General features: G+C 49.8%; 4 protein-coding genes across 4 annotated transcripts; 2 read left to right on the plus strand and 2 right to left on the minus strand.

Moving 5' to 3' along the window:
* Positions 1-9,932: 9,932 nt before the first annotated feature.
* On the plus strand, positions 9,933-124,840 carry ADCY1 (adenylate cyclase 1). Its single transcript, XM_032643229.1, has 20 exons — positions 9,933-10,677; positions 30,339-30,488; positions 48,990-49,108; positions 52,618-52,729; positions 67,310-67,437; positions 73,506-73,664; positions 78,414-78,555; positions 79,981-80,136; positions 92,440-92,634; positions 92,780-92,877; positions 93,858-93,942; positions 98,389-98,478; positions 99,015-99,271; positions 99,554-99,680; positions 110,438-110,554; positions 111,268-111,414; positions 112,042-112,140; positions 117,270-117,384; positions 119,324-119,448; positions 124,000-124,840. Exons 1-20 carry the CDS (start codon positions 10,033-10,035, stop codon positions 124,336-124,338), a joined length of 3,405 nt encoding a protein of 1,134 aa, XP_032499120.1. The 5' UTR covers positions 9,933-10,032; the 3' UTR covers positions 124,339-124,840.
* Positions 124,841-142,958: 18,118 nt separating this feature from the next.
* On the minus strand, positions 142,959-147,457 carry LOC116759177 (coiled-coil domain-containing protein 201-like). Its single transcript, XM_032642586.1, has 3 exons — positions 147,452-147,457; positions 145,864-146,346; positions 142,959-143,045 (listed from the first exon to the last, which is right to left on the minus strand). The coding sequence occupies exons 1-3, from the start codon at positions 147,455-147,457 to the stop codon at positions 142,959-142,961; spliced, it is 576 nt and encodes a 191-aa protein (XP_032498477.1).
* A 17,405-nt stretch (positions 147,458-164,862) lies between these two features.
* IGFBP1 (insulin like growth factor binding protein 1) lies at positions 164,863-169,822 on the plus strand. The gene is made up of 4 exons (XM_032643216.1): positions 164,863-165,284; positions 166,689-166,873; positions 168,054-168,182; positions 169,099-169,822. Exons 1-4 carry the CDS (start codon positions 164,939-164,941, stop codon positions 169,228-169,230), a joined length of 792 nt encoding a protein of 263 aa, XP_032499107.1. The 5' UTR covers positions 164,863-164,938; the 3' UTR covers positions 169,231-169,822.
* Positions 169,823-177,068: 7,246 nt separating this feature from the next.
* Positions 177,069-185,025, minus strand: IGFBP3 (insulin like growth factor binding protein 3). The gene is made up of 5 exons (XM_032643215.1): positions 184,487-185,025; positions 181,465-181,691; positions 180,716-180,835; positions 179,553-179,689; positions 177,069-178,506 (listed from the first exon to the last, which is right to left on the minus strand). Exons 1-4 carry the CDS (start codon positions 184,893-184,895, stop codon positions 179,564-179,566), a joined length of 882 nt encoding a protein of 293 aa, XP_032499106.1. The 5' UTR covers positions 184,896-185,025; the 3' UTR covers positions 177,069-178,506; positions 179,553-179,563.
* Between the last annotated feature and the right edge of the window lie 100,132 nt (positions 185,026-285,157).

Consider the following 285,157-nt stretch of genomic DNA (forward strand, 5'->3'; position numbering starts at 1 on the left):
CAGTGGGCTCTGACATTGCAGCACCCTCACCAGCATCCTGATTTGTCCACCCCCCACCCCCGCCGGGGGTGCAGTGGCACCTCCATGAAGCTTGGATTCTCTCTTCCATGACCTAGCATTCTAACTCAGTTTCTGCCTGGGAACTTTTATTTTATTTTATTTTTTTATTTTTATTTTTGGCTGTGCCACACGGCCTGCAGGATCTTAGTTCCCAGACCAGGGATCGAACCCGTGCCCCCTGCAGTGGAAGCACGGAGTCCTAACCACTGGACCGCCCGGGAATTAATACAGGATAACTAAGCATTTACCCCCTGCTTGCAACTCTCTGTGGGGAGAAGGAAGCCCTCCCTGCAGGGTTCCAGCTCTCTCTTTCCAAACAGTACCTGACCAAAGAAAAAGTGCGTTGACCAGAGTTTACCAGGGAAGCCCAAGACCTGCTTTGCTGTCATTTCTGGCCAGGCCCTGGAGGCAGGCTCTGCATCTTCCCCCAGCAGGCCGGGAACAGGGACTTAATCACTGCGAACTGAAAACACATATAAACTGGCTTGCTTTTCTCTCATTGAGTACAATTTGTCTTGACCTGCCCAAGAAATACAATAATATATTATTGTATATTATAATAATATCCAGTATTATTGTAATATTATTATTACAATAATAATGTTTATTTTGCCTATTTTACAATGGCCAAAGTCCTTCCCTATCTGTGCTGATTAGTCCTCACAGCAAACCTGTAATGTGTTAGATTTCAATCAACCCATATTAAATTACATTTTCCTGATTATAAAAATTTGTCGTAAAGGAATATTACTCAGCCATAAAAAGAAACGAAACTGAGTTACCTGTAGTGAGATGGATGGACCTAGAGTCTGTCATACAGAGTGACGGAAGTCAGAAAGAGAAAAACAAATGCCAAATGCTAACACATAGATATGGAATCTAAAAAAAAAAAGGGTTCTGAAGAACCTAGGGGCAGGACAGGAATAAAGACGCAGATGTAGAGAATGGACTTCAGGACACGGGGAGGGGGAAGGGCAAGCTGGGACAAAGTGAGAGCGTGGCATGGACATATATACACTACCAAATGTAAAATAGATAGCTAGTGGGAAGCAGCCGCATAGCACAGGGAGATCAGCTCGGTGCTTTGTGACCACCTAGAGGGGTGGGATACGGAGGGTGGGAGGGAGGCTCAGGATGGAGGGGATATGGGGACATATGTATACGTATAGCTGACTCACTTTGTTATACAGCAGAAGCCAACACACCATTGTAAAGCAATCATACTACAATAAAGATGCTAAAGAAATTTGTCATAAAAATTTTGTAAAAAATTACGCACAGAAACATGTATAGGAGAGGAAACAAGCACACATATTTTCACCCACAAGAGGCACGTGGACGCCCGGCTTCATGCACTTTTGCCATTCTGGGTGCCTCACCACAGGTGGGCGAGGGCGGCCTGAGATTCAGGGCCCCAGTGCTGGGCACACCAGGGACCACAAATGATTGAGTAGCTCACCCTGACTCAGTGGCCATCACTGCTCTGAAACACGGAAACCTCGGTGCTGTGAGACTCAACGAAACTTAATGCAGGAACATTTGCTGGCTACTCGCTGAGGGGAGCTAAGCCCTGGGTGTGGAGGAGTGGGACGTAAAAATGAGTAAGGAGTGGCCATGTGCTCCAGGGGTTCACAAGAGAGGGAGATGCAGGTAGCTAAATAATTGTCCTTCAAGACTGTAAGAGTTTCCTAGGGCTGCTGTAAAAAAATAACCACAAACCGGGTGGTGGTTTTATAGTAGAAATTTATCCTCTCCCCACCTGGATGCTGGAAGTTCAAAATCAAGGTGTTGGCAGGGCTGTGCTCTCTCCGAAACCTGTAGAGGAATCCTTCCTCACCGCTTCCAGCTGAGGTGGTGGCTGGCCAACCTTGGTGTCCTTAGCTTGAGGCAGCATCACCCCAAGCTCTGCCTCTGTCCTCACATGGCCTTTATCCCTCTGTGTCTTCTCCTCTCATAAAGACACCTAAATGCAGGATGATGGCAGCTTGAGACCCTTAACTAGACGCATCTGTAAGAACTTATTTCCAAATAAAGTCCCATTCTGAGCATCCAGGTGGACATGAGTTCCAGGGGGACCCAGTTCAACCTGCTACAGGGACAGATATTGATGAGTGTGGAAAGGCAGGGGAGCATGGAGGGAATCAGCGTGGGGCGATGGGGGGGCTCCTTTGATGAAGAGGGAGCCAAGTTGACCCTTAAACGGGGATGTGCTGACTGTGTTTTATCTTACCAGTGTCCCAGCCTTTCCCAGTTGACATGGCTCCAATGGGGCGCCAGGCTAATGTGTCTCCCTGATGCCCCCTTGCCTAGGGAGGACACAGGACCCAGACTCTGGGGCTGGCTATCGGGGACTGTGGGTTCCCAGGAGAGTGACTGTCCCAGCAGTGAGCACCTGGGGGCCGCTGGGCTGCCTTTGCTGGCGTGTGGAGGACAGAGCTGCCCTGGAATGACCCAAGGCGCAAGAGGCACCTGCCCTTCCTGGCGTTGCTCCCACGGGTGTCTGGAAAACATGATTTGGGCCTCAGGACCCATCAAAGACGTGCATGGATCCACCTGCTGCTCTGGTTTCCACTCCTTTCAGTTGAGCTGGAAGGTTTCTGGCCAATGCAGTGGGTGAAACTCTGCAAGGCAGAGGAGAGGTTTGGAGAGGGCATGACCATGCAGGTGACAGCAGGCAACAGGTAAAGCATCACCGGGCTGAGCTGGGGGCAACAGCACGCAGGTGTGTAGGGGAGGGGGCGGTCTGGGTGCTGGCCTGCCCCGCCTTGCCCAGAGCCCATTCATGCTACGTGGTGCCCGTAGGTGTTCTGCTACGTGGTGCCCGTAGGTGTTCTGTGGTCAAGTTAGTTGAAAGGCAGCGTTCAACCAGGGTACGTGGGTTTCCTGCCTGCAGCATCTCTTGAAAGCTTTCAGACACAGCGTTTCTTTTCTTAGGGTTTTCCTCAGGACGTGTGTGCTGTAAAAACACGCTTGCGGGATGCTCTGAGGCAATAGGAAGCATCTTTTTTTAGAGCATGGAATGGATAAGACGCTTTCTACATTTTAGGGAAAATGTGCCAGCGACTGAGTGATGGGAGGGAGGGCGGTTCCAGTGGTCCTGGCAGGAAGTGGTGAAGACCCGGATGAAGACAGCTGCAGCGGGCGTGAGTGGAGACGCAGAGGAGGAAGCTATTTCAGGGGCCGGATTCACAGGACTGGGAAGCAGATTGGACGTGAGGCGAGGAAGGGAGGCGTGGAGGGAGGCTGCCGGGCTCCTGGCCGGGGTAAGGCAGTGCCTAGAGACGCAGGGAATCCGGAGCGGGCTGGGGTGGGGTCCCGCTCACATTTCCTGTGGGCTGACCTGAGTGCTGTCACCAACACCGAGTGTGACCCAGAGCTGCAGCTCTTCAGCACGGAGAAGGGCCAGCTTAGCCAGACCCCACAGCAGTGTGCGCGGGGCTGGCGGGCAGCAGCGTGGCTCTGCACCAGCCTCCACCCTCTGCAAAATGCAAAATGCACGGCTGGGAGCTCATCGCTCAGGTGCCCTGGGCTGCGTTTACAGCACTTTAAGTCCCTTCCCTGTACAGGAGATGCAAAATGCATTTCAAAATCCTTCTGGAGTTTTGGTTTTCCTTTTAGTCACAGATGGCCTTTTCAGCCTCTGGCTCCCATATTTAACCTATTTAATGAGATTTCTTTCCCAGTAATTCCTGAAACTGGTAATCTCTAATTGGGTCAAATTCTCTACCCACAAGCCAGCGATTCTATTTTTAGTGCAAATCCTCAGGCTGAAGCTTCCCTGCCTTTTGGGTGCAGCTGTCACAGCCGACTCTCCGCCATGCAAAGCTTATTTCCACACCGCTCCCCTGCACGTTTCAGGGTGCGCCTATAGCTCCACCCTCCTGCCTCCCCATCACCTCCAGCCCTACCCTCCTGGGGATGGTTTATACAAATCCACTTAGTGCCGGTCAGCTTAGGTCCCCCGGGTCACTACAAATAGCCATCAGCGGCCGGCGTTGGCGCAGTGCCGAGCAGGCACCCTGCCTGTCACCTTCTGTCCCCATGGTGGACGGTGCACCAGGATGGGGAGTACTAACAGCATTGTTTCATGAACTGTAAGGACCCCGAACATCACTGGGGAATCCATAGAGGATCCCGTCCTTGTCCTTTTCAGTCGGGGGACCCTGCTTGGTTTCAGGGTGCATGCTGGGCACTGCCCTGGGGTGGGTGGCCCTGTCTGTGCTGATCGCCCCGTCCTCTCTAGCAGCAGAGGTGACCGTCTGGGCACTGAGTCTGTCCCCTCCTTTCTCCCCGCTGGACAGAGCCATGCTCCCGTGCAGGGCACTCAGCCCCCGCACGCTCACCGACTGAATGGAGAGCTCCTCTCCCTCGGAATGTACCCACGCACACCTGCCTGCAATCTAATTTCTTTTGAACTTAGTAGGAAAAAAAATGCGATTTAGAGGAAACAGGAAGGGGATGCACTTGCTCTGGCTCGTTGAGGGAGGTGTGTTAGTTACATCAGGAAAGACAGCGAGGGCATTGCGGGGGCTTGGATGAGCTGCCTCCTGCACCCGCGAGTGTCCACTGTGGTCTCCCTCCCAGGGTCACCTGGACCCTTCCATCCTACCCGTGGCTGGTGTCCCCTCTCCTGGGGTCATCTGGATCCTTCCACTCTACCCGTGGCTGACGTCCCCTCCTCATGAGGCCACTTGCTGTCTCGCCAGGATGACACAGGAACCTCGCGGGGACCCCGGAGGAGGTCAGTCCACACCCCCTTCCCCACCCCGAGTCTGGGTTAATCATCCAGGCCCCACAGCGTGCTCTGGGCATCAAGAGCTCACGGCACCACGTCTCCCCGCTGCCGCCAGTAGCCCACTCTGCTGGGGGCTCAGGTGCTGTTCACAGAGCCCAGCGTGGCCTGACACCACTCCGCTCACCACAGGTTTCACCCAAGGACATGCCCCGCGGCTGCTTTCTTGGGAGTACTTGCCTCAGTTGTGATCACATATTTATCTGTGTGATTGCTCGGCTGGCGCCGGCCTCTCCCACTAGCCAAGAGTCCTGCTCTGCTTGATACCAAATCCTAAGTGACAAGGGCAATCGGCAAAAGTGTCAGTCACACCAACCTCCACCCGCCAGCCGGGTCTCCCTGCAAAAAGCTGGGACAGTCCGATGTTATCTGATGCCTTCGCCCCTAGGCCGGCCGGCGACCCTGGCACGGAGAGCAGGACGCTGAGTCCCCCAGGACCGGCGAGCCCACCACCCCCGGGGGAGGCGAGTGGGAACCAGCTCCGGTGCCCCAGTTAGGCTTCTTCCTGCCAGCATTGCAGGGGACAGTGATGTGTGAAGGGACCGAAGTAGGCTGGTCGCCTGCCCATTGGTCATCCCTCCGCTTGTCCAGTTGCAGCCCCTGCTTGGGCTCGAGGACTCCCTTGCCCTCGGTTCCAGGAGTGGAGCGTCTCCCCCGGGGGCCTCCCCGGGCCTCCGAGTTGTGGTCCTGGGTCATCCATCCAGGCTTTCATCTGGGAGAGTGAAGTGGCCTCCTAGTTTTCCGGTTAAGGTAGCTGGGGTTGGAGTTCTCTGCCCCCTTTTGACTGGAGGAATCCTGAACAGATCCCCCGACCTTTTCTAATCGTGGTCCACAAATCACGTTCACGCATCCCTCATGCCCCAGACAGCAGTCCACCAGGAGAGACCTGAGGAAGGCCTGAGAAGCATGCCTGTGGTGGGTGTCAGAGGAACATGCATCCCAGGCGCCCTGCAGGCTGAGCCCTCCCAGGTCACCTGGCTGCAGGGTGTCTCCACTTTAATGGCCCATTGAACCTGTCATGTGGGTCGTTTGATTACCCGGCAATGGCTCTGACAAAATTAACCTTGCTGAACGTAGTTCCGTATTGAACTTTCCCACTTCTTTCCTGACCAACCTGCATTTCCACAGTGGTTCAGAGTCAGTTCACTAGAGGTGGGTCTCTTCAAACAAACCCACAGGGCGAGCTTTGTCCCAAATACAGAGTGGCCAGCGGAATAAGAAACACTCGTCTGGAAGCCAAGTCTCTGGCCAAAGTCCGAGGAACTCAACGAGCTGGCTTAGAGCGACGTCCCTGGTATCACGGTCTCTGTTCGGACATGCCTGAAACTCACACATTTTACCTCAGAGAGTCTGAAGGACACTTGCCCCATTCCTGTGTGCATGGAACGCTCATTCATGAGAGGCAAAAGCCGTCCACTTTGTGCTTACGAAGTGCAGGCTCTGTGTGCATTTGGGCCTCTCTTCCCATGATAACCCTGTGAGCCAGGGGCTGTTATCTACTCAATCTAAGGAGGACATGAGGCACAGAGAGGTTAAGTAACCTGCCCAAAGTCACACAGCTAGGAAGGGTGGTGCTGGGATACCAGCCCAGCTATGTGACTCAGGGTCCACCACCCCTGTGGTGTCCGCAGCGATGCTGGACCTGGCTCCAGGCTGGGCCCACCCTGAACCACGCCTACGCACAGTCTGAAATTGGATTAGTTTCTGAGAAGGCCAGAGCCCTTGGCAGTTGTGAGGCTCAAACGCAAAGATACACATGAGATTCGTAAACAACAGGAAGTCAGACAGAGGCCCAGTGGCGTTACTGCCGCAAGAAGTACTGCCTGCCTGTCTCAGGTGAGGCGTCAGCTCTCTTTCTGAAAGTGGGGAGAGGACTCTGATACCCCCAGGGGAGCAAGGGGGCCAGAGGTATACTAGTTTTGTTTTGCTCTTCTTCTGGAGAGGAAAGCTTTTGTTTGGTGACAAGGAGGTAACCGAATGCCCGTCTTCCCAGACCCGCAGGACACAACACGGCCCACGATGGTGCCCTGCATCGGTTCACCTCCGCTGGGGAGGACGTGCTCCCCAGGAGAGCAGAATTTCTCCTTGTGATCTTTGCAACCCCTTCACTGTTGGTCAATATTTACCCTCTGTAACATGGAACATTGTCCAAGATAGACCATATGCTAGATGTATCAGTCTGCTAGGGCCCCTGTAATAAAATACTGCACACTGGGGGCTTGAACAACAGAAATGTATTCTGTCACGGAAGTGGGAGGCCAGAAGTCCAAGATCAAGGTGTGTGGGGAGGGCCACGCTCCCTCTGAAGGTGCTGGGGGAGGATCTGTTCCCGGCCCCTCTCTTGACTTCCAGTGTTGCTTTGGCTTGTGTGTGTGTGAGTCTGTCTATCTCCAAATGCCCCCTTTGTATAAGGACACCGGTCAAATTGGGTTAGGACCCACCTTACTCCAGAATGGCCTCACCTTAATTATATCTGCAATGACCTCATTTCCAAATAAGGTCGTGTTCAGAGGTACTGGGGGTTAGGACTTCAGGATGTGAATTTTGGTGGCGGGGACACGATTCAAGCCGTGACATCCAGAGAGAGTATGGGGTGTGTGCATTTGACTGTCTGTCAGATAACTTCCCTGCTAGCCCTGACGGCAAACTGCCCATGTGAGGCCTTCTCCTTTCCACCCAGAAGATTCGATGAGACAAGATGAACTTATGAACAGTGCATGTCCACACTGTGGCAACCCCTCCCACCAGCTGGAGTTAGGAAGCTGGATTCCCTCACAGCTCACACGAAGCTCTGGTGCGTTCCTGTCTCCGGCATTGCACAAGCATCTCCAGGCCTCTGCTTCTTGGTCAACAAGACAAGGGTGACAAATCTTTTCTCCAGGACGCCAAATGGGATGATGGATGTGACAATGACCTGTGAACTGTACCCCACGGCCCTGGATGCTTTGTTAGGAGGACCACGTGTGACAGCAAGCAAAGGGCATGGTGCCTGTGCCAGAATCTCTTTCCATCAACCCGGACATACACAAGCTCTTTAGAAAAGGAGTTGATGCCAATTTTGTCTATTAAATTTGTTGGCCAAGGGAGGAGTGTGCTGTTGATCTGTGAACTTTGCACCCAGGTCGCTTTGTCATATTTGTTTCATTCTTATGTAGTTTGATCCGTTTTTGGACATTATCCAGCTTTCCTTTCATAAAATCATTAGGATAAAAAATATACTACGTCATTTAGCAAGAGAATATATTCTTGATACTCAGAACTTAAAAATCCTGCAGACTTTGCCACCATTTGGGGGCAGGGAGAAAACTAGATGATGGAAGTCGGACACTTTGCCAAATGAGGGGGAGGCAGGTGATCTTCGCGGTTCAGACACGGCCCTCCCAGGGCTGCCAGTTCCATGTGAGGTTGGACATAAACAAACTGATGACCAGATAGAGTGGTGGGTATTAGGGGGGAGTAGGAACTGGGGTGAGGAAGCAATTAGCTGGGTCAGGGGGAATCGGGAAGGCTTCACAGAGGAGGTGCCCTGTGTGGGGAGGCCATTTCACCAGGAGGGACCCGATGGCCACCAAAAATTTGCTGATGTGAACTGCTGGGGACATGGAGTGGAGGTGCTCCTGGCCTAGGCAGAGTCTGTGAGGTGCTGTCTTTATAGCTATCAGCACTGGTAAGGGATTACTTTGGACTCTCACAAAAATGGCAACTTCATATGGCTCAACTAATACTGGTACCAGAAAGATGTGAAACACACCTCAAATTCTAATTCTAGTGCCCACATAACAATATTTGGTGCAGCGGCTCTTACCCCTAGAGTCCCTGGACCCCAGGGAGTACCTCTAAAACAGACCCATGCTCGGGCTGCATTAATTAAACCTGTTTGTCTGGAAGTGGGCCTTGGGAGGACCTCCTGCCGAGGGCTAGCCTCCCGGTCTCTGGGACTTCCTGGGACCTCCAGTTCCTGGCCCACTGGGGGTTCACACATATGAGAAGCAGCACGGGATGATGGAGGGGACAGGGGTTCTGCTGTGAGTCCTTACACCTCTCCACACCTCCTGGGGCCAGCTGCTTACTCCGGCATCCCCATGGTAAAGGGCGGACAGAGGCACGGCCCCCCGGGGCCATTGTGAGCACAACACAGGTGGAGGCCGGCACAAAGCCCCTTCCCTTAGAGTGAATGAGTGTAAGCCGTGGGTCCCACACACGCGCCACGGCAACAGTCTCTACATTTGTCCTGCTGGAAGAAAACATCTCCCATCACTTGGGTTTCCAGTTTCCTCTTATGGCAAACTGCAGGGTCCCTTCTCCTTTCGACTCCCACCCCATCCCTGAACCAACAACCTCCCACCTCCTTCCCTAGAGGCCTCACCGCTAGGACTCTAACCTGGCTCCTTCTGCACCCAGGTGGCACTGGCCACACGCCCCACGGCCCGAACTCCGGCTGGGGGCTCTGCTTGTCGGACTACACCACCTGGTCACTGCTTCTGCACCGCTGCACCCACTCACGGGGGTTGTAGGAACCAGGGCAGGACTTGCCCGCAGCCCGCCGTGTGGAGGGTCCCACGGGCAGAGGACCTGTGGGGAGATGCCGTGGCGGCCACCTTCCTCCCTGCCCCCGGGTCCTTGGGCATCGCTTCACCTCGCAGGGCCCTGGCTATGGATCCGCAGTCAAGCATGGGCCCCACTTTGCGTTTCTCTAGAATAGGGGGACCTGCTTTTATTTGGGGGGCATGCAAGGTAAGCCCTCCCAAAGGGGAAAAGCGCAAAATTTCGGCATTTTTAACGCCCCGAGAGACAGCACAGTGCGTGGCACTGCGCACCAGTGGGGAAACTGAGGCCGGGAGCGGGCTAGGTGGGTGCCCGAGGTTCACGCGGCCCCTCCGGCGGCGGGAGGCCTGGGATGCGGCGTTGGGGTGCGGGCCGGCGCGCGCGCGTGTGCCTCGCGCGCCCAGGCCCGCGGCTCCGAGCTCGGCTGTCGCAGCGCGGTCTCCGGAGGACCGGGGCCGGGGCGCGGGCGGCGCCAGTGCGCAGGCGCAGCGGGCGGGAGGGGACGCGCTCGGGGCGCGCGCGCGGGGCAGCAGGCGCCCCAACTCTGCCCGCCGCGCCCCGGCGCCTCGCCGCCCGCCCGCCCGCCCGCCCGGCGCCCCGGCCGGCGAGGGGCGCGCCCGCTGCATGGCGCTGGGATGGCGGGGGCGCCGCGCGGCCGAGGCGGCGGCGGAGGCGGAGGCGGCGCGGGCGAGTCTGGGGGCGCCGAGCGGGCGGCGGGGCCGGGCGGCCGGCGCGGGCTGCGGGCGTGCGACGAGGAGTTCGCGTGTCCCGAGCTGGAGGCGCTGTTCCGCGGCTACACGCTGCGGCTGGAGCAGGCGGCCACGCTGAAGGCGCTGGCCGTGCTCAGCCTACTGGCGGGCGCGCTGGCCCTGGCCGAGCTGCTGGGCGCGCCGGGGCCCGCGCCCGGCCTGGCCAAGGGCTCGCACCCCGTGCACTGCGTGCTCTTCCTGGCGCTGCTCGTGGTCACCAACGTCCGCTCGCTGCAGGTGCCCCAGCTGCAGCAGGTCGGCCAGCTCGCGCTGCTCTTCAGCCTCACCTTCGCGCTGCTCTGCTGTCCCTTCGCGCTCGGCGGCCCCGCCGGGGCCCACGCCGGGAGGGCAGCGGTGCCTGTGGCAGCCGACCAGGGCGTCTGGCAGCTCCTTTTGGTCACCTTCGTGTCCTATGCCCTGCTGCCCGTGCGCAGCCTGCTGGCCATCGGCTTCGGGCTCGTGGTGGCCGCCTCGCATTTGCTGGTCACGGCTACCTTGGTCCCCGCCAAGCGCCCACGTCTTTGGAGGACGGTAAGTGCCGCGCGCGCTCCCGATCCGGTCTGGGACACACCTGCCCGGGAGGGACTGGGAACGCGGGGAGGAGGGCGCGCATCGCCAGGTTGGGCAGGTGGGGAAACTGAGGCCCCGAATTCGAGGGGGGACGTTCAAGGTCACTCAGAGAATTGGGGACACAGTGGGGGCTGGCACCCTGGGGCCGACTCTTTTCCGAGTTACAGTCCACAAAGCGCTCCTGGGTGTGGAATGTGGAGACCGGTAGACTAGTGTGGAGAGGGCAAGGATTGGCAAGGTCAGGCAGCTGGTGAGCGGCCAGGTGCGGCCAGAGCTCGGGTCCGACGCTGTCTGTCTGCGCCCATCCCCGCAGGAGGGACGAAAAGTAGGCTCGGGGAGCAGGCCAGGGCAGGCAGGATTCCTGCGGGCTGTGCAGACAGCCTAGGGTGCCTCTCCCTCACGCTTGGCGCCTGGAGCCCATGCGGCGCTCGCAGAGACCCCCTCCCAACCGTGCTGCCATGGGGGAGGTGGGAAGGGGGCAAGGACTTTGGCCCCCTCCAGCCACCCTGGCGCCCAGTTGTGGACCCGTTCGGGGTCCACAGGGACAGGGTTTGCCAAGGTCGCACAGGGCTGTGGTCTCTTCCGACCTGCTCTGCCGCAGCCGGCACCCAGGCTCGCAGCGCCTGAACTTTGTCACTGTCTTTCCCTGGCGGGCAAGATCGTTGCGAGGATCCCATGCCGGCTGCTGCCCGTGGGCTCCTCCCCAGCCCAAGGACTCCAGAGGTCTGAGGCAGATGTCTTGCCGCGTGGTGCTTTTGGAGCTTTTCCGTGCAGCCCAGCCTATCCCACCTGGGCTTGGAGGGCCCTGAGGGAGGGTTCTGTTTCTGCCTCTGGCTGCATTTTGGCAAGAGGGCGGGGTGGGTGGGGTGGGGTGGGGGAGCCCATCGAGGGAGAGAAAGGGGGAGATGGAGGAGATGGGGTGAGGAGGGGAAGCTGGACAGATCTGGCTTTGGGAGGAACAGCTGGGGTGGGGGGAGTGATGGGTGTCAGACAGCTGGGGCTGGGGCCCCACTAAGGACCCACCACCCGAGGACCAAGGGAGGGGCCCCCAGACAGTGATGCCCGGGATGCACAGGGTCAGAGGGGCCATGGGACACACAAGAGTGACACAATGCTGGACCTATATTTCAGGGCCCAGAGAGGCCAGTGTGTGGTGAGGGCTGGGAGGGGAGGAGGAGGGAGTATGTGGAGAGGGGCTGGGGGGTGTGGGGAAGAGAGGAAGGGAAGTAGGGGTGAAGGCCGGAGGCAGAGAGGAGACAGAGATAAAGGCAGAAAAAAGGGAAGAGGGCCAGAGGGCTGCGTGCCCCCAGGGAGGGGAGGAAGGTGATGGGAGGGGGGAGGGGAAGGGGGAGGGGAGGGGAAGGGGGAGGGGAGGGGGGAGGGTTTGTTTCTCCAGCAGGCCTCCTATGGGCTTTGAGTGCGGCTTGTTTGACCTTCGCAGGGGGCACCCCTGTATCTCTCCCCCAACAACCCTCCCATGTGTTGTGGTTGTCCCTCTCCCCCCTCACCCAGCCAGGCCCCCCCAGTAAGGACAACTTCCCTACCAGGACCCGGAGGGAGGCCAGGTCAGCTGCAGGTGGGGAGGGGGCCTGGACAGGCCTGGGCTGGGGCCTGGCTCAGTTCTGGTTGCACCCAGGGCTTCAGTCAGCTGCTTCAGTGACAGGCAATACTATTGTCTTCTTTTTTAATAACCAACGCTTTATGTAGCCTGTAGTCATGCCTTTTAGAGAATTAAAAGATTAAAACAGAGAGGGGGGAGGGGTGTGGGAGGGGGAGTCTGTAAAGGTGCCTCGGGCACTCAGAACTCTGCCCCTCCCCCAGGATAAGAGGACCTCCTGTATTCTAGGAAGAAAGGGAGACCATCGTGGGGGTGTGGGAGTCGTAGGGAGCAGACATCTGGGCTTCACTGCTACTGGCTGTGATTCCCTGGGCAATGCAGACCCTTCCTTTTCTGAGCCTCAGTTTCCCCACCTGTCTAAAGGGCATCGCAGCTCCCCTGTAGGGCTGTGGTGAAAGTTCGTACTGGGAAAGCACGTATTTGAAATCTCAGGCCCCTTCTGAATCGTTTTGGCTTCTTTAGAATGTTCGTATTCAAGCCCATGAGTCTGTACAGGTGGTGGTGATATTGAGAGACAGATGGGGATGGATGCAGAGAAATATGTGGTGACCGACTGTATGGTGCCCCAGGGATTCTCCCTTCCAATTAGCAAATTCTGGGAGTCTGGGAAATCTGTCCTTGGTGAGCTCTGCAACTTGGTATTCGGGACCAGTGAAGAAGATAGCACCCACGTTTCCGAAGCATGTCCGCTGCTAATCACGCTTCACCGCCTCCCTGCCATCTTGCAGTACACTCACCTGCTGACGAGCGCTGCTCCCGCAGGGTGGGATTTGGGGCAGGCAGAAGCCCTGCAGGACACAGGGTAGAGGCCAAAAAGAGGCAGAAGAAGGACTGGATGAATGAGGCGGTCTGTGCAGGGGTGCCGCCTTTGCTGCATATATGCTCGCCGGAGAAAGCGTGCTCTGGGGACTGAGACCGGGGTTCAAGTGTGGGCTCCCAGAGCCTCAGGCCCTCCGCAGGGAGGCTCTAAGGCTTTCTTGCCGCAATTCTGTACCGCCCTGGTGTGTGGGAATCTGGGGACGCAGCCATGTGCTTTTGGGCTCTGTAGAGCCGGGGCCAGCCCAGTTGCTGGGAGGCCGAGGTGGACATGCAGAAAGCCGGCCATGTGACTGCACTGCTGAAATTTGGGGGGCTCCACCCTTCCCCGAGAGGGTGTGCCTGCCGCTTTCCGCTAGAGCAGAAAGAATTTGGGGGAAATGGCCTTATTCCCACCTGGCCCAGCACCAAGGATGAGCCCCATGAATGTGGACCGGACTGGGTCCCCCCCCCTCCCAGCCCCTTGCTTTCAGGGCCCCCCCGGTTGTACCTAAACACAGGCAGTCACTTTTATTTAACTGGGCAATGTGTCAGAACTGAAGGCATCACGTTCAGGAACACCTGAGGCCCGCTCAGAACCAGCAGCGGTGGGCAGGCTGGAGGGCATGAGGTGGGGGGCTGAGCACAGCAGCCTGGGGTCCTGGGGCTTCGAGGGTGGCGGAGGAGGGGAGGGGGAGATGCCAGATTTGTCCCTTGTTGACTGACAGAGCCTTGAGGGGGGAGGCTCTGGGAGGAGGTGACTGTGCTCAGGGACAGGTTGGCTGGGGAGTGGTGGGGAAGCAGAGTCAGGGGAGTGCTTGTGAAGGTCATTGCCCGGGAGTGATGGTGGGGCAGGAGGGGTGTCTCTGGAGAAGGGTTGCTGGCTCAGGGTGCCTGCCCTGCCCCTCAGGCGCCTTGCCTGTGATGGGTGCAGGGCGCAGAGCCCCAGCTTCCGCCCTTTGCTGACTCTCTCCCCAGGGCTCCCTCCCGGATGCCTGCTTTGTGGGCAGGTGGGTCAGGATTGCTGTCTCTTTTCAGAGGGGGGATAGCGAGGGGCCACTGCAGTATGCAACTTGCAGTGCAGTCTGATTGCCTGTCCACGTAAAGGAAATGTGTTTAGTGCCTGAACCACAGAAAGGGTAACAGATCGCTGCTGTCCTGGGGAGCTGGGAGCTCGGCCAGAATTCCCCCTGCCCCTCCAGTTTGGTCTGAGCCCTTGAGGAGAACGTGAGTGCTGGCAGGTAGAGCCACGTGACCGCTGTCACGTGTGTGCTGGCGGTACCGGCCGCCACATGGGCTTGGGCAGCCCATGCCTCCCGCCCCTGTGTGTCTCCCACCCCTCCTTCCAGATCTGTGCCCCTCCCTCAGCCTAGCGCCTCCTCAGGCGGGGCCCTCCCCCCTCCATGGCCCCCTGCTCCACTGGCTGGCCCTCTTCCCCTCTGGTCCTCTGCATCTCCCCTCACCCCACCTCCCTGGACCCTCTCCTGACAAGCCCGCCTCTGCACCCGTGCCGCACCCGTGCCCCCGGTGGGGGCCCTTCTCCTCTGGCTGGGCTCTTTCCTAGGTGGGGCCCCTCTCCTGCTGCACGTAACCCCCCAGCCTCCTGACTGCCCCCTACCGGCCCCTCCCTCTCCCTCCCCTGCCCTGGCTGGATCCCATCACCCGCTGGCTCACCTGCCTTGGCTCCGGTCACTGGGCAGGGCTCAGCCCCACAGTGACTTACTGCCCCGGCTTTCCACCCCCTGCACATTACAGCCCGGCTGCTCCCTGAGCCTTGGGCAGTGTCCAGTGGCTCCTCCAGGCCTCCAGGTTCATGTCCAGCGGGCATCCCACAGGGCACACCTGATTCCCCAACCCCCTTGTCTGATGGGCGGTCCCCTCCCTAAACCTGGTCTGTTTCCATCACAGCTGTGTCATCCTCCCGCCAGGGCAGCCTGCTCTAACTAAGAAGCACCTAGAGCTGCCTACACCAGGGCAGCAGGAACTGGGGCCTGGGTGGGGGGGAACCGTCCTGGCGTCGGGCGAGGGTTCCCACCTGTTCCCCCTCTGGGCGGTCCTGTGGCCCCCAGGCTTTCCTCTGTGGCCGCAGGACCCCCAGACTGTCCATGTGCTGGAGTCTGGCCCCCCGGTGGACCTGGTGGAAGGGCCGGGGACCAGGCGAAGCAGACAGGGCTGTGAAACCTCGCAGCTGCTCGGGCTGGGGCACCTTCTCTGGACAGTTCTGCGATCCACGTTTGGGTGCCAGGCCCCGAGCTAGGGGACCAGACCACCTGCCCTCCGGAAAGTTAGTCTTTGGGGACCCCGATCAACAACTGGAACTGCAGTCTGTGCTGGGGGGAGTGTGTGTGACCTTCGGAGGCGTGTGAAGGGGACAAGGCAGACGGGGGGCTCAGCGTGGCCTCCTGAGGACAGTGTGCTCCAGCGCTGGTCACCACGGGGCCAGGGAGGAGGGTGTGGAAGAAAGGGCAGGTGCGGGGAGGCCCTGGGGCTCGGGCCACAAGGAATATTCGGAGGTCTCCCTCAAGCGGGTCCTGTGGGGAAACGTCCCCACCCGCCGCCCTTTCCATGGGCTCACAGTGGTTCTGGGGTGATGCCCTTCTCCCCTCACATCTGTGAGGTCCAGAAGGTCAGGGCCCAGCCTCTCGGTTGACGGGTCTCCTGCTCGCTCTGTGTTCCTGCAGGCTTGGAGCCCAGAAATGTCCTCGGATCATTTCCTGACTCAAATGGGGTGGGTCGGAATTCCCGGCACCGCGGGGGCTCTGCTCCGAGCTGTGGTGCGGTGGGCAGGGGACTTACCCTGTGCCTCGGTTTCCTCCGAGGTCACGCCCGTGGTTGTGTAGGTGCAGGTGGCCCTCTGGGACCGTGGCTTCCCCGCAGCGTGGGCCAGCACTCAGTGAAGTGGGAGTCTCCTCTCGTCATCACAAATTGAGCGTAGCCTGTGACCTACGGGTTTTCCCTGCCTCGGTGACCCTCTGTCTGGTCTTGGTCAAACGCTGAAAGAGACACGCAGGATGCCGGTGGCAGGCCGTCTGTCCAGACTGTGCCCTTTGGGTGTTTCCATCGCTTCCGGCCGGTGTGCTGTTGGGAGCCCTCCCGTAGCACAGCCCGGCAGCGGCAGCCAGAGGGCTGTGTCTGTGCTGAGCCTCCCCACGTGCCAGGCTGGGCAGGGGCTGGCGGTGGGGCAGGAAGGGCCGCATGGCAGCCGGGAGGCCTGGGCCACCACCCCGCCCCTGCACCTCCAGGTGAGACCCTGTTCCCGGACTGCAGGCACCTTAGTTTGCACCGAGGGGCTGAGCCAGGAAGGCAGAAAAGACCTTCCCGCCCCTAAAGTGCTGGGTTCCGCCGTGTTTGAGGATGTGAGTCACACGTGGTCCGTCGTCTCTCTCACACGCATGTGCATGCACACATACAAACACACTCAAGTGCACACTCATACCCACACAAATGCACATACAAGCACACTCACGCTCACACACGTTCGCGCAACACACTCTGATTATTTTTACTGTTTTCCGGGTGGACGTGTCTCCCCCGAGGGAAATGGGGCCCGGGGCCCTCCAACTCCACGACCAGTGCATGAAATGACACCAGGCCCCAGGCTCTGCCCAGGTGGGGAGGTCGGGTGAGGGGGCCGTGTGTGTAGGACTGAGAGCCTTGGGGAAGAGTGACAAGGGCCGGGACCCCTACCGGCTGTGTCCCTCTGCCCTCTGTCTGCTTTGCGTCAGTCCAGGCAGGGCAGGCTGGGCTTCCTCGGGCTCACGTCCACGTGCGGGGTGTGGCATGGGGCTGACGCGGCGTCCCCACCCACTGCAGGCTGTCCCTCTCTGCCGCATCTGCGGCCCTCCGGTCTTCGTCCCCCCTGGATCCTGCTCTGTCCCCTTCCCTCCTGGACCCTGTCTTCTTGGATTGGAGAGTGGTGGGATCTGCCTTGATACCGAGCTGCCAGGGTTCTCTGGGGGGGCTGGGCAGAGCATGCCTGCAGCTCTGGGGGCGGGGCCTCTGTGCGCGCCTGCGCGTGTTGTGGACGTGCGCGCGCATGAGTGCACACGTGTAATGTACGTGCCTGTGTGTGCACACGTAGGTGCCCGTGTGTGCACACGTGCGTGCAGGGGGACAGGATGCCCAGGAGAGCGACCCTGGGGACGGGACTCCCATCCGTGGGGCGTCAGGGTCACTGGACATGCTGGGTGCTCCCTCCTGCTGTCCACACCCTGCAGAGGGGGAAGCCCTCCCTGTGGGCACGTTCCCAGTCTGAAGGCAGCTTTCTAGTTTGATTCTGAAGTACAGAGTGACTATATCAGGGTCCAGCTTTTCCTTTGCCGACGTAGACCCTGGCTTCCCGGGAGCACAGCTGACTCTGGTCTTCTTGTTCATGCAGTGGCTCGTATGGGGCCCAAGGCACCATGTGCCCAGGCTGGGGGATGTCAGATGCCACACTCTGGACAAGGAGAATGACCGACCACAGCAGGGCCTGCCCCCTCGAACCTGGGCCGTGCCCGGGACCCTGGCCCTCCGGCCGGCCCTCCTGTGTGGCCTCTTGTCCCGTGCACTGTCCCCCTAGCGCCCTTCTCAGCAGCTGCCTGATGAGCCCGTGTGAGACTGCATTCTTCCAAGGGTGCTTCCCACATCTGCACTGGCAGTCTTGTGCTGCATGAGAGCATCTGAGGGAGGCGTCCGCCCTGGGACACTCTGCCCACTGCTGCCGGGAGAACTTGGTCGTGGGCATTGGTGGGAGGGGGAGCCTTGTGCTGGAGTGATGACCTTCTGTGAAATCGTTAGTGCATTTTTCTTAGTGCCTTTGCCTAGTTTCCTTATGGGAGAAACACTCTCTTGTTAAGAGAAGGCGTTGCCTCCCTGAATCAACCGTGGCCAAAGGGATCTGAAATGTGTGCTCTTTGAACTTGTTTTGCAAGATGGCTGCTTTCCCAAACACATGTGCCCTGCTGCGTGGATGAGAAGCTCAGTGAGCACATCTGGGGAATCACTGGTTTAGCCTAAGGATTTGGAAATATCTCTGATGCTTTATTTTATTATTTTTTTAATTTTTAAAAAATTTATTTATTTAATTTTTTACTTTCGGCTGCCTTGGGTCTTCATCGCTGCGCGCAGGCTTTCTCTAGCTGCGGCGAGCGGGGCTACTCTTCGTTGCGGTGCGCAGGCTTCTCATTGCGGTGGCTTCTCTCGTTGCAGAGCACGGGCTCTAGGCGTGCGGGTTCGGTAGCTGTGGCTCACGGGCTCTAGAGCGCAGGCTCAGTAGTTGTGGCGCACGGGCTTAGTTGCTCCGCGGCATGTGAGATCTTCCCGGCCCAGGGTTCAAACCCATGTCGCCTGCATTGGCAGGCGGATTCTTAACCACTGTGCCACCAGGGAAGCCCCTGATGCTTTATTTTAAAGCAGATCCTTACCTGCAGGAATCACAGGTGGTTCCTGGGTACTCACTGTGTCCCGGGAGCAGCCTGTGCAGTGGGACCCTTTTCTGAAGTCCAGTTTGTTCAAGGGTCAGAAATGGGCAGTGGGGTGAGATCTTCTTTGTGGATAGAGTCGGCGTCCAGGTGTGTAAAGGTGAACGGAGGCGCTGAAATACTGCAGGTGCTGTGGACGGGTGGGTGGGACTTGGAGGCACACGGTCCTGTGGCCCAGCTCACTCGTGCACCAGCAGGTGGGGTGAGCCGGGACCCCAACACCAGGAGGTGCCCTTGATGAAGATGCCGAGGGTTACATAGCACTGCGCCTGGGTCCCCCTGCCCCTACCTAGGTGTGGTGACCACAGCCCAGCGGGCCTCAGCCTTGGGGCTTAGAAACCCAACGGCAGGAGCTCACAAGAGCTCCTTTAAAAAAATAACTTGTTTTTATTTTATTTTTATTATGGAAACTTCAATCATACACAAGAGTAGAAGGACCAGCGTGGTGATTTCTTGGGTAGAAGCCCTCAGCTCCAACAGTTACCGACATTTTGCCCTTCTTCTTTCGAAAGATGGTAGCCCTAAAATACTTCTATTAATTGGAAAACAGAGCTAAGAAGCAATTACATTAATTTGACAACACACTCGTGAGCGATGTTGAAAAGCCAGCTATGCTTGAAAAGATGACAAGAGCACCACCCGGCTTGCGGTGACTGAGTAGAGGTGGGAATGAATGGGTCCCCCTGTGAGCACCCTTGGAAAGGAGGTGAGAGGGACCCAGGGGTCTTAGGGCCTGGCCCACAGACCAAACGCACAGCGGCTCTGCAGGGTGGGGTGGGGGGCATGTGGGGAGTCAGGGGGTGGTGGAGCGGGGGGTGGGTGCGTTGGGCAGCAGCTCCCTCCTTGTCTTGTGACCGCACTGCCCTCTGTGACTGAGGAGGACGTCCCTGGAGCCGCACCCTCGAGTCCACACACCTGGCTTCTCTGCAGGACGGGCCCCGGGTCCCGTGCTGGGGACAGTCTGGGCGGCAGCAGATTGAAAATGGATCAAGTTCAGTGGAGGAGTTTGAATGCTGAGTAGGGGTGATCTTGGGGTGCCTCGGGATTGGGGGGTCAGGAGGCCGCCGAGTGAAAGGAGGGGAACCCTTGCGGGCAGAGGCATCAGCGAGCGGGAGGAGTGCCGAGGGGAGAGCGTGGGCTCCCCAGAGCTGCGCGCTGCATGGGCCGCGGGGGCATTTGGGGTGCGACACGCTCTGTACGTGGATGGGGGAAGGGGGACAGGTGAGCGGCCGGCCTGGGAAAGTGGGCAGAGCACGGAGCTCCTCGGGTCTCAGGCCTGCCGTGGAGGCGGGACGTTGTCCTGGAGACCACGGGAGTGTGAGAGCAGCGACCGGGGGTGTGGGTGCAGCAACTGGGGGTGTGGGTGCAGTGACGGGGGGACGATCTTGTGCGGATATTTGAACTCTTTTCCAAACCGCCATGAACCTTTTAAAATTTTTGTTTTTTTCTTTGTGGTGTGTGTGTGTTATTCCCCCTTATGAAGGGTCCCTCTGAGGACACCAGGGGCACACGTTTCCCGTTTAACTGCCCAGCTTGTAAATCTGAAGTGTCTGCCCTTCCTTCCTGAGGCCCTTTGGGGACGGGGCAGGGCCCTCCGGGTGGTCCAGGTCTGACGCAGGCGCTTGTGCTTTCCTTGTTTGGCTTCTTCTGTCTTTACATACTTGGGGCTGACCAAGTGCCCTGCAGAGGAGCCTTTGCGGGAAGCCCAGAGCAGCGGAATTCCACTGGGGGACAGAGGGTCGGGGGTGTGAATGTCTGAAACTCAGCCCACACGTGCTTCAGCACCAACGGGGTGCTTAGCTCTGTCTCTCAGCTCAGCCCCCCGTTCTGAGATGGCCCCTTACGAGATGGGGAGTTCGGGGGGCAAGGGTCCCAGGGGTGAGGCTGGGCCCCGTGTCTACACTGGGCGTGGTCACTGTGCTGGGGGACTCTTGGCCAGGTGGGATTATGCCCCACCCGCCCGGGCCCTGTGGAATTGGCGCCAGCGTGGGGTCTCCCTCAGGGAAGAGGTGCAGGGCAGACCACACTCCTGTGTCCACGTGGGGACCAGGCCGTGAGCAGCCCCTTGGCTGGGGCCGTGAGAGCCGCAGCGGTCCTGGTGCCATCGTCCCCTGGGAAAACAGCCCCAGGCCGGGTGTGGTCGTGCTGGTCACTTGTGTGCCAGCCCCAGCCCAGCCTCGGAGCCCAGAAGCCAGTGGTCGGGCCCCGGAGGAGGGGCTTTCTTCTGGATTGCTGTCTCCCCACGCCAAAGAGACGTCCGTTTGGCTAGTGTCCAGTGCTGGGGGGTCCCCCTGGAGTGGGAGCCCCTTGGACATCCCCATCTGGGAGGAGGTCCTCTGAGGGGCACCGAGACGTGGCGCTAGTCTTTCCCGGGCCAAGTGGCAGTTTCCCACGTGGGCCTTAGAGGTGCCCGGGCACAGTTCCACTGCTGCCGACTGCCGTCCGTGGCAAGAAGCCGTGGGCTCCCCTGGGCTGGGCAATTCTGCCCGGACTGGCTGCTAACTCCCCTGGCCCAGGTGTTGCCTTGGGGCCTTCCCGGAGAGCCCGAGGGGTGATCTGCCGCTGTTTCCTTCCTGTGCTGAGCAGTGAGTGATGTTGGAGCCCCATGGGCTCGCTAGGAGTGCAGCCGGGCTGGACTGGGCCCAAGATGGGATCACTGCTGCAGGAGTGGTGGGTGATGTCTCCCGATGCCTCCTCCCCTGACTCTCCATCCCTCAGCCTGTGGTCACCTGCATCTCTGAGAAGCTCACGGTGACCCCCGGCCTGTCTCCCTTGTGGTTTCTGTACAGCAGGTGCTAAACCATGTGGTCACCATCTTCAGGGCACCTCCGGCCAGGCCACGAGTTCAGAGAGCTTCATGGGAGGACTTTTTTTTTTTTTTTTTTTGCTATGTCACGAGGCACGTGGGATCTTAGTTCCCCAACCAGGGGTTGAACCCGTGCCCCCTGCAGCGGAAGTGCGGAGTCTTAACCAACCACTGGACCGCCAGGGAAGTCCAAGAGACCTTCGTGGGGAAAGGAAAACTCCTGAACCCTGGGGAAATCCCGGGGGTGGCCGGTTTGGATCAGTAGATGCATTGGGCGTGTGAGGAAGCTCCCGTCTGGCAAGGTGCGGAGGTGGGGGGGGGGACACCTGGTCCTAATGGTTCACATCAGGGGGGCTCCAGGTGGGAGGGCCCTGGGGGTTCCCAGGGTGGGATGACAGGTGGTTGGCAGACGCCCTCCCCCAGTCTCCCTGAAGCATCCCTTACCCCCAGTGATCCCATTTTAAGAAATCCCTTTGATCGGATGAATGGATACAGAAGATGTGGCACATATCTACATCGGAATATTACTCAGCCATAAAAAGAAACGAAATTGAGCTATTTGTAATGAGGTGGATGGACCTAGAGTCTGTCATACAGAGTGAAGTAAGTCAGAAAGAGAAAGACAAATACCGTACGCTAACACATATATATGGAATCTAAGAAAAAAAAATGTCATGAAGAACCTAGGGGTAAGACGGGAATAAAGACACAGACCTACTAGAGCATGACTTGAGGATATGGGGAGGGGTAGGGGTAGGCTGTGACGAGGTGAGAGAGAGGCATGGACATATATACACTACCAAGCGTAACGTGGATAGCTAGTGGGAAGCAGCCGCATAGCACAGGGAGATCAGCTCTGGGCTTTGTGACCAACCTAGAGGGGTGAGAGAAGGAGGGCGGGAGGGAGACCCAAGAGGGAGGAGATATGGGGATATATGTATACGTATAACTGATTCACTTTGTTATACAGCAGAAACTAACACACCATTGTAAAGCAATTATACTCCAATAAAGATGTAAAAAATAAATAAAAGAAATCCCTTTGATGAGTGCTGCTGGAGTGGGGGGCAGCTCCCAGCTCACTGCAGGGGTGCGGAGAATGTGTGGTTTCCCTGTGGGACGCAGGGCCCACAGGTGGTCTGAAGTGGAGTGCAGTGGAGTATGGGCTTATGCCGCTCAGGTTTCCTAGCTGCGGGGGAGGTGAGCTCTTCGGGGGAGAGGGAGAACAGCTGCTTCCCCCGACTGGGCTCCAGCCGAGCCCAGTGAGGGATGCAGTGGCTAGCGGTGGGCGGGGGGCAGGGGGAACGTCTTTCTGCTGGGCAGACGTGCAGCCCTTGGCCTAACCATTGTACTTGGGAGGGGTGCTGACCACACACATGGCAGGGGTGTGTGTGTGTGTGTGTGTGTGTGTGTGTGTGTGTGTGTGAGACCCAGGACCCTGGCAGATGGGGACAGACTGACTGGTCAGTCACCTTGACACACACACACACACACACACACACACACACACACACACACACACACACGCTGGCTCTTTTATGCCCTCCAGGGACTCGCCATTCCTGTTTGTAATCTAACCCCAAAGATGGCAGGAAGGAAGCTAAGATGATGAGAAAATCCCAAAAGGGAGGTTTCTGATCTTCTCAATTATAGTTTTAATTTCAAGGGCTGGGGTCCACCTTTCACATCCTCCCGTGCAGGCCTTTCCGAAGGTCCCCTCACGCGGGCTCTCATGGCTCCAGTGGCCCCGCCCCTTCCTCCAGGGCTGGCCCTTCCGGATCCCTGTGTCCGGCCAGCGCCCAGGGTCTCTGCTGCCATCGCAACAGTCTGCTCACGTTCTGCCTGTGTCGCAGCCACTCCCTGACTCCCTGGCACCTGTGATGGGGTCCTTGTCCTGAGGGCGTCCTGCTGCCCCTGCCCTGCCGCCCCTTCCACACTTCCCACTGGGCACTCGTCCCCACCTGCCCTGGGCCTTGTGTGCAGGACAAGGGGCGGGTGAGGCCCCGGTCATCCCCCGACCAGCCACAAGCCTGGCAGCCCTGAAGCCCATGACTGCCACCACCCGTGCAGGGCCCCCAAGGCCCATCCACCCAAGGCCTGGATCCAGAGATGTGCCCGTGGCCTGGCGGGCCCTGGAGTTATGTGCCTGTGTTTGGGACGTCCTGGCCTTGGGACCTCGGGGAGATTTAACCTCTCTACGCCCGTGTCTTCCCCATAAATGGCAGGCCTCATTTCCGGGCTCACCCACCTGCCCAGGGCCTGCTTGGGGCCTGCATGGTGCCACCTTTGCTTCAGTTTGTAGCAGTCCCTGCTCGTGTGGCCTCATGGCGGTTTACCTTCTGCCTCCTAGTAAAGGTAGGCCTGCCCTCCTCCCATAGCCCCTAGAGTCCTGAACAATGGGTTCTCCTCGGTTAAGTTACTGATCTCACAGCCTCTCATGTAAAATTCACAATGATGGGGCTTCCCTGGTGGCGCAGTGGTTGAGAGTCCGCCTGCCGATGCAGGGGACACGGGTTCGTGCCCCGGTCCGGGAAGATCCCACATGCCGCGGAGCGGCTGGGCCCGTGAGCCGTGGCCGCTGAACCTGCGCGTCCGGAGCCTGTGCTCCGCAACGGGAGAGGCCACAGCAGTGAGGGGCCCGCGTACCGCAAAAAAAAAAAAAAAAAGAAAATCATAATGATGCAACGTTCAGGTGCGTGTAAAGGGGTGGGGGGCAGTGAGCCCTGTTGGTTGTGCAGGAAGCGAAGCTGCCGTGACCTCGTGCTGAGCAGCAGGGGGAGAGCTGAGGGCAGCGCAGCGGGGCCTGGGGGCCAGGGTGGAAGGTGAGGGTCTTGAACGAGCTCTAGGGTGGCGTGCCAGGGAGGGAGCAGGGACGTGGGATGGCGAAGTGCCGGCGGTGTTTAGAACTCCTGGTGCCCAGGAGAGGCTCACTTGATGAGGGCTCCCAGCCCTGCCTGAGAAACTAGCCAAGACCTGGGCGTGTGATTCCATCTGCAGGGCGTGTGGGGCTTGGGGGGCAGCGGGCGAGGGCCCTCCGGCTGGAGAGCAGTTGTGTGCCTTCCTGAGTGCAGGCCAACTGCAGGGATGTAAACGCCTGATGAGGAATTCTCCCTCCAAGTCTTTGCCCTGTGTCACAAGAGTGGCAAAATATTGGGAAGTGCTGCGAGTACCATCGATACGTCACGGTTAAGAGAAAGATGCGCTTCGTCGTGGTTTCCTGCAGTCACTGAATCAGTGATTCTGAACACACGTCTGACCGACAGAGTGGGTGCCCCGGAAGTCCCCAGCTGGGCCACTCGGGTGAGGGGACACAGACAGAAGGTCTGGCACCCCTCCCCCCCGTGCCCTCCAGGTGGTGGCCTTAACCTCCTGGCTGGGTCTGTAGCTTTGTGGTCACTGTGGACTCAGAAAAGGCCTCCATTCCACGTGCCAGACCAGGCCTGTTTGTTCTCAATCCAGCCTCAGAGCTCATCTCCTCCCAGCCCCGGCAAGGCTCGCCTGGCCCTCTGGGACCTGGAGTGGCCGGCACAGGAGAGCCCTGCCCGCCACAGGGGACATCTGGACAATTCATGTTGACTGATGACCCCAGGTGCCCACCCACTGCGCGGTGCCAGCTTCTCCCTGCTCTACACTGGCCTTCCCAAGGGGCCGGGGGACCCCCAGTGCCCACTGTGGGGTGGGGGTTGGCTGCCTGCCCCGTGGGCAGGGGCTGATGAGCTGCCGTGGCCATGCACACCTGTCGCCAGGTGATCTCATCCTTTTCCCTGCAGTGCTTCCTCTGCTGGCCGTCTGCCCAGGTCACGGGGCCTGCAGGGCAAGGGCTTGGGAGGGGGATGCTCCTGCCAGGCCTGCCCTGCACGCTCCAGTGCAGTTCCCTGGGCTGCGTGATCTGGTCCATGTGTGCATGTGTCTGTGGGCTGTGTCCCAGCAGCTCCCACCAGCTCAGCCTGCCCCAGAAGCCACGTCACTTTCAGACACTAGGACACGTTGATGCCTTGCCTCTTTTTTTTTTTTATATTTTTCCCAGTCTAGCTCTTATATTTAGATTTTTGATCCATTTTTTAAAATAACTTTATTTGTTTACTTGTTTTTATCTTTGCCTGTGTTGGGTCTTTGCTGCTGCACGCGGGCTTTCTCTAGCTGCGGCGAGCGGGGGCTACTCTTTGTTGCGGTGCACGGGCTTCTCATTGCGGTGGCTTCTCGTTGTGGAGCATGGGCTCTAGGCACGCAGGCTTCAATAGTTGTGGCATGTGGGCTCAGTAGTTGTGGCTCGCGGGCTCTAGAGCGCAGGCTCAGTAGTTGTGGCACGCGGGCTTAGTTGCTCCATGGTATGTGGGATCTTCTCGGACCAGGGCTTGAACCTGTGTCCCCTGCATTGGGAGGCGGATTCGTAACCACTGCGCCACCAGGGAAGCCTGATGCCTTGCCTCTTATGTGCCTCTCTTGATCGTGGAAAAGCTGGGGTCCCTCCCCACTGCCCATCTGACGAGGCATATGAGAGTTGGGACACAGTCTTATCAGGTCTCGTCCGAGACAGCCTGGAGAGAGGTTGGGCAGTGCAGGTGGCAGCAGGGGTGTCTGCGTGTGAGTTCTCCCTCTGTCCCTTTCCAGCCCAGCCCCCTCACCACCCCTGTGTCCTCAGTTCTTCATTCCAGAAATACCAGGCACCTGGTATGATATGAGAGGCTCTATTCCAGGCTCCTGGATCAGTCGTGGACCTGACAGACTGAGGCCCCTCGAGGGGTAGACAGCATGCAGAGAAGGTGACAAGTGAGTTAATGTTATATAACGTGTTGGAAGACGGTAACTGCTAAACACAATAGAAGGAAAGGAAGAAGGAAAGAAATAGAACTGGTCAGTGGGAGAATACTCAAAGCCCAGGTGAGAGTGTGTGCATTTTTAGACACAGGGGTCAGGTCAGCTGTTTTGAGAAGGTGCCATGTGAGTGGAGGCCCTGGAGGTCGGGGGTGAGCCAGGCGCTGTGTGGGAAAGGGGGTCCCACCCAGGGACGCAGGGCAGAGGCCCTAAGAAAGTAGGCAAGGCCAGGGGGACACGAGGAGGACAGGATGTAGGGGCCTCTGGCCTGGGCCACGGAGGGCTTTGGGCACAGGAAGACGGCAGGTCAGGGGTTCAGAGCAGAGGACCGTGCGGGGAGCCTGCAGAGCTGGGAGAAGCACAGGGCGGGTTAGGAGGTAGCTCGGCAGCCAAGCAGCCGTCGGCAGCGGGGTGTCAGCGCCCCGTCTGTTGGAGACGGAGTGGGAGGATTTGCTGGTGGGGGCAATGGGCCCAGGCCTGAGAGGCTTCCAGGGGCCCGGGTCCGCTGAGGTGGGAGAGGCTACTGGGGTGAGTGCTGGGGATGACCAGGGGTCCTGCCAGGGTCTGTCCCATGCAAGGTTGAGCTGGAGATGCACATGGGCTGCGGAGGGGCACGGCTGGCTGGTCCAAGCTGAAGGTGTCGATCTGGGGTCTTCGGCACAGGGCTGGGCTCCCAAGGTGAGTGTGGATGAGACACCACGAGGGGTGGAGTTTGTGGTGGAGGGGCGTCCAGGTGTGAGGCGTGGACCAGAGGAGGCTGGGGAAGGGGCTGGGGGAGGGGAGCTGACGGTGGGCTGGGCACTGGGACCTGAGCCTGGGCTCAGGATGTGAAGGTGGCCCCGACCTGGTGACAGACCACCCAGGGAGACTGTGGAAGGGAAGGCAGGCTGGGGTGCGGCCCAGGCGGGGGCGAGGTGAGGCCTTTTCAGGAGTTTTGCTGGAAAGGGGAGAAAAATGGGCAGGCCTGGGAGAGGAAGAGGGTAACAGAGAAGGATCTCATTTTCAGGGGAAAGAAATAATCAGACGCTTGCCGAGGATGATGGTTGGAAGTTGCGGGTCCCAGCTGAAGTGGGGAGGGGGCGCCCCGCGGGCAGTGGGCAGTGGGACCGGCTGGGCTGGGCAGAGGGAGGTCGCCGGGGGAGGAGGGACAGACGAGGATTCCCGTGCGGCCGGAGGAGCACCCCAGCCCAGGGTCGTGCACGGAGCTGGCTTCGATTCCAGAGTGTGAGGGGGCAGGGGGCTGTCCTGTTGGGCTGTGGAGTTTCAGCTAGACAAGGAAGAGAGCTCGAAGGGCAAGCCTTCCAAGGGTGGGAAAGGAGCAGGATTGAGGTCCTGGCAGGGCCCTGGCATCCAGGGCAGCGTGGGCTGTGGGAAGGTCCTCGGGGGCCCGGATGCTGAGGCCCGGTGTGCGGGTCTGCTGGGTGTGCCGCGCCCTCTGCAGCGGGGGGCCCTGCCCTTACTCAGGACCTGTGTGTGTAGTGCCAGCAGGGATGCCGTGGGGTTGGTGAGGACTTGGCAGTACCAGGACGCCCTGTGGTCCTGTGGCCATGTGCTCTGGGGTGTGGTACTCAGCCTCCACCCCGGCACGTACCCTTCCCCGAGCTCAGAACCCTCTCAGCCTGTTGCCCCCATCCCCTCTCTTCTGGTGCCGGTGTGAACCAACGCCCTCTCTAGGTGACCTCTGGGCCAGATTCTCTCTGCCTTGTCACCCTCGTCCCTGATCACTGATTAGGAAGCCAGTCTTGATACCTCTCTGTGCCCCATGGGGGCAGGGGCTGCGCCTCTTGTCGCTGCTGTGTGCCCGTCACCATGGCTGCTGATCTGGGGGTGTGTGGGAATGCAGGGGGGCAGGTGTGCCGGCAGCTTCTCGTGGACGGCCTCCCCTTTCGCTCTCCTGCGGGAAGATCTCTGGGGCGCGTGGAAGCACCCTGGGTGTGTGAATGTGAATGCAGAGCACCAGGCAGGGGAGACCTGCCCGCTCCCCAGATCGCTGCTTCCGCCTCACCCTGCCCGCCAGACTCCAGCTGTGGGGTGTGCCATGGGGCTGTTTTCCATTTGAGCAGCTCACACGGTGTGGCAGGGCAGCTAGGTACTCAGTGACCACGTGGCTGGGCCTTGGTGTCCCTGGGGGGGTCACCATGGCCGGAGTAAAGGGAAGGTGTGAAGAAGGTGGGTGTAGAGGAGGCGACAAGGTGGGGCTCCCGGTGACCCAGCCCGCTCCCACCCTGCTCCTGAGTTTTCTCTTGACCAAACTGCCCAGCCTCTGCTGGCCCTTCTGCCCCCAGCCCATGCCTCACGTCTCTGCCCAGACCTCAGTAGGGACCCGCACTTCCCCCTTTTTCTGCCACCGGCTACCTGAGGCCCTGCTTTCTGGAAAAGCCGCATCTGCCAGGTGTGACCTGTGGCGTCCTGTACCCTGTGCTGAGCTGACCCCGGGCGCCTGGCCCCTCATAAGAATAAGAGACTCCTTATTAATAAGGAGTCTATAAGACTCCTTATCCTATAATAAGACTCCTTATTCTCCACCCAACTGCGTACTCCGCTCGACAGTGACAGCTGGGGGCTTCACTGCAGGGGTCATGCAAGCTGTGGGCTGACGGGCTGGAGGGCATCTCGGGAGAGGTGTCCTGTGTGTTATATGTTCTGCATGTTCAAAACCTTAAAGAGAGGCTGGGAGAGGCGTGCAGAAGCCACAGGTGATTAAGGGTCTGCTGGGAGAGAAGCGCATTTTGTGCAAAGACTCACTATTGTTTGAATTTTTAGAAACGTGTTCACTACTGCCTGTGGGCGTTTTAAACACACTCAGTATGCATTTAAATATTGACTCCACCAAACTACAATTTATTGTTTCATATACGCCGGTCTTCCTGCTGCCACCAGAAAAGTGCCTTCATCTACAGACTGGCATGAGCTGATCCCAGAATACAGCAGGTGGTCCTTTAGACACAGAAAACACTGCGTGGTACGGGGGCCAGCGCAGTGCACCTAGGTGCAGCCAGTGCTGGCCACTGTGCCTGTGAGAGGTGGCACAGGCGTTGAAGATGCATTTGTGTTCCAGCCCCCCACCGGGTTAAAGCATGGACGCTCCAGCTAGCGGGACGCTCAGATTTGGAGGTGTTCAAGGGCACAGCCAAGATGATCAGGGTCACATGGAGATACTCGGGGTCACATGGAGATGGTTGGGTCGCACGGAGATGCCCAGGTCACATGGAGATGCTCAGGTCACAATGAGGTGTTCTGGGTGACAGTGGGCACCATTTTTTTTTTTTTTTTTTTTTTTTGCGGTACGCGGGCCTCTCACTGTTGTGGCCTCTCCCGTTGCAGAGCACAGGCTCTGGTCGCGCAGGCTCAGCGGCCATGGCTCACGGGCCCAGCCGCTCCGCGGCATGTGGGATCTTCCCGGACCGGGACACGAACCTGTGTCCCCTGCATCGGCAGGCGGACTCTCAACCACTGCGCCACCAGGGAAGCCCTCTTTTTTGTTTTTAATTAACTCTCCTTCACTGCTTCTCTCCAGAGCTTTCCATGTTGCCTTTGTGGGAATAACCACTCTGTCTTCACATTCAAAACTTCTGGGTGTAATGGTTTCCTCGGGCTGTTGTAACAAAGTGCCCAGTCTGGGTGGCTTAAACAACAGACATTACTTCTCACACTTCTGGAGGCTGGTTTCTCCTGAAACCTTTCTTCTTGGCGTGTCGACGGCCATCTTCTCCCTGTGTCCTGTCTTCCCTCCGTGTGTGTCTGTGTCCTGATCTCCTCTTCTTATAAGGACACCAGTCATGTTGGATTAGGGCCCAGCCTAACGGCCTCATTTTAACTTGATTACCTCTTGAAAGACCCAAATACAGGCCCACGCTGGGGGGTTAGGGGTGAGGACTTCCACGTGAATTTCGGGGGACACACCTTGCGTCCTTTCCTACTGTTCCGTTACGTGACAAGCTTATAGCACAGGTGACCCCTGCACAGGGTGAGGGATGAGGCCTGGCTCGTGGCCATGTGAAACCGGCTTGGCACTGTGGGTCTGGCTGGCGTAGTCATTTCATGGGCTGGTGGTCGGAGGACGCGTAGGAGCCTCTGCTGAGCTGGGCCCTGTGTGTAGCCCTCTGCAATGTTCTCTCCCCTCCAGCTCGGTGCCAACGCCCTGCTCTTCCTTGGCGTGAACATGTACGGGGTCTTCGTGAGGATCCTGGCTGAGCGCTCCCAGAGGAAGGCCTTCCTGCAGGCCCGGAACTGCATCGAGGACCGGCTGAGGCTGGAGGATGAGAATGAGAAGCAGGTCAGTACCCGGGGTTTCGCCCCGAGGGACATGGGGAGCCCGGGGCGGGGGGCATAGAGCCGCACAGCCTTCTCACCAAGGGCACTGGGAGTGAGGCCCAGCCTGGCCCGCCTGGGAGTCGGGTAGGGGCCTCAGGTACCCGCTGGCCCCTCTGTCTCTGTGGACCAGCCCCCTCAGCTGGTCAGAGGAGAGGGGACAGCTGTGTGGGAGCAGAGGCAGAAGAACTGCCACCTGTGGTCATCCCTGGGCTTCGGTGTAACTGTTGGCGACATGAGGTACGGGGCTGTGGACGAGACGCCCAGGAGGCTTTGCAGGCCTCAGTGGAGGCAGAGGAGAGCTGGCCTTGGTGCCGCTGGAAGGGGCTGAGTTGCTAGGAAGTGATGGTCACCGTGTGAGCCTCACTCCCGCAGCTTGGCCTGAGGCTGCAGAGCACCCTGCCCGGCTCCTGCCAGGCCTGCTGGGACAGCTGCACTGTCCCCTGTGATCTAAAGGCTTGGAGGGAGCCGGGTGGGTTCCCACTGCCCCAGCTACTGTCACCTGCATGTCGCGGGCTCACTGCTCTCGGTGGCGTTTCCTCTGCTGCTGTCCTGGGGCCACGGGGATGCTCCAAGAGCCCTGGGCGAGGCCTTTAGCTGGGAGCACCCGGACTCCTGTGCTTTCCCAAAGTGCTGATGGCGGAGGCTTGTGTTCCCGGGGTAGGGGGGATGGGATGGGTTTATAAACGAGATGCTATTATTATTGTAAATACAAGGCGTTAAGTACAGACTGTACGTTTAAAAATGCACACACACATTTCCATTTGTAGGTATTATAATGATGCCTAGTATTTACAGTAGAAGTTGGATATCACTTAGAAATAGATGGCATATGTATGTTTAGATCATGTGTGTGGATCAGTGGGTGGCTTTGTCTGTGGGTGGTGTATGTGTGGGAGATATGTGTCTGTGAGGCTGTGTGCACTCTTGTGATGTGCATGTGGGCATGTGTGTGCACTTGTGGGTGTGTGTGCGTATGTGTGTATGTGCACGTGTGGATGTGTGTGTATAAGTGTGCTGGCACACACATGCACAAGTATAAAGAACACGTCTCCTGGGGCTGTGCACTGAACGTTTTCCCGTGCCAGCATCATCGGTGCTGATGGGGAGTCTTCGGTGCTAAGAGACCCTTGTTCATCACCTCCACGGGATCCCAGAAGTGTCTCTTCAGAGTCCTCTCCCCTTAAATACGTCGCCTGAAGTACTGGAAAAATCAACGTGGGGGCCATTCTTGTGTGTTTCTGAATCTTCCTTTGCTTTCTCTGGTATTTTTCTGTCCTCTCCATCTCCTTTCAAATATCTTCCTTTCCCACTTTCTTCAAAAAATCACTTTCTTAAGAAAAAGTATTTATTTTTACTGAAGTAGAGTTGATCTACAACGTTGTGCTAGTTTCAGGTGTACAGCAAAGTGATTCACTTACACGTACATATATATCTACGTTTTTCAGATTCGTTTTCCACATAGGTTATTATAAAATATTGAGTAGAGTTCCATGTGCTATACATTAGGTCCTTGTTGATTATCTGTTTTATATATAGTAGTGTGTATATGTTAATCCCAAACTCCCAGTTTATCCCTCCCCCCCTTCTCCTTTGGTAACCGTAAGTTTGTTTTCTATGTCTGTGGGACTATTGCTGTTTTGTAAATAAGTTCATTTGTATTATTTTTTAAGATTCCACATATAAGTGATATCATGTGCTATTTGTCTTTCTCTGTCTGACTGATTTAGTATGCTAATCTCTAGGTCCAGCCATGTTGCTGCAAATGACATTATTTCATTCTTTTTTATGGCTGAGTAATAGGCTATTGTATATATGTTCCACATCTTTTTTTAAAAATTTAATTAAATTAATTAATTTATTTATACAGAAGGTTCTTGTTAGTTATCGATTTTATACATATTACTGTATACATGTCAATCCCAATCTCCCAATTCATCCCACCTCCACCACCCGCTCCCCCACCCCACTTTCCCCTCTTGGTGACCATACGTTTGTTCTCTACTTCTGTGTCTCTATTTCTGCCTTGCAAACTGGTTCATCTGTACCAGTTTTCTAGATTCCACATATATGTGTTAATATCTGATATTTGTTTTTCTCTTTCTGACTTACTTCACTCTGTATGACAGTCCTCGGGTCCATCCACGTCTCTACAAAGGACCCAATTTTGTTCCTTTTCATGGCTGAGTAGTATTCCATTGTATATATGTACCACATCTTCTTTATCCATTCATCTGTTGATGGGCATTTAGGTTGCTTCCATGACCCGGCTATTGTAAATAGTACTGCAGTAAACATTGGGATGCATTTTGAATTATGGTTTTCTCAGGGTATATGCCCAGTAGTGGGATTGCTGGGTCATATGGTAGGTCTATTTTTAGTTTTTTAAGGAACCTCCATACTGTTCTCCATAGTGGCTGTATCACTTTACATTCCCACCAACAGTGCAAGAAGGTTCCCTTTTCTCCACACCCTCTTCAGCATTTGTTGTTTGTATATTTTCTGATATGATGCCCATTCTAACTGGTGTGAGGTGATACCTCATAGTAGTTTTGATTTGCATTTCTCTAATAATTAGTGATGTTGAACAGCTTTTCATGTGCTTCTTGGCCATCTGTATGTCTTCTTTGGAGAAATGTCTATTTAGGGCTTCTGCCCAGTTTTTGATTGGGTTGCTTGTTTTTTTAATATTGAGCTGCATGAGCTGTTTATATATTTTGGAGATTAATCCTTTGTCCTTTGATTCGTTTGCAAATATTTTCTCCCATTCTGAGGGTTGTCTTTTCGTCTTGTTTATAGTTTCCTTTGCTGTGCAAAAGCTTTTAAGTTTAACTAGGTCCCATTTGTTTATTTTTGTTTTTATTTCCATTACTCTAGGAGGTGGGTCAAAAAAGATCTTTCTGAGCCTGCGCCTCTGGAGCCTGTGCTCCGCAACGGGAGAGGCCACAGCAGTGAGAGGCCCGTGTACCGCAAAAAAAAAAAAAAAGATTTTTCTGTGATTTATGTAAAAGAGTGTTCTTCCTATGTTTTCCTCTAAGAGTTTTATAGTGCCCGGTCTTACATTTAGGTCTTTAATCCATTTGGAGTTTATTTTTATGTATGATGTTAGGGAGTGTTCTAATTTCATTCTTTTACATGTACCTGTCCAGTTTTCCCAGCACCACTTATTGAAGAGACTGTCTTTTCTCCATTGTATATCCTTGCCTCCTTTGTCATAGATTAGTTGACCATAGGTGCGTGGGTTTATCTCTGAGCTTTCTATCCTGTTCCATTGATCTATATTTGTGTTTTTGTGCCAGTACCATATTGTCTTGATGACTGTAGCTTTGTAGTATAGTCTGAAGTCAGGGAGTCTGATTCCTCCAGCTCCATTTTTTTCCCTCAAGATTGATTTGGCTATTTGGAGTCATTTTTGTCTCTGCACAAATTTAAGATTTTTTGTTCTAGTTCTGTAAAAATTGCCATTGGTAATTTGATAAGGATTGCATTGAATCTGTGGATTGCTTTGGGTAGTATAGTCATTTTCACCATATTGATTCTTCCAATTGAAGAACATGGTATATCTCTCCGTCTGTTTGTGTCATCTTTGATTTCTTTCACCAGTGTCTTATAGTTTTCTGAGTACAGGTCTTTTACCTCCTTAGGTAGGTTTACTCCTAGGTATTTTGTTCTTTTTATTGCAGTGGTGAATGGGATTGCTTCCTTAATATCTCTTTCTGATCTTCCGCTGTTAGTGTATAGGAATGCAAGAGATTTTTGTGCATTAATTTTGTATCCTGCTACTTTACCAAATTCATTGATTAGCTCTAGTAGTTTTCTGGTGGCATCTTTAGGATTCTCCATGTATAGCATCATGTCGCCTGCCAACAGTGACAGTTTTACTTCTTCTTTTCCAATTTGTATTTCTTTTATTTCTTTTTCTTCTCTGATTGCCGTGGCTAGCTAGGACTTCCAAAACTATGTTGAATAATAGTGGCAAGAGTGGACATCCTTGTCTTGTTCCTGATCTTAGAGGAAATGCTTTCAGTTTTTCACCAATTGAGAATGATGTTTGCTGTGGGTTTGTCATATATGGCCTTTATTTGTTGAGGTCGGTTCCCTTTATGCCCACTTTCTGGAGAGATTTTATCATAAATGTATGTTGAATTTTGTCAAAACCTTTTCCTGCATCTATTGAGATGATCATATGGTTTTATTCTTCAGTTTGTTAATATGGCATATCACATTGGTGGATTTGCGTATATTGAAGAATCCTTGCATCCCTGGGATAAATCCCAATTGATCATGGTGTATGATCCTTTTAATGTGTTGTTGGATTCTGTTTGCTAGTATTTTGTTGAGGATTTTTGCATCTGTATTCATCGGTGATATTGGTGTGTAATTTTCTTTTTTTGTAGTATCTTTGTCTGGTTTTGGTATCACAGTGATGGTGGCCTCATAGAATGAGTTTTGGAATGTTCCTTCCTCTGCAATTTTTTTCAAGGGTTTGAGAAGGGTGGGTGTTAGCTCTTTTCTAAATGTTTGGTAGAATTCACCTGTGAAGCCATCTGGTCCTGGACTTCGGTTTGTTGGAAGATTTTTAACCACAGTTTCAATGTCATTACTTGTGATTGGTCTGTTCATATTTTCTATTACTTCCTGGTTCAGTCTTGGAAGGTTATACCTTTCTAAGAATTTGTCCATTTCTTCCAGGTTGTCCGTTTTATTGGCATAGAGCTGCTTGTAGTCTCTTATGATGCTTTGTATTTCTGCGGTGTTCGTTGTAACTTCTTTTTCATTTCTAATTTTATTGATTTGAGTCCTCTCCCTCTTTTTCTTGACGAGTTTGGCTAAAGGTTTATCAATTTTGTTTATCTTCTCAAAGAACCAGCTTTTAGTTTTATTTATCTTTGCTATTGTTTTCTTTGTTTCTATTTCATTTATTTCTGCTCTGATCTTTATGATTTCTTTCCTTCTACTAACTTTGGGTTTTGTTTGTTCTTCTTTCTCTGATTCCTTTAGGTGTAACGTTAGATTGTTTATTTGAGATTTTTCTTGTTTCTTGAGGTAGGCTTGTATAGCTATAAACTTCCCTCTTAGAACTGCTTTTGCTGCATCCCATCGGTTTTGGATCATCGTGTCTTCATTGTCATTTGTCTCTAGGTATTTTTTGACTTCCTCTTTGATCTCTTCACTGATCTCTTGGTTATTTAGTAACGTATTGTTTAGTCTCCATGCATTTGTGTTTCTCACCTTTTTTTCCCTTGTAATTGATTTCTAATATCATAGTGTAGTGGTCCGAAAAAATGCTTGATATGATTTCTTTTTTCTTAAATTTACCGAGGCTTGATTTGTGACCCAAAATGTGATCTATCCTGGAGAATGTTCCATGTGCACTTGAGAGGAAAGTGTAATCTGCTATTTTCAGATCAATGTCCTATAAATATCATTTAAATCTGTTTGGTCTATTGTGTCATTTAAAGCTTGTGTTTCCTTATTAATTTTCTGTCTGGGTGATCTGTCCATTGGTGTAAGTGAGGTGTTAAAGTCCCCCACTATTATTGTGTTACTGCCGATTTCCTCTTTTATAGCTGTTAGCATTTGCCTTATGTATTGAGGTGCTCCTGTGTTGGGTGCATATATATTTATAATTGTTATATCTTCTTCTTGGATCGATCCCTTGATCATTATGTAGTGTCCTTCCTTGTCTCTTGTAACATTCTTTACTTTAAAGTCTATTTTATCTGGTATGAGTATTGCTACTCCAGCTTTTTTTTGATTTCCTTTTGCAGGGAACATCTTTTTGCATCCCCTCACTTTCAGTCTGTATATGTCCCTAGGTCTGAAGTGGGTCTCTTGTAGACAGCATATATATGGGTCTTGTTTTTGTATCCATTCAGCGAGCCCGTGTCTTTTGTTTGGAGCATTTAATCCATTCACGTTTAAGGTAATTATTGATATTTGTACTTCTAATACCATTTTCTTAATTGTTCTGGGTTTGTTTTTGTAGGTCCTTTTCTTCTCTTGTGTTTCCCACTTAGAGAAGTTCCTTTAGCATTTGTTGTAGCGCTGGTTTGGTGATGCTGAATTCTTTTAGCTTTTGCTTGTCTGTAAAGCTTTTCTCTGTCGAATGTGAATGAGATCCTTGCCAGGTAGAGTAACCTTGGTTGTAGTTTCTTCCCTTTCATCACTTTAAATATATTGTGCCACTCCCTCCTGGTTTGTAGAGTTTCTGCTGAGAAATCAGCTGTTAACTTATGGGAGTTCCTTTGTATATTATTTGTCATTTTTCCCTTGTGCTTTTAATAGTTTTTCTTTGTGTTTAATTTTTGTCAATTTGCTTACTATATGTCTCAGCGTGTTTCTCCTTGGGTTTATCCTCCTGGGATTCTCTGTGCTTTCTGGACTTGGGTGGCTCTTTCCTTTCCCATGTTAGGGAAGTTTTCGACTATAATCTCTTCAGGTATTTTCTTGGGCCCTTTCTCTCTCTATTCTCCTTCTGGGACGCCTATAATGAGAACGTTGGTGTGTTTAATGTTGTCCCAGAGGTCTCTTAGGCTGTCTTCATTCCTTTTTATTCTTTTTTCTTTATTCTGTTCCACAGCAGTGAATTCCAGCATTCTGTCTTCCAGGTCACTTATCCGTTCTTCTGCCTCAGTTATTCTGCTATTGATTCCTTCTAGTGTATTTTTCATTTCAGTTATTGTATTATTCATCTCTGTTTGTTAGTTCTTTAATATTTCTAGGTGTTTGTTAAACGTTTCTTGCATCTTCTCGATCTTTGCCTCCATTCTTTTTCTTAGGTCCTGGATCATCTTCACTGTCATTATTCTGAATTCTTTTTATGGAAGGTTGCCTATCTCCACCTCATTCAGTTGTTTTTCTGGGGTTTTATCTTGTTCCTTCATCTGGTACATAGCCCTCTGCCTTTTCATTTTGTCTGTCTTTCTGTGAATGTGGTTTTCGTTCCACAGGCTGCAGGATTGTAGTTCTTGCTTCTGCTGTCTGCCCTCTGGTGGATGAGGCTATCTAAGAGGCTTGTGCAAGCTTCCTGATGGGAGGGACTGGTGGTGGGTAGAGCTGGCTGTTGCTCTGGTGGGCAGAGCTCAGTAAAACTTTAATCTGCTTGTCTGCTGATGGGTGGGGCTGAATTCCCTCCTTGTTGGTGTTTGGCCTGAGGCGACCCAGCACTGGACCCTACAGGCTCTTTGGTGGGGCTAATGGCAGACTCTGGGAGGGCTCATGCCAAGGAGTACTTCCCAGAACTTCTGCTGCCAGTGTCCTTGTCCCCACGGTGAGCCACAGCCGCCCCCCGCCTCTGCAGGAGACCCTCCAACAGTAGCATGTAGGTCTGGTTCAGTCTCCTATGGGGTCACTCCTCCTTCCCCTGGGTCCCAGTGCGCACACTGCTTTGTGTGTGCCCTCCAAGAGTGGAGTCTCTGTTTCCCCCAGTCCTGGTGAAGTCCTGCAGTCAAATCCCACCAGGCTTGAAAGTCTGATCCTCTAGGGATTCCTCCTCCCATTGCCAGACCCCCAGGTTGGGAAGCCTGACGTGGGGCTCAGAACCTTCACTCCAGTGGGTGGACTTCGGTGGTATAAGTGTTCTCCAGTTCGTGAGTCACCTACCCAGCGGTTGTGGGATTTGATTGTTTTGTGACTGCACCCTCCTACCGTCTCATTGCGGCGTATCCTTTGTCTTTGGATGTGGGGTGTATTTTTTGGTGAGTTCCAGTGTCTTCCTGTCGATGATTGTCCAGCAGTTAGTTGTGATTCGGTGCTCTCGCAAGAGGGAGTGAGAGCACACGTCCTTCTACTCCACCATCTTGAAACTGTACCACACCTTCTTTATCCATTCATCTATCAAGGGGCACTTAGGTTGCGTCCATGTCTTGGCTATTGTAAATAGTGCTGCTGTGAACATTGGGGTACATGACTCTTTTTGAAGTATGGTTTTGTCTGGATCCGCTTTCTCTGGTTCTGTCTTGCGTTTCTTTTCTTATTCTGGCTGCCTTTCCTATAGACTGTCTAGCATCTACCCTTAAAACATTTTCGAATGCTTGGTGTGCCCTCTGCCCCTCCAGTGGGTCCCATCTGTTGATGGCGAGGGTGCTGGCCGTGGCGTGGCCACTCTTGCTGCCTGCGTGTGTGGGTTCCGCAAGTGCACATCCCTCCCCCTGCATGCACACTCCCGTCCAGGGAACACAGTGGCCGAGCAGGCACTCGTGCTTGCTGCGAACCTAGCCTTTGCCGCTGTACGTGTGTCACCTCTCTGCAGCTCCGAGAGCAAGGAGCTTCTCAGTCCCAGACTCACGGAAGCTCAGCGACGGGTCTGAGTTCTAACCGCTGACCTGATGTTCTTAAGCAGGAAATGTGCAAAATGATAAATGTCACCCAATCCCATGAACCCAGCTGAGTGCTCTGTATTTTCAAGTTTCCGTCCTTATGCACATTCTCTCCCCTCATCTTCGTCATTTTGGTGTATACATAATTTTATTTTCTGCATTTTGACTTAACATTTCCCATAGGTGTATCCACTGGTGCCCTAAAGGTAACCTAAGACAGCTGCTGCCTCCTCGTCTTCATGCAGGTCTCCGAATCTGACTTTTAGACACCATGTTTTTAAAAATGTTTCTTTCTCATAAGCATCTTTATTCATATAGACTTGAAGTATCCTTGGTTACATTCTCAGGAGTGCAAATATTACGTGTCATTTCTCTCCCTGTCCTGGGTATTTTCCAAAACACTTTGTGCTTCATTTTATCTTATAAGTAATACTTAGTTACACCCAGCTCTGGGTAGCAGTGGTTGAGTGGGGTCCTGGGGCCGACAGGGTTGGCGTCAGAGGGAGCCTGCCAGAAATGCAGATTCTCAGGCCTGCCCAGTCCCATGGCTGGGAAAGCTGGGGTGGGCCCAGCGTTCAGGGTTCTGGTGTGTATCCCCAGTGTTGCACGTGACCCACTTTCTCCCTCCCTCCGTCCGTCCTTCCCTCCTCTCTTCCTGTTAGAACTCGGTACCCGCCGTTTACTCAGATGCCAGTTCCTTGTGCGGTGGCCACTTTTCCATGCGTGCTTACCGGTTGTGTTTCTCTGTGGAGCGTGTGTTCTGATTCATGCTCTGACTTTCCTGTGGGTTTGAACGAGCCACTCACTAGGGAAAGACTGGTGTTCCCCAAGTCTGTTCCTCTAGCTCTGCTTTTCTTTGTGTAAAACCTCAATCTTTCGCATATTCCACCGTATCAGTCATTTTCCTCTGTGGTTTCATCTGTTGCTGGGAAAGCTGAGCACACGAAATGCAGAAGTGCGGTTGGGTCACCCCCGTGAGTTCCCTTGGCTGGTCCTGAGAGGGGGCGAGGCAGTATCCTGACTTGCTATATTTTTTTGATTGGAACCTGCGGGTCGTATCACCGGACAACTCTCTCCCTGGGAGGCCTTGTCCCTGGCACTCAGGTTACTCCCTGCCTCTGGCTGGGACGCCTGTTTTTAGCTCAGGGAGCCCTGTCTCTTTGGGGGGCAGAAGGCAAGCACTCGGGCTCAGGTAGGGCTCAGCCACGTCTTCAGGGTTCTCAAGCACCAGTAAGCACTCGGTACATCAAAGCCTGCCAGGGGACGGCCTGGCCAGGCCGGGGGAGCCTGAAGGTGGCCAGGCAGCTCTGCCCAACTCACACCTCCGTGTCAGTGTGAAAACCTCAGCCCCCTGAGTTGCAGGTGAGGGACGCCCTGACCATATGGGCTTGTCTGTGTTTTCATGCTTCAGCTCAAGTAACAGAGCAATCCAGTCCCGTAGCCGCTTCCAGAGTCTTCTCCAGGCCCTGACCCAGTAAGGCGGCACCCTAGGTGATGTGAGGGGATATTGGTGGATGCACCCTGGTTCTGGAAGGGGGTTCTGGGAGAGGATACTGCGGACGTGGTCCAGTTCTGGGAGGGGGTGGGGTGGGGCGTCCAGCTCCAGAAGGTCCACTGTGTGGCGGCAGCTGTGCCCCACAGGCTTCTGGGGGGAGGCAGGGAGATGCCGGGTTTGGGCTGCAGGGGCTGGGAATGGGGTCCTCGAGCAAGGCCGAGTCAGGGAGGCGCATGAGCGGTGAGACGGGGCGGGGCATGTGCTTGGTGGTCAAGGGGCGGCGTGTAGTTTGTTGTGGCCTCAGCTGGAAGGAGATGGGAGAAGGTGAGAGGGAGGCAGGGCTTTGCCCTCGGTGGAAGGTGGCGCACCGGACCGCCTGGCGGGACCCCTGATGTGTCTGAGCAGGACAGAGAGCTGGTCAGACGCAGGTTGGGGGGTCAGTGCGGAGGTAGGACTTGCCCTAGAAGCCGGGCGGGTTGTTCTTTCCTCTCTCCCCGGATGAGTGTCCACCCAGGTATGCCGAGGAGGCTTCTGTAGGCAGGACGAGATTGTGCTTCATGACCCGAAGCAGGAGTTTCTCCGGAGCCCCCCTAGACGTCCTCTCTCTGGGATGCACCTGCAGGACAGGCCTGCATTTGTGTGGCCACCACTGGCCGGCCAGGGTTTGCGGGAGGGGCGAGTGAGGGACCTGCTGTGAAATGCAGACACGCAACCTTAGAACCCTCGCCTGTCCCAGCTGCTGGACCCTTTTGTTCCGGGACAGGAATCAGCAGATGGAAATTGTTGAGAAGCATGGCTCCCACTGCAGAATCCCGGGCAGTAACTTAGACGGGATTCGCAGGCCCTTCCCCACTCTGTACAAATCTGATGCCAACGCTGTTCTCGCCCAGGTTGATCGGTTGCTTCTTTTTTTTATTGACGTATAGTTGGTTTACAATACTGGGTTAGTTTCAGGTGTACAGCAAAGTGATTCAGTTACGTAGATTTTAGGGTGCGCTTCACCTCAAACCTTGGAAAGAGTCTCTGACTTAGGTAAGGATGCCACTGTGAGCTCTTACCTCTCACCCGCCTGCAGCCAGGAAGGACCCGTGGGCATTCCGTGCCTGTAATCACTGATTTTTGCAGCAACACTGAGAAGACAGTGATAATTGTGCCAGAAATCGGGAGCATCTCCTCCCCTCCCATATGGTTTAGAATTAACAGCCCTGCAGTTTCTATTTTAAAAGAAAGTCCAACTGCTTTGGCTACAAAATCTGAGTGTTTTTTATCTCCTGCCCTGTTCCCTGCAGACACGGACAGGCATGGTCTCCCCAGACCAGTCTCCAAGAGCAAGGCCTCCTCCAGCGTTTTCACAAGTGGGAATATTAGTAGCGTTCTGTCCTCCCCAGGGCAGCCCGCAGAACCAGAGGGGCTGGAGAGGTTGGGCAGGGGGCCTGTCTGCTTCATTGGATGCACTCTACTTCTAGAAGGTTCTCTGCTATATTTTGAAAAAGCTACCTGAGTCGTCAGTGACCCCTCCTCCCACCGAATCAAAACAGACAGCGGCCCCTACGCAGGGCTGCCAGACTCTGTCCTGTCCCGCGGGGTTGTGGCAGAAGAGAGGAATGTGTTTGATTGGAAGGTGTTCTCTCCTCTGGGTTCTTAGATCTTTAAAACTAATTTCAGGCCCCTGTATTGCAGTTAAGCATGTAAAAACTTTGTTCCGTTTTGTAAATCCGAGAACTGGGGCTGGCTCGGAGAATTTAAATGATGTGGGAAGGCCAATAACGCAAGTGACAAAGCCGTTGGTGGCAGAGTGAGGAGAGCAGAGGCCAAAGCCCAGAATCCCCCCCAAACCAGCTGTGGCCCGCTTTCTCCCTTTACATCCTCGTGTCTCTTCAGCCACAAAAAAAGGCTCACACAGATGTTTTGGGTTGATTGATATCTGGATTAAAGTATTCCAAAGGGCTGTGAGGGGTCTTTTAACAGGACTCTTTCAGTTTCAGACAAAAGCATCAAAAATTGGTTCTTTGACACAGAAAAACTTTAGAGAGACTGACCAAGAAGAAAGAGCAGGTACGAGATGATCCGGGATGGGAAAGCACACGCCCTAGGGATAAAGCCAGGTTAAAAATAGATGAGAGGGAAACACTAAGAGGTTTTTTTTTTTCTTTTTTTTGCCAGAATATTTGAAAACTTAGACAAAATGGACAAATTCCCAGAATGGTGTTAGTTACTAAAACTGATTCTAGAAGAAAAAGAAAGCCTGAAACATCCTATGATCATTAAAACGATTGACTCAGTAATGAAAAGTTTGCCAAAAAGCCATCACCAGGCCCCAGTGGTTTGACAGCTGAGTCCTACAAACTTCGAAGGAAAACACCTTTCCAAGGTGATCATCCATAGGACAGAAACTCCTCTTGAGTGCAGGATAACTTACTCATGATTCTGGAGGATGGAGCTAGGATTCCAGAATCTCAGTTATGCAGCTCAGACTGACATGCAGGGGAGCAGTCCCTGTGTCCCCAGTCTTGCGTTCATGAGTGGTGTCAGCCCCGAGGCCCTTTGCCTCTTGGTGCCTGAGTGGGTTGGGAGAGGCCCAGCTGGAATCCCTGTGGGGGTAGTCATTCATGACTCTGCACATCTGAATGCTTGGCCCACGGCTCTGGAGACCCTGGGATGGAGGGAACCTGGTCTCAGCAAGATGTGGTGTAACTGGATGGGAGACAGAGAGCAGCAGTTGGCCCCAGTGGGGAGGCCCAGATGGAGGATGGGCATGTCCGAGGGGCATGCTATGTGTAGGGAGGGTGGGACGTGCACTGGAAGAGTATTTGGTTGGGGCTTTGAAGGATGTGTAGGAGTTTGCCAGGTAGGGACTGGGAGATGGGGAGCACTGGGTGGTATTCATAAAGCAAATGGGGGTGGGGCGCACAGGTATTGCTTTCCAGTCAGGGCTGGCAGGTTGGTAAGCTGCAGCTCTGTCTTCCTTCAGCTTGGTGAGAGTTGGGGTAGAGCTGGAAGGGCTGCTCAACTGGGGGGCAGGGACCACCTGGGAGCCTTAGATGATCACAGCTCCCCACCAGGGTCTAACCCTTAGGTCTGAGCCTGTCAGAGCTGGTGATCCTAGGGAAGGGGGTGAGAGGCCTCTGAAGGTCACCCCTTAGCTCCTTGGGGGTCTCCTTTCCTGCCCTTCCCCATAGCCCAGCCAGGGAGCCTGGGCTTGCAAGGTCCTACTCCTGAGATCAGCGTCCTTGCCCTGACTGTACAGACCACTGCTCCAAAGGCCCTGATATTCCTCAAATACCATTATTAAGTCATAATTCTAAAATTACCTACAGCTGTTTACAAAGCACATATTCAGTTGTCATCCTAACAAGGTAAATGGGACAATTTTGATTTCCCATTGTGAGGAAATTTATCAAGAGGAAGCAAATTTCCTTTTCAGTGATATAGGATGGATTTTTAAAGAGGTCTGACTCATTCACAGCATCTTTTGAAACCACTATAGTTGCTATTTATTTTTAATTTAAAAAAGTCTATTGATCTATAGTTTATGTATCAGTACTATTAAGTTCAATGTAAAGTTCAAAACAACTAAATGTTTTTTTTTGATATTTTGAGTGTGTAACCGTCACAATAATCTAATTTTTGAATATTCTCATTGCCCCCAAAAGAAACCTGTACCCATTCGTGATCACCCCCCATCTGCTCTTCCCAGACCTAGACGCCACTAATCTATGTTCTGTCTCTGTGGGTTTGCCTGCTCAGGACATTTCATGTAGCAATAAATGGAATCACACAGTATGTGGCCTTTTGTGTCTGGCTTCTTTCACTTTGCGTACTGTTCTCAGGGTGCATCCATGTTGTAGCATGGGTCGGTGCTTCATTCCTGTTATAGCTGAATAGTATTCCACTGTGTGGATGGACCACGCTGTGTTTATCCATTCATCCGTTGATGGACGTCTGGGTTGTTTCTTCTCTTCTATTATTTTTCCATTCTGTTTTTCAGTTTGGTTAATTTCTACTGTTTCGTCTTCAAGTTCACTGAGCTTTCCCTTGTCCTCCCCATTCTGTTGTTGTTGCCATTTGTTGAGCTTTTGATTTCAGATCTTTTTCCATTTGATTTCCATAAAATTTCCATTTGATTCTTTTTTTGTGTCTTCTATTTCTTTGCTGAGAGTTTCTGTTTTTTCGCTTTTTCAGACATGTTTGTAGTAGTTCGTTGAATCATTCTTAGGATGACTGCTTTCAAATCTTGTTAGTTATTCTGGTTATACTGTCGTTTGGTGTCGGTGTCTGTTGACTATCTTCATTCGTTGAGATTGTTCTGGTTCTTTGTATGATGAGTGATTTCTGATTGGAACCTGGACAGTTGGGGTATTACCTATGAGACTATGTGTCTTCTTTGAAAGTGGGGACCACCACCCCAGTACTTCCTAGTGGGGCTGTAAGTCCAGGCTCCACACTGGGCCTCGGTTGGGGTTCATGGGGGTGGGGATACCTCCTTACTGCTGTGCAGGAGAGAGCTCTGGCTTGTGACTTGGAAGGAGCAGGAAAGCCTTTGGTCTTCACGGACTATGTGGAACAGTGTGAGAGGTGTGCCACGTGTTACCAGATGGGGGAGGCCAAAGGCAGGGGTTCCTGCATGGCCTCTCTGACACCCCAGCCTGGGGTTGGTGCTTCCTCACAGCCTGGGGAGGGTGGAGGTTTGCAGATATTTTTGGAGGTGTGCCTGGAGTGGGACCATTCTTGTATAACAGTTTTCTCACAAGGCTGCCCCTATCCTGATCCTTTGATTAGACAGAGCCGACTTTTGTTGGAGCTTACTGCCATGCCTGTCGGCATCTCTGGGCCATCCACATGTCCAGCACTCAGTCTCAGAAAGTCCAAGGACTTATCTCCATGCCATCCCTGGTCCTGAGGTTTCTGCCACCTCCTCTCTGCCTTTCACAGCCTTGGATGACTGTTTTATGTGTAACGTCCCGGACTTCTGGTGTACTTAGTGGGGGGGACAGGGAAAAGTACATCTCCATCTTTCCGGAAGCAGAGTCCTCACAATTGTTGTTTAAATATCTAATGTTTATTAAGGATAATACGTTTAAGTCCCATTTTTGATAATCAAGAAAAACACTGAGGTTTTTATATAGCCTTCATAGGACGCTGGGATATTTTATATGATCCATATGCATAAATTTGTCCCTTTGATTTCTGGCTTTGTATCTTATTTCACTGGTTAGAACTCATTAGCGTAGCTGTCTGCTCCTAATGTAATGAAGGTTTCATTGCTGCCTGAGGCTTTAGGGCTGTGTTTGGAATTGGATTTCAGGTCTTATTTTTATGATGTCAGTGAGCTACTTTGTCTTAGGTTGTTCGCTGGATTTTTTTTTTGTTTTTAATCGGGGATGGGTGCTTGGTCTTTTCACGTGGCTGCTCTGCTCCCCGTGGGAGAGGTTGTGTACGTCTCTCTAGTCTCGATTATTAATGTGTGCTGGCTTTAGGCACTACCACTAATCCTGTGGATGGAGTTCATGCTGGGCCCTTGGTCAGAAATACAACCTGCATTTAGGAACTTCATATGACAGCGGCTTCCCCAGGTGAGATAACTCTTGTCTCTTACATACGTATTCCGGGGAAGGCGCTTTATGGCCGACGTGGCAGATCTGATCCGTGTAGCCCTCACACCCCAGTCTCCATCCAGTTAAATGGTCTCTGCCATCACTGGTGTGTGGCCTTCATCCTCCTGAACAACGATGGTCGGTATAGATCCAGCCATCACGACTGTATCCCCAGCAGCAGCAGAGAAGAGGGAAGAAGAACAAGCTGTCCTTAGGGAATATTCCAGAAGCTTTCACAGGACCCTTCAACTCCTATCTCCTTGGCCACATCTAGCTGCACAGGAAGCTGGGCAATGTAGTCTTCACTCCACGTCTCCAAGTCCCCCAGTGAGAATAAGGGGCTGGATTGTGGTGCTGGTGGTGGAGAAGGGATCTGGGGACAGCACTGACTGCCGCAGCAATGTGTCCGGCGCCCCTCGCTCGCTGGGTGTGCACACCTGGGCCACCAGCTGCCTTCTCCTCTGTCCTCTGGGATTGGCACCTGCCTCTTCATCACCTCTTGAGTCTGGGGCCGGTGAGTGTCCCTCTGCCTTTTCAGTCCTTCCTTCCCTCCTGGTGGCTGCCTCGGTTTCCCTGTTCTAACTCCAGATGGTGCCGGGCAGCCGAGGTGATGGAGAGACCAAGAGTGGGGTGGGCTCCCTTCCGCAGGGGCCCCCGGGGGGAGGCTGTGGCTTGCTCAGGGAGAGCGGTCGGTTCCGAGGCTGTGAGACGGGGCATGTGCAGATCACCGACGGTGCAGGAAGGAGTGAGACGGGCGCCGGGGAAGCACAGTTTCGCTTGTTTGATTTGGCTTGGGCAGCACCTGACTGGTTTTCCAGGTACAGGTGACAGATTTCAAAGATGCAGGAGACAAGAGAGCGAAGCCGTGAAGAGCTGTCACCGGAGGTGCTGGGAGGCGTGGTACCAAGTAGGGACCCCTGAGGGTCAGCCAGGGCCTGAGATGTTCGTCCCCTTCTCAGAACACCCTGGTGAGGAAGTTGGTGTGATTTTTGCCCTGACAGACGGGATGGGATTGTGACGGAGCTTGACTAACCGCTCCGAGAGGCAGAGCCAGGATGTGAGGCCAGGCAGCTGTCTTGCAGGCCCTGGGACTCGCCTTTTCCCCAACACCTCTATGCGGGGCTCTGGGGTTCAGGGGCCCAGGGTTGTAGACGCCCACGACACTGGGGCTGCGGGAGAGGGCACAGCTGCCCTGTGTGTTCCCAGGGCCCTTCCTGGGCGGCCTGCCCTGTCGTCCAGCTGCTTTTGTTTTCCCACCTTGCATCTCAGGGCGGTGACAGTCTCTGGAACCTTCCAGGTGGTCCTTTGATGGTGGTCCGAGTGAGCCCCCTGCCGAGTTCCCTCCACCTCAGGACAGCCGGCCACCCGCAGAGGCTCCTCTCCACGGGCCGCGCTCGGGCTTGTCCCCAGAGGCCCCTCTGCTAAGGAATGACCGACGTCCTCCCGTGCACGCTCAGGTCGCACACCAGCTCCCGTGCCCTGGGCAGTGGGGCTTTCCGTCCCTGAGGCTGTCCCCGAACACACGCTCGGACCGGCACTTCTGTCTCGGAGGGTCCTCTCCCCGTGTGGCCGTGGACAGCTGCGCTCTTGCGATGTCCCTCCTGAGTGTGGAGGTCTGTCCAGCCTTGAGCCGCGTGGGGACCACAGTGGGTGGAGCCCCCAGCACAGACACGGGCCTCGCTCAGGACCCAGGGCCCCGGCCACAGCCTGGCTTGCCTGGGCAAACACGCTCCGCTCCACCTGGCGTCTGGCGGGCCTGGGCCTGGCCTCCCTCCTCAGAAGTGTATGTGGGGATGCGTCGCCTGGGGAGACTCTTCCAGTGCATCAGATACATTCTCCCATCTTAAAATAAATGTGTCACCTGGAGCCAAGGCGGTGAAGCCCTGACACCCACACCCCGGGCCGGGAGGCGGGCTGGGCTTTTAGGGTCTGTGACTGTTGCCCTACTGCTGCTCTCATTGTCCTTCAGAGGGTGTCACGGAGGAGCGTCTGCCCCCGGTCAGGGATGTGGTCTCACACTGCAGGGTGGACCTGCGGTCTAGGAGGGTCTCAGGGCCTGGTGGCTGCACCCAGACCCTGCTCCGGGTGGGCGATGCCAGGCGTCCACGTGGCCCCGTCGGAGCCTCCTCCATTGGCCGGACAGGCCGAGGCCGAGGGGCTGTGGGCCCAGCCTGGGGGCTGCTGGAGGGAGGGAGGGGCTTCTTGTGCCCCCTCCCTGCCCCATGTTCACCCTCATAAGTAAGGTGTCCTACCTGGTTCCAAGCAGGATCTAAATTCCGATCTTTTGTTTTCTTTCTGAAGCAGAGTGGGAGGGAGGGGCTGTGAAAGGGATTGAGGGAGGAGTGGGGCCTCAGTCCAAGTGTCTAGAACATGGTTTCTCAGATACAGTGTGGCCAGTGGGTCTGAGGCCAGGGGCAGCTCCACCAAGAGGAGGAGGAGTGGAGGCCAGAGGAGGAAACCGAGGTCCTGGAAGGGTGACAGTGTCCCCAGGGCGGCGCGGCTCCTGTGGATAAGCCCAGACGTTTGCTCCATCCTCTGGTGGGGACGGTGGGGGGAGGAAATGTTTGTCTCCCACAGATCGGGGGAAATCAGAAGACAAGACCGGGAGGAAATGCCACAGTGTGTCCAAAGCCACTCATCTCTGTGTGAACATGGGCCCCTGTCTGTTGGGGCACAGGTGCTTTCGTAGCCCACCTCGAGGTCCCTGTTGGGGCCGCGTTGGACAGGTCTGCTCGGCGGCAGCGACACTCCCTCCCTGTGACCCGCTGCTCACTGAAGCTGGGGCTCACGGGCGGGTCGGGTGTTCTGGAGGCGATGCTGGTGCCTGTGCAGTGCTCTGGGCGCGGGTTACCTGTGCGGTGACAGCCCAGGCCTGCTCACGACCCACCTGGGGCTGGGAGGGTCCGTGGGACTGGACCACTTGCCAGCCACGTGTGAGGAGGGTCCGAGGCCCCTCGTGGAGGGCAGCTTCTCGGCACCAAGGTCACTGGGCTGGGCGTGTCAAGGAATCGTCGCGGGGAGCTGCTGTGTCACGTGGGCCTGTCTCTCCTGTCCAGGAGCGGCTGCTCATGAGTCTCCTGCCCCGGAACGTTGCCATGGAGATGAAGGAGGACTTCCTGAAGCCCCCCGAGAGGATTTTCCACAAGATCTACATCCAGCGGCATGACAACGTGAGGTAGGGCTGGCACTGGCCTGGCCCTGCGATGGGCCTAGGGAGCAGAGGTGGGAGGGGATGGAGGTGGGGGGGGGTATGGAGGTGGGGTTGTGGAGGTGGGGGGAATGGAGGTGGGGGGGATGGAGGTGGGGGGTATGGAGGTGGGGGGCTATGGAGGTGGGTGGTATGGAGGTGGGGGGTATGGGGGTAGGGGGAATGGAGGTGGGGGGTATGGAGGTGGGGGGGATGGAGGTGGGGGGTATGGAGGTGGGGGGTATGGAGGTGGGGGGGATGGAGGTGGGGGGTATGGAGGTGGGGGGTATGGAGGTGGGGGGCTATGGAGGTGGGGGGTATGGAGGTAGGCGGTATGGAGGTGGGGGGTATGGAGGTGGGGGGTATGGAGGTAGGGGGAATGGAGGTGGGGGTATGGAGGTGGGGGGGATGGAGGTAGGGAGGGATGGAGGTGGGGGGGATGGAGGAGGTGGGCAGAGGGCGCTAGTTTAAGGGAAGGAGGGAGCAGGTGTGGGTTAGGAGCCCAGGGGAGCACTTGCCCAGCAGGGAAGCAGCTCCCACAACGGGGGGTGTGTTGGCTTCTCGGGTGATGCATTTCACAGCTGCCCTCTCCCATTTTCTCATTTCTCCACTTTCTATTTCCTGTGTTGGCTAGAAAGGGTGGGAGCTCTGTTCCTAAGCCAGGTTTGGGCAGTGGCCATTGGGCTGGGAATTTGCCTGCATCAGGTTAATAACTGAGCATTGTTCTAGTTGGTGCCGGGCTCTGGGGTAGGCGGGCTTCTCACTCTGTTCATCTCATGGCAGCCCCGGGAGCTAGGGATTGTTATTCCCATTTTATAGGTGAGGAAACTGAGCCCTTGGAGTGAATCAACTTTCCCTTAACACTCTGAGGTTTGCTTGTTTGTTGTTAAAGATTCTGTTAAAAAGCAATTAATTGTACTAAATCATGCATTCCCTTTTAAAGTACCTGGAATAGATAACAGTGTTGCTTGTCTGGGAATCCTATCGATACTTTACGTAAGTGTCTCTCAGGCAGGAGATGGCGGTTTGAAGGACCCCCTCTCATCCTGGAGACTTGTGCTCCACTGCTTACTGCTTGTACTCAAGTTCCAAGCACTCTGCCTCTCTCAGCTTTTTTTTTTTTTTTTTGCGGTACGCGGGCCTCTCACTGTTGTGGCCTCTCCCGTTGCGGAGCACAGGCTCTGGACACGCAGGCTCAGCGGCCATGGCTCACGGGCCCAGCTGCTCCATGGCATGTGGGATCTTCCCGGACCGGGGCACGAACCCGTGTCCCTTGCATCAGCAGGCGGACCCTCAACCCCTGCGCCACCAGGGAAGCCCTCGCTCAGCTTTTGATAAGTCATTATATGGTTCTCACTCATCTTAGTTTCCACATGGTATTTGCGCTTCTGAATCAATCCCCTCTTCTTTCTTCTTCCTTCTCACCTCCCTCCCTCCCTCCCTCCTTCCTTGTGTGTCTGGATAGTCCCTGGGGAGGACAGCTCCAGCCTGGCTGCATCCGCGAGGTGGGTGTTGTGCCTTCCCGCAGAATCCCAGGCTTCCCATATCATTGCTTCCCTGTGCTCTGTCCCTCCCGCCTGTGAGCTGTCTTCCCCAGATGTTGAGCTCCTGAGGACAGGGACCTGGGGTGTAAGAGATCCTCCACGCACGTTTACCTGTGTGCGTGGGGGATGTTGGGTGCTTCGGGGGTGACGTTTCCCACAGGTAGTGGAGGAGGACAGGCAGGGCAAGCCCTGGGGGCTTTCCTAGCATGGGGGTGAGCAACGCTCAGTCGGTTTTTGAGGAACGAAGTGAACGGGCAGAGGCTGAGAAGCCAGTGGATAGAGGAAGGCCTGTGAATGCATGGCTAGTTATAGAGAAGGAAGAAAACACAGTGGCTCCTCAGAGATGTAAATAAGCCTGGATTTTATACCAAAACAGAGGGGAAAAAAATCGGTGTTGTCTACCTCCGCCCACTCTTGCAATCCCTTTTCTTAGCTTCTCAGTATCAGTGACACTTGTATACCCCAGACACCCAGGTTTTACTCATTCATTCATTTGTAACACAGGTGTGCATCCCCCTTGCTCTGTGCTCGGTGCTGTGGGTGTATAAGCTGGGCCTGCATCCTTCAGTCCCTCACAGTCTCAGTGGGGAAAGCTGCCCTGCAGGTAGAGGATTATAACTGGACGTTAGGCTCGTCACGGGGTGAACACAGCATCTTTCCAAGCTGGGGCAGGGCATCGTTGACATGGTGGGGCAAGGGCCTCGTCAGGGAGAAGCTTCTCTGAGATGTGGGCTCCTGGTCCCTGCCTGTGATGTGGGTCGCTACTCTCTGGCATGAGGTATTATTGAAAATGCAGAACTGAGTTAAGATCTGGCATCAGGAATTTTAAGATATGAACACAATTGTGTAAAAAGAACGAACCACTTTAATTCCACATCACTTTCTTCATTTAAACTGGAGATGCATGTTTAAGTCTCGCAAACCCCTCCAGTGTACCATGTGTGTGATTTCCCAAGTCTCACAGCTGAGGGTGCTTTTGGCTGTAGGTGACAAAAGCTGGCCATGCAGTGTCTTCAAGAGCGAGGGGCTCTCTTTCCCCTGGGGCGAGAGGTCCAGAAGTGGCACCTGGCCCTGGTCCGGCAGCTCCGTGATCAGGCCCCATGGCCTCTCCCAAGTGGGTTCCGTGGAACACCTCGTCCTGAGATAGGCCCCTGATCCCATCTCCCTCGTCGCTCACATGTGGGAGGGTCAGGGTGCTTGGAGGACTCATCAGGAACCCCAGCCTCTCCCAAACGTACGGCTCAGGGAGGTTCTCTGTTGTCCTACAAGTTCTCTGTCCTGCTTTGGTCCTCATTACTTAAGCCTTTTAAAGTCCTTCTAGCACCCAGGATTCTGGCTATGTGCTATGGGTGGGCACAGACTTGTTTAGACTGACCCAGGTACTGTAGTGGACGGACGCCCCGCATATAAGAGGGGTTGCGCCCCCCCTCATAGCCGACTGTGGGGTGACCCTGCGCACAGCACAGGACTCCTGTGAGGCTCTGACGGGGCGTGGGCCTCAGTCACCTGTATCACCTGTAGGAGGTATGGAGGAGGGCTGCTCATTCCTTAAGAGCACGTCACTTCTGCTCACTTCCCACCAGCCACAGCCCCGTCACAGGGCCACCCTGGGAAAAGGGACAGGCCTAGTGGGCGTTGAGCTACTCCCGTGTCTGGGGGACGCCGAGTATATAGACAGCACGCGGTGGTCACTGCTGCTCCCCTGTGTCCTGGGAGGAGCTCTCAGTGGCTCCGGCATTTCCTCCCTCTATGACCAAAGAGTCCCCCGGCTTCTCCCAGCCTCAGTCTCCTCACCTGTGACACGAGAACAGCAGAGCCTTCCTTTTCCGCTGCTTGAGGAATCAGCAGGGGGCTCTAGTTTCAGGTGACGTGCGAAGGTAACGTCCGTCTGAGTGGCAGGAGCCCGTCCGTCTGTCGGCGGAGGAGGGCAACTGGCACCCCTTTGTCCTGCAGCATCCTCTTCGCGGACATCGTGGGCTTCACGGGCTTGGCGTCGCAGTGCACGGCCCAGGAGCTGGTGAAACTCCTCAATGAGCTCTTCGGCAAGTTTGACGAACTGGCCACGGTAAGCGCAGCCTCTCCCTTTGTCCGGAGGTTCACTTGAGTTGCTCCCGGGGTGACGACGTGCCAGGTGGATCCCCGTGTTGGAGATGTGACCTGGGCTGGTGGGGACGCGGTGTTCGTCCGTCGTTTCAGCCTCACTGCTCGCTGGTTCCTTCCCTGGGACCTGAGCGCTGCCTTTGCAGACGGGACGGCGCTGCACCAGCACAGGCCGCGCCTCCAGCGAAGGGCCCCGGCAGCACGAGGCACTGGCTGAGTTGCGTGGTCTCGCGCGCAGGCCACCCTCCACCTTCTGTCCTGTGGCACGTGTCGCTTGGGCTGGCCTTGGTAGGGGGCTCTTCGGAGCAGGCCTGTGCTGACCTTTTCCGGGCCCGCTGCCTGCACTCGAAACTTGCCTGCTGGGGGTCAGTTGGTGACGTCTCAGGATGCCCGGCCCCCTTGCTCGCGGCGGGCTGAGCGCCAGGGTTTTGAAGTCTTCTTGGAACCGTTCACATCTAAGGCCCGCAGAGGCCAAGCCGAGGCTAATGGCCTCGCTTGCAGTATATGCAGGCCTGGGACCCCGACACCCACCTGCCCTGTCCTGCCAGGACATGGGGGAGACACAAGGACACGGACAAGTGCACCTTCTCCTTCAGCCTCGCTCGAGGTGGAAACAGAGGCCCCTGAGTGGATGGTTATGAGACGGAGGGAGGGAGGGAGGGAGGGGTCGGCAGGTTCCGTCGAGGTCAGACTCCTCAGAGGAGGTGACAGTTAAAGCTCTTGGAAGGAAGAGTGAACGTCCCCTCAGTGAACAGGTGAAGAGAGGACCCCTGGCCGGGCCTGGCTTATGCAGTGGCCAGGAGTCCTGAGGGACGCTGGGTGGTGGGTACCGCGTGGGCCGCAGACTCGGGGCAGCCTCTGGGCAGGACACAGAACGCCAGGCCCCGGCCTTTGCTCTTGCCTTGCAGGAAGAGCGAGCAGCGGTCACACTGCCTGTGATGTCGTTTTGCTGGGCATGGAGCTGCCTGTCCTCAAGGCCCTGGCAGCCTTTGCCTGTGCGGCCACTGGACTTGCTCCCGGGAGCGAGGCTGAGGTCTGTGCAAACACGTGCCACCTCGCCTTCCTGGGAGAAGGCCTCCCGCGCGTCCTCCCGCGGACAGGGCTGCCTAGAAGAGGCGGGGAGGGCGTGAGCGTGGCCTGTGCCCGGGCCTCCGGCACCTTTTGCCTTTGGGTCAGGATGTGTGTTTTGTCCGATGCAGGGGGTGACTGGCGGCCGGGGGCTCTCACAGTGCTGCTTGGGAGCTTTCTCAGGCCTGCTGCTTCCTCCCCGCTCACCGGGAAGCTTCTGGACCAGGGTCCCACTCGGCCCACCAGGGCCTCTTTTCTGAGCATCTGCTGCTGATGGGAGGGCCTGTGCTCTTTGCCTCCTCGTCCGATTCTGTCTTCCCAGCAGCTTGAGGTCAGCATCATGGTCCCCGAAGGATCAGGGCCAAGTTTGGTCAGTGATTCGTGGTGAGCAGTGCCGCCTGCCCCTCTGCTGTCCCCGGGAGACCCCCCTGCTCCAGGTCTCTCAGGACATAACCTGCTTCCCAGCCGCCCAGGAAGGCCCAGAAGTCTTTACAGATTTTCCACTGGTCCTTTGTCAGATACCTGATTTGCAAATATTTTCTTCCCCACTTTGGCCTGTTTGTTCATTTGCTGACAGTGTTGTATAAAGGGCAGAGATTTTAGTTTTTATGCAGCCCGGTGATCACTTTCTTCTTTTGTGGGTGTAGCATTCCCAGAGGTGGGCAGTCCGATGGCCGGCCCCATCTGTGCTGTGTTCTACTGGAGCAGACGCAGGGCCTACCCCGTCCAGGGACTGGAGAGATGGGCCTCCCTGGGTGGGAGAGCACGGGCGGAGATGGTGCCCCGGGAACACCCAGGTCTTCGTTCTCAGGATGAAATGTGTGATCTGGGGACTCCCTGTCCTGTCCTCTTCCTTCCTAGAATACAAACTCCATCTGTTGCTTTGCCAATTTCTTCTGTTTTAAATCAGATGCAGGTGTGAGTGTCACCTTGAGTTCCAGGCCTGTGCCCTCACCCTGGCCCTGGGGGCACCTCTCGGGCCCATGTCCCAGCTGTGACATCCATTACCCCTTTCTATCGGCACCACACCCAGGGTGCACATGGCAGGGTGTCCTCTGGGCCTTCTGGGGCATCACACGTTCCCTCAGAATGTCTCAGTGTCCCATGTGTTTCCTCAAATTGTTACAATTTGCCTTTTTTTGTTGTTAAATTTATCCCTAGGTATGTCATTCTTTTTGATGCAGTTGTAAATGGGATTATTTTCTTAATTTTACTTTCTACTAGTTCGTTATTATTATATAGAAATGTGACAGATTTCTGTATATTGATTTTGTATCCTCCAACTTCACCGAAATCATTTATTAGTTCTAACAGTTTTTTGATACAGTCTTTAGTGTTTTCTGTATATAATATTATGACATTTGCAAATAGAGACAGTTTTACTTCTTTTCCGATTTGGATGCCTTTTATTTCTTTTTCTTGTCTAACTGTTCTGGCTAGGACTTCAACACTATGTTGAATAAAAGTGGTGAGAGTGGGCATCCTTGTCTTGTTCCTGATCTTAGAGGAAAAGCTTTCAGCTTTCCACCAGTGAGTATGATGTTAGCTGTGGGCTTGTCATACATGGCCTTTATTATGTTGAGGTGTGTTCCGTCTATACGCACTTTGTTAGACTTTTTATCATGAAAGGATGTTGAATTTTATCAAATGCCTTTTTTGCATCTGTTGAGATTGCTATATGATTTTTATTCTTTATTTTGTTAATGTGTTTGTATCACATTGATTGATTCGTGTATGTTGAACCATCCTTGCATCCCTGGAATAAATCCCACTTGATCGTGCTGTGTGATCCTTTCAATGTATTGTTAAATTCGATTTGCTGAAATTTTGTTGAGGATTTTTGCATCCATGTTCATCAGGGATATTGGATAATTTTCTTCTTTTGTGCCGTCCTTGCAGGATAATGCTGGCCTTGTGAAATGAATTTGGAGGTGCTCCTTCCTCTTCTGTTTTTTTGAGAGTTTGAGAAGGATCGGTATTAATTCTTCTTTGAACGTTTGGTAGAATTCGCCAGTGAAATCGTCTGGTCCAGGGCTTTCCTGTATTGGGAGTTTTTGATTACTGATGCAGTCTGTTCAGATTTTATATTTTTTCGTGATTGAATCTTGGTAGATTGTATATTGCTAGGAATTTATCCATTTCTTCTAGGTTGTCCAGTTTGTTGGTACGTAAGAGATTTTCTCTTTTATTCACTACTAGGCTTTTTCACCAGGGCACTTACTAGTGTCTGAGATGTTGGATTAGATACTTTTATCAAGGGAAGTGCACACCCTCCAGAGAACAGGTGCTGCACACACTGGAGCCTCACGGTGGGTTGACTGGAGTAAGAGATATGTTAGGTGCGTGTATGTGTACGCATGTGTATATAAATGTATGAGTGTGTGTGTACATGTGAGTGCATTGCATATACATGAGTGTGCATGAACATGCGTGCAACTCTGTACATGTGTATGTGCGCGCGTGTGTACATGTGTGTTAAGCTTTTGTTCAGATTTTTTTTTCCATCTATGCTCCTGAAGGATATTAGTCTGTGGCTTTCTTTTCTTATGTTGTTTTTATGGGGTATCAAGGTAATGCTGATTTCATAGAAGAGTTGGGGAGTATTTCCTCCAGTTCAATTTTCTGGAAGAGTTTGTGTAGAATCGGTATTATTTCTCTCTTAACTGTGCGGTAGAATGTACTGGTGCATGGAGTTTTCTTTGTGGAAATTTTTAACTACAAATTCAGTTACTTTCAGTAGGGCTCGTCGGGTTATTTATTTTTTTCTTGAATGAGCTTGGTGTTTTATAATCTTTCAGGGAGTCTTCCCATTTAACCTAAGTTGTCAAAATTATTAGAATAAAGTTGCTCACACTATTTCCTTGTTATCCTTTTAATATTTGTAGAATGTGTGGTAATGGCACCTGTCCCATTCTTGATTTTGGTGATTTGTGTCTTCTTTTTGTCTCATCATTCTGGCTACAGATTTATCAGTCTTATTGATTTTTTAAAAAGAATTTGCTTTGGGTTTCATATATCTCTATTTCAATTTTATTAATTTCCTTTATGTTTTTTTATTATTTTGTTTCTTCTGCTTATTTTGGTTTTCATTTGCTCTTCTTTTTGTAGTTTCTTAAGGTAGAAGCAGAGACCATTGTGTTTTAGATCTTTTTTCCTCTTCTGATATAAGTGTTTAATGCTGTGAACTTCCTCTGAAGTACTGCTTTAGCAAATTTCTGATATGTTGTCTTTCTATTTGTGTTCAGTTCAAAATACTTTATCATTTTCCCTTTAATTTTTCTTAGACCCGTGGATCATTAAGACGTTTGTTTTTTGAGGGAGTTTGCAAAAATCTTCCTGTTTTTGACTTCAAATTTAATTTTATTGTGGTTGGAGAGCATACTTTTAAAATTTGAATCCTCTTAAATTTATGGCCCAGAATATGGGCTTTATTCATTTGTGTGGTCTACGTGTGGCATATTTCCACGTTTTATCTTTTTTTTCCGTTTAATTTCCTCTAATGTTTCTTTTTCTCTTTTTTTAATACATTTATTTTTTTTAATTTATTTATTTTTGGCTGCATTGGGTCTTCGTTGCTGCGCATGGGCTTTCTCTAATTGTGGCGAGCGGGGGCTACTCTTGGTTGCGCTGCGTGGGCTTCTCATTGCGGTGGCTTCTCTTGTTGTGGAGCACAGGCTCTAGGCACTGGACTCAGTAGTTGCAGCACACAGGCTCAGTAGCTGTGGCTCATGGATTCTAGAGCACAGGCTCAGTAGTTGTGGCACACGGGCTTAGTTGCTCTGCAGCATGTGCGATCTTCCCGAACCAGGGCTCAAACCCATGTGCCCTGCATTGGCAGGTGCTTTCTTAACCACCGTGCCCCCAGGGAAGCAAGCCCTCCTCTAGTGTTTCTTGCAGTGTGGGCCTGCTGGTGACAAATCCTTTCAGCTTTTGTATTTCTGAAAGAATTCTTTATTTGGCCTTATTTCTTTTTTGCTGGGTAGAGAATTCTAGGTGCAAAGGTCTTTCCCCCAGAACTTTAAAGATGCCGCTCTTCTTGTCATCGTTCGTATTGTTTTCAACAAGAAGTCTTCTGTCAACTCTTTGCTCCTCTGTATGAAATGTCTTTTTCCTCTGCCTGCTTTTAAGATTTTCTCTTCGTTGCTGGTTTTCAGCAGTTTGATTTTGACGTGCCTAGCTGTGGTTTTCTTCAGGTGTCTTGTGCTTGCAGTTTATTGAGCTTCTCGCATCTGTAGTTTTCATAATATTTGGGGAAAAACCCTCAGTCACCGTTTTACAAATACTTTTCTATGCCCGTCCTCCTCTTCCTTCAGGAACGCCAGTTTCACCCACGTCAGGATGATGATCTTGTTTTCTTTTGGGGGTTCTTTTTCTTTCTGTTTCATTTTGAACAGTTTCTACTGCTGCGCCTTCAGGTTCACTAATCTTTGCATCTTCAGCGTCTAACCTGCCACGTACCATCCAGTGCAGCTTCCAGCTCAGACATCATGGTTTCATCTCGGATCTTTTTTCCTTCTCATTGAGGTGACTGTGAGGAAGCTCAAAATTAAAATGGCCTCATTCCCTTCTAATTTATTGCTTTTTTTCCTCTGTCCTTTTGTGCATTGATGTTGTGGGTTTTAAACATATTTTCGTTCTAATCTGCTGGTGTCCTGTTTTGATGAGCACCTGGACATGTTTTTCTCACATGTGCTTGTTTTGTGTCCAAGTGCCCGGTGAGGAGGGTGTGGTGACCCCAGGGATCCAAACCCATCCTCCTTTACAAAGGTATCTGCCGGGCAGTTAAACAAACAGAGTGTGTTTGTCTTAGTCTCCACAGGAGCTGACGTTTTATTTACCCCGATCCACGGCTGATGACCACAGATGTGCACTATGTTTTTGACCTTTCCCCCATTTATTGGATCCATTTTAGATTTGTGTTTGCTCTGATCTCCGTGTGTATTTGGCAACTGGCTGCACCCTTTGGGTTTATGGAGAAGCCCCTGTCCCGGGCTCAGCCCTCCTCCACCACCACCTGTTGGGGACGGGGCCCTTCTCTGGATCAGTTTTCTCTGCGGGAAAATGAACTGGCCGGGTGAAGCAGACGTCCATCTGGCTGGTTCGGGGGGTGTGGGCCAGCGTGGAGGGTCCTTGGTGTGCCCGCTGCGGAGACGAGCCTGAGTCCCAGTTGTCCTCTTATCAGCAAGGCCACCTGGGCTGGTGGTGGCCCCCTCCTCAGGGGTGACAGGCAGATGAGAACACAGTCCTTAGCTCTGGTCATGACCCCGGGAATCCTTCAGGGACTGTTTCCAGAGGGAGCGTGTCACACTGTTGTCAGTTCTCAGTCCCGAGGTGGCGGTTGCCTGGTACAGGATGGGGGTGCGTTGGATTTAGGACAGCGCTGGTGGTGCCCGGGGCCAGGAGGCTGACCCACGCGCGTCATGGGTGGTTAGCGAGGGCGGACAAGTGCGGGAGGCATCCCCTCTCTGGTCTGAGCGTCCCTGGGGACGCTCAGCGTCTGCTGAGGGGCTCTCCCTGGGGATGCCCGCCCTTGGGCTTGGCCAGTCTGCGCTGTCCCTGAACTCGGACGCTTCGTGAGCCTTTCTGGCCCGTGAGGACCCGACACCGAGGGGCTCCTGGACGAGAGTGTAGGGGGTGCGATTCCTGAAAGATGACTCTGATGACCTGTGTCAGTGAGGACATTATTTTTCAGTTATTTGTGTTTTTCTGGATGTTTCTGAAAGGGACCCATGGAAGCTGGTCCAAGGGCAGAGCTCCCTACCCAATCCCGAGCTACTCGGGTGTGTGTTCAGGTCCATCCCCTCATCCCTCCTCCTCGGGAGACTGTCCTCGGGATCATTTCAGAGGGTCAGGCCTTCCCGCTCTGACACCCTGGTCCCGTAGCTGCGCAGAGCTGGCCGCGTTCAGGCCTGACACATGCTTGTGGGTCAGTTGTGACTCTGCTGGACGGTGTTCCTTTAGCAAAGCCACCTGTGCACCTGCTGTCGGGCAAGGGGTGCTGGAGCACAAAGACGGAGTCAGGGAACTTACAGCCAGGGTACTTACAGCTCGGGTGGGGAGACCTTGAGCCACTTTTGCAAAACCAGGATTTGCTGAATGAGATGTTTGCTAGAGTGTGGTCGGGATGTAAACAGACATCGTGAGCAGCCTGGAGGGGGTGGCGGTGGAGGAGTCACCAGAGCTCAGCTTGGAAAACTGACCCAGAGGAACGATTTTAAGTGACCAAATAACATAGAGAGTAGAATCCCAATTTTCACACTGTGTGTGTGCACTTACGTGAGTGCCAGGGAGAAAAGGCTGGAATGAAAGATTCCAGAATAACTGTGGTTGTTGCTGAGTTGCGAGTTATGATTTTTAATTTTCTGAACTTTCTGCATCCTTGATGATGAACCTGGATTTCTTTAATTATCCCTTGATTAGCAGGGAATAGATATAGTTTCTTTTTTTTTTTGCAGTATGCGGGCCTCTCACTGCTGTGGCCTCTCCCGTTGCGGAGCACAGGCTCCGGACGCGCAGGCTCAGCGGCCATGGCTCACGGGCCCAGCCGCTCCGCGGCATGTGGGATCTTCCCGTACCGGGGCACGAACCCGCGTCCCCTGCATCGGCAGGCGGACTCCCAACCACTGCGCCGCCAGGGAAGCCCTAGATACTGTTTCTTGAAAAGCCAGTAGATGTTTGGAATTTGAAGGAGTCTGTCGTTCGTATCAGGCCACCTGTAGAAACTCACCACCCTGTCTGCTGGGAGGAAACCTTTATTCAGCAGCTGCGGTGGCCCAGGTCCCCGTGTGGGGAGATGTGCTCTAGGCAGAGGGAGGAGGGTGGTGTGGAGAGCAAGGCTCGCTTGAGGCCTGAGTGGGGAGCCGCGGTAGAGGGAGAGGCAGGGTAGCCTGAATGGGCCCCTTGAGTGCCGCGCACAGGAGGAGGACGTGTCTCCTCCACGTATCACCAGGGAGGCACGTGTTCATACTTGGCTTCAGAAAGCAGCTCCCCGGTCCCTACCGTGTGCCAGCATTGTCCTAGGTGATAGGGATGCCGCATGAATAAGCCAGATGTAAACCCTGCCCTTGAAGGTTTTAGAAAATTCGCACAAGCACAAAGGTAGAGACAATAACGTAACGCCCTCTCCCCAGGCACCCACAACCCATCCTCGACAGTAACTAACGTCTGGCCAGTCTTGTTTGGTCTGCACTCTCCCCCCCAAGGTCCTGCCCAGCACCGCACAGCATGCTTGCATCCTTGGTGAGTAGCTCTTCTACTGAGCACGTTACGGCCAGCACCACCTCAAGGCCCCTGTCGCACCCATTTGCACTGACTGCAGTCACAGAGTCCTGAGTCTGGCTCTGGGCTTGGTCACCCTGCTCGTCTCAGACATGTCTCTTCTTCAGAGCTGGTTTGTTCCAGTCAGGACTCACATGAGGTGGACGTGTGTCTGGATTGCACCCTTGGGTTGGGTTATGGAGGTGACAGTGATGACACAGAGGCTAATGCCATAGAAGGATGCTCTATCACTCACGGTCCCCGAGAGGAGGGGACACACCGGGCCATCCAAGGTCACAGGGGACCACCGGGCGCCCAGATTGGCAGAGGGTGCTGGGAGAGCAGGGCGGGGCTTTATTGGCGTTTCCACGGGAAGAGGGGGCGAGCAGACGCAGGGCTGGACAGTGTGGATAGTAAGGGCTCTGGGCTGTCGGTGTTCCCTGCGGTCTGGTCCCTGCCCTGGTGATTAGGGTGGGGACAGTGGCCGGAGTGTGAGAGCCCGCAGAGGAGATGTGGCCTCTGATCCGCCGGTGTAATAGGAACAAGCCGTTGTTTGTCTCCGGGAATTAGCCAGCCCTGCGCAGTGGTCATCGTTCCCTGCCAGCGAGGCCCCCGAGACATCAGACCCTCATAGGATACAGAAAACAAAAACCTGGATGAATACACACACCGTATTCTGTGGATATGCCAAGTGTTTCTTGGTTTTGGTTTTTCCTTGTTAATGCTCCTGCCTTTTGTGGCGGCTCAGCCCCAAGGCTGGGTGTGTCCTGTGCTTCTCCTGAACCAGCAGACCTTCTCTACCAGCCTTAGATCCTGGGCTCGCTCATTTGTGTTGACAGCTCTTCCCTGGAGCGCAGTGCTGTCCCCAGCGCACCCCTCTCCGCTGGCCTGCTCCCTCCAGGGCGTGTGGATCTGAGGTTCCCGTGTTGTTACCCGTCTCCCATGACATTGCACCCGAGGGTCACAGCAGCTGCCTGGAGAACTTGGCCCATCGGTGTTCACTCTGGTTGACAGTTTTCTGATCCTGTTGTTTCCTCTGCATTTATTAGCTTGTGGTTCTTTAAAAACGAAGAATATTTAGTCCTCAGCTCTTGGGTTATCCTCAGTGGATGCTTGATTCTTTTCATTTCTTTATCAAGTTTCAGGACTAGAACCCTCTGAAGGGGTGAGCCGTGCGGTTGCCTCCTGCTTCCTCGTGACTCAGCGCATCCCCTCTGAGCACGGTCCTGCCTCACAGATGCGGCGTTTTCCAGAAGCCCTAGTTTCTTTCATTGGGAAATGATTTTTCCAGCCTGTAATCTGGGTGGTCACTGGTCCTGGGACTTTACAGGAGCCAGACATGGAAGATATGTTTTAGAAAAAGAAAAATTCATGAATGAATTCTGAGTTCATATTGATATTTCCAATTCACTTAACTTCACTCCTGTGATTCTTAAATTTGTGTCCCTTTTCCTTTGATGCTGGAAACCCTAATGACAGTAATAGAATTTTTTTGTTTCATCCTTTTATATACAGTTGATTCAAAATAGCATTACCAATATTATTCCCCACAATAAGACCACTGAATAGAATCTAAGATTTCTTTAGTGGTTTCTCTCGTTACCTTGCCCTTGAAGTACATCCCACTAGATATCCAGTCAAATACGTGTTTTCCTGTCACTTGTGAAACCCACTTGTGAATTGTGCTACCAACGTGGTCACAGTTATTTCATTTTGGTTTTATTTTTAGGCACTGCTGCTCTAAATTTAATTTTTCTTTTTTAAGTACGTCAAATATTTGCACGGCTCTGTCCCACAGTGCAGACCCTGAGGCAAGATACGCGGAGAGAGGGCTGACCCACCCCCACCATCGCCCTCAGCCCTGTGCAGTTAGGCATCTGTGCCCTGTTTGGGGTTGCTCCTCCACTGTTCCTTTTGGATACCAGGAACAGATGTGTACATGTGACTATTTATTATTGGAGAGTCTGCCTCAGTGGGGCCCGTTGATGTCTCTTGGGCGTGGCTGAGGCTGGAGAGACTTCCGGTCCTGAGTTAATGCGGCTGGTCTCTGCCGTAGGACAGATGTCTGTGCGTTCTTGGGTTCCAGCTCTGTTGCTCCTGTGTGGTCCCTCCCCGTGGGCAGGAAGCCCTCGGAGCACAGGGTCCTCATCTCTTCCCTTCGCTTATGTCCGTGGTCCTTGTTGCAGTGGGTGGAGCATGTGGGACTCAGTAAAAGGAACTGAAGGAATGATCTATGGAAATGGAAGTTGAAATGATTATGTGTCCTACTTTCCAGCGATAGCCGTGGTTTATATCTTGGTGCATTTCTTTTCAGCTTTGTGCGGACGCAGCAGCTTAAACGCTGAGACAGCCTCCTAGAAGGAACATTTTCTAAAATCTCTTATTTGGTTTTCCCACTGATGGCCCAGCGCCGTGCAAGGTTAACACCACTTGGCCATGTGGTTTTGCATGCTGTCACCTGGGGATCACGTGCAGTCACTGGGTGGGTCATTTCAAGCTCTCTCTCTGCACCTCCCCTCCCGCAGGGGTGCCACCAGGTCTTGGGAGCTCCCCAGCCTTCCCAGAAGCCAGCTGCAGTGTGGGGTGCACATGATGGCCTCTGACCTCTCTGGACCCAGCTGTTTCAGAGCCGACCTCGGAGGGGTTTGGGCCTCCTCCGGTTCTGAAGTTGCAGTGGCTCTTCCTGAGATCCCACTGAATTCTCTGCTTCTTCCTGGGTCCAGGGCTGGGCGGGCAGGGTCACAGAGCCCTTGAGTGTGGGAGTCTCTGCTGTCCTCTCGGGCAGGGCCAGCCAGGTCCAGAGTTGACCAGCGGGCCTGCAGACCATACCTGGGAAGCAAAGGAGACCCTCCTGCCTGGATCCCCCGGCAGCCCCTGTGCTGCTCTGAGGGGGCTCTGTCCATCATGTCCTGTCACTCCTGTCCCTTCCAAGCAAGCCCCGCCGGCCCTCCTCCTCCGTTTTCTTTCTTTGCTTTGGCTGCGAAGCAGCTGTTCAGGTGTCACAAACGCTCCCTGCGGGGGAACTCCAGGCGCTGGCTTTCAGTATTTACAGGGAAGATGTTGTTATCTAAAACACCAAAAGCAATGGAAAACATCGTTTTTTTGGTCTCTTAAGCTTGTTAACAAAAGTCAGGAGAGTTGAGATTAAAAAACAAGGGGACGGGTGAGCATTTCACTTCCCCAGTCTGTTCTGAGCCCGGGAGGGACTGTCTCAGGATGGTCGCCAGCGACACATGTGTCGCTGGCGGGCTGTAATTGTGCCCCTGTGTGTGTTGGCGGGCCCAGCGGAGGGTGGCTGCTTTTCAGGAAGCTCTCCGCAGAATGCGGTGGGCCTCATCTAGCTGTGAGCCCGCGGCCTGGATGTCACTTGCTAGATGCCCCGTCCTGACGTGGAGAGCAGCCCTGCCGGGCGTAGGGGTCACTCCTGAGGCTCGCCAGGGTCACCACTTGCATTCATCACAGTTTGCAACAACAGGGTTCACCAGCGCCTCCTGTCCTGAGGGGTCGGCCAGCGGAGACCCCACCCAGCCCCACAGAGACTCCCTTTTCTGTGGCGGCCACTCTTGAGTCTCTGTGTCAGATATGACAGTCGGGCTCATAGGGTGGCTGTTTGGGGGGCAGCCCCACCCACGGCCTCTGATTTCCCTTGAAATCTGATGGGACAACTGCCACTTACGACCTGCCCGTAGGATTTATGGTCCATTCTCACACACACACACACACACACACAAGCGCGCGCACACCTGCCCGCTCAGTGACCTTGTACCGAGCACCTTCCAGTCCCAGGGTCAGAAGGCTGGGGCTGTGGGGCCTGGAGGTGGCTGGGAACTCTGCAGAGACAAGCTGGGGGATGCAGGGATGTCCGCAGTCACCCGCACTCAGCGTCCCACGGAGATGCTGATGGGTGGGGACACCTGTCATCCTCGAGGTCCCCAGAATCAGGGCTTGGTGACCTTAGAAATCTTCTGCAAGAATGCTGCCTACGTGGGGTAGGTGCTTGTGCGGACTTCTCAGAGGGAGGGGTCTGGATCACCAGGTGGACAGCTCGGAGGGGGCTGGATGAGTCAGGAATCGTGAGCCTTCCACCGAGGGTCTCTGCGCCTGGGGAGGGTCGCGCCCCTGGCAGTGGACCCTCATCTCATCCTGGGCGCTCGGCTCTAGTGAAGGCAGCCCAACTGTGAAGACGGGGCGCGGATGTATGGGGGGAGCTGCCCCTTGCTGGCCTGCACGGTGTGTCCTGGCAGTGACGGTGGGGACAGGTGAGGACGGACACTCTAGAGGTGCCAGAAGAGAGCCCGGGCTGCCTGCTAGCCTGGAGAAGCGTGGCTGGCTGCCTCCCAGGGGCTCTGCAGTGTGGACGTCTGCACCAGGCCCTGGGCTCCCAGACTCTGTCTCGGGACAAGTCAGCCCCAGCACAGCCTGCCCATGGGACGCTGGGAAACAAACCCCTTCTGCAGACCAGGAGGCTGGTGTCTTAATGGTTAAGTGGCTGCCCCTGGTCTCTTGAAGGATGAATGGCTGGACCCTGGACCTCCCTGAGGCCAGCTCCCTGTCCACAGGGGGCGCTTGTGGGGCTTAGCATGGGGAAGACCCGGTCACTGGGTTTCCCCAGAGACCACCCGACAGGTGGAAGTGACTGCTCTTCTCTTCCCCTTTGACCGACTGTCCCTACATTGAGGGAGGCCCAGGGCTGGGGGGAGCTGGGCACCCAGCCATTCAGTGGCCTGGGCCATCTCTCAGGAGAGCAGCAGGGTCGCTGGCCCTTGTTCCTCCCCGACCCTCTGCACCAGTGGACAGCGTCCTGCAGAAGAAGTGCGGGCCGTGTGTGAACCCGTGGGTGGTGAGGGCTGAGAATTCTCATCCCAGGGCGCTGTGTGAATTCACAGCATTGGAGAAAACCTGCAGGAGGTGGCTCATTTGTAAGAAACCAAAGAGCAGAATTAAATACAAGCTGTAGAATGTGTTCTCAGAGTAGGGCCGGCAGAGCTCTGGGCTTTACAGGACCATCCGGGGGGCTGTCCATCCCGGGGGCTGGGAGGTCCGTCTCATCCACGGACAGGCTGCGTGAGGCTGATCTCCTTCACAGACGTGCACAAGCTCAGGAAACATGATGTCATGAATGGTAGAACAAAGAATCCAGCTGTCTCCTGTCAAGACAGATACTGGAGACTTGCAAAAGTGAGAACGATGCCTTGCTTCTCATTTGTTTCTGTTTGGGGAAATGTCATAATTTTTCAAACAGTGTTACTTATGTTAATATATAATGCATTTGCTATTGTTACTTTAAATGCTTTAATACATTTTAAAAAACCTCTCAGTTGTAGCTTCTCGTGTGGTAATAGCCATAGCTGTAACCTGCTTACATGAAAACTTTTTGTGAGGTCCTCAGTTATTTAGGGGGGGTTTGAAGGGCTGTTGAAAACAAAATGTTCTAAAACTGCCGTTTTAATGCTGTCCTTGAAATAAAACTGACAGTCACCGTCATAATCATAGCTGACCCCAATGGACTGGTGCAGGACAGGTGGCAGTAAGCGTCTGACGTGTCTCTCTGTCCTCAACACGAGGGCGAGGTGGGCACTGGCATTCTCACCTTTGTGTAAGTGCGAGAGTAGACCTTCTGCAGTGTCGGATGACTCTCCAAGGTGTTCCCCGTGGGTGGTGAGGTCTGGGCTCAGGCCCCGGCTGGTGGTTCTCTGGGGAGAGCTGCTCACGTGGGCTGTGGACCTTGACTCTGGGTTAAGCCACGGGCACTCAGATGTGTGTGGCCTGCCCTTCCCGGGCTGGCGAAGGAATCTAGCATGTTCCAGTAGGGTCAATCACATGGAGATCCAAGGACGGGGACTGTATTAGCCCCTCTTGGGAGAGGGGGCCCCTCCTTGGGGAGAGGACCTGGCTCCCAGGCATGGGGTGACCTCCCCTCCTTGAAGGGCCTGTGGGGTTGGCCTGGTGATCTGAAGGGCAGGGGCGGCGGACCCCCGCGTGGGAAGAGGCTGAGTGCGGGTAGCGGGGATGGCGTGGGGTGCCCTAAGGCGACCCTAATCACAGCCATATAGGGGCCACCTGCCCTCTCGAGGTACCCTGACTGTGGGAGAGCCTCCTGGGCCCTGGTCTAGGTCGGGCCTTGAGCTCAACGGTCAGCACACCTGGTGGTGGCAGAGGCGCAGGTGCTCGGGCAGCCCCAGGTGCGTCACTAACACGCCCTTTGCCCTCTCGCCCGAAGGAGAACCACTGCCGTCGCATCAAGATCCTGGGAGACTGCTACTACTGCGTGTCCGGCCTCACTCAGCCCAAGACTGACCACGCCCACTGCTGCGTGGAGATGGGCCTGGACATGATCGACACCATCACGTGAGTGCCCTGCCGTGCAGGCCTGCCTTGTCCTGGCCAGTGTGTCGAGGGTCTTCTCCCTGGCCAAGAAGTGAGGAGTGATCTTTTTTCCACTTGGTAGAAAGTTCATTTCTATGGGGAAAACAGATGAAAGATTTTCCATGCTCCGTGTAAAAGACTGAGTGAAGAATGCAGCCTGAATGTGGAGTCCCAGGGCTCTTAACCCCCGCCCAGTGGAGTGGCAGTGCCCGAGGCCCCCTGGGCTCCTGCTTGGGGGAATCTGGCCCCCATCTGCCCGCAGCACCCAAATCATCTGATTTGGTGCTCCTCTCAAACTGTGGACCTCATTAAGGTGTGCAATGTGCTCTTAAAAAAACACCGCATGTTAATTGCTGTTGGTGTGAATTTTAATAATAACTTAAAGTCATATATATATTCCTGGTTTTGGCCAGATGGCACCTGCCTGTGGGAGGAATGGAGATAGAGTGGGAAGAGCCTTACGTGCCCAGCAAGTGTGGTGACTGGCTTCGTCTTGCCCCTGCAGAGCTGTGACCCTGGCTCTCAGTTTCCCCATCTGAAAAATGGGAGTGATGGCTTCATGACATCCAGGGCTCTGAGCGAGGTTGGATTGGCAGAGACCAGGGCAGTGGGACCAACCTCATGGCCACGTCCAGGCCCTGCGTCCTGGTGGTCAGGGGCTAGTCCTTGACCTTGAAGGTTCTGGGGAGGTTTCACCAGGACTCCTGGTGGTGTCATGCTGCTTGGACCTGGGTCTTTGACCGTAAGTTCTGCGGCCCCTCCCCAGGGTACCCAGGCCTGATCCTGCCCCCCAGCCAATGGGTGTGCTGCCCATGTGAGATTTGTGCCTCTACCCTTTCCTGCACCCCAGTGCCAGCTTCCCTCTGTCAGGCCTTGAATATTAGGTCAGACCCAAGGAAACTGCTCCTCTGCAACCAAGTCTGGTACAAGAACGCTTCCTAGAGTTCAGGCCATCAGTCCCCAGATGCGGCTGTTCCTGAGTGGGCTGGGGGCTTCCTGCCCGAGGAAGCAGACAGGCCCCCTGGGTTCCTGGTTCCACATCCTTGAGGTGATGCTTTGGTTTCCTCGCATCCCTGATTTTCTCTGCTGTGACATGCAGAAACCGTGTTTGCATCTCTGAGCTGTTGTGGGAATTAAATGGGATCCCAGGTTAAATGGGCTGGCACGGAAGATGCTGGGTCCCCAGCCACTGCGGTCATCAATTCATTAACCCCCAGAAAAGGGAGCCAGCTGAGCTGCTGCTGTCCCTCCCTTGGGCTCCAAAGCATCAGGATTCTGTGCACTTATAGGAATGGGGTTTGTCCACTCCACGGGGAGCACCTTGCCCATCACAGGCATTAGCATATCACGAATCAGACCTCCAAACATGCAGGGTACCGTTTTGCTAAATACTTCATCCAGACGTGGCTTTGCTTGTGGTCTGGGTATTTTTGGTTCACTGTATTGAGTTAAGTAGAAGTAAATGACATGTGCTGTTCCTTCCCTGACCCGTCTTTGAGCTGGTAAGGCCAGCTTGCCTGTGCTCAGGTCATGCGTAGACCCGATGTGCCCAGGCTGGAGCAGCCCAAGGCTGGAGGTCGAATGAGAAGAGATGGCCGAGTGACAAAAGTCATTTCTGATTGTTCTGGAGGCCTGGTACCCCCCGTCCTTCAATTTTCTCAGTTCTTGGCAAACGCTCTTCAGTGAGACAGGTTTTTTGTTTTTTTCTGTTTTTCTTTTCTTTTTCTTTTTCATACAATTTTTTCTTAACTCATTGCGGTGGCTTCTCTTGTTGTGGAGCATGGACTCTACGCACACGGGCTTCAGTAGTTGTGGCTTGCGGGCTCAGTAGTTGTGGCGCACGGGCTTAGTTGCTCCGCGGCATGTGGGATCTTCCCGGACCAGGGCTCGAACCTGTGTCCCCTGCATTGGCAGGCGGATTCTCAACCACTGTGCCACCAGGGAAGCCCGACAATTTTTAAATTGTAGTATAGTTGATTTACAATGTTACGTTAGTTTCAGGTGTACAGCAAAGCGATTCAGTCACACATATATATGTACTGCTATTCTTTTTCAGACTTTTTCCCCTTACAGGTTATTACAAGATACTGAGTATGGTTCCCCATGCTGTACAGTAGTAGGTCCTTGTTGGTTATCTAGAGTGAGACAGTTCTTGAGGCAGGATTTATCTACAAGTAACTGTCCAGCTCACTGCATGTCTGCTGTTCCCCCAATTGAGAGCCTGTTCGAAGGGATGACAGATGGGACGAATTGGTGGAGTCTCCTGGGCTGCACAGGTTGGGTGGAGGCTGGCAAAGGCCCTGCACACTGGGGACAGGAAGGCCTCCTTGAGGAAGGTTGGACGTGGGTCGCAGCAGTCCCCCTGCCCTTTGCCCTTCCACGACTGCAGAAGTAGAAATGCTTAAAATGCACAAAAACGTCTTCTGCAGGTTTACTTCTTTACATTTCCCAAACTCATTTCTTTTTGTGAATTAAAAAAAATTTCTTTTTAAACCTTAGTTTTCTTGTTTCAGTACCTTTAACTGGCGATTGGCAAACGAATGAAAAAAGAGTTAAAACTGAAAAAAAAACACATTCAAAGTGTATACAACTAAATAGGTAGTAAAGATATGTGAACAGTCAGGCTTCCACAAAACCTTTATTTTTATTATTTATTTATTTATTTATTTATTTATTTTTTGCGGTACGCGGGCCCCTCACTGCTGTGGCCTCTCCCGTCACGGAGCACAGGCTCCGGACGTGCAGGCTCAGCGGCCATGGCTCACGGGCCCAGCTGCTCCGCGGCATGTGGGATCCTCCCGGACCGGGGCACGAACCCGCGTCCCCTGCATCGGCAGGCGGACTCTCAAACACTGTGCCGCCAGGGAAGCCCCACAAAACCTTTATTGTAAATTCGTGGCACGCAGACTTCTGAGGTTATCAAAGCTGAACTCCAGGATGCCTGGGACCCTGTGTAGATGTGTCTGGTTCTACGGTCCAGCCTGGCCCCCTGAATACGGAGGACGGTGAGGCTGGGCTCGAGGGCCAGCTGGGAAGGCAGCGTCTCGGCACGCCTCTGGGGCCCGCGTGTGCCGTGGTTTTGGGGGACAGGCCCTCGGTGGGTGACGCGAGCAGTTGCAGGCAGAACTGCTCCTGGTTAGAAGACAGGCTGGGATGGGGGGGAGGTTTGAGTGGAGGCCGCTCGGGGCGGGGGGGGCGTGGCAGGGGCTCCTGGCTGGCAGGAAGCCCTGCCAGGCTGTGGGTGAACGGTGTGCAAGTGGAAGTCAGGGCAGGGCAGGCGGGCTGGGTCCAGTGAACCTCACGCATGCTGTGCCATTGCTGACAAATGGGGTTACCCCGCCCCCCAGGTCCTGTCCCTTCCTGGTCGCAGCCTGCAGTTTTTGATCTGAGGACAGGACGTTGGCATTGAGGTAGCCGAGTGTGCACGAGCCAGGCTGGGGAGGTGGAGCTCCGGGGACCCAGCCCGAGGTGCACCCCAGGTGTAAGTGTTCGCTTCTTTAATGCTGCTACACCTGTTATGATAAATAAATCGTGGATCATTAGTAAGGGCATCAGTAACCTGCTAGGAAGAGATCATGGGATAGTTTCAGAGTCCCTGGGGATGCTAGTTTCAGAGTCTCTGGGGAAGACCCAGCCTTCCCGCGGGGTGGCCCAGCTCTGTCCTCTCTTCTGCTGCACAGAACAGGCTCCTTTGCTGTCAGAGGCACGTGAGCCAGGGCTTCGGGACTTTCCTTCTCTGTCGACCTCCTTGCGATGTTGTGGACTTAAGTTGTGTCCCGGTGGCATTCATTTTGTTCCAGATGAAGATTCCCAGTCTCTTTATTTCATCATCGTTTGAAGCCCCTCGTCTTTCTTTAGCCTTTTAGATTAAGGGTTTTTTTCTTGGAGGGCAGCGAGCTGGCGGTGGTCAGCAGCTGTGTGGGCGAGGGGAACTGAAATCTCATTCCACACCGTTTACTCACGAGGGTCCAGGACCGGTGTTACACCAGGCCCTGGGAAGCTAGTGGCCAGGACCCCTTGTGGATGGGCCTCGGGTCAGCAGGCGGCAGGCCAGTCCAGGCACAGAGGACTTCCAGGTACCGAGCGTGGAGGCAGGCCCACGCGCAGTGACCACCAGGTGGGATGGGGCTAGTCAGGACACTGTGGACGCAGGTGGGCTGTGGAAGCTAAGCCAGGGCAGGAGGTGTCAGCTACCGCCTTCCTTCTCCCTTGGGCTGACACCAAACCCAAGGGGCCAGTGGCGGGTGCTGTGGCCGGAGTGCATCTGTCCAGCGGCTAAGCCCTGTTACGGCTTGCAGCCGTCGCGGGTGGGGTAGGTGGGAAGTCCCAGCCGCCTGGGACAAGACACAGGTGAGGAATGGCCTGGGGCAGCCCCTCCCAGGATGCTTGCAGCCCACTCTCTGGGAGGGCCCTAGGATGTCCGCCAAGCCTGTGGTCAGTAGAGTCAGCCCGGCCATGTGGCCATGTGGACGCAGTAGTCTCTGATGGAGCCTGACCCAGCGGAAGCAGAGCGACAAGGGTCTGGGCAGGGACGGGGGTGGGTTTGCTGTGGTGAAGGATCTGGGAGGGCTTCCTGGATGCAGCATCCGGGCTGGGCCTATGTTATGTTTGAACAGGGTGGGATGCACATGAATCAGCCCCGAGACTTGGGGCAGGACTGAGATTTTGCTCACAGGCTCGGGGCACCTGCTGTATTGTGGGGGCAGGTCTAGATGTGGTTGGACTACAGGGCACCTGCTGTTGGGAGGGGACGGAGGGTGGGTAGTCCATGTCGGGCTGCCCGAGGGTGGTGGCAGCGTGGCCCTGTGTGCCTTTGGTCTCCCAGTCTGCCTTCCCTCTCACAGCCGATGTCCTAATCATGGGGCCGCTGTGTCCCCGAGCCTCAGCTCCACCTTCCTGCCCTTCTTGCTACAGAGCGTCTCCTCCGGCCGGAGAGCCCCATCCAACACACGTGCCGGTCGGGGCCACCTTTGGACCCGCCCAGGGTGGGGAGGGCTGGGGGCGCCGTGGCTGACCCCCTCCTCGCCCTCACGGCTTCCTTGCAATTCTGTCCCTTGGAGCACACCAGCCAGGCTCGACACTGCTTCCTCAGCAACATGCTTCAGACTTTTTAAAGATTAAATAATCTCTTGCTGTTGGGGAGAAGTGGAAAATCCAGCAAAGTGGCATCAGAGGGCCTCCCCGTGGCTGCAGTGCGTCCCCTGCGCTCTGGCTGTGCGATCACAGGCCCTTTACATACTTCCTGCATCTCACTTCACCGTGGGCCTCGTGGGGCTGGAGAAACCATGCAGGGCGTCCTCGTTCCTTTAAAAGGAACTTTTAAAACCACCTCCTGTTTCTTCTGACGCGTGCTTCCAGTGACACTGCCCCCCACGTCCGAGGGTGGTCTCTCCTGGGGCCCTCAGGGCTTCATGCCAGCCCTTTCCTCAGCGGGGCTGGAGCCCAGAGACACGAGCGCCTGGGGCAGTGGAGCGCGCGTGCACTGGCCCTGCAGTCTGATCTCAGCGTCCGCGTGTTTCGTCTTGTTTTCTCCCTTGAGTTGACTGATGCAGTTTCCAACCCACAAGGTCCCCCTGTTGTTTGGGGCAGGTTTGTGAAGACTCGCGCCTCCCCACAGGCTGGGTCTGCAGCCCACCCTCTCAGGGAACTCAGGGTCAAACCTTGACCGTTCCCAGGGCTCCTGGGACCCTGTCCGATGTTCCCCGGGGCTCTCACGCTGGCCCCTGGCTAGCAAGCAGGCACGAACACCCCTGATCAGGTCAGTGGTACCCAGAACAGGATCGGGGTCCTGGGCTCATTTCTCTTCTGCTGCTGCTCTGGGTGGGGAGGGGGATAGGGGAGGTGGGATGCCTTGTGAGATGGCCAGTGGCCAAAGGAGAAGCGGGAAGCCAGCTTGGAGTGACCCCTGCCCACCAGGGCCCACAGCTTGGGGGTCAGGCTGACTAGGTCAGGAGACCCGCCCCCCGCATGCCCCCGCTGCCCTGTGCTCCTGGCCCTGAGGGAGCAGACCACGGGGCCCCAGCCCCACGCCCTGCCTGTGTTTGCTGCAGGTCCGTGGCCGAGGCCACTGAGGTGGACCTGAACATGCGTGTGGGGCTGCACACCGGCAGGGTCCTCTGCGGGGTCCTGGGCCTGCGCAAGTGGCAGTACGACGTGTGGTCCAACGACGTGACCCTGGCGAACGTCATGGAAGCCGCCGGCCTGCCTGGGTAAATCGGGAACCCTGAGGGTAGGGGCGGGGGATTCTAATTCAACCTTCTGCCTGGGGATCTGGGAATGCCCGGCTGTCCCAGCTGTCCCAGCCCCACCCCCAAGGCCCCAAAGAGAGTGGGCAAGCCGACCCTGGAGGAGGAGACTGAACGCTGCCCCTGTGGTCTGCCTGGCTCAGAGCTGTCCTGCGTGCTGAATGTTGCTTCTCTTTTTGCTTTCTTTCTCAGACTTAAAGTGGAAAGTGTTCTGCCTTTAGAGCCCCACTAGGGAAGTTACAGATTTTCTTCTAGAGTGAGGAGGGTGCATTTCTCACTGGTCCGTGCACTCCTAATGCTTTCTAATTACAGTCGCCTCCTTTGGTCTCCTTTTCTTCAAACCATTCCCCAGAGCCGAGGCATCATGTACGGTGAAAACATTAACCCGAGAACTGAATGGGACCTCCCCGCCCTCCACGAACGGTGGGCAGCAGGGGGACGATGTGACCGCAGAAGAGGGGGCTCTGAGGCACACTCCCATGGTCCCACCCTCCCGATTTCCGCCTCTTAGAGGGGTTGGCAGGCCGTGCTCGCAGCTGCTGCAGGGCCCAGCTGCGGTTCCCAGGGGCTAGAGCCGAGCGTTAGACCCTGCACACGCATGTCTGCTTCTGTCTTACGAACTTCAGGGCAAAGCTCTGTGCCCTCCGCTCTGCGGGGCCTCAGGGCCCCTCTGGCCCTGGCTGCCTGTCCCCAGCTGTCCTGTTCTCACCCTAGAGACCTGGCGTCCTCTGGGCCGCATCTTCCCCCCTCCCTCCTGGCCTGACTTTTTGGGGGAGGTGGCGGAAACAGGTGACACCTTTCCTTGTGCCAAGGCCCTGAGCTCGGCCGAGGGACCAGTGAGTGACATCCAAGGCCACTCGCTCTGGAGAGCAGCTTTGAAATTGCAGGAAAGGAGGGCTTACGGGGCTCCAGGAAGCAGCAAGCCTGGAGGTTAGAATGCAATGAGCCTGAATCCACGCTAAGCCTGCCATGGGAGTGGCCACGGCATTTCTAAGCGAGCTCAAAAATTGTGGCATTGTCATCTGTGACCCGGGCTGCCTCTGAGCGTCCGCCTGGGGGGACCCTCTTGGCCACCGACCCCTCCTTCCTCCAGGGCCTCGTCCTTCCAGCACCCCTCCACTCCTCCTGTTCTCCACCCTTCAGAGCAGGGTCTCGGTGTGGGGGGACACCTTCTCACTGTGCCTGCCCCTCGCCCTCTGGGCGCCAGAGTGAGTCCCAGCAGCAGCCCGCCTGCAGCCCCGCTGTCCTGCACAAAGTCCAGCCCCTTGGCCGGCCAGGTGGTGCCAGGAGCCGCCCACCTCCCTCCTCCCCTGCCCACTGAGGCCTTTCAGCGTTCCGCCTGCCGTGCGGACAAGCACACGGACTTCCCACCGCCAGGGACCCCGCTCCGCAGCCCCTTCACCTGGCCAGGGCATCTTTCAAGTTCCGGCTGACCGGTAGCTTCCCTCCTTCCACTCTACCTACCAGTCCCATGGTGGGGGGAATGCATCCTGCCTGCCCTGCTCTCTGCTTTGCTTCTTTCTTCCCTCCTCCCCTCCACTCCCCCTTTCGGAGACACCCCCTCAGGAGCACAGTGTTTACAGAGCACCTGGCTTTTCCAGGATGGGGGAGGGTGGTGTCGACAGCAAAGACAGAGCCCTCAGCCCCAGTGGTGTTCACGTTCTTGGGGGGCCACAGGGGGGATGCAGAGAGGGGAGCACGACACGGGGCTGGGAGGAGGTGCCTTTATCACCTGTCAGCCTGGATCTCCTGGGCACTGAGGTCCGTTCGGAGCTGGGCGGGGGTCTGGGGAGCTCACAGGCTCTTGTGGGCACTGAGACCCTGGCACTGCGCACGGAGCGCCAGGAGGAGGTGCAAGGAGGAGGGAAGATGATGAAGGTCCGAGCCTGAGAGCTCTTGAGAGGAGGGGAGAGCGAGACAGGAAGAGGGGCAGGGGAGGGTGGGGTGGTGAGAGGGAGTGCGGGCAGCCGGGAGGAGGCCCGGGGAGGAGAGAGAGCCGTCAGCTGTGTTCAGTGCTACAAAATGAGGACTGGACACCAGATCAGGTGTGTGCAGCCAGTGGTGGCCTCAGCAGAGGGTTCAGGGCACACGAGGGCCAAAGCGCGAGTGCCTGGCTGCCAGGGAGACAGGGCATTGCGACTCCCTGTAGGGCAGGGGGCAGAGCGGACGGAAGCTGGCCTGGGAGGGGTTGCTGGAAAGCTGCTCTGTGAGTGGGGACCAGGGGCTGCTGAGCCACCCTCCCCAGTGCCTCTAGGGGCCTGGCGCACGTGGTGTGTGCACCCCTCGGGGTCCTGCCTTGCCCTTGCAGCGGGGGTGGGGTGGGTGGGGGGACGTGTGTGATGAGGCTTTTCCAGTAACCTTCCGAGACTCCCAGGCCCCTGGAGATGGTGTCCGTCCTGGAGCTTCTCAGGGTTTCCTCACTCTGCCTCTGTTTAGGTTTGCTCTCTCTTGCACTATTCTTAATGTGATTCCTTCATTCTTTTAAAAAATTTTATTTCATTGAAGTATAGTTGATTCCAATGTTGTGTTAATTTCTACGCACAGCGAAGTGATTCAGTTCACACACACCACACACACACACACACACACACACACACACACACACATATATCAATACATTCTTTTTCATATTCTTTTCCATTATGGTTTATCACAGGATGTTGAATATAGTTCCCTGTTCTGTGCAGTAAGACCCTGTTGTTGATCCATTCTTTATATAATAGTTTGCATCTGCTAATCCCAAACTCCCAGCCCATCCCTTCCCCTTCCCCCTTGGTCCTTCTTTTGCTTTCTTCATCCACCCACCTATCCACTCATCCATCCTCCATACTTCCTCCATCCACCCATCTATCTTCCATCCATCCATTCTGCAAGCACTTATCTTCTATTCATTCGGTATTCGGGGAGTGTGGCTGGTCAGACAGACAGATGGACGGGTGGACAGATGGGAGAAAATGAATCACTGCTGTGTCTTTACCCCAGCATCTCATGCTGGGACCCCTGGGACTTGATTCATGGACTCCTTCCCAAGGCCATACACCCTGAGTGGTTGCCTTGGAGAGGCCAAGGCCAGGGGGGGATGGGGCACCTGTCTGCTTCTTGCATGGAGATGGCCTCCAGCTTCTTGGTGGCAGGAGACCACACAGCCCTCTCTGCTGCCCTGAAGCACACACGGCTCCTGGTCAGCCCCAAACTGAAGTGCTGGATGCATGTTCCAGGCTGCCTGGAAGCAAGTGAAATTGGGTCCTGAGCAAATGGCCTACCCGCGCCCCCCACCCCAGGGGCCCTCAGGTAGGAACCATGATTGGGGTCACCTGCGTACCCCACCCAGCTCCAGGGTATGGTGGAGCCCCCTCCGCCCCAGGTCCCACATCTCCCCACCCCTATTGTCTTGGACAAGACAGTCTCATCAATAACTGGGCTCTGGTGCTGCGGGCTTTACGGATGGCAGACACTGGGCGTCCCCACCCTCCGTCTCCAGGGCAGGCGAGCTAGCGTGGCTGTCTTCACTCCCACCACCTGTTGGGTGAGGGATCGCCCCGTAAGTGGTGGGCAGCACTTGGAAGTGAGGTGGCCCTCTCCCCTTTAGTGGCCTTGCTGCTCAGGACCAGCCAGGCCTCCAGTTTCTCCCCAGTCCAGGCTGAGAGCCTGGGTGCTGTCCATTCCCACCATGTGCTTTTAGGGCAACCTGCACCCGAGACCCCTCCTCTTTTCCGGAGCCTGAGATGCTCTGTGCTGAGAGCGGTCGCTGATGTTTCTGTCTCCCTATTGGCCCCTCAGCTCAGTGACAGGACTGTGCTGTCCCTGTCTGTGGTGGAAGGAAGGGAGGAAGGAAAGGAGGGAGGGGGACCAGTGAATGAATGAGTGGACGTGCGTGCATTTCTGGAGACCGTTGATGGCGTTTGCAGTTCAGGGCCAGGCTGATGGGGTGACAGTGTCCCAGGTGACCTCAGGGCCAGCAATGGGGGGATGCTCACTCCTGCCTCAGTGCCCTGCATGTGTCTCCCCCTCCCCGACCGAGGAATTCAGGAGACTGTTTGGGGACGTGAGGGCTCAGGTCTTTGCAGGGAGTGTTTTGCATTCTGGGGAGTTTTGTGTTTCTCCCTAAGCCCGAGTGCTCGGGCCTTGCTAAGGGCCGGAAGCTCAGGCCACGTGTCTAGGTTACGTGGGGACTGGGTTTTGCTCAGGTTATGCTAACTGAGGATTTCTCCTTCTCTCACCAGAAAACTCACTGGGGTGGGCGTGAATGCCGCGCACACGGCTCTGTTCCCACCCGCCCACTTTGTGTGGGGACAGTGTGGGCCTGATGTCGGGCTGGGGTCCTCCCGCCCTGGGGGTTTGGCTTCTCCCCTCACCTTGCCCCCCTCTCCTTCCCTCATCGTCCTTTCTGTGTCCTCTGACACTTGCTTCCTTTGTCCCCTTCAGTTCCTCTTGTGTCCCTCTGGCTCCTTATCCCCTCTGCCTGCAGCCCTCCCTGTTCTTGGCCCTCCTTTGCACACTTCCCCCTCTCTCCTGGGGTCCCTCCCCTGCCCCATCCCACCTGTCAGTCTTCCTGTGCATATGCCCCAGGGAATCTGAGTGTTCCTTCCAGAGCTTGCCTGTGAGGGGGGACACCTCTGCCAGGACCCCTCAGAGCATCGCCCGGATGCCGCCCAGACCAGCTGCGGCCCCGCAGGGGAGGCTCCGTCCAAATCTCCGCCTCCTTTTCCGTAGGAAGGTTCACATCACAAAGACCACCCTGGCGTGCCTAAATGGTGACTATGAGGTGGAGCCGGGCCATGGACACGAGAGGAACAGTTTTCTGAAAACTCACAACATCGAGACCTTTTTCATCGTGCCCTCCCATCGGCGAAAGGTGGGCTCCAGAAGGGGTCCTGTGCGGAGCCTTCTTAAGGACTCATGGCTCCCCAGATCGCTGCTTCTCAGGCCTTGAGCTCTGTGCACATGGGAGCGTGTCCCCGCTGACCTTGTGTCCTGGGCCTGGCCTGTTGCCCGTGAGGGGAGGGCCGTGGGGGAGGGGAGGGGATGGAGCTTGGAGTCAAGGCCCTGGGGTCCTCGGGGGCTGGGCCATCCTGAGTCCTACCGCACCTCCCTGGGCCTTCACTGCCTCTCCTGCAAATCAGGTTTGAGAACCCTCTGCAGGAGGTCAGGGATGGGGTGCGCTATGGATCGAGGGGTGCTGTGCACACAGGAAGGCTTGTGACCATCCTGTGTGAGCGCTGAAGGTCACTCTGCCCTGGGAAAGTGATCTGGACACGATTGAGGGTGGCCGAGCCACTTCCGGGGCTCAGGTGAGGGGCGCAGAACTCAGGTGAGGGACGCAGGACTCAAGGCGAGGGGTGCAGGACTCAGGTGAGGGGCACAGGACTCAGGTAAGGGGTGCAGGACTCAGGTGAGGGGCACAGGGCTCAGGTGAGGGGCGCAGGACTCAGGTGGCCACAGTACTTTTTCAGAATACAAGCAGGTCAGGGAGAGCTTCGGGTTTCGCTGTCCTGGTGCATCCATGGGCCAGTGCTCTCCAGGCCAGGATGCGGTGGCACCCGTGTGATGTGGGAGCTGTGGATGGGTGTGGCACTGGCCAGGGGAGAGAAATGGGGCTCAGGGCAGGGCAGGACAGGCAGGGCAGGGTGAGCTGACTTCTGGAGAAGGGGAGTGAGTGTGTGAGAGAAGGGCAGGTGTGAGAGGTTTGGGTGACCAGCTCGGGTCAACCTGGGAACATAGGAGCGGAGGGCAGGGCGCCAAGGAGGAAGGCCTGCGAGCCGCTGCCGGGATGCAGGAGGTTGTGAGTCAGAGGAGGGAGCCTTGGTGCCATGAGTGGATGCCGCCCCGCTCGTCATACAGAATTAAACAACAGCGTCAGCCGTGGCTGCGGTTTGAGGGTGAGAAGGATGGCGAGGTCTGTACAATGAGCAGCCCCTTGGGAGAAGTTTGGGTTGAGGAGGAGAGAGAAAAAGGTGAAAGGCAGAAGGGCAGGTCTGCAGGACGGACCCAGGGGCCAGTGGGTCACACTCATCCGCACGGTGCTGCCCCAGCTGGGTGATGTCCATGCATCTGCCCCAGGATTCGGGCATCGCTCTCGTTTCAGAGGCATTGGACGTAGTTGAGACCTGCGTGTTTTGGGACTGGGTTGCTGGTTCTGTTCCCTGCTGGGTCTGGTGAGCAGTAGGTCCTCAGCAAGTGGCCTGTGATCTCCCTGCCCCGTTAAGTTCGTGCTCCCCGCCCAAGAGGTAGGACGTGTGTGTCGGCTCACAGCGTTTCTCTCTGCTGCACGTCCACACAGATATTTCCAGGGCTGATTCTCTCAGATATAAAACCGGCCAAGAGGATGAAGTTCAAGACCGTGTGCTACCTGCTGGTACAGCTCATGCACTGCCGGAAGATGTTCAAGGCTGAGATCCCTTTCTCCAATGTCATGACCTGCGAGGATGATGACAAGGTAGGCGGGCCCCACCCCCGTGTGCCGGCCCCGCAGGGAGTCCCTGTTTGTCTGTCCTCCCAGTGCAGTCCTGCTGCGGTCGGGCTCCATTAGCCCTCGCCCTTCACCTTGCACAGTCTTGTAAATGCTGTTCAGAGCTGGGCTGCTTTTGCTTTCCTGCAAAACACTTCTCATTATGTTGTGGGTTTTTTTTGCAACTTGGCATTCCATGGATTTATCGGTAAATTCAAGCCACAGTCCCCCAGCCGTTGTTTAAATCTGTCCTCAGGATATCAGTACGTGTCAGATATTGTATCGCTGGTTCCGGAGCCCCCGACCTCCTCTGTCTGGACCCCGAGAGCCTCAACGTGGTGTCACCCCAGCCTTGCCCTTCACCTCCATGGAGAGCATCTCTGGCCATCCCCTCCCTCCCTCTCTGGCTCTCATATCAGAGGCCGCTCCTTCCTGGGTTAAGTCCCCTCTAGTTCATGGTGCATGGCCTCCGGCACCTGACGGAGGTTCCTTTTGTGGGTGTTCCTGCAGGTGACCTGGGTGCAGGATTTTCCGTCTTTCTTCTTGGGTTGGTCAGTCACCTTCGTCTTTAGTCTGCTGGGATGGGGCGAGGCCTGGGGTGAAAGCCTGGAGCTGAGCGGAGGCAGCATTGTGGCTGGCGGGGGGATCCTTAGTGTCTGCTTCAACCACACACGCATACTGTCTGTAACCCGGGGCCAGAGACCCTGATCCCTTCCCCCACCAGGGAAGAGCCCGGTCCTCTGGGGCAGGAGGGCCGCGTCCCGGCAGCCTGGGGTGAAGCCTGTGCTCCGCCACTTCGTCAGCAGCTTTGAGCGTCCTCCGCGCGTCCTCTTGTCACTGGCCCTCCAGCCCCCGCACCGCCGGCTGTGCTCCTGAATATTCTGACTTTCGCTATCACCTGTGTTCTTGGGTCTGCACATCCGTGACTGATTGCCTGTTTCCCGAGATTGCATTGCCGCTTCTGCACTCTCATTTTCTCCTCCGTGTGGGTTTTATGCCTTTGAAAGGAATTCCCTCACCACAGTTTTAGTGGCTTTTCAGGAGGAAGCAAAAGCCTGCTGACTCTCGCTCGTGGTGCCTTATTCTAGAGGGATTTTTTTGTGATTTTGATGATGAGCTCCTGTTTGGGAAAACTTTATCTGGAGATGCCTAAGAGCTCTGTTGCTGGTGAATTCCCTCAAGAAGATGGGCCTTTCCTCTACTGGCCTTGCAGGAGGCTAAATGCCTGGCTTGTGGTTTTTAGATGTCCCAGGTGGTACACAGCTAGGTCTAAGACAGGCCGGCCCCCTGCGTGGTCTCTCCTGGTTGGTGTTTGCTGACGGAGCCTCTCAGGGTCTGGGGTTCAGCCACAGGGCTTTGACCTCACTGCCCATCTTGCTTGGGCCCCTGGATTTCTGTGAGCCCCATGAAAGCTTGATGGCACCATTCCCTGGCCTGCATTCCCACTGTCCTGACGTTTCTGGCCTCTGGTCACTTTCCTTACTTTCTTGCCAGCTCAGCTGTACATTTCAAAGTGTGTATGAGTTAATATATTTATCCAGAGTTTGTAACAGGAGAACTCTCAGGCTTTCTTGTTAGCCAGATTGCCAGGGTAGAAACCCTGATTTAATCTCTGTCTTCTTCCTGCAGTACATCCGGCCCCAACCCCCTTGATTCAACTTGACCCCGCCCCCCCCAGGGATGGGACTGGGGGAGGGTTATGAGGTGCACAATTTAAATATGCGTCCAAAACTCAGTATCAGGATGTGCTTCCCTGGTGGCGCAGTAGTTAAGAATCTACCTGCCAATGCAGGGGACACGGGTTCGAGCCCTGGTCCAGGAAGATCCCACATGCTGCGGAGCACCTAAGCCCGTGTGCCACAACTACTGAGCCTGTGCTTTAGAGCCCGCGAGCCACAACTACTGAGCCCACGTGCCACAACTTCTGAAGCCTGTGCGCCTAGAGCCCGTGCTCCACAACTAGAGGAGCCACCGCAATGAGAAGCCCGTGCACCGCAGCGAAGACCCAACACAGCCAAAAATAAATGAATTTATAAAACAAAAAAAACCCCTCAGTATCAGGATAAGTAATAATGCAGTATTTTAAAAAATCAAATGGAATCCAAAAGAATCCACGATGAATGAAAAATCAACTTTTAGTTGAAGCCTGGGCAGTGCAGAGCCATCATCCTGGAGCCCGGGGCAAGGGCTGGTGTCCCCAGGACTCCTCAGGGGGGTTGGGGTGCGGAGAGGGGAGGGAATGCGTCATTCCTGCTTGATTGCCCAGGGTGGTGGAGTTAATAAGGCTTTTCCTGGGCAGAGCCTGCTGACCTGTGAAAGGAGCCTGTGACTCCTGGATTCAGACTGTGTCTGATGAGCCCGCACAGCTAACATCAGCCTCTCCTTCGCTGGGGCCGGTGGCTCCTTGGTGTTCGCACTCGGACCACAGAGCGCCAGTAACACCCCCGCCCCAGCCATGGCTCCTTAGGTTGGGGAAGAATCGCACACTTGGGCTCAACGCCCAGGACAGGAGCTGTGCAGCTCCTCCCGTCCCTCCCATCCCAGGGGTTGGGGGAGGCAGACCTGCTGTGTGCAGGGCCCCTTCCCTCCCTCCTTTTCTTTCTTTCTTTTTTTTTTTTTTTTTTTGAGGTACGCGGGCCTCTCACCGCCGTGGCCCCTTCCATTGCGGAGCACAGGCTCCGGACGCGCAGGCTCAGCGGCCATGGCTCACGGGCCCAGCCGCTCCGCGGCATGTGGGATCCTCCCGGACCAGGGCACGAACCCGTGTTCCCTGCATCGGCAGGCAGACTCTCAACCACTGCGCCACCAGGGAAGCCCCTTCCTTCCTTTACTTCCAGCGTCAGGAGTCACGGTTGGATTCCTGGATTCCTCGTCCCCCGAGCCTCTCACCTCCCCAGCTTTGCAGCCCTCCCGCCTCCCTTGGGAGCATGAGTGGTGGTGTCCTGGGTTTTGTCCTTGGCGCCCTGTCCCCACAGTCTCCCACGGGTCTCCCCTGTGTGCTCAGGGTCCCCAGGCCTCCTCTCCGACACACCCAACATCTCTGGTGCTTGGGACACCTCCGCCGCCGCCTGGCTGGCTCCGACGGAGGAGACCGCAGCCCAGGCCTGCGCTCTGCTCTCAGGCGCGCCCTCTGCACCCAGCCCGCTTCTCTCTCTGTCACACCACCTCCTCCAGACTCTGACCCCTCGTCCGCAGGGCGCCCGATTCCGGCCTCGATGGGCCCAGGAAGCTCCCCTGCTGGGGAGACAGAGAGCACAGCCCCCATGGGCAGGTGCCACAGGCTGGAAGCCGAGCTGGGAGCCCGGGCCTCTGCTGCCCTGCTCTGTGCCCTTTCATTGCCACCTGCCCCCTGCGATTAGTGGAAACGAGGATGGGGAGGGTAGAGGGCTGGCACCGTGGGGGGGCATCAGAGGGTGAAGACAGGGCAGGTGGCCTGAGGGGGTGTCCATGGTGGTCCTGGAACCATGGGGTGGAGAGGCTGTGCACGGGTGGGGCCGGCCACCGGTGGGGACATTTGGGGAGGATGACATGAGTGCCCCGGCCGGTGACCCCCGAGCAGAGCAGCCCCTGCCCTGCAGCTGTTCTCCCCGGCGGGTCTCAGATCCTGCATCTGCTTTAGGATGAGGTCTGCCTCATCGTTCCTGTTCCTGTCTTCCGTTTACTTTATCCGCACCTTGAACCTGATCTAGGGGGCCTTGGAGATGGAGCTGGGGAAGCCGGCGGGATCAGGGCAGTGGGTTCCACCGTCACCTGTGCCTTTGTGCCGAGTTTGTGAGACATTGTGTCCCAGGTTCTGGGGGGTGACTCAGATGTATGTGGTCAGCCTCAGACCACAGCGCACCTGGGGTTCCCGTGTTCCTGGCCTCTCCCGGGTCAGCGGTGTGGGAGCCCAGGGTGAATCGGCCGCTAGGTGGCGATACCGTGCACGCATCTCCGGGCAGGGACCTGGGCTTCGGGGTTCGGTGTCAGGGCTCCAGCACAGCTTTAGGGTACTTCACGTCCAAGGTACTTCTCTCCAGTAAATCCCACCCCCGCATGCTGACGCTTGTCTGTTTCTTCCTTCAGTATTCCTTTCTGATTATAAAAGTAATTTATTGTGGAAAATATAGAAAAATACAAAAATGCACAAAGAAGATGAAAAGCATTCATCTACAATCCAATCACCCTCAACCAACCTATCGCCAACACTTTCGTCCTTCTAGCTTCTTAGATGTGTGTATATTTATAAAATTGATGGGATGATATACAATCAGTTTGCTGCTTGTTACTTTTTTTTCACTTGCCAGTGTATCATAAGGGTTTCTTTATATTACTGACTATTCCTCAAAAATAGGATTCTCTAATCATTTTGTAGATTTCCAGCCTAGGGAGAGACCGTTTACTTACTCAACTTCCACTCAACTTCCATTGATATTTAGGTCATTTCTGCTTTTATTGTTTTTTTTGGGTTTTTTTTTTTTAAGCAAAGTAAATGATTCACAGCATTTTTTTGCTCACGAAAGTGCACTTACATCTCTGATCATTTTGTAAAATGGATTTCTCTGAGTTGAGTATCTGCGAGAGTGGGTGTGTAGCTGGTTAGAGATTGTAGCACCAGTGTTACCTGTAGCAGCAGGTGGGAGACAAGCCTCCCCCTCCCTGACCAGCGTGGGGAGACGCTCTCTATGGAGTCCCCTAATACTGCCAGTAGATTTGCCCCTTCCAGAATGTACACCAGGAGCCTTCCAGTTCTCTCTCCCCTTTTAAAAAATACTGCCTCTCTCCTTCTCTTCAGATTTAAAATAACCTAAGCCTATTTATTTTAAAATACAAAAGTAACATGTACCCGTGATACAGAAAGTCCAATCCCCCGAACTGTTTACCATTTTGTGTTTTTTCTTCCCCCCCAGAAAAACCTGGCTGTGTGCTAGAAGGTTAATGCCGATAAGACTTGACCTATTTAACTGTCCCAACACCCTGTCTTTTCACTCAGTGACAGACCTTGGAGATCCTGGAGGCTCATACCAGGGGCCCTCCACCTGCAGACAGACTTGTTTCCCGGTGCCTTGCTGACGCGTGGGAACATGATTTCCAGATTTCTTCTCTTGGCCATCGGTGCTGAGAACATCCTTAAATTAAAAAAAACTTCTTATACATCTTAGTGAACTTTACAAGGACAGCCTGCGGTAACTTCTTTGTAGTGAAATCGCTGCGTTAAATGGTGCATGTATTTTAATTTGTGATCGCTGTTGCCAAATTGCTCTCTCCATGTTTTCCGCACTCACTCTTGTGACAGCTTCCCCAGCACGGCCTCAGCACAGTTTAAGCATTGTTCATGGCTTCATGCCACGTCTCCCTTCCTGATCTGTTTCAAGGTCTGCAGAGGGCCTTTCCTACCCTGTTTCCCAGCTTTTTGTTTTAAAGATGGCTTGGAGTATTTTAGAAACATAGTTTCCACCATTTCTGCTTGAATTTGATGAAGATCAAATTCTAGCTTATGTTTGGTCCATACTTATTGAAACTGATTGTAATAACTTTTTTACTTCCCTTGGGTTTCCTTGATATACAGTGGTATCACTTTTAAATAGTGATAAATTTTGTTTCCTTTTTTACATCCTTTATTCAATGATAGTGATGAATGACATTCTTTTTTTTATTCTGGCTTTAATTAGTTAAAACAAATAGAGTTTTCTTATTAATTGTGATGCTTTTGGTAAGAACTAGTAATGGGTGTCCAATGATCTCAAGAAAGTAGCCCTGTGAGTGAGTGTTTGCACTTTTTAAAATGAGAAGTAGATATTGAATTTTAGCAAATGGTGTTCGGTATCTATTGAGATGATCATTCTGGTGGCTTTTCTTCTCTGACTCTTACAGGGTAAATGGTATTGCAGGCTCTTCCAAGGTTTCTTTAACGTCTAGTAGCTTTTTACTTGCTTTCTGTCCCCACCGAATCAGGATGCCCCAGGTATAACCACTGCAAGGGACAGCGGTTGGCTCCCCTCTCTGTCACCACAGTGATGTGTGTGCCACTCTTTTGTCACTGGCTTTTAACTTGTCGCAAGAGGACACTCTGACCCCTGAGGTGACAGGCTGACCAGAGGTGGATCTGTATGTCCATCAGCCCCAGACAGACCAGACCAGAGCACATTCGCCATTGGCCTCTTACCTCCTGAGCTGAAGGTCACTTACCGTGGTCGAGACCCAGGCCAGGTCTGCCCACCTGGGAACAACCTGTACTGGCATCTGGAAAGCTGCTGGACAGAGCAGAGGCACTTGCTGGGCTGGATCTGGGCATGGTGTTCTCGCTGCTTAGGCCTCAGGAAAGACTTCACGCCTCAGGACGGTTTCCAGGGGCTCGTAGGATTTCTCGTCTGAGATCACCCGACTGAGCCATCCCTCACGGCCCCGCTCGAGAGCTCTGTGCTTTCAGCTGCTGCCTCCCCTCCTGGCCGGTTTTGGTTCAGCCCTTATGCTGGTCCTTGTCTGGCAAAACTCCAGTGGGTTCCAGTAAGAGGTTCTGCTCTTCCTTGCTCCCCAACAGCCCATGTCCTTGAAGTGGATTAAACCCCGAGCTGTCAGCCATGACAATCCAGCCAACACACCATTACCGTTGTCCCCCGGGGAGCCGGGGGGCATCGTGTAGATCCTAACACGTTCATAGTTGAAGGTAAGGTGGCAACTTTACAGCCCACTTCACAGTTTAGATGAAACGGACAAATGCCTGGTAAAACTCAAAAGGGCAAAAAGACCCAGGCAGAAGCGGAAATGTGAATACTCCTTTGTCTGTTAGGAACTCAAGTCTTACTAAATTGTTTCCCAGGAGGAAACTCCCAGCCCGTACAGCTCTGACGGTGGGTCCTCCCGGTCATTGAAGGAGTTCTAGTGCCCCCTCATATACGGACTCTTGCAGAGAAGAGGAAGGAGAGAACTTTGCAGCTACTTCAAGGAGGCGGTGGATACCCCCTGATGAGGTCGCCCCTCGGGAGGCGTGAGCCTGGCCCCTGCCCCTGCTCTGGGAGAGGTTCAAACAAGGAATTCTTTGTGGAAAAGGGTGGAGAAAAGCCGCCAGTTCTTAGGCGGATGAGTCATTTCTAGAACGTCGTCTGTGAAGTGATAGCATCAAGCCCCTGGGGTGTCCCTGTCCCTTCAGTAGGTGAGGGTGGATGGCAGGGCCGCTCATTGGGCCCTGTGGGGAGCTGGATATGTGAGGGGACTGGGTAAGACCTGGGGCAGAGCAGCGCCTGCTGCCTGCTCCCCAGAGGGGCTGACGCTGGGCAGAGACCGTTTCTCAGACCATGGCCTTCCTGGGGTGTCAGGTGTGAAAGGAGACCTGAGACGCAGCTCTGTGCTTTGCAGGCTTGGGGACACTTTTACTGATCTCAGCTGCTCATATGCTTCAGGAAGTTGGGTGCCCAAGCTCAGCCGCAGGAAGTGCATGCCTGCCCAGTCTACCCCAGGCCAGGGTTTCAGCTCCATGCTGTGGGAATGCCCCATCTTCCCTGTCCCCCAGTTCACCACCCCGTCTTCTTGTAACTACCACACCCCATGGCAGGTAGAGGGCAGATTGGGATTGGAGGAGCAGACGGGTCATAGCATCCAGGAATGCCGCTTCAGAGATGTGTGCTCTTGGAAGTAGTGCTAATCAGGAGTGGGTTTCAGGGCATATGAAGAAAACTCCAATCATGGTGGCTTGAACAAAATAGAGGTTAGTTTTCTCATGGATAAACTAAATCCAGAGAGCAGGCAGTTCAAGGCTAATGTGGTGGCTTCACAAGCATCTTGACCAGACCCTTTCTCTTTCATTATTCTGGCTTGGCTGCTCTGCCACCTCATGGCCCAAGATAAATGCTGGGGCTCCAGTCATTGCATCTGCATTCCAGCCAGCAGAAAGAAGGCAGAGCTGGCAAAAGGCATATCTCTCTCCTCTTGAGGATGCTCCCTAGCAACACTTCTGCGTATAGCTCATTGGCCAGAACTCAGCCACACAGCTGCACCAAGCTGACAGGGGAAGGGGAGAAAGGCAGTGCATTGGCTGAGACCAATGCCTTTATAGAACTTGGGTTCTGTGACCAAGGGGGTATGAATGTCGGGGAGACTGCCAGCAGTCTCTTGCCACGCACTTGCATCTGAGACCCTGACATCGGTGGGTCCATGGAAATGTGCTGGTGTGGATCGATACCCAGTGGCTTTCTTAGTGGCAGTGATACAGAACATTTCCATCACCACCAGGGTCTCGCCTCGCTTGTGGTCACACCTTCTCCCTCCTCACAGCCACCCTTAACCCTGGACCCCACTAATCTGTTCTCCATCCCTATAACCGTCACTTGAGAATGTTGTATAAACGGAATCACACAGTGTGTGACCCTTTGAACTTGGCCTTTCTTATGCTCAGCTCTATGCTTGGGTCCTTCCAGGTTGTTGCTGGGATCAATAGCTCCTTCCTTTCCGTGGCTGGCTGGTATGCCGGGTTGGAATGGACCACCTTTGTTTAACCACTCACCTGTTGAAGGACATTTTGGTTGTGTCAAATTTTGACTATTACAAATAAAACTACTATAAACATTCAGGTACAGATTTTTTACGTGGACATAAATTTTCATTATTTTTGGATAGATGCCGAGGTGTGCCATTGATGGGTCATATTTGGTTTTGCTTTTTGTTTTTTTTTTTTAAGAAACCGGCAAACTGTCTTCCAGAGTGACTGTACCATTTCACATTCCCATCAGCAACATATGCGTGATCCAGTCTCCCTGCGTTCTTGCCAGCCCTTGGTCCTGTCACCACTTTTTTTAAAGAAAATATATTATTGTTCTAATAAGTGTGTGGTGATGTCTCCTTGTGATTTTATTTTGTATTTCCCTGATGGCTAATGATGTCAAACATCTTTTCAAGTGCTCATTTTCTTTTTTGTGTGTGTGCTATTTTGTTCTTAACAACTTTTATTACCAAAAGATGCATGTTCCCTATTAAAATTTCTAGCTGCATACTGATCTAGGAGCATTCTCTCAATGGAAAGAGTCTTTATTCTGACTTTTATCTTTCTGACATTGTAAGAAGGTTTTAATATCACTGATTTATTATTCCCCTCTGCTGGCCGGTGAGCTTTTATGTTTTCAGCCAAACTGTCTGTACAGCATTTCATCTACAGATCTTTACACATGTGCAAAGATACAACAAACAAAGCACAGGGGAGAATTGTGACAGTGAATTTCCAAATGGTCCTCACAAAGCTACTTTCATGTCCCCCCAAATTTGAGGGGAGTAAGAAAAACTAAAATACAGAGTATTAGTTATGAAATTAAAGAGATACTTCATACTGTAAAGTAGATACAGGCTAGCTCTGCAAGGGAATGACCTTTAATCCACTTTTAAAAAGAAATAAAAAAGGGCTTCCCTGGTGGCGCCGTGGTTGAGAGTCCGCCTGCCGATGCAGGGGACGCGGGTTCGTGCCCCGGTTCGGGAAGATCCCACATGCCGCGGAGCGGCTGGGCCCGTGAGCCATGGCCGCTGAGCCTGCACGTCCGGAGCCTGTGCTCCGCAACGGGAGAGGCCACAACAGTGAGGGGCCCGCGTACCGCAAAAAAAAAAAAAAAAAAAAAAAAAAAAAAAGAAATAAAAATATGTGTTTATGTATTTCAAGATTTAATCCCTCATATAAAATGCTATGCTTTAATATTGATCAAAAAGCGAGTGCTTATATTTCTATCCATGTGTCTTTTTGGCCACGCTGCCCAGCTTGTGGGATCTCAGTTCCCTGATGAAAGCCCAGAATCCTAACCATTAGGCCTCCAGGGAGCTGTTTGTATGTTCTCTTCTTTGGTGAAATGCCCCTTGTGTCTATTGTCTGCTTTCTAACTGGATTTTATATTTTCATGTTTTGTAATATGATCCATTCTGAGTTAATTCTTTTTATAAAGTGTGAGATTTAAGTTCATTTTTTTTGCTAATGGATCTCCAATGGCTCCAGCACTATTTGTTTAAAAGCTTTGCTTCTACCATTGAATTGCTTTTGCACTTTTGTCAAAAATCAGTTGACCATACTTGTGTGAAGCTATTTCTGACTCTCTGTTCTGTTCCATAGATCTATGTGTCTGTCCTTCTGCCAAAACCATATTGTCTTGATTGATATAGTTATGTAGTGAGTCTTAAAATCAGTAGAGCAATTCCTCTCACTTTATTCTTTTTAAGAAAAATGAGCTATTCTAATCCCTTTGCTATTCCATTTAATATTTAGAATAAGCTTGTCTAGCTACAAAAAGAAAAGAATACCATGCTAGGATTTGACAGGAATTGACAGTGCGGAGAGGATTGACATTTTCCCTATGTTGAGTCTTCTAATCCATGAGCATGGTATGTCTGTCCATTTATTGAGATCTTCTTTGATTTCTTTCATTGGCATTGTGTAGTCTTCAGCATACAAGTTCTGTATGTGTTGTTAGATTTACACCTAGTATTTCATTTTCTCAGTGATTATAAATGGTACAGTATTTTAGTTTTGGTCTTCACACGCTCATAGCTAGTATAAAGAAATATGGTTGATTTTTTATGTTTATCTTTTATCCTATGACCTTGTGGAACTCACTTATTTGTTCTGGGATTTTTTTTCCTCCCACTGGGGTTTTCTGTGTAGACTATCATGTCTGTTTCTGTCATGTCTGCAAATAGGGACAGTTTCATTTCTTTCTTTCCCATCTGTTTTCCTTTTGTTTGCCTTCCTTGCCTTATGGCACTGGTTGGGGGCACTGCATTGTATTCAAGGTGAGGGTGAGCCAGAAATCTCTGGCTTACTGCAGGTGGTAGAGGGAAACCTTTTACCTTTGAGTGTGATGTTAGCTGCAGGTATTCTGTAGATGTGCTTCATCAAGTTGGGGAAGTTCCCTTCCATTCCTAGTTTTCTGATCATTTTTATCATGAGTCGATATTGAATTTTGTCAAAGGATTTTTTCTGTATCAGTTGATATGACCGTGAGGTTTTCCATGTGGTGGTTGATACGGTGTTAATACGATGGATTGCATGGATGTTCAAATATTTAAACAGCCTTGCATATCTAGTAAAGGTCATGGTGTAGGCCTCTACTTATATATAGCTGAATCCTATTTGCTAATGTTTTGCTAAGGATTTTTGCATCAGTATTCATGAGGGATGTGACCTCAAAAGTGGTTTTCCTTTTTTTAATACTGTCTTAGTCTGGTTTTGGTATCAGTATAATATTGACTTTATTATTTATATAAATTTATTTATTTTATTTGTATTTATTTTTGGCTGCGTTGGATCTTCATTGCTGCCCGTGGGCCTTCTCTAGTTGCAGCGAGTGGGGGCTACTCTTTGTTGCGGTGCGCGGACTTCTCATTGCGGCAGCTTCTCTTGTTGCGGAGCATGGGCTCTAGGCGTGTGGGCTTCAGTAGTTGTGGCATGTGGGCTCAGTAGTTGTGGCTCACGGGCTCTAGAGCGCAGGCTCAGTAGTTGTGGCGCACGGGCATGTGGGATCTTCCTGGACCAGGGCTTGAACCCGTGTCCCTGGCATTGGCAGGTGGATTCTTAACCACTGTGCCACCAGGGAAGCCCCCAATACTTACTTTATAAAGTGATTTGGGAAGTGTTGACTTCTATTTTCTGGAAGAGATTGTATAAAATTGATGTTAATTCTTATTTAAATGTTAGGTAGAATTCACGATGAAACCATCTCAGCCTGGAGATTACTTTTGCATGAATTTTAAAATTTTGAAGTAAATTTCTTTAGCCATTATAGGGCTTTTCTAGTTATCTTTCCTGTTGGGTGAGTTATGGTAGTTTGTATGTTTCAAGGAGTAGGTAATTGATCTAAGTTGTCAAATTTATATGTGAACTGTTGTTCACAGTATTTCCTCATATCCTCTTGATGCCTCCAGGGTCTGTAGTAAAATTATATTTCTTTCCTGAATTTGTTAGTGTCTTTCTTTCTTTTTCTTTGTCATGCTTGCTAGATATCTGTTGATTTTACTGACATTTTCGAAGAACCAGTTTCATTGCTCTGTGCTGGGCACTGTCCACTGCATATGAGTGGGGTCCCTTAACCCTCCACATGGTGCCACCGCACAGGTGCCATGTAACCCCACTTACAGACACGGGAACCCCAACACCAAGGATGAGATAACTCACCTGGGATCTCGCTGCCAGCAGGTGGCTGAGGCGAGATTGCATCTCAGATCCCCAAACCCGGCCCCCCAGACTCTGCAGTGGGCGAGGACCCAGGAGGAGGGAGCATAAGAGCTCTTTTCTTTAATAAGTGGAGAATTTGACACTATCCCTTCCTTTCTTTCCGTGACGGGCAGCGGAGGGCATTGAGAACAGCCTCAGAAAAACTCAGAAACCGCTCATCTTTCTCTACAAATGTTGTCCACACCACCCCTGGGACACGCGTCAACAGGTACATCGGCCGCCTCCTGGAAGCCCGCCAGATGGAGCTGGAGATGGCGGACCTGAACTTCTTCACCCTGAAGTACAAGCAGGCTGAGCGAGAGCGAAAGGTGAGTGCGGGGGGGCTCTGTGGGGGCTGGGAGTGAATGTGGGTGGCCCTTCTCCCTGTAGTTCTAGGCATCCCTGGCGCCCTTGGGAAGACCTTGACGTCTCCAGGAAGCTGGGCGGCTGACGGTCCTTTTCTGTGTCTTCTAGTACCACCAGCTTCAGGACGAGTATTTCACCAGCGCCGTCATTCTGGCCCTCATCCTGGCCGCCTTATTTGGCCTTGTCTACCTTCTAATAATCCCGCAGTAAGTACTGTTCCGGGTCCATCAGTCAGAGGAGAAGGTCACCAGGAGTCCTTTTCTTTTCAAGTTCAGGTTCGACTCCCGCAGTCACACTGCTGCTGTGCCCTGGCCTTTGGGGACGGCCTGAGCCACACACCAGTTCACCATTTACCGGAGGAACTAGCTGAGCACGTCTGATGGCAAACGTGTGGAGCGCTCACTCACAGCTTTTAATTTTAAATGTGCTCAATTCTCAGACACCGTATATTTTCAGTGACTCTGTCCACACCACATGCGCCATTGACCTCATGACAGCGTCTGCGGCAGGAGACAAACAGGGCACCAAATGGGCACCCTGGTGTCTAGGTGCTTCCCATTTTCAGAAACATTAAAATGAGGAAAAGTAGGCTTGGGAAAGGAACAAAAGCGTAATGATTTTAATAACATTTAGTCATCATAAGTCAAAGTGAGTGGCAGTTTTTGTCTCTCAGCAAGAAAGACCCCAGAAAATCTCCACTTTTCTTCCAGACGTACCACTTTCTTAATAAACCTCCCGAGTGGAGCAGTTCTCCTGTGAGTTTCCAGAAAGTACATGGAAGCCGCCCACCCACCCCACCCCAGGACACTGTGGACACACAGTGGCCATCTGCACGGCCCTATGTGGGGATACATCTTTTCCTAGAAAAACCCTTACCAGTTGAAGCCCAGTAAGAGAGTGGTGCCCAGCAGCCAAGTCTGTGCAACCCCAGCCCTTCCTGCATAGGGAAAGCATCTCTCAGGCACTCCCAGGACTAGAGAGACCCTGGGGGGCTTAGAAGTTGGGGTGGACACAGGAAGGGCTCCTCCCCTAGAAGACAGCCAGCATGGACAAGTCCCCAGAGACCGCTGTTCCTTCCTGGGGGCCAGTGATGGGTGAGGCAGGGGAGGAAGGGTGGGTTCCCAGGCATTTCTCGGGCACACCTCGCCCGGCCCAACCCACAGTGCCCACGTGTCTTCTGTCCTAGGAGCGTGGCCGTCCTCCTCCTGCTGGTGTTCTGCATCTGCTTCCTGGTGGCCTGTGTCCTGTATCTACACATCACCCGGGTCCAGGTATATGTGTGCTTGTGTTCTCTACCTGCTCGTTACCTAGTCCAGGTACCAGTGTGTGTGTGTCTTGCACCTGCACATCACCTGAACGGGTAGGTGCATGGCTTCTGCCTGCCCTGTTGGCAGGACAGGTGGGGTAGTGGAAGCAGTTTGTCTGCTTGCCTTCTTGGCAGGTGGAAAGAGCTGTCCGCATGTTGGGAGTTCATGAAGCCTGTCATGATGTGCCAGGTGCAGTTTGGAGTTCTGGGAAGGTGCCCCATGGACACAAGGGTGGGTGATTGGTAGTGACTGGATAAATGAACACAAGGTGTGACGCTCTTCTCTGTGGTTGGAGCGTCCTGTGGCTCGTTGTGGATTCCTGTCCTAGCCTGGGGCGGCCACACCCTCGAGGATGCTTCATTGGCTTTGGAGCCAGGGCTGAGTGCATGGCCCCGTGTCGCCCATAGCTCCTGGAAGAGGGCTCTGTGCTGGTCCCGCACGCCTCTCTCACATCCTGAACCTTCATTTTCAAATGTCCCCTGTCCCCACTAGACCCCCACTTCTCACGTCTGACAGACCCAGGGTTAATTTTGCACAGTTGTTGAAGACAGCTACTTCTTGAGAAGATGGGCTCTAGTTTTATTTATTTAAATTTTTTATTATTCATAGGTAACTTGTTGAGTTAAGAAAAAGTGTTATTTATTCAAACCACATTCCCAGCTCTTCGATTTCATAGATGGAGTGGCGTCTGGTTTGGTAAACTGGAATTTCCCACTTCAAATAAGATTGCTTTATTCACCTAATTTCAAGTGAAAGCATGGCAAGTGGATGCTAATTTCTTAGCCCGTCCCATTCATCCCCAGTGTTCAGAATCTGTGTACCTGATGGACAGTTTTCCTGGAGGAGGTGGCCCTGGCTCACCCAGCCCCTTTCTTTCCACCCACACCCCCCTCCTTGCCCTCCCCCATGGGCTTGAGCATTTTTTCTAGGTGTGCGATTTTGACCCATTGCTTCATGGGTCCGCTCGGAGCGATGGTCAGGAAGCAGCGGGGTGCAGCGTGCATGGTCCTGGCAGCAGGCAGCTGCGGGTCGCCCGGCCAGTGCGCGCCAGTTCAGGGGCCAGCTTACACGCTCGCACACTCCCCTTCGCAGGCCCTGCGCCGGGCTTGGAGCTCACCGTGGGGCTTGTGCAGAAGACTGGGCGCCAGGCGACAGGAGGGGCCAGACAGCAGGCAGGCTCTGGCTGGGGAGGGTGGGGACAGGCAGCGGGGGCAGGGTCATCCCGCAGAGGCCAGCACGTGCTGAGATGGGGAGACGTGAGTGGTCACGGCTGTGCATGCAGGCGGGAGGGTCCATTGCAGCTGAGCATCCCCGAGAAGGCCTGGGAGTCAACTGGGCAGAGTGCCTTCCTCTGTGACGTAGAAGCGGCCACAGCCAGGGCATGCAGCCGGTGTGGCAGCTCCATTGCTAGGGGCTGCCAGCGCGAGGGCCTCAGTGTCTCCGTCCGTGAAAGGGACGGACACTGGAGCTGATATTCATGATGTACTGGGAGCAGGGCCTGGCACACATTCTTCCCGTATTTCAGCCTCACTTTTCTGTCCGCCGTCCCAGTCACCCCTTCGTGGTCCCCTGAGCGAAGGTACCGCTCAGGAGGTGGGGCTCCTGCGTTGGGCTTCCTGCCCTCCCTACGGCCCTGGCAGGGCTGGCCTCCGGGGAGGAACAGTGCCCTGCCCACCGTGCCCCCGGCCCGGCCCACCCTAGACCCCGCGAGCCGCCTACAGGGGGTGGGGAAGGCAGGGAGGAGGTCTGCAGTGGTGGTGAGATTCCGCTTACACTGGACGTCGTCGATGAATGGACAGTGCCTGGGAAGTTAGAAAACCTGTAGGTTTTCCCTCCGTGGGGAGGGAGACAGAGCCTCAGCAGAGGACAGTGACCCTCTGGGGACACACTCGAGGGCTCTGCTAGCCCCTGAGGGTGCCCTGCCGTCCCCGTGACGCATCCTTTTCTACCTCAGCCCCAGTGGCTTCTGCAGTGCATCTGTGTGGGGTTGAGTTCATGTATTTAGCATAGGGTAAGTCATATTTTTTAAACTTCAAATTGCAACTCTCTGGGGGTCTGTGAAATTAGGGGTTTTTTGCTTGTTTTTGTGTGTGGTTTTTTGTTTTTTGTTTTTGTTTTTGTGAGATGTGAAGAAAAGGAATGGAATAGGAATGAATGAAAATGCCATCCTACATCAACTGTAGTCAGGGTTTCCCGGAAGTTTGCTTCAGTTGTGCGTACCCGTGCGCCGTAGTGTAAAACGCAGTTCTTACTGCACTTGATCTTAGCCAAAGGCTGATGTCAGGTTTGATGCCTGGTCAGAAGCCTCTGAAGCCCCCGCCCCCATGGGAGCACGTGGTCTCTGGCCACGCCCTGTGCTTCTCTGGGCCCTAAACACGCATGGGCGGAGAATAAGCCCAGAGCGCAGAGGCAGGGCTGAGTGGAGAAGGCTGCGGTTGTGTAGTTGTCGGCTTTGCCTCGGTCGTTTAGACTGCAGCCACGCGGCTCCGGCAGAGTGTCGCCCGCATTAGGACTGACCTTCCACGGTGCCGGGCGGTCACCCCTCCTTTCGCCGGCCATCTGGTGCGGCCGCGGTTTCTTCCGTGTGTCGCGCCCTGATCGCAGCACGCTCCACGGCTCTGCTTCTCTGCAGGGCACCGGGCAGGGTCTTGCTCTGCATCCCCTTGCCTCGCGGCCTTGTCACACTGTTGGGGTCCTTTGTGAAGGCCATCAGTCTTAAAATGAACAGACAGCCCTTCTTATCATGCCTGTGTTCCTACCCCTCCAGTTGCTCTCAGCAAACAAGCCCCAGCTCCACGTGGGTCCTTGTGATTGTCATTATTAATTTCCAGAGAGGTATTTTAACTCTTGTGTATTCAATCAAACACGTTCGTAGGATCAGGCATTTAGCATGGAGTGAAGAGGGTCTCAGTACCCCGAGGCTGGCCGTCACAGCTCTTCACCATTGTGTGATCCAGGGGTGGCCTTAAACAATGTTATTTTGCAGGTAACAGAAGAGCCAGCTCAAATGGTCTTAAACGAGAAAGGGAATTTATTGTCCTATATATTCGGAAAATCCAGAGGGAGGGAGAGAGGGAGGGGAGGAGGGTGGGCCCAGGGCTGGTTTTATCCAGTGACTCCATTCAACTACCTGAGACCAGTTTCTCTCTGGGTCTTCTAACTGCCCCTATGTGCCGTCTCAGCCCAAGCCTGTGCTTCCTTGGGTGGCCCAAAGCCATCAGCAACCCAGCTGTACATCCACGTCCACCCTCCAGGCCCGGAGGGGGACACACCGTGGGCAGGGCTTGCCCAGCCTTGGCCAGTGGCCCTCCACTCATCGCCTCCCAAGAGACATTTGTCCTGTTTCCACCTCTCCCGCAGCACCAGGGGCCAGGCCCCACTCCCGGTGGTGCCCTGGGGGCTCCTGAAGCCCACCCGGCCAGAAGCAGCATCTCCAGGGTTTGCTGAGTAAAAGGGTGAGCAGCCCATGCTTCTTGGGGCTGGGGGCAGGAGTCCCCCGGCTCATCCACGGCCTTGCCCAGGGCTCAGTGGGAGAGAAGACTGGGACGGGCGTGATGCAGGTACTAAGACAGCGGGGCTCACACCACCGCAGAACAGCTCCCCTGCGTGAGGACCTCAGAGGAGATCCGTGTTTCAAGGAAAATACAACAGTATTGGAGCCTAGAACTGGGACCCAGATCCATATCCACCACTGTGTGAGCTGGAGCGCCCCACTCTGTGTCTCCTGGACTGTAGAATGAGTGGTGTCTGGGCCGCATTTCCTCACCGGTAGAGCAGGATCGGTAATGATCCCAACTTCATAGCGGGGAGGATAGAGGGATAACCATGTAGATGGTCCCGGGCTCCCTGGCTGGTCGGTGTTTTCTGTAATCTCCCTGTGGTCTCTATTTGCGTTTTCATTTCTAATTTCAGAAGTGTGAATCTAAGAAGAACTTCTTTTATCCATGAAATCATTTTTGAATATTGCAAAATGTGTTTATTAAATAGACTTAAAATAAGTCTTCTAATAACTTGACAAAAATTTTATAAAGCCTGTATGAAGAAAATGATAAAACTTAGTTAAAGCATATAAGACACAGATAAATGGAAAGTCTTACCATTTCTGAGATAGAAGGATGCAATATACTGAAAATGTCAAGGTAATCTGTTTGGTGATTTTCAGTGCCACCCAGCGTCACAGCATCTTTTTAATAAGACTCCAGTTTTCGTCTTTTTTAGTTTTGGCAGCTTTTTCACCGGGGAGATTAATTATATGAAAACAGCCAAGAAAGGTGTGTGAAGGATGAATAGTCGGTGAGACTCTAGCTGCGTACAGGTGGCTCTCAACATTCTGTACTGTGATTTATTTACCGTGAACACGATCGACTTTGTAATAAGAGGCCGTTTTTTCACTAACATTTTGTTGTTCAGTGTTTTCCAGGGTGCCTGACGATCCAGATCCGCACCGTCCTGTGTATCTTCATCGTGGTCTTAATCTACTCCGTGGCCCAAGGCTGTGTGGTGAGTGTCTCTGCTGAGCACGGGGCTGGGCGTGGCGAGAGCCGCCAGGCGCAGGTACGCGGGGGGCCCTGCGGGGACCACCCTGGAGGGCCTGGCCCTGGGCTGGGGAGGGAAACAAGGGGATCAGAGATGGGCCTGGGGGTGCCCAAGGAAGTGCGGGGTGGGAAGGGGACGTCACCCAGTGCAGGACACGCGATCCTCCTGGGAATGGAGGCCCGGCCTTCCCAGTGCACAGAGGATGAAGCTTGGGCAGAGAAACAGGAAGGAGGGGGTGGGGGGAGGGTCAGGATGGAGCTGAGTGGTTTGGGAGGATGGTAGGGGTCTCATGCCCCCAGGCCCAGGCCCTGGGGAGCCTGCCCCCTCTTGGGTAGTCAGGAGACTAGAAGGGCCGGGAGCAGGCAGAAGTTTCCGAGGCCCGGCTGATGGCGCTGCGGGAGCGGGTTGGAGCGGGAGGCCGTAGGGGGCTGGGAGCAGGGCGCGTGAGTGTCCTGAGTGGGGCTCCTTCCACGCTCCTGGGTCCTCTGTCCCCCTTCCAGGTGGGCTGCCTGCCTTGGGCCTGGAGCTCCAGTCCCAACGGGTCCCTGGTGATCCTGTCGTCTGGGCGCCGGGACCGCGTGCTGCCCGCCGTGCCCTGCGAGTCTGCGCCCCACGCCCTGCTGTGTGGCCTCGTGGGCACCCTCCCGCTGGCTGTATTCCTGCGGGTGTCCTCCTTGCCAAAAATGATCCTGCTTGCCGTGCTTACCACCTCCTACATCCTCGTCCTGGAGCTCGGCGGGTACACGAAGGCCGTGGGGTAGGTACGCTGTTCCGGCTAGAGCCGGTGGCCAGGCATCGCCTGTGTCCACGCGAGGGGCCCTGTGTTCCGACTTGCTGAACAGAAGCTCGCCAGTGCCAGGGCTTCTCCCTTTCTTCACTTGGACCCACGTTCCAGCCAGTCCTCGGGTTTCCCCGGGGATGTGGCTCTCCGCCCGGGTCAGTCCCAGGCGCCGCTGGGGGTGTCGCGTCTGAGGGGCCTCTGGGGACCAGCCTTGCGTTCGGGACACTGACGTGGGTTTCCTTCCTTTTCTTCCCCAAGGGGTGACGCCATCTCGGGCCGCAGCTTTGAGCCGATCGTGGCCATCCTCCTGTTCTCGTGCACGCTGGCCCTGCACGCCCGGCAGGTGGACGTCAAGCTGCGGCTGGACTACCTGTGGGCCGCACAGGCAAGAGGAACCCCTCAGCTTCCGTGGGGTGGGGGGGGCGGGGGCCCCTTGGGAGAGGTGTCAGGTGGGGGCTCCCGGCTGGACGCCGGCGGCTCTGTGGATGGCACCATTGGGGCCAAGGAGCAGGAAGGCAGGCAGGCGGGGGGGCAGTCTGACGAGCCCTGTGCGACGGTCAGAGTTTGACTGCTTTGCCAGCAGTGAGCAAAGGCGTGCTGGCAGAGGGGTGACGGTGCAGAGGGGCTCGGCCTCCGCTGGCCGGACGTGACAGTGGGTCTCATCAGGCTCGTGGAAAATTCCTGAAGATGCCAAATCTCGCATGGCCCGCTCCAGATTTAGGTCTGTGGTTGGGGGTCAGGACCTGACGTTTTTACAGTGCATGCTGGGGAATTCTGAAACGAGAGGGAGAGACACGGAGGAGTAGCAGACCCGTGAGCTGTCCTGGGCCCTGAGCCCCTGTGTCAGGCGACGACCCCAGAGCACAGGCACACCGGGCATACCCAGGGCCACTTCTGGGCTCAGCCCAGGTCACGCGTGGTGTCGTGTGTCTCCAAGCCCCCTCATCACCTGTTCCTTGTCCCCTTGTCACCTGCTCTGTGTCCCCGACTCTGGGAACCGAGACCTTCCGGCTTTCTGGTCCAGAGGTCAGACTCCATCTGTGTAACTTGTGCACTTCTTGGCTCTGGACACATTGCTTCCCCTTGGTTTCCTCATCTAAAAACGGGGAGGCGGGTGTGCGGTAGAACAGGGGCTGCAGGGGACTCTTCTCGTCTGACACATGAAGAAGCAGCCCTTGGCTGTCTGAGGGAGTTCATTCTGTTCAGTCCTCCCAGCAGCCCTGCCCGGGAGGTGGGATTACAGATGGGATCAGACACGGATGTGACGTGCCCAGGGCCAGGGCTGGAATGACTGGAGGTCCCAGCAGGTCTGTGGTGGGTGGGAGCATCCGCATACCAAGGATCCTGTGTGTAGCCAGGGTCCCAGCCCAGAGCCACGTGGCTCTGAGCCAGGTGTCTGGGTGCACCCCGCTGTCACCCCACACTCTCCCCGCCTGCTGGGGGGCCCAGGCTCCTTTTTTTTCTGCCTGCCCACACCCTTGCTTCAGGAAGACGGATGACGCCTGTCCGTGTCCTGCGGTGGAAGAGGCAGGAGGTCAGTGGCTGAGGCCCTCGCTGGTCAGCTGTGTCGGGTGGGCAGGAGGTGGGCCTAGAGTTAAGTGGTCCTCCTCGGGAATCCCACAACTCCACTTGGGGTCCCTTGTCCGCAGTAGAATGGAGTGAGGACCCTAATCCCGTGTGGGAGTGTATTGGTTGGCTTCTGCAGAGAGGAGATTTATTCCCGGGATTGGCCTGCGAGGTTACGGAGACTGACACGTCCCGCTGTCTGCCACCTGCCGTGAGAGAACAGGAGTGCTGGGGTGTACGTAGTCCAGTCTGGGTCCCAAGGTCAGAAACCGGGAGTGCTGATGTCCGAGGGAGGGGGAAGATGGACGCCCCAGCTCAGGCTGAGAGCGGAGTGCCCCTCCTCTGCTATTTTCTCCTCTTCAGGCCCCAGGGGATTGGATGATGCCCACCCACGTTGGAGCGGGCGACCTCCTCCCGCAGTCCAGCTGTTCAGAGCTAATCTCTCCTTCAGACACACTCAGAAGGGATGCTCACCAGCCATCCGGGCGCCCTGTGGCCCAGTCAAGTTGACACATACATTAGCCATTGCAGTGAGGAATAATTACACTTCCCTTCCCAGCAGGCTTGGCGCACAATAGGTGCAGACACTGTGTTACATCTGACAGGCTGTAGGCCCCACTGGGCTCTCTCCGGAGCCACTGCTGGGTGTTCTCCCTGTGGGAAGGAGGGGCAGGGAGGGGGGATGGGAGGGCTGGCTGTGATGGGGGCGGAAGGCAGCGGCCGCTCCAGTGGAAACTGCTGTTCACCCTCTAGTTTAATTAACCTGGAAAAGACAGATGCTACTTAAACAGGTTGCTGTCTGCACACCAGGGCAGGTTGTATTCAAGATCATGAAGAATCATTCCATTATTCTGGGTAAACAAAAGAAAGAAAATGTGCGTGCGTGTGTGTGTGTGTGTGTGTGCGCACACGGATATGCTAGGTGAAAAGCATGGCTTATTTATTCCTTTGTATACAGCAGCGTTGCTGAGGTGTAATTCACATCCCACGTGGTTCACGCACCCATCTAAAGTATACAATTCAGTGGCTTTCAGTATATTCACAGCATCGTGCAACCAACACCACAGTCAGTTTTAGTACATTTTTATGCTGCCCAAGGAACCCCCATAACCATTAGCGGTTGCTCCCCATTTCTAGCCACCCCCCAGCCCTGAGCCACCACTCATCTACTTTCTGTCCCTGTGGGTTTGCCTGTTTCTTTATTCTTCAGCCTGTACTCTTAAGTCAGTGCCTGTTCTGGACACACTGACTCCCTGTGTGCGGCCAGTGGGAGCCCTGAGCCAGCCCTTGCTGGGACAGACCCCTGATTCGCAGGGGCCTGTGGCCCAGCCCTGTCTTCACCCCATACCTGGATTCCAGGTGGGCAGGGGCCGCAGAGATCTGAGCCCCCTGGCTCCCTCTCCACAGGCAGGGACCCCCCAGGTGCGCTCTCTGGAGAGCACTGGCCCCAGTTCCTGTGCAGCTTGGGCAGGGCCCCTGGTGAGGGCATAAGGGTGGGAATCCACCTGATTCTGGCTCACCCCGCATCTTGGGGCGCTCAGGCGGCCGCCTTCACCGGTGCCAGATCGAGGCTGCAGCCCCACCGACATGTGCACACGATGCCCAGCCAGGCTTCTGGGAAGAGCCTGGGCTTCTCTGGGCCTCTTGGACGCTTGAGACTCAACCGTGGGAGGGTGAGGGGCTGGTGTTGAGGAAAGGGGACAAGGTGTGTGCCAGGAGGGGGAACTTCACAGAGACCCCGGGGGTAAGGGTGGCGGGGAGACCATTGAGGGGTCAGAGCCCCCCCCGTTCTCTGTGGGCAGGGCTGACTGCTGGCCCCAAAGCCAGGGTGGCAGGATCCCATCCCTGTCTCTGGAAGGTGGCCTGGCCATGGAGTGTGATGGAGCAGGGGCAGGGGGAGGCACCCCGGGATGGGGACCCCACAGTCCCAGGGGCCTCCAGGGGGCAACTTGGAAGTGGCCCTGTAGAGCCCGGGCATGGTTGTCCATCAGGCACGGGGGTTGCGGTAGAGGTGGGTGTGGTCTCAGGCACGTAGCACTCAGTCTGGGCAGAGGGCAGAGGGCACGCTCCAGACCAATGAGGTCAAGAGAGCTAATGGCACTTGGACCATCTGAAAGGTGGGGCAGGGATAGGACAACCCCAGGCTGGTGCAGTGCCCAGGGCACCACAGTGGAAGGGGTCCTCAGAACCTGGGACATTTTGGGCCACCAGACAGGATTCACGACCTTCAGCCAAGGGACACAGCCAGCCCACAGTGACCATGCTGGGAGGGACCCAGCCACGCTCTCCTGCCTCCCCCGCAGCCCCTACTGATGTTCCCACCGGCCGAGCCCGGCCAGAAGCCAGCGGCAAGGGGGCCTGTAGGCAGAGCCCTCTGGGTGGGTCCTGGGTCAGCGCAGACGCCAGGGGAAGAGGCCGGCACACACCATTCCTGGAAAGGGCACGTGGCTGCTGCAGTTTGCCAGAGCCGCGCCAGGTAAGGGAGGACGGCCTCTTCGTGGTGGGCTGTGCCGCTGAACTTGGTCTGTCCGGCTCCGGCCGGGTATCCAGGGTGACCGGGCAGGCTGGTCCCTGAGATGTGTCTGCTCGCCGTCCGCTGGGCCCTCTGGTTTAAGATCTTTCAGTTATGAGTAGCTACTCAGAGCTAGAGAAGAACGGTCCAGGAAGAGCTGGACCGGCTTGCGGGTGTGGGAGATGGGGTTTCCCGCTTGTTGACTGGGTGCCCGTTCTGGACCTCACGCTCAGAGAGTGGGATTGAGGCCCCGGCTGTCGGCTCCCCCAGCCGGGGACCCCTTCCCCCAGGCAGGCAGGCAGGTTCTCTCGTCTGGATTGGCAAGAGCTGTTCTTGGCATTGGTGTCCCCTTAAATGTTAACTAAGTCCAGTGGTTGACCCTGTCCTGGGGTCCTCTGCCAGCGATACCCCTTGCACACCCGGCCCCACTGTGAAGAGCGCTTTCCGGGGAGTCTGGTGCAGGAGAGAACCTCTGTGTCACGGGGGAAGGATTGCCTACATGGAACACACTGACATATTTTTCTAACGATGTGTAACGGGAAACGCCTCGCTTTCCTGTAAACGCAGCAAAACAAGGAAATTTCTAGACTTTGCCCATTTGCCCCCTGGATATTTCAGCATGTCCTGTAGAGGCACATCAGAGTGCCTCGAACTGTTGCAAAATTGCCAGACCAAAGACTCAGTGGGTTAATTATTTATTGAGACCCAGCTGGTTCTAGAAACCTAAATAAACTGATGGGCTTTTCCTTCCTGACGACTTCCTCAACCTCTTAATCTGGAACTATCGGAATGCCTTTGCTCCAGTGATTTTTTTTTTCTTTGAAAAAAATAATATAATGATATGATATGATGTCATTATCGTATGATATGATAAGATGATATATGATAATGATATGATAAGATAATCATGGTGACACTTATAATTTTGATTATGATAAAAATTTCTCTCTCTACAATGAGTGCCTATTCCGACGGAAATTCCCACTTGTGCAGTGGCCATTCTCAGCACTCGGTGGCCGGGGGGAGCTCAGACGTGGAGTTCCCAGTGGCTGGGCTGAGCTGAGGCCTGCTGCAGCTCCTTCTCCAGTCACTTCCCAGGCCTCCTTTCTCCACACGTGTGACAGGCCCACGGCCTGACCGGGCCCCCAAGTTGGTGACATTAGCCTATAAAGATAACACCTGATAGAGCCTTGGAGATTTTGGAGGAGTTAGCTAGGGAGAGGTTCTGTTGCTGTTGGATGGTGTTTTATATATGTCAGTTAAGTCAGGTTCTGATTTTCTCTCTAGTCATTCTATCAAGTTTTGAGAGAATGGTGTTGGAATTTCTAACTACAACTGTGGATAGAACTTGTTGCAGTTCTATCAGTTTTTGTTTTATGTATTTTGATGATCTGTTATTAGGTGCATAAATATTTAGGATTATGTCCTCTTGATAAATTGAAACCTTTTCCCTCTGATCAACAAAAAGACGCTCTTCGGGCTCCCCTGGTGGCGCAGTGGTTGAGAGTCCACCTGCCGATGCAGGGCACATGGGTTCGTGCCCCGATCTGGGAAGATCCCACATGCCGCAGATTGGCTGGGCCCTTGAGCCATGGCCGCTGGGCCTGCGCTTCCGGAGGCTGTGCTCCGCAACGGGAGAGGCCACAACAGTGAGAGGCCCGCGTACTGCAAAAAAAAAAAAAAAAGATGCTATTGTATACCTGTGGGCTAAAACCAAAAACTCCAAATAAATATCGATCCCTAAAAAAAAGACCTTCTTTTTCCAGGTAATATGCTTGGCTCTGCAGTCTGCTTTGTCTGATATTAATATAGGTAATCCAGCTCTCTTGTTATATGTTTTTCCATCATTTTACTTTTAACCTATTTGTATCTTTTTATTTAAAGTGGATTTCATATAAGCAACGTACAATTGGATCTTGCCTTTTAATCGAGCTGTTCCATTTACAATTAATGTGATTATTGATGTGGTTGGATTCTAATCTTTAATCTTCCATGTTGCTGTTTCCTATTTGTCCCATCTGTGCTTTGCTTTCATTTTCCTCTTTTTCTATTTTAGGTTAATTAAATATTTCTATTATTCCACTTGATCTCCCTCTTTTCTTATTAGCTCTAAGTCTTTGTTGTATTTTTTTTAATGGATACTTATCATAGCTTGTCTTCAAGTGGTATTATACGACCTCACATACAGTATAGGAACCACAGCAGCAGTATGTACATCGGTTTCTTCCATCCTAGGGATTTTGCCATTGACATCATCATAGATTTTATTTGTACATATATTATAACCCCCCAAATATATTATTATTTCCATCATAAACATTAAAGTCTATTTTAAAGGTATGTTATAATGAGAAAGAGTATTTTTTGTTTACTCACATAGTTACGCTTTCTGGTGCTTTTCATTCCTCTCTGCAGATCCAGGCTTCTGTCTGTTGTCATCTTCCTTCTGCCTGAAGGACCCACTTTAATGTTTCTTGCAAGTCTGTTGGTAATGAATTCTTTCACCTCTTGCGTGTCTGAAAAATTCTTCATTTTGCCTTTGTGGTTGAGAGATACTTTTGCTGGGTATAGGATTCTGAGTCCATGATCTTTTTTTTCTGCTCAGTGCGTTAAAGATGTTCCGCCACCTTTCGTCTGGCGTTGCTTTTAATGATAAGTCTGCTATCATCTTTATCTCTGTTCCTCTGACCCCACCTCCCCTCGTGTTTCACCCTCTTGACAGTGGGTTGGGGGCTCCTCTGGATGCCTGTGCCCCGTGTGACCTGACCAGCCTGGTCCACCCTGAATCTCCACACTTGTCCCCTCCGCAGGGCAGCCGCTCCTCTATGGAGACAAGCACCATCATTGATCGCCTGCCCAGCTGATGCAGTTGTTGATGCACATGTCTCACGGAGTGCCTTTTCCTCAAGTGAGACTAAATTATCAAAGGGAGGCAACTAGGAATGATTCAGTTCAAGAGTTAGAGATGAAGTCCTTCTCACCTGGGGACTGATGACCCTCTGTCTCAGCTTCTCTGTGTGCTTTGGAAAGGCCCTTTCCCTTTCAGTGCTTCCCCAGGAGGAGGTGGTTCTCAGAGCCTGGGTGTCCCGAAGAGGGGGTGTGTGTACCCCAGAAGGCAAGTGAGATAGCACAGTGGGGTTTTGGAAGAAGACACCATGATGGTTAGCTTCTGTGTGAACTTGGCTGGATCACGAGGTGCCTAGTTATTTGGCCAAAGGTTTTTCTGCGTACGTCTGGAAGGGTATCTCTAAATGAGATTAGCATTTGAATTGGGTTCAGTAGAACAGATTCCCCCTCCCAATGTGGTGGGCCTCATCCAATCCATTGAGGGAGGCCTGAATAGAACAGAAAGGTGGAGGAAGGGAGAATTGGAGCCCCTCTCGCCTGACTGCACGATCTGGGACATCGTCTCTGCCCTCAGCACCCCGGTTCTCAGACCTTCAGGAGTTACACCACCAGGTCTTCTGGGTCTCCAGTTTGCAGACAGCAGATGGTGGGACTTCTCAGCCTCCATAATCACGAGAGCCAACTCCTCCTCATAAATCTCTTCCTGTATATCTATATCTGCCCTATTGTTTCTGTTTCTCTGCGGAACACTGTGTAACAACATCAGAAGTTCTGTTTATAGTTGAGCGAATCTGAAAATTAAGAAACGTGCTTTCCTCGTTGAAGAATGAGCTGGCTGGGTTGATCTCACTCTGGCCAGATGTCACTTCTAGGACGCAGGCAGGGACATCACTGCCCAGGCATAGCGAGGCCGGTGCCACCCTCACTCACTTGCTCATTTTTAGCGAGCTGTCCTTAACTCCAGCTGCTGGGTCAGGGTCTGCTCGTCCGGCTGGTTAGACCGAAAGCTTCACAGCACCTCATAGGGGTCACACCAAGAGTCACAGGGCACAGTGGCTCACCGGTCATCTGCCGGGAGTTGTCAGCTTGTGCTATTTTTTTTTTTTTTTTTGGTTGTGCTATTTTTTGTTTTGCTCTGTTCTGTTTACCAAAAGATAGTGATTCCAGGCTGGGTGCCCTTCTGAGATGCCGTGTAGCTGTCTGTAAGTGTCCCCTGGTAATTAATTTCTGGAAGGTAAGCTCCCATAATCTGTCCTATAGAGTCAGGGGTCAGATTTTTGACACGTGAGAGGGAACGTGCTTTTTTAATTTAATTCTTTAATTTTTAATTATTTTGTTGAAGTATAGTTGATTTACCATGTTGTATTAGTTTCAGGTTGGTTATCTATTTTATATATAGTACTGTGTATATGTTAATCCCAAACTCCTAATTTATCCCCCATCCTCTTCCCCTTTGATAACTAAGGAAACTATGCTGTAGAAAAAACTTTTTTTTTTTTTTTGGCGGTACGCGGGCCTCTCACTGCTGTGGCCTCTCCCGTTGCGGAGCACAGGCTCCGGACGCGCAGGCTCAGCGGCCATGGCTCACGGGCCCAGCCGCTCCGCGGCACGTGGGATCTTCCCGGACCGGGGCACGAACCCGTGTCCCCTGCGTCGGCAGGCAGACTCTCAACCACTGCGCCACCAGGGAAGCCCGAGAAAACATTTTGAAAATGGATGTTGGATGTGTCTCTGTCGTGTGATTTTGTTTACAGGAATAATGTATATTACCCACAGCTCTGTCTTACCAATACTTCCTGGCTGGTTGGAAAGCCTTACAAAAAGAGAACTTCAGTGGATTTTCATCTTATTTGTGAAAAATATAACGATCCAACTTCTTCTGCTTAGTTTGTAAGAAGATAGACATTTATCAGTCAGATTTCAACAAAAACGTTCACATCCGTGGATGGATTAAAAAGTAGTTGATTATTTAGAAAGAGAGCTAATCTGATAACCCATAAATCTGAGTTAGCTGTAAATAAATTGAAATAAACCGAAATTAGAACGAAAGCTTTTCAACACATAAAGTGTTTGGAGAGAGCAAAAATTTTTGTGCCATTAATAAATTTCTAAACACCTGTTAGTTAAAAAATATTATTTACTTTCTCTTTACCTCATCTTTCAAAAAACCTTCTTTTGTGTGTCAGTGCACACGTGTTAACAGGAAATTAATTATATGTGTCTTAGGAGAGGTTCCCGTTTCCCTTGTGAGGCCTTTCTTCCCCACACGGCTGTGTCTGCTGATACCCATCTCAGCCGCTGTCCACAGCCACAGCCCTGTCTGCAGGGTCCATGCTTGCCTGAGCCGGATCCTGGGGCTCCTGGGCTCCTTCTCCTGTCCTCACCTGCAGCATGTTTACCCGCTTTAAGGGGCAGGATGAAACCTGTCGTGCATCAGCCTTGTTGCTAACTGACGGCTCCTGTGGACCACACATCGTGTTTTCCCAGAAAACGCCCTAGAGGAGGCCTGGGACTCCTGGCTGGCCCCCCTTCCTCCTGGCAGCTGTGGCCTGAGGCCTCCTCACATCCACCTTTGGGGGTCTCACATGGTTGCTTTTAACTGGTGGAATCACTGCATGAAATCCAGCAGCGTGTAGCCGACCACTTCAACTGTTATTATAATAACACCACCAAAAATAGGTGACACTCTTCAAGGCTTACGAGCTAGCACATGCCCTCCTAACCCCTTGATAGGTAGGAATGGTGCCTCTATGAATGGGTGTTTCATTTCATGACGAGGTAATTGGAGCTCTGTACCCGGCCACTTGAACCAGGGTGTGCTGCCCTCCATGGTGTGGGTTTTGGTGGCGGCCGCAGGCCATCAACACGGCATGCCTGTGACATCGTCACTGCATTCAAGGGTTTGTTGCCCCTGTAATGCTGATGTAATGTCCCCCCAGTTGAGCTCCTTCCCTGGCTATGGCCAGGTGCCAGATGTGGAAGTGGGGGACAGTGACCCACAGTGATCCGGTGGCCTCCATTTCTGAGGGCTGGCACCTGACCTTAGGCTGCCCTCAGCACTTTGCCAGCATCACCTCTTGAGCCCTCATGGTGGCCAGTGAGTGGGGCCATCACCACTGGTTGCATTAGGCTCTCAGGGCCCTGGAGCTAAGAGGCCAGCCAGCTGGGACCCGTACCGCACCTGCCATCTGCTTGGCCGCGTCCCCCAGTTGGACCCGCCGGCTTCTACCCTCTGCTCCACTGGGTCTGCCCCCCCGCCGGCCCCTGCAGCTTTCTGCTTTTCTCAGCGCCCAGAGACTTGTGAGTCCTGCTGAAAGCCAGGAGATTCTAGAGGACACAGGAGCTTAGGGAGGGTCCACCGCTGGCTTCGGGCATTCCCAGTGAGGCCGGCAATGCTCCGGAGGCACATCGGAGGCTGCTGGAGGCCTGGTGTGTCCTGGGAGTGGGCACGTGCCCCACAGAGGGCTGCTTCAGGCCTCTGGTTCCCGGAAGATGGCTGGGGGTAGACCCTGGAATTTGGGGCCAGGCCCCTTATTGCCTGTCCTTTGGAAGCTCTAGCTGAACCGGGTGGTGACTAGTCCAGAATTGCGTGGATCCTCTGGGCCCCTAATGTTGATCTAGTCACTCCCTGGAGGGGGCGTGGAGATGAGCCTGGTGGAGACCATTGGCATACTTGGCATTTAGCTTGGATAGCAGAGAGAAGCATGCGTTACAGGTGTAATGATTCAGAGCTCTCTTTAAAGAGGGTAAGGCAGACATTTTTGGGGAGTGTTGCGTCAGGCGTAGGGACCAACCACTGCAGCGGAAGAGAGAGCGGGCTCAACCCAAAACAGAGGGCGGCAAGTGGGGCTTTGTAGCCAAGGGGCAGGGTGGGGGGCGGTGGATGGGAAACTCCCAAAGGAGGCATCCGGCGTGAGGGGGCTTCCGGCTAAACTGACCTAACAGGATCACCAAGGTGATCCGACATCACCTGGCGGGGCTCGGAGATGAGGAACGCGAGCAGATATCCGGGGTGATCAGAGGTCAAGGGTGGGGCGTCCGGTTAAACTGACTAAGCAGGGCTCTTGCTCGAACTGGACGATGCAGAGACGAGCGTGGATGCCCCGACGTCAGGGCCCATTGGGGAAGAGCGTCCAGAGTCTGGTCCAGGCGGGTAGTCGAGCGAGCAGGGGAGCGTGAGTGGGCGGGCCAGTGGCTCACGGAGGACCACTCCCCAGGCAGAGGAGGAGAGGGACGACATGGAGAGGGTGAAGCTGGACAACAAGAGGATTCTCTTCAACCTCCTGCCGGCCCACGTCGCCCAGCACTTCCTCATGTCCAACCCCCGCAACATGGTGAGCACCGAGGTGGAGAGGCCCCTCGGCCACCCCAAGGGCAGGGTGGGAACTAGACCATCTGAGGGCCCTGGGCCATGGGGGTGACAGGTGCCCAGAGCTGGCATGCCCTCCCCTTTGATCCTGGGAGAGAGCACAGCATCCACTGTCCCCACAGGGAAGGCGAGTGGGCTTCAGTAAAGTGCACAAGAGGTTGGGAAGCGCCGTTTCAAGGCCTGCACGTCCTGGGTGGCCCCCTAGGAACTGCCGCACCCACCCGTAGGGCTGGCGGTTCACTCCCTTCTCTGTGCTCAGAGCTGTCTGGGTTGCTCAGAACGTCCTAGTGGCTGCGACCTACTGCAGTAAAGCTCTGGGATCACCCAGTCAGCATAGGGCAGGGCTTACGAAAGCGGACTCAACAATAAAGAGGCTCAGGCTGGGCTTTTAGGTCCTAAAGGCACAAACCCCCAGGCTTAACTTCACTAGCATTGGCCTGAAATAGCTCCAGGGCTCATGTTTTCATCCCGCTGGGCTGGGGGCTCTGCACCCACCTGTGAGCTGACTTACCTCGTGTGGGCCTAGCTCCTCCGAGTCCCCTCCTCGTGTGGCACGGGGTGCCGGCGCGTCCTGGCAGCCACGCCTCAGGACTGGTCCACGGGCCCTGCTCCCAGCGCCGGCCCTCAGCGCTGCTCTGCCTGCCTCTTCAGTGCCTGACCCAACCTTTGACCCCCCAGGACCTGTACTACCAGTCGTACTCGCAGGTGGGGGTCATGTTCGCCTCCATCCCCAACTTCAACGACTTCTACATCGAGCTGGATGGCAACAACATGGGCGTGGAGTGTCTGCGCCTCCTCAACGAGATCATCGCCGACTTTGACGAGGTAAGGGCCGCCCCACAGTCCTGACCCCCTTGGGCCTGGGCCATCCTGGTGCCCCTCCTCCAACCGAGTCCTGAATTGTGTCCACCGATGTAGCCCGTGCTCTGTGGATGGCACGGGGCCAGGGGGAGCACGTACCTTTTGTCTCCTTGGGAATCCCAACCAACCGTGACAGTTGAGGAAGGAAATTGGCCTTAGGATATGGGGAGGGCGGGTGCTGGCGTCTGTGCCCTGCCTTGTGAATGTCGAGCTCAGGTGGGAGGCTTCACCTGCAGGTTGGGGGGGCTGGGCAGGCACCTCTGCACCCTCCAGAGCCAGGCTTCCAGTCTGTGCCAGTTCTGCTTCCCTCCCTGGGGCCCGTCTGCCCCCTGGGTGGTTGTGAGCTCAGCTGCTGGAGGCCGGGGGTGTATTCCGTATAGCTCCTCCTTGGCGCCTCTTTTAAGTACCTTTGCTGGAGCCCCTGAGGCCTGCGCCTCTCAGTTCAGCCCCAGAACTTGTCTCATGCCTACATGAAGAAGACACGCTGCTTTCCAGAACGTACCTGTCTGCGGTTGCTCCTGGCGGCCGTGCGCCACCGTGACTTTTATAAGATGTTATGTAACGTTTAACAGTTTTGTGTTTCAAACAAAGCTCATGGACAGAGACTTTTACAAGGACCTGGAGAAGATCAAGACCATCGGAAGCACCTACATGGCTGCCGTGGGGCTGGCGCCCGCGGCCGGGACCAAGGTGAGCACAGGTCGACAGGTGGGCCCTGCTCAGGGGCTGGGCCCCGGCTCTGCCCCCAGCTGCTCAGGGACCATGGGCAGGCCCCCCACTGTGGGCCTCAGTTTGCCCTCTGCACTGGATTAGGGCAGCAGCCTGCAGGCTGTCTTGTCAGTGGCCAGTTCCGTGTTGACCTTCTGGGGAAGGTCAACACGGAAGGCCGGGCGCAAGAACTACCTCCAGCCCTGCCCCCTCCCTACCACCCGGGCCCCATCCTGGCAGCCTGGCACCACTGAGTGTTCCCCTTTCCCAGTTCAGGACTGTGAATAAAGTCCTCAGGTTGCCCCTATAAAAAAGGCAGAAAAAGAGAGGAAGATGTGAAAAAAAAAAAAAAAAAAAAGTGTCATGAATAGAAAGCAGTTATACATATGGTAGATGCTAATCTAACTATATCAATAATCGCCATAAATGTGAATGGCCTAAATACACCAATGAAAAAACAGAAACTAACAGAGTGGCTAAAAAACAAGACCCAGCTAGGTTTTCTGCAAGAAACACACTTTAAATATAAAGTCACAGATACATTAAAAAATAAAAGGATATAGAAAGAGATACCATGCTAGCACGGTTAAAAGCTCAAGTAGCTATCTTAATTTCAGACAAAGCAAATTACAGATCAAGGGAAATTATCAGGGATGAAGAGGTACATTATAAAGGAGTTAATTCTCCAAGAATACGTAACAATCTCTGATATTTATGCACTTAACAACAGGGGACGAAAACTGATAGAACTGCAAGGAGAAGTAGATGAATCCACTATTTCTGTTGGAGACTTCATTACCCTGCTCTCAGTAATCTGTAGATCCAGTTGGCTGGAGATCTGTAAAGAGAGCTGAACTCTACAGCACCGTCAATCACCTGGATGTAATTAACATCTATAGACTACTTCATCCAAGGACAGCAGAATATACTTCTTTTGAAGCTCACATGGGACATTTACCAAGATAGGCCACATTCTGGGCCATAAAACACAGCTTAATAAATTTAAAATAATTGAAATAATGCAAACTATATTCTTAGACTAGAGTGGAATTAAAGTAGAAATCTATTGCTAGGAGATAATTGGAAAATTCCAAAATATTTGGAGATGAAGCAGTACACTTCTAAGTGACACAAAGGAGAAATTAAAAAAAAAAAAAGAAATCTCAAGAGAAGTTGAAAAATATTTTGAACTAAATGAAAATAAAAATATAACTTATCAAAATTTGTGGGGTGCAGGAAAAGCAGTGCTTAGAGAGAAATTTATGTCATTGAATTCATACATTAGAAAAGAAGTAGCTCGGGGCTTCCCTGGTGGCGCAGTGGTTGAGAGTCTGCCTGCCGACGCAGGGGACGCGGGTTCGTGCCCCGGTCCGGGAGGATCCCACATGCCGCGGAGCGGCTGGGCCCGTGAGCCATGGCCGCTGAGCCTGCGCGTCCGGAGCCTGTGCTCCGCCACGGGAGAGGCCACAACAGTGAGAGGCCCGCGTACTGCAAAAAAAAAAAAAAAAAAAAAAAAGCTCTTGCCCGCTGAGCTTCCAGGGGGGACTTGGCCTTTGGATACAAGTCCTCCCTCCCCTCTAGTTGCCGGCCTCCGGAATAAAGCAAATTTTCAAAAAAAAAAAAAAAAAGAAAAGAAAAGAAGACCAATCCAAAATCAATAAGCTTCCACCTTAGAAAAGTAGAGAAAGTAGAGCAGTATAAACCTAAAGCAACAGAATAAAAGAAATAATAAATATCAGAGCACAAATCAATGAAATCAAAGACAAGAAATCAGAAAAATCAATGAAACCAAAAGTTGACTCTTTGAAAAGATCAATAAAATTGATAATCTCTAGCCATGCTAACCAAGAAAAAGGGAGAAGACACAAATTACTAATATTAGAAACAAAAGAAGGGCCATTTCCACTGAACCAATGGACATTTAAAAGATGTTGAGGGGCTTCCCTGGTGGCGCAGTGGTTGAGAGTCCGCCTGCCGATTCAGGGGACGCGGGTTCGTGCCCCGATCCTGGAAGATCCCACATGCCGCGGAGCGGCTGGGCCCGTGAGCCATGGCCGCTGAGCCTGTGCGTCCGGAGCCTGTGCTCCACAAAGGGAGAGGCCACAACAGTGAGAAGCCCGCGTAGTGCAAAAAAAAAAAAAAAAAAAAAAAAGATGTTAAAGTATATTGTGGACAACTCTGTGGTGCTACACTGGAGGTCCTGGCCAGTCCAATAAGGGAAGAAAAGTAAACAGAAGAGTTATGAATTGCAAAAGTAGGAACAAAACCATCATTCTCAAATTGCTCGCATGTTTAGAATATATACAGTGCTAAAATGTTTACATATAAGCTGATAGAATTTTTAAGTGACTTTACCAAACCTGCTGGATATAAAATCAACATAGAAATTTCTATTTTATCTCTGTATCTTAACTACAGACAATTATAAAATCAAACATTTTAAAAGTTACTATTTCCAACTGGTATAAAAGTATAACTATGTGCCCACAAATTTGGTAACTTAGGTGAAACGGACCAATTCTTTGAAAGATGCAATCTGCTAAAACTCACATAAGAAAAATAGATAATCTGGGTAGGTCCATATCTATATTAAAAATTGAACCAGTAATTAATAACCTTCCAAAACAGAAAGCACTGGGCCCAGTGCTTATTTAGATCAAAGATCTAAATAAGTCAAGAGATACTCCATATTGCTGCATAGGAAAACTCAGTATCATTAAGATGTCAGATTCCCACTTGATCTGTAGATTTAATGCAGTCCTGATGAAAAGTGCAGCAAGTTATTATGTGACATTGACCCACTGATCCTAAGTTTACATGGAAAGACAAAAGACTGAGGGTAGTCAACACAACATAGCAGAAGGAGGACAAAGTTAGAGGACTGACACCACCAGAAATCAAGACTTGCCATAGAGCTGCAGTAATCAATACAGTATGGTTTTGGCAAAAGGGAGGTAGTCAAATAAACCAGTGGAACAGAATAGAGAGCCCAGAAATAGATCTACATAAATATCGTCAACTGATCTTCGACAAATGGAGCAAAGATAGTCTTCAACAAATGTTGCTAGAAAAATTGAATATCTATCTATCTAAATTATATTTTTTAAATGAATCTAAACACAGACCTTACACTGTTCACAAAAACTAACTCAAAATGTATCATAGGCCTAAATGTGACATGCAACACTATAAAACATCTGGAAGATAACATAGGAGAAAATCTAGGTAACCTTGGGTTTGATGATGAGTTTTTACATACAGTATCAAAAGCATGATCCGTGAAAGAAAACACTGTTAGATTGGACTTAATTAAAATTTTAAAATTCTACTGGTGGAATATACTATAATGAAAAGACAATCCATACACTTGGAGACAATCTTTGCAAACCACCTATCTGATAAAGGCTTTGTACCCAAAACATACAAAGAACTCTTAAAATTAAGAAGACAAATAGCCCAATCAAAAAGTGTTCCGTCAAAAGATGGGAACAGACACTTTACCAAAGAAGATATACAGATGGCAAATAAGCATATGACAGATGCTCCATATCATATGTCATCAGGGAAATGCAAATTAAAACGAGATACAATTTCACACTTATTAGAGTGGCCAAAATCCAGAACACGGACACTGCCACATGCTGGTGACGAGGTGGAGCCGTAGGAACCCTCACTCATTGCTGGAGGGAATGCAAAATGCTGCAGCCACTTTGGAAGACAGTTTGAGTTCTTACAGAACTAAATATGCTCTTACCATATGATCCAGCAATCACTCTCCTTGTTACTTATCCACAAGAGTTGAAAACTTATGTCCACACAAAATCCTGCCCAAGGATGTTCATAGCAGATTTATTCATAATTGCAAACCCTGAAAGCAACCAGGGTGTCCTTCAATAGGTGGATGAATAAATAAACTGTAATACATCCATACAATGGAATATTATTTAGCACTAAAAAGAAATGAGCTATCAAAGCATGAAAAGACATGGAGGAACCTTAAATGCATATCATTAAGTGAAAGAAGCCAATCGGGAATAGCTACATACTTTGTGATTCCAGCTATATGATATTCTGGAAAAGGCAAAACTATGGAGACAGTAAATAATAGTTTCCAGGGTTTGAGGGAATAGGTGGGGGATTTAGAGGACGGTGAAACTATTCTGTATTCTACTACAATTATGGATACATGAAATTCTGCATTTTTTAAAACCCATAGAACACACAGCACACAGAGTGAACCCTAACGTAAACTGTGGACTTTAGTTAATTATAATGAATCAACGTAGGTTTGTTCAGTGGTAACAAATATACCATACCCTAAAGCAAGATGTTAATAATAGGGGAAACTCTGTACGTGTGAGGGGTGGTACGGGGGTAGTATATGGGAACTCTCTACACTTACCTGCTCAATTTACCAGTAAACCTAAAACTGTTCTTAAAAAAATTGTCAGTTAATTATTTTTTTAAAAAAGCATTAATTCCCCAACTTTGAGGACTATGAAAATATTCCTAAAACAATAAGAGCAAGTCACCTTGATATCATTAGAAAAAGAAAAGAATTTACAGTTGTTTTTTCACAAAAGAGGGGATCTGTCAACACAACACGATGAAAGAGACGGAATCAGTGTGAGGAAGGAGGGCTGGAACTGCTCTCTGCTGTGTGGGCAGTTGACTCAGACCCCCTCTACTCACCTTACTTTGCTTGTTTCCAATGGGCTGGTGGCAGCCTTGTCTGAGCAGTGGGACATCTGGTCTCCCACCACAGGGTTCCCCCCTGCCCCCATTCCTGCGGAAGAGCTCTGCCTGGGCTCAGATGGCCTCGGTCTCTGCCCTCAGGAGCTGGGAGCCTTGGGCAATAATATTCCTGCTCTGTTTCAGTCTCTTACCTGTAGAATGGGATGATAAACACACACTAGGGCAGCTGTAGGGTGCCACCCAGTCAGCCCCAGGCCCAGCCAGCGGGGCTGCTGCATGGTTGACGTGGGGGTCAAGTTCCTGATCCTGTGAGGGGTACAGCCTGGTCCGCCCACCCCCGCAGGTCACTGGCTGAGTGTCCCTGGCCCCTCTGCCCTTGCACCCGTCAAACATAACCCGTATCTGCTCATGTCCAGGCTAAGAAGTCCATCTCCTCCCACCTCAGCACATTGGCAGATTTTGCCATCGAGATGTTCGACGTCCTGGATGAGATCAACTACCAGTCTTACAACGATTTCGTGCTCCGTGTTGGTACGTGGCCGCGAGCTGTCCCATCATTCGGGCCAGCTCACCCTTCCTGCACTGGCCCCGGGAGCTGGTGGCCTGAGCTGTCCCCTGGGAGCGGGGGTCATCGGTCCAGGCTCCCTTGTCTCACAGGAAGGAGGATGGCACCACCCAGAGGAGTGCATGGGACGCAGGGACAGCTGGGTCCACCTCAGAGCTGGTTATCAGTGACTGAGGACCTGGAAGAGTCATTGTACAGCTTAGGAAACGCAGGAGAAATCTTTATTGTCTTAGAGATTCTCAGATACACCTCTGAGTCCACACTTAGCTGGAGGAAGGTGCCCCTGTCCACAGGCCCGAAACATTGGGGCCGAGGCTGTGCAGAAGCCCAGGGTGCAGGCTCAGCCTGGGTCTTTGGTCCTCCTGGGTTCCCTGCCTTGCCTGCGAGTGAAGAGGGGAACCACCCGGAGTCTAAGCTCCGCTCTAGCTCTTATCAGACTTGTAGGGTTTCCGTTTTCAGTCTTAAATTCACTTTTTCCTGGGAATACAGGTTTACCAGAAAAATTTGTATTAGTCGAGGATATAGTTAAACGAGAGATGTCTTTCTTTCTCTCTCTCTCTGCCTGTCTTCCTTTCTGTCCTTCCTTCCTTTCTTTCTTTCTTTCTCTCTCTCTCCTTCCTTCCCTCTCTCCCTCCTTCCTTCCTGCCTTCCTTCCTTCTTTCCCTCTCTCTCGATCTCTTTCTTTCTTTCCCTCCCTCCCTCCCTCTCTCTCTCTTTCTTTCTTTCTCCTTTTTTCCTTCCTTCCTTCCTCCTTCCCTCCCTCCCTCCCTCCCCCCTTTCTCCCCCCCCCCCCATTACCTACTAGTGGCCTTAAAGAACAGCACTTAGAGCTGGGCTTGAGCATAAGGGGTGGTAGCCTCCAGAGTGGGTAGAGTTCTGATGTGCTTAAACACAGCGCTGACTTAGCCCTGGTGCCCGGCCCGAGGGACGTGCTGGAGGTAGGGCCAGAGCACCCTCTGCGCCTCACCCCCAGGGTCCAGTTCTCCTCTGGGGCCGCGGGCTTGGATTAATAGACGTAAGGGTCCATCAGGGAAATTCTGTTTCTCACTCTCCTACTGAGGACCCATAGGCCAGTCGCACCTCTGTGCCTGGATGGCCGGTCACACAGGAGGCTGCATCCTGGCTCAGTCTCGTCCACATGGACTGGGGCATCCGGGGTGGTAGAAGGGGTTCCCCAGGTCCCACCAGCCATCTGGAAGTGGCCCCTTTGGGGCTCCTTCCTGGGCTCCCACATCCACCTAGCCTGAGGCTCCCAGCTCAGCCCATCCAGTTCCACCCCTACCTCCTCCCAGAGATGCTAGCACCCACTGCCCCGGCTTTGGGGGGTTGACTAGGCCAGCATCTGAAACGTTATTAACGCGCTTGGCTAAGCTCCGGAAAATCGACGCAGAGTACTGAGTCAGAAGGTATGCTGTGGTGTCAGCCCAGACCTGGCTGCAGGGGCGACTGGGGCTACTTGGGCCTGTGTCACTGTCCAGGCCAGTTGGACCCTGTGCCACATAAAGACAAGGGCGCCCTGCAAATACGTAGCTCTGGGCCCGACACCCAGAGGAGCTGAGGGGATCCCTCATCCAGGGGACCAGTCGAGCCACTGTCCTTTCTGGGAGAGGGAGCTGGGGGCGGAGGTACACGCTGAGGCCCACAGCCTGAATGGTCAGCCTTCCGATCCGCAAGCCTCGGCACGGGGTCGCCGTTCCAGGAAACGGGACTTTTTCCCGGATCAGGGCTGCTTCCTGATGGTGTGGCATGCAAGCACAGCCCAGGAGCTGCCTCTCGGCGATGCTCTGGGGTCCCTGCTTTGGGGAGGGGCGTTGCACTGCGTGACCCCAGGAATCCACGACCTTACACGGGGCTGCTCCTCCCTTCGGAGGCCTCCCCACTGACACCCCGCGTGACTGTTTCCAGGCATCAATGTTGGCCCCGTGGTGGCTGGAGTGATCGGGGCTCGCAGGCCGCAGTACGACATCTGGGGAAATACGGTCAATGTGGCCAGTCGGATGGACAGCACCGGCGTCCAGGGCAGAATCCAGGTCAGTTCACTCGGAAGCCCCCGAGGCACAGGTGCCCATCCTGCCGGCGGGAGGCTGAGGTGGAAGGGGCAAGGGTCGGGCAGGGGCGGCCGCCCAGCCCCGCAGCCTGCGTCCTCCCGTCCCGGTCTGCCTTTTCTGGGTAGGGACACAGAGCCGCGAGGCTCAGTGTGTCTGCAGCCTTGGAGGTTGGCCTCTGTGTGGCAAGGCGCAGAGATGGGGATGGTGAGTGATGGCTCCCTAGAAGGGAAGGGGCTGCCTCACCGTTTGAAGGGCAGGTGCTGTGGGCCCCCCTGACCTGAGAACCTGCGGGCGCTCACTTGGGATGCGAAGCAGGTGCTCTGGCACTGGCTGGCACTGAAGGTGTAAGAGACAGTGGCCCCTGCGCTTCGTGGTATCTGGTCGTGTGGTTCCGCTCTCGGGATTTCCCTTGGAACAAACACGCAAGCGTGGGTCACACGGAGGGAAGGAGCCTGTCCCCCGTGTGTGGCTTCAGTTGGCCTCTGGGGACCCGGATGGGGCCCTCTCGTGTCCTACCTGTTCAGTCCCCGGGGCCCCCGCCTGCATTCATCGGGTGCCAACCCTCGGACAGGTACCTTGGTGGGTCCCTTGGATCCGTCAGCTTAAAAGACAGGCACCAAAATCTTCCTGGGGCTCTCCTGCTCGGAACACAGGCGGGATCTGCATGCAGCATCTCTGCACCTCTGCATTCTTTCCCTTAAACTTTTCTCACGGTGGTGGAATGCACATATCTTAAAGCTGTTTTTAAGTCTTAAAGTCTTAAAGCTGTTTTTAAGTGCACAGCTCAGGGGCGTTAAGTGCGTCCACGTTGTTGTACTGCCGTCCATCCCAGGACACCGTGTTCCTTTTCTAAGAGGATCTTTCACCTATGTTTCTCGCAGCCTTCCCCAGGAGCTGGTCATGCCCCAGGGGACACCTGGCGGGAGCCCCCTCCACTCTCCAGCCTGGCTTCTGTCCAGTCCAACATCACATCTCTAAGTTTGTAACATCCGATCTGCGTCGGCCACCCCTCTGCTCAGAACTGTCCCTGCTCCCTCCGGCCTCCTGTGAGGGCTGTTTGCCATGGCAGGGACTCTGGCACGCCATCCAGCCTCTGCCGGCTGCTGGGCTGCCCGGCGATATCTGTGTCTGGACTCCCGCAGGGCAAAGTCCCTCGGCCCGGACCTCCTGGAGGACCCGCATCGCAGGAGGTCTTAGCAGACCAGGCCCCTCCCCTCCCGCCCTTAGGCTCGGGTGGCAGCACCCCATGCACTTGGGACAGGGCAGGACAAAAGCAGGGCTCTGGTGACATTTGTCAACCTGGGTAAGACCTGCAGTCCCTCCATCTGGCGGCCCACGTGACCTGGCCTGGCCGCTTGGCCACCCCCTTGGCCGAAGGCTCTTTCCCTCCAGCCCATCGTGCTCGTCATCCCAGTTTAAAGGGAGAAACACTTATGCTCCGCTGTTGTATGGTTCTCGTAGGTGTTCTTGGTCACAGCCCAGGAAAGATCCCTTCCCTTTGCCAGCCCAGGTTAAACCTTTGGTTCTTTTGAAGAAGTGAACAAGAGACTCACATATTAATGATGAAGGTTTGCAAAGAGGTGTCTTAACTGTTTCCTGAGGATAATATCTAATCAGATATCACCTGCCCAAATGCTCATTCCTTAGTCCTCAGCTGGGATCCTTCTTTCTTCTGTGTCAAAATTCCTGAAAAGGGGACCCCTCCTCACGCCTGCTGTCCCAGGAGAGGCAGACAAGAGGGTTCTGAGCAGACTAAAGTCCCCGGGGCATCCCAGAGCCCCGTTTTCCAAGGTGTACGCGACCAAGAGAAGGTTGACTGTGACGATACCCAGGTTCCACCTTGGCCATCAACTTGAGGACCAAGCAGGTGCTTCCCGGGAAGTGTCTCCGTGGGAGCCCAGCATCCTCTCTCAGGCAGAGCGAGGTCGGTGTGGCTGCAGATACCCCCCACTGCTGGCCGGGCCTCACAGGGAACTCTAGAGAGAGTTCCCAGCCCACCTCTTCAGAGACACAGGGATTGTCATGCAGGTGGCTGAGAATCAGACTTCACAGGGGACTCCCTCTCGGCCTCTTGGGGACCTCGTGTCTCTGAGCCCCTGACCTGGACCCTTTCTGGGCCCCCCACGGTGACCTCATACACAACCCTGATTCACAGCCTGGGACTTCCTGGCTAGAATGTCAAGGCTGAGAGATGCACAGGGGCGGCGTGCAGCCCGAGCTCCCAAGCGGCCCGGAAGGACGCCCAGGCCCGAGCCCACCTGCCTTCAGACCTCGGCTTTACTGCACGTGCTGGTGGGTCATCTTCACCTCCAGCATTACTTTGTGCGATGATCTGAATATTTTGTTACCTCTCATTCTTCATAAGACAAGAGAATGCAGTGAGAGGAAAGAGCTCACGTAAGGATAAGACTCAGAGATTTTTGTCAGTGTGTATCTTGGGCCTTAAGCTGGATGTCAGGGTTCTAGGAAGGCCAGATCTCTTTGAACAGATGAATTGTGGGTTGGTTCAATCATGAAAGGAAAGAGCACAGTGGAGCCTTTGATCGCAATAGCAAGCCTCTGAGATCACCTCGTGTCTCAGAGGCCACATCTGAGTGGTGACCTTTGTGACAGTGGCATCGTAACCGGCCAGTCTGTGGCTCAATTCCATGAAGGACTTTGGGGTGCACTGAGCCCTGCTGGGGACCTGAGTGAGGCCGTGTGGCTCTGGCCCTTGTGTGGCCTTGGATCGAGGTCTTTGACAGCTTTGGGGCCACCAACCAGCCAGCACTCTGGGGAGTTTCAGCACTCCCCACTTTTTCTTGACCGTCCAAGTCTTTGTGAATGTAACAGTCATAATCAAGCTGACCAAGGGACTCTTCTTGTAAGTGGACGGCATGCTTCTCGTTTACAAGGTCTGAGAGGGACCACCTGACCTGCTCCCAGGGCCGAGAGAGCAGCCGACCTGGTGAGGGTCTAGGCCTCAGGCACCCACCTGCCGTTCTCCATCCCGGTGGGTGGGTGGCGGCAGCCCTGGTGAGGGGCCGCGGAACTTTCTCCAGAACACCAGGCAGCCCCCTGCCCCCCGCGCGAGCACCAGCCAGTGCCTTGCTGATGAAAAGCCACAGAAACTGGTGGAGTTAATTGATTAAGGGGAACGATACATCCTTGGCCACTTTTTGTGGGTTGAGCATACTCTGTTCCATGCCCTCTGTCTACACTGGATCAGCCAGTTTTGCTTGTTTGTCCCATGAGGGGAGCTGAGGGACACCCTCCCAGCACTTGCAGATCCATCGGCAGATTTCACTGTCCCGGGAGCTGTGCCGGTTGTGATGTTCCGTGGTCATTTTTGTTTCCTGAACTGCGGGCAGGTTTCTGGCAGGCCTTGGTTACCTCCCTCCCTCCCTTCCTTCCATTGGTCCCTTTATTCTTTCATTCAGTGAGCACTTATGAACACCAGCAGCCTTGGTAAGTTGTGGTGAGACAGACCAGGTCCTTTACCGTCGCACGCGAGAAGCAGGCCGACGGTTAGCGAGGGTGAGAGCCGCGTTGGGAGGAGGGGGTGGGTTCAGGGTTCCAGCGAAGCCGGCGGGGAAGAGAGCAGCCCCTCTGCCCAGCTCTGCTGGGGACTGACACCCTGGGGATGCGAGACTCTGGCCTCAGGGTGGGCTGAGTCGTTTTAAATAAAGATGCCAGAGGTGGGTGACTACATGGGGTGGGGGAAGGGGGATTTTCAGAGCAGCAGCTGGGAGTCGGGGTGACAGGGAGAGAGGTGGTCTCCCCCTTCAGTGTCAAGTGAGGAGAATCCAAATGATCGTGTCCTCTTCTGTTTACAGAACCTTATTAGAAAGTGCTTTCTTGCCCTTTACCTTTTTCATAACTCTGTGAGGCAGGAATTCTTTTGGCTAAACCCTTGCCCGGGACCTGAGCATCAGGAAAGTTAAGTCACACTCCTGTTGTCCCTGGGAGAACGTACCCTCTGCCCTCTCGTGCTGTTGGCCCACAGAGGCCCCAGCGGTCCCTGGTAGGTTGGTGTGAGCCCACCGGGGCCCTGAGGGTTCCGTGCCAGCCACGGGGATGGGAGCTGTGCTGTCCCCTTCCAGCTGAGCTGCTACCTGCCAGTCCCAGACCCTTGAAGACGTGTGGGGTTACCGTGTCCCGAGGGCCCCAGCGGCACAGCCGGAGCCCGGTGTCCAGGCATCTGGCTAGGGCTTGAGGTGATCATAGAGCTCACACCCCAGCCCCTAGGACCGGGTCCGTGTGGGCCTTGTCCAGCCCGCCCACCCACTCTGGGCACCCCCCATGGCGAACGCTGTCCTCTCCTGCTTGTCTAGGGCCCCGTTGAGGCCCCTCTGAGTCCCCTGCTTTCTCTGCAGGATCACGTCCTTCTCGCCGAGTGACCAGAGTGACCATAGGAGGGGCACAGGACCCGACTTGCCGGCCAACCTGGGGAAGCCAGAGGCCGGGCGATCGGGTGATCAGTGCAGGTCGGGGAGGGACCCTCTCGTGGGCTCCCCGTTGACCAAGAGTGACGCCCGCCTTTCTCCGCTGTAGGTCACGGAGGAAGTGCACAGGCTGCTGCGGCGGGGCTGCTACCGCTTCGTGTGCCGAGGCAAAGTCAGCGTCAAGGGCAAGGGCGAGATGCTGACATACTTCCTGGAAGGCAGGACCGACGGAAGCGGCTCCCAAAACAGGTCCGTGAACTCAGAGCGGAAAATGTGTCCTTACGGGAGAGCCGGCCTCCAGACCAGACTGGCCACGGGCCACCCCCCGGTGCCCCCTGCGGCCGGCCTCCCAGTCAGAGCCGGGCCGGGGGCTCTGCAGGGCTCGGGGCTTGCCCCCTGCCCCCCAGGCCACCACCTGCCCCCCGGAGCAGCAGGGAAGGAGGCTTAGCGGAGCCCACGCGGGCCGCTGGGGGCACAGCGCACAAATGCTCGGGGCGTTGGTGGCCTCGGGGCTCCCGCAGGGACCAGCCCGGCCAGCAGAGCAGGACCGGGAACCAGTGGCCGGGCTGGGGAAGGGGGACTGTCCAGGCATGACCAGAAGCAGCTGGGCAGTGACTCAGGTGAGGGGAGAACCCAGACTGCGCAGACGCCGAGGCTTTAGCAGTGTCTTTGTTCGCTCCGTCCTCTTCTCGGTGGCCGAGGGAGGTTGGCTGGGTGAGCTTTGGACGTCGGGACCGTTGGGACCGTCAGGACGTCCACCAGGGCCGCAGGCTACAGCGAGAGCCTTGGAGGTCTGGCTGGCAGAGTGACTGGGGTGCCCAGCTCGTGTGTGCCCTGAGACGGATTGGCATCAGCCCAGCTGTGTGGGTCCCGTGAGGGCAGCTCCAGCCCTGGGCGGTGGCCTGCAGAGCCCAGAGTAAGAGTAAGGACTCTCTTGGCCAGAGCCAGAGCTGGGCAGGCCTTCGGTGGACGGTTTGGGAAGAACTGAGAAGCCCCTGTCCCACTGCATGGATGGTGGTGGCCGCTGGCTTTCTTCAAGATTGGGTTTTTGTTAAGAGCCAGAGGCAGGTCTTCTGGAATTCTTGGGGGACCCTGCAGCCACATCTCTGTGACCAGCATAGTTCCTGTTCCACCTGTGCGCTCTCCACCTGCCCTGCTGAGCATATTGGCTCCTGTAAAACCTGGACGTTCCCTTTTCTGCCCACGTCACTGTGTTTGTTCAAAGGAGAGAAGGTGGTCGGTGTCACTTCTTACCTCTTCTGCCATGGCATCTTGGGTTCCCGTACGCTGAACAACAGTGCAAGGCTTTGTTGATTTTGAAAACAAGTGGACCTCACAACCATGAGAGCGCTTCCTGGATGGAAGGCGTTTCTCGGGCGGAACCAGTCCCTTGGACGTGGAGATTTGGAGTTAGTTTATTGCTGTCAGTACAGATGTTCCTGCTCCGGTTTGCAGGGAAAGTGACTGCAAGTAATTCTGTGCAAGTCTGGGAATCTCCTACCTAGGCATCTCTGCGGTTGCCATGGAGATAAGAATGCGGCCATGCTGGGATGGGCTCCTGGGCGTGGGCAGGGATCTGGGAGGGCCAGTGGGAAGAGACTGGCCAGAAATAGCTGGACGTGGAGACCTCAGCTCTCGACTGCAGGGAGGAGGCAGCTTGAAACTGGAGGGAACCTTCTGGGCAGGCAAGTCAGTAGGGGGATGGCCATGCAGAGACCCAAGCTCCGACAGCAGCCCGGAGGGTTCTGTGGGTTGCAGGGGAGCCCTGCTCGGCAGAGTCAGCAGGCCTGAGGGTCCCATTCCACACCGCTCTCCTTGGGGGTCCCGACTTTTCAGAATTGGGACAGGGGCTCACTCTGAACTGAGCCCCATGGGGGTGGCTAGTGGCGTCCCCCGGGCTGCCTCCGTTGTGGGTGTATGACTCGTGGCTGTGTGGGTGTAGCTGACAGGGCCGGCCACTTAGCCCATGTGGACGGGCCAGTGACAGAGGCGGGCAGGTGGACAGTCTTTCCTCAGATGTGCCCTGGGTGAGAGCTGAATTTCCTCCCCCTCCCCCCCTTACAGACAGAGCACAAGCTGAGTCATCTCCAGAGCCCTCTGAGCACACGGCCTGTGCAGGTATGCACACCTGTGTCCAGCTGCGGGGCTGAGACCCTGGCCAGGGCCCTGCTGCCCACCTGCTCCCCATGGCCGAGCTTCCACCCCAGGGCAGGGCGGGAGGGGGGTGGACAGCACAGGGGATCCTGACCCTGCGAATATGCTCTGTCGCATGGCAAAGGGGGCTTTGCAGAGGGAATTCAGGGCTTGGGGCAGCAGCTGAGGAGAGGATCCTGGGCCATCTGAGTTAACTCAGTGTGACCAATGCGACCACGTGGCCCCTTAGAAGTGGACACGGAGGCCAGGGCAGTCGGGAAGATTCGAAGCACGAGGTCGCTGTTTAAAGATGCGGGCCCCGCAGCCGGTCGAAGGCGAGGACGCCCTAGCCATCAGCCAGTGAGGAAGCGGGTTGTCAATCCCACGGCTACAGGCGCTGAATTCACATCACCCTGAGCGAGGTGGACCCTGAGCCCCGGGCTGAGAACCCAGACTCGCTGTGCTGGGACCTCAGGTCCACAGAGCTGCGGGACCACCCCCCCACCCCCCCAAGGAGTGTTGGCAAAGCCACGGAACGCGTGGCCAGCTGTCACCGCAGCCGCGGGAAGCCATCGGGGCCTCGGCTGTTCTGAAACGGCGAGGTCTCCCCTTCGATGAGCAGAGCCTCCTTCATCATCAGCAGTTCCAAACCCTACCTGCTTCCTGTGGGCATAGGGGCCGTGCTCAGCCATAATGTTCCTTGGGGTTTGGTCAATGACTTCCTTTTTATTTGTGATAAGACTGTATGATATTGCCTTATTTATTTTTAACCTTGTACAATATTCATGTACAAATGTTAGGGCCTTCCAAGTAGGATTCTCTCTAAATTATTTCTTTTAAGATGCTCTGTAAATAGCGCACCGGTCTGCCTATTCCATTCTGACCAAAATGAAGGTAAGCCCGACACCCCGTGTGAACAGCACACTTTAGCCGATGCGCGAGGTTCCTAATGCATCGCCCCTGCTTGGCCAGGCTGCTGCTGCCCTTTGGAATGACCCCATCCACGTGTCCCTTCGAGACCCTCGCATGTCTCTTGTGCCTGACCTCGGTAGATTAGAACGCAGCCCCGAACTGCCAAACGCTCCCACGGCCCCTGACCCTGGGCTGGTCCACTCCAAGGTCTGTGTCTTGCAGGGTGGACCCCACGCCCCCCAGACCCAGACACCCCGAGCCTGCCGTGTTTATCGGACTCCAAAGCCGTCAGGGCTTCCGATACCTTCTGTCACTAGAAGCAATAACTCTAAACTGTACAGACAGGTCTGGTCCAAAGCAGATTGGTGATTCAGAGACAAGCCATGTGTACAAGTTTCCCCAAATTGAAGAGCACACTGTTGGGGGGCTGACACCCCCAAATCCGGGCTGACGTGCAGGCTCGGACAGGATCTGGCCAGCCTTCGGGGACACCTCACTTTGTCTCCCCCCATAGGAACACTGCACCATCGTCCCAGTAGCTACCTAGATATAATATTTGAATCCCTACTTTAACCTGCCACTTGGGAAGGAGGGGCTGGGTTGGCCTGTCAGCCGTGTCTAGGTTTCCTCCCCGGCAAGTGGACCCGTCTCATTTCCAGGGTGTGCCCGCCCTTCTGCAAAGCATGTTCTGTGATCCCCTGAGTCTCGGGGTCCTGCAGGTCTCTCCCCACGTGGCAGGCCCTGCCCGGGACACCCATGCGTGACTCGTCAGGCAAGCGCTGCCCAAGTGTGCGTGCACCGCACGGGAAATGCAGGTCCACACGCGTGTGCCCTGCATCCAGCAGTTCTCTCACCGGGGTATCACAGACCTGCTGTCACACTTGTCATTCTCGAGTGTGCAGACCTATTGGTTGTGTATAACTAGCCCCCCCCCCCCCCCGGAAACTGACTTGCCCTTGGTTTTGTAATGGCTTCAATGAAAAACAACAACAAAAATGACCCCCAAATCCAAACTCCATAGAGGCAATTGGTTTCATAATATTTGCTTTGGTGAAGTAAATGAGGGGTGAGCTGTGGCCGACTGGCAGGTGGAGGACACGATCGTATCCCTGGGCCCGGACATCCCCCCTCCACAGCTGCAGTTTGCTTTGGAAGTTGGAAGTCTGTGCGAGCCGTTTCCCGTTTTCAGTCAATACTCCCGGTTCTGTAGTGTATGATGAAAGACGTGCCGTTTCTTCATACAGCGTCCTGAGTTTGCATCTGCCTTCGCAGGACCTTAGGCTGGGGGTGGGTCTCAGTCAGATTCAGGGTCTGCTGGGGGCTGCGCTGCCAGGCCCAGAGGCCAGCAGGTGGGACTGGGGGCCCACGCCTGGGTGTTGGGAGGCCAGTCGTGGTGGCTCGGGCCTCCACACTGAGTTTGGGAGACGACAAGGAGATGGGCTTTACCTGAGGGACTCTGCTGACACAGGGCCCATTGTCTCATGACATGTGTCACGAGCGAAGGCCAGGCCGGGTGCCCAAGGGTTGGCCAAGTGGGCCATGCGGGGAGTGGAGTTGTGCGTTTCCCCAGGATGGATTCAGGAGCTTGGGGCTGGTGTCCGAGGCCTGCGTGGGTGACCACCTCGGGAGTGCTGCCAGGCAGTTGTCCCCCAGCCCCGGGTCCCCCAAAGCGGGAGGACATCCTTGATTCTGTGTGGACTGACAGCCAGGAGCCACAGGCAGGCCCCGTGCCTGGGAGACAGTGTGGGTGGGAGAGTAGGATGCAGTGGGCACCCCAGTGGCCAGGGCTGGGGTAGGCATGGCCAGCAGGGTGGCCAGTTAAGCCAGCTACGGACCAAGCTGCCGGAACCTGACCTAGATTTCAGTCTCGGGTCAGGGGCCGTGCGGGTGTACCCCAGACAGCCAGCACACAGGGGAGCTCCTGGGGACCCCTCACCTCCAAGAAGCCACAGGAGGCTTTGGAAAGGATTCGGGGAGTTTTTCTTTGTCTCCTGTCTGTGCACAAACTGGAGACCTGTACTGGAGACAGGTCCTGTGGTGGGATGAGGAAATCTGTCTTCTCCATTCTCCATTTCGTAAAATTAACAAACCCAATTTCAGGGGCCCCATTTGGGGCTAGACCTCCCTAAACAACTTGACTTTACGGCAGTGGAACAGACATTCGTATTCCTTAATTTCCCTGAAAATATAACACATCTGTTCACTAAGATAAAAAATAACTTTTCTGCCAGAGGCCAGGCTTAATCCAAGTTTGTGTGTGTGTGTGTGTGTGTGTGTGTTGTGTTTGCATGGCATGGCGTAAGCAAAATTAAAATCAATTATTCCTAGGATTAGGATGGATTCATATAAGAAACAAATGAACTAGGGATACAGACAGATGGCTACCCCCCAGGGCATCGGGGGAAACCGCCCCTGAGTGCCCCGACCCAGCTCTATTTCCTCTAGAAATCCTGACCTTAAAAGGAGGAGTAAGGGCAGGGGCAGGGGCAGCAGCTTCTCGGCCAGACACAGAGGCAGCCTTGACCCCCACCGGCATCCACGTGGTGCCCGGGCCTCCGTCTACAAGTACTAGAGAACCACTAGAGAATAAGAAAGTCTTCCTTCCTCCCTCCCCTCCTTCCTGGAATCACTCCACAGTATCAGTACAAAGTCCAGGGATGTCAGGGCACTGAGCTGATCCCGTTTTCTGTTGTTTGTGTGGTCGTTTTATTTCTGTTGTGTTTGGGGTTCCCGTGTACACTGAGACCTGCGGGGAGTGCTGCAGGTGGGTGTTTGGTGCAGGAATTCTAGAGGGAGGAGCCGACAGCCCGCCCCCCCACCCCCACCAGTTACCTGGGGAGCCACTTGCAGGCCTGGCTTCAGTCTCTGGGCTGTGCCGTGGGAAGAGAAAACAATAGACAGGTGGTCTTCGGGGGTGTGGGTCACAACTGGCTGGAAAAACACCTTGGGAATCAGACAACTGACCCCAGTGGCAGCCCCCTGGTCTCCCGTGATTACAGCAAGCTCAGTTTCTTCAGCCCTTGATGGTGGCTATCCGTGTAGATACAATTCTTCATTCCTTTGTGAAATTCCTGCACTTCCCCGGATTCAGTGTGTTCTACACTAATAAACACTGGGAAAGGCTGGGTCGCTCTCCTATATAGTTAAACTACGCCTCAGGTGGACTTTTCGTGTGACTACAAACTAAGGGAATGATCATGACTGAGACCCGTATCTTGCTCGGCAAGTACACCTTTCCTGTGCTTCTCCCACCCCCTTGCCTCCAAACATTCTGCAGAGGGAGGCGTGGTTATGCTCCGCATGTTGTCGATGAGGAATCTGAGGCTCAGAGAGGTTACAGACTTGGACAAAGTCACACAGCACTGTGTGGCAGGACCAGGATTCATCCTGTTCCCGTCCATTCCAAGCCCCTGGTTTCCCATTCTATTCGGCACCTCTTAACTAACTGAAATCGGCAAAGTTGTGTTGGTTTGGATGGAGCCCTTAGCTCACGCACACACATAAGTAGTGGTGGTGCCTGGCCGGCTGGGTCTGAGCAGCCAAGCAGGCCCCCAGGCAGCGGGTTTGCCCCACAGCCCATCCCTTGGATGTGCCCAGGCACAGAGATGTCCTCACCTGGGCCTCACGTCGGGACGGTGAAACAGTGGCTGTCTCTCCGCTAAGCCCTGCCTCTGCTTTAACAGCTGATCCCTGGCAGAGACTTAACAGTGTTGGGCCTGAAGAATCCCTGCCTTGTCTTGTCATCCTTTCTATCCTAAAACTATGTCCTGTAGCACCACGTGCCATCGTGTCTTAGAAAACACAGACTCTCCGTCAGTGAGGACAGTTGTCCTGTCTCTTTCTGTAAGGCCTCTCTGACATCAGCCAGGGGGAGAACCGGGGCCCCCGGGTGCCCCCAAACTGCACACGCTTCTCCATTTACAAGGAGCCAACCCAGTCCCCAGCTCCTGGTCAGAGTCCTCCAATGTCCTTGTCACGCTATGGCGTGGTGTAGGCGGTCAGTGTTCCTTCCTGGGGATCAGAGGACGCCCAACAGCAGGTTTCACTGAGAATACGCAGAAGGCGAGACAGGGACCACGACGGATGGTGAAGGATTGGCAGCCACCCTGCACAGGTGTCCCCGCCTCTCCCAGGCTCTGGCTCCCGTGGTTCCTGGCAGCTCATCTTCAGATGGGTTGGATTCCAGAACAGCTGGCAGTCGTATCTTGAGAACTGACGTTTAAGCAGAGAGCAATTCCTAGACTAACCCTGAGGGATCTGTCCACCTCTTGGGCTTGGTGAACGCGTGCAGGGCAGCCAAACAGAGAGCTGTGTCTGGCGCTCTCACTCCCTGCGGTGCGAGCAGTGGGCAGTGGGCCCACCAGCATCCAGAACTTGTTTCTTGACTCCCACCAGCAGCCCGCACGCGATCCCAGACCCGGACACGAAGCACATGTCTCAGGGGACTGTTCCCACATTCTGGGAATCCCGGGGAAGCCACCAGGGCCTCTTGCACAGGCCGGGGGTGCCAGCACTCCCCAGGCATCAGCCCCAGAGAGGCACGCGGTTTTGTCTTCATCTCTGTTGAAAGTGTGGCCGCGCGAGCCATTTGCACTCAGCATCGCATGCCGTGAAATTCCTAATGGTGTGAAACTTACTTTTGGATTCTGAAACACGCAGCATGTGCAAAGGGGCAGGCCCAGGCCACCACGGGTTGTCTGCCGGCAGGCTGCAGAGCGTCCCGTCACAGCAAATCCTGGACCCTGAGCCCGTGCAGCTCCTGCACTCCTTCTGCAGTGTCCCCCCTCGGCCCGAACTCCCCCCCACAACCTCTCGTTCACACTGATTGCACCCCACCTTGCACAAGCGGAGATTATGTATCGATTACCACCCTCTCTTAGCAGCAGATTCCACTCTCGTTTAAGGTAAACCCAAAGCCCACTCTTGGATTTTCTTTACTCACTGAGAAGGGTTGTGTGAACCCCTCGGCCCTCCTCTGTCCCTCCAGGGAGCACAGAGTGGGCCCGGGGTGACACGTTCTCCTGCCAGTAGAGCTCACAGAGGATGCTTCTTTAGATGCGGAAACGAGACGTCTGTACCAGAAGGACAACAACTCAATATCACTGGGTAACTTCTCATGATAGATTTGTATAATCAATACGGGTCTATTTTTACGTCCACTGAACACTGTAGACTACCTACCAGTCTTTTCCAAGATTGTTAAATTGAGACAAGTAATTGAATAATTTGTCCTATTTTTATTTTGAAAAAAAAAAAAAACAGTGAATGGACTGAAATGTTAAATGTGAATGTACATTTCTTAATTGCAACTTTTCTACTGAGTGTTTGCACTATACTTTCTGGAATCTTATTTAACAAAAATAAAGGGAAAAAAATTGCTTGACTAAACTCCGTGGCCATTTTAATTGAAAAACAAACGGTTGTGTGGATGTTTTAAAGACCCTGGGACATGTTCTGTAATTTTCTAAAATGCTGTCACCCCGTCCTTCCTCGGGGCCCTGGTGTGGGCCCTGCTCCTCCGACGTGACAGGTGGGCGCAGTGGATGGACACGCTTCGGCTCCTTATTTATTTATTTATGGCTGCGTTGGGTCTTCGTTTCTGTGCGAAGGCTTTCTCTCGTTGCAGCGAGCGGAAACCACTCTTCATAGTGGTGCGCGGGCCTCTCACTATCGCGGCCTCTCCCGTTGCGGAGCACAGGCTCCAGACGCGCAGGCTCAGCGGCCATGGCTCACGGGTCCAGCCGCTCCGCGGCATGTGGGATCTTCCCGGACCGGGGCACGAACCCGCGTCCCCTGCATCGGCAGGCGGACTCTCAACCCCTGCGCCACCAGGGAAGCCCTAGGCTCTTTTTGATTTCCGCACCTAAACGTGAGAATCCAGGGAAGATAAGTTTGTGTTATTTGCAATTCCCCCTGACTAGTCTCTTTCTGACGAGTGTCCTCCGGCTCTTTTAATCTTTTATAAAAGAACAGGGAAAAATCTTGCCTGCCTGAAATGAAATGCGAAAGTTGGGGTTCAGTCTCACTATTGACCAGATGTGCACCCCTGCAGACCTAGTGAGTGGAGGGGCTCTGGGGTCCTGGGCCACTTGAGCAGGTGGGAATGGCCACCTCCAGGCAGAGGCCACAGTGAAACAGCATAGCCCAGGGCTGCTGGGCACAGAATTTCATGGAGTGAGTGACGTCTGTCATTGTGATTTAGGAAAAAAAATCCATCCCAGCCCTGAGTGGAGTGTGGCCCCTAACTGTGGCAGATTCTGAATCTCAGGCATCCTCAGAGAATGTCAGTGGATGCCCCTGATAACACCCTGGCCCTCCTTGAGAGCAGGTCAAGTTGTATCCCTGCCCTGGACCAGCAAAGCTCCCTGCTGGACGAGCCGGTGAGTGGTGTGAAGAGTGGCCAGGAGAAGAACACGGTCACCATGGAGAGCTGAGATCTGCAGGTGAGAGCCTGGACCACCGGGAAGCCGTGGGCAGAGGCGGGCGCAGGAGAAGGGGCAGGAGGAGAGGTGGGGTGTGCAGGCTTGGGGCTCTGGAAGTGCCCAGACGTCTGACGGGTTCTGTGCTCTGCGGGCACGCGGGGGGCACCTAGTATTGGAGGCTGTGAGCCTGGATGTGCTTGAGCTGTAAGGGCCACGCTGCGAGCTCCGAGTTGCTGCTGGTGAAGAGAAATTATTCACTGGCCACTTGTTAAAATGGCAGGGAGGAGTTTATTCAAGGCTAGTACAAAAGTGGAGAGAGATTGGACTCCACTCTGGATACAGCAAAGACAGCTGAGGCTTCTCGGCCACCGGGCAGAGTGAGGGGCTCAGTGGATAAAGAGTTACTGAGGGGAGCTTGGTCAGATATCCAGGACGGTGATGCTTGCTGTAGGGTAAGCCACGGACTTGGACATCAGGGGTGGGGGGGCTCCTCCATAAGCCACTTAGCAGGATTCCTTGCTAAAACTGGGCTCTTGGCAGGCCAAAGTTAGGTCAAGGTCAGGGCCTAACAGAAGAGGAGCTTGACCGAGTGGTTCGGATGAAAACTGGAGACGCCCCGGGTTTTGGAATCCTGTCCATGAGGAATTCTGTCGGCTCTATCTTCCCGATTGATCGTCCACATCTCACGTCACCTCCTTGCTGGCCCCATCCTGTCCAGCCTATCCCCCCTTTCCTGAGTTACGGCAGAGCTCACTAAGCATTCTGGTCACGGAATCTGCTCCCCATGTCTATTCAAAGGCCAGCCGCAGTGGTTCTCTTAAAATGCCAATCAGATCGTGGCTCCTTGACTCAAACTGTGCGGGGCCCCCAGCTCACGTAAATGAATGGGGGTCTAGAGCCCAGGAGCCGAGACGCTCTCCTTGGGCTGCCCTTGCACTTTGCTGTTGAGGCCCCTCCATCTGCAGGGCTCCTGGTTGCCCAATGATGCGCCAGACATGCTCCCCCACTGGGATCAAGGGCTCCCTCTGTGGGACATGCCTCCCTGGCTCCCACCGGACTCCCCGTTCCTCTAAGTCTTTGCTCAAATGTCAGCTTCCCCAAGGGGCCCCTTCTCTTCTGTGGTTAAAACTAGCCTCCCCACCACTCGCTGCACTTTGCTTTCCGCTGGCCGTCATCACCTCCAAATATGCCTACGATGTACAGGTTTTGTCTGTACTGCTTCCTGACCCCTCACTGGAAGGTAAACTCCTGAGAGCAGGGATTCTGTCCTTTTTACTCATCTACTCAATAGAAATTTATCAAATGAATCAATGAATAAACAGGGTGACCACTTAGGTGGCCATGTTAGTCTCCTGTAACAAATTACCAAAAACTGGGGGGCACTTATAACAATAGAAATTTTTTCTCTTACGGTTCTGGAGGCTAGAAGTTTGAGATCAAGGTGTCACAGGGTTGGTTCCTTCTGGGGCTTGAGGGAGACTCAGTCCCATGCCTCTTCCAGCTTCTGGTGGCCCCAGGTGTCCTGGGCTTGTGGCCGTATCACTCCAATTTCTGGTCTTCACATGGTCTTCTCCCTCTGTATCTGTGTCTTCTTTACTGTCTGTCACTGGATTGAGGGCCCACCTTAGTGCAGATAATCTCATCTCCAGATCCTTACCTTAATTATATCTGCGAAGACCCTTATTCCAAATAAGGTCTGCTATGGACTGAATTGTGTCTCCCCAAAATTCATATGTTGAAGCCTAACCCCCAGTGTGGCTGTACTTGGAAATGAGGTCTTTAGGGAAGTCATTAGGGTTAAATGAGGATCAGAGCAGAGAAAACTTGAGTGGCCCATGAATGATGATGATGACGATGATGGAGGAGAAGGTGGTGGAGAAGAAGCACCCCTGGCAGCCGCAGCAGGAGAAAGAGAGCTCTGAGCACCCATATACATTAACCCATTTACCCCCGTCACACCCACACCACACTGTAACCTACATTTATGCCTTTGAACAGGCCGTGCTCTTTAGGGACACACAAGTGAGTTGTTTTTTTTTTTTTTTCCTGAGCAACTCCTGTTTCCCTGGGCTGACATATCCCTGCCCAGCATCCCCAGGGCCCAGGGTGGAGGAATGTCCCAGGCAGGTGTTCACAGATGCCAGCAGTGAACCTCTCCCAGCCGGTGCTAGTTCCTGCTGGTGTGACTGTCAGATAAGCAGTGCTGAGGCGGGGAGGGTCTGGGAGAAATGGGAAGGACTTTGGGGACAAGTGGGAAGCAAAGGAAGGGATATCACTGAGGGTTACCAAGGGGCAGGAACGAGGGGACCTGAGGGTTGGGCAAAGGATCCAAGGAGACTCTGGAAAAACACCACGGATGAAACCAAAGTATTTATACCCCTAAGAGACACAGGGTCACATCCTAACTCTGTATGGGAGAGTTCCTCAGTTTTATCTTCCAATGCTGCTATGGAATTATTTCTTAGATTTTACATTTCTGAGGCATCTTTAATTTGCTGGGTATGTCTCTCTATGGCATCCTATTATTTCACCCCTATTCCCTTAAGACATACTTCAGGTTCTCTGATGTTTTCTTCTGCCTTCATAACCTGTTTCCTATATTTTTGTGTGTTTCAGTCTCTCTCATTTTTTATTTATACATTTATTTTATTTTATTTATTCTTTTAAAAAATTTTTGGCTGTGTTGGGTCTTTGTTGCTGCACGCGGGCTATCGCTAGTTGCGGTGTGCGGGCTCCTCATTGCAGTGGCTTCTCTTGTTGCGGAGCATGGGCTCTAGGCATGCGGGCTTCAGTAGTTGTGGCTCTAGAGTGCAGGCTCAGTAGTTGTGGCGCAGGGGTTTTGTTGCTCCGTGGCATGTGGGATCTTCCTGGACCAGGGCTCGAACCCGTGTCCCCTGCATTGGCAGGCAGATTCTTAACCACTGCACCACCAAGGAAGTCCCCTCTCTTTCTTATTTGAATTGAACATTTGCCATCATCTAAAAACTCTGCATCTGTGGATGGGGCTCTTTTCCTGTGGGACAGGCTGAGCTGTTAATGGGGTGCCTCAACATCTCTCTTTGGGGAGGTGCCCCATCTCCTCCTGGGACTGTGGGCCTGGCTGCATCCGTAAACTGTAGGGAGACACCTAGACTCTCAGTGTCCAGTACATAAATCACCCTGTACTCACCATGCCTGTCAACAGTTAGAGAATCCTAGCCCTTCAGAGCTCCTCCTACACCCCCCATGAGTACTCCCACCCTCCTCAAGGGTCATAACAATCTTAAAAATATTACAGATAAAGAAGATGTGGCACATATATACAATGGAATATTACTCAGCCATAAAAAATGAAATTGAGTTATTTGTAGAGAGGTGGATGGACCTAGAGACTGTCATACAGAGTAAGTAAGTCAGAAAAAGAAAAACAAATACCGTATGCTAACATATATGGAATCTAAAAAAAAAAAAAAAGGTTCTGAAGAACCTAGAGGTAGGACAGAAATAAAGATGCAGACGCAGAGAATGGACTTGAGGACATGCGGAGGGGGAAGGGTAAGCTGGGACGAAGTGAGAGAGTGGCATGGACATATATACACTACCAAATGTAAAATAGCTAGCTAGTGGGAAGCAGCCACATAGCACAGGGAGATCAGCCTGGTGCTTTGTGACCACCTAGAGGGGTGGGCTAGGGAGGGTGGGAGGGAGACACAAGAGGGAGGAGATATGGGGATATATGTATATGTATAGCTGATTCACTTTGTTATACAGCAGAAACTAACAACACTGTAAAGCAATTATACTCCAATAAAGATGTTAAAACAAATATTACATAACTGGGTTAAAAAGTACAATGTGAGGGGCTTCCCTGGTGGCGCAGTGGTTGAGAGTCCGCCTGCCGATGCAGGGGACTCACGTTCATGCCCCGGTGCGGGAAGATCCCACATGCCGCGGAGCGGCTGCGCCCGTGAGCCATGGCTGCTGAGCCTGCGCGTCCGGAGCCCGTGCTCCGCAGCGGGAGAGGCCACGACAGTGAGAGGCCCACGTACTGCAAAAAAAAAAAAAAAAAAAAAAAAAAAAATTACAATGTGAGAATCTCTCTTCTAACCAGGGAATTTAGCCCATTTACTTTGGTTATGCTAAATTTGAACTTGAACCACCTTGCTTTCTAATTTTTTGTCTTGTTTTTCTGTTTTTTTCTTTTTATTAATTCACTTTCTTGCACTTTTATTGATTCACTTTATTGTGAATATTAAGACAGTCAGAGGGAAAAGAAAATTTCGTTATTCACAGTATTAATTACTATATTATACCCCACTCATAATAAACAACACTTGAACCACTATCATTGCCCTACCCTGATTACATGCTATTCTTACCCATTATTTTAGTCCTGTGCTTTTTAAAATCTCACAAAAAGATACTAATATAGGCATACATTAGAGATATTCAGGTTTGGTTCGAGACCGCCACAGTTGAGCCAATACTGTAGTAAAGTCACATGAATTTTTTGTTTCCCAGTGCATGTAAGAGTTATGTTTACACTACAGTCTATTAAGTGTACAAAGCCATGTCTAAAAACAATGTATATTCCTGTCTTACCCCGAGACAGGAATAAAGACACAGACCTACTAGAGAACGGACTTGAGGATATGAGGAGGGGGAAGGGTGAGCTGTGACAAAGCGAGAGAGAGGCATGGACATATATACACTACCAAACGTAAGGTAGATAGCTAGTGGGAAGCAGCCGCATAGTACAGGGAGATCAGCTCGGTGCTTTGTGACCACCTAGAGGGGTGGGATATGGAGGGTGGGAGGGAGACACAAGAGGGAAGAGATATGGGAACATATGTATATGTATAACTAATTCCCTTTGTTATAAAGCAGAAACTAACACACCATTGTAAAGCAATTATACTCCAATAAAGGTGTTAAAAAACAAGTAAATATCATTCAAAAAAAACACCTTAATTAAAAAATACTTTATTGCTAAAAAATGCTAACCATCATCTGAGTCTTCAGTGAGTTGTCATGGTAACAGAGATCATTGATCTCAAAGTACCAGAGCAAATGTGATGATGAAAAGGTTTGATATATTGTGAGAATTACTAAAATAAAATTAGCAAATGTTGGAAAAATGCCACCGATAGACTTTCGATGCAGGGTTGCCGCAAATCTTCAACTTGTGAAAAACACATTACCTGTGAAACACAATAAAGAGAGTAATAAAATGAGGTATGCCTGTATTTTATTTTGATAGTTTAAAATTTTAATTTACACTCCCCATTTTATTTTTCACCAGTCTTTCTTGCATCTCAGACTATCCTGCTGGGATAATATGTCTTTTTTTTTTTTTTTTTTTTGCGGTACACGGGCCTCTCACTGTTGTGGCCTCGCCCATTGCGGAGCACAGGCTCCGGACGCGCAGGCCCAGCGGCCATGGCTCGTGGGCCCAGCCGCTCCGCGGCATGTGGGATCCTCCCGGACCGGGGCACGAACCCGTGTCCCCTGCATCGGCAGGCGGACTCTCAACCGCTGCACCACCAGGGAAGCCCCAGTTTGGTAAATGTTTTTTAACCCTAGGAAAGCCACAGTGAGCTCCCATTTGGGCACTGCTCTTGGCAATTTGTACCTCACTTGATAACACATAACAGGGACCACAAAAAGTATATTCTTTTTCCTGGTGTAGTTTCTATTCAACTTAAAATGAGACGTTGTCTCAGTTACATCCTTAAATCCAGTAAAATAACTTCAGGATTCTACATCACAAGATTGGTAGATATGGGCACAAAGCATTTTGTACTAAGGCTATTATCACAGTGTTATTTATAATGATGAAAAATTGGGAACATACTGGTGGACAGAACGCTAAAACTAATCCCCAAAGAGTCCATGACCCCGTATCTCTAAATCTGTGAAGGGATGAGATATCACCCCCCAACCACAGCTGTGGGATTGGATATGTTACCTGGCACACTGGACCTCATAAAAGCCCTTGAAAGCAAGGAAATTTCTCTGGCTGGTGACAGAAAAGAAAGGCAGAGGGATTTGAAGCGTGAACAGGTTCCGTTGTACGGTTGACAGCTGAAGATGGTGTAGGCCATGTAAATGTGGGCGGCCTTTGGGATCTGAGAGTAGCACCCAGCCCACAACCAGCAAGGAAAAGGGGCCCTGAGTCCCACGACCACAGGGAACTGGGTTCTTGCATTCTCTCCCAGGTGCTCCAGGTGAGAGTCTACCTTGATGTCACCTGGAGAGATCCCAGGCAGAGGCCCAGCTGAGCCACCAGAGCCAAGCAAAAGAGGTGGATTGCTTTGAGCCGCTAAGTCTGTGGTCACTTGTCATGCAGCAGTAGAAAACTAAAACACAACAGAAGCTAAGATACACTAATACACAAACCAAACAACCGGCAATGGGGAAATTGGAACACGTAAGGCTGGCGTGTCCATACAACAAACGCAGTCTCCACACAGCAGTTTTCTGAGCCACGCTTAGTGACAAGGGGGGCTGCGCCTGCTGTGTGGACTACACACATTGTGCATAGATACGATCTTTTAGGGGAAAATGTGGTATTTAAATAAAGATTAGAAATATCTTCTCATTTTAAGTGAAATAGAAACCGCAGCAGGAAAAAGAAGGCATTTCCTTTCCTCGTAGGTTTTAAAACTGCATTTTCTGCAAAACATACAGGTTTGTATCCATGACAAGAGTTAAGGAAATCATTTTCATTCCAAATGGTGGTATAAGTCACACCCATGCTGGGCTCTACATGGATATCACTCGTGTGATTCCCAAGGGCTACCGCTAAGAGATTTGTCATTTTGCCAATGACAACCATTCATTTGGAAATCTTGCAGATTCTCATTGTACATCCCACCTGAGCTGGCAGTACCCGTTGTCCTGAGTGCCTCGACCTGAGAATGTCCCCTCCTGTTCATTCCCAGCTTCTCCCAGGCCAGCCCTCCTCCGAGGATACAGTGGGGTGCTGGGGGTCAGACGGACTCCGCTCCACTTGCACGATCTGGCCCTCGGGCAGCAGACTGGCCAGCACAGCCTTGTTCCTCTGCTTCCCGTCACCGCCCTCCAGTGGATGGAACTTGTGCACAAACACCTGTGTTTAACTTGGGAGATAGTCACGAGAATTGCACTTTAGACACTTTAACTAGCGGGCCTACGATACTTACATATACTCCAATTGTATGAATGTAAGAATCTGGTTTTTCGGTTCGTTTTTGGGGGTTGTTTGTTTTTGTTTTGTTTTTGTGGCCACGCCATGTGGCACGCAAGGTCTTAATTCCCCAACCGGCGATGGAACCCACGCCCCCTGCATCGGGAGGGTGGAGTCTTAAGCACTGGACCACCCGGGAAGTCAAGAATCTCTTTTGTTAACACAGAGGAGAATGTGGACAAAGGATGTCCCCTGCCATTTCAGTGAACAAAGGCTGTTGCAGCCCTCAGCCACTGCTGCTGCTCCAATGGTTCACCCTGAGGGGATTCAGGATGGAGAAAAACTGGATGCTGGCCCTGGATAGCTAAGGTGCACATAAAAGGAATGATTTCGAGGACTCCAGCCTCTTGCATCTTCCCATATAGAAAAGCACGCTTTAACTTGAGATGTCTGCTTCTTTAATTAGCAATACTCTTTTGATGTTCAACGACCTTTTTTTTTTTTTTTTCAAAAACTGTGATATATCCTGGCTCCTCCTTTACCTCTTCAGAACCATCCCTCTGAGTGATCCAAGAGGCTGTATCCAGGCTTAAGTCCTCAGTAAGTCCACTGAGTAAAAAAATTCCCAGCTTTTAGGTTGTGCGTTTTTTTCAGTCAACAAGACTCAACATAAATATCTAGGAAATTATCTCAGGGGTAAACCTTTTTACTGAGTCCCTATAATTCCCAGTCTTTCGAAACAAGCTTCCCCAAAGTCCCTACATTATTTTTCTTCCTCCCTAGACTTATTCTCAATCAGATTTCTTTTAAAGGATGAAAACAGATAGAATTCACTTGGTTACACGTCTGAATTACTCTGCATCAGACACAGACTTGGGGAACAGTTCTCGTGAAAATCGTTTATTTTTAATGAAAAGACGGGAAGGAATTACACTGAAGTATTTAATCTCCATGTTATTGCAATTATAGGTAGTTTTTCTGCTTCTTAATTGTTCAAATGTAACACAAAAGTATGAACTATTTTATGATCTCGTTGGTAATTGTTATAAAAAAGGAAAAGTGAACAAGTCGAATAGTCAGCTTGTAAAGGAGAGAGTAGCTCGTAAAACTTAAATGTTTAAACACACTACACAGTAAATAAGTTCTTGCCAACATGTATAAGAACATCAACAGAGGAAATTTGAAGCAACTACCCCAATAATTGCAGCCCTCAGCCTGCATCTAATCCCCTGTGAGGAATCCCGATCATTCCTTCTTTATTCAAAACCTCCACACAAATGAAGCCTCTTCCAGGGAGCATCCTTCTGATCTGGAATGCCCAGCACCCACCCAGCAGCTCCAGAGTAAGACCCTTCCCTCTCTCTTAGACCATCCTCAACCTTGCCGTCCCTTGGAATCTGCCACCTCCTGTCGTTTCAGGCCAGCCTGAGGCTCTGTTTAGGGTGCCCGGTTGGACTCTGCTCTAGCAATAGGCTTTATTTGCCTCCCTGAGAAGACCCACGTCACGGATGGCTGGCCTGGAGGATGGGCTGCGGAGGCAGCACACAATGGCACTGGAAACGTAAGCGGTTTTGGTTTTTAGAAGGAAGAAAAAAACCACTTTTAAAGTGGAGGGGTGGTGTGAAAGCATTTACAAGGAGAAAATCTAGCTCTGCATTCATAACCACAACGGGTCCGCTAACAGACGTGTCTCAGAAATGCCTGGACCTGGGACGTTGATGCCGGGCTATGCTGACTGAAGTACCCTGGGCACCCGTTTTTTTTCCTTACTGTGTGAGGGTCACAGAAACCTCCAGCCCTTTCGTGGGATCTTTATCCTAAGCAGTGAGGTAGAGAGCTCAGTTCTAGAGAAGGACGGGACAGGAGACAGCCCCGCACAACTGCAGGGGTTTAAATTCCTCACCCCGTCCCCCAATACCCTAAACAAACCAGCAACCACAAAGTCTCAGAATGCCCTCCAGTTGAGAGCCACTGTTTTGCCCTTTCCTGGAGTGGCAGTCTAAGACCCTGTCCTCTCCAGCTGGGTGGGCTGCCTAGCTCCTTGGTATTTACCTGTGAAACTTGGTCCTATTCCCTACATTGTGTCATCCCAGCATCTCAGGCTCACCTGGCCGTGCTGGGGAAGAAGACAGGGTAGATGGGTTACATCTCATCTCCGGGTACCTCCAGGGTGGCACTGGGGCATCCACCTCACCTGTCTGTACCTGCTTCCTCTATCCCCTCATCTCAGTTGGCGCCTCTGAAAGCCACATTTGGAATCTGAGTAACAAGATCATAAGCCAGTTCCTCCCAACCCACCCAGAGGTGCAACGGAGGTCAAGGTTGGACCCAGAGCAAGTCCTGAGGAAGGTGTGGGGTTGACAGACAGACAGACAGTCGGATGGACAGATGAGTAAGTCAGGCCACAGCAGGAACTCCTGAGCACAGCTGCGTCCCAGTCCCGGGGCTGAGCGCTCAGTCGTCTTCGATGGTGAGTTCGTGCTGGGTGGCCTCCTCGATGCTCTGAAGCTGGTGGATCTCCCACTGCCTCAGCCGCTCTGTCTGTTAAAAGAAAGGCATCTCTGAGGTCTACCTTGTAGGAGCACTGACCTTTGCTAGAGACAAACTGTGTTGGAAAAGCAGGTGCCCACCCAGGGCTGCAGACCCTCACACGGGTTGACTTTCGGGCACCACCCAGGACTCACAAGTGAGAGCTGGCCTCGCCAGCATCCACGGCTCTGCCCCCGCATGCCGGGCACCATGACCCCAAGACGGAGCTAGCAACCTCCCAGAGGACCGAATCCCAGTGTGGGGACAGGCAGGTATGTGAGTGGATGGGGTTAGGACCCCAGGATCTGGGTCTGACAAGGGCACAGAGAGGTCACTGAGGAGGGGACAGGAACAAGGAGGGACCAGCTAGGCATGGTCCCTAGGGGAACGTGAGGGGTGGTTGGCACCTGCAGGTGAGTGTCTGTGTGAGGCTGTCTAGACGGGCCATTTTCCTGCTGTGTTTTCAAGGGGCTCTTCCAGAGCTGCCCAGGGCAGGGGAGGGAGGGAGAGGGTCCCCAGGACAGCGTGGGGAAGATGGAAGCAGGATGACTTAGGTTGCTGAACAAGGCAGAGGCACATAGAAAGTGGAGGGGGGCAGGGCTCAGGTGGCTTAGCCAGATCCCGTGGTGTTTGGTGTGGGGACTGGATCTCAGAGGACAATCGCGGAGGCGAAGGGAAAGAAGGCTGGGGTCTGCCAGCCACCAATGGCAGGCCCGCTGTGGGTCAGGGTCCCCCAAATACCCTGAAAGTATAAAAATAGAGGCAAGCCCTAGGGGCAAAATGAGGAATGGGAGAGCCTGGTGCTGTGGAGGACTCAGAGTCTGTCGCAGGGATTGAGGAAGAGGGTCTCTGCCTGCCTGGAGGGGCTGCACTGCTTCTGGGGACCCAGGCTCAACTGGGGGCAGGTAGGGTTTGTGGCAATCTCCCCCCACCAAAAACAGTGAGACCTGCAGGCCCCTTCTCTTCTTCAGCTCCAGAATATTCCAGCCAGGCTCATGCTTCTCCTAGCAGAAGGACATTAGCTTGTGGGGATACTGACCAGTGAGAGGAAGCAACTGACCTGCAATGGAGAGGCAGCCGAGGCCCCCGGGCAGCCCCCGGTCGACAGGTCCCACCCAGAAATGCACACAGAGCTTCTGATCTGCTGGTAATTACCTGCTCCTGACTACAACCAGGCACGGTCCTGAGACTCAGCAGGGTGTGGAGGGTGGCATCAGAAAAACTCACTCCATGAGCAGCGGCCCCAGAAAGGCAAGTGAAGCCAAGCAGAGGGGGCAGAAGGCCAATGAGAGGAACTTACGGGAATGAGGGAGCTCCTGGAAAGTCAAGTCGTCCTGCAGTAGATAACCTTGGAAGGTAGAACCGAACGACACTCTGAAGAAGTAGGGTGAAAAAATAAGACAGGAAAGAGAAAAGAGACCACTAGGCAATGAAGATGACACAAATAAATGAAAAGATATTCTGTGCTCATGGACTGGAAGAACTGATATTGTTAAAGTGTCCATGTTACCCAAAGCCATCTACAGATTCAGTGCAATCTCTATCAAAATTCTAATGGCATTTTTTACAAAAAAATTTTTATGAACAATTTTAAAATTCATGTGGAACCACAAAGGCCCCCACAGAGCCAAAACAATCTTGAGAAAGAACAAAGCTGGGGGCATAATGCATCCTGATTTCAAACTATATTACAAAGCCATAGTAATAAAAACAGTATGGTATTGGCATAAAAACAGACACATAGATCAAAGGAACAGCATAGAGAGCCTAGAAATAAACCCATGTATATATGGTCAATTTATGATAAAAGAGCCAAGAATGTACAATAAGGAAAGGACAGTCTCTTCAATAAATTGTGTTGGAAAAACCAGACAGCCACATGCAGAAACAATGAAACTGGAACACTATCATACACCATACACAAAAACCAACTCAAAACGGCTTAAAAACTTGAATGTCAGACCTAAAGCCATAAAAGTCCTAGAAGAAAACATGGGGGTAAGCTCCTTGACAATGGTCTTTGTGATGATTTTTTTATTTGACACCAAAGCAAAGGCAATAAAAGTAAAAACAAACTAAAAAGCTTCTGCTCAGCAAAGGAAACCATCAACAAAATGAAAAGCAACCTATGAAATGGGAGAAAATATTTGCAAATCGTATCATATCTGATAAGGGGTTAATATCCAAAATAGATAAAGAATTTATATAACTCAATAGCCCCAAAGCAAACCCAACTTAAAAATGGGCAAAGGATCTTGTGTGAAAGGCAAGGCAGCAGTGTCCACAGCAGTGCCCCTTCCCGAGAAGCTCCTAGAACATGAGGTCACCAGAGGACCAGCTGAGGGGCTGGGAAGCAGAGCTCACAGCGGGAAGGGACCAGGAGACCCTCCACCCACCAGGACCCCGAGGTCGGCCAGAACAGGGGAGCAGATGCGGCTGCAGGGGCTCGTGGCTGAGAGGAGGACAGAGCAAGGGGCTTTCTGGGGACTCCCACCCTGTGCTGTCTCATCCCTACAGCACGGGAAGGCAGGCTATGCTAAGGAGTTTGGGGAGCACATGGGAACCGTGGGAGGCACATATTTCATGGCACAAGCAAAGGTCCTTCCCGTGGGGTCACGGGGACCCCTCAGAGTGGGGGAAGGATGGGGTACAGGCAGGGCCCTGAGCTGGACGATCTCCTCCAGTCCTGGTGACCTCACAATGCCCAGGCCAGGGGCCCATCAGTGAGGAAAGGGCAGAGTTTGGTCTCTCAGTTGCCACCAGGATGCTTCCCAGGGGGCCTTGGGGAGGGACCCAGAGCTCCAGGGGATGGGTCGGGGTCAGGTCCTACCGCAGCAGCCAGCCTCTTCGGGTCCCGTGGCCTCCTCCTGGCTGTGTTCGGGATCCCGGGCAATCCCGGGTTTGGTGGCGATCTCCTTGCTCGGGGGGACCTGCGCTGCTGCTGCTGCCGCCGCCGCCGGGTGACCGAGGCTGGCACGGGTGGATCTTCCTCAAGCGCAAAGGGGTCCGAGTTGGATCCTGGCTGCCCGCTGGACACCTCAGAGGCCCGGATGGTGGAAAGCCGCCTCTTTCTGAGGGGGGCCTTGGGGCTGAGCTCTCCCGGGGACGAAGGGAGGTCCCAGGGGGAGCGCACAGGCAGTGGGTACCCGCCTGCGGAGCCCCCTTCCTGGCATGAGGGGACATCGACCAGTAGCCCTGAGTGCCAGCTGGGGGCAGCTCCCTCTGGGGTGCTGTGCTTTAGGACCCTTGTCAGGGACGTCCGTCTGGTCACGGAAGAAAATCTCTCATCCTCAGAGGAGCTCAACTCAGGAAGCTGCCAAAACAAAGCACAGAGGTCAGTATCCAAGAAGGTCACAGCAAGTGGAGCCTTGGGCCCGGCACCAAGCCCCACCGGGCACATTCCTGAGGTACAACCACCATGAGGCAGACACTCCAGTTCTGCCCCAGAGAGGGAAGCTTCCAGCACCAAGATGAAACCCATCACAGGACAAGACCACACTCATGCTGTGCCTGCCTTTTCAATAGTTTTGTCTTTTTTTGGTGAAAATTTTAAGCGTCCGTCAGAAAGATGGTTTTTAAGGATAGGACTGAAAAAACAGATGACTTTCAGGTACTATTTTTTCAGAAAAAAAAAAGTTTGAAATGTCAATGAAATCATCTCAACATTGAAACTCAACATGAAAAAACAAAGCTCCGGTTTTTGGTACGTAAGTGGAATTGTGTTGTGCAGGTGTAGATGCCGAGAGTGGGGTGAGGTGCGATGCTTTTGAAAAGCTTGATAATATCCCGGTGCCAAACCCCGTGACAGACAGCAGCGAGTCCCTCGTGGCCACCTTTTTTCTTCTTCCAAAATAAATCCTCGATTAAACCATTAGAGGTGCTGAAAATACAGTCTAGGGAGGGCTTCCCATGGACACATTTATTCCATGGAGTGTGCTGCAACGTTCAAAATCTGTTCTCCTGGATTTCTCACAGTATTCTTGTGAGGTGGGTGTGATCTGCATCAAGGTGGGGTGGGGTGAGTGACCAGAAGCAGGTAAGCAGGAGAGACGAGCTGCGGATCAGAGCTGTTGACGCCCACGTCTGTGGAGGTCTGGCTTCATGCACCAAGGTGCCTTGAGCTCCGCCAGAAGGCAGGGAGGAAGTGCCCCCTCCTCCTGGGAGGATGAACTGATCATGATCATTTACATGGCGTCTTCTGTGTAGCCCTTGGGGTCCTTTTGAACATTGTTTCCTTTAGCAAAAACGCTTAGAATGGATTAACGTAACTCTAAATAAACCTGAAAGATAAGATTTACTCCAGAGAATGAGTTGGTATCAGAAACTACCAAACTGTCTTCCAAAGTGGCTATGCCATTCTTCCATCCCTTCCATCCCACCAGCAGCGAGGGAGAGTTCTGTTTCTTCCACACCCTCACCGGCATTTGGTACTGTCAGTTTAAATTTTTTTTTAATCATAAATTTACTTATTTTATTTATTTATTTTTGGCTGAGTTGGGTCTTCATTGCTGCGTGCGGGCTTTCTCTAGTTGCGGTGCGCGAGCTTCTCATTGTCGTGGCTTCTCTTGTTGCGGAGCACGGGCTCTAGGCGTGCGGGCTTCGGTAGTTGTGGCACGTGGGCTCAGTAGTCGTGGCTCGTGGGCTCTAGAGCGCAGGCTCAGTAGTTTTGGCGCATGGGCTTAGTGGCTCCGCGGCATGTGGGCTCTTCCCAGACCAGGGATCAAACCTGTGTCCCCTGCATCGGCAGGCAGATTCTCAACCACTGCACCACCAGGGAAGCCCCTAAACATTTTTTTTTAAATTTCAGTTTTCTAATAGGTGAGTAGTGGTATCTCATTTGCATAGTAGTTTTCATTTGAATTTCTGTAATGTCCAATGACATTGAACATCTTTTCATTTACTTATCATCTACTTATCTTGTTTGGTGAAGTCAAGTTCAAACAGCTGCCACATCAAATGCAAAGAGAAAAAACTCACCTATTAAAAGACTCTCAGATTGGATTAGAAAGAAAATCCAACTCCACGCTGTATACAGCAATACACACTGAAGATGAGGTGTTCAGAAAGTTTTGAAGTAGAATGATGGCAAAGACAATCAGAGAAGAACAAGTTAAAAAATTCAGCGACTTCACTATTTACATTGGAAAAGGCTGAATTCATGGCAAAATACATTAAGACCACAAAAGTACAGTGTAATAAAAAATAAAAGCCAAAATGCTTTTCTGTTATAATTATCTTTGCACCAGACAGTATAGCATCTGCACTCATAGAGCAAAATCCAAGGAGAAATAAGGAGAAACAGAAATAAAGTAGTAAGGATAATTCACTTTTTTTTTTTTTTAGCCTCTGCTAGATCGAGGAGAAAAATAAATGAACCAAACCCCTTGGAAGATAATCAGCACTTGTCCAAAGAGACTAAGTCTTCCTACTTCAAACAGGGACTGAGATCTCAGAATAAAGACGTGGGGTGAGGGGGAAGGCTGGGCTTTTACAAAAAAGAAACTTCAAGCGAAGATATTCTTTTTTTTTTTTTTTTTTTTTTTTTTTTTCCGGTACGCGGGCCTCTCACTGCTGTGGCCTCTCCCGTTGCGGAGCACAGGCTCCGGACACGCAGGCTCAGCGGCCACGGCTCACGGGCCTAGCCGCTCCGCGGCATGTGGGATCTTCCCGGACCGGGGCACAAACCCGTGTCCCCTGCATCGGCAGGCAGACTCTCAACCACTGCGCCACCAGGGAAGCCCTAGCGAAGATACTCTTATTAACAGGAGCTACTTTTAACTAACCCATTTATGAAAGTGAATAAAGAGCCAATAATTCAATTTTGGAAGTTTGATGTTTTTTAATAAAGCGATATTGTAACATATTGAAAAAATGTTTTAGTATTACAGAAAAAATGATTTAGTATTGTCTTACAAATATATATACAAAGCTTACAGATAAAAAATTAGTATTGTTTTAAAAAGATGGTCTCGAGGGCTTCCCTGGTGGTGCAGTTGTTGAGAGTCCGCCTGCCGATGCAGGGGGCGCGGGTTCGTGTCCCGGTCTGGGAGGATCCCACATGCAGCGGCTGGGCCCGCGAGCCACGGCTGCTGAGCCTGCGCGACCGGAGCCTGTGCTCCGCAACGGGAGAGGCCACAGCAGTGAGAAGCCCGCGTATTGCAAAAAAAAAAAAAAAAAAAAAAGATGGTCTCAACAGTCATATGGGAATATCATATGGGAAACGGTAGGCTTTCAAAGGAGTAGGGAAGAGAGGTTTTTTTTTCTCTTCCTCTTTGCATGTTGTTCTGACTGGTCAGTCATTTGGAAAAAAACCAAAACAATAGTAAAAAACATGTTCCTACCTCATACCTTATATAAAATAAATTACAAGGCACTGAATATTATATTCTTAAAAAATTCATAGATTACTAGGAAAAAGCAGAATAATTTTAAAAAATCTAAAACAAAGTTGGATTCTTATTCACATCATTCACCATGATAAATTCCAAATGGATATTTAAATGTATAAAAGCAAAGCTATATAAGAATTGGAAGGAAACAGTGGTGAATTCCTCTGTAAATTTGTCAGAAATAAGGCTTTTTAATAACTCATAATACAGAAGCCATAAAAGAAAAGAATAAACTAAATATAATTTTCTTAAAAAGATGATATACTAAATGAAAAAAAGATAAAACACAAGTTCTAGAAAAGATAAATAAGGTGTTAATTTTCTAATATCTAGGAAAAAACTGACAGCCTAATGGATAAATGTGCAAGGACCCTTAACAGTGTTTTATATACAATTTTTAAAAGAATATACAGATAAGGAAAGATCTCTTTGTTTTAGGTAGAGTCCTTTCGTACAAACAGAGGGAAAAAAAGAATCTAAAGAAAGTTCCAGAAGAGGCTAAAAACATGATGTTTACTTATGCTGCGGGCTGGACAGAGGGTGGCGGGAGTCACTGTGTACCTGTTTATGCTTTTTTATTTTGAAACCATGGGTACGTATTACCTCTTTACAAATGAAAAAGAAAAGAAAGCCCTACTTGGCTGGTGAAGGGACAGGCACACCGAGACTCAGAAATCCCCCCAGGAATCCCCTGGTTGGGATGGAAGTGGTTGAGGGGTCTCGAGTCAGCTGGTCCCACTGGAGCCAAAATACAGGGTTATGAAGGTCAAGTTTTGAACTTCCCCTGGGGCCTGCGACCTAATTGTGCAGCCCCGCTTTCCATTTCGCTTCTGGAGCAAGGCGTTGCATGGGTTCCCCTCTGCCGCCCACTGCTTCCCTGGGCCTCCAGGCTTTCCCCAGAGAGGCCGAGACCCAGGACAGAGGGTTTGGGGGATGAGGGGTGTGGGGGGCGGGGGGCAGCAGAACAAGGGAATCCCCTCTGATGTCTCTGGGATGGCGCATTGGGTGCCGTGCCTGGACAAGCGGGGCCTCCGAGCACAGGTTGCCCGTCAGGGAGAAAAGTGGGCCTGGGTCCCCAGGCCAAGGACCAGGAGGCCCCCTGATGCCAGCGCGGGACCTGCCCGACCTACCGGGAGCTCAGGCGGATCCTACTTCTGCCTCAGCCGGAGGCAGGAGCTGGTGCCCCCCACCTCGGCCGCCTGCAGCACCCCTCCCCTCCTGCCTGGTCCCTGGCACCCCACCAACCCGCCACCCCCCAGCCCCATCGTGCCCCGGCTTACCTGTGCCCCAGGCACACCCAGAAGCCTCCCTCTCCACCGCCCCACCTCGATCCTGCCTGCGCGCCCACATCCCCCCTCCTCGCCCCCATCCTGCCGCCTCGCCCCCATCCTGCCCTGGGCTACCTGTGCCCCGGGGTCCATCCTGCTTCTCAGCGGGGACCAGATGCCTTGGCGAGCTGCAGTGCACGGCGAGCCCCTGCGCCCTGAAGTACCCGCGGGGTCCACACGGCAGGCCCACGCAGGCGTGCAGGAGCCCACCTGTATGCAGTCTCCCCTTGATGACCCCGCAGGTGCAAGAGCCACACAGGGGTGGAGCCGCGAGCCTTGAGCGGCTCCACCTGGCAGGTTCCTCTGTGTGCAACTGGGTTGTGTGTCCGGGCCTTCAGGAAGTCAGGGCCCACAGGTGGGTGCCCTCACAGCATGCCAAGTGGTTTACCAACATTGCCACCACATCCTAAAGGAGTGGAGGTCATCGCCCCACCTCAGTCCCCAAGGCATCCGAGACCAGAGATATGCCCTGTCGTGACTGGAGTGCAGAGTCAGAAGGTAGGACAGCTGAGGGTGACCGCAGCAATCGGACTCCGCAGTCCCAAACTTGAGCTGATTGGAACCACTCCAGGGCCTGCTGGAGCCCCCAGCTGGGCCCAGCCGCACGTAGGTCTGCACGAGGACCCATAATCGGCATTTCTAATGACTCCCAGGTGATGCTGAGTGAACGAATGGTAACACCACCTCAGAATACCGGTCACTTAACACACTAACCTCCCACCTCGCCTTAAGCATCTTGGCGGGTGGGGAGGGGCTGAAGGGAGGACGCAGCAGAGAAGAGCAACAGCTGCCAACCTGAACCCGCAGCCTGTGAATGTTGGTTCTGAGACACGATCTCAGCCTCAGAGGAACCCAGAGCAGCATGTTTATTATCCCCATTTCAATGAGGAGGAGACTAAGCCGCGAGGGGGGCAGGGTAGCTTCTCAAGATCATTTATGGGCGCCTAGCAGAACCACTAAATCCTCACCCTCTGAAAAACCTGTTCTCGGGAAAGATCTGATAAACGCGTTCACTCTCAGCTGTGACTAATAATACTTTAAAATGAACAACAACAGAAAAGACGAGAACCCCAGACTGTCTGACTCCAAAATCAGCACGCTTTGCCCTTGCTACTCTTCTGGTATTTTTAAAAAGTATTATCCATCTGAACTTTGCCACTAAGTTGCTGTGTGATTTTGGGTGGCTGGATTTTGCCCCCGTTCTCTCCTTTGTCTTTAACTTGAGGCACCATCTGAGGTCACATCCTAATGCTTTGAGATCCCTGAATCCTGGAGGCGCCCAAGAGTGTTGAAGGAGATTGTCAGAGACAGGGGTTCTACTGGGGACCCATCCCCTTCTGTTGGCACAGACCATCACACTGGGGAAGCTCTCCAGGCTCAGGTGCTGTGGGTGGTGGAAGGGAGCCCTCGCCACCCTGCTGCTTGGGCTCTCGGTGGCCACAGCCCTCCCGGAGGGCAGGTCAGCTTTCAGCGTTGGGTGCAAGGCTTGAGAGCACGCACGACCTTTGAAGGGGCAGTTCCACTTATAGAAGCATCAGGAGACAATGAGACCAAGTTGTCACTCACTTCCTCTTACGTCTGTGGAGCGTTAACTTTAAGAGCTCTGATAGAAGTGCACACACATCTAAGGACAGGAATGCTCTGCAGCCAGTAATCTGTGTGTCAACATGTGTACACACACGTGTACATGTGTACGTGTGCATGTATGTACACACATGTATGCAAATACACACTGTAGACAAAATGTTCATAATATATTAAATGAAAAAATGCTGTAGAACAGACGGTATAGTGTGATCCCGTTTTAAAAATCACACATATACACATCACACACACACACACACACACACACACACACACACACACACATCCAAAAAGAGATTCATGGAAATGGGAACATTGGTCATATCTAGGAGGTAACATGATGGGAAATTTTAACATCACTTAAATCCATTTTACGTTTTTCTAAAAAAAACATGTAATTAGTAAATAATAATTAAAAAATAAAGCTCACCTGGTACAGTCCATCATTTTCCAGATGGGGAAACCGAAGATTGCAGAGGGGAAGAGTTTGCCCAAAGTGCTGGAGTGAATAAGGTGGGAGCTGCCTGGACACTGTCCAGCACCCTGAGGTCTGGCCCAATGTTTCCTTGCTGCATCAGTACACCCCCAGGGTCCCCCTGACCTCATGGCACCTGGGCACACCGCTTTGAGTATAACGTAAGGCTCTTCTGTTTGTGTTTGTGAATGAAAACATTGTGAAATCTTCAGTGTGTGTCCAGAGTCGCATTAGTCTAGCACTCAGTGCCCTTCACTACAACATCGGATAGCCCTCTGGGGAGATGTGCGGGGGCCTGGGCATGCACAGGGGCCCTGCAGGGACTCCAGGCCTGGCTCACGGCAGACACTGACCCACACCCTCCAAGCTCCTGATCTGTGCCGAGAGCCCGCTACATCCCTCGTGTTGACCCCCAGAAGCCCGAATTCCCCTCACCGTGCAGGTGAGGACCTGGGGAGGCTGAACTCAAGTGTGATTCAAGTCCAAGTTGCAGGCACGCACATGCCTGCTCGTCTGCCACACTGAAAGCTGCATTACGGATACAAATAATGCTCTTGGTGTAAGAAGGGCTGCTTCAGAGCCTGGCTCTGGTCGTTGAGAAGGTGTGGGCCCAGGCCAATGAGAGTCACCCCACTGTGTGTTCCGATCATGTGTAGGAATTCCTCAGTACGATGCGTGGCACATGGTAGATACTCAGCAGCCGGCAGCATCTTTTGTCAGCACGCCTGCTGCCCATGCTGTAAGACTTGTCATGCTCCTCCAGTGGTTTCCATTTCTACCGTACACTGGTGCCTCTTCTGAACTCCAGCACAATGAATTACTTATTGTTTCCGTATTGTATATATTTTTCTTTTCTGTATAGTATGATGTTTTGGCACCTTACAAACCTTTCTGGCTGGGAGAGACTGGCCCTCCCTGGCTAGCCAATTCTTGGAGATAGAAAAGGGCTCATCCAGGAGCATGTTTTTGATATATGGGAACAAACCAATCCAGAGTCAGGCCTATTCTATCTGGGCTGTGTTCCCCAGGAGGCAAAATTCTTCTGCCGTAATCACCCCAGGGCCAGGTACCAGGCAACCAGAGGTCAACTCTATAGCTTAGAGCCACCAACACTATTCAAACTAGCCAGTCCTAAGCGCTTCACCTTGCCCTGCCCTGCCTTTCCCAAGGAGACCCCAATAAAGGCCATGGCCTTGGCTCTCCCCTTGCTACCATTCTCTACCTCCTGACCACGCTGGTGCTTCCCCTGTGGCCCTGCATGGTGTGCTGGGGCTCCTGCATCCAGGACCTGGGAGTGAAATACATGTCTTATTTCTAAGCCTTATTCACATCTACTCCTGTGGCCCATCAAGTTTACAATTCCGTATCTAACACATAAATTCTTAGCACAGTTTCTACATAACTGATATGCTCAATGTTGCCTTTGACCCCAGGTTATAAATAAGAGACAAATAGTTGGTACTCTTTGTAAAGCACAACTGAGGAGAAGAAACATGTAAACTTCATTAATAAATAAGTGCAAAATATCATAGTACAAACACTGCTTTAAAATTATTCAAATTTGCAAAGAGAAAATGCCGAGATACTCTCCAAAACAGAAAGCACCAGGTCCACATAGACTTCTACTTAACATTTAAGGAAGAAATTATACTAATTCTCTATAACATTCCAGAATATAGAAGCAGAGGGAAGAATTCCTAGCCCATTCTATGAGACCAGCATTACCATAACACCAAAACCAGATGAAGACATTACAAGAAAAGAAAACTACAGACCAATATCTCTCACTAACATAGAAGCAAAAATCCTCAACAAAATATTAGCAAATCGAATCCAACAGTGTATAAAAAGAATCATATGCCTTGACAGGACTTCCAAAACTATGTTGAATAATAGTAGCGAGAGTGGACATCCTTGTCTTGCTCCTGATCTTAGAGGAAATGCTTTCAGTTTTTCACCATTGAGAATGATGTTTGCTGTGGGTTTGTCATATATGGCCTTTATTACATTGAGGTAGGTTCCCTCTATGCCCACTTTCTGGAGAGGTTTTTCTTTTGTAAAATAGGTGTTGAATTTTGTCAAGAGATTTTTCTGCATCTATTGAGATGATCATACGGTTTTTATTCTTCAATTTATTAATTTGGTGCATTACATTGATTTGCATATATTGAAGAATCCAATATATGTGGATGATTGGTCTTGTGATTGGTCTGTTCATATTTTCTATTTCTTCCTGGTTCAGTCTTGGAAGGTTATACCTGTCTAAGAATTTGTCCATTTCTTCCAGGTTTTCCATTTTAATGGCATGAGCTGCTTGTAGTAGTCCCCTATGATGCTTTGTATTTCTGTGGTGTCTGTTGTAACTTCTCCTTTTTTCATTTCTAATTATATTGATTTGAGTCCTCTCCCTCTTTCTTTTGATGAGTCTGGCTAAAGGTTTGTCAATTTTGTTTATCTTTTCAAAGAACCATCCTTTAGTTTTATTGATCTCTGCTATTGTTTTCTTTGTATCTATTTCGTTTATTTCTGCTCTGATCTTTATGATTTCTTTCCTCTACTAACTTTGGGATTTGTTTGTTCTTCTTTCTCTAGTTCCTTTAGGTGTAAGGTTAGATTGTTTATTTGAGATTTTTCTCGTTTCTTGAGGTAGGCTTATATTGCTATAAACTTCCCTCTTAGAACCGCTTTTGCTGCATCCCATAGGTTTTGGATCATTGTGTATTCATTATCATTTGTCTCTAGGTATTTTTTGATTACCTCTTTGATTTCTTCAGTAACCTCTTGGTTATTTAGTAACATATTGTTTAGTCTCCATATGTTTGTGTTTTTTATGTTTTTTTCCTCGTAAATGATTTCTTATCTCATAGCGTTGCGGTCAGAAAAGATGCTTGATATGATTTCACTTTTCTTAAATTTACTGAGGCTTGATTTGTGACCCAAGATGTGATCTATCCTGGAGAATGTTCTGTGTGCACTTGAGAAGAAAGTGTAATCTGCTGTTTTTGGATGGAATGTTCTATAAATATCAATTAAATCTATCTGGTCTATTGTGTCATTTAAAGCTTCTGTTTCCTTATTAATTTTCGGTCTGGATGATCTGTCCATTGGTGTAAGTGAGGTGTTAAAGTCCCCCACTATTATTGTGTTACTGTCAATTTCCTCTTTTATAGCTGTTAGCTTTGCCTTATGTATTGAGGTGTTCCTATGTTGGATGCATATATATTTATAATTGTTATATCTTCTTTTTGGAGTGATCCCTTGATCATTATGTAGTGTCCTTCCTTGTCTCTTGTAACATTCTTTATTTTAAAGTCTATTTTATCTGGTATGAGTATTGCTACTCCAGCTTTCTTTTGATTTCCTTTTGCATGGAACATCCTTTTCCATCCCCTCACTTTCAGTCTGTATATGTCCCTAGGTCTGAAGTGGGTCTCTTGTAGACAGCATATATATGGGTCTTGTTTTTGTATCCATTCAGTGAGCCCATGTCTTTTGTTTGGAGCATTTAATCCATTCACATTTAAGGTAATTATCGATATTTATATTTCGAATACCATTTTCTTAATTGTTCTCTGTTTGTTTTTGTAGGTCCTTTTCTTCTCTTGTGTTTCCTACTTAGTGAAGTTCCTTTAGGATTTGTTGTAGAGCTGGTTTGGTGGTGCTGAATTCTCTTAGCTTTTGCTTGTCTGTTAAGCTTTTTATTTCTCCGTCGAATCTGAATGAGATCCTTGCCAGGTAGAGTCATCTTGGTTGTAGATTCTTCCCTTTCATCACTTTAAATATATTGTGCCACTCCCTTCTGGCTTGTAGAGTTTCGGCTGAGAAATCACCTGTTAACCTTATGGGAGTTCCCTTTTATGTTATTTGTCGTTTTTCCCTTGTGGTTTTAATAATTTTTCTTTGTGTTTAATTTTTGTCAATTTGATTACTATATGTCTCAGCATGTTTCTCCTTGGGTTTATCCTGCCTGGGACTCTCTGCACTTCCTGGACTTGGGTGGCTAGTTCCTTTCCCAGTTAGGGAAATTTTCGACTACAGTCTCTACAAATATTTTATCGGGTCCTTTCTCCCTCTTTTCTCCTTCTGGGACCCCTATAATGAGAACGTTGGTGTGTTTAATGTTGTCCCAGAGGTCTCTTAGGCTGTCTTCATTTCTTTTCATTCTTTTTTCTTTATTCTGTTCCATAGCAGTGAATTCCATCATTCTGTCTTACAGGTCAGTTATCCGTTCTCCTGCCTCAGTTATTCTGCTATTGATTCCTTCTAGTGTATTTTTCATTTCAGTTATTGTGTTGTTCATCTCTGTTTGTTCTTTAATTCTTCTAGGTGTTTGTTCTTTAATTCTTCTAGATCTTTGTTAAACATTTCTTTATCTTTTCAATCATTGCCTCCATTCTTTTTCCGAGGTCCTGGATCATTTTCACTATCATTACTCTGAATTCTCTTTCTGGAAGGTTGCCTATCTCCACTTCATTTAGTTGTTTTTCTGGAGTTTTATGTTGTTCCTTCATCTGGTACATAGTCCTCTGCCTTTTCATTTTGTCTGTCTTTCTGTGAATGTGGTTTTCATTCCACAGGCTATAGAATTGTACTTCTTCTTGCTTCTGCTGTCTGCTCTCTGGTGGATGAGGCTATCTAAGAGGCTTGTGCAAGCTTCCTGTTGGAAGGGACTGGTGGTGGGTAAAGCTGGGTGTTGCTCTGGTGGGCAGAGCTCAGTAAAACTTTAATCTGCTTGTCTGCTGATGGGTGGAGCTCGGTTCCCTCCCTGTTGGTTGTTTGGCCTGAGGTGACCAAGCACTGGAGCCTACCCAGGCTCTTTGGTGGGGCTCTTTGGTGGGGCTAACCCAGATTCTGGGAGGACTCACACCAAGGAGCACTTCCCAGAACTTCTGCTGCCCGAGTCCTTGTCCCCACAGTGAGCCACAACCACCCTCTGCCTCTGCAGGAGACCCTCCAACACTAGCAGGTAGGTCTGGTTCAGTCTCTTCTGGGGTCATTGCTCCTTCCCCTGTGTGCTGATGCACACACTACTTTGTGTGTGCCCTCCAAGAGTGGAGTCTCTGTTTCCCCTAGTCCTGTCAAAGTCCTTCAATCAAACCCCCCTAGGCTTCAAACTCTTATTCTCTAGGAATTCCTCCTCCCATTGCCGGACCCCCAGGTTGGGAAGCCTGACGTGGGGCTCAGAACCTTCACTCCAGTGGGTGGTCTTCTGTGGCATAAGTGTTCTCCAGTCTGTGAGTCACCCACCCAGCGATTGTGGGGTTTGATTTTATTGTGATTGCGTCCCTCCTACCATCTCACTGCAGCTTCTCCTTTGTCTCTGGATGTGGGGTGTCTTTTTTGATGAGTTCCAGTGTCTTCCTGTCAATGACTGTTCAGCAGTTAGTTGTGATTCCAGTACTCTCGCAAGAGGGAGTGAATGCACATTCTTTTACTCCACCATCTTGAACCAATCTCCAAATTCAATCCCTTTGGAAAACAGCAGTTAATAAGTGGAATTTGAAATTAAAAGCACAACGCCATTTACATTAGCACCCCCCAAAATGAAATACTTGTGTATAAATGTAAGAAAATATGTACACCATCTGTATGGGGAAAACAATACTCTGATGAATGAGATCAAAGAAGAATTTAATAAATAATTTAATAAATTTAATGGAATTTAATCATGGTTAGGAAGACTCAATATTGTCAAGATGTCAGTTCTTCCCAACTTAAATATGGATTCAAGACAATCCCAATGAAAATCACTAAGTTATTTTGTAGATATCGACAAACTGATTCTAAATTTTATATGGAGGTAAAATACCCAGAAGAGCCAACATCATGTTGATGAAGAACAAAGTGGGAAGACTGATATTACATGACCTCAAGATTTATTACAAGTCTATAGTAAATAGATTATGACATATAAATGTATAATTCTGTAGCCTAGAGTGTGATACTGATGAATTAATAGACAAATAGAGCAGTGGAGCAGTTTAGGGAGTCCCCAAATAGAATCCCATTAATATCATCAACTGGTCTTGTACAAAGGAACAAGGGTAATACGGTGAAGACTAACAAATGGTGCTGGAACAAACAAATGGTTTGTTCTTTTCAACAAATGGTGCTGGAACAACTACACATCTACAAGCAAAAAAAAAAAAAAAAAAAAAAGAAAGAAAGAAAAAAAACCTAGACACAGACCTTACACTCTTCACAAAAATTAACTCAAAATGGATCACAGAACTAAATGTAAAATGCAAAACTATAAATTCTTAGACGATTACCTAGGAGAAAACCTAGATGATCTTGGGTATGGTGATGACTTTTATAGATTCAACACCAAACACAGGACACAATAAAACAAAAATTTATAAGCTGGACTTCAATAAAATGAAAAACTTCTGACCTGTGAAAGAACATGTTAAGAGAATGAGAAGAAAACCCACAGACCGGGAGAAAATATTTGCAAAGGACAAATCTAATAAAGAGCTGTTGGCTAAAATGCTAAAAGAACACTTAAAACCCCAAAATAAGAAAACAAACAACTTGATTAATAAATGTTCAAAGGCCTTATGAGACACATCCCTAAGGAAGATAAACAGATGGCAGCTAAGCACATAAAAAAAATCCTCCACTTCATATTTCATCTGGAAAATGCAAATTACAACACAGATACAGGCACACAGCTATTAGAATGACCCCAATCCAGATACTGACAATACCAACCGATGAAAAGTTTGTGGAGCAAAAGAACACTTATTCACTCTGCCTGGTGACAGCACCCACAATGTTCATGGTGACATGCCCCCATGATGTGCACACTTGATGTAGGTGACAGTGCCCTATGTGATGGACTAGAAATTGTAATGCAGGAGGCAATCCCCCACTTGTCGTCCCAGGGTCCCTGCCCTTTGCCCAGGTCAGGGAATTAGCAGAGTTGTGTAACCTCATGCCTGGAAGGCGTGAATAAAGTACTACGTTGTTGCTGAGTTCTGTGGGTGGGAGACACCCTGTGGCCCCTGTGTGGGTTCGATGGGGCTTGGCGAGGGGCATCCCGGACGTTTGAGGTTGACCGATGTGTCCATAGACATATTAAGGTCTCTGTGCAGAGAGCTGGAGAGTGTGGACTTCCTGGGGGACATCACGGGCCCAGTCTGGTGCAGCAGCCTTTTCTCCTCATTGAAGTCATGGACACTTTTAACCATCTATGAAACCACAGAACTCATCACCAAAAAATGATCATCAACGCTTAACCATACAACATTATGCCTAACATAGCAGAGAGGCTAGGGATTTCCCGCAGCCCGTGGGCAGACTCTTCGCTGCTACACGGGGCAGTGAATCCTGGCTGGAAATGACTCACACAGTTCATCTGGGGTGAGCAGCAGAATCGAGACGGGACGGCTCAGGTCTCTTCTCTCCTTCCAAGATTCTTCCATCGCCTCATGCCTCCCACCCCACCCAAGTACGGCAACGACTCGTCTATCCATTACCCTGCCCTGCACTCCCCACTGCCAGCTTCTTACGGTGTGGTTTTGAGTGGCAGCGGGATGGCGTGGGTCTTCTAAATGCCCTCAAACTTGAGAGAGCATCAGGGTCCTCTGGAGACCTTGTGAAAACAGAGGGCCAGCCCCCATCGCCGAGCTTCTGGGTCAAGGGTCTGGGTGGGACCTGGGAGTATGCATTTCTATCCAGGCCCAGGTGATGTGAGTCTGGTCTAGACCGTGACTGAGGCCGCTGGTGCAGGAGGAGGGCAAGGGAGTGATTACCCTTGAGCGCCATCCACGTGTCTGGCACTTGTATCCCAACCCCAGTGGCACCCCAAATGGGAATGCAGGGTGGGTGACCGGCCAAAGTAGAGATTAAACCCTGGTTTTTCCACGGGGCCCTCGGGCACCGGCCCCGCCCCGTGCACACTGTTTGAGCTCCTGTGTTTAGGATCTGGGCTGTGTTGACGTGACAAAAGCGAGGTTTGCTTTTCCACTTTGACAGCGGGGGGAGGAGACTTGCCCTCAGTTTGCGGAGCGGTGACCTTCATTGCTCAGGAGCCGGGCAGCAGGCCAGGCCTTTGCAAGATTTGCATCATTCGCTGTGTCCATCGATCGCGGAAGACGGAAGAACATCTTTTTGTTTTTCCCCCCCGGGTTAAAAACAACCTCCCTTGGAGGTTCCCCTGGATTGCAGCGATCTCTCCCTTTGAAAATCTGATTTTGCCCTTGACCTTTGCATTGTTTTTCAGAGCAGCGATTGCCCAATTTTCCAGCTGGTGGTGAGTAAGCAGCTCGTAACACGGAGGCAGAATTGGAAACAGCAGGTGACGGAAGGCCCCACGCAGTTTCATCATCGTCTGCTCTGTGAGCGCACCCTGTGGCTGAGGATGGTGGTGACAGCTCACATTTATGCAGGGCTGACTGTGCCAGCCTCTGCATTATCCCCATTTTATAGACATGGAAACTGAGGCGCAGGGAGGTTACGTGATATGCAGGACGTGGAATCCAAGGTGCCAGCGCAGGAGGTCTTGCTGGGGAGCTCCCACGCCTGCCCTTCAGGGGTTGATGAAACTCTTGGAGCTGAGTTCTTGGAGCTGCAACCAGAGGCGGTGTGCTGTGAAGCGTCATGAAAGTAGCAGCAAAGACGCTGTGTGCAGCCCCATTCAGGTCGTGTCTTCTCCTGGGGCCACACAGGGAGACTGCCCAGATTACATGCAGCTCCTCTGCTTTTCTGTGATGGCAACAGTGGTCTCCTTTCCTCTGCAGGCACAAAATTTACAATGCGGGATTAAGAAGCAGAGTGCCAGGCATCTTCTGTGTCACTGGAGCTCCACGAGTGTAATGCCTTGTTTTGCCTAGTTGGTAAGATACAGATTCTGTAGCTGGCACCGAAAACTTCCCATATGTACCCCCAAAGCTACTTTTCACCCCTGTCCCCCCAAATATACTCCCAATTGCCCTCGCACACACAGATAATATTGACCCTTCCTTACATCATCCTTACGTCTATGCGGTTCAGCATGAAGGGTACCAGCTTTGGTTTGGGCAAAGGGGGGCTTCACTCCCAGCTGGTGTGATAAGCCCTACCTCTTGAGCTCTTGGGGAGGACCCCTGGCAAGTCTGGCGAGCACAGCCAGGCGCCGGTACCTACAGTTCACGTATAGGAGACCACGGCTCCCCATCCCCCCACCACGCCCTGCTCCCGTGCTCTGCATCCAGGAGTGCCTTGTTCTTGGACTCTAGAGTCCTTAAGAGGATGGGCTGGGGCACCATTAGTGCCCTGGGCATGGATGGGGCAGGGGCCTCTGTGAGCCTGTCCCCTGCCCACCCAGCCTGGCAGGAGACAACACAGGTAAATGCAGGTTTATGTAGCTCTTCAGCTACAGTGCCCCTAACCCATTGTCACAGTCTTCGGGAACGCAGAGGGGGCACCTCATTCTACCTGGGAGCTGCCGGGAAGGCTTCTCAGGGAAGAGGAACTTCAGGTGGATCCTGAGGGATGGAAAAGGGGCAGAACATCTTCACCAACACCGTGAAGACGTGGATGACAGAGAGATGTGAATGATAGGGGGACGCGGACGGTAGGGGGACGTGGATGGTCGGGAGACGTGGATGATAGGGGGACGCGGACGGTACGGGGACACGGACGGTAGGGTGAGGAAAATTCACTCATGGAGAAAATTCACTCAGCAAGAAGAAAGTCATGGAGGTATGATGGTGGGTTTTTTTCTTCCTGAGTTGGGGTGGAGGGACATTAAGCCTGGAAAATGAGCTGGAGTCTGCAGGGCTGGGATTAGGGGAGGCTCCGAGTCTATGACACGTAGGGAGGGGCTCCCTCCCCCACCACCCTGCAGCTCAGTGCCCCCAGCAGGAGCGCCCCCTCATGCTAATAGGGACCAGACCTTGGGGTCAGACCAGGGGGGGCACGGAAGGCCAGGCCAGGCTGTGGATGCCAGCCAGTGGGCGGTGGGGCCTGGGATTCAGGATGCACCCAGAAATGAGCACAACAGAAGCCACCTCTTGACCTTCCAGGAGAGAGGGGACAGATGGCCCACACAGGCCTCGAGGAAGAGCCCTGTCCGTTTGTGTTGACGGGGTTGGAAGCAGGGAGAGCTCTCTCTGGGTTGGTGGTCATTTGGTTTGCTGCTGCTATGAGGCAAGCCTAGGAAACATTTGGGAAATCGATTCACCAGGAGACGAATTTCCACTACGTGCAGGATGAAGGAGACCTCAGAGAGGGAGGGAGGGACCTCACCGGGCGAGTGCACACTGGGTGAACTGTACAGAGCTGGCAAATTGCCAGGCACACAGTAGGTGGGGCCCAGATATTTACCAGGTGATTCTCTCTTTCATGTGTGTCATGAAGAAAACGTTTCAAGTGGGCACGCTGATTCTAAATCGAGGAAGTCCAGAGAGAACATTCAGGGCACAAGTTCTTTTGGGGAGATGAAATCCTTTAGAAACTCACCTCAGAAATAAAGTGAAAAAAGTCAAAACCATTGGTCTGCTCCTGAACCAGACACTGACCTTTGCTTTGTAAAAATAATGACCAACATGACCGTGAACATCCAACTGCAACTGTTTTCACCAACCTTAGTTTGATTGTTCCTGAGGACATGCTGGGGGGCAGGGGTGACAAGTTATTGATATAACAGTGGCAGAACACAAGGCAAGTAACTTTCCCCAGGCCACGGAGCCAATGAAGTCACCAGAAAAAAAAGCTAGTAAATTAATTTCAATTTGTTTCTTTTTGAGATAGATAATATAACTGATAATGTAATTACCTGATAATACCAAAAAAAAAAAAAAAAAACAAAGAAAACATAGTATTTACTAGATAATGTGAATCTAGAAGGATAAAAAAGAGTGTGAAGGGAAACCAGTCTCTTCCCCAGTCACCTAACGTCACACCTCCCCTCCAAGGCAGGCAGTGGTAGCAGTTCCTTCATATTCGTCTCAGAATACTCAATACATTTAGGATCACAGTGACATATTCATATTCCTTTTTTGTACACAAACAATGGCATATTCTGTGCCTTGTTAGTTTTACTTCACTTGGAAATTTTACTTCACTTGCATGATATTACAAACCTTGGAGATTTTTCTCCATCAGTAAATATACAGCTGTCTTGTTCTTGTCAGTAGCTGCCTGGTTTCCAGGGACCGGGTGCCAGTGAGGGCACCTGCAGTACCTGGACAAGGGCAGGGCCATATCTCACTGTCTTTGAAGGTACAGTGACATTTTTCTTTCCACTCAAGAGGATATGCAGAAACAGGAATTCTAACTAGAGAGAAAGCCTTGGTCATCAACCCCTGATAAAAATCTGGTCTGAGGCTGAAAGTCAGAGGAAGCTGGGGTCTGGGCTTGGTTCTGCACCCTCGCCCTGTCTCTGAATGGCTCTGAGCCCCTCTCTCTCTGTAAGCTCAGTTAACAAGGTGGGTCTCTGGGGGCTGTGGTGACATTAGCGAGGGCGGCATCAGCCCTGGGAGGAACTGCCCCTTTCCTTCCTTCTTTCCTCCTGGGAAAGGCTCTCAAGACAGCAGTTAAGGGGCCCGTTGGTCTTCTTTCTGCAGAGGGAGAAACAGTTCTGGGCTTTGCCACTGAGAAGCTGCCAGGGCTTTCAAACACCTGGCTTCTATCTAAGTCCATCCTTCCTTCCTCTGCCTGGGCCTTGATTTCCCCACTTGAAAACTGGCCAATGCGCTGGCCTTGCCCAGCTTATCTCTCTTGCTTTCCCTGGGTCTTCCGGGGACCGCCGGCAGACTCAGCCTGAAGATGCCCCTTGAACGAAACAAGCAAGCGCCACCCTCCACTTGGCTGTGCGCTCCTGGCTGGAATTGCACTTTGGCTCCAGGTCTGAACCCTAACGACAGGACAAACACTGTCTGAAACCTGGACCGTTTGCCCTCCTTCTACCCACGGTTTGCGCAGGGCAGTGCGCCTACAACCAAAACAAACTTATTTTGAACACGGGCCGCGAGCACGCGGCGCCGCCAATCATTAACCGCTGGTTCAGGTGGTCCGGCCGGCGCCCTTCATAAGGCGCACCCGGTGCCCAGCGAGCATCAGCCACCGCCCAGCCAGCATCGGCCAGCGCGCCGCCGCCACCGCCTAGCGAGCACCGGCTCTGACCGCCACCGCTGCCTGGCGATGCCCCAAGTCCCGGCTGTCCGCGCCTGGCCGCTTCTGCTCTCGCTGGCCGTTCAGCTCGGCTCAGCCGCTGACGCTCCCCAGCCCTGGCGCTGCGCGCCCTGCTCCGCCGAGAGGCTGGCGCTCTGCCCTCCCGTGCCCGCCTCGTGCCCGGAGCTCACCCGGCCCGCCGGCTGCGGCTGTTGCCCCACGTGCGCCCTGCCTCTGGACGCCGCATGCGGCGTGGCTACTGCGCGCTGCGCCCATGGGCTCAGCTGCCGCGCCTTGCCCGGGGAGCCTCGGCCCCTGTACGCCCTCACCCGCGGCCAGGGCGCCTGCATGCCCGCGCCCAGCGTCGAGGCCACAGGTACCAACCGTCTCCCGCCCGGGTCCCTCCCCTGGGACAGATGGGGTGGGGACTGGGGCGGGCAGAGGGCTGGGGCTCCACCAAAGCTCACAGCCAGTGGGGAGCAAACCCGGCCAGGCTCTGAGCTTGCAGCCAAAACCTGTAAGGGGAAAGGATTTGTCACCCAGATGAACTCCATCGTTGTGTGGTCCTGCATGGGGCGCTTAGGATAAGGCAGGACACATGCAACTTGGTGGGAGAGCTGGGGGAGGGAGCCCAGACCGCCTGGGCAGCCCACTGATCTATAGAAACCCAGAAGAGGGAGGCGATGGGGTGCCTGGGCAGCGGGGTGCCACTCCAGCCGCCCCTGGCTCTCCTCCCTGCCAATGCATTAGTTTCCGGGAAGACATGCAGTGGGAGCCTGTACCGCTGGCCTCCTGGGAGGTGTTTGGAATGTCCTTTGAAATATATGTCCTGTGCAGACAGTATGTGCTTCCCAGATGTTTACAGAACATAATGTGAAAGTTCAGGCTAAAAACTTCACTTGCTTTCATTGTCATAGAAAAACAGTGGTTGATGTGTGTGCTGCCTCTTCAGAACTTGACAGTCAGAACTTTCCTGAATTTAGCAGTGATTTATTTGTAGTGGGAAGCAGAGGAAATACACCCACCTCTACCCCCTCTCCCTACCTCCCTGTCGGGGCAGATGTATGTCCAGTGATTCCGTGATTCTTGGCGGGATCTTGTGGCTCTATGCCCTGATAGGGATCTGCTGGAGCGCGTCACCCTTCCACGGTGGGGACGGTTTTCCTCCTGGTTCTCTGCCTTCAGAGTCATCTCTGTGGTCCTCAAAGGAGAGGGTGTCCCCCCGGGTTCCCTCAGGAGAGCCAGTTCTCTATCATTCTGTCCATGCACCAGATCCAAACCCTAGGACTCTGCAAGAAATCTGGTGACCCTCCCTCTTCCCAGGGTTGCAAAGAAGTCACTCTGTGGGAAGGCAGAGCCTCTGGAAAAGAAGAGAGTAGAGCTGCAATCTAGACCCCACCTCTAAACAAACCCTACCACCTGTTCACAGGGAATTACTAAAATGCCCATTTTATGGATAGGAAAGCTGAGGATGGGGTCAGGAATTGAATTGTAATCCATGGCTTTCTCAGGGCTCTTCCCAGGCTTTGACAAATGTGCATTTGGCTACTTTAGAAGCAGAAACACAGGGCACTCTTGCCATTGGTATTGCTGTCGGGTCATCCCTCTACCTGGAAGCCATCAGAAGTTCCTTTAAAGAGGGAGTAGGCAAAACTCTGGGTCAGCATGGCCATCCTGTCCCAGTCCGGTTTTGCGGGAAGGGAAGCAGCTTCAGGGGAGGGGGGCACAGGTGCAGATGCTTCGGAGGGAGGCTCATGGGTTTTCGTTTTTCCATTTTCAGAGGCAAAGGACCCTGCCACCCTAGAGAACATGTCCCCTGAGAGCTCAGAGATGACCCAGGAGCAGCTTCTGGACAATTTCCACCTGATGGCTGAGTCCAGTGAGGACCTGCCCATCCTCTGGAACGCCATCAGTAATTATGAGAGCATGAGGGCTCTGGAGATCACAGACATCAAAAATCGGAAGGTGAGAGCCTCGGGGTAGGTGGAGCCTCTAGCCTGAATCTGCTGGGCCCTGCAGGTCCGCTCCCGAGCCCTGGATATAAACAAGTTCCTTCCCAAAGCCTAACAGACATTTCTCAGCTTAGCTTTGGGAACTTTTAACCCAAGGGCTTTCAGCAGAGGAGCCCTCTGGATGGAAAGAAAATGCAGTTCGTGCTGTGCAACCTTAGATACATTACTTCACGTCTCTGAGCTCATCTCTAAAATGAGGGTATCAGACTGGCGGTGTCTAAAGAGCACTGAGCTATTCTTAACATCCTCCTCCCCCATCCCATCTTCCCCCCACTTTTTAAGAAATTGTGGTAAAACATTCATAACATAAAATTTAGCATTTTAATCGTTTTAAAGTATAAAGTTTAGTTACATTAAGTACAGTCACATTATTCTGCTACTATCTAACATGACCGTCCATCCTGAGCACTTTTTCATCTTCCCAAACTGAAGCTCTATCCCCGTTAAGCGCTAACTCCCTTGTAGCATCTTAATTGATGTATGTTTTTAGTCCTACCACTTGAGGGCGACAAAGAATCAAAGTTGGAGTGACTTGGGTCGTTTGCGGAAAAAAAGAAAGAAAATCACTTCTGAAAACACGCATACCCAGAAAAGTGGAGATTGAACCATTTTCTAGACACTTCCGAGTTTAAGCTTGAAATGACGACAAATAGAGACAAGTTCATGCTTATCTCAGATTGTCCAGATGAACGCCTTAATCCTCAACGAATTTGGTTCATGTGAACCAACCTTGTAGATTACAGAGGAACGTTGTTCAAAATTTAGAAATCTCTGCTACGAAGTTCTCCGTTCACAGAGTTGTGCCCATTCTCCTTTCAACCAGATGACTGACGCCAGAATTACTCACGGGGGGCAGGAGGGTCGGAGAGCTCATGGCATTGGTGATGCTCTTGTCTCCTGCAAGTGTTTAGTGAATGTTCAGTGAGGGAGGGCATGGGGTTCCCATCCTTTATCTTAACAACTCAGAACAGAGACTAACCACCCTCCTTCTATAGGTGAGAGAGTGAGGCCCAGGGAAAGTGGGTCCAGGCCTGTCCTCAGAGCCCACACAAAACCTCTTACATCCACTCCCCTTTTAGGCTAATAACACACTGTTTCTTGTCATTTATCCCAACGTCAAATTTTTCTTTCAGGAGCCCTGCCAGCGAGAACTCTACAAAGTGCTGGACAGATTAGCCAGGGAGCAGCAGAAGGCAGGAGACAAACTTTACAAATTTTATCTGCCAAACTGCAACAAGAATGGATTCTATCACAGCAAACAGGTATGTGCATCCTCGGACGATAGCCCCTGATGCCCACACCCCAGCCAAGCGCCCGCCTCTCAACAGACAGGGCGTCCAGCTCCAAGTGAGCAACGTAAAACCACGCAACAGATCATGTTACGCAAGACCCACCCCTCTGGGCGTAGGAGGCACTAGCCCCCTGGTAGCCTGAAGACCAGCTCCATGCTCAAAGCCTGTGTGCACTCGGAGGCGGGGGGGCCCTGAGCGGAGAGTCACTCCATCAGCTAGCAAATCTCAGCAGGTGGGGACCTTCACAGGCCCCTCACGTTCTGGATCTCAGTGTCTCACCTGTAGTGGAGAGGAACAGGACAATTCTGCTTAGGAAAGTGAGTATCTGTTTGGACATCTCTTACATTTTTTCTCCCTACAAAGGGAAATGAACTTTATAATTAAATATAATAGCATTTTTTTGGCTTGCCAGATAATAAGTGAGATTAAACAAACCAAGACCTAATTTTGAGGAGCCCTTTAGGACTCAGTGAAGCCTAGGTTCTGTGGATATTTCTGGGGGAAACTGGGGACCAGGAAGTGCTTTATAACAAACAAGGAATTTGGCAGGGGATACGACAGCAAGGTTGGCCACACATGGGCAGGCTCCCTCCGGGCTCAGACGCTCTGCCGTAGGGGCCGTGAAGCAGACAGTTCTGCGCACGCTGTACCATTCAACACACGCGTGACATCCTTATTGCATTGGGCACTTGCCCTTAGTCTCTATTTTACGAAGAGAACCAGGACGGTGTAGGATTTGCCCTCAGTCATGGTCACGGCCAGTTGGGGATGCCCATGGCCTGGCTCTCACCTGCTACGCTCTCCACACGGCACTGGGCAACACGGAGCTCCGCCACCCTCTCAGCTTCACAGGGGCTGCTGTTGACCTCGCTTCTTTTCTTTGCAGTGCGAGACATCCCTGGAAGGAGAGCCTGGGCTCTGCTGGTGTGTCTACCCTTGGAGCGGAAAGAAGATCCTGGGGTCCGTGGCAATCAGAGGGGACCCCAAATGCCATCAGTATTTTAACTTACAGAACTGAAAACAGATGCAATATGATCTATTCCTTCACATGAAATATTTAAGTACATATGATATTTATACTCTGGAATACACACACACTTATATATATATATGTATAGATGTATATGTATATACATAGGAATTACTTTTTATACTCCACATATGACTTGATATATAAAGCTGTAGTTTATTTATTCACCATAAATTTATTTTTTTCTACACAGTAACTTGTGTTATATTAACTTATATATCATGAAACACTTCCCATCATGTTGTACGTAAATACTTGTATTTTAGCTCTTCAGAGGTTCATGCGTCTGTCTTAAAGAGCATAGGAAAATACTGCCGAGAAAATGCAAAATCAAATGTGTAGCAGTGATTTTCTTTAAGTGGTTTGATGGAGGATGGTTAAGCTGTGCTTAAGAATGATTTACTCTGTTTATTCCATGGATCTGTGTTTAGCGTAAATCTGCAGGCGAACTTAAACGTTGATTATGTAGCCAAAATACACGTGATGGTGTCGCTACGTGTTAACATATGTGTTGCAGATACTGTCAAACACACAAACACAGTGTAAACACACTGGAATAAATATCCCACACTGGAACATTGCTATGGTCACGGACATTTGTTGAACATAACGTCTTCTTCCTTCCTGAATTCCCTCCGTCCGTCACCTCCCCTTCCGCATGCAGCGCTGGCGAGTCCAGTCTGCAGGTTCCTGGTCCCCAGCGCTGGCAGGTCTGCCCTGCCCACTGAGGGCTCCCACGCCCGGGGCACCCCTCCCTCCCTCTGCGGCCCCTAACCTCTTCGCTAGCTCCTTCCCTTCCTCTTGTAAATAGGCCAGGGTTTCTCCTATCTTAAATGCAAGGCAGAATCACTTCCTTAACTTCTCCCTCACCCATCTTCTCTCTGACTCTGCCCAGCCTATGGCCCCTGCAGGGCTTCAGTGGCGCCCTCCAGGGCAGCACCCTGCTTGCCCCTCTGTTTGCACGACTAAGACCTGAGCCCAAGACATGGGTCCTCTGCCACGTGGGTTCCTTCTTTCCTGACCCCCCTTCCTTCCTGCCCTGCTGACTGCTCCTTCCTTTTCTCCCCCTGGATGGGCATCTCATCCATCCCAGCGGATCCCAACCGGCCCCTCCCTGCTCTGGGCTCCAGCTCCCTATCTTGGGTCTCCCCATTCACCCCCTGACCCCCACAGCTGCCATCCTCCCTGTGCCGAGCCCGCAGGACTCACTGTGAACTCAGCCCTCAGATGCATCATTCAAAATATATCAGCCCCGTGTGTGTCAGCCACGGCCCCATCCCACCCTGCTAAAAATAACTGCGTGGTTATCGTCGTGCTCGCCGTTATCCTGTGATGGCAACGGGAGCTTTTCTCAGCGCTTCAGCCCCCACGAGGGCCCTGTAGGACCCAGCCTGAGGGTCTGGACTGCACCTACCCCTCAGGTGTGGGCTCAGGAGCGGAGCTGGGGAAGGTGGACTTCCCTCCCCACGATGCGCAGGAGGTGACTTCTGGGCAAAATTAAAGCGACACAACTCTAAACTTGAAGGCACTGGCACAGCAGCGCCTACAGGGGGTTCTCAGTCTCAACTGAGCTGGGGGTATTCATCCACCTTGACCATGGCATGTTTGGGTGGTTAGTCAAAAGTATCGGTTAACTTAGACTGGGCCGGGGGCGGGGGGGCGAGGGGCAGGGCGGGAAGCTCTGTCTAGTCCCAGGGCTTCTGGACATGCTCTCATGCAGCAGTCGTGACCAGCAACAGTGTCTCATATTTCCAGTTCCGGTTCCTTTCAAACGAATCAGGAGTTGATGGGCATTTGGGAGGCAATCTGAGTTAAAAGTCCTTCATGATTCTAGTGCCCTCATCTTTTACTGTTGTTGTGTCCACCTGATTCTCCAGCAACTTCTCAGCAGCTCCCTTGGGTCGATCCTATTCATAGACAGGACAGTTCTCTCTGCTCACATGTAAAAGGCATGCACCCACATGTTGAGTATGTAGTCATAACAGCAAGTCCCACGGGTTCACACAGGTCTGGGGGTAAATGGGCTCTGGGGACAGCTCCTGGGGGGACAGAAGGATCTCTGCTCCAGCCATGTTTGGAATCTATTCCACGTCTGATCCAGGCCATAAGCGTTATTAATACGATGGTTTCTGTGGCCGGGTCAGGCCCAGATCATTGCTGCACTTAGTCCTGACAGCAAGCAGAGGCAGAAGGTCCAAACGGAACCCCTCCCATGAAAATCGTCCTGCTTGTCATGCTTTTGCCTCTGTGGGTCTCAATTGGGACAGCACTTCCCTACTTCCAAGCTTGGGAAACTCTCAAATCTGAGGCAGGTAGAGCAGTGCTTGGAAGGAAATTTACAGCTATTAAATGCCCCTATTATTTATTAATAGGGGCATTAAAAATCTCAAAAAAACTTGATGACACTGGAAAAGGAAGGCCAAACCAAACCTAAGTCAAGCAGAAGGAAGGAAATAATAAAAATTAGAGTGGAGATAAATGAAATAGAGAACAGAAAATCAACAGAGAAAAATCAAGGAAACCAAAAGCTTGTTCTTTGAAAAGATCAACAGAATTGACAAACCTTTAGCTACATTGACCAAGAAAAGAGAAAAGACTCAAATAACTAAAATCAGAAATGAAAGAGGGGACATTACCACCGATTTTACAGAAATAAAAAGGATTATAAAGGAATATTATGGACAATTGTACACTAACAAATTGGATCACTGAGACGAAATGGAAACATTTCGAGAAACACATGAACTACCAAAACTGACACAAGAGGAATTAGACAATCTGATTAGACCTATAACAAGTGAAATGATTGAATTAGTAAAGAAAAAACTACCCACCAATAAAAGCCGAGATGGCTTCACTGATGAATTATACCAAACATTTAAAGAATACTAGTTCTTTAGAACTCTTCTAAAATTTAGAAGATGAGAAAACACTTCTCAATTCATTTTATGAGCCTACATTCATAAAAAGTTTTACCCTGATTCCACACCAGACAAAGATATCACAAGAAAAGACAACTACAGAGCAAAATCTATGAATATAGACACAAAAATCCTCAACAAAATACTAGCAAACTAAGTCCAGCCACATATTGAAATAATCATTCACCATGACCAAGTGGGACTTATCTCAGGAATGCAAGGTTGTTTTAACACCCTAAAATCAATTAATGCAATAAACCATACTACTAAAATAAAAAAAAACAAAAATCACATGATCATCTCAATAGACTCAGAAAAAGCATTTGATAATATCCAACACTCTTTCATGATAAAAACGCTCAACAGACTAGGAATAGAAGAAGGAAACCTCCTCAAGCTGACAGAAGGTATCTAGGAAAACACCACAGCTAATGTCATAGCTAATGGTGACAGTCTATATGCTTTCCCCCTAAGATCAGAAACAAGACAAGCATGTCTGCTCTCATGACTTCTCTTCAACACTGTAGCCAGGAAAATTAGGCAAGAAAAAGAAATAAAAGGCATTCAGATATAGGAAGAAGTAGAACTATATCTGTTTGAAGATGACATGATCTTATACGTAAAAAATTCTAATAATCCACTAAAAGACTATTAGAACTAATAAATGAGTACAACAACATTGCAGTATACAAGCTCAATATATAAAAATTAGTTGTATTTCTATATGCTTGCAGTAAATAATCAAAAAATGAAATTAAGAAAATTTCACTCACAACAGTGTCAAGAATAAAATACTTAGTATATTTAACGAAAGAAATACAAAATTTATATTCTGAAAACTACAAAATCTTTTTGCAAGAAATTAAAGAAGATCTAAATAACTGGAAAACACGCCATGTTCATGTATCAGAAGACTTGACATTGTCAACATGGCCATACACCCTAAACTGACCTACAGGTTAAGCACAGCCCTTTTCAGAATCTCGGTGACTTCTTTGTAGAAACTGACAAGCTGATTTTAAAATTCATATGGCATTGCAAGGGTCACAGAATGGCCAGTGTTTTTATTGAAGTGATACAATACCTTTCCTCTTCTCTTCAAACCTACTTGTTATATTTCTGTTTCCAAAGGAAACTAATCTACTTTTTTGTTTACTTTTTGTTACAACTGTGAATTCATAATGTCCCAGGGTACTGGCCACTCTCTCAGACGATGTGTGACGGTCTGTGTCAACATCTGAAGTTCAAGAACACAGGTGCAGGTGAAGGATGGGCCAAATGGACAGCGTCCAGCACCAGAAGTCTGCGTCTGGTCATTCTTACCCTCCCCTGGCCAGGGAGGAGCTCTGGGGGAGGACATTCCTGGTGGACACTTCCCAGTGTAGAGAGGGAGACCTGGAAGGGATAATCTGAACTTCGTACGTTCTCACTGGCGTCTGTCAGTGTCTGCCCTGCCTGGATTTCACTCCTCAGGACACCTGGACCAGGTGTCTGTGTAGGTGTAGGGCAGGTACTGAGGGCCCTAGTGGGGACAGGGCCACAGCAGCCTGTCCCTTTGGTTTACGCTGCAACACTGCCGGCTGCCTCCTGCCTCACCCCCTTAAAATCATCTTTGGCTGCTGTCTGTCTTCCCAGGGGCTTCGCTGTTTCCAATGACCTTGAGATTCTCCTTCAGGAATCCACAGCCACCTTACTGGAGGTGCCTGCGGTGTTTCCGGGGCTCGTCTGATGTGCCTCTCAACCTGAACTTGTACAGAGGTCCCGAGTCGCCCCTAAACTGTCTTCTCCTGTTTGCTTCTTCAGTGGAAATGCTGCTTTAGGTGCTCAGACTTGCTGTCATTCCTGACGTTCTACGTCCACCTTCTCACCCTCACATCCAGTCCACGCCTTATATCTGCAAAATATGCGCTGACTGGGCCGCACCTCAGCCCCCCAGGGCAGCGCTGGTCTGATCCGCAGTCTCCAGGTTGAGGCCTCCCAGGCCTTGGCTTCTGTGGAGCCGCTGGACCAGCCTGTCACAGCTCAACAAGGTCACCCCCGTCTGCAGCCTCCCAGCCCCCCATTCACTCAGTACAAATGCCAGGGCTCTGGGGTCCCGACCTGCCCGCTCTCCGGCTGCAGCTCCATCTCCCCCCATCCACCCCCCTCCTCCTGCCTCGGACAGGGACACTGGGTGGCTCCCCGCTCAGGCTCCGGAGGCCCGCTCCCTCACTGCCCCCAGTTCCCTCTCAGCTAGGCCTTCCTTCACTAGCTTTTCCAAATTAAACAAAAACCCCAAAATATGTCTCCCCCCGCCAGCAACAACAACAACAAAAGAACATTCGCTGCAGGCTTTTTAATATTAAGAAGGGGGCATACAGGTTCTCACGTCCGATGCTGAGAATGGTAAAGAGGTTATGATAAGTTTTACCCTGAGACAGACGTTGTGGGTCCATTAAAAAGACGCTGAGGTACACTAAAAAAGAAGAAAGTGAGACAGGCTGGGACCTGGGGCCGGGGACACTTTGCTGCAGTGCTTGCCCCTGCACAAACGTCTCCTCGAGCAACAGAATACGAAGAAACTGTAAGGGACGAAACATAACTGCACGCACGCGCGGTTGGGGGGCAAGTATGAACAATAAAATACAAAAAGGCCACAAACCAACCGCCCTTTCTGAGGTGCCGGGAGCAAAAGCAGGGTGCTGCACACGATCCCAGCACACAGCACCAGCAAGGGGGTGCGCACATCACCGAAGCCACCCCTCCGGCCCCACCCCGCCACCGGCCCCCACTCTCACCCCACTGAAGGGACCAGCTCCCCCGTGCCTTGGGGAGCGAGCAAGGGCACTGGTTACTTGTTCTCACTCGCTGTCCGGCCGCAGGGGCCCCAGCCTGAATTTCTCATCTGGCCTCTTATCAATTTCTATTACTTAAAAAAGAGTCCAGGGACCCACGTCGGTAACAAAGGGTAGGGAAAACAGAAGCAAGGACGCCGCTGGACGTTCCGCGCCCCCCTCTGTTTTCCCGCACACTCGTCTCCCACGGGCCGCGAGTCCCACTGGCTCGCCTCGTTTACTGTGTTTCTCTACAAGAGCAGCGATCCTGCGTGTTCTGTTCACTGCGTGCAGACCATGCCAGGACCAAAGCCGTAGACCGTACTGCTGGTGGAACGCGGGGCCAGGAGAGGAGGCCAGGCCACCCCCGAGGTTTGGGGGTACGGCTGGGCCGTGGAGACGAGCTGTGGGAATGGGAGCCTGAGATGCTCACGGGATCAGACACCCCCCTCCAACTTTGGAAGCAGATGCCTCCCCGGGCAGTGGGCCACCGCTCTGCCACACGGAAGCAGCCTACTTTTCTAAATAGAAAGGAATCCATTCATGTTCACTACGGAAGTTGTTGAAACCGTAACTATTTAGATATAAAATAAGGACGTTATCGACATTCACAGTGTAACCAGGTTACCGTTTTGGTGCCTTTCCGTTCGGTTTTGTGTGTATGTGTATGTGTGTGTGTATGTGTGTGTGTATGTATATGTGTGTGTGTGTGTATATGTGTGGGTATGTATGTGTGTGTATGTGTGTATGTGTGTGTATGTATATGTGTGTATGTGTGTATATGTGTGTGTTGGTGTGTGTATGTGTGTATGTGTGTGTCTGTGTGTGTGTATGTGTATGTATGTGTGTATATGTGTGTATGTGTGTATGTGTGTGTATGTGTATGTGTGTGTATGTGTGTATGTGTGTGTGTATGTGTGTGTGTGTATGTGTGTGTGGGTATGTGTGTGTATGTGTGTATGTGTGTGTATGTGTGGGTATGTGTGTGGGTATGTGTGTGTGTATGTGTGTGTATGTGTGTGTGTATGTGTGTGTATGTGTGTGTATGTGTGTGTATGTGTGTGTGTATATGTGTGTATGTGTGGGTATGTGTGTGTGTATATGTATGTGTGTGTGTGTGTATGTGTGCGTGTGTGTATGTGTGTGCACAACATAATTGCATTTTGCTTTCTTTATCCCACCACGAGCATCTTTCTGTATTATTACCATCAAACACATTTTAGTGGTGGCATAATATTCCTTTCTATGGATGTATTTCAGTTTAATATCCTCGTGCTCTCTGGGCACATCCCCTATTGTGCCTTTAGGATACGTTTCTGGAGAGGAACGGTTGGTTCGAGGACTTTTTTTTTTTTTTTTTTAATTTTTATTTATTTATTTATTTATATTTGGCTGTGTTGTGTCTTCGTTTCTGTGTGAGGGCTTTCTCCAGTTGCGGCAAGTGGGGGCCACTCTTCATCGCGGTGCGCGGGCCTCTCACTATTGTGGACACTCTTGTTGCATAGCACAGGCTCCAGACACGCAGGCTCAGTAGTTGTGGCTCACGGGCTCAGTTGCTCCGTGGCATGTGGGATCTTCCCAGACCAGGGCTCAAACCCATGTCCCCTGCATCGGCAGGCAGATTCTCAACCACTGCGCCACCAGGGAAGCCCCGGGTTCGAGGACTTTTGAACACATAAGAAAATGGCCTTGGACAAGTTGCCTTATCACTGAAGCCCCGTTTCAGTACCCACGATTGGTAATTTTCCAGTGCATTTATTTGCTAGCTGAACCCTGGTAAGGGGTTGCCATAGCAACAGCATGGCCTTGGCCCTGGTGAGTGGGGAGCCCAGATCACTCATTTCTTTGTGCCCTTGGGGGGTGGTGGCTGAGGACTCATGGTACTTGGGGCTGGTGAACCTGGGAGGACCGTCCAGAACTGGAGGCTTACTGCAGACGTGACGGGTGCCAGCAAGGCCACAGGCTGGCTCCTTGGGTTCTCTTGCCAGAGATGGAAGCAGGGCAAGTTCCGACTATAGTCGGAACATCACCGCCCTCTGGGTTATTTCGTTAACACAAAACCCGGAACCGGTCACTAACAAGGGGAAGGGGATTTCTTTATGGTAAAAACTTTATTTACTATTTATAAATACATTGCAAGACGAACTTTTCAAAAATACCTTTTTTTTCTCAAAAACTTAATTAAAAAAATAAAGGAAAGCCAATAGATAGGCAGAACATCTTGAGATCCCTTTGTGTTCTCCAGGAGGGCTGTGTGCAGCGTGCATCCAACCAGAGGCTGCAGTGGGGCGGCCGAGGGCCCCTCCTCACTCTCCTGCCAGACCTGGAGGGTGGCCTCCGGGAGAGCGGCTGCGCCCTGTGCACGAGCCCCCTCCCTCCGTCGTGGCCGTGTTTATATTCTCTAGCATTGCTTACAATTCGTCTAGGATTATCTAGTATAGGTGCTATCATATCTGGACGATGACGTATACACTGTGAACAGTCATGAAGAGGGTATTCTCTCTGCGTGTACGTGTGACTTAGAAAGAAAAGAAGGAAGTCTAAGTGCAGCAAAGCATGGGGGATTCTCTGTGTTCTCCCAGTGTCCTTGACCGGCTCCCCAACAAGCCATTCGTCTTCCAGGTTAGATAGAATCATTATTTTTTACATTGTGCCAAGGAGGACAAAAGGGGAGGGATGAAAATAAACCTCTTTTGTCTTTAAGGAGCTTATCCTCAAGCATACACTTGCTCTTGAATTGTTGAGTGGGAAAACGCTATTTTCTGCAGTCATTGGAGAACCAGGCTATTATCTGTGATGCCCCTGGCTGTTACCCTGCCCCCCTGCCCCATGGGGCCTCAGCAAAGCCTGTGTCTTCAGGAAGCTGCCTGACAAAGAAGGGTCAGAAATCCCCACCTTTGTAGGTTCCCAGAGTTCCCTAGAACATTCTTGGTCATTATTATTATTATTTTTTTGTGCAAGATTCCATCTTATTCTCTCCACTAGTTTCCAAGCAGTGCAGGTCCCTTGAAGATATAAAATATCTTCTTGGTCCAGGGACCCCGGCCCTTGCTTCAAAGATGTAGCTCCAGGTGGGTGCGTCGTGATGTGCAGGCATCAGAGGGCAGGGCGTTCCTCTTCTCGATGAGGCCTTGTCTCATCTTACATGTGGGGACGAAGCGCGCGTCTACATAAGCAACACTGTCGCTAAGGCATGAAGTGGAGGGTTGGCTGCGTCGGCAAACACGTGGGGAGGGTTCCAGGTTGGTGTGAGCTACGGCCACGCCGTGCTTGAGCTTACAGGTATTTTTATAGGAAGCAACAAGAAGAATCAAACTGCATTTCACTGACTACTGGAAAGTGGAAAGATGCCAAGTTCACCGTTTGGAAGAAAACTAGGCATTTCAAACATCTCTTTCTAAACTTTGGTTTAAAAAAAAAAAAAATCAATTCACCACAAAAAGAAATTGAAATCGAGGCTGTAGCCAGCTGCTAATCATGTCCTTGGCAGTCTTTTGTGCAAAATAAGGCATATTTGAGCTCCACATGAACTAAAACAGAAAGAAAAAGGAATGTATTGAAATAATTCCCCCCAAATCAAAAGGGCTCGGTGCCCACGCTGGGATCACAGGCATGATACCCAGGCAATTGGCAGGGTGGAGGCTCATTCCACACTTTTTAACAAAGCAGAGAACACCACGAGACGCCCACGGTGTTCACTAACGTAATCACCCTAAAATTATAATTATTTTCTCCAACTTGCGAGGCGACAGAACTTATCACTAAAAATGACAGCTTCTTCTGTTTACTTAAATTTGCCTTGAGACGATGAAATATATTTATCTTTTTCCCCCCAATAGCTCTCTCATGTATGAAAAAAGATTTTTAAATATGATTTCATTCTTCCACGTGATGGTCTGAAATTTCATTTTCACGTTAGATTTAAATAAACTTTATTAACATGCTATTAATCATAGACTCCCAGAATAGCCATAATGTATTTTACTGGGAAGAAAAAGCCACGTCTTTTAGAAACACATTCCTTTAACAAGTTCTTCTGGATGAAAACAGTTTACATGTGAAGATAAATGAACCATCAGGCTCACGGGGGAAAAGCTTAACTTTGGAAATCTTACGTTGTGTATGAATGTTTAAGTGTTCTAAGTTCTTTAAAAATGAGGCAATGCTATATTTAAAATGGATAACCAACAAGGACCTACTGTAGAGCACGGGGAACTCTGCTCAATATTACGTAACAACCTAACTGGGAAAAGAATTTGAAAAAGAACAGATACATGTATATGTTTAACTGAATCACTCTGTTGTACCCCTGAAACTAACACAACATTGGTAATCAACTATACACTAATGTAAAATAAAAAGTTAAAAAAAAAATGAGGCTAAGTATCTCTAAGACAAGCTGGCCACAGACCCTCTTTTCTGCTCTGGTTTGGGCGGGTTGAGGGCTCTGTCTCGTGTGGGTCTGTCCTCCAGGCCAGTGCCGCTTCTGGGTCGCCAGCCCCTGGGATCTATAGATGCCCCTCCCACCAGGCTGGGTCCTGCGCCCCCTCGGATCCCACCAGTGCCCAGGGCTTACGTGGCCGCAGTCTACTTGCTCTCCATGCTGTAGCAGTGCACGTCCCCTTTCCCCTTCACGTCGAAGCCCGGGAGGGGCTGCCCGTACTTATCCACGCACCAGCAGAAGCCCCGCTTCCTGCCTTTGGAAGGGCGGCACTGTGGGCAAAGCACAAATGATCCAGTGAGTCCCGGGGAGGCCCCGCCAAGCGGGTCCTGACGACGGGGGCAGGTGGTCAGCACCCAGGATGGTTTCCCAGCACGGCCTCTGCTATGCTGCGGAAGGCCTTGTGTGCACAGTGTGTGTCTGGGGGCATGTTGGGCTGGTATGAGTGCCCCAAGAAAGCAGGGGTCCTGGTGGTTCTGTGTCCCTCAGGGTCTCGCTGGGGTGGACATTGGCCCCTGTTGGTCCTACAGGTCTACCTGCTGAATGGGGGCACTGAAAATGTCCCATCTGCCCTGTGCTTGTCACATTTGGGTTTTTCAGAGCACACCCCAAGCTGTGTATACGGGTACCTTCTCAGGGTGAGTTTGCTGAATAAGTACCGATAGAGATATATGAAAAGGCAAAGAGACCAGTGGCCACTGAACAGGATGGGGCCCTCTAATCGAGGCCACTCCCACCAACACTCTGAACATGGCCCTGTGTTCTGTGACTAATTCCGTAGATGCTGCGGTAGGAGTCATCCAATTAGAAAGTCCACTGAGATGCTCCCATAGAGTGATCTGAAATCTACAGAGGTACACTCAGTATGCCTTAAAATAACAATGTATCTGATCCTTTACAGCTGGTCACCACCAGGAAGGCACGGGTGTGGAAGGGACCAACATGGGACCTCAGGGTAAGCCTCCTGCCTGCCACAGCACCTCACGTCAGGCTTCTCGGAAATTCTCTACAATAGTTAATAAAAACATCCCTCCACGGTGCAGTGCTAACGTGTCTGGGTCCCTCTATGGCTAGTAAAAGGCTCCAGGGAGGCCTCGCGTTGCTCTGTGGGCCGGGAGGCAGAAGCGGACGGCGGGAAGATACCAGGATTTAGGGATTTAGGGGAAGCCCCTCAGAGGTCTTGGATGTGGCAGGGACCGCAAGCAACGGCGGCAGCCAGAGCACTTGGGTGGAGGGCTGGTCTCTCCTCCGCATAAGCGGATGGTGGGAGAGAAAGGAGCTGTGCAGACCGTGCTCACCTGCTTTTTCTTGTAGAAGCCCTTCTTGTCGCAGTTGGGAATGTGGATACCCCTGGGGCTGAGCATATTCAGGAACTTGAGATGGTTCAGCGTGTCCTCCATTTCCCGGCGGCAGGGCCCCTGGGGAGAAAACTCAGGTTACCTGGGAACTCCCTGTCTGACACAACCCTCTAACGCCCAGGGAACCGGCCACGTGCCCCTGAGCGTCTCTGCCCGACTTAGCTGTCACCGTTCCCACGCAGCTGCCAACCAGGGCTCCCTGTCTCTCTTCTGACTCCGCAGAGCGAGGCACAGAACTGGGACAGGGACCCACAGGCCAGGACACTCAGAGGCCACGTGAACAGCTCTTGTGAGAACACCTCTCTGCCCTGCAGGGGCCTGGAGATTCTCAGGAGATCTCTGCCGTAGGGGAGGGTCAATATACACTGATTCTCAGGAGATCTCTGCCGTAGGGGAGGGTCAATATACACTGATTCTCAGGAGATCTCTGCCATAGGGGAGGGTCAATATACACTGATTCTCAGGAGATCTCTGCCGTAGGGGAGGGTCAATATACACTGATTCTCAGGAGATCTCTGCCGTAGGGGAGGGTCAACAGCCCTTCTGTAAGGATGGGCTCTTGGCTGCTTGCTCAAGCAGCAGGACCACCGGAATAACTGTCGGGGCTCTTGAGTAAAGAGCAACCCTGTGATCTCCAGATGCCCAGGCCGGGCAGCCCCACCCTCAACGGCAAAAGGAAAAGCGCTCACGTATTCCGTCTCACGCTTGGACTCGGACGAGAAGTTCTGCGTGTCTGTGCTCTGAGACTCATAGTCGACCTTGTAGCGCTGGCTGTCCTTGGCGTGTCCTTTCTTGATGACGTCCATCTTGGTGTGGATGGGGTGGAATTTGGAGTCGGGCACCCTGTGTGTGCTGGTCAGGGCCTGGTTCTCTGTGCTCCCCACGCTGTGGCCTTCCTCTGACTCACTGCCATTTCCTTGAAAGACACAAGGGAGACACAGACTTGAGGGTCATTGACATTTAACGACGGAATCTTACCATTTTGACCAAGTCCGAACCAAATGGAAATGTGATTCAACAATTCCAAGTTTAGAAAAACACCTTGATAAAGTATTATTCCATAATACTAGTGGTGAATGGTACTCCCTTGGTCTCAAGAAGGCACCTCTTAAAAATAAAATCTGACACGTGCTATTACAAAGTAGGGGCCGCTGAAAAAAAATGCTTTTCATGCTCTCAGCTTTCAAGTACCTCTCATCCTCCACCAGGAGGGGGCAGACCCGAGCCAGGGAAGGCTCCGAGGCCCACTCAGAAATCCCTCAGGGATGCCCCAGTGCAGGCCTCCCCCGTGTGGACTTGTGGACAAGCACATCCTCTGCCCCACCCGGCCCTACTGAATCAGAAGCGCTGGGGCGATGGCAGAAACCTGGGAGTCAGCAAGCCCCAGGGATTCTGATTCCAGCCCGTCCTGAGTGCCACCAGGCAAAGCGCTCAGATGGGGAAACTGAATTCTCCACAAAGCGCCTTTGCCTCAGGCCCCTGGACTCGTGAGGCATGTCTGGTAGTGTTTCATAGGTCTCGCTGTCACGTCTCTCACTGTCCGTGCAGGGTCTGCACAGACCCTGCGGATCCTGGGGCACTATCCTGGGTGAGTCCTTCCTTCCTTGTCTGCATAGGAGCAAATGGGATAAGGACATCACCAAACAAGGCTTAACAATCCTTTGTGCCAAAGAGCTTCACTCTGAAAAGGAAGCCACTTCTGCACATCTCTGACTGTAATCAAACTAATGAAGACATACTTGCTATTGATATTGGAATGTCCACAGCGTCACTGGGATTTGAAGTATGGAAGGAGAATGCTCTCTGTTCCTTTTCCAGGATGAACTTGGGCCGGCTAAGGGAGAAGGGCCAGTGCGGAGCCCCTTCCTCTTGCCTGGTTCTATGCAGCCAGGTAACTGTCATAGGATGCCTCCCCCTCCCAGGTGGGGCTCAGTTCGCTATCTGATACCGCATCTACTACACCTGGGGTGCCAAGCGCACTGCTCCAGCTGACCCGTTCTCTACCCTCCCGAGAACTGGCCCATCAAGGTGGCAGCCTGCTCACCTGCCTGGAAGCCTGCCAAGGCCTCTGGCTCTAGGCTCCGAGGAGCAAATGTCTAGCTCTGGCTTGGAGAATGCTTCTGGAGGGTTGAGAAGGGCTGAAAGATACTCTGCTTTTGTTGCAGAAGCCCTGCTCTCTCCTGGAGGCATCTCGGGCAGGTGCGCTCACAGGGGTGTTTGGGGGAAGTCCTCGTTCTCTCTGGGTTTCGATCACCCGGGAAAAGAAACAGTTCCATGAGGAGAAGTTGCAAAGTTCCCAAGGGCTCTGGTGTTTGGGGAAGCACAAATTTATCCAGCCCACAGCCGACAGAGTAAGTTTTTAATTGGTAGAATTTGGTTTCAATTTCCTTTCATCTTAGTTTTATTTATTTATTTCTTCCACGGAAGTACTGGGGCAAAGGGGATGCTAAGAATATGTAAATGAATATATTTGCATTTCTTTTCCAAGAACTCTGAGTAATTTCTTAAACTTCCTTGGTTTCTTTCTAATGCCTGCTGAGAGAGGAAAAGAAAACCGTTCCATTTACACCACAGATAATTTTCTTAAACGTTTGCCTGTTATTTAAATGTACCCCCCCAAGTGGATTTTAGAAGTCACTTAGATCTTTCCGTAATTTTATAATAAACCCCATCAACCTATACTATGGAGCTACTACGACAGTAATCTTAATTCCCATTAAAGTCTAGCCAAAAGTTACAACATCTGTAAAAACTTCTGAGAGACAAATGCATCCAGCAATTCTAACCAGTCTACTGGAGCCAGTGTGTGTTTCAGGCAGTTGTAACTTTACCTTTCCACGAGGCCTGAAAGGAAATAGCCTCACCTGGGAGTGGAAATCTGCAGGTAAGGAAATTATAAGGGGATTTCCATCCTGCTAGCCCCAGATGGGGGCTAGCCCACGGTGGCCTGTCCAGCAGGTGGCTGGAGGTGAGGGCTTTATCTCCTAGCCTTCAGCGACGCGGTAAGTTCATTCACATACCTGAGTGAGGCTGGCTAAGCGTGCTTGAAATTTAGAGGAACACCTGCCAACTCCAGAGTCATTTCTTTCTGAACGTCAGGTTGTCCGACCCGGTTCCCACCTCGCTGCTTCTGGGACACCCCCGGGCCTGAAACTGCTTTGCAAACCGTAAGTCTGTGTAATTCAGTATTTTGAAAGCCAGCTACCATTTCCCTCGACGTGCCTGACCACCTTCCCCGTCCAAATCCGCCCTGGCCCATTCCCTGCGCCCCCGGCCCCGCAAGCATGCTCGGCATGGACACGCTCGCTCTTCGTTCGTGGGAAACAGAAGTCGCGGTACGGAATTGGGCCGCACAGTACGCGCCCCCGTTTCGGCGCGGCGCCGGCATGAATGGTTTGAGAATCTCCTCCGTCCAGGATCTCTCCATTGACCGTTAACCTCGGCATCCGCTCCCTCCCTGCCCAGGAAATCTATAACCCACTTTCGCCGAAAGCGCTTTACAATTTACAAGAACTCTGCACTCAAAGAACGGAGCGAGTAGAGGGCCGGTTGCGGAGGGTCCCCCAGGCGAGCGCCCTCGCCTCGCGGGGCTTCAGCTTCCCCAGTTACAACCCTTGCGGTGAGAACAGCAGCGAAGTCTCCACAGAGGTACCACCTTTGGCCTTGGCCGAGGGGTGCGCTTCGGCGGCGCACCTGGCGTGGGTAGCTCACCTGGCGCGGGCGTTGCGGGCAGCAGGTAGGCGCGCAGGCGGCTGGCGGCGCTGGCGTTGGCGCAGATCCCGCGGCCGTCCAGCAGCGCTTGTAGCGGGCGCGGCTCGCCGGGCGGCGGCTGGCAGCGGAGGCCGGAGCCGCAGCGCTCGGTGTAGACGCCGCAAGGCTGACCCTCGCGCAGCGCGCACGTCAGGCAGCAGCCACAGCCCGGCTCGCGCACAAGCTCGGCGCACGGGGGCGCAGGGGGAGGCGGCGCGCACTGGGCCAGGGCACGCGCGTCGCACGGCTCGCAGCGCACCACTGGGCCGGTGCCCGCAGCGCCCGCGCCGGCCCGTGCCGCTGGCGGCCCGTGGAGAAATGCCAGCGCGGTCAGAGCCGCAGTCCAGAGCGCGGGGCGCGCCCTCAGCATGGCACCCGCCGCGGGGACCCGATGCTGGGCTGGCCGGGGGACGCGGGGACGGGGCGACAGCGAGCGGCGCGAGGATGTGGGAGCGTGGCAGGAAGGGTCCAACCCTCAGTGCGGAGCCGCTGCGCTAGCATCTGGGCGGCCTGGGTGCGCCAGCCACTATATAGAAGCCGGGTGGCCGAGGACACGCCCCGGAACGGCGCGCCGTCTGCGGGGAGGGGGGCGGGGGCGGGCCGGCGCGGACCCGGATCCCCGGGCCCGCGCCTCGCCCTGTGCGGCCTGGCCGAGTGCGGGGGCGCGTAGCGCGCGGCCGTCCGCGCACCTGCTTCGCTCGCTCATGCCCGGCGCCCCCCCACACCCCCCCACCCCGGAACCCCTCGGTTCCCGGGAACTCGGCAGCACCACCACCCCGCCGTCGCAGGTGCCTACGGCCACCCAAGCGCTTCGGCCACCCAGGCATCTCCGGCGCCCCAGGCCACCCCAGCGCCCCCGACCTTGGCCACCCCGTTGCAGCCGCCCTTCTCCCTCTGTGCCCCAGGTTGAGGTCGCTCCGTGGCGAGATGGAGTCAGGGAAACTGGTGAGCGCAGCTCTTCACCGTGTGTACTTGGCAAAGCTTTGCAAAATTTAATTCCTTGGGTCGGGGGATGAATTTCTGAATGAGGATACCCGATTCGCATCGGGGTCTCGGGGAGCCAAGGACTCGGGGTTTCATCATTAGCACCTACCTCCCCCCCACAAATGCGCGTCTGCAGGTGCGCACGTGGTTTTCGTCCTTTCCACGTAACTTCTCAAAGAGGTGAGAGCTTACACTTGCTGTCTGTACGCCAGTACTTGGTTAGCAAAGTGGGCCGGCGGCGAATGGGTCCTTAGCAAGGCTTGTCAGAGATTTGACAAGACGCCTGTTCTTGTTTTAGGCATTGTTTTCAAATAGAGCTTACATTCACAGCAAAAGAATATAAAAAACAATAAAGCCAGCACTGCTGAAGCGTGATTAATAACCTAACAAAAGAATATAAAAAACAATAAAGCCAGCACTGCTGAAGCGTGATTAATAACCTAAGTCCTTAAAATTGGTGATTTTCACTATCATTTTTTCAGGTCACTTTGTATTCCTGTACTAAGTTTCCTGCGGTGCGTTGAAGTGGAGACTTTGCACTGAGGGGGAAGTCCGAGAGCACAATTGCGCCGGGAGGTCTCGGTGAATCTGGTGGGCCGGCTCCGTGCGGATCTTTTCAACTGTGTCTTCGCACCCCTTCCCTAGGTGACCAACAGAGGACGCCAGTGGTCCAGGATTGAACTTGGAATTACACTTTCAAGGCTCTTAAAAAGGGCGTGTGGATCAGCAGTGGGAAGTGGCGAGACCACCGCGTGAGCGGACTTTCCTGGACGCTGTAGAAAACGGATACTTGCCCTAGGAGGAGGATCGGTGTCTAGGAGGACCCTTTTGTAGTTTGCAGTAGAAACAGCAAATCAGGACCTCCTTGCATTCCCTCCTCCACCCGGGGCAGAGCTCTATGCAGCCGTGGGTGAAGTTAACATGGTCCCTACTCTGTATGTGTATGTGTGTATATATATATGTATACATCACCATACAGCGCCTCCTTTTAGTAAATTGGGAAAGCCAATTTACTCATAGCAAATAAATAATAGTACTAACTGAGGCTTTACAAAGGAGAACAGATAAAAGGCAAACAGAGAGGGTCTTGTCTCCCCCGGCCCGCAAAGGCACAGCCCCTCATGTCCCTGTCGCGCCCCACCTCCTTCTCCAGCACTCAGGCTAGCTTGCCCTGTTTACTGTGAACTGTGCCATAAACATCGCTGTCTATTCCCTTTCTCCTGTACCACTCCTTGTACCTGTATGTTATCTGCTTTGATAGCCAAGAACAGGGTCTCCAATTTCATTGGAAAATTGAAACAAAACATGTGTTCCTCCTTAGTAGCTGACCATGGAGAACTTGACTCTGATATTCCAGCCGGTTTCTGTATCAGAAGGTTCTTGGGGTGGCAGGTCCGCCTCTGTTTAGCACAGTGTTATACCCGGGGCTGAGCTGGTCTTTGGTCAGTGTGACATTTTTTATCAGCATTGTCTATTTTATTTTATTTTTGGCTGCCTTGGGTCTTTGTTGCTGCACACGGGCTTTTCTCTGGTTGCGGCGAGTAGCGGGGGCTACTCTTCGTTGCGGTGCGCAAGCTTCTCATTGTGGTGGCTTCTCTTTTTGGGAGCACGGGCTCTAGGTGGGCGGGCTTCAGTAGTTGTGGCACACGGACTCAGCAGTTGTGGCTCACGGGCTCTAGAGCGCAGGCTCAGTAGTTGTGGCGCACGGGCTTAGTTGCACCGCGGCATGTGGGATCTTCCCGGACCAGGGCTCGAACCCGTGTCTCCTCCATTGGCAGGCGGAGATTCTTAACCACTGCGCCACCGGGGAAGGGGAAGCCCCTACCAGCATCATCATCTAAGTAGCGGACAAGGGAAGCCCAGGGAGAATGTCTAAAGTCACAGACCTCGCCGTGCAGTTGGAGAAAAGGTGAATGTTCTGCGCGGAGTCCCTAGGGGGCGCCTAAGCGTCAGGATGTCCCTGAACAAGCCAGAGACCAAGAAAACTAAAGGTTACACTGTAACTTGCAATAACATTCCACAACAGCGTTTCATAGACTCTCATGACCTTTCTCGTGAAATCTTGCAAAGTAAATCTGGGGCAGTGATCTGGGGAGAACTGTGTTTCAATTTTTAATCATTTTTATTTCACAAAACTGCAGGGAACCACAATCCCCTCCTCCCCCGACCATGGAATGTAGTTGTTGCAGGGAAGACTTGGGGACTTGGACGGGATAAAACTTAATTTTGTGGCATTCTAGTTAATTTTGTCAAACTACCAATTCATCTGGCGTTTGTGGTTATTAACATAAAGTGGTTAGTAGGAAAGATGGCTTTTCCCCTGGTGAAGGTACTTGGCATAGATTGCTGAATAATTGTAAAGTAGCAGACAACCATTGGCATAACAGACAGGAGACGGGGTGGGATATATCCCTTTTCACTAACAAAATTCAGTTGGCCTGATTATGAGGGGTGATTGCTGGGTCAGCCTGCCTATCTTCACCTCATGACAGAAGCCACTCATTTCTTAGAGCAGCTCACAGGCACCTTGTCTCCATATGACGTCCACCTCCCTTGCTTCTCTTCTGCCCTAGCTGGACACACCACCCTATGGTCTGTCTCCCTGCCCCCAGCAGCAAGCCCTGTCTTCTATGTCCCAGAGGTGTGGCTGTCAGGTTTACCTACCACAGTAGACTCTGAACAGAAATGTCCTAACTCCTAGAGGGGAGTGATGTTATGGACCTAGTTTCAGGGATCGGTGCCACTCTGTCCAAAGCTTTGCCATTTCCCTCTAGAGGAGGTGTGGGTGGGGAAAGGGAACCTAATTTCCCCTCCATCAGATGGCCTGCTAGGTAAGTCTCCTGAGTTTGGGGATGCATTAGGACATTACTGCTGAGAAGAACACTAGAAATGACCCTAACCTACAAATGACACCATTAAGAGTTTATCTGTCTGCAAACTGAGCACTTCCATGTGCTGGCCACGGGGTCCCACAGGCTGTCTGGAGAGACTGATGGGGGCCAGACAGTGGTGTGGAGTGTGACCATGAGAAACACAGAAGAGTTGACCAAGTGTGTTTGTGACCCAGGGGAGGGGGCACAGACTCTCCTATGTGGTCGAAAGGAGCTTCAGAGAGGTGAGTTGAGTCTTAAGGAGGGATATGAGCTTGCAAGGACCGCAGCTCTGTGTGCCTGGAGGGATGAGGGAGGCCTTGGAATGAACAGCATGGATGTTGGCACGTGTCTTTCAGAGGAGGTGGAATTCTGAGAGGGAAGCTTGATAAAGTGGATTGGGAAAGTGGCACCAGTGGCATTAGAGCCGGGGACTTCAGAGTTAGTGCCACCCTGCTTGGTCTGACAATTTGGAGATGGATGAAGGGCTTCCAGAGAAAGGGCTTGGTCACGTTGTAAGCAGAAGACAAGCCTTCTGGGCTCCCACCCGGTGAAAGGCAGGTTTCTGTTCAGCACAAAGATTCCCTGTCCACGGCCTTTTCTCTCACAATAGCACTGCTGTCCCCATGGGCCCTGGCACCCATGCCTGTGTAGTCATTTACAGGGCGAGGGCTGTTCCTCTGTTCTGGTGGTTCACAGGGGGGCAATTCCTGAGTCTGTCGCAGATCCAGCTTTTGTTCAAGGCTGGAACTTCGGGAACTAGGAGGGAGATTGGGACCTTGATCACGGGAGACCTGAGTGTTTGCCCACCCTTGCTAGCTTCTGACCGGAGCAGGTTCTGAACCTTGATTCCAAGACCAGGAAAGAGCACTGCTGCGTATCTCATGGCATCCATGGAAGGATTAGCTCTTGGACACAGTAATACCAGTACATGGGAAGTCAAAATTTATTCCTGTATTTACAGAGCCACCTGAACAAACCTTAAATTAGAGGATTTACTCTCAAATGGATTCCAAACCAAAGCCCCCCACCCCCCCCTCCAGATTCCTGACTCGTTAGTTCAAATGTTAACATGTTTCCAGTTGCTGCTCTCTTTGGGGATGGTATGCAGCGGTCAAACTGGCCATGGGCATAGTAGGGTCTTTCCCTGGCCAATAGGGAGCGAGGAAGATTTGGGGGGCATTTTCCATTCAGCTGGTTTGCCTCTGGCACTGACACCAATCCTGTCACCTCCCAACCAGTGATCTCCTTTCTGTTATTTAGTTTGCATTTTCTAGAATTATATATGAATGGAATCTTACAGTATGGACTCTTTTTCATCTGGTTTCTGTTACGCAGCATAATTATTTTGAGATTTATCCCTGTTGAGGCAGGGAAGAATAAACAGTTCACTTCTTTTGTTGTTGAGTTGAATCCCATTGTATACATACAACCCTGGTTTTTAAAATCTATTAACTTGTATATTTGAGTTGTTTTCATTCTTTGGCCATTAAACGTAAAACTTCTGTGAACATTCATGTACAAATATTTGTATGGGTGCAAGTTTTCAGTTCTCCTGGATAAATACTAGGAGTGGAATATCTGGATTATATGATATATAATCATATATATATATATAATACATATAAAATATCATATATGCCCAGACATTTATGTATATTCATATATAGAATATGTATACACATATATGGGTGTGTGTATATATATATAGATATACTTGATGTTTTATGAAATTGACAAATTGTCAAACTGTTTTCCAGAACGTTTGTATCATTTTACATTCCCACCAGCAGTGTATGAGAGTTCCAGTTGTCAACACTTGGGATGGGCAGTCTTTTTAATTTTAGCCATTCTATTATTTAAGTAGTGGTATCTCATTTTGGTTTTAATTTGCATTGCCTTAATGACTACAGAAGTTGAGCATTTGTCTTGTGCTAATCTGTCATCTGTGTATCTTCTCTCTTCTGAAGTGTCTGTTCAAATTTTTGCCCATTTAAAAAATTGGGCTGTTTGTTTTCTTATTGAGTTTTGAGATTTCTTTATATATTTTGGATACAAGTCCTTCTTTACTGGATATGATATTTGCTGGATATATTATCTCCCAATCTATGGCTGGTCATTAAATTTTTATCAATATATTATGAAGAGTGAAAATTTAAATTTTGATGAAGTGCAGTTTATCCTTTTTTCTTTTATAAATTATGCTTTTAGTGTTATGTTTAAGAAATCTTTGCCCAACCCAAGGTCACACACCAAGGGTTTATCTTGTTTTCTTCTAAAAGTTTTATAATTTTACCTCTTACATTTAGGCCTATGGTCCATTTTGAGTTAATTTTCAAATTTGGTGTGAGGTATGGATTGAAGTTATATGGATATCCTATTTCCAGCATCATTTTCTGAAGAGTATCCTCCACCGAACTGCTTTTATGCCTTTGTTGAAAATCAGTTGTCTATATGTGTGTGGGTATATTTTTGGGTTCTCTATGCTCTTCCACTGATCTATGTATTATGCCATCTCTATTTATTTATCTTTCTGCCAGTATCACACTGTTCTCATTACTGTGGTTCTATAATAATCTTAAAATCAGATAGTCAAATTTATTCTTTTTTTAAAAAAAACTTGTTTTGGCTCTTTTAAGTCTTAGAATTTTCACATGAACTTTAGAACCAAATTTTCAATATAGATAGATCTATCTCTATATATCTAGATATCTATATCTATATATAGATCTAGATCTATATATATTATCTATATCTATATCTGTATATATCTACCAGCATTTTGGCTAGGATTTCTCTGATTCTAGAGATCAATTTGGGAAGAATTGACCTCAATAATACTGGGTCTTCAGACTCATGAACACAGTGTATATATCCATTTATTTTTCAGCGTATAAGTCTTGCATGTGTTTTGTCATACATATTTCTAAGTATTTCATATTTTTGGATGCAATTGTAAATGGTATATCTATATCTATATCTATATCTATCTATCTATCTATTTTTTTGCGGTATGCGGGCCTCTCACTCTTGTGGCCTCTCCCGAGGTGGAGCACAGTCTCCGGACACGCAGCCTTAGCAGCCATGGCTCACGGGCCCAGCCGCTCTGCAGCATGTGGGATCCTCCCAGACTGGGACACGAACCCGTGTCCCCTGCATCGGCAGGCGGACTCTCAACCACTGCGCCACCAGGGAAGCCCCGAAACTTTCTTATAATTAGTGTCTGCTTGGTATAGATATTCCGTTCTTCTGCTCTAAACCTAATGGTTTGTTTATATTTAAAGCGCATCATTTATAAATAGCCAGTAGTTGGGTCTTTCTTTGATTTTTAAACGTAGTCCGATTATCCTTGTCTTTTAAGTGGAGTGTTTTTGTTAATTAATGTTTAATCTAATTATTCCTTTAATTGGGTCGAGTTCACCATTTTCCTGTTTACTTTATTTGTAAATGGTACTGATTTTCCTCTTTTCTTTTTACTTATTTGTTCCACTGAATCTTCGTCCCCCTTCTCTTTTCCTGCCTTCCCTTGGATTCATTAAATCTCTTTTGGTTTTCCACTTTCTTTCCTCTGTTGGCTTTTTGTATTGTTTTCATTGTTAACTTTAAGATTTTGTATGTGTGTGTGTGTTGTTTTCATCCTTAACTTTAAGATGACAGTGACCACAGTAACCGTTTCTCAGGAAACCAGGAGTTCCTATCAGACCACTTCTCAATGTGAGAACTTCAGAACAACGTAACTCTGTTAACAGGATCTGCACTGTTGCGCTGTTGTGGTATGTGTTTTACTTACACACATGCTATGAAACACACAACACATGCTATTATTTTTGCTTTAAAAAGAGTCTTAAATATATTAAAAATATTTTTGTCTTTGGCCACGTGTCGACTCACGTGGGAGACTCCATCTCTCTCTGCAGACACGTGTTTCATCTCAGATCATCCCCTTCAGCCTGAAGATCTTCCTTTAGTATTTCTTTCAGTGTCGGCAGGGTGCTGAAGCCTTCTCTCAGCTTTCTTTTTTTTTCTGGGAATGATTTATTTCATCTTCATTTTTAAAGTCTGTATTTGCTAACTCTAGAATTTAGGGTTGGAAATCTTTTTCTTTCAGCATTTAAAAAAAATTGATTAATTAATTAGTTTTTGGCTGAGTTGGGTCTTTGTTGCTGCACGCAGTCTTTCTCTAGTTGTGGCGAGTGGGGGCTACTCTTCGTTGCAGTGCACGGGCTTCTCATTGCGGTGGCTTCTCTTATTGTGGAGCACGGGCTCTAGGCGTGTGGGCTTCAGTAGTTGTGGCTTGCAGGCTCTAGAGCACAGGTTCAGTAGTTGTGGCACACGGGCTTAGTTGCCCCGTGGCATGTGGGATCTTCCTGGACCAGGGCTCAAACCCGTGTCCCCTGCATTGGCAGGTAGATTCTTAAGCGCTGCGCCACCAGGGAAGCCCTCTTTCAGCATTTAAACAGAAGATTTCATTTTCATCACTCTGGCTTCCTTTGTGCTTTAGGAAAAGTCACCTGCCTTTCTTTTTGTTGTTACCCCGAACATAAGTTGTTTCTTTTCTTTGCATGCTTTTACCCAGCTTCTCTTTTTCTTTGGTTTTCAGAAGTTTGACTAGGGCATGCCCTGGTATAGATGTTCGTGTTTATCTTTCGTTGGATTTGTTGAGCTTTTGAATTGTTGGTTTGATGACTCTGACAAGGTTGGGAAATTCTCACTTATCATCTGTTCAAATGTTTCTTTTGCTCCTTTATCTCCCTCCTATGAACTCAGTTACATCCTTATTAGACTGTTTGATATTGTCTACGTATCTATGATGTGATGCAGTATCTGTTTTATTTCTTTCTATGCTTCAATGTGAATCCTTTCTATCGACTTATCTTGAGTTCACTGATTCTTTTTGTTTTGTTCAGCCCCCTGTTAAACCAACTGAATAGGTTCTTAATTTCAGTCATAAGGTTTTTGAATTCTAGCATTTCCATTGGGATCTTTTGCCTAGTTTTTCATTTCTTTGCTTAAATTATCCATCTTTTAATTCATTTTCCTATTCTTCTTTGATGACTTTAGTATACTTATAAGCTATTTTAAATCCTTTTCTGCTAATTCCAAAATCCGTGTCATCTCTCAGTGTGCCTCTGTTACCTGTCATTCCCTTTATTGTGGCTTTCATTTCCTTGTTTCCATAAACGTCTGATAATTTTGGTTTCACACTTGATTTTGACTATAAAGAACAGTGGAGAGGGTGACCAGAGTCAGGAGCTCATCACTTTGATCCAATCAGGAGTTAAGCTGGGCCATGGCTGGTTTGTGCTGTTAGTAGCTGCAATTCATTTCTGGTTTCAAACATCTTGAGGGTGACACCAGATTCCTCTCTGGAGTAAAAGCTTTGGATCTAAATGCCTCAAAACTATGGAGACATCCCTGTCTCTCTTTGTAGACTAACCTCCATCTTCTCAAGTGGGAGAATCAGCACATGTGCGAGCTAGCTCTTTTTTTGGGGATCCTCGAGATTCCAACCCATTAAATCTCTTCATCTTGGCCAAGTTGCTCATCTGCTCTGCAGTGATCTCAAGGAGGAAAGCGGCCATTGATCTTTTCTTACCTGGAGAGGGATTAGAACTCTTCCGGAAGTCAGTAAATTCGGACTTCTTTACATCTGCATATTTCTCATAGGTTTAAGTCACATTTTATTTTGTTCTAAGTGTATCTTCTCTTCTCATTGTTTTGGTGAGAAAACAAAGGGGTGGTCTTTTTACCGTTTTCTGTATTCTGCCTTGAAGCAGACGTCTCAATCATCTTTACAGATGCATGGCATTTCCTCAGGTGACGTGCGGTCACTTTCCCAACTGGATCCTATTGATTTGGAATGTTTCCAGCTTTCTCTTTTCTGTTTCTTTTTCTTTTCCTTTTATCTTTTTGTATTTTTGCAAGATACTGCTGCAGTGAGTAACCCTGTGCATATGTCTTTTTAAAATTCTTGCCAGTAAATTCCTAGAAGAGACATTGCTGGGTTGAAGGGTAAATGGCTGCATGATTTAGCTAAATTGCCCTCCACAGGGACTGTGACATTTTGCATTCCCCCTGGGTTTATGGGAGACAGTGTTTTCTTTAGTCTTGCCTCATTATATGTGGTCAACCTTTTGAATTTTTGCCAATCTGATAGGTGAGAAGTGGTAACTCAGTATACTTGGAATTTGCTTTCCTCTTGTTCTCAGTGAGTCAAGCATCTTTTCATATGTTTAAAGGTCATTTTCAATTCTTTTTTTTTTTTTTTTTGTGAACTGCTCTGTAAGTTTCTTGTTCTTTTTCTTCTCTCTTCTCTATAGTAAGAAACTTCGTATTTTAAGGCTATTAATCATTTGTGATGTAGGTTGCAAATATTTTACATTTTCATTTTTTTCTGTCGTTTTAATGTTTTGCATAGACTTTTGAAGATCCATCTAGAAGTCTAATTCTTGAAGACCTCAGTAGCCACTTCAGACACAATTGTACTCGTCAGATATTTTTCACTTATAACGTCGATTTGCTGCGGGATCTCAGAAAGTTTTGACACATCTCAGTTTTCTAATAATCCCCTTTAGTGGTTTGGCCACACTGAGTTATGTCTTAAAGACACCGTACTATTTCTTGCCTTTTGTTTAGGTGCTCAGTGCCTTTCCCTTCCTCTGGCAACTTCAAAACAAGGCTGAGTGGTTACCACCTGTGCCAGGCCTTCCCTGATACCTCCAGATTTTTTGCTACTGTCCTCTGTGATTTTCCCGTGCTCCCATCATAGAGCTTATTCTGCTTTTAAGAAAATTGATTACATGCCTGTTTCTCCTCTTCAGGGCGGGGACCAGATCTTACTCAAATCCCGAATCAAATCCCAGGTCCTGAACCCGGGTACTCAGTGAATATTTTAAAGATGGAGAAAGACTTATGATTTGGCTGTGTCTCCTGGGCAATCAGGATGTCAGGGGTTTTAACCCATGATAGTGGGCCCCGGTATCTCAGTGACCAGAAGCAGGGGTAGGGGTATTTAAAAGTCAGAGGTAACTACAGGAAAGGCAGGGGCCTTGATTTGGGGTCAGGGTCAGGATAGACTGCTGCTGTGGTCATCTAGCAGCTGAATCACCGGGGGAGGGGGCAGATATGGGAAATAAAACACCATCAGTCACTCCTTGGACACTGATTGTGTGGCATTCTCTGTGCTAGGCACCTCAGTTTATAATAGTCCCTGCAGCAATTATTTCAGACCGGGAATCAGACTCAGGGAGCCCCTCCGAAGAGGCCATTAAAGTGGGTGGTGGTGACCCTGAGGCTGCATCCTCTGTTCTCCTAGCTTGAAGTGCATGCCCTTCTCAACCATAGGATCGTGCCTTCATTTAAGATTGTCTTCCAATGCAATTTCTAGTAGGACTTCTCAACGCAGAGGCCACTGCAATTCACCAAATAGATGAACCGTGCTCTTACTTCTTGAGTTTGCGGACATAGGATAAAAGACTCCGGCTATTTCCAGGGTGAAACCTGGCAGTGTGTTGGAAGGCAAGTGGGATGCCACCACGACAGCTGCACGGGTGGGATTTTACCCACTGTGGGTTATTTAGGAAGATACATGTTCTGCTTTTTGCACCTTCTTTTAAAAAAATGATGTATTTCTTAATTGCTTAGCCTGTCCCTGACAGGGCAGACAGAGGGGCTCCTGTGCGGCCAGACTGACAGAGTGGGAGATGGAGTTCTGCCCTGAGTCCACGGTGTGCCACCCTGCAGGGCCTCTCCCTGCCTGCGCTTCCTGTGTGGGAATTGCCTATGGTCCCTGCTTGCGGCCTGGGCGCAGGGAGAGCTGAGATGCAGCAGTTCCAGACCGTGCAGCCACCGGCCCAGACTCCGTGGGTACCCGGGGCCAGCAGTACCGTGAGAACAAAAGTACAAGTACCCGACAAGGTGGCACGTCATCCGTTTGTTTTACTTTGAATATTATTTCAATAATTTGTATTAATCTGGAACGTCTTTCAGCTAAGCACACATGCAGAACCATGAGAGGGGCTCTCCAGAGCAACACGCCCCATGGCAAATGCATTGGGGGTTGCAGCCATATGTGGTTGGGAGAGTCTAGTCATCCTGGGTTCTGGGGAGACTATCTCCTGCGTGTGAAGTCTGGGCTGAACCCAGAACCTGGAGTTTAGAGAAAGCCTGGGAGAATAGGAGGAGGCTGTCCTGGTCAAATATTCCAGAGACTTACAAAAAAAATAAAAACGTCCTCTTGCGTGGGCACATCAGCTGCTTTTAAAGAGTTGGTGGAATATTTATCGTTGGACAAGATTCCATTTCTCAGTGAGGCAATGGGAAAGATTCCTGACCTCCCATACTTTCCTCATTCCATGTAAAACTGCCTTCCCGAGGACTGTACATGTGTGTGTGAGCTTGTGTGTATGTACGTGTGTACACACGTGTGAGTGTGCAAGTGTATGTGATCGCGAGTTTGCATGTGTGTTTTGTGTGAGTATGTGCCTGTGTGATGCAGACACAAGTCCACACTTGCCGATTTTATCACTTGTTTTTAGTTTAACGAAGTATTAGCTGAAGCCATAAGGAAGCAATAATGATCAAGATTGGCAAAAGTGCAAGCATCAAGTTAAAAACAATTTTAATGGCCAAAATAGGTTGTATTTTGTTGAAATGCAGTAAATAATTTTCATCAATTTTAGGTTGAGGGAGTTAAAAAAAATAAAACCTGTGTAAAGACTTCTGATTAGCCCCACCCCCTGCCCCCAATTTTTGCTGAAGTCCTGGCATAATACGAAATTGATGTAAAACATGGTCACTGTAAGCTTCACAAATTCATCAAAGGAACGCGTTGAAATATATAAAATAAATTAAGAATGAGAGTGAGTAGCTTCTCTAAAAACCTGCAAACAAATAAGCAAATTCCCAGCCCCACAGAGGCAGGCCATATAAAAGTGAACCCCAAATACTGCAGCCTGTTTCCTGTGTGAAATATACAGCATGCTGCTTGACCTGAGTAAAGTGACAGGGCTTCGGAGAAGCTGCCAAGCCTGCCTAAATCCCAAACCTGAGAGCCTTTTGGATTGTACTTTGTGTTACCAGGGCAAGGTAGTCAAGCAAATCTAAATCCCCACTGCTCTGAAGACCAAAGTTGTACTTTAAAACGAATGGCTGGGCCTTCCCTGGTAGTGCAGTGGTTAAGAATCCACCTGCCAATGCAGGGGACACGGGTTCGAGCCCTGGCCCGGGAAGATCCCACATGCCGTGGAGCAACTAAGCCCGTGCGCCACAACTACTACTGAGCCCACGTGCCGCAACTACTGAAGCCTTTGCGCCTAGAGCCCATGCTCCGCAACAAGAGAAGCCACCGCAGTGAGAAGCCCGCGCACCGCAACGAAGACCCAACACAGCCAAAAATAAAAATTAAAAATATGTAAATTAGTAAAACAAAAAATACCGAATGGCTGTGCTAGACCCTGAATGTGGCCTCTCCTGGGAGGGAGGGGTGGGTTCCCAGACCAGGGGTCGGGGGGCGGATGGCCCCTTACTGAACTTCCCTGCTGGGGGTCCAGGGCTCTGGCTGGTGTGATGCAGTCTCCCAACCCAGACACATTAATGGGTTTAGGGTCCTAATCACTCTACCTAGCCAAAGGGTATTCAAAATAAGAATAACCCTCAGATAAGTGTGGCAAAGTGTGAATAGGATGTGACCATTTGAATGGGGGCTCATTGTGCCAAGAGAGCTCTCTAGGAGTCTTTGGGGGCTTCTTGGTGGGAGCAGCTTGCCTTGCAGGGTGAGGCTGGGTGGGTGCAGGGTCACAGGTTGGGGTCTGGCCCAGATAGGAGAAGTGAAGGTAGGGTCTTGGAGCAGGCCATCCATGTGGTGTGTGGATGGGATGGGATGGGGTTGGGGTCCTGATCTCTCCTCTCCTCCCCGACTCTGCCCTGCACCACTGGGACTTCAGGGTGCTACTGCCCTCCCCCTTCCCCCCCTCAATTCAGAAGCCAGTCTTATCAGGACTTTGCGCCTGGCCTGTGTGTGCTGGACCTGGGTTCTGGCCCCCATGGGAGGCCCTGTGTGGTTGGCCGGCACACAGGGCCTCCTATGGGGGCCAGTGGGATCCCATCTCTGGGGTGGGATCCCACCTCTGGGGTGGCTGAGCTCACACAGCCTCTGTGTGAACTCAGACAGTATGACGTCAGTCCCAGTATGACGGCCTTCTCTACTTGGCTGAGTTATGGACATACAGAGCTCACCAAAGTGAGGTCACACCACCCACGTGTTTGTTTGGTGAACAAAAAATGTTTCCTGCTACTTCAGTAAACAGCAAATGTTGGCAGCCATCAGCCACTGCAGCTGAGGCCCCCTCCCCCTCCCCCCAAAGGTGCACCCTGAGGGGATTCAGGTTGGAGAAAGACAGGATGCTGGCCCTAGAGAGCTGAGATATACATCAAAGGAGTAATTTCAGTGAGCCCAGACTGTTGCATCTCCCCATACATAGAAAGGCACTAAAATCATTAACTTGAGATATCTGTTTTTTTGTGATTAGCAGTAATCTTTTTTTTAAAATTAATTAATTTATTTTTGGCTGCATTGAGTCTTCATTGCTGCGCGCGGGCTTTCTCTAGTTGCGGCGAGCGGGGGCTACTCTTCGTTGCGGTGCGCAGACTTCTCATTGCGGTGGCCTCTCTTGTTGTGGAGCACGGGCTCTAGGCACGTGCTTCAGTAGTTGTGGCTCGCGGGCTGTAGAGTGCAGGCTCAGTAGTTGTGGTGCACAGGCTCAGTAGTTGTGGCTCACGGGCTCTAGAGTGCAGGCTCAGTAGCTGTGGCTCACACGCCCAGTTGCTCCGCGGCATGTGGGATCTTCCTGGACCGGGACTCGAACCCGTGTCCCCTGCATTGGCAGGTGGATTCTTAACCACTGCGCCACCAGGGAAGGCCCAGCAGTAATCTTTTGATGTTTTGGCCACTTTTTTTTTTTTCCCAGCAAAAACTCCTGTATATCCTGGCTCTTCCCTTACCTCTTAGGAACAATTTCTCAGCGCTAGCTGAGAGTCTGTCTCCTGGGCTATAGTCCTCAGTAAGGTCCTAGAATAAAACATACTTCTCAGCTTCCAGGTTGTGCATTTTTTTCAGTTGACATTTTCATGCTGAAAGACCTGGTGTGGCTTCTTTCCTGAGAAAGACTTTTCCCTGGAGCTATGAACAGGCACCAGCCTCTAGGACATTAGTCCTGGAGAGATCGTTTCCCTACAGGTCTGGGACTGACTCCCTTTCTTATCAGGGTCTGTACAGCCTGTAAAGGAGGGTTTAGTTTTACAGGCCGATCCTTAGAACAGACCTCATCTCCTGATCTGTCCTGATGGTGGGAGCCCTCGTCAGCCAAGGTGTTCACAACCTTGGGATATCCACCTGTTCAGACTTCTGTCATCACGCTGTAAAAGATGCTCTGGTCACCCTACTGGTTACTTATCCAGCTAACCAGTTTGAAGAAAGTAATACTCTAAGGAAAAGTAATCCTATAATTAGTAACTTATGTTGTCGAAATATTTTAGTCAAAAAAGTCATGAGTATGTTAATTAATATATGAATGCGAATTAATGTTAATGTACTATTCTGACACCAGCTACACTTCTGATCACCAATTCCCATGTTGGGAGTTTTTCCCACACCAAGGCAACTCTCTGACACCAGCTGGGTGTTCTGTAGTTCAGCTCAATTCTGACTGTCTACTTTCAGGTAACATCAGATCCCACGAGACTGTACCCCTTCCCCCCAACTTCAGATGGCAGTCACAAGTTCCAGGTTGTCACCTGTGCTTCTGATCAACTGGCTATAGGTGGGAAGTTCCAACGACCCCCTCTGTGGGTTCAATTAATTTGCTAGAGTGACTCTCAGAACTCAGAGAAACATTTTACTCACTAGGTCACCCGATTATAAAGGCATAAAAAGCTCAGGAATAGCCAAATGAAAGAGATTCGTATGACAAGGTATGGGGAAAGGGCATTGTTGATGAAAAAATTAATCAGTTGATCTAAGAAAGAAATGGAAAAGTTTATTCAAGCCAAATTGAGGATTATAGCCCTGGGAGAGCATCTCAGAAAGCTCCGAGGGCTGTTCAGCCCATTAGAAGTCAAAGCACAGTTATATAAGCCTTCTGAGACAGAGGGCTGTACGTTAAATGACATATTATGGACAGTTTCCACAATCCAGGTCTGTAAGTACAAAGTGGTGGGTCGTCCTTGTAACCCAGCAGGACCCTATGGGGCCTTCCCGGGACAGACCCCTCCCCCATATCCTCTGCTGTAGCTCCTCTCTGAGGTACCTAGATAACAGTATGTGATGGACATTTCCCGAGTTGCTTTACAGATGCTAACCCGCCCCCGCAAATGGAAGATGTTAACTACTTGATGACCTTGAGCATGTAGCCCCAGGCTTACTGGAGACGAAAGACTGATAAGGCTAACCCCCGTGACACCAGCCCGTTACCTCACCATCAACCGATCAGAGAATTGTGCACAAGCCGATCACATACCCTGTGACCCCCCAACCCGCCAAAACGTGGCCTTTAAAAATTCTTTGCTGAAACCCTTCAGGAAGTTTGGGGTTTTGGCTTTACTGTGTGTGGGCAAGCAGACCCAAGTCTGGTTCCATAACATTGTGACCCCCTTACAAGATCAAGAAGGAAGGTTATACTTTAAGGAGTTGTCTTGTTGAGGCCAGGAGAAAGTTCTCTTTATGGTTGAGCAGGGATTCCTTCTGATGGGAAGGTTAGGTCCATACGCACTGCACGTAAACAGTGGTGGGAGAGAGGAGGCCAAAGAGCAGAGAAAAATTTTATGTTAAAATTTTTCTTGGCTTGCCATAAAATATGAATTTTACTTCATAGCCAGATGGAAGAGATGCATAAGGCAAGGTATGTGGAAAGGGTGTGGAGCTTCCAGGCCCTCTCCAGGAGCACCGTTCTCCCCAAATCTCCATGTGTTCACCAACCAGGAAGCCTCTGAACCCTGTCCTTTGGGTTTTTATGTAGGCTTCATTACATAGGAACATTTGATTAAATCATTGGCCATTGGTGATTGATTCCACCTCCAGCCCCTCTCCCTTCCTGGAGGTCAGGAACTAAAAGTTCCAACCCTCTAATCACGTGGTTTGTTCTCCTGGCAACCAGCCCCCATCCACAGGGGCTTTTCAAACTCACCTCATTAACATAATAAGAGATATTGTACCATTACAGCTCACATTGTAATAGGGCAGAGCCAGATCTGACTGCATGTTGGATCTGTTCCTTTTACTTTAACCTTTGCTTTCCGCCGCTTTTGTTCACTAAAAGGATACTGTCTCTACACAATGGCCTGCCTCTGGGAACCCCGCCCCTCTGCCTGAATGTTAAACCAAAGTGCCTTTGTTCAGGCAAACATCCGGACCCTGTCCACCTGTGGATGGCTGCAAGAAAGAAGAAATTAACTCCTCCCCTCCCCGAGGCTGGTCATTCCAGGTGATATCTGCAAAACTTATGGCCTTTTTACTTTACTTCCTCATCTCCTCCCCCTCTGTGCTATAAAAGAAACTGGCATCCAAACCCTGATAAGATGGTTATTTTGAGACTTTAGCCTGCCAACTTCTCGGTCTGCAGGCTTTCCGAATCAAGTCGTATTCCCTGCCTCAACACCTCGTCTCTGATTTATTGGCCTGTCGTTCGGCGCACATCGAGCTTGGACTCGGTAACATCACAGGAAATTACAAGGGTTTTAGTTGATCTGTGCCAGAAAGGGGATAAAGACCAAATATATATATTTTATAATAAAATCCAATAGCACAATACGTTAATTATTAATCAAATCCACCAAAAAGCTGGTTATAAAACCAGTTTTAGAAGATGCTGTGAACCTGACATATTCTCTCTGCCCCCAGGGAGTGGTTGGAGACACACTTTTTGGCCCCTGACTCCTTTGTAAGATCCCTACAAGGGTCTTGAACGTGTCTCTTGGAAAACAGGCAATTCTGCTCCCAGACCAAACACTGCTAAATTCCCGGTGAGTGGCTACAACTTCGTTTTCTGCAGCAACTCTTTCCAAGCAGTGCTATTAGCACTGGGTGGAAACCCCCCAGAAAATCCACTGTGAGGGATTTTCAGCTTCACTAGAAGCAGGAAGCCACAGTAATATCCAAAGTAGAGCCTGCCTGGTGCAGCCTGACCAGCTAAGCTGGTTAAATGTTTGGTTGTGATTTGAGGATCTAAAAACTTTGAATGAATGAATGGAGTTCTTTGTACATCTTCATTGATGGCTGCCAGTTTGAAACGAAGAATGAAGATTCTGAAGGACTGTACAGATGAGGTGACAGGCTTAACCACTGAGCAGAAATAACAGAGCAATAATTTTTCTACTCTTTTAAAAAATGAGTCCCTTCCTGTGATCCTACAGGATGTGGAAACTCAGTTATTTGGAAATACCAAGTACTATGTAATCACGTAGGTTCACCTCAAAGAAATGAAAATGCTGATTTACCTTTAAGAAAATTTAGGAAAAGGTAATAAGTGCAATTATATATCATCGTTTTATATCAAAGTAGTACTTTTCCAGAAGGTTATTTGCTCCTGTGATCAGAGATTTCCCCAGGTATTAACAGATTAGGACTCACTAGAATATCTGCTAAATATCTTGCCTTGGTGGAGTGGAAGCCCATCCCTGCATAAGTCAGTTTTGTTAGTGCTATCTTCTAAGTCCAAAAGGGCAAGTCTCATTGCTTTTACAGCTACTCTTCTTATTACAGAAGCTTTTAGAAGGATGAATGTGCTTTTAGTTAGATTGAAGGCTGAGGAAGAGACTCAGTACAGTGGCTGAGTCAGCGGGCAAATACAGCTGGTGGTCCAGGGTGAGCCAACGCAGGTCCTCTGGTTTGTGGTTTAGGCATCATTTAGGGTTGTTCTTTTCAGTGACGTTGGAATTGCTCCCAGGCCACAGCCCCACTTCTGCATGAATTACTTCTGTGCACACCTGTTGGCAAGAATGGAGGCTGCGGTTATTCCAGGCAGCCCAAGGGCCTAGGGAATGTCCAAGCTCAGGGTTCCCACGACCCCAAAGAGGGTGCACTGCGGTTTTCCACAAAGAGGACACACCTTTGGGCTTTCTTCTGCCTGCATCTTTTTTTTTTAAAACTGGGATATAGTTCCTTACGACACAAGGATCCACTGAGCCTGTTGAGAGGAGGAATTTGCCAAGTTCATTCCTCCACTTGAGAAAAAGGATCACCATAAAAACACGAGTTCACATTTCAAATTCGGTCTTTCTTACACGTCATGGCCCCTCCAACAGGTAGTCTCTTTCCAGAGCTCCCTCCAGCCTCCCCTAAAGCCAAGGGTGGAGGGACCGGCCTGGCACATCTCCCGAAGTGTCTTGTCTGGATTCCTCAGTGAGAGAGGACTTGGACCAAGAGAACAGAACCTCATTCTCTGACACGGGGGATGCCAAATTCGTACTTGTTGGGAAAAGGAGCCCTTAGCCTGCAGGACTATGGTTTTACTGTTCCTAATAGAACACTGAACTCTCCAGCTTCCCGAAGGCCAGAGCAAAGGCATTCCTCCCCTCAGAAGAGCTGGCTGAGCTGCAGCCGTCCCCTCGGGATGAGTGAAGTTTTGCTCCAGGAAAATCCAGCTGCCCTGGCAACCCACCAACAGCTTGCCGCCTCCAAAGTGGACTCACGGGCCCATCACTCTGACTTGAACGTCACCAGGTGGTCTTGCACCCGAGTCTAATTCTCGGTACAGGTGAGAGGTTTTCCGTGACTCAGGTGGCCCGCATGACTCACCTGTGAGCTTACGTTCGGCTGCCGTAGCGGGAAATGTGCAGGGCAGCTCTGGATGCTCTAGCCGGGACCAGCTTCTCTCCACGTCCCCTTGTTCGCTATTGAAAACTTAACATTAGGAGAGAGGAAAGGGCACCTCCGAACACACGCCCCTTCCCAGAGGTTGGGGGCTCAGCCTGATTTCGTCCCTGGTGAGGCTCCACCTCACCCCCAGGCACCTGGCCGTCTGGCCTGTCAAGTTCATACGAGGGAGATCCCACCAGGAACCCCTGTCCCCCTCGACCCACAGAGGGTGTCAGGCAGCCTCCTGCCCCTTCTCCCAAGGGCGCTGGGCCCAGCCTGCCTCCCACGCCCCCGCACCTGCTGTTCCTCCAGATTGGTCATCGTCGTCCTCGGCCAGGGTGCACATCGGAGCATCGGGCAAGGCCTGCTCCTTGGATCGAGGGGCACTGATTAAGGGGAGCTCACAGTCTCTCTCTTCCCTTTCCATTTTTCAGAGAAAGACTCCGACAACATGGAAGTGTAGAGTGGGATGTGCCAGTTTGCCAGACTTGCACTGCCCTGCCCCCTCCTGTCCCCACCTGCCCTTACCTGCCTTCGCCTGTTCCCACCTGTCCCTATCTGCCCTCACCTGTTCTCACCAGCCCTCACTGGCTCCCTCTTTCTCCTCCCAGAGGTGGACGTGGCTATTGATTGGTGAGTGTCGCGCAGGACCTCCCCATGCACTTCTGTGACGTGTAGAATTTAACCAGGATTTAACCAGGATTATGACGCACCTGGGGGTGTGCAGCAACCTGTTCCCTACAGCAGGTCCTCAGCTCTTTCTACGCCAGCACACATACCTCTATTTCATCCTTTTAATGGCTGCGAGGATGACTTGATATATTGAGCTTTTCCCCTTTATTCAGGAAGGTAAGAGTTCCATGAGTAAACAGTATGCAGTGGATTGAGGCTGTGAAGCTTTTAATCAGCTAACAATCAATGTGACTGGTGTTGGAAATCAGCGAAAGTATCTGTTGTGTGCTGAGCTTCCCAAGGGAACTTTTCCTTCCCTTCTGACTAAACTTTTTCTTTAATTTAATTTTTATTTTGTATTGGTGTATAGTTGATTTATAACATTGTGTTAATTTCAGGTGTGCAGAAAAGCGATTCAGTTATACATATACATATATTCATTCTTTTTCAGATTCTTTTCCCATATAGGTTATTACAGAAATGACTCACCTTTTTCTGATAAAAGTCCAATTGTGAGGAAAAGTCAATGCTCTTTAGAGGAAGAATCTCGTTAACTGAGCAGTGTCCGGGTGACCATTCTGAAAATTTAGTTGCAGGGAGATGAGACTGTATTGTGTTCTATGTTTTGCTTTTCTCATCTCTTTGTGTACCTTTCCCCCATGCATGGAGCTCTCCTCACTTTCCCGAAGGCTTTGCAGGAAGGGACCCCAGGCATCTTGGAGGAGGTTCTCAAGTCAGTACAGAGTCTTTCAACTCTGAGCATGTGTGCTGTGTGACACAGCAGATCGGGCTGTTAAATCTGACAGGATCATAAATAGTGCAAAGCTGTATCAGTGGTTAACACTCTGGCTTTATCTGCCTGTCCTCATCCTATGCATGACACAAAATATTTTATTTCATTGAGGACTTGGCGCTTCCATGGCTCAGATGCAGAAGGTTTCTGAAGCTTCGCCCACATTGACCAGAAGGATCGCCATGACTGAGTGCTTATAACCTCCGGTCACTGCAGGTGACTTGTCTGTGCAGGTGTTTGCCACCTCCTAGCGGTCTTGTGCTGCCTTCCTGGGCCATCAAAGGAGAGGCATCAGATGCCCCACCGAGGGGCAAGGAGGCACCTTATTAAATAAGCCAGATGGGTGGAAGTTTTCTCACGTGACAGTTTCCTTGGGCATCTTCCCGCAAATGTCTGAAGTGTCCCAATCCACGGAGGAAACTTCCTCTCCTAAAACCCTGCTCTTTTTGTGGCAGCAGTGTATTGTCCATTGCTTACTGCTTTGTTTCTGAAGTTGACGTGGCCTCGTACTGTTCCAGGGATTGACAGTGAGGCCACCAGCCCCCGCCGGGAAGGCATTCTCAGAGCCCAGCACTGCTGTTTAGAAACCATACAGCGTGAGTTGATTTCCAGGTGCTGTGTTCATTTTCAGATCGGTTTTCACAGCAGGAGAAGGTGTGGGTTGGAGCCCCTGGCCTTTTGGAGTTGTTTTTGGAAAGGAAAATGACCTGCGGGCAGTTCCCTTTAAGCCAGAGGCCTTGTATCAATCACCAAACAGGTACCTGACATTTATTGGGTGTGAAGGGTGCCAGGTGCCAAGACAGAGGCTGAGCACAGAGTGGTGGAGAGGGGCCCACCTCCTGAAGAGTCATGGGCTTTGGGGACCTGATTTCAGGGCTGGGAGGTGAGAAGTACAGGGGAGGCCTCTGTGGCTGCTGCCGCCTGGGGCTTGGGGCAGGCAGCCCAGACCAGGCGATGTTTGGGCGTGGCTTCGACGGTAACTAGGAGTTTGCAAGGAGGAGAGGTGGAGAGAGCAGAGGTGCAGGAAGTCCCGAGAGGCCACATGTTTGGGACGGGGGAGAATTCTGTGAGGTCGAGGAGGGAAGTCTGGGGGCACTTTGGGACCAGACGGTGGGTGGTCCCCCGTGTGGCCTGCACTGCACGTGACCCTCATTTCATACCCTGCTGCCATGAATTTTTATATTATTTTCTTTTGTTTCATTTTGGCAGGACGTGTTGATGGACTTCTAAAAATGGACAGGACTGTTATTCTAGCCCTTTGCGGTAAAAGCCTGAGGGCCTGACTGCTGCTGTCCTCGCAGGCTTCTTCCTCGGGGCCAGTTCTGTTCCTGTTTCCAGAGCTGCTGACCCTCTGCAGAAGCTTCATAAGCCAGGATGGCATTCAAGTCTGCCACCTCGGAATGTACCAGAAGAGCTAACGGGTTTGGGCGGCTGTGTGCGTTTCTCATCCCGCTCAGGAGGGGAAACGTTGGGTGTGGACCGCAAGACCTCTGTGGGTGTGAAACACTCTGGTCTCGGGCAGGGAACTAGCTGAGACCCGCTGATGATTTGGGAGCTGACATTAGATAGAAGTAGCCAGGAGTGCCCAGTGACAATAGCGGTGACCCTGGAGTCTGCCACGTGCCTCTTCTTTGCCTTCTAGGCTCGAAGCTCTCCTCCCTTCCTCTATTCTGTTTGCTTTGCTTTTTATTTCACTTCCCTCATCCTGTCCGTTTCTCTTATTTCTGAGAAAATATCCTGGGTCACCTCTCATTTAAATTCACTGACAGCTGTGTACCCACAGAGCCTGCACTACTGTTAAACTCATCTTCCCGGGCACCTGGGCTCCTGTCCCCTGCTCTCAGGTTCCTTAGGACTTCTGGGGGTTCCACAGTGTCCTCTCACAAAAAAGCAGCCCTTTTATTTTGAGGGGCTGACTCTCCCCATGTCTAGAAGCATGGTTTTTGATGGGGGCTGCACTTACATCCCTCAGTCAGATGCCACAAGGCAAGTGGGTCCTTCCAGGAATGGATGTGTGACCCACCCCGGCTAGCAGGAGCGCTTCCCGGGGGATTTTTCTATGTGGAGCTGGCAGGGAAGACAGGTGTCCTCTGTGGTCTTAAAGCCGCGGGCCGTAGACCTGGAGAGGCTTCCAGCCTCGTGGAAGAGGGTGAAAGACTCCCTCTGTAATGGAGCAGAACCCTATGGGGTCGTCTCAGGACAGACACCTCCCATGTCTTCCACCTGCTTCTTACCTGTAGAAAAACTTTATCAGGGAATAAATTTAATCAGAGAAGTGAAGAAGTGCAGACACAAAGGAAAATAGGCAAACAAGACAAAATAATAATAGTTTAGCCATTAAACAAAGTCAAGGACCTTTAGTTCCTCCTCAAGGGCTATGGTTAATATTCTGAGCTATATCCTTTGAGATATTTTGCAGATACTGAAGCCCCCATCAGGTGGAAAAAGTTGACTACATGATCACCAGACTGTAGCCATGACATAAGCTGCTCCACCTTGCACAAGAACTGGCCTCAGGGAAATGGGAACAAACGGACCCTGGAATTGAAGGTTAAATGTACTTAAAACCATCAATATGACATCGATCAGACCATTGCATGACTAATATCAAGGTGATTTTTGGAGCTGTTCTGTACATGGCCACTCCCCAGCCTCTGCATCCCTGAAACTCCCCTTTAAAAGTTCTTGCCCCTGATCAACAGTGAGGAGTTGGTTCTTTGGGGCATGAGTCCACCATCTCCCCAGGATTGCTGGCTTCCTCAATAAAGCTATCTTTCTTTTTACCCAACACTTGTCTCTCAGTATTGGCTTTTGAGCAGCGAGCAGCCGAACCTGAGTTTGGTAACACTTCCCTGAGAGAATGATCCATCACAAACAAGGAGAGAAAGAAACAGAAATAGAGGCCTGACCACCACATTTATGCCTGAGGCCCATTCCCTTCCTCCTGGTCCCTTCCTCTGTCCTCACCTGCCCCTCCCCTGCTCCCTCTGACTTGTGGATCCTCTGTGCTGCTGTGCCCTTCAGGGGATTTCTGTGGAAAGTGATGTGGCATCTGGACTCTCATGGTCAGTGGGGCACAGCATCCTGGGACCATGGCACCGCCCTCACTTCCGGACGCCCCAGGCCCTCTCCCAGCATCTGAGGCAGCATCTCGGCCCTTCCCAGCTCTCTTCAGAGAGGCCAGCTGCCCTAGGGAGGCCCCCTCCTCACTCTGAATCATGAAATCCCAGAGATTCCTTTACAGCACTCACCCCGTTCCGTACTTGCCTTTTGATTTGCTCTCTGCCCTACGAGGAAGTCAGTGCTGTGAGAGCCCACCTGTCCGGACCCACTGGCTGCTGGTCCCCCAGGGTGGGCACAGAAGCTGCCGAATGAGCACAAATGAGTGTGGGATGGGTGGGTCCCCCTGGATCCTGCTGTCCCTGAAGTGACTTGGCTCTGACCCTCCCAGCGCCTTCTCGTGTGTGCCCCTAGACCTCCAGAAGCTGTCTCTTTTTCATCATACCCACATTTCACTGCCCCAAAGGCCAGGTTAAACGTAGTAAAATTGGGAGCACTGACCTGGAACTAGGAACCGAGGGAAACATGGCATCTGGGCCCAGGAGGTGTTCAGAGCTGGGTTGGGCCTGAGACCTCGAAGCTGAGTCTTCCACAGGTCCCAGGCCAAAGGCCCAGTTTTAGGAAAAGCCCTCTGGACGCTTGATTTGTGTCCCTCCTGCCCCCGACACACCTGCTCTCTGATTTATCAACTTCAGCCTCATCAGTAACCTTCCCAGTGGAGGATATCACCTTTGTCTCCTCCTGGGCAGTTGGACCAGTAGGCTGGACACTGAGAGCAGGAGAAAGTCCACCCCCTTGGATCAGCCCTGGATGTGCAGGACCTCTGGAAGGACGGTACCTGCATGCAGCTGGGGACCCAGCGAGCAGAGTAGAGGGCTCTGCAGCTGGGCTGTGGGGTGGGAGGTCACAGCACCCACCTAGGACAGTACAAGTCCTTGATGCAGGGAGTGTGGGCTTCAGCAGACCAACGTGGGTGGTAGTCATTGGATTGTGGGGCCCCAAGGAGCCGTGGGGGCAGGTGAGGGTGTGGACACTTTGAGTTTGGTCACAAGGTCCCCGGGTGTGGGGTGAGACTCGTGGAGGAGGAGACTGGGGTGCCGCTGGGGCCTCCGTCAACGTCTGCAAGAGAACTGGGTGGGGGGGGACACCCAGGCCAAGGTCATTCCCCGAGGAGGGGACCCAGAGCTGATTCAGAGGAGGGACGCAGGATGAGGACATGAGGAGGGGTGAGCAAGAGCTCCAGGCAGCTGAGACACAGCTGCAGCACCTGACCCAGCAGCTCACTAACCTCACAGAGGCCTGAGCTGTGCACAGAATGTTCTCAAATGCCCCTCCCCCCTGCACACCCTGGGGAAGTGGGCACAGAGCTCAAATGCTCACAGTCTACCTTAAAAGCGTGAGCATGCTTTTTATTCTACCCAGTGATACGTCTTTTTATGTAAGGTAAATGTCATGCTTTCGATTATTCACTATGAAGGAAACATAATGCTGCAGAGCCTCGTTTACCTGGACTGCAGCGTCTCAAGGTGGGTTCTGTTATTATTATCAGGGAGACCCGGAGGAGTTAGGAGCCTACTGTCACACTATACGTCCCAGAACCAAAGCTCAGGTCTTAACCCGATGGGAATAAAAACAGTCAGCAGTTCCTGAGGGCCAGGGCCTGCGGTGCCACGGTGCCCTGTGTCCTGAAAGGGGAATTGCGAAACACGTGGGGATTGCACCCCATGCCTAGTATCAACAGGCACCCCTGTCCTGGGTTCCCTTAACAGATGGTGTCCTAAAACCCTGTATTGTGGGCTGAATATTCCTATCCCCCAAATCCATGTGTTGAAGCCCTAACCCCAACAGGATGGTATTTGGATGTGGGGCCTTTGGGAGGTGATGAGGGTCAGATGATGTCGTGAGGTTGGGGCCCCCATGATCAGATCAGTGTCCTTCTAAGAAGAGACACCAGAAAGCTCGCTCCTCTCTCTCACTTTCCCACTCTCCCCTCTGCCACGTGAGGGCAGAGTGTGAAGATGGCTGTCTGCAAAGCAAGAAGGGGGTTCTAAACAGAACCCAACCATGCTAGCACCCTGATCTCAGACTTCCCACCTTCAGAACCCTGAGCAATCAATGCTTAGGCCGCCCACCCTGCGGGACTTAGTTCTGGGGCCCAAGCTCTCTAAGACACCCTGGTTCTCTGCCTGCACGTGTGCAGAACCCTTCTGTCATCACCTGGCCTGCACTGTCGGTTGTGATCAATGTGGGGGGGCGGTGGCCCAAAGGGGCTGGGGGCAACCTGGAGGTGACCTTTGGACAAGTCCCTTCTCCCTGAGTTCTGATGGGGCATCAGTTCTGCCTGGGGAGCCAGGAGCCAGAAATTCAATCTGGAGCCCAGTGTGCCTGGGCAGAGCCTGCCATCTTCCTTCAGGAAAGGACAGAGAATTTCTGTAGATTTCCAGGCCCTCCTCTGTGCTGACAGGAGGGAGCCTCAGCTATGCGTGTGGAGCCCTGATGACCTGTGCGTAGGGAGGGCACGGTGTGAGTTGTAGGTCACATGGGGCCTCAGGCTGACCACTAGGTGCCACCGCCCGGAGGAAAGTGCTGGCTCTGTGGGCGACTTGTGCGGAGGCTGGAGATCCCAGAGATTCACGGCTACTCTAGAGACAGGGATCCGGGTCACAGGGCTACGGCTGTCAGAGCCGAGGGTATTGATCTCTCCCAGAAACAATGTGGTGCGTGGGATCCAGGTTCACCACCTTCGGACATCATCCACGGGCTCCAAGCCTGCATTCTGCATTCTGCATTCTCAAAGTCATCCTTTGAAGGGGGCATTATCTCATTTTCAGAGACAAAGAGGCTGACGCCCAGAGAGGTTCAGTTCCCTTTCTGCAGACACACAGCTAAGCGAGTGGATGGCAGAGCTGGGGTTCAGAGCTGTCGGGGCCCCCAGGACCTGCCTTTCTCCTCAGTGCCTGACTCCCCTTTTGCAGTAGGGGTCCTTCTCCCCAGGGACAGACGTTTTAGTCGGGGTGGTGGTGGTGACGGTCGGCCACCATAGAACGTTGGTGTGAAAACTCTGTCCCAAATCGCGTGTGCTCTGTGACATGCAGGGGCCACAGCACCGAAGGGTCCCCACCCTGCAGGAGGGTTACCGAGTCCAAGCTCGCCACACGACAGGCCAATAAATCGGAGACGAGGTGTTGAGGCAGGGAATACGACTTTATTCCGAAAGCAGGCAGACCGAGATGGCAGGTTACTCAAAAAAACCCTTATTGGGGTTTGGATGCCAGTTTCTCTTATAGCACAGAGAGGGGCAGGAGATGAAGAAGTAAAGTAAAAAGGCCATTAAGTTTTGCAAATATCCCCTTGGATTGGCCAGCCTCTGCGAGGGGAGGTGTTAATTTCTTCTTTCTTGCAGCCATCCACAGGTGGACAGGGCCCGATGTTTGCCCGAACAAAGGCACTTTGGTTTAACATTCAGACAGAGGGGCGGGGTTCCCCAAAGGCAGGCCATTCTGTAGAGATAAGATCCTTTTAGCGAACAAAAGCAGCGGAAAGCGAAGGTTAAAGTAAAAGAAACAGATCCAACATGTAGTCAGATTTGGCTCTGCCCTGTTACAGGAGGGCCCACACCCCCGCCGGGGCACTGAGCTTCCAAGGGCCAGTGGGATGCATGGGCCTTGCCTCTAGACCCCCAATAAGGCAGAGAGGCAGTGCCATTGCCACCTGCGCTTCCCGCAGGCGCTGAGGCCCCAAGGGCCCGGCCAAGAGGCCCACAGCTCACAGAGGGGCACAGAAGTGCTGGGCTGTGCCCCAGGCCTTCCGGGACTAGGCCGTCTCCTCCCTGCCCTGGGTCTCCTCTCACTGCCTCGCTTTCTGCTACCAGACATCCTCAGAGGATGGGTTTGGATGAGGCCCGTGGGGGAGGGAAGTGTGAGTCCTTTGGTGGTGAGGGGGCAGCATTCAGGCCCTTGTCAGGGTTTGTGAATATTGGAGGAAGTATAAAGTGAGATTACCAATGAGGAATCTGAAAGCTGAGGTTCATCTCAAGACACCTCTGGGGCTCCCCACTCGCCCCTTCTCTTCTCCTGGACCACCAGTGTGGAGTGGAGCATCCACCAGAGCCCGGCAGGACCAGCAGGATACCCAGAGTGCTCTGTGAGGGATGCCCAGCCTCAGAGCACCAGGCTCCATGAGTGCCCCAGGAAAGTGTTCCGACTAGGCAGGCCCGTTGGCCATGACCCCACCATCTCCCGTGGGAGGCTCGGGCTGGGGATCTGGTGGGCACCCATGGCTGTGTCCAGGTTCTGAGCCTAAATTTCCAGCATGTTTGAGTCTGGGCCTTGGGGGTGGGATCGCAGAGAGCAGCATATTCCCAATGGGGGCTTCCTGTTCCCAGGCAGAGGCTGGAGACAGGCTGGGGGCACTGGGGCCGGAGGCAGGGTTAGCAGAAACTCAATGCCCCGGGGTCTGGACGGCAGCGCCAGCTGTTCCTCATTCCATTGTGTGAGGAGCTTAATAACACAGGGTAATTCAGCCCAGGGGCAGGTGCAGCAGATGCCGGCAGGGTAGGGGAGGCCCAGTAGGAACATGATGTCATCGGGCTCCCAGGTGGATGGGGTTTCAGGAGGGCTAATGTGGCCACATTTAACTGATGAGAATTAAGGCCCCGGGAGGGCAAGTGAGGAGCTGATGTCATGGACGTACACGGGGCGTGGGAATCATTCTCAGTGACCTGGAAGCAGCTCTAAGCCTCAGTCCCTCGTCTCCAGCTGCCTCCCTGTCCTGCCAACACAACTCACCCCCAAATGCTCAGTGCTTCCCGTGACCCCTGGGGCGGCCCAGTGTCCCTGGGCTCCCTCCTCAGGGCTGGTGGGGGGGGGTGATATGCCCCGATCCCTCTCCGGGTCATGGGACAATGGGAGCTGCCTGGACATTCTCTGAAGACACCTTGAGAAAGGGCATCGTCTGCTTTTCTGTGGTCACGGGCACGTAGAATTAAGACCAGGATGGAGAAGTTGCGAGGAGAGAGACTGGCTCATCTAAAGAAAACATTCCACCCCAAATAAGTGCTGTTCTGCCCTAATGGCAGCATCTCCCACTCTCCCGTGCCGTCTGGGAGAGATGGTGGCTCTTGCCCGTGGTAGGACTCAAGCCTCGGGTGGGTAGGCAGCCGGATAACCCCACACAGCCCTTCTGACTGCAGAATGCTGGGTGCTGTGCTGGTGTTCAACTTCCCTCCTGCCTCAACAGTCAGCTCTTCCCTGACAGTAATAACGAACAGGACTCTGCGGCTGTACCTCGTGTACTTTGTGTCAACGCCTTACTTTAGCCTCACGGCAACCTTCAAGGTAGGTCTGTTAGCCCCGTTTTATAAGGATTAAGGACTACCCAAGGTCACGGCTACGAACTAGCTGGGATTGAAGCCTAAATCTAAGCCCCTGAAGCCTCTACTCTTTCTGCGTCCATCTCAGCCCCCACCTTTGCCCAGCTGACCTGGCACCACTGGACAGTCTGGCTCAGGACCCTGGCCAGTGATGCAGGCGCGTGCCGGGCTCCGCTGGGGGGGTGCGGGGGGGGTGGAGGTACCGAGGTTCAAGACCTGAGGGCTTCTCTCTGCCCCTTGATAGTTCCCTCAGGTCTTGTGGCTCCTTCTCAACAGCTGGGCTCCCAGAGAGAACTTTCCTGACCACCGGCTAAAGCAGCCTCTCGCATCCCCTTCTGAAGCTGCCACCCCGCCCCGCCCCGGTCTCCACAGCACCCAGAACATAGGCTCCAGGGAGCAGGGCACTGTCCGGCTCACTCAGTTCTGGGACATGGACCAGCACAGAGTAAGCACTCAGTGCTTGTTTGCTGAATGACTGCAGGAAGGAGGCAGGAAGAAGGAGAAGGCCCTGCACCCTCAACCAATTTGCTTTCTAATGTGGGTGGAGTGGAGAGATGCAATGACCAAACCAAAATGGCCAAGGTGACTTTAGGTTGTGCTAAATGAAGGCAGAGTGATAGAGAGGATGGGAGGGCCTGTGGGAAGAATGGCCCTCGATTTAAGACTGAACAATGTGAGGGGTCAGCCATGGAAAGAACAAAGGAAGGCACTGAAGGTGGGACAAGAGCTCGTGCAAAGGCCCTGAGGCAGGAAACAAATCAGCAGGTTCAAATACAGAGCGGAGGCGAGTTCACTTGGAAGGAGATGCACCCAGGGAGGATGGAGGAGCCTGCGTGGGCCCCTCACGTCCTCTAGGGCCCCCTGAGTCACTGGCCTGGGGCTGTCAAGCTCTGCAGGTGCTCCTAGAGAGAAGCCGGGACACACACATATACCTGATCCACAGGGGCTCATCGGAGGATCTGGGCAGTTGATCCTCACAAATGGTCTGTGAAAGAACCACCCCCAAATGCAGGCATTCAGCTGGGTCCATTTTCAGTGCATGTACTTCACAGCTTTTACATGTTCCTTCCTGACATTATGAATCTCGATTTCATGAAACCAAGAAGATTCATCAGGAAAACAGAACTGTGCTGGCTGAAACGCTGTTGTCATGTTGAGTCATTAGCCATTGCCAAAAAAAAAAAAAAAAAAAAAAAAAGAATCCCCCTACCTCTTTGTTAACTATTTTACAAGAAAGGAGTCTATGAAGTATACTTTTTGAAAACAACTAGTGACCATGACCATGGGAAGAGCAGGCAATGAGGAAGCCTCCCCTCCCCAGGCTGGGGGTGTGCGTCTCTGAGCTGTGACCCGCAAGCCCGATATTTCACGTGTGAGTTGTTCTTGATTGATGGACAAAGATAAGCCCAGTCACACCCTTTGATAGGAACTCAGGGATTCAGTCGCATCAGCTTCACACAGACCCAAGACTCATGTGTCTAAATTATGGGAATTTGGATTTGGCCTTGGCTGTCCACCACCAGCATCAGGAAATCTCTGAAAAGGAAACCACACAGACTCCAGCTGTCCAGGTGTCATTTACTAGAAATGGCTCCAGGGAGATTTTATTTACAAAAGAATGACTCGTACTGCAGTGTAAGTCCTTGACCGGCAGCCTGCAGCTGTCCAGTGTGGCTCAGGGGGTCCAACGCCGGGGCCGGCTGAGCCAGACCTGGTGGAACCCGCCCGTGAGGGGAAAGCAGGTCAGGGACCAAATGGGGCTGTGGTGATGAGGTGGGGCTTCAGAGCAGCTGCCCTGTTCACAGGCAGCTGGGCATGCGCTGGGAGATCAGACTAGAGCATCACGGCAGGACAGCCTACTTCTTTGAGCCTCGTTTTCTCATCGGAAAAAGGGATGGATTATAGAAGCTGCTTCTTCATTTATTTCAGCTACACCTGCCTCTGCTCCGGCCAGGCCCTGGGGCAGCGCGGTTAGAGGCAACCCTGGTCCCCACCTAGTAACCTTCACAGTGGGCCTCTAGCTGACTCTCCTCCCCTGCAGGGCAGGTGACCTTCCTCCCCCATCCTTGCACGTAATAAACGGACAGCCACCGGCCCCGCGCCGGACTGGCCTTCTTGGTGCCTCAGGGCTCCTGGGCTCCTGGCCTCAGGGGCAGAGGTCCCAGGAGAAGTTCTAAGACTAGCATCCTTTCCAGGACTGTTACTTCCAAAGTCACACCTGACTTTGCAATACCAAATAAATCTTAACAAAGCTGATGCTCTCTTTCCTGCTAAAACTGCAAACTTTTCTGAAATCGATGTTAATAGAATCCCAAACCTTTGCCCTGCAGGAAGCCCCTTCTTTGGAGTACTTGCTAAAAAGCTGGTATCTCATAAAATAAACTCTGAAGAACTTAGGAAGTCCAATGCAGTCTGGGAAAAGTCATAATCCAGTAAGAAAATCTCAAAAAATGTTTTTCTTAGTTTCTTGAGAAATGGAGTTTAGACTTTACAGAGAGTCAAGTTTAATATCTGTTGCTATTTCATATTATTTAACCAAAAAAATCTGCCCTCCCTATTAAGGATGATTTGCATATTCAAAGAGTTTTCTGCTTTCAGGAAAAATAACAAACAGTGCCATCTTGATTAGGTGATTCTTTTGCTTCAAGTCCCGAGGGCTCCCGATGCCCTTTGGAAGAAATCCCAGGCGCTGAACAAAGCTCTCACCATTCAGTCTTGTCTTTTACCACCCTGTCCACCCGCCTCTACACAGAACTTTCTCCCCTGAAAGACGGCTATCTCCTCCATGGGACCCTGGTGATCTCAGGGGTCCACACAGGCCATGGGGCAAGGCTGGAGCTATGGCTGGACACAAGTCTTTTCAGAACGTCTTGTGGTCCTCCCAGACCCCGGGATCAATTGTGAGGGGCTGCCATCTCTCAGTCACTTCACTGGATCAAGAAGGCCATCACAAGTGTTTTCTCGTTTGCCTCCTGGATTTTGAGGATGTGTGAGGCCTCCTCCTCACCTCCCTTTAGAAGACAGAACTGCTTCTCTGTCGCGTGCCAAGGTATCCCATCACTCACGGCCTTCTCTGTCCTCTGGCCCCCTCATCTCAGCACCACCTGCGCAAGGACCTGAGGAGCTGTGGCCCCTTTTGCTTCTCTTCCTCCCCCATCCCTGCACATAATAAGCTACTCTGGCACCAGCCAGAGGGTGGCATGAAGCCAGCTGCACAGCTGAAAGGCCAGAAGGATCCCTAAGCAAGCACAGAGGTGGAATCTGGGCAGCAGAAACAGGGCCACGCCATCACAGAGCTGGAGGGTGGGCCTGCATACCCTGACGCCTTAAACAAGGACCTCTGGTTTCCCATCACATGGCCCGGGTTCTGGAAAACACTGGGGTGACCCTCAGGGCAGAGGGACCGGCTAGGCAGAGCCAGGGTCAGGGAGAGGCTGCTCAGGGGTGGCTGAGGGCAGGAGGTGCACCTGTGGAGGTGAGATGGCCCCAAAGAGTGGCACTTTACCCTCAGTCCCAGGGAACTTGGAGCCTGAGCACTTGGCAGGGACACTGGGGGGCCCTGTGGTGACCTCCCCTTGGCCGTGTTCACGTGCGTCCTCCCGACCCTGGGAGGGGTTTTGAGGGAAGGGCTGGGGCTGCAGAGGCGGGCTGCGGGTAGGGGGGCTTGGGATACATGCATCAGCCCTCACTGGTCAGGAGGTGTAAACCCTGAACCCTTCCCAGGCGTTTCAGAAACGACCCTCCCAAAGGATCAAGTTAAAGGCAGGAGTGGCCACACTCGCGCGCCCCTGAGTGGAGCTGTTCTTGGTGTAAAAACCCACTTTTCCCCTCTCCCCACTCCATGGCTGGGCCCGAACCTGGAGCAGCAGCCCTGACAGGCCTTGTCCTCAAGTGCCCTGTCCAAATTGGGTCCAAACAGGGTCTCAGGAGCTCTCGGACTGGCAGAAGAGGACGCTGCTTTTACTCTTGTAAAATCCTGCAGGTTGAAACAGGGCATGTGTAAGGCTCTAAACTTTGCTAAGATCAGAAGTTTTTGACAGTGAGTCCTTGGTTGATAGGTATCACTGAGGTCCCCTGGGCCAGGCGAGAGCAGGTGTGTTTACTTTTGATTTTGGGGGCATGCAGGCCTCTTGAGTTTCTTCAAACCCCGAAGGCACGTAGGCCCCTTGGGGTCATTTCTGGTTTAGAAACTTTGAGCTGATGGAGCTTGGAGTCTGGGTTGAAACCAGAGAAGAAGTTGGCAAAACGAAGGTTGGAGAGAGAAAGACCAAAGCCTGGTTGAGTTTGGTTCCCTGGATCCAGCAGTTCCTGAAGTCCACACCTCAGTGTGAAGCAGTAACTCTTATTTCCAGACCCAGGCTTCTCCAGCTCCCTGCAAACTCTGCTTCCAGCCTCTGCTTTGAGAAATGGTGTCACATCTTGCAAAGTTTCTCTCTTTTAAAAATTTATTGGAGTAGAGTTGATTTACAATGTTGTGTTAGTTTCAGGTATAGAGCAGAGTGATTCAGTTATACACCTGTCCATCTATCTATCATCTATCTATCCTTTTTCAGATTCTTTTCCATTATGGTTTCTTTATTTATTAATTTTCTTTAACATCTTTATTGGAGTATAATTGCTTTACAATGGTGTGTTCGTTTCTGCTGTATAACAAAGTGAATCAGCTATACGTTTACATAGATCCCCATATCTCCTCCCTCTTGCGTCTCTCTCCCTCCCACCCTCCCTATCCCACCCCTCTAGGTGGTCACAAAGCACCGAGCTGATCTCCCTGTGCTATGCGGCTGCTTCCCACTAGCTATCTATTTTACGTTTGTCCATTATGGTTTATTATAAGATATTGAGTCAAGTTCCCTGTGCTGTACAGCAGGTCCTTGTTGGTTATCTATTTTATATATAGTAGTGTGTGTATGTTAATCCCAAACTCCTAATTTATCCCTCCCCCCACTTCCCCCTTTGGTAACCATAAGTGGGTTTTCTATGTCTGTGAGTCCATTTCTGTTTGAAGTTTCTCTTTCTTAACTCAGTTCATGTGTAACTGAGGCCCCGTCAGCCAAGTGATTGCGATGTGTATGGGCATTCCTAGCAGAAAGAAGCAGAAGTGGAGGGGAGAGCAGACACCTGGAGGCTCAGCTCTGAGCAGACACATGCTAACACAGCCCTGGGCACGCCGGGCCAGCAGGCCCTTGACCTGCGGCAGGTGGGAACTTGTTAGCGTCCTGAGGAATACCTTCATCTGATGACTGTCCACCTGAATGTATCACTTGGGCTGCTGCGTTGAGAATGGACATTGGAGGATAAGGTCGGACTGAGGGAGATGAGTGAGAAGGCTGCCACAGTCGTCCCAGCATGGGGCGAGGGTGGAGGTGATGGTGAGGAATTACAGAGAGGCGCCCAGAGACGGCATCCTGGTCATCTGAGGTGCAACACTGCCCGTCGAGGGCTCTAGAGGAGAGACCGAGCGTCGGGTGTGGGCACGTGGAGTTTGAGATGTAGATTAGACACATAGGTGGATGGGGGCGCTGCAAGGGAATACACGAGTCTGACCTCTGTGTGGAGCCATCTCTCTCCTGCCTTCCCTGTCTCTCCCCCGCAAAGAACTGTCGATGAAAACATTAATCAATAGTCAACCTAAGAAAGAAACGGAAAATTTTATTTGAGCCAACCTGAGAATTATAACCTGGGAGAAGGTCTCTCAGAGAGCTTTGAGGACTGTTCCAAAGAGGTAAAGGGGGAGGCCAGTATAGATGTGATTTTGAAGAAGGGGTACATGTAACCAAGCACACATCTTGGTAGAAGGCTACTGCTATTCTCGAGAAACAGGTATCTTAGATAATGGTTTCGGTGCTTTTGTAAGTATGGGAAGATGCAACAAACTGGGTTGATAAAAATTTCTCCTTGAAATATCTAACTATCTGACGACCGGTTCTGCCAGTTTTCTTTTTTTTTCTTTTTCTTTTTTTTTTTTTTGCGGTACGCGGGCCTCTCACTGTTGTGGCCTCTCCCGTTGCGGAGCACAGGCTCCGGACGCGCAGGCTCAGCGGCCATGGCTCACGGGCCCAGCCGCTCCGCGGCATGTGGGATCTTCCCGGACCGGGGCACGAACCTGCATCCCCTGCATCGGCAGGCGGACTCTCAACCACCGCGCCACCAGGGAAGCTCTCTTCCAGTTTTCTTAGTGTACGAAGTGCCTCATCCTGATCTTTGCCACAGATTCCTTGCAGGGTGTATTGTGGGTCAGTGACTTCAGTGGCTAACGACTTGATTCTTGTAGAACTGGATGGTGGGCACTATTCTTTGTTTTAAGATCCCTTCCCTTTCGATCTTAGTTAGGATCAAGGTTTGGGAGGCATTTTGTGACCGAGTTGTCCCATGGTGCTAGGAATGCTCATTCCCAGGTCCGGCGAGGATTTCACTGATAGGCCACTCAATGTGCTACTACTGGACAAGCCCTGTTAACAGTAACCAAAAGTCTCTTGACCGCCTGTCTTACTCATCTCTTGTGGTCCAGGAAACGGTCCTCTCTTGTTGCTTCTCCCCATATCTGGACTTGTTACATTATTACAGTCGTTGATCTTATAGAACTACATATTTGATCAATTGTTTCAAGTCACCTAATCATCTTTGATTTTATCTGAGACTCAGTCGCACATTTGGTAATGCAAGAAACTCTAATCTTATAAAATAGCAGAATACAGGTAATATAGCTAGTAACATTAATATGTCATACGTATTTAAGCTAAGAACTTCCATTACGTGCTGCCCAGTATCTCCCCAGGTCATCTAACCAGTCTGTTCTGCACCAGTTGCTATCTTTAAGGGAAATGGTACATGGACATTGCACATAGAGTTCATCAAAGATGTCTGCACGTACAAGATGAGTGGTGGGTCATTGTGACCCTTTACAGGATTGAGAAAGGAATGTTGTCTACTAAGGAGTTACAAGGCTATGAGAAAATTGAAGAAAATGAAGAAAAGTTGATCTTTATGGTTGAGCAGATATCTCTGCCATTGGGAGGTTGGGTCAATGCATCATACAGAAGAACAATGAACACTGGAGGAGAAGGAGGCGGCCTCAATGGGCATAGAAAAACTTTATGTTTACATATTCTTGTCCTGCCTTAAAATATGACTTTTTATTTCATCAAAACTGACTCAGATCTTCAGTGACCCATTAGGCTCTGGGCAGACACCCTAGTGTAGCGCTTTTATTGAGATGTAATTCCTGTGCCCATGTACCTTGTAGTCACACATTTAAATTGGACATTCAATGTTTTTTTTAGTACAGTCACAGAGTTATGCAACCATCATGACAGTGTAATTTTAGAACATTTTTGTCACCCCCTCAAAGAACCAGGACCCATTACCAGACAGTCTCCATTCTTCAGTGTGGTACTTCTAAATATTGATTATTCCTATTTTTTAAGTCTGTCTGTAAGCCCTTTAATGATAAAGAACCCCATGGTATTTGTTTTTGTGTTACAAGCCTATCAGAATTATTCCAAAATAGCTTTTGTATGAATGAGCCATACTTTTAAACAGAAAGGATTTTTAAAGAATATGACCCAAGGATTGTGCATCTTTAAGAAAGGATGACCCTTTTGCATTTTTGTGCTATTTATATGTCTGTTGCAGTATTTTTCATATCTACTTGAGAAACTGGTGGGAGGCTATGGAGATAAGTGATGATTGCTTTTTTCTTCTTTGGCTATATTTCTCTAGCATCTGTTGTAAACAAAACAGAGAAAAGAGCTTTTCTAAAACTGGTGCAACTATCTCAGATTCAAGGAAGCCAATGATAGAAAAATGTAATATCAAAGTTCAGATTATTATAAATACATGGCATAAATCACATCTGCTCATTAAACTTAATTCCAAGGAATAATAACAAAAGCAAAGAGATGTTGAAAAGTCTCTTGGGAGAAATAAAGTAGTTGATAAATTCTTGGTTTTAACTGTTGTATGTCATGAAGATGCTCTGTCTTATTTTGGCCAAGTGTGTAGGGACCCAGACTACACATGTTGGAGCTGGAGGACACCACAATGGAAACCTCTTCCAACATGTCCATTTCAGAATGAAGAGCTAGATAGTGGTACCCTGGGACCTCCAGCAGGTTAGTGGCAGGGCTCACCCAAAGCAGGGAGCCATAATCTATTAGTTCAAACCAGTAGGAATTAGGTACCAACTAGGACTGTGGGGTAGACCACTCATTTTCAAACATTATTTTAAGGCTAAGGAACGTTTTGTCAAATAAAGTCTTATGTGGACCAACAGTAAGAAATGATTAGGGCAGAATAGTTCTGATGGGGCCTGGGGGCTGTCTGGCTTCCCTGGTGCAGTTGTGCCAATTTGACTTAGTGAGTTCTGAGAACATCCTGTGAACATTCATCGCTCCCCTGTGCCCATCTGGAGCACAGGGCCTGTGCCCTCAATATGATCCCTGGTTTGCTTGTTCCTCTTTCCTTCTCAACTGTGGAATCTCTGGACAGAATGATTCTATCTCTCATGAAACTGTTTGTCTCAATTTATGACCTCAGGAAAGATTAACTTAGCTCTCCTACCTGCCAGGTACTTTTCAAGGTGCTAGAGATACAGCCCTGAGAAAAACAGTTGTCTTATGCTCATGGAGCTAACATTCTACGGGGCAAGGGTGTGCGGAAGCATAATAGTTGAATAGGAAACAGCTATGTGACATGTGGAAATAAGTGCTGTGGAGAAAATGCAGCAGAGGGAGGAGTAGAGGCAGTGCCGGGGCAGCTGGAGTGGCTAAACTTGCAGTTTGAGAAGACATTTCTAATAAAGTGACATTACATAGATCTATAAAGAAGTGAGGGAGGAACCATGCGTATCAGGGAACTTAGGTGCAATGGCCCTGAGGCAGAAGCCTGTAAGGTGAATTAGAGGAACCGCAGTGAGGCCAGCACGGAATAGCACTGAAACAGAGTGAGTTAGGAGATGTGAACAGAGGGGTCTCAGTGAGCCAGATTATGCAGGGCTCTGCAGGCCATAGTATGGGTTTGAGACAGGGACACAGGAGCAGAGGAGTAACACAGACTCACTTGGCTTTTGAAAGGCTCACTCTAGCTGCTCTGTTGAGAACACATAATAGAAGACTGAGCATAGAATCAGAGAGACCAGTCAGGAGGTTCCTGCAGGAGTCCAGGTCAGTAACGGCATATCCATCCTTCCAGTTCATCAGGTCTCTCAGCTCCACAGTTTTCATGACCTAAATTCAAGTTTATTACAAACAACTGGCTCCACCTTCTAAATAGTCCTGAAATCTGTCTGCCTCTCATCACCTCCTCTACTCCTGGTCCAAGGTACTCTCATGTCTGATCTCATTACTGCAATTGGCTTCCTGGCCTTACTCCTCCTGATAGTCTCCCATTGACGCGGTAATCAGTGGATCCTTTAAAATGTAAGTCAGGGGAGTGATGTCATTAAAAATGGTAGATTAGGTAATTTCAAAACTCTGTTCCTCCACTAAAGCAACAATTAAGCTGGAAAAAACTATAGGAATTAACTTTTTCAAATTCTGTAATCTAATAAAAACTTTACAAGAGCCAGGGGAGTGTTTTACAAAGAAAGAAGATCCTAAATTTCAGTATGAGAGCACTGTGGCATTTTAACTTACCTGCCTACAACCTTCTACTTCCCAGGCTCAGGGTGGCTATGGGGATGTTGGTGTGTGTTCTTAGTGTGACTTGCTGGTTCCAGAGGAGGCAATATAGACCTTGGTCTCAAATACGTATGGTTGTGTGTCTGTCAGGTTTCTCCCTGAGGGATTGGTCAGGAGCTTTTTTTCACTTGCCTTGGAATTCTCAGGACTGAAGCGGCCTCTTGGATGGCATTTATGAAAAGCATTTAAAGGCAAATATACAAGCAGCAGCTGCCTGAGGCAAAGGATAGCAGATGGACAAACAGCAGACAGACTGGAAGGCTTAGGAAGAGGTTGGATAAAGGATATAAATGAGGGAATAAGGCTTTGAAAAACTTGCACATATACTAGAGAATATAGGAGGCCACACATATGCTCAGGGCTGGATGTATGCTCAGAAAAGATTGGATAAGGCCCTAAATTTCATCTCTGGCTGATGTTTAGGCTCTGCTCAAGCAGGAAATGAAGGCTAAGGCAGAGTTGTAAATGACAAAAGCATGGAAGCACTGCCCAAACACATAGCCATCTACAAAGACTGGGAGAGTATTTTATTATGTTGGCTTTCAGGCACTTAAGCAAATCTCTGTTAAATCACTAGCTGACCACTAAATGAACAGAAGTGAGGCTTTAGGGACCACTGTGACAAAGAACAGTCTTTACAGAAAGAGTTTAGAAGAGTCACTAAATAAACAACTACAACCCACAAAAATCAGCAAAGAACAAACTCTAAGGAGAAGGAGATTATGATTTCCAGAGTTACCACATTATAATATTTTAAATGCCCAGTTATTAACAAAAAGTTGCAATCTATACAAAGAAACAAGAATGTATAACCCACTCACAGGAAAAAGCAAAAAGAAGAGAAATTTTCCCTGAGGAAGCCCAGGTATTGGATTTACTCTTAAAAGACTTTAGATCAATGATCTTAAATCTGCTCAATGAGCTAAAGGGAACCATAGACCAAGAACTAAAGAAAACCAGGAAAATGATGTCTAAACAAATAGAGAATATTGCCAAAGAGACAGAAAATATAAAAATAAACCAAATAGAAATTCTGGAGTGGAAAAGTACAATACTGGAAATGAAAAATTCACTAGAGGGGTTCAACAGCAGATTTAAGCAGAAAGAAGAAAGTATCAACAAACTTGAAGATAGCTCAATTTAGATTATCCAGTCTGAAGAGCAGAAAGGAAAAAGAATGAAGAAAAATGAACAGACCCTAACAGACCTGTGAAACACCATCAACTGTACTAACATATGCATAATGGGAGTCCTAGAAGAAGAGGAGGAAGAAAAAGAGGCAAAAAAAAAAAAAAAAATTAAAGAAATATGACCCCAAACTTCCCAAATTTGATGAAATGCATGAATTTACCCCTCCAAGAATTTAAATGGACTCCCATCAGGATAAATACAAGGAGATCTACACCATGGCACATTATAGCCAGACTTTCAAAAGACAAGGAAAAGAGAGAATGAAAACAGCAAGTGAGAAGCAAATTGTCATGTTCATGTACTAGGGATCTCAAATAAGAATAACAGCCAAGTTTTCCTCAGTAAGAGTGGAGGTCAGAAGGAGTTGGGATGACATATTTAAAGTACTGAAAGGAATAACTGTTAATCAAGAATTCTATGTCCGGCAAAACTCTCCTTCAATAATGAAAAGGAAATTCAGATATTCCCATGTAAACAAATGCTGAGGACATTCATTGCAAGTGGGCCTGTCCTACAAGAAATGCTAAAAGGATTCCTTCAGACTGAAATAAAAGGACACTAGACAGTAACTCAAACCCATAAGAAAAAATAAAGAATACCAGTAAAAGTATCTACAGAGGTAAATATGAAACCTAGTATGACTGTATTTCTGGTTTGTAATTCCTCTTTCTTTTTTTTATACAATTTAAAATTCAGATGCATAAGACAATATAAATTTATGTTAATGGACACTCAATGAATAAAGATATATATATGTGTGTGCTTGTGTGGGTGTGTGACAATAACAACATTAAGGGATGGATGGGACTGTAAAGTAGTAGAGTTTTATTTTTTAAGCAATTGAAGCTAAGTTGGTATTATTCAATCTATGTTGTTAATATTTAAGATGTTAATTGTAATCTCCAGATTATGAATTAGGAAGTAACTAAAGCAAGATTTAGCTAAGGAAATAATAAAAATCTACTAAGAAAGGAAAATGAGAGTGGAATAAAAATGGTACACTAGAAAAAATCAATTAAAGACAAAACAAGGTAGTAATGGAAGAACTGAGAAACAAAAAAGATATAAAACATAGAATATAGATAACAAAATGGCAGAAGCAAGCTTTTAATAATAATTACTTTAAATGTAAATGGATTAAAATACCCAATTAAAAGGCAGAGATTTCAAGCCTATATTGAAAAAAAAAAACATGATCCAACTATATGCTGTCTACAAGAGACTCACTTTAGGTACAAAAACACAAAAATGCTGAAAATAAAAGGATGGCTAAGACATTCCATGCAAATGCTAAGCAAAAGGTAAAATGAAGGGGAGAAGGGCATGTGATGATGGAAGCAGAGAGGAGTGTTGTGAACAGTTACCAAGGAATGCTGCCACCTCTAGAAGTGAAGGAATTAAGGACACATTCTCTCCTGGAGGCTCTTGAAGAAACTAGCCATGCTGACACCATGATTTTAGCCCCTAAGGACACATTTTGGACTCTTGCCCTTTAGAACCGTAAGAGAATAAATTTGTGTTGACTTAAGTCATTAAATTTGTGATAATTTTTTTACAGCAGCAATTGGAACCCAATACATAATCTCAGTGAAAGCAGAGGTTTTTGTCTCTCTTTTTTCTCCCTTCTCTACAGAAGATTCAGGACTTAGAATAGTCTTCAATAAATGTTTGTTGAGTGAAAGAAGTGAAGCCAGATGTTATGGACCAGAGTTAGTAGGTTGGCTAAATGCTGTGAGGAGAACAAGTGGCAGTTCTGTTGGCCTTGCTTCTGCTTGCATGGGGAAGCTCTATCATAGGTCAAGAATGAAGGTGAAGGGGTTGGGGTGCGTTTGAAGGGAAAAGAGAAGGTGTATCTCTGGGAGGTGTTGGACTAGGTCATTAACATAACATAAATTGAGATCATCAGCATAGTTGTATGCTTTTTTCCAGCTAGGGCCGTCGGGCGGCCTGGAGTTGGCAGAGCCACGTTTAATCAGACTTGGAATTTTTCTAGGGTAATGTGATAGAGGCAGAGTGGACAAAGGAGTGGGGATGATCGCAAGGAACTTATCATGATGATGAATCCTGCCATCTAAGCTGGATCAGGAGGAAATGAGGACATGGAGTGAAATGCTGCCCAGATACATGGATTGGAATTCATAATGGGTCTCAAGGTCTTGTTGGAAAAACAGTACTAGAGGGAGTGCGCTCCAATGGTAGAAGGGGATGGAAGGATGTCTTGTTTGAAACTGAGTAGACTGAGGAGCTGCAGTCATCAACAGTGTCAAGGTAGGGGGGTAGCTATGAGGGTGGTGAGGCTGCACAGAGGATCAACTCTTTGGAGAAGAGGAAGTAAAGGAAGGGAAAGTCAGGCACCAAAAGGATATCTCTTGTGGGTATTAATAAGAGATTGGAGAGATCACAGTGATCCACGTCCTGAAACTACCAAGCAGTGCAGGGGAAGGACCAGTCTAGAGAATACTGCAGAAAGGAGGGGTAATGGATGACAATCATTCATTAACAGGAACATGACTGAATGTGCCATGTGCCAGGCACTTATTTATAGGTTCTGACGGGAGGTTGTAGGGAGGAGGGCTGTAGAATGATCTGGAAAATTCAGTGAACAAGGAAGATTCCTACCCTACCTCCAGGCCCACTGAGTTGGGGGCTGTGGAGAAAATAGCAAACTGCTGTGAAGGGTACAGGGGCAGCAGAGCGAGTCCAGGGTTAGTTGGAACACACCCATGAATAAGGACATTGAACAAGAAGTCAAGTATTTTTGATGAAAGGCAGGTATCTCAGTTTTCACCTGAATGTCCAGGCTGCCCATCCCGGTCTCTGTACACCATTTTATGGACTGAATGTTTGTACCCGCCTAACATTTATATGTTGAAACCCTAATCCAACGTGATGGTTTAGGAGGTGGGGCCTTTGGGAGGGGATTGGGGTTAATGATGTCATGAGAGGATGGGACCCCCATTATGGGATTAGTGTCCTCATTGGAAGAGACACTAGAATTTTTTCTCCCTCTCACTCTTCCATGTGGGATGGCGTCTACATGCCAGGAAGAGAGCTCTCACCTGGAACAGAATTGATATCCTGATCTTGGACTTCCAGCCTCCAGAACTGTGATGAAATAAATGTCTTGTTTAAGCCTTCAACCTGTGGTACTTTGTTACAGTAGCCAGAGCTGACGAAGACATACCCCTCCTCAGCATCTGAGCCAGGGAGACTGGCACACAGGCTCTGGGACTGGAGAGACTTGGGCTCACCTGCACTTAATCATCTACCTTGCTCTGTGGTTTGTGGTCAAGAACTGCCCCTGTGACAGCCCCACCAGGGGCAGAAAGCCCACCTCACACCACATCTGCTCCTTGTCCCATGTGTCTTTCCCATCTTGGTGTCCAGCACCACCGGCTGTCCCAGTGTTCAGACAGCAGCCCAAGCATGGATGTGGCTGCTCCCCTCCCCATGGCCAGGAGCCTTGAGAACCACATCATGCCATAGTCCAACTTTCCTCTCATGCTCCTTGGCCTACATGCTATAAACTCTTATAAGGCTGTGAAATTGGCTGAATTGAGACCCCCCCAAACTCGTATATTGATGTCCTAAACCCCAGGGTCTCATAACATGACCATATTTGGAGATAGAGCCTTTAAAGATATGATTAAGGTCATATGGCTGGACCCTAATCCAATAGGACTGGTGTCCTTATAAGAAGAGGATATCAGGACACAGTCAAACTCAGAGGTAAGATGATGTGAGGACACAGGGAGAAGACAGCTGTCTACAAGCCAGGGAGAGAGGCCTCAGGGGAAACCAGCCCTGCTGGACACCTTGATCTCAGACTTCCGGCCTCCAGGATTGTGAGACAATAAATATCTGCTGTTTAAGCTGCCCCATCTGAGGAGTTTTGTCACAGTGGCCCCAGCAGACAGTGCTGGCCGTTGTCTCTCTGGACCTTCACCTGCACATCTTCCCAGGATGGCCTTTTCATGATCTCTACGGGGACAACTCCTACTCATTTTCCAGGACTTCGCTCAGGCATTCTGAGAGGTTCAGGAAGCTTCTCTACAACACCCAGCTAGGCTATCCCCCAGGGAGCCCCCAGCTCCCTGGCGACCCTCCCCAGGGCTCCCCACATCATGGTCCAGACTCCTCCTGGACCAGATTCCTTGGGCATCCAGTTGTCTCTGTGCCGTCAGTGCGCAGTGTGGTGTCTGGGGTATAGAAAGTGATCAGTGGACTTGTGTGCAGTGCGGGAACACATGTGTCGCAGCGGCAAACCAAGGGGGAAATGGAATCAATAATTATCACAGAAAGCACAATAGTCTATTTGAGTCAGACACAGCCATGGCGGGGGTGCTGCCCTGGCCTTTTGATCTGAATCAACTAGTAATCGCCTTGATGGTCTAGTTCACTTCATATCCTTGACATGACTATGACTTCAGTCAAAGATAAACAGATCCATCTTTAGGGGAGATTTATTTGAACTGAGGCGAGGAGAGATACATTCTCCTGTTTTTGATGCCCATCAAAATGTCTTATTGATTTTGTTTTCAGAAAGCAAGGATGACATCATACCCTCTTGTTATTTATGATTTCCAAGGGGTTCATGGAAATTTTTTTTTTTAACCGACCAGGAGAACAGCTTTTTCATTATAATACAACTTTTTTGGGAAAAAGCATTCCCTGGCCTGTGTTTCATTTTAAAACTAAAAAGGCGAAAATAGATTATAAAAGCTAAATGCCACCAATGTCTACAGGAAGCTTTTGAACCCCATTCCCTGCCTGCTGGGTGCAGACTCTTGTTACACCAGTGGCTGCAGAGCCTGGGTGCTGCCCGGCCCCATCCCACCTGGTCTTGGAGGCACTTTCTTGAGCACCAGGCTTACTGGGCTGGGCCGTGTTGTAGCCGTTTGTGAGCTTCCAGCTCCATGATGCTGTAAAACAGCCTAGCTTTTAAGTCTTGGGCTCCACTTGGAGTTTGTATATAGAAGGAATTTGGAAGAATGAATCATATAAAACCATGTTTATCCGACCCTATGCTTCTCCTGTTGTTGTTGGGTTTTTTTTTTTTTTTTGCTTAACAAAAGGAGTTTATTTGTCTTACATATGAAAAAGTTCAAGGGTTGGTTCAGCAACCCAACAATGTCATAAAAGCCCAGATTATTTCTATCTTTTCACTCTTCCACCCTTATTATTTCCATGATAACTTCTCTCAAAGCCTCATAGTGGTCATCATTAATGTCAAGGTATGAGGTTGGCTATGGGGGCAGTAAGGCTGCACAGAGGATCAACTCTTTGGAGAAGAGGAAGTAAAGGAAGGGAAAGTCAGGCACCAACAGGATGTCTCTTGTGGGTATTAAAAAGAGATTGGAGAGATCACGGTGATCCAGGTGCTAAAACTACCAAGCAGTGCAGGGGAAGGACCAGTCTAGAGAATACTGCAGAAAGGAGGGGTAATGGATGACAATCATTCATTAACAAGAACATGACTAATCTTAGTGGAAATGATTTCAGTTTTTCACCATTGAGAACGATGTTGGCTGTGGGTTTGTCATATATGGCCTTTATTATGTTGAGATATGTTCCCTCTATGCCTACTTTCCGGAGGGTTTTTATCATAAATGGGTGTTGAATTTTGTTGAAAGCTTTTTCTGCATCTATTGAGATGATCATATGGTTTTTCTCCTTCAATTAGTTAATATGGTTTATCACATTGATAGATTTGCGTATATTGAAGAATCCTTGCATTCCTGGAATAAACCCCACTTGATCATGGTGTATGATCCTTTTAATGTGCTGTTGGATTCTGTTTGCTAGTATTTTGTTGTAGATTTTTGCATCTATGTTCATCAGTGATATTGGCCTGTAGTTTTATTTCTGTGTGACATCTTTGGTTTTGGTATCAGGGTGATGGTGGCCTCGTAGAATGAGTTTGGGAGTGTTCCTCCCTCTGCTATATTTTGGAAGAGTTTGAGAAGGATAGGTGTTAGCTGTTCTCTAAATGTTTGATAGAATTCACCTGTGAAACCATCTGGTCCTGGACTTTTGTTTGTTGGAAGATTTTTAACCACAGTCTCAATTTCAGTGCTTGTGATTGGTCTGTTAATATTTTCTATTTCTTCCTGGTTCAGTCCCGGAAGGTTGTGTTTTTCTAAGAATTTGTCCATTTCTTCCAGGTTGTCCATTTTATTGGCATATAGTTGCTTGCAGTAATCTCTCGCAATCCTTTGTATTTCTGCAGAGTCAGTTGTTACTTCTCCTTTTTCATTTCTGATTCTATGGAGTTGAGTCTTCTCCCTTTTTTTCTTGATGAATCTGGTTAATGGTTTATCAATTTTGTTTATCTTCTCAATGAACCAGCTTGTAGTTTTATTGATCTTTGCTATTGTTTCCTTCATTTATTATTCATTTGTTTCTGATCCGATCTTTACAATTTCTTTCTTTCTGCTAAATTTGGGTTTTTTTCTTCTTCTTTCTCTACTTGCTTTAGGTGTAAGGTTAGGTTGATTATTTGTGATTTTTCTTGTTTCTTGCAGTAGGATTGTATTGCTATAAACTTCCCTTTTAGAACTGCTTTTGCTGCATCCCATAGGTTTTGGGTCATCGTGTTTTCATTGTCATTTGTTTCTAGGTATTTTTTGATTTCCTCTTTAATTTCTTCACTGATCTCTTGGTTTTTAAGTAGTGTATTGTTTAGCCTCCGCGTGTTTGTATCTTTTTTACAGCTTTTTTCCTGTAATTGATATCTAGTCTCAAAGCATTATGGTTGGAAAACATACTTGATATGATTTTAATTTTCTTAAGTTTACCAAGGCTTGATTTGTGATCCAAGATATGGTCTATCCTGGAGAATATTCCATTAGCACTTGAGAAGAAAGAGTATTCTGTTGTTTTTGGATGGAATGTCCTATAAATATCAATTAAGTCCATCTTGTTTAATGTATCATTTAAAGCTTGTGTTTCCTTATTTATTTTCATTTTGGATGATCTGTCCATTGGTGAAAGTTGGGTGTTAAAGTCCCCTACTATGATTGTGTTACTGTCGATTTCCCCTTTTATGGCTGTTAGCATTTGCCTTATGTATTGAGGTGCTCCTATGTTGGGTGCATATATATTTACAATTGCTATATCTTCTTCTTGCATTGATCCCTTGATCATTATGTAGTGTCCTTCTTTGTCTCTCGTAATAGTCTTTATTTTAAAGTCTGTTTTTTCTGATGTGAGAATTGCTACTCCAGCTTTCTTTTGAGTTCCATTTGCATGGAATATATTTTTCCATCCCATCACTCTCAGTGTGTATGTGTCCCTAGCTCTGAAGTGGGTCTCTTGTAGACAGCATATATACGGGTCTTGTTTTTGTATCCATTCAGCCAGTCTATATCTTTTGGTTGGAGCATTTAATCCATTTACATTTAAGGTAATTATTGATATGTATGTTCCTATTACCATTTTAAAAATTGTTTTGGGTTTGTTATTGTAGGTCTTTTCCTTCTGTTGTGCTGTCTGCCTAGAGAACTTCCTTTCACATTTGTTGTAAAGCTGGTTTGGTGGTGCTTAATTCTCTTAGCTTTTGCTTGTCTGTAAAGGTTTTAATTTCTCCGTCAAATCTGAATGAGATCCTTGCTGGGTAGAGTAATCTTGGTTGTAGCTTTTTCCTTTTAATCACTTTAAATATGTCTTGCCGGTCCCTTCTGGCTTGCAGATTTTCTGCTGAAAGATCAGCTGTTAACCTTATGGGGATTCCCTTGTATTTTATTTTTCCCTTGCAGCTTTTAATATTTTTTCTGTGTATTTAATTTTTGATAGTTTGATTAATATATGTCTTGATGTGTTTCTCCTTGGATATATCCTGTATGGGACTCTCTGCACATCCTGGACTTGATTGACTATTTCCTTTCCCATATTAGGGAAGTTTTCAACTATAATCTCTTCAAATATTTTCTCAGTCCCTTTCTTTTTCTCTTCTTCTGGGACACCTATAATTCGAATGTTGGTGCATTTAATGTTGTCCCAGAGGTCTCTGAGACTGTCCTCAATTCTTTTCAATCTTTTTTCTTTATTCTGCTCTGTGGTAGTTATTTCCACTATTTTATCTTCCAGGTCACTTATCCCTTCTTCTGCCTCAGTTATTCTGCTATTGATTCCTTCTAGAGAATTTTTAATTTCATTTATTCTGTTGTTCATCATTGTTTGTTTGCTCTTTAGTTCTTCTAGGTCCTTGTTAAATGTTTCTTGTATTTTCTCCATTCTATTTCCAAGATTTTGGATATCTTTACTATCATTTTCTGAATTCTTTTTCAGGTAGACTGCCTATTTCCTCTTCATTTGTTTGGTCTGGTGAGTTTTTACCTTGCTCCTTCATCTGCTGTGTGTTTCTCATTTTGCTTCACTTACTGTGTTTGGGGTCTCCATTTTGCAGGTTGCAGGTTCGTAGTTCCCATTGTTTTTGGTGTCTGCCCCCAGTGGCTAAGGTTGGTTCAGTGGGTTGTGTAGGCTTCCCGGTGGAGGGGACTGGTGCCTGTGTTCTGGTGGATGAGGTTGGATCTTATCTTTCTGATGGGCAGGACCACATCCGGTGGTGTGCTTTGGGGTGTCTGTGAACTTAGTATGATTTTAGGTAGCCTCTCTACTGTTTTTTTTTTAAACATCTTTATTGGAGTATAATTGCTTTACAACGGTGTGTTAGTTTCTGCTTTAAAACAAAGTGAATCAGTTATACATATACATATGTCCCCATATCTCTTTCCTCTTGCATCTCCCTCCCTCCCACCCTCCCTATCCACCCCTCTAGGTGGTCACAAAGCCCCGAGCTGATCTCCCTGTGCTATGCAGCTACTTCCCACTAGCTATCTATTTTACGTTTGGTAGTGTATATATGTCCATGCCACTCTCTCACTTTGTCGCAGCTTACCCTTCCCCCTCCCCATATGCTCAAGTCCATTCTCTAGTAGGTCTGCATCTTTATTCCCGTCTTGCCCCTAGTTTCTTCATGACCATTTTTTTTTTTTAGATTCCATATATATGGGTTAGCATATGGTATTTGTTTTTCTCTTTCTGACTTACTTCACTCTGTATGATAGACTCTAGGTCCATCCACCTCCAGGCAGCCTCTCTACTAATGGGTGAGGTTGTGTTCCTGTCTTGCTAGTTGTTTGGAATAGGGTGTCCAGCACTGTAGCTTGCTGGTCATTGAGTGGAGCTGGGTCTTAGTGTTGAGATGGAGATCTCTGGGAGAGCTTTCACTGTTTGACATTATGTGGAGCTGGGAGGTCTCTGGTGGACCAATGTCCTGAACTTGGTTCTTCCACCTCAGAGGCTCAGGTTTGACACTGTCCAGAGCACCAAGACCCTGTCAGCCACACGGCTAAGAAGAAAAGGGAGAAAAGAAAGAAAGAAAGAAAAATAAAATAAAATAAAATAATTAAAATAAAAAATAATTATTAAAAATAAAATTAAAAATTAAAAAAAAGAAGAAGAGAGCAACTAAACCACAAAACAAATCCACCAATGATAACAAGTGCTAAAAATTTTACAGAAAAAAAAACAACAACCCCAAAACGGACAGACAGAACCCTAGGTCAAATGGTAAAAGCAAAGCTATACAGACAAAACCACACAAAGAAGCATACACATACACACTCACAAAAAGAGAAAAAGGAAAAAAAATATATCTACATATATTAAAAAAAAAGGAGGAAGAGAACAACCAAATCAATAAACAAACCTACCAATGATAATAAACTCTAAATACTAAACTAAGATAAACATAAAGCCAGGAACAAATTAGATGCAGAAAGCAAACCCCAAGTCTATAGTTGCTCTCAAAGTCCACCGCCTCAATTTTGGGATGACTCGTTGTCTATTCATGTATTCCACAGATGCAGGTACATCAAGTTGATTGTGGAGCTTTAATTCGCTGCTTCTGAGGCTGCTGGAAGAGATTTCCCTTTCTCTTTGTTCGCACAGTTCCCGGGGCTCAGCTTTGCATTGGGCCCCGCCTCTGTGTGTAGGTCGCCGGAGGGCGTCTGTTCTTCGCTCCGACAGGACGGGGTTAAAGGAGCCGCTGATTCGGGGGCTCTGGCTTGCTCAGGCCGGGGGGAGGGAGGGGTGCGGATGCGGGGCGGGCCTGCGGCAGCAGAGCTGGCGTGATGTTGCACCAGCCTGAGGTGCGCCGTGCGTTCTCCCGGGGAAGTTGTCCCTGGATCCCGGGCCCCTGGCAGTGGCGGGCTGCACAGGCTTCCCGGAAGGGAGGTGTGGAGAGTGACCTGTGCTCGCACACAGGCTTCTTGGTGGCGGCAGCAGCAGCCTTAGCGTCTCATGCCCGTCTCTGGAGCTCCTTTAAGCAGCGTTCTTAATCCCCTCTCCTCACGCACCAGGAAACAAAGAGGGAAGACAAAGTCTCTTGCCTCCTCTGCAGGTCCAGACTTTTCCCCGGACTCCCTCCCGACCAGCTGTGGCGCACTAACCCCCTTCAGGCTGTGCTCACGCCGCGAACCCCAGCCCTCTCCCTGCGCTCCAACCGAAGCCCGAGCCTCAGCTCCCAGCCCCGTCCGCCCCGGCGGGTGAGCAGACAAGCTTCTCGGGCTGGTGAGTGCCACTCGGCACCGATCCTCTGTGCTGGAATCTCTCCGCTTTGCCCTCCGCACCCTTGTTGCTGCGCTCTCCTTCGTGGCTCCGAAGCTTCTCCCTCCGCCACCCGCAGTCTCCGCCTGCGAAGGGGCTTCTAGTGTGTGGAAACCTTTTCTCCTTCACAGCTCCCTCCCACTGGTGCAGGTCCCGTCCCTATTCTTTTGTCTCTGTTTATTCTTTTTTCTTTTGCCCTACCCAGGTGGGGGGGTTTCTTGCCTTTTGGGAGGTCTGAGATCTTCTGCCAGCGCTCAGTAGGTGTTCTGTAGGAGTTGTTCCATGTGTAGATGTATTTCTGATGCATTTGTGGGGAGGAAGGTCATCTCCACGTCTTACTCCTCTGCCATCTTGAGGGTCTCCCCTCACTTCTCTTGTTAATCATCATTCCTGAAACCTGTGTGGAGATTTTTACAATAATTAGTCACTTAAGTTTTTATTTCCTTGTCCTGTTGTCTTGGTGTTTACTGTCTGTTTCCCAGAATACTGACAGGGGAATGAAAAGGGCCCTTGACACACTCTCTACGTGGTCTCTGCAGCTGTATTTGGCAGAGGGGGATCTCTGGTTCACGGCAAGAAAATAGAGGTTCAGGTGGCCAGTTTGGTTTCTTGGCTGCATTTTCATGTATGTTTCTCTCTCTGGGCTACACTTCATCTCAGGGGTGCAAAGGATTGCTAGACATGGTAAAACAAAGGCAGGGATGTGGCCAGCAATGTGTGGTAATTATAGAGAATGGTTTTCAGGAGAGAGAATGGCTTCCCTAGGGACACCCCACCTTATTATGGAACACTGGTGTAGAGTCATTGAATGATGTGTGATATTAACATGGATTGTCCAAAACACCAAGGACAAGGAAGATGTGCCATGAAAGAGAACAGTCTTGGAAAACATCCTTACCTCTCCAAGCCTCAGTTTGTCCATCTCCAGCAGAGAGGGAAGAATGTGTGCCTGGAGGTCCCGAGGCTGGCACTCAGTCACGTGTATGAATGTTGGCTCTGGTGCCTGAAATAGCTGGGGTGCAGCAGGTGGTGATTCCCGCACACCTTCATGCTCCCTGGTCTTCCACTCCAGACTCCTCACTCTGCACGGTGCAGAGGGCGCCTACTCAAGTCACACAGCCTTGAGCTCAAATACAGGGTCTTTCTTTCCATGACTGTCTTCGCGAAAATTCTCTCACTTTTACAAGCCTCTGTTTCCTCTTTTGTAAGAGGGCAAAAATATCTGTCTCATTGGGTTGTTTTGAAGGTAGAAAAATACTAGGAAGCATCGAATGTATTTCTAGTTCATTGTCGTACTCAATTCATGGTAACTATTATTACTTTTAGAATAAAATACCTCTCAACTCCAGAAATGCCTAAAACATATTGATATTTTTCTTTTTGATTTCTAGAACCGTCATATGCCAAATGCTCTTGGGATATAAAATTCTAATTTTGTGGAAATCAATTTGTGGGTCAAAGGGTTGGGAAGGAAGATACATCTTGTTCTGTTTTTTCTTCTTTTACTCTCTTCTCACAAAGTAAGAAACTGATCACTGGCAACCCTAATTTAAAATAGTGCTAAACATAAAGTACAAGTGACAGTGCTTATTTATTCTGGGGCTTTAAAACTATGCATAGTGAAAAGCGTCCTAGACCAGGGGTCAGCAAACTTTTTCTGAAAAAGACCAGATGGTAAATACTTCAGACTTTGCAGGCCATACTGTCTCTGTTGCAAATACTCGACTGTCTCATTTTAGTACAAAAACAGCTGTAAACAATACAAAAATGTTGAGAATGGTTACGTACCAGTAAAACTTTACTTACAAAAACAGACAAAGGGCTGGATTGGGCTTGTGGGCTGTAGTTTGCCAACTCCTATCCTAGATTACACAGTTCAGCTTCCTATTAGCTGTGTGACACTGGCTTGTCACGTTCTCCTGTGGTACCTTACTCTCCTCGTTTCAAAAGAGGGTCAGTCTGAAGATTCTAAAACAGTATGAAAGTGAATATATGCAAACGAATCCAGCACACTGCCAAGCATGAACTAATGGAACACACTCTGGTCTTTCCTGCCTTTTATCCACGTTTCTATTCTTGATTAATTAAATTCTGGAGTAGTGAAGGCATTTTATGTCATCTATTAGTAGTGACTGTGTACTGTGTTGGGAAAGATTCTGAGACTGTCTGGGCTTGGCTGGGAGGCCCGTTCGTGGCTGACGGCCCATTCTTGGGTTAAGCTCTCTTCCTGTTTCCCTTGTTATGTTCTTTGTCGTTCTATTATTCAGTCATTTTCTTTTGGTTTCTTCTCTCCGCTTTGTCCCTATCTATTATGTCACAGCACCCTTGCGTTCATTTATACTGGGAAGTGCTGATACTTATAATGCTGGAGTAGGGAGCAGATGTTGGCATGACTATGTCTTTGGAGTTTTGTGTGGTTTAAAGTCTACTTTTCATTTGATGATTCATCAAAACGTGCATTTTCGTGTATCAGTGTTTTCTTAAGAAAGATGATAAAAATGTTTCTACATGTATGTTTGTGAGATGTTGTCAAACTTATTTTAGACAAGACTCTCATTTTCTGAGATTTGTCTGTTCTTTTCTTGGCCCCCAGAATTATCATCCTGAGTGGGATGAAGATGATGAGACCACGTCATTTTCCCTGGCTTTCCTCATGTGCCTCCCACAGTGGGGGAGGTGGCCTCCATCCATGCAGAGGGCAGGGAATGCTGGTCCAGTCCTACAGAGGCTTCATGTGCAGGTCAGTGTTTCTGGAAGATTCCTTTTCTGTGTTTGTAAAGTTAGGCGATGGCCACAAGACTGCGTTTTGACACCAGTGCAGAGTTCAGGAGTCCTGAAGACCACCCTATGTTTGATAATTCACTAGTAGGACTCATAGAACTCGCTGGAATCTGCTCTGCTCGTGATTATGGTTCATTACGGTAAAAGGACATGGATTAAAATCAGCCAAGGGGAAGGATGTGGGGGCAGAGCTGAGAAGGGTTCCAAAGAGGGAGCTTCCATCTATCTCCTCCTGGGGAAGTGTGGGTGGCATTAACTCCTGCTGGTAGTGCTGTGTGATAATACGCACGCAGGATTGACAACTAGGGACACTCACCTGGGTGCTGGTGTCAGAGTTTCTCCTGGACCTTGATCACATAGGCAAGGCTGACCAAACTTTGGTCTCCAGCCCATCCAGAGAAAGAGTGATGCTGCAATGGCCCAAAGTCCCCAGGGTGTGGGCGACCTTCCTGGTTGGCAGTACTCTGTGTGCTGTCACACGGCTTTGCTGGGAGGATCTGGTGCTGCCCTTAGTTCCCCTGGGACAGGACAACAGGAAGCTCTGCACTGGAACCCTCCTGGGCTCAGTTGTCTCATCTCTGATTTTAATCTGTGTCCTTTGACTGTAAAAAAACTACAATCATGAGGATAACAGCTTTCAGCGAGTTCTGTGAATCCTTTTAGTAAACCAGAGGGTGGTCCTGGGAACCCCCAGACTCTGCGGTTTATGTCAGAAGTGGGAGTGGTATTAGGAGCTGCCCTTCTAACTTGATAGTTGGTGTTAAAAGTGGGGTTCACTAGACTGACCCTGTCTCACTGAAATATGTGGTTTGGGGAAAATGAGAGCGAGGTGGTGGGGACTGGAAAACATTTGATTTCTGGAAGGGCTTGGAGTCACCCATGGTATGAAAATACAGCTTTGCTGCAATCAGTTAAAGGAGGAAAAGGTTACCAATGGAATTTAGGAATGATAGATTCAATTTTTGAGTAGCTGGCTCACCGACTGCATAAAGAAATTCAATTTTTGAGTAGCTGGCTCACCGACTGCATAAATGCAAAGTTAACTGGAAATAAGCCAAATATACAATCCCTTAGCTATTGTATTTTGTAAGAGTTAAAATGAAAATAAAGTACTAGGGAAGATCCTGATGCTGGGACAAGCTTGAATTCCAGCAAGTCTGAACGATAGCCACTAGTCTCAAGACTGCTACCAAAGGGAAAGTCTTACTGAAATGCCAGACAGCTGAGAAGTTTAGCATGGTTTGTAAGAGAATGAGGAAAGACAAAGTAAGAGTCAAGGGATTTATTCCAGCAAGTTGGAAAACTTTGAATGGTTATTAAGAAATGAGGTTTTAAAAAAAGTGAACGTTGATGGGGAAAACAAAGGTTTTAATGCAGCACTATCAGAAACTGGGTGGGCAGACGGTAGCCCGGGATGCTTCCCCAGCATGGAAAGGTCCAAAATAAATCTACTCTATTTGCCATACTTTGGAAGAATTAAAGAAGTCAGAAGGCTCAGGTGACGATGAGAAACTTGGACTTGAATTGTCTTGGTCAATGGCCCTACAAGCTAATCAGTGTAAGCATTGACTAAAGAAAGCGCCAGGGCTTTTTGTCCTGACTCCAACTTTCTCTTTCCTACCTGATGCAGTGGTCCCAGAACCAGGGCTGCAACAGCAGATGCTGAGAGCAAGCACAATTCCAAAATAAGGAACTGTTAACTTTATCTTTAAATCTTATGTCAGAATTCCTAGGGATTCTTGATTTCAGTCTTTATATGAAAATTAGAGGAATTAGTGGAATCCCCATCTGGAAAAATTGGGATTGACAGTGAATGCAGCTGTTTGCCTCATTGTTGAGATAGCCCACCAGTTCTGCCCCAGTGTAACCCTGCCCTACATGAATGGGCTTGGACTGGGTTGAGGCATTGCTAGACTAGCATTACTGCCTGCAGTCTGGACCAATACTAATTAGAAGTCCCTTCCAAAGGTGGAAAAGTGTGGGTAAAAATCAATGACAAATGGAGAGAAGGAGAAAGAGTAGCTGAGGCTGAAGGGATGAATAAAAAGGTTATGCCACAAGGACAATCCAGTATTACACTGGTGCCTTGAGAGCAAGAGATGATATTGTCTTCTAGCTCAGTGATACCGGATGCCCCAGATGGTGAAGCTATATGTTGCCAAGACAACTTCTGCTTTTGGAACCTGACAAGGTCAAACAGAAGCCTGCAAACCTGAATGGCATTGCTCTGGGAGACATTTGGTCATTTGGTCACATGTGAAGATGGCCTGGACCAATTGTTAATGACTGAGTGGGACTTGAATGACACACCAGTATCTTTTGACTCATTTTCAGGTTACATCTACTACTGTCCTAATATGTGGGTAACACTAGCCTTTTTGGTAGGATTCAACTTCCTTGTAGGCAGTTTATGGAAGAAGTTTATGGCGATATTGACATCGATGAGCAGATGCATCAGGAGACTGGGCTACAACATCCTCAGGATGTAATATACGAGTGAAAAACGACAGGCAGAGAAAGCTTGGGATTAGCTAACCAGAAGTTAACTTCCATGCTAAATAGTTCTGCACAAACTTATAATAAGGAACAAATAGCTGCAGATTGGGGTGAGGGGTGAAGAGTAATCAAATTAGTAGGAAAATATGGACAGTGTATGAAATGACTTTATAGAATGGATTAGTTGTTTCTTTAAATCTGTCCCTACCTGATTCTGGCTCTTCCGTATGTTAGGTGCATTCATACTGATACTATTGGTATATCTGTCACAGAAATTCTGTACAAGATGTGGATGATCCGATAAATATAAATATTTTGCTGTAAGAGCTTTGGGTGTTTCTCATCAGGGAAGCTTACCTGAGCATCACGTCCAGAATTTTTATAGGGCCTCAGTCACACAGACATGGTTGATTGCCCATGTGGACACTTTATTCTCCAGCCGTTTCAGGAGTCAAGCTGATACTCCATGGCCAAATGGCTGCACCATAAATTATGTTGTTAGACAGCCCAGGACCCAGGTAAACACTCTTATCAACAGAACATTCCAAGGGCCTAAATATCACTCCCAGGAGCCTGGGTAAAGGACAGACTCCTCTTTGGGAAGGTTAATTCCTCACTGCCCAGTGTCAGTCAGTGGAATTGGACCCAGAGCGTATTCAGAGTTTAGGATTTAATACAGCAGAAAGTGTAACAGGCATAAATGTTGACATGGAAACATGGCTGCTCTAAGATTCTGCAGGTTCTAGTGGGAGCTTGTTGAGCTCATTATCATGCAGTTACAAACATGTTGAGCTATGTAGGATTTCTGAGCATGACTGATTGCTCATCCAGAATTTGTTAAACACATATTGGAAGACTAAGAAACCAAGAAGGAAGCACTGAGATAGACCAGGACAAATTAGGTTTGCAGAGGTCAGAAGGTGACCTAGGTGGGTTTGGATCTAAGAGACGAGAGTGTAATATCCAGCCCACACCTTTTAATAACAGGCATTTTTCCTCCCTTCAGGGCTGGCCTCTACTCTCACCCACAGAATCTCCAAGTGGAGAGAAACGCTTGCAGGCAGTGACCTTTGATGTGTACCTGTCACTCCTTGCTCTGTCCTGAAGAGCAGTATATGATGTGTCTGCTTTCCCATTCCCCATGCATCCCCTCAGGGCCCCTGCTGCACTACATGCCGAGTCTATGGGACCCCTCGCCATCCCCTCACCTGTCAGTCATGGTCGTTGTTCCAGTGCAATGCCTGTGTGGTGTATCCACTGGGCTTTGCATGTTGCAGACACAACAGCCCTGTGCCTGTGAGTTTGCTCAATATAGGTTATTTGGCAGCCATTCAGCAACTCGTACTTTGGGAAGAGTAAATGAGGACTGTATTTTTATTCAAATATTTCTTATTTTTTCATTCATTCACCCGGCATTTTTTTCAGCACTTATAATGCAGTGAACTAAACACTTTGGATAAAAATGAGTATAATCAGTTACTTAAATAATTCAGATACACTCCTTATCTCAGGGTGTAGAAGTTCCACTGAGGCTGTTTCATCCTGGGTGGAAATTGTGCATCGAATTTGTAGTTGCAGGTAGACCAGTCATTCAAAATGAGAATTATCAAAAACATGGGACTCCTGAATCTTTCAGGAATAGCCAATACAAAAACTTCTCTGGAGTTTAGGACACAAGGAATTCTCACAGAGAAACAACACTTGCTGAAAATCAAATCACAACAAAGTGTTGAAAAAGATATGCCAAGTAACTTCCAGTTTCACCTCCAAGATGCAGAGCTTGTGAATGGTGGTTGTTAGCCTTACAGCAAGAAGAAGAAAAAAAAAATTAGCAACTTTTACTGGACTCATCCGAGAAGTGAGGTCACAGAGCAAGCTGTCCCCTCAAACCTAGAGAGGCAGATACATCCAGAGAGATGAGGCAGACGAGAGCCACTTACCTGGGGCAGAAGCCACTTGATGCCATAAGCTGGTAGAAACGCTTAGCTACAACGTTCACTAACTTTTGGAGGTCAAGGGTAGGCTAACCATGAGGGTGAGAAGGTCCAGGGGCTCAGTGATATAAGGAGCACCACACTTTTGCATACCTTTCTTCTAGAAATTCATTTGCTAGGGCTGCTTGTAGAGACTAAACATCTGAGATCAAGGTTTAGCAGGGCTGTTTCCTTCTGAGAGTTGTGAGGGAAGGATCTATTCCATGCCTCTCTCCAAGCATCTGGGGGTCTCAGGTGATTCTTGGCTTGTAGGTGTCCATCGTCTCCCTGGGTCTTCACATATTCTCTCTGTGTCTGTGTCTCAAGCTCCTCTTCTTATAAGGTCACCGATCATACTGGATTCGAGCCACTCCAAAGACCTCATTTTAACTTAATTACCTCTGTTAAGACCCCACTTACAAATAAGGTCACATACTAAGGTATGGGGGCTTAGGACTTCAACATGTATTTTTGGAGGGACACAATTCAACCCATTGCAGAACTCAAACGGGTTCTCATGGGGAGGATTAGAAAAAGCTCCCGTTATGGCCCTGGTGGGGTGAAGGGGAAGAGTAGCCGTTGTGACCCTCTCCCCAAATATTCCCCTTAAGAAAACATAACCTCCAGGAGGAAGGACCTTACCAGAGGACAATTCTGAAACCTTATCCCCTGTGAGGGCAGGGAATTCCACCCACTCCAGCCTGTTTCAGCATTCTCTCATTTAAGGAAATAAAAATCATAATCAACTGGAGACTGGCTTCAAGGACAGGGATTAAGGGGCATAGGGAGGGGTTTCCCTTGAGGGAAACCAGAAATACTTCTGAAGGACACACACCATGACACAGACCAATCAAAGTACTGAGACGTAACCAGAAGATTAGAGAGTGCGCTTTCTCCCTCTCACCATACACCATCCTAACAAGCCACCAGTAATAATGAGTAGATTACAGCTGAAAAATTTGAAAGACAAAAACTCTCTGTGAGGCAGTTGTATCAAAGAAGGGGGTAAAAACAAGCTGACTGGAGGAATTTGAAGCCTTGGGTGCCTATACTTACAGCAAACATTAAATATATTTCAATACCTAGCCAGATATACATACATCTTCAGGATAAAAACCTGTTTGTTTCAATAACTCTTACTCTATACAACATGTTTGTATTTTAATAAAAAATGACAAAGCGTGCAAAAAGACAAAATAAACAAAGCAAACTCAAGAAATCCATAATCTAAAGAGAAAAAAACTAGTCAGAACTAGAGTTGATAAGACACAATGGTTAGAACTACCAGACAGTGATTTTAATATAACTGTGTTAAGTGCTAAAATAACAATAATTTAAAAATATAATGTGCAAGGTCAGATGGATAATGAAAGCAAAGAAACGAAAACTATAAAAATGTATCAAAAGGAAATGCCAGAAATAAACAAAACAGTAACAGAAAAGAAGGATGCCTTTGATATGTCCAAGGAGAGAATCAATGAGCTTGAGTGTAGGTCAATAGAAACATCCCCAAATCATGCGCAAAGAAAAAATTAGCAATAAGAATAGTGATAAAAAAGAACACAATGTCCAAGAAATGTGGGATAATGTGAATAAATGTATAAAAAATTTTAAATGCATATAATCAGAATGCCAGGAAAAGAAAGAGAGAATAAGGTAGAGAAAATATCTGGAAAAATAACAGCCAAAAACTTTATAAAATTTATGTCAGACAACAAGCCACAGGTCCAAGAAGCTAGACAAACATACTGAAACTGCAGAAAACAAAAAACAAAGAGAAAATTTTGAAGGAATCCAGAGAAAGAATGCATACCTTACTTATAAAGAAATAAGGATAAATACTACTATAGATTTGTCACAAGTAACTATGCAAGCAAAAAGAAAGTGGAGTAAAATCTTTAAAGTGTCAAAAGAAAAAATATTCCTACAGAGAATTTCATAGTCAGTGAAATTATAGCCAGTCATTTCTCAAAAGTGAAGCAGAAATAAAGACTATCAGATAAACAGAAAATGAGAGAATTTATTTTAAACTTATCTGCTTTGGAAGAAATTTTAAAATAAGCTTTTCAGGAAGAAGAAAAATGGTATAGATCAGAAACTTGGATCTATATAAATAAGGGAGAGAATTTGAAAAAAACCCCAAATAATTGTAAAAGATATTTTAATTTTCTTATTCTTATTGATCAAAAAGAGAGCTGTCTCTTAAAGCAAAAAGAGTAATAATTTGGAATTTTATAGTATATGCATAATTAAAATGAATAACAACGTCACAAGGAATGGGAGGGAGAAATTGGAAATATTCTCCTTAAGATACCTGCACTACACATGAAGTAATAAAGTGTTATTTGAATATGAATTTAGATTATTTAAAAACTATTATAAATGATAGGGCAACTACTAACAAAGGTACAAAGAAGTATAAATTATATGTTCAGAGAGAAGTTAAAATGGAATCAAATAAAATGCTCAATTAAAACATGAGAATGTAGAAAAGGGAGAAAAAAGAATCAAAGAACAAATGCAATAAATAGAAAACAAAAAGATGGTTGATTTTTATCACTAAACTTAAAGATGACTGGTCTAAATTCACCAATTAAAAGTCAGAGATTGTTACAGTAGATTAAAAAAAGAGGCTGAACCATATGCTGCTTACAAGAAACTCATTCTAAATATAAAAACTCAGGTAGGTTAAAAGTAAAAGGGTGGAGAAACTTATACTATACTAACACTAATCAAAAGAAAACTGTAGTGGCTATATCAGTTTCATATAAAGCAGACTTTCAAACAAGGATGATTTATTAGAAATAGAGAGGTGCATAACAGTGAAAAAGAAACCAATTCTCCAAGAAGATATCATCTCCAGCATGTATGCACATAACAGCAGAGCCTCAAATACATGAAGCAAAATGAACAGAACTGAAATGAGAAGCAGGAAAATCCACTGCTATAGACTGAGGCTTCAATAACCCCCTATTAGTCATGGATAGATCAAGTGAACAGAAAATTAGTAAGGATACATATTACCTGATTGTATCATTAACCAACCTGATCGAATTGGTATTTATAGAACATTTCATCCAACAACAGCAGGATACATATTTGTCTCAAGTACACAGGGAACATTCACCAAGATAAACCGTATTCTCAGTAAAAATCACACTTCAACTGAAAGTAATAGAAAGTATACAAAATACCTTCTCAGGTAACAATGGAATTAAACAAGAAACCATAGGAGAAAAATTGCTGAAAAATACTCAGATATGTGGAGATTTAACAACACATTTCTAAAAAAGTCCAAGGGTCAAAGAAAAATTAAAACCAATGATCATTTATAATATAACCAGTACAACTTAAATACTTGATAAAAATCTAACAAAATGTATATGCAAGATCTCTGTGTGTAAAACTAAAAAACACCAAAGGAAGAAATCACAAAAATATTTAGATAAATAGAAAGATATTCTGTATCCATGGATTGGAAGAATAAATATTGTTAATATATCAGTCTTCCTAATTTCATCTATAGTGTCAATGCAATCCCCATCAAAATTCTAGCAAAAAAAATTTTTTTGGTAAAAACTACTGAACTTAGTCTATAGTTTATATGAAATGTACAGGTACTAGAATAGGGAACACAGTTCTGAAAAAGAACAAAGTTGGAGTACTCACATTACCAGGTTTCAAGACCTACTATAAAGCTGTGTTAATCAAGAGAGCAGAGTGAAAGTACAGACATATAGATCAATGGTACTACATGAAGAACCCAGAGAAAAATCTACACAGATTTGGTCAACTGATTTTTTACAAAGATGCAGGGGCAATTTATTGGAGAAAGGAGAGTCTTTTCAAAAAATGGTTTTGCTACAAGTAGATATCTACATGCAAAAAAATGAACCTCAACCCTTACTTCATGCCATACACAAATATTAACTCAAAATGGGTCACAAGCCTAGATATAAAATACAAAACTATAAAACTTCTATTAAATAGGGGATAAAATTTGCTTGATCTTGGTGATGAGTTTTTATTTTTATTTTATTTTATTTTTAAAAATAAATTATTTATTTATTATTTTTGGCTGCGCTGGGTCTTCATTGCTGCATGTGGGCTTTCTCTAGTTGCAGTGAGCAGGGGCTACTCTTTGTTGCGGTGCGCGGGCTTCTCATTGCAGTGGCTTCTCTTGTTGCGGAGCACGGGCTCTAGGCGCATGGGCTTCAGTAGTTGTGGCTCATGGACTCAGTAGTTGTGGCTCACGGGCTTAGTTGCTCCGCGGCATGTGGGATATTCCCGGACCAGGGCTTGAACCTGTGTCCCCTGCATTGCCAGGCGGATTCTTAACCACTGTGCCACTAGGGAAGCCCTTGATGAATTTTTAGATTTAGATACAACACCAAAACACTCTCTCTGTAAGAAAAGCTGGTATGTTGAATTTTATTAAAACTTAACACTTTTTCCCTCGTTAAAGACATGATGAAAAATCCAAGAAACTCAAACTGGGTATTAAAAATATAAAATAAATAACTAAAGATAAATGAGAAATTTAAAAATTCATCTGAGAGCACTATCAGTTATTTTTTGTGAGTAAACCAAAAACATTAAACAAAATTGAAAGTTTCTTAGTAAAAATATAACTTAGCCAGAAGAAACTCAAGAAAAAAAATAGTTTAAAATATTAGGCCAAAACTGTGTTAGAACTAACTTCTATGAAAAAGTTATGGAAAAGTCTGCACTTACGTTTTATAAGCTGTCACAGAATATAGCCTAGGAAGAAAAATTGTCAAAAGCATTTGTGATGTTTAGAATAATCTTGATCCACAATTAGACAAAGACATGAAAACCAAGGATTATAGGTACGACTTATTCATTCATTTATTCTTACATTTCACTAGCATCTACCATGTAGCACCAGGCACTATCCTGAAGCTCAGGATACACCAACAGAACCGATGAAGAATTCTGTCCACGTGGAGCTCCCTTTGTAAAAGGGAGAAACGAAACAATCAATTAATAGAATAAGTGAGTAGGTATCTTAGTGTATTGGGTGATTAATGCAATGAAGAAAATAGAGCACGTTAAAGTTTTACTGGTGTGCTGTTGGCTTTGCAATTTAAAATTAACTAGTCAGGGTAAACTTTAAGAATACCTTTTCTGACATGGCTTGCAAAGGGGTGAGGGATAAGCCATGCATTTATGTGGAGGAAGAGGCAGAGGGAACAGTCACTCCAGAGGCTCCCAGGTTGGGTCCTGCTTAGCACAGACTAGGAAGAATAAGTAGCCCAGGGTCTGCAGCAGAGTAAGAGAGGGTGTAGGAGGTGATCACATGGGGCCTTCTCAGCATGGCACAGACGTGGGCTTCTACTTTACATGAGATAATCTGCCATTTCCTGGGTTTGAGTCAAGGAGTGATAAACTGACGTTTTTTTATAGGGCTAATTTGTTGTGAATGGATGATAGGAAACCATGGTATGAATAAGGGGACCAGTTAGGAGGTTCTTAGAGTAATACAGGTCAGATAGGATGTTTGCTTGAAGAAGGACAGTAGCTGTGAGCATGGTGAGAAGTGCTTGGATTCTAGCCTGTTTTAAACCTGGACCCACAGGATGTACTTAATGTCAAATGAGATAGAGTTGACTTAGGGTGACTCCAAAGTTGTCATACAGAATGGAAATAGGAAAGGCTGTTGGAGCAGTTTTTAGGGGGCGAGATTAGGAGTGAGGCTGTCTTGGCCATGTTGGGTTTGGGATCTATTAGGCATCCTAGTGTGGGTGTTGTTTGGGCTACTGGATGGACACATGGAATTCAGGAGGGCGTGTGGGCTGGAGAGGGAAAATAAGAATCACTGGCTTTGAATGGTCTTTGAAGTTCTGTGTCTCTATGAGATTATCCAGGGAATGAGTGTAGGTAGGATGTCAGAAAACTACAGATGGAGCTGTGGGCACACTGACAGGAAGAAAAGAGAGACCGACAGGAGGAGTGGATGAGGTTGATCCCTGGAGCAGGCAGAGAACCAAGAATGAGTGATGCTCTGGAAACACAATGATAAAGTGTGTCCAAAAGAAGGCATTTGTCTAGTGAGTCAAACAACGCTGGTCAGGTAAGATGAAGATGGACATTTGACATTGGGTTGCCAACATTGCTGATGACTTGACCAGCACAGCATTACAGATGCAAAAGTCCTAAAATAAACTTAAGAGAACTGAAGCCAAGAATATTCAGCAGATGTCACGACTGTGTTGGGTTTATCCTGGGAAAGCAGAGGTGAGAACGGGAGAGGTGAGTCATTCTGCCATCCACCTCAGCCTCCCACCATGAAACACCTGAATGTCCAACATGTCAGGGAGTTCTTGAACCACAGTAGCCACACATCTAGTCTGTTTTATCTGTCTGTGTCCCCGCAGAAAATCTTTCATTAACCCTTTGTTGCCTCCCAGAGAAAGTCTGAGCTCTTACCTTGCTGTGCAGGCTTTCCATTCTCTGCCCCATCTTTTTCTGCAGGCTTGTTGCTTATGATTCTTTGACCCTATGTGCATCCTATGAACCAGCCATACCGAATTACTTAGGGTCCTCTGACCAGCTACACAGGTGGGGCTTCCACATTATTACATATGCTTGTGGATGACACCATTGTTGCTCAGTGAATACCCAATTCTCCTCCACAGTCTCCTCTGCAGTGTTGGGAAAACTGGTTACCCACATCGAAGAATGAAATTGGACCCCTATCTTACACCACTTACAAAAGTTAACTCAAAATGGATTAAAAACTTAAATGTAAAACCTGCAACTATAAAACTCCCAGAAGAAATATAGAGGAAAATTCCTTGACATTGTATTGGTGGTGATTTTTTTTGGATATGACACCAAAAACAAAACAAAACAAAACAAATCCCAAACAACAACCCAGCAACAAATACAAAAATCAACAAGTGGGACTATATCAAGCTAAAAACACTTCTGTACAGCAAAGGAAGCAATCAAGAAAACGATAAGGCAATCCACTGATGGGAGAAAATATTTGCAAATCATATATCTGATAAGGGGCTAATATCTAAAATACATAAGAAACTCATATAACTCAATAGCAAGAAAAGCAATCTGATTAAAAAATGGGCAGGGCTTCCCTGGTGGCACAGTGGTTGAGAGTCTGCCTGCTGACGCAGGGGACACGTGTTCGTGCCCCAGTCCGGGAAGATCCCACATGCCGCAGAGCGGCTGGGCCCGTGAACCATGGCCGCTGAGCCTATGCGTCCGGAGCTTGTGCTCCGCAACGGGAGAGGCCACAACAGTGAGAGGCCTGCGTACCGCACAAAAAAAAAAAAAAAAAAAAAAAAAAGGCAGAGGAACTGGATAAAAATTTATCCAAAGAAGACATAGAAATTTCTTACAGGTACATAAAAAGATGCTCAGCATCATTAATCATCAGGGAAATGCAAATCAAAACCACAATGAGTTATCACCTCACATCTGTTGGGATGGCTTTTATCAAAAAAACAAGAGATAACAAGTGTTGGTGAGGATGTGGAGAAAGGCAAACACTGTGTACTGTTGGTGGGAAGGTAAATTGGTGCAGCCATAAGATCCAGCAATTCCCATCTCTGGGTATATATCCAAAGGAAATGAAAACAGAATCTCAGAGAGATACCTGCAATCCGATGTTCATTGCAGCATTATTCACAATAAGCCAAGATACAGAACAACCTCAATGTCTCAGGGCCTGATTAGAGTAAAATGTGGAGGAAGTGTGAATTGGCTCTCTCTCTCTGACTGCTTGAGCTGGGACACTAACCTTCTCTTGCTCTCACCCTGGGTCTTACACCATTGGCTCCCCTGGTTCTCCAGCTTTCAGACTGAAACAGAAATTTGCACCAATAGCTTTCCTGGATTTCTAGCTGGTAGACAGCAGATTGTAGGGTTTCTCAGCTTCTATAATCTCATAATCATCTGAGCCATTTAAAAATAATATTATATAAATTATATTTATAAAATATATGAATATATATAAAAATTATACAAATTATAATTTATAAATTATATATGAATATTTATGTCTTAATCTATAGATTAATGGACAATAGGGACCACAGATCTGTAGCTTTTTTTTTAGATTTTGAATGTTGAATAATTTTTTAATTGAAGTACAGTTAATTTACAATATTGTGTTAGTTTTAGGTGTACAGCAAAGTGATTCAGTTATATATGTATATATATATATTTTTCATATTATTTTCCATTTATTCTCATGGCTATTGTAAAGAACACTGCTGTGAACACTGGGGTACAGGTATCTTTTTTTTTTTTTTTTTTTTGCGGTACGCGGGCCTCTCACTGCTGTGGCCTCTCCCGTTACGGAGCACAGGCTCCGGACGCGCAGGCTCAGCGGCCATGGCTCACGGGCCCAGCCGCTCGGCGGCATGTGGGATCTTCCCAGACCGGGGCACGAACCCGCGTCCCCTGCATCGGCAGGCGGACTCTCAACCACTGCGCCACCAGGGAAGCCCACAGGTATCTTTTTGAATTAAGAGTTTTCATCTTTTCCGGATACATGCCTAGAAGTGGGATTGCTGGATCATATGGTAACTCTATTTTTAGTTTTTTAAAGAACCTCCATACTGTTTTCCATTGTGTTTGCTCCAATTTAGATTCCCACGAACAGTATAGGAGGGTTCCATTTTCTCCACACCCTCTCCAGCATTTATCATTCATAGGCTTTTTGATGACGTGAAGTGATACTTCATTGTGGTTTTGATTTGCATTTCTCTAATAATTACCGATGTTGAGCATTTTTTTCTGTGTGTCATCTTTAGAGAAATGTCTATTTAGGTCTTCTACCCATTTTTTTGATTGGGCTGTTTTTTGTTGCTGTTGCTGTTACTGTTACTGAGTTGTATGAGCTGTTTGTATATTTTGGATGTTAAGCCTTTGTCAGTCACATTATTTGCAAATAATTTCTCCCATTCTGTAGGTTGTCTTTTCATTTTGTTGATGGTTTCATTTGCTGTGCAAAAGCCTTTAAGTTTAATTAGGTCCCATTTGTTTATTTTTGCTTTTATTTCTTTTGCCTTGAGAGACTGACACAGATCTGTATTTTTGATAAAATCTATAGGTGACTGTAATCCAGAAACACTAGTCTAGAATATATAATTTCTGCAATGCAAGATTCTTGAGATAGGATCAGCTTGGTAACAATGAAGACCAGCAAGGGTGTCCAAGGATTCTAGTGTTTTTTGCATAATGAACAGTCGAGTTCTTTCCACTGACTTTCCTTTTAATTCTCCCATTCTCATCACTAATATATTTTTGGTATACTTTATAGTGTCCAAAATGTCTCTGAGGCTCTGTTCACTTTCTTCATTCTTTTCTTTTTGAGCTCCTCAGACTGACTGATCTCAATTGTTGTTTCTTCAAGGTCACAGATTCTCTCTTCTGCGTGCTCAAATCTGCTGTTGGACCACTGTAGTGAATTTAAAAAATTTTAGATATTGCACTTTCCATCTCCAGAGTCCCTATTTGGTTCCTTTTTATATTACCCTCTTTCCATTGATATTCTTTATTTGTTGAAACATTGTTCTTTTCCTTCAGTTCTTATCCATGGTTTCCTTTAGCTCTTTGGGCAGATTTAAGACGGTTGATTTAAAGTCTTTGTCTAGTAGTTCCAATGCCTGGGCTTCCTCATGGACGGTTTCTATTAATTTCTTTTTGCCCCCTGTGAATGGGCCATACTTTCTTGTTCCTGGCATGTTTCCTAATTTTGTGTTGAAAAGTGGACATTGTGAATGCTATGATGTGTCAACTCTGGAAATCAGATTCTCTCTCCTTCCTGGGGTTTTCTGTTACTGCTTGTTGTGAGTTGTTGTTTGTTTCATGATTTTCTGAATCCTGTTTGTAAAATCTGTATTCTTCGTCGTGTTAACTGAAGTCTGTGTCCCATTACCTTAGACTCCCAGTTTCTTCAGACTGGCTCTGTGTTGGGGCACTCCTGCCATGCCTCACTGGGCATTGACAGCCCTGCCTTAGCCTTCACTTCCTGTTTGCACAGTCACTGAGGGTCAGTCAGGCATGAAAGTTTAGGGTTTTCTCAGGCCATTTCTAAGCATGCATCCATCCCTCTGGCACTAGCAGCCTGCCCCAGGGAAATGGGCTGCTACCCTCATACCTGCCACTTTTCTTGGGAGTGGGGGAAAGTAGGAGGGCAAATTAACATGCCGTAGCCCTCTTTAATGCAACACAGTGCTTCTCTCTTCATTGAGATTCCCCTCGTTGTTGTACGTTATGGACTAGATTCCAGAGTTCTGCAAAAGTGGATTCCGGCAGTTTTGTCAGCTCGTTATTTGTTTTTATGGAGGAAGAAAGATGTGGAGTTTCCTACTCTGCCGTTTTCAGTGATGTCTAACATATTTTAAATCTCACTTATACACAATTTCGTTTAATACACGCTTTATTTTACAAGTATTAACATCATTGAAATGTTCAGCAATTCTCTTTTTCTGAATTTTGTCCCCTTTATCCTTCCTTCCCAGTACTATACTCTTGGCTCGTATGTGTAGATCTCCATGCTAATTTAGATACTCTGTACATGTCCTTCAAGCCACTAGATATACATTTGTCCACAGATACGGGAATTTTTGAAAATGCAAAGTTGTCTTTTGTGGCATCAACAAAATTAGCACAGAGTTCTTTCCCTCTTTTCCCACTGAGTAGCTGGAGCATTTAGTCTATCAAAGATTTCTGACACTTTGTGGTAGGGCCTTTGGTTTTGCTCCGTCATTGTTCTTGATCCTAGAAAATCACATCCATCTTGGAACATGTTCCTGTCCATAGCACATTTTTTTTCTGGTTCAGCGCAGGGACTGCAGTCCCAGTGATATTTCCTGAACCAAGACTTCTCAACCTTCATGAACACAGGGTCAACTCCAAGTACGACACAGAATCACTTCAATTCTGTGTGCGCGCGTGCATACACACACACGCACCACCTTTGTTCTATATCCCATTAATCTTCAATTTCTAATGCAGGCATAGTTATTGGATTCCAGTGACATGCAGGGAGATAAGGCACACATAGCTCTCTTACTGCAGAAAAGCACAGGTTGGTATTTACCAAGCCCTACGCCAGGTTACACTGTCATCCTGCAAAGTTCCCTGGCTGACTTGGGAAGCAGCCAAAACTTCATGAGAAGAGGCGACATCCAAAACGCAGCTGAAAGATGAGTGGGATTACGTAAGTGGAGGAAGGAATCGCTGGCTGAGTGACCCGAGAATGAACCAAGAGAGGGAGGTAAGAAGCCACAAAGGGATGAAGCGTGAGTCAGGATACTGAGAAAAGCAAGGGATCCTTGGGTACCACGGGTGAGTCTGCAAATACAATCTGGTATCGAATATGAAAGCTATCTTAAGTTGTGCCAAGGAGATTGGGAGAGAACTGGCAGCTCTGTGGAGGGCGGAGACCAGCTGGGAGATGCCCAAAGCCAAGACAGAAGAGAGGTCATTACCACTGTACAGCTGTGAAGGATAGAGGGCAGCTGCAGACATGATGGAGAGCAGGATGCAGGTTGAGGAGCCCTGGGAAGTTGAGGGCTGCAGGAAGTTGCCAACAATTAGAAATTTCAGAAGTATCGTGACCAGAGGTGTGGATTAAGTGTGTGTCCATGGCACAGTATGAAACTGCTAAATTTCACCCCCGCTTAGGGATGCACCAACAACCCCAGCATCATGATAGGCAACATTCCCATAGGGTGACAGGTTCAAGGCTGGTGGGAATGGATCTCAGACTAACCCACTGACACCGATGCCACTGAGTGTCAGTGTCCTGCTGGCGTCTGAGAACAGGATGATGAGAAGCCTCACCTCCTGCCCTCCAAGCGACAATGAAGTGAGGAGGCATCTTTCTAACCTGAAGTTTCCCTGAATCGGGTGTAGCATTCTGTAGCCCAGGAGGCCCCAGAGCAGAGTCCTGACCCTGGTAACTTGTGTCCTCTCTCTTCTTTTCTTGGTCAAACCACAGGACAACATGCAAACTTGATTTCCTTAGCTAGTTATGTATACAATTTTTCTACATATACTTTCTATGACTTTCCAGGGCTTTGGAAACAACTTGAGAAAATTACGCCATAAAATCAACAAACAAGATTTTAAATGGTTTTCCTTTCATAAGACATAATGAACCACAATTAGATAAAAATGTCATTTTACATTTCAGGCCCTGCTGGTACCACTAAGTGCTACTTTTTTTTTTTTTTTCCTGTGGATTTGTCTTCAATTGTAGAAGAGAAAGGCATACAGTGGTTTGGCTCCAGGAAAGAAGGTAATGCACATAGAAGAAAATGCACAGGCAATTTAAACCCAGCTGTTCTGAATTTGGAATACTTGAGCGCAGGGACAAATGATTTGCAGTCACTGAAGTCTCAGATTTCAATCCATTACAGCAGAACGAGGGGTGAGTTTCAAGCAACCACAAATCCTGCCAAAGCATTTGTAATGTTGGGCAAAGCCACGTTTCCAGAGCACAATTGCAACTTCTTAAGTAATTCTTTCTCAGATGGACCTTAATTGAGGCAATTTTTCTGAAAAGAGTCAATGCTTTTAAAGTCGAGAAAGAAAAATGGTAGTTGAAAAAGCTCAGGATTAGTAGGAATGTTAAAAATGGAAAAATAAGCCAAAGTCAGATATCAGGGTGTGATCAAAGAGTAAAAATGTTCAGAACCTTTTGGGCAGCGCTTCTGGGTTATCTGAACGCCAGGACACATCCAACCAGCTATCCAAAGCCATCTCATAAAGTGCTACTCCCGTGCCCTCCCTGTATTTGCAGACTTGCAGTGGCCGGTGTAACCCAGACTCAGGTCCCAGTGGTCAGGGACACCACTGTGAGCCACTCAAGTCAGGTCCGCAAAGCGGAGAAGAGCTTCCCAGCACCAGGGGAAGTTTGTAGCTGGTGCATCTCAAGTGCCTGGCCCAGGCTGTCGATGAGGGAGAAAGCAATGTTTTCAGAGGTGTAATTTATGACCCTGAGGTGAGTCTGGGCAGAAGGTGATGTTTTCATGAGATGCAGCCAAACGGTGTGGAAATGCCATGTGTGAGTTTCAGCTTTACTAACTGCTTGGCTTTCAGACTTAAGGCCAGTTGATCGTGTTCCCTGAACCTCAGTTTGCCCATCCGCAAAGTGGGGAGAACAGTGTCCAGCGTATACTTCGTGGGCAGTAGGTGCTACCTGTGCTCACATGTTTATCCCCGGCACGTGCTGACAGGGTCCTCCACACCAGGCAGTCTTCTAGAAAAACTGGCAAACAGGACCCTGGCCCTGTTTTTGTGGGATTTAGACTCCCATTGGGTGAGGAAAGGAGAAACTAGACGGGAAAACAAGTAAGTACTTAAGATATTCTCAGAGCGACTCATGAGAAGGCATCAGACATGTGCCGAACTGGTGGGAAGAACACGTAAGTAGAGGGAGCAGTGATGCCAAAGGCCCGAGGCAGGAATCGCAGAATCACTGGTAGCGTAGAGCACTGTTCTCACTCTTCAGCTGTCCCAGCATCCCCTGGGGGTCTGGTGAAAACATCCGGGGCTGGGCCCCAGCTCAGAGGGCCGGGCCCGGGAATCTGCATTTCCAATTAAGTTCCTTGGCGACTGTTGATGTTGCTGGTCTGGGCTCACATTTTGAGAAACCCTGGGGTAGAAAGAAGTGCAAGTGGGGAGTGGGGCAGGGGAGACCTGGGAGGGAGGTGGGCCTTGAGTGGTACAGGGTTTGGATTTTATTGATTGAAGTGGAAGCCGCTTGCAAGGCGGCTCTGGTGTTTTGTGGAGAGTGGTCCTTAGCATGGAAGCAGGGGTCGGGGGCTGGTTGGGTCGGGCCAGCGATGCGGGTGGTTTGGATTTTCGGGAACAGTGCAGAAGGCTGTTTCTGAGTTATATTTTGGACGTAGACATGTCGGGGTTGCTGATGGATGGGATCTGGGATATGAAGGAAGAAAAATAAGGAGAAAAGGATGACGACCGTATATACGGCCTGAGCAACCTACAACTGGTCAAACGTAAGTGAAGACCACTGGCAGACGCGTGTTGGGCAGGGGATTGGGTAGGCCAGCCGTGGCACATAAGAGCAGACATAGTGACTCACTGCAGAGTAAGGCCACCAAGTGCGGCAGGCTGAGCTGTCTGAGGCTGGGGCTAGGTCCGTCTCCATCCGCAGGAGGAGGGTCCTTCTGGGGGGCTCTGGTGGACAAGTTAGTCCTGCCACGTGGTTCACTGATGGGTCAAACTCTGCCCTTCTCTGTAATGTTCCCTACCCCCATCAGAATATTATCTGGAAATCAGTACTCTGGCGGGTACCTCTAATGCCCACCCTTGGAGATCACCAGGGAAAAGTTTAAGAAGGGTGGTGTGATATTGAGGAAAAACAACGGTGTTTAGAACACAGACCTGGGCTTCTCTGTTTCCTCCTTCGAGGCCGCAGGCATGATTACTTCACGTCTCTGTGTATTCATTTTCTTTTTCGAAAACCAGAGAGGATGATGTCCACTTATTTCCAACTTTTTGAAGATGGCATGAGATAGAGTGTGTGGAGGTTTTGTCAGTCTCAAGGGCTATGAGAAAACAGAATGTTTATTATTATTGGCGTTTCCACTAGGAGGTTGTGAAAGCTCTTGATGAGTTGTGAATTATTTCATAAGTGGAAGATGTTGCTCCGCATTTATAAAACGTTTGGGTCAATTCATGAACTCTTGGCTCTGCGTGGTGCCCGTGTCTCGCAGCTCACACGCCTTGTCAGACAAATTGTCTGGTACATTTGAGTGTCTGCCACAGGGGATGAGTAGCTTTTGGAGGGTAGAACAAGGCTATCTTGGATTTCCTAGTCCTCTGATTTCGCCAAGGTATTTCCTGACCACTGTAAAAAGAGGCAGTTCTAGATGCAAAGAAACTCTGGTATTGATATGACTCTGGCATTCCAGGGAAAACCCACCAAATGAAGACAAGAACTGTGATAGAGGGTGTGCACAATTTTTATTGGTTCGATGGCTATAATTCTGGAAACAGATTATCCAAATCTGCAAGTAATTTTAGCATTGGATTTGTAAGGAAAATGTAGTAGCATGTGAAACCTCACTGGGCTTGCAAAATGAAAGAATCATGAATACTATGAATTCACTGTTTCTTATGGAGGAATCAAGTCTGGTTGGTGAGTTCAGGTGGACGCACAGGATAGGTCTCCACCCTGAACGATGTCGCAGGACTGCAACTTTCACCACAGCTGCCATCTGTGAGTCTTTTTCGGAAATTCCTGTTTCTCTACAGCTGATCCCTTTCAGGGAGCCTGCAAATGCTTGCCGTCCACCATCATGATACCTGCTGTTTACTGAAACTTACCATATGCCTGTGGTGCCCACTCTGATGACCCCTTTCCCTCCTATTTGTAATCCTAGCAACAACCTTTGAGCCAGGAGCTAGAACCGTCTTCCTTCCACAGCTGAGCACACAGAGGCTGAAAGAAGTGAGTCACTCGCTGCAGGTCCATTGCTACAGAGCAACGGAGCGGGGTTTGACTCTCCGCCTCAGACTCTTGCGATCCCCAGTGGAATGTGGGTGCGAAATAGTGCCTCTGTTTGTTTTCCACTTTAACTTTGCTACTTCAGCAATATGGAAGATTTTGTTTTATAATTTCTATCTTTTGTAAAACACTTGAAAAGCCATTTCCCAGTGCTTTTAGAATACGTAATTTAAAAAATCATATGGTTGTTAAAATTACTCAGTTACTTTATTATAACCATACGTTTGACAATAATGAAAGAAATGTTCTAGCAGATTTTCATAAATTGTTTTCAAGTCTCATAAGCCTCTGCTACAACCACGTTCAATTAATGAAACCTTCACACCACTAGTTATTTGATGCATCTCTCCTAAACTGAGAACTCCCTTTCAGAGTATAAAACAGAGGACTTCCTGTGGAGACACTGCATTCAGTTTTCCATTCTTGAACAGATCATTACTGTTCAAACACAACGTCAACCAGAGATCTTGTAAGATGTGCTTTGCTGAGCAGAGGACTGTTCTCAGTGAGGAAGCTGTGGACGCCAATCTCAGATTTCTCCACCCAAGAGCTCCAGCAGCGGAGCGGGAACCCATGAGGGGTTTTGGCAAGGGAGGGGGTGACCCCAAAGTGCGAAGCAAGAGTAGGATTTCTTTCAATTCGCAGTTTGGGGTATGTATGAGTTTGTGTGTGTGAATGTGTGTGTGCGCGCACAGATATACCCATGGACATTCAGATATAAACATAGATATACACTGGGTATATCTGTGCATACACACACGTGTATATATGCATAGATATGACATTATGGTTTTCTTTATAAAACCTTTGTTGAATCCGAGTAAGCACTCACGCCTTGTCCACTTCTTCCCTTAGCGTCTAGTAGGGTCCTTGGCTCAGAGCAAAGTTTTCCATAAAGGATGATGGAATGAGTGAATAAATGAATGGATACGACCTGCACTGAAAAATAAGATTTTACCTGGTTATGAAATAAATACCAAGTGTTTATAGCTTGCAGAGTCTCTGAATGCAGCTGCGTGGGGCTGAGTGAGGAAAGAGAAGACGAAAAGTTAGTGTTGCTGTCCAAGGCTTGCAGTTTGACATTTCTGCTTTGCTCCTGGACGGCTGCTTCACCGCCGGCCATCAACCTGTTCGAAGACCAAAGATATCACACTTGAGTTGTCGCGTGCCACCAGTGTACTCCACCAGTGCTGTACCCGCAGTCAGTAAACATCTGTTTCCCATATTACCTTGGGCAGAGAATGTTAGCTCTTTGATTGGTGGGCATCGTGCATCGTATGGGCACACACGTACACAATTTAAGAGCTCAGCTGATCCTTTTGGTACCTGAGGTGTTTAATTGACTACAAAACCAGTTGACATGTAGCCTCAGGGTGATTTTTCAGTAGTACTGGATAATCCCTAGTTTTCCTTGGTGAACAGAGGAAATAAAAAGATCACCATCCTGGTGTGATAGGGTTCTACTTGCTATAAATAGCAGCCATATTTTATACTGGCTTTGTCAGCTGGAGCCCAAACCGCCACCATTTTCCACTGGAGAGACTTCAACCATCTAGTTGATTATACTTTATTTTCTTCGGAAATTTCTTCTGTAACGAAGCCTGTTTCAAGCTGCCGGAGCCCATGCCAAGAAAATATTCTCGAGGCTTCGTTCTTCTGCGTCTGCATCCCTGAAGCTTGGGCTCCATAATTCATCCTCAAGCACCAGCATCACGCCCAGGACCGGCTTCCACACTGAGGGCATGTGGCACCTGAGGATGTCTGCACAGCTGCCTGTCCAGGCACCGCCCTGCAGCTCTTTCAGGAAGCAACGCAACATTAGGTCCATGGCTCCTCTATCATCCACGTCTGCAGACGCCAGAGCAATAGCTCCAACTTGACCTTGGCATGTCTCTGCCGCTTCAGTCTCCAGCTTCATGAGAGATGACATTTCCATACATTGATATATAGCACAACATCTGAAATCGCCAGGGTAACTAAAATGAACCGGGAAAAGTGCTCATGGAAATGAACAGACTTTAAAGACCGTGGAGCTGAGGGCAGACGCGGGGACCTGGAGCTGCCCCTCTCTGTCTGATGAGCGAGCGCCAGCCAGCCTGGCACGTGTCTGAAGGCAGGTCAGACCCCAGACTAAGAAAGAGCAGAGGGCGGCAGGGGTCGCATCACTGTTATGGCTTGAACTAGAGCATTTCACTTTTATTCTTTAGAATCATGTTTGCAGGGCTGTCAGCCAGGGGCTCGGTAGTGCTTCTCGGATGAATAGATGGCGTTGCTCCTTTCTTGTTAGGGACTGGATGGTAGCACCTTCATACAGGGGTTCAAAATGTGTAAACAAGAGCAGCCCAGTAAGGAAGAGCGAGCTAACAGCCTCAGCCTGTTGCCTCCACCCCTCAGAGAGACCCCCGGCCGTCCCTCTGAAGCAGCTCACCCCGGTGCCCCCAGATCCATCTCCACCCGTCCTTCCTCCTTCTGCCTCTCTCTTCCTGTACATCCACAGAGGGCTTTTGTCCCTTCCTCCAGGGCCTGGAGCTGAGTCAGGTCCTGAAGAAGGCTGAGGCCAGCTCCCCGAGAAGCGGCCGAGCCTCAGAGAGAAGCACGATGCCCACCCGAGCTCGTTATGGATGTTTCTGGCTACCTGACCTTGAGCAAGGGCGTTCCTCCCAGAATCTCTTTTCCTCATGAAATGGGGAGGAAATAATAAGGTTATAAGGAGTTAGTGAGGATGTGCATAGATGGTGTCACCTGGCACCTGGCATGTAGTTGTAGCCCAATAAATGGCACCTCTGTTGTTATTACTTCTTAAAGGGCACATATAGACACACACAACTATATGCACACGTCAGTGCACACATGCGTATATGCACGTGCGCACACATGTACACACACGTGTGCGCAGACACATGCATACGAGCACTCGTGTGCATGTACACACGTGCATGGATATGTGTGCGTATGTATGTGCACGTGTATGTATATGTGCAAGTATGTGTGTGTACACGGAATGAGTCTTTAAGGAACCAGAAAGTGGTCCCATTTTTAAATTATCCTAGTTCTAAAAACAAAAAAGGTGTCTTACTTCTGGGCGGCAGAAGATGTCTTATTTCTGGGCAGCGGGGGGGACAGTGAAGTTTGTAGAGCTGGGAAAAGGCTTTCAGCAGCAGCCCCTGAGTAGCGGCGGGGGTGGGATGGAGAAAGAAAGGAGGTGGGTGGGGCCTGCCTGAGAGTGGAAAGCCCTTGGCCAGCGTGCGGCCCTCTGCCTGCTTCCCTCTCCCAGGCTGCCGCTGCTCAGCACCCACTGCAGGGTCAACCTGCTCCTGACGCAGAGGAATGAGTGGAGGTGGGTCCTCTTTGTTGCTTGCAGCCTCACCCAGGTCCCTGTTCTAGAACTCAGCTTCTCTTGGGTTCCTATGTTTTGGTAAAACATAGCTCCCAGCTTTCCAGCCAGTGTCCCCTCTCAGGACCCCCAGGAACTCCTCCCTGCATCCAAGCCAAGGCAGACTGCGCTTTCCTGCCGCCTGGCTCCCAGACGACTCTGCTCCGGCTTCCCCAGCCCCTCTGTGTTCCTGGCCCGGTGTCTATTTTCAGTAAGCCCGAGCCCCTTTCTAGAAGAAGGAGGAGAACAGTCAAAGAGTGAAGAAATGAGTATTGCCTGATGCGGTCGAAGGAGCGGTGAGACTCGCACTGACATGGGAATGAGGACGCTGTCTACCAGCAGGAATGTCCAGAAGCTTAAATGAGACAATTCAAGAAGCATTTCCCACACTGCCTGACACACAGCGAGAAATGCTAGTAATTAAAAATGACCATGATGTTAAAGAATCGCTGGGGTCGTTATTCTTGATTGTTGCAAATCAGAAGGAGGTGCCTTAGCCGTGCAGTGTTTCCAAGGTGTTGAATGTGAGGTGGGCGCCATTTTCTAGGTCAGAAGGGAAACCGGTTTGGGAGGGAACAAAAGCAGGTTCTCTTGTGTTGATGGGAGGACGTGAAGGAGAGCCGCCTCCTGGCAGCAAGAGCTAGGAGTGTTCGGCAGTGTGCCTAGGGCCGGGGCTCTTGCAGTAATTAAGGGAGGAGCCACTAGATGGGGCGGCCGTTCTGATGCCTTGGTACCTACGCAAGCAACTGAAACTTAAGCCAGAGTCATGCATCGACTCTTGGAGAATGGACAGCTGGTCACACACAACCAACTAGGCTGTCCCAAATAAGGCAACTGAATAAGCCATCACCAGTCAAATAATCTCCTTGCTTTGCTTCCTCGTCTTTTCTGTAAAACTTCTCCCCAGCTCCTGTTGGGGGAGGCCCCTAACCACCTTTGGTTTGGTGCTGCCTGATTGGAATGGATGCGTGCTCAGACAAATGCTTGGAAGTTTTAAGGCGTCTCAGTTTATCTTTTAACACTGAATGAGAGAAAGGCAGTGAGGAGTGGGCGGAACTGACCCTACTCTAATTCCCAGTAAGATGTAGGAAAGGCAAAGTGACAGAAGCCCAAGACTGGCCAGCGGTGTTCTTCCCCACAGGTTCCTGTGGCTCTCAGCTTGGGCACTGGGGCAGTGCTTCTGGTGGGGCTGGTGCTGTCCGAACTCGGTGAGGGGCAGCTCATCCCCAGGTGTTCATCCATCACCCTGTCCTGTGTATCCTCATTCACAGAGGAAAATTGAAACCCACATGAAGTGTCCCTGAGCATCTGGTCATCTCGTCACCGCTGGTCATCCTGGTGATGTCCCCCATGTCCTATGGGTGTCCTGTGTGTGGTCTGGGCAGGGCACCATCCTGCTGCTGTGAATTAGTGGCCCTAGAGCATCAGGTAGCACTCCACATAGGGAGATGACCTACTCTGGGCAAAGCGATAGCATCAGCTTCTACAGCCGACTTTTGTTTCTTTTATAAGGTCTCCTCTAAGCCTCTATGCTCAGTGAAAGCATGGTTGGGATGCTTGGCAGTAGAAGGCAGGAAAGAGAGACCTTGGAGAGTGAGGGCAGGGCTGCAGCGGCGGGAGGTGTGCCAGTTCTGGGTCCTCTCTAGGGAGAACATTGTCTGGTTTCTCTCTTTCCCATTGATCTGCTCTTTGGTTACAAAACTTTCTTTCTCATAACAGACCATATAATCCAGAACAGAATAATTTTTCCCTTAACGTATTGAAATTTACCATACATGGATTCTTAAGTGTACATATCTTAATGTAGAAAATGACACAGTTGAAGAAAATATATGTAATAAACCTGATGGAGTTCAGCCAAATTAGACAAATCATGACAAAAAGGAAGTAGAAACAATAAAACATACCACTTTATATTTCCTGGTTAAAAAAATTTGACATAGTTTTACAGACATAGTCTGTACCCTTGCATACCAGTCATGGAGAGCTTCTTTCTGCCCCTACCCAGTCAGTTCCCCCCTGGGATAATCGCTATTCTGACTTCTAGCTCTGTGGGTTAGCTCTGTCTGCTACGGTTTCCATATAAATGGGAATATATCGCATGTCCTCTTCTGTTTATGGCTTCTTTCACCCAACATTGTGTCTATAAGAGTTATTGTGTTGTTGGCTGTAGTAGTAGTTTATTTATTTTCGCTTTAGAATATTCTATTGGATGAATATAGCATAATTTACATCTGTTGATGGGCATGAGAGCTCTTTCCAGCTATGGCTACTAAGAATAAAGCATTTTTGTATATGTCTAATGGTTCCCGTAGATGCCTAATAGTGGAATTGCCAGGTCTTAAATCATCTACATGTTCAGCTTTAGTAGATGCTTTCACTTTTCCAAAGTAGTTGTACCAGTTTCTACTCTGACCAGCAATTCATGACTTTCCACATCCTCACAAGCACCTGATGTTATCTGGCATTATCAGTTTTCTTTCTTTCTTTTTCTTCTCTTTTTCATTTTCACCATTCCATTTCAGTTTTCATTTGCATTTTCCTGATGGCTAATGATATTAAGCACTGTTTTACATGCTTATTGACTGTTTGGGCTCTTTTGTGAAATGTCTGTTCAAGTTTTTTCCTTTTTTAATTGGATTGTCTGTCTCCTTACTAATTTGTAGGAATCCTTTAAGGGTTCTCAGTAAAGGTCAGATACATGCCTTGGAAACATCTTCCCTCTGTCTCTTAGGTGGATCACCCATTCACTTTCTTCATTGTTTCTTCTGATGAATATTAAATATTAAATTCCCAATTTAATAATATCCAATCTAATAAAAATTTCCTTTAAGTTAGTGCTTTTTTTGTCTTGAGTAAGAAGTCTTTTCCTACTCCAACATCAAGAAAATAGCTGTCTATGTTGTCTCCAATGAGTTTTACAGTTTTGCCTTTGATATTTGCACATACAGTCCATCCTGAGTGGATTTGGTGTCTGGTGTCAGGTGGGGTCACTGTGTTTTCCCACAGGTTCTCCAATGGATCCAGCACCATGTGTGGAAGAGCCAACTCTTTCCCCCATGGCTTCTGAGTGGCATCTTTGCCACAAATTATGTAACTATATTTGTGGAATCTATTTCTCCATTTTTTAGTAGAACACAGAGTTTTTAATATTTAACATTTTCTAACATCAAGCTGGACTCAATTTATTCCTAAATAAGTGAAGCAGTTATAACTGTAAAGTTGTAAAGGGCCCTTAATAGTGCTTTAAGGAACTTAATATAATTTTATTTTTGAACAAGAATTTCCACAGCCTATAATTTTTCCCAAAAATTTCCAAAATGTGAAAATTGTTTATGGCAGAAGAAATTCAGGGTATTTATATCGACATCTTGATACCAGGTTCTTTTTTTCGTTTTAGGTGCTCAGCAATGTGTGCCAAGCATGGTGCTGCCATCTTAGGAGAGACGTAATGAAAAGAGTCCTACCCTCCAGGAGTCCCACCCATGAGGACTTCTAAAGCCAGAATTGTGCCTTTCCAGCATGTTTTTTAATCACTAAACTGGAGAAACAGAGAAGATAATTCAGCTTCTCCATCTTTGTATCTCTGTGTGGCCACATGAAGCCAAATAGGGAGGCTTACCTCTGTGGCACAGGAGGGGGCGAGTCAACCCCTTGGACCAAAAGCAATCTGTGAGGCAACTCCTGGGATTCAGGAAGGAGTCAGGAAGAAGGAGCCAAAGAGCTACCTTGAATTCTTGCCAAGGCCCCCATTCCTTGCATGTAAGCATTGCTGTTCACACATACTCACTTATTTCTTTTGTGATACATGGTTTTCCCACCATTGACTAGCCCACTAGATAAATACAAGGCATTTTACAAACTGTGTTTCTTGAGAATTAGTTTTACAAATTCAGTTCCTATCAGAGGTCTCAAAGTTTGGGACAGGGAGGGTTCTCACTAAAATCTCAGAATATGTGTTGGGTAACTAAGATGTAATGAGATCACGGTCAGATGTGGTCAACCATCAGTATGCCTACCCATCTCACTTTACACATCTCAGTCCTGGAGGCTACCATGTTTCATAACATGTAGTCACTCAACTCATGCCTGTCTGGATTATTTTAAAGAAAAATGTTTCTTTTTTCCTAGATATCCAGGTTTGACTGTAATACACTTTAAAATTAAAATTGTTGGCATGTTTTGTGTTCCGCCTGTTAAAAACTATGGTTTTTAATGTTGAACACTGTGGAACTATCCCATAGTGTCAATGGCACACACCAGCCTCTAGTATCCTATCTATAAAAATTTATTTGTTTATTACACTTATTTTTATTGTCTCTCTCTTTTTGTGGTAAAACATATATAACATATGTGGCCTTCTCTTCCTAGTTTGAGTGTTTTTGTCATGAAATGATGTTGGATTTTGTCAAATGCTTTCTCCGTATCCCTTGAGATGATCATGCATCCCCTTCATTCTGTTAAAGTTGGGCATTACACTGATTGATTCTAATATGTTGAACCATCCTTGCTTTCCAGGAATAAAGCCCATTTGGTCATGGCATATAATTCTTTTAATATGCTTTTGAATTCAGTTGGCTAGTATTTTGTTGAGGGTTTTTGCATCAATATTCATAAGGGATATTGGTCTGTAGTCTTCTTTTCTGGTAGTATCTTTGTTTGGCTTTGGTATTAGGGTAATGCTGGCCTCATAAAATTAGTTTGGAAGTGTTCCTTCTTTTTCAATTTTTGGTAAAAGTTTCAGGGGAATTGGCATTAATTCTTCTTTAAATGTTTAGTAGAAGTCAGCAGTGAGACCATCTGGTTCTGGGATTCTCTTTGTTAGGAGGTTTATGATTACCAAGTCAATCTTTTACTGGTTACAGGCATTATATCTCTTTTATTTCAGGAATATAAGTTCCATGCAGTTTTGGATCTTCTGTTTTGCTCACTTATGTGTTCCATGCACCTAGACCAGTGTTTCGGACATAGTAGGAGCTTAGCAAGTAGTTGTTGAGTTGGTCTATTCAGACAAGATTCTTTCCAACTCTCTGGTCTATTAATCATTGTGTTAATTTCATTCTAAAGCTGATTCACACTAAATGGGAGAGCAAAGCAGCTTCCTGGAAGCCCCCAGCAAGTCTCTGTTGCATGTCTTTGGGAGTCAAAGGGCTCTCCAGCCTTGAACAAGTATTTCAGAGATGGGTTGCCCACTGGCTTGGGATAATCAAAGGCCTACCCCAGAGCCGAGGTGGCATGGATGTTGGGGTGCTGGCCATAAGGCCCACCACTGCTGCTGCTTTCTAGATGGATGAAGGTGACGTCCTCCCTGGTGGGGAGGCCTGGCAAGGTGAGCCATGAGCCTGTGAATCATACAGGTCAGGGAAAGGCAGGAGGTCTCTCACTATTGGTTGTGGATTTTAGGACAAGATGGTGGAGAGCAGATTGTGGCTCTGAGGTTACGTCAGCGGTGTAAGGTCTCGCACAACACCCTCAGAGCCAGAGGGGCCTGAGGTGACTATGAGAAGCAGAAGGAGGGCAGGGGACAAGAGTGGTGGGGAGGACAAGTCCAGCAGAACAAGTGAGAAAGAGCTGGCACTCCATGCTTATGCATGTAGGGTATTTATGGTTTGTAGGAATTTGTTCCTGGGGGTGTGGCTGGTGAGAAGTTTCCCAGCTTATTCAAGGTTTTGTGGAGGAAAAGTTCCACCCTTTCCCTAGTACCGGCACATTTTGGTTTGTTATCACAAAGCTCAACATGGTTGGAATTTTTCTTTTTTGTGATGGTGAAAGAGAGAGAGAGAGAGAGAGAGAGAGAGATTATGAGGAATTGGCTCCTATAATTAATTATGGAGGCTGAGAAGTGCCATGATCTGCCCTTTGCAAGCTGGAGACCCAGGAAAGCCAGTGATGTAGTTTGAAAGCCTGAAAGTGAATAGATTCCAGTCCAGATCTGAAGGCAGATAACCAGGAGTGCTGAGGAGGGCAGGAGAACGATGTCCCAGCTCATCCATTCGGGCAGAGAGTGAACTCAACCCTCCTCTGCTTTTGTGTTCTGTTCAGTCCCTCAGAGGATTGGATGATACCCACCCACGCTGGGGAGAGCCATCTGCATTACTAGGTCTACCAATTCAAATGCTGATCTCTTCGAGAAACACCCTCATAGACACATCCAGAAGTAATATTTAAACAGCTATCTGGGCATCCCTTAGCCCAGTCAAGTTGACTCATAAAATTAGCCATCGTGATATGAACTAATAAATATTCTCATCTTAAAGTAAGATGAAGTGACTTTTGCCTTGGATGGCACTTTAAAGTGGGAAGTGTCCTTAAGGATGGTTTAGGTCATTATCCTCATTCCCAGGTGAGGAAATTGGTATAGAGTGAGGGGTCATGGCCTCTCAAGGTCAGGCACCCTGTCTTCGCACAGCCTAGACAAGAAACTCATACTGTAGTTCCCGGTGCAATATACAGGAAAATCATAAAGCATGCCCTTAAATATTATCCATGTAGTCCTTACAACATATCCATGGAACATTTAGGGCAATCTTGTTCTTGCTCTGTGGGCAGTGGGGCCTGGAGGACTTGAGTCATGGGCCCACACCTTCATTTACAAGCTCAGCATGAAACCCAGAGATTCTGGGACAACAGAGCCTATTTCCTTAACCCTTTTATTATTATTTAAACTAGTTATGTTTTCCTTAAAATATAATTTAAAAATAGTTGTTCTTTCATTTAATGTCATAATGTATAGCTGAAACTGGAGTTTCTATTACAGATTCCCTTCTCCTATCACAAGTGTTTGAAATTATCCAATTGAATAAGTATGCAAAATGCCATTTTATATCCCTAAAGCCAAAATATGGTTTCCATTGATTTGGAAAAAGAAACATGTCCTTTAATTTGAGCCCATGTGTGGAGCATAAACATTTGTTTCCCATTACATCTTGAGCTGTCCTTGGAATTCTCTTTCTAGTAATGCTCAACTCAGTTATATATGGACGCTTTCTCAGTAGACTCTTTTTAAGAAAAGTTTAATTGGAGATGCAACTCTAATTGAACTCATGGCTTCAAAGACTTTGGAAAATATGTAGTGATACCCAAATGGCAACTTAAAATGAGCTTAATTATGTGACAGGCCAGAAACAAAGGCATGGCCTGAGGGCCTTTTGGGCCATGGGTGCCGTGGAGGCACATGGGGACATACACACTAGGAAAAAGTGTGTTCAGGTTTATTATTCATATGGATCTGTCTGGTTCACATAGAGGAAACCAAAACATGAACAAGAATATTACAAAGTGCCTTCCCTTGTGTTACACAACTGACCCCAAAGGATGTGTCTAGAGGGGACACAGTTCACATATTTGAACCCTCAGATTTTAGAAATTAAACATGAAAATCTGGAGGAGAGCAGTGACTCAGTGAGGTTCTCCTCGTCAACTGGTGTTCTAGCCAGGTCTCCTAGGTTCAGATGTACTGTCATCTCTCTGATATCCTATCAGTATCTTCTGTTCATGTAAGTCCCACCCCAATTTGAGAAAATAACAGTATTCCGTCACTTTTTCTTGTTCTCTCAGATATATAATTCCTATGAAACAGTTTTTGGGGACAGTAAAGAGAACTGGGACTGGAGGTGATTACAAGGAAGACTATATGACTCAAACTCTGTCAGCTTCTTCAGTTGTCTTGTGATGATCAAACACCTACCTTGAGAAGAAAGGCAGGAGGCGAGATGTGATAGCCCTGCACTAATAGGTGGGGCATAGTTATTGGTTTTGCAGTTTTCTAGGCTTTGGGGAAATAAGTGAATAACACAGGTAGATAAGGCAGTTCCAAGCCTGTTAAGAGGACACAACAAATCAAACAACAACTTCACTTGCATCCTTCTTGTGGTCATGGATTCATTAACAGTCAGCAGCTAAGTATGTGGACTCTGGATCCAAACTGTCTGGATTTAGATGTTGGCTCAGTGTGACCTTAAGAAACTTACTTAACCTTGCTAAGCCTCAGTTTTTTTTTCTGTGGAATGGAGATAATAACAGTATACATGTTAGAGAGTTTCCATGGGGATCACATGAGTTAATACAAGTAAAGTGTTTAGAGTAGCGGTCCCCAACCTTTTTGGCACCTGGGACTGGTTTCATAGAAGACAGTTTTGCCATGGACAGGGTGGGGGGTGGGGGGGGATGGTTCAGGAGGTAATGCGAGGGATGGGGAACAGCAGGTGAAGCTTTGCTCGCTCACCTGACGCTCACCTCCTGCTGTGCTGCCTGGCTCCTAACAGGGTATTGGGGACCATTGGTTTAGAGTTCACATCCTTAAGACCTTGCTAATTATCATGACAATAAATAGTATTAGTTGTAGTTGCCATGTGTGTATAGTTTGAAATAGCACGTCAGAATGTATATGCAGCTCTCGTTTTCATTGAGCGTAGATTTAACACCTACATCCGGCTCTGCTTCCCCTTCCTTCTACACAGAGTGGTGACATTAGTATGAGCACCAAACTTGCTTTTTCAATATTTTGACAAAAATGAACCTACCAAATATAAACTAGGGGGCGATTTGTACATACTCAAGGTCACTCAAGTGATTTCAGCTGAGTACAGAACATGTGGAGTAGGTCTGAAAACTGACATAGTTTCCCACCTGCACCAGCGCAGTCTGCATGGGAGCAGTGGAGACATTCCCATCATTTCTCCAAAACCATCTCAGTGTTGCTGGAGTGCTAAGGAGAGCCAAAAGTCAGGTCAAAGTCCACCTGGAGTAGAAGACCCATCAAACAGGAGGCTGGCAGTGCCACCTTCTTGTTCATCTGGCTTGGGCAGTGCCTCCCACCACTCTCTAATTCTTCATCTCCTACTTGATATTAAGCTCGGAACTGCATCTCTAGGCATGAACCAACAGAGAAACTCGCCACTTTCTCTGTTAAAAACAGGGAAAAGATTTTAGTATTAGAGGAGATGTTTCCATTAAAATAAAAGAAACTGGGTGAAATGTTTGAGTTCTTCAAGTTAAAGATCCCAGTAAGATCCAAGAAAAAAATTAGAGTAGGCAGTAAGATGGATTAGCCCGAAATAAGGAAAGATTTGTTGAGATCCTAAAAAAATGAGTGAAGCAGTGCATAGCAAATTCAACACCACATAAAATATAATAATTGAGACTAAGTATTAAAAGTTAAGTAATAAAGTTAAAACAAATTTTAAAAATGCTTTTTGAAAATATAAATTATATAATATAGAAACATTAATAGTGGTCTAAAATTCTAGATAAATACTAATAAATTTTGAAATTTAGGAATTGGAAAACTATCCTTCATTTCTCATATTATACCCAAAGGATATAGTGTATGATTCAATTTTCTTAATATAGCAGGAAGGATATTTTCCTCTGACTCTCATCCTGAATAAGAACTGAGTCAGGTAAGTATAGTTTCAAATAGTTTTTAAAATGAATGTTACTCACTAGTAGAATACTGAAAGTTTATTTAATTTCTGAATTTCCTGAGAAGTAAATAAGCACCAAGATACAATGTATGTAAAATAAAAACAAATCCGGTATAAATTTCCTTCTAAGTACTCTCTTCACTGTATGCCATACGTTTTGGTATTTTTGTTTTTATTCATCTCAAAGTATTTTCTAATTTCCTTTGTGATTTCTTTCTGACCCATTGGTTGTTTAAGAGTGAGTTATTTAATTCCCACACATTTTTAAATTTCCCCCATTCCTTTCTTTTATTGATTTCTAATGTAATTCCATTGTGGTTGGAAAACATACTTGGTATGATTTAATTCTTTTAAATTTATTGAGGGCTTGTTTCATGGCCTCTATCCTGGGGAATATTCCATGTGCCCTTGAGAAGAATGTATAATCTGCTGTTCGTGGGTGGGGTGTTCCATATATGCCTGTTGGGTCTATAGTGGTGATAACTCTTCCATTTTCTTGTTGCTATTCTGACTAGTTGTTCTCTCCATTATTGAAATCCAACTATTGTTGGATTATCTCTTTCTGCCTTCATTTTTGTCAGTTTGTGCTTCATGCATTTTGAGACTCTGTTTCTAGGTGTGTATATATATTTATAATTGTTATATCTTCTGATGGATTGATGCTTTTATCACTAAAAATGCCCTTTTTTGTTTCTAGTAAAAATTTGTGTCTTAAAGTCTATTTGTATAGCTACTCTAGCTTTCTTTCAATTATTGCTTGCATGGCACATCTTTTTTATCCTTTTGTTTTCAACCCATTTTTGTCTTTAAATCTAAAATGTGTCTCTTAAACAGCATACAGTTGGATCATTTTTTAAATCCATTCTGGCAATCTCTGCATTTTGACTAGGGTGTTTTATCTATTAACATTGAATTATTACTGAAGGTAGGATTTAATTTTGCCATTTGCCATTTGTTTCTGTATGTCTTATGCCTTTTTTCTTCCTTTATTGCTCAAATCCTGCCTTCTTTTGTGCTAAATAGATATTTTCTAGTGCACCTTTTAAATTTTCTTTCTGTTTCCTTTATGATAATTTAAAAAATTATTTATTTATTTTTATTTTTGGCTGTGTTAGGTCTTTTTTGCTTGTGCATGGGCTTTCTCTGGTTGCAGTGAGTGGGGGCTACTCTTTGTTGTGGTGGCTTCTCTTTGTTGTGGAGCACGGGCTCTAGGTGCATGGGCTTCAGTAGTTGTGGCACACGGGCTCAGTAGTTGTGGCTCGCAGGCTTAGTTGCTCTGTGGCATGAGGGATCTTCCTGGACCAGGGCCCAAACCTGTGTCCCCTGTATTGGCAGGCAGATTCTTAACCACTGTGCCATGAGGGAAGTCCTGTCTTTTATGATAACTTTGAATACTTTTCTTGAGTTATTTTCCTAGTGGTTGATTTGGATTACAATTAAATTCTCAACTGGAAATAATCTAGTTTGGTTAGTTTAAATTAGTAGTAACTTAAATTTAATAGTATTTAAAAGCTTTGCTCTAATATACATCTGTTTCATCTCTTGAGTTTGTATTATTATTGACATATGAATGACATCTTAATAAACCTATCAACAGTTTATATAATTATGCCTTTATGCAGTTATCTTTTAAAACAGAAGAAAAGAGTTATTAATAAAAGTAATTTTATACTGTGTTTCGTAATACCTCTGTAGTTTTTTATTTTTTTATTTATTTTTTTAAACAGTGCTCTTTATTTCTCTGTGTATAATTGAGTTACTGTTTAGGGTCTTTTTATTTCAGCCTGAAGGACTCCTTTAGGATTAGAGAACAACACATTCTCTCATTTTTTATTCATCTGGAAAGGCCTTAATTTCTTCATTTTTAAAGGATAGTTTAGCTGTGTATAAAATTCTTCATTGGCAGTCTTTTTCTTACATTTTGCAGACATCATCTCACTTTCTTCTGGCCTCCATGTTTCTCCATGAGAAATCAGATGTTCATCCTACCGAGATCCCTTGTACATGGCAAATCCTCACTCTCCTGGTCCTTTCAAGGTTCTCTCTTTGTCTTTGACTTTTTTCAATTTGGGTGTGGCATGTATAGGTGTATAGATCTTTTTTAGTTTACTTTACTTGTAGTTTGTTGAGCTTATTGTATATGTAGATTCATATTTTTCATAAAATTTGGGGATTTTGGACCATTATTTCTTTAAATATTTTCCTTCTCTATTCTCTCCCTCCTCTTCTTCTGGGACGCCTCATTATTTATATGTTGGTAAGCTTGATGCTGTCCCACAAGTCTCTGAGGCACTATTCATTTTTCTTCACTCTTTTTTTTTCCTGCTCCTCAGACTAGATAATCTATATTGAGCTATCTTCAACTTTGCTGGTTCTTTCTTTGTTGTTTTTTCTGCTTTTAGGGTTTTTAGCAGAATTGAAATTTTCATTCCAGATATTGTACTTTTCAGCTCTAGAATTTCATTCTTTTTTATAATTTTGACTTCCTTATTGACATTCTCTATGTGATGTCTCTTGGTGAGACATCATTGTCATGCTTTTCTTTAATTCTTTAAAATAGTTTCCTTTAGTTTTTGAACATATTTATAACAGCTTATTTAAAGCCTTTTTACACTAAGTCTAAAATTTAGGTAGTCTTGAGGTCATATTCTGTTGTCTTCTATTTTTTATTGCATGTATGGAATAATTTCCTATTTCTTTGCATGTCCCATACATTTAAAAAAAAACTAGACATTTATATAATATATTGTAAAAACTGTAGCATCAGATATCTCCACTCCTTCATTATTCGTTGTTTTTTTCTGCTTTTAGGTTTTTGTTGTTGTTCTTGCTTATTTGTTTAGTGACCTTCCTGGACTAATTAACAGATTCTGTATTCCCTGCAGTGTGGGTCTACTGAGTTTTCTGCTATCTTTTAAATTTAAGTTTCTTATTTTTAAATTTTGAAAATCAGCTTCCTGGGGTAACACTAGGGTCAATATAATTTAGTGGACAGCCACTATGATTGGTCAGATTTCCTTAAATGCTGTGCCTGCATGACTTTGCCCTTTGCCAAGGCCTGCCTTCAAACTTGAAGGATTTCATAAGACAGCCTTAGCTGTCATTTGCTGCTGGTGTAGAGATTCAAGATCAGCCAGGGGTGAGTGACTGGTGACTTCTGCTTACCCAGGTTTTTCTTGGTCATGCACGTAGCCTAGGTGTCTAGGAGTGTATTGTAACCTTTCAAAAAGTTCCCTATGGTCATCTAGTTATACAGGATTAAAGTAATTTTCCCCACCAGGCTTTTGTTTGCTCTAACTTATATCATGCCTTTAGATGGTTGAGGTGTTGCCAGAAATAATTGTTACAGTAATGCCCTGTGAGTAGGTCCCCACCCTTGCTGAACTAAGCTCTGAATCAAATCAAAGAGTCATCATATTCTGGGAATGTAGACTTCTAAGGTAGCTGAAAGTTCAGACAAAATATTGATTGTGATCTGGGGATGGTACTTTTCACAAATCTCTAAAAGTGGTCATATCTATTGTCTGCAGTGTTCCAGGTTGTGGTTACCTCTTCACTGAGCTGGAGGAATAGCTCTAAGTTAAAACATCACTGACTCTATTGTCTTGCCAAGGGTTTGTAGTTTCCTCTGGAAGGATGATTTTTATTCTGTTCTGAATATTGTTTAATGGCTGGCATTCTGAAATGGTAAATTTTATTGGTTTGGCTGTAGGTTTGTGTGTTTTTTGTGTGTGAAAGTGCAAGTTCACTGAAGTTTTCACTCCTCCATTCTGGAAGTTGATCTCGACATGTGTTACTTTATAACTGGAAACATATGGCAATTTTAAAGGGGCTATTAATAAATCAGAGGAAGTTCTTCCCCCTTTACTTTGCTGAGTTGACAGTTGTTATTGTCATAAAAACCAGCGTGGCTCGTAATTTATTGTTATCATTCATGTGACTAGCATGACATGGGACTCAGGGTGCAGGTGCAATCCTTGTTAGGTTATTTCTGTCTTAAAATTTTTATGCTCATATTCATTAATTTGACTAACATTCATTGAGCAGTGTGGAACCTATAAATGTGATAAAAAGAATCCAGTCTTTGCCTTCAAACGGCAAAGATATGTGGAAAAAGTACGATTTAAATAAAAATTGGCAGGGGAATTAGAAAATTCTTAACTAATGCAGATTTTAAGCTTCTGTACAGCGAATTTGAACACTGGGGTTATTTTTTTTTTTTTTTTTTTTTTTTGGGGGGGGTGGTACACGGGCCTCTCACTGTTGTGGCCTCTCCCGTTGCGGAGCACAGGCTTCAGACACGCAGGCTCAGCGGCCATGGCTCACAGGTCCAGCCGCTCCGTGGCATGTGGGATCCTCCCAGACTGGGGCACGAACCCATGTCCCCTCCATCGGCAGGCAGATTCTCAACCACTGCACCACCAGGGAAGCCCTGGGGTTATTTTGTAAGAGTGGAAACATTAAAATTCACTGTACATAAAAAATATATTCTTTTACAACTTATGAACAGAGGCATCCAGAATTTCAGCACCCAGATAACCATGCATGACATGGCTTGTATGTGTCTATAAAATGCAAACTGTACAGAAGTTTTAAACTTGTCGCCAATATTTAAAACTTTCGATTCAAACCGCACTCTCTTTCCCCCAAAGTAAATGCTGTTTAAGATTTTCAGATTAGTTTAAATGTATTAACGGGGACTCTTTTAGATTTGTTTAAATGTGCATATCCGTGTATAATTCAATATTATCTACGTACACGTGCATCCATCTATCTGTCAAAAGAAAAACTCAAGAGAGAAGTAACTTAACACTGCCCCAGCCTACATTCTGTTGTAAAGAGACAGAATGTTCTAGTTAGAAAGTAGAAAAAAATGTTGAGTGGAAGAGAAGCTAAAACCCCACCCTACCCACATACTTAATGATAGAACAACATGCCTTATTTTGTACTCAGCAGAAAGAAAAATGATCTCCACTAAGTTTGAGCAGCTTGATGATATCCTGGCTGCCTCAGAAGCCGGTGAGTCCCTCACATCCAGGAATAGAGTAGCCTCTGTTCTCACATAGAGCAACAGCTCTCAAGTGTTTGGGCCTCAGAATTCCTCTATACTCCTAAAAATTGTTGAAGACATCTGAGAGCTTTGGCTATGTGGATTTTGTCTATTGATATTTACTGTCACAGAAATCAACACTGAGATCTTAAATTATTATCCAAATAACAATAAACCCATTGCATGGACATATATAACATATTCTTAATAGAAATGCATCTTCTACAAGAAGTAATGACAGAAATGTCTCTGTTTTATAACTGCAAATCTCTTGAATGTCTAGCTCAATAGAAGACAGATTCTCCTATCTGTTTCTATATTCAGCCTCTTGTGATATCACACGTGATGTGAAAACCTCTTCTGTACACTCATGAGTGAATGAGATTGAAAAAGGTAAATCACACATCATTGTTACTGTGACAGTAATTGGACTATTCTGGACTCCTTGAAGGTTCATTGCAAGCTCCACAGGGGCTCCTGGAGCTCCTTGAGGACTACAAATCTAGTGTGAGTTCAGGAGTGAGTTTCTTGAATGGTGAGATCAGAGGTCCTTGGGTGTCTGCTACTTCATCACTCGGTGTCCATAAATTAGGGAAAAGTAATAATCATATTTTCTACATTTGATATCATATATAGTCTGGTATCATTTGACCAACTGTTTCTCACTCCAGTAATAGACTGCTTTGTGTATTCTTTTAATCCCTGTAAATAACTCGCACCTTTAAGAAATGTGTTAATGTTTATCACTAATGGATCTGAACTAGCTTGTATAGATCTATCAGAAATGAGATTTCAGATGGCAATTTGAGGTTCAGATGGCAATTCTTTGGGATGAAAGTTCTTTTATACCTTTGGTAACAGTGACACATGTGTTGGTCCTATATGACTAGAAGGTTCTCTGAGGCAGTTACCATATATCCCAGCTCCATGTCTCCCACAGGCCTTAGTCCAAGCCCTTCCCATTGGGCTTCATTGAAAGAATAAACCCACACTGAGTTAATAAGAAGTTATTTTCATGCTTTTATTTCCTAGACATTTTCTAAACTTTTCTTAGAGAATCAGTGTTAATGATGGACCTATTTTATGTAACGAATAAGGTTTTTAAAATCACTTATTTTGGAGAACAATTTTGGTCCTATTAGCAATATTTCTTGATTGTTCCTGGGTAAGGCTATTTGCAACACGCTTGGAGTTCCCTGTGCTTCAAGACCCTCAGCTCCCACTGGGCTGTGTCTCCACCTTGACTCCCCATTCCCCACACCCCATCCCGCAGGAGTCCAGCCACACACAGAATCTCTGTATTAATCCCTCTTCTTCCTGCTTCTCCCACAGACTTTCCTTGGCCAGAGCCCTCTGGAGTGGCTGCTCCTATCTCTGAGCTAACATTTGCTTCTCTTTGAGGTTTTTACTTCACATTCTGCAGCCATAAAACTTACCCTGCCTTGGGCTTCCCTGGTGGCCAGTGGTTGAGAGTCCACCTGCCAATGCAGGGGACACGGGTTCGTGCCCCGGTCCGGGAAGATCCCACATGCCGCGGAGTGGCTGGGCCCGTGAGCCATGGCCGCTGAGCCTGCGCGTCCAGAGCCTGTGCTCCGCAACGGGAGAGGCCAAAACAGTGAGAGGCCTGCGTACCGCAAAAACAAACAAACAAACCTTACCCTACCTCTACCTGTATCATTGACAGTGAGGCAATGACTGTGGACTCCCTTCCCCAAAACAAGCCCTGGTGAACAGTGAGCTGATGTTGGTGATTCTGTGGGTGTGTTATTTTGCCTAATCATGGACCCCTTGGCTCCTGAGACATTTATGTGAAATCTGGACACGCTCAGGGGGTGCTCAGGGGAGAGAAGTGTTTGAAAGATTAGCCCCAAACCTTACATAACGAAGTGAATAGAATGATCAGCCATGATGCTTATTTGAAATATTAGAAACAATATTCAACTTCCAAAGAGTATGTGTTTGGGCCCTGTTATGGCTGAATTACGTCCCACTCCAAATCCATATGTTGATGTCCCCAGTACCTCAGATGGGCAGGTAAAACCGTAAGCTGAGGATTCCTAGAATATAGTCATTTACTTTAGAGGAGACGATTGCCACTGGGCAAGTTCCTGCACAACAAGAAAAGATGTATCAGTCAATTCACCTAACAAATACGTGTTCCCTATTGTCTATGGTGGACGCTGGGATGGATGGGGGAATTGAGTTTGGAATTAGGCCTCAGAGAGTTGAGTCCAGCTGAGGGCCCCATGATCAACCAGTTCACAAATGAGTGAAGGTGAAATGACTATGAAAAGCTTTTGTGGGAAAGGCACAAATAAGGGGCTGAGTGAGTGAGACCACTGGAGGGGCCCCTTGGGAGGGCTGGTCAGGGAGGGGTCTCCAGGGAGCAGGCCTTTCAGTGCAGCCTGAGGATGAGAAGGAGCTGATGAGGAGGGAGACCAGATGTGCAAAGGCCCCGCAGTGGCGAGGGCATATTGTTGGAGCCCCTGGAGGGAGAAAGTGCAGGGTGGGAAATGCAGGTGGAGAAGCGAGCCAGATGCCCAGGGTCCTGTCAGCCATGGTGAGGCATCTGAGTTTTACTCTGAGTGTGTTGGGGACACAGTGTGACTTTGTGAACTGAGGAAAGCGGGATCCTCATGATTTTGGAGAGTCCCTGGCGTCCACAGGGCATTGGTGGTGATGGGTGGAGCTGGGGAGACACTCAGCTTCCATCCGGGTCACAGGGGCTGGCAGCCAGTGCTGGAGCAGTGGCATGTGGTGGGGGGGAGCAGAGCACGAGGGGCCTCCTTCGCTCTGCCCAGTGGGCTTCTGGCCCCAGTCTGCAAGTCCAGATGCCAGATGTGGCTCTCCTTAATTCTCAATATTCCTGAGAAGAGGAATTAAAAAAAAAGGTATTATTTTATACTGAAACATATATTTTTAAAAATTTATTTATTTAAAATTTATTTTTGGCTGTGTTGGGTCTTCGTTGCTGCGTGTGCGTGGGCTTTCTCTAGTTGCGGAGAGCGGGGGCTACTCTTCGTTGTGGTGCGCGGGCTTCTCATTGCAGTGGCTTCTCTTGTTGCGGAGCATGGGCTCTAGGCATGTGGGCTTCAGGAGTTGTGGCACTTGGGCTCGGTAGTTGTGGCTTGTGGGCTCTAGAGCACAGGCTCGGTAGTTGTGGCGCACGGGCTTAGTTGCTCTGCGGCATGTGGGATCTTCCCAGACCAGGGCTCGAACCCATGTCCCCTGCCTTGGCAGGTGGATGCTTAACCACTGTGCCACCAGGGAAGTCCCTGAAACATAGTTTTTTAAAAGCCAAAGATATAGAATTGTACATAATGTATTTAATTAGAATTAAAGCCAAGTAATTATTTTAATAACTAGCATTCATTTAGACTTACTCTCTGATGGACTTTGTAAAATACATTTCACTTGCGTGTTCTCACGTTATCTTCGCAATAACTGTGTGGTAAATTGTTATTTCCATTTCCCAGATGAAGGAGGTTTTATGGGCCTTAGTTCCTTTATTTTTAAAATAAAAGTATAACATAATATTAAGCATGCAGCTATTAGATGAAGAGACACACAAATGTGTACATATATGCACACACAGTAGCCATGAATAATGCACACACATAACCGTATAGCTAGAACATACGTGGTGTAAGCATCAGGGCTGTCTTCTAATTGCTCACACCTCGTGTGGTTGGCTGTGTGGTCATCTTTGGCTGAGGAGACGCAGCCCATACTCTCCTCCAAACCTTCAGTGTGGTTTCCATTTTTAATACTGATCCTTCCTCACTAGGGTCTGGGAGAAACCCTTAGAGAAAGTAGGCTTGGGTTTTGTTTGGGAAAGACTTTGTCTGATGCCAGTGGACACTTCCTCCTGTGAACTCAAGGTACCTGTTGTTTTCAAATTGCATCCTGTCTTAGGAGGAGGGGCCGCCATTGAACTGTTTAGGGGCCACTGGCTGTCTTCACACCCCCATGTGCTGGAATCATCCATTCATTCTGAAATTTATTCACTGAGAGAAAAACAATTTGGTGTTGGAACTTGCTTGGTTCAAAGGCCCTGAACATCAAGTGAAATAAAGGTGACGCCTGTCTTCTGTCACCTGTGACTCTCCCTCTTCTGGGCAGAATGGACGGACACATAGACAGAGCACAGTTCTCCCCTCAGAGCCTGGACAGTGGTGCCTTTCTGTGTGCTCATCTCCTGGCTTGGGACCTGGCATGTGGAGGGCAGAGGAGGTGGCTGGGTTAAATTTAGTGGATTGAGCCCTGGGCTGTCTCTGACTGTCCTGGACTGGCCACCAGCCCGTCTGATGGCCCCGGATCCCTGCTAGGTAAAGGAAGATGGCAGCAGATGGTGACAGCAAGATAAGCAGTTAAACATAGAGCAGATGTGGGTAAGGCACACGCTTCCTGGCCTGCACCCAGAGCCCACACCCAGAGCTATGGCCGTGTGTCCTCCTCCGGAGAAGGTCCACACCCTGTTTCCTGAATCCTCTGGTTTCTGTCAGCTTACAGCTTTGCTGGGTTTTTCCAGGAACTTCTCTCCTCTGCTCTGCATTGATTTCCAGCCCCAGGCATCCCTACTGAATGCCTCCAAATTCCCAACAAAGGTGCATCTTTGAATGCTAAAAATGAGTCATCAGAGTTCTTGGGAAGGCTAGAATCATAAATTATGCTGTAATTTTCATAGCACTCTATTTACAGGTTCTTAAATAAGGAGTGGCCAAATAATGAAGAGTGAATCAGTGTTTTGGGGACATAGAGTAAAAGTTTCAGAGATTTTTCTGTAAAATAAAAATCAATACTAATAAATGCAATGCATGGTTTATTACTATTATGAACTAATATATTATGACATGGTCATATGTTTCAACAATATATCAACATGCTCTCTATATGATACAATCATTTGATAAAAGAAACAAAGAAGGGAATAGTAACACAAAATAAATGCCAAATAAAAATCATTAAAAAGTTGAATGTCAATACCACAAATATTTAATACGAACATTTATCATTCTTAAAACTGAGGTTTATTTTATCATAAAAGTTAAAATACACTAAGCAGGCATTACCTTATCCAAAAGCCTTAATCTTTATTTCATGACAAATAGCTCAGACATACAAAAATTTCTTTCAGCTTTCATTGGCGCCGCTGGTCAAATTATCCAGAAAATATCTTCAAGTTGGGCCTTTGTGTGCATATTGCTTCTTATAAATTCATTTTCTTTTTCACTTCTTACTTACTTGCCCTGGTTTTGGTTTTGCCATAGAAATCAACATTATTTCTGCTGCTTCAATTGCTACATCTATTTCTCGTCTCACGTTGAGAAACCTTCACTTTTTCTCTGTGAATTTCTTCTGTTTAATCACATTTTTAAAAATGTCTATCCATTAATGAGTTTCCCAAAAGAGCGATTTCCTTTTTGTTTGACAGCAAAAAGCTGTCCCTTTCTACTTCATCTAAATAGCAAACTTGAAAGCAATTTATTATTCCGCTTACAACTTCATAATATTCTTCTTTATATAAACAACTGAGCTTCAGCTGTCATAAAACTACTTTATTCATCTGGAGGGTTTTTAAAAACTTCTGAATTATTCTTTATAATATATATCCCAGTGTGTTTTGCTCTCTAAAATGACTTGCCTTATTTATTTTGGGCTCTTGAATATTTCTCCTACAAAGGAACATTTCTCACTGGAGAATTCAACAGTTCTGTAGTTTTTCATCTACTGAAAATTGTGGAAGAGACATCGTCTTTTCAGATAACACTGATTGGATTTGGCTTCATCATCTAAATCAGGTTATTCTTTCATCATGCTGGTTTCTGAATTTCCACTGAATTTCCTTCTCCTGCTGTTTGTTTCTGATGCTCCAACTTTCAACCTGTTCACCTTAAGACAAACCTGTTGTCAGAACCAAGTGAAATTTGTGTTTGTGGGACAGCTCTAAATCACCAGTGATGACTTTCTGGATTTTCTCAGAGTTGCTGCTCCATCACTTCTTGTAATCTGTAGTAATTATCTATGACTTATAAGTTATCTACAAACTTGACAATTTGGAAGAAAAAAATCGGGTATTATCTCCCAGTTTCTGTGGGTCAGGAATCCTGGAGTGGCTGAGCTCAGTGGCTTTGGCTAAGGTCTCTGCAGAGGCTGCAATCAAGCTTAAGGCCAGGGCTGCAGGCATGTCAGGCTTGATGGGACAGGCCCTGCCTCGAGCATCACTCTGTGCTTGTTGGTGGGCCTCAGAAGATGCACGTCCAAGTTCACCCACATGGGCCTTTGCACAGGGTTCCTTGATGACATAGCAGTTGGCTTCCCTCTGCTTACTGGACTTGGGTGACTATTTCCTTTCCCATGTTAGGGAAGTTTTCTACTATAATCTCTTCAACTGGTTTCTCAGACCCTTTCTTCTTCTCTTCTTCTTCTGGGACCCTTATAATTCGAATGTTGGTGCATTTAATGTCCCAGAGGTCTCTGAGACTGTCCTTAATTCTTTTCATTCTTTTTTCTTTATTCTGCTCCCTGACAGTTCTTTCCACCATTTTATCTTCCAGCTCACTTATCCATTCTTCTGCCTCAGTTATTCTGTTATTATTTCCTTCTAGAGTATTTTTTTTTTTTTTTTGTGGTACGCGGGCCTCTCACTGTTGTGGCCTCTCCTGTTGCGGAGCACAGGCTCCGGATGCGCAGGCTCAGCGGCCATGGCCCACGGGCCCAGCCGCTCTGCGGCATGTGGGATCCTCCCGAACCGGGGCACGAACCCGCGTCCCCTGCATTGGCAGGTGGACTCTCAACCACTGTGCCACCAGGGAAGCCCCTAGAGTATTTTTAATTTCAGTAACTGTGTTGTTCATCACTGTTTGTTTTGCTCTTTAGTTCTTCTAGATCCTCGTTAAGTGTTTCGTGTATTTTCTCCATTCTCTTTCTGAGATTTTGGATCATTTTTACCATCATTACTCTGAATTCTTTTTCAGGTAGGTTGCCTATTTCATCTTCATTTATTTGGTCTTGTAGGTTTTTACCTTGCTCCTTCGTCTGTAACAATATTTTTGTTGTTTCATTTTTGTTTTTTGATTGGTGGTACTGTATTCCTGTCTTACTGGTTGTTTGGCCTAAGACGTCCAGCACTGGAGTTTGCATGCAGGTGGATAGAGCTGGGTCTTGGTACTGAGGTGAGGACCTGTGGGAGGCCTCACTCGGATGAATATTCCCTGGGGTCTGAGGTTCTCTGTTGTCCAGTGGTTTGGACCTGGAACTCTCACCACAGGAGCTTGGGCCCGACCTCTGGCCTGGGAACCAAGATCCCACAAGCTTCCTGGCATGGTTTAAAAAGGAAAAAAAAAAAAAGGAAGAAAGAAAGAAAAAAAGGAGCATAAAAAACAATATAAAATTAGAAATATAAAAAGTATATATATATAAATATAAAAAGTATATTAGTAAATTAGAAATATAAAAAGTATATTAGGAAAAATAAAACTATAATTGAAACAACTGCAACAAGGTAAAATAGAACCACAACAGAAAAAAAAAAAAAGGTGGGGAGGAACAAGCCAAAAGGAGAGAACAGTAACAAAGTATAAAGAATAAAATAAAGTTAGAAAAATAAAAGATTTAATAGGAAAAATAAAAATATAACAAAATCAACAACAATGAATCCACAAGCTAAAACAACCCCAATCTAAAAGAGGAAAAAAGGAAAAAAAAAAAAAAAAAAAGCCTTGGCTATGGGGGTGGAGTTTAGGCAGGGGTGGAACTTAGGCAGGGGTGGGGTTAGGGTGGGGGGGGACCTAGGCTGGTGTGGCGGGGTGACATTTGAGCGTGGGGCAGGGCCTAGGCAGGGCGATGTTCAAGGTTGGGGTGGGGCCTCTATTTAGGACCTGCATGGAAGGGGAGAGGCAGCACTTGGAAAGGAGAGCCTCTGGAGTGTGGAGTTCGGGAGTTTGGTGGGAAGGCCCTGAGTGAGGGTGTGTGGGTGGGGTTTAGGTCCAGCATGTTGGAGGGGGTCTCAGAGGGGGTCTCCGAGTGTAGAGGTGGGGCCCTGTGTGGGGGTGTAGGGGCGGGGCTTGGGCTCTGCGTGGCAGGAGGGAGGCTCCGAGGGCAGAAGATTAGGCCCCAGAGCCCAACAGGCTTCCCAGTGCCTAAGTGGACAGGGAAAGCACTGGCTGCGGTCCCTTCTGTTCCTTCACGCCCCTCCCTCACCATCTCCCCCAGGGTCTCCCCAGATGCAGCAGCTGGACCCCTATCCATGGGTGGGTCCTGCTGTGTGTAGGAACTCCTCCCCTCCCCCAGCCACCCCTCAGGGGTGCCGGTTGCGGAGGTCCGGCCTTTACTTTTGCTCCCCCTTCCCTCCCTCCCACTCCCTCAGGACCTGCATGGCTGGAGCGGGCCTCGGTGGGCAGAGGATCGGGCCCGGGATCTCAGCAGTTTCCTGGGGGCCCAAATGGGTGGGGGAAACCTGGCCCTGCTCCCTTTTGATCCTCTGCCCTCCCGGTGGTTCCCCAATTTACCCCTTTGCCTGTGGGATCCCTTTCCCTCCCCCAGCCACCCCTCAGGGGTGCCAGTCTCGTCCAGCCTCCACTTCTCCTCCCCCTTCACTCCCCCCAAGCTCCACATCCTACCTGGTAGCTGGGGGTTCCTCCCGTCCCCTTAGGTGTCCGTGGTCCCCCACCGGTGCCTGGTAGGTGCCCTAGTTGTGAGGAGACGTGAATTCCATATCCTCCTGGTATGCCATCTTGACTCCGCCCTTAGTGCCTCACCTGTTGATGGACTTTATGGCCATTGTAGTCTTTTGCTAAGAGACTTGCCCTAATAAATTCACTCTTTCAAATTTTTTCTAAACATTTTAGACTTAGAAATATGTATCAAATTACCCCTCTCTCTCAACTTTTGAATAAATAAAACATATTTTATTACC

Source organism: Phocoena sinus, chromosome 9 (genome assembly GCF_008692025.1).
Source record: "Phocoena sinus isolate mPhoSin1 chromosome 9, mPhoSin1.pri, whole genome shotgun sequence".
In the NCBI taxonomy this organism is placed as follows: domain Eukaryota; kingdom Metazoa; phylum Chordata; class Mammalia; order Artiodactyla; family Phocoenidae; genus Phocoena; species Phocoena sinus.

Excerpts from the sequence above, each read along its gene's own strand:
- LOC116759177 (XM_032642586.1), bottom strand. Across the intron at positions 143,046-145,863 it reads CGAAGAGGCTGGCTGCTGCG|ACAGAGCGGCTGAGGCAGTG; the intron begins GTAGGACCTGAC and ends TTCTTTTAACAG.
- IGFBP1 (XM_032643216.1), top strand. The coding sequence starts at position 164,939 with ATGCCCCAAGTCCCGGCTGTCCGCGCCTGGCCGCTTCTGCTCTCGCTG. Across the intron at positions 166,874-168,053 it reads CAGACATCAAAAATCGGAAG|GAGCCCTGCCAGCGAGAACT; the intron begins GTGAGAGCCTCG and ends TTTTTCTTTCAG. Across the intron at positions 168,183-169,098 it reads GATTCTATCACAGCAAACAG|TGCGAGACATCCCTGGAAGG; the intron begins GTATGTGCATCC and ends TTTTCTTTGCAG.
- IGFBP3 (XM_032643215.1), bottom strand. The coding sequence starts at position 184,895 with ATGCTGAGGGCGCGCCCCGCGCTCTGGACTGCGGCTCTGACCGCGCTG. Across the intron at positions 181,692-184,486 it reads GCCCGCAACGCCCGCGCCAG|GAAATGGCAGTGAGTCAGAG; the intron begins GTGAGCTACCCA and ends GTGTCTTTCAAG. Across the intron at positions 180,836-181,464 it reads CCAAGCGTGAGACGGAATAC|GGGCCCTGCCGCCGGGAAAT; the intron begins GTGAGCGCTTTT and ends TTTTCTCCCCAG.
- ADCY1 (XM_032643229.1), top strand. The coding sequence starts at position 10,033 with ATGGCGGGGGCGCCGCGCGGCCGAGGCGGCGGCGGAGGCGGAGGCGGC. Across the intron at positions 49,109-52,617 it reads CAGCGGCATGACAACGTGAG|CATCCTCTTCGCGGACATCG; the intron begins GTAGGGCTGGCA and ends TTTGTCCTGCAG. Across the intron at positions 99,272-99,553 it reads GGGTACACGAAGGCCGTGGG|GGGTGACGCCATCTCGGGCC; the intron begins GTAGGTACGCTG and ends TTCTTCCCCAAG.